Source organism: Cervus canadensis, chromosome 17, assembly GCF_019320065.1.
Source record: "Cervus canadensis isolate Bull #8, Minnesota chromosome 17, ASM1932006v1, whole genome shotgun sequence".
NCBI classification, from domain to species: Eukaryota; Metazoa; Chordata; class Mammalia; order Artiodactyla; family Cervidae; genus Cervus; species Cervus canadensis.
In genome coordinates this window covers 11,030,657-11,313,373 of record NC_057402.1, presented here as the reverse complement: position 1 = coordinate 11,313,373, position 282,717 = coordinate 11,030,657, and the positions used below count along the sequence as shown (strand labels likewise).

The following is a 282,717-nucleotide window of genomic DNA, read 5'->3' as shown; positions in this document are numbered from 1 at the left end:
TGACTGGTTTGATCTCCTTGCAGCCTAAGGGATTCTAAGGAGTCTTCTCAAACACCACAGTTCAAAAGCATTGGTTCTTCAGTGCTCAGCTTTCTTTATGGTCCGACTCTCACATCCGTTCATGACTACTGGAAAAACCATAGCTCTGACTAGCCAGACCTTTGTTGGCTAAGTAATGTCTCTGCTTTTTAACATGCTGTCTAGGTTTTCCACAGCTTTTCTTCCAAGCTGTGAAAGAAAATGCTTGAGCAAGCGTCTTTTAATTTTATGGCTACAGCCACCATCTGCAGTGGTTTTGGAGTCCAAGAAAATAAAGTCTCTTACTGTTTCTGTTGTTTCCCCATCTATTTGCTGTGAAGGGATGGGACCCGATACCATTATCTTAGTTTTCTGAATGTTGAGTTTTAAGCCAGCTTTTTCACTCTCCTCTTTTACTTTCACCAAGAGGGTCTTTAGTTCCTCTTCACTTTCTGCCATAAGGGTTGTGTCATCTGTATATCTGAGGTTATTGATATTTCTCTTGGCAATCTTGATTCCAGCTTGTGCTTCATCCAGCCCAACATTTCACATGATGTACTCTGCATAGAAGTTAAATAAACAAGGTGACAGTATACAGCCTTGACATACTCTTTTCCCAATTTGGAACCAGTCTATTGTTCCATGTCTGGTTCTAACTGTTGCTTCTTGACCTGCATGCAGATTTCTCAAGAGGCAGGTAAGGTGGTCTGGTATTCCCATCTCTTTAATAATTTTCCACAGTTTGTTGTGATCTATACAGTCAAAAGCTTTGACATAGTCAATAAAGCAGAAATAGATGTTTTTCTGGAACTCTCTTGCTTTTTCTGTATTCCAATAGATGTTGGTAATTTGATCTCTGGTTCTCTGCCTTTTCTAAATCCAGCTGGAACATCTGAAAGTTCTCAGTTCATATACTGTTGAAGCCTGGCTTGGAGAATTTTGAACATTACTTTACTAGATGAGTGCAATTGTGTGGTAGGTTGAACATTCTTTGGCATTGCCTTTCTTTGGGACTGGAATGAAATCTGACCTTTTCCAGTCCTGTGGCCACAGCTGAGTTTTCCAAATTTGCTGGCATATTGAGTGCAGCACTTTCACAGCATCATCTTTTAGGATTTGAAATAGTTCAACTGGAATTCCATCACCTCCACTAGCTTTGTTTGTAGTGATGCTTCCTAGGGCCCATTTGGCTTCACACTCCAGGATCTAGGTGAGTGATCACACCATCGTGGTTATCTGGATCATCAAGATCTTTTTTGTATAGTTCTTCTGTGTATTCTTGCCACCTTTTCTTTATATTTTCTGCTTCTGTTAGGTCCATACCATTTCTGTCCTTTATTGCACCCATCTTTGCATGAAATGTTCCCTTGGTATCTCTAATTTTCTTGAAGAGATCTCTAGTCTTTCCCATTCTATTGTTTTCCTTTATTTCTTTGCATTGATCACTTAGGAAGGCTTTCTTGTCTCTCCTTGCTATTCTTTGGAACTCTGCATTCAGGTGGGTATATCTTTCCTTTTCTCCTTTGTCTTTAGCTTCTCCTCTTTTCTCGGCTATTTGTAAGTCCTCCTCAGACAACCATTTTGCCTCTTTGCATTGCTTTTTCTTGGGGATGGTCTTGATCCCTGCCTCCTGTACAATGTCAGGAACCTCGGTCCATAGTTCTTCTGGCACTCTGTCCATCAAATCTAATCCCTTGAGTCTATCTGTCTCTTCCATTGTATAGTGGACCACAGCCTTGTCTAACTCAATGCAACTATGAGCCATGCTGTGAGTGCCTCCCAAGACGGATGGGTCATAGTGTAGAGTTCTGACAAAACGTGGTCCACTGGAGAAGGGAATGGCAAATCCCTTCAGCATTTTTGCCTTGAGAACCCCAAGAACAGTATGAAAAGGCAAAAAAAAAAAAAAAAAATGACATTGAAAGATGAACTCCCTAGGTCTGTAGGTGCCCAATATTTTACTGGAGAAGAGTGAAGAAATAACTCCAGAAAGAATGAAGAGACAGAGCCAAAGCAAAAACAATGCCCAGTTGTGGGTGGGGCTGGTGATGGAAGTTAAGTCCGACGCTGTAAAGAATAATATGGCATAGGAACCTGGAATGTTAAGTCTATGAATCAAGGTAAATTGGAAGTAGTCAAACAGGAGATGGCAAGAATGAACATCAACATTTTAGGAATCAGTGAACTAAAATGGACTGGAATGGGTGAATTTAACTCAGATGACCATTATATCTACAACTGTGGGCAAGAATCCCTTAGAAGAAATGGAGTAGCCATCATAGTCAACAAAAAAGTCTGAAATGCAGTACTTGGATGCAGTCTCAAAAATGACAGAATGATCTCTATTCATTTCCAAGGCAAACCATTCAATATCACAGTAATCCAAATCTATGCCCCAACCAGTAATGCTGAAGAAGCTGAAATTGAATGGTTCTATGAAGACCTACAAGACCTTCTAGAGTTAACACCAAAAAAAGATGTCCTTTTCATCATAAGGGACTGGAATGGAAAGTAGGAAGTCAAGAGGTATCTGGAGTAATAGGCAATTTTGGCACTGGAGAACGAAATGAAGCAGGTCAAAGGCTAATAGAGTTTTGCCAAGAAACACCCTCTCCAAACAACATAAGAGATGACTCTACACATGTACATCACCAATTGGTCAATACTGAAAACATCTATTTCTGCTTTATTGACTATGCCAAAGCCTTCGACTGTGTGGATCATAATAAACTGTGGAAAATTCTGAAGGAGATGGGAATACCAGACCACCTGACCTGCCTCTTGAGAAACCTGTATGCAAGTCAGGAAGCAACAGTTAGAACTGAACATGGAACAACAGACTGGCTCCAAATAGGAAAAGGAGTAAGTCAAGGCTGTATGTTGTCACCCTGCTTATTTAACTTATATGCAGAGTACATCATGAGAAACACTGGGCTGGAAGAAGCACAAGCTGGAATCAAGATTGCCAGGAGAAATATCAATAACCTCAGATATGCAGATGACACCACCCTTATGGCAGAAAGTGAAGAGGAACTAAAAAGCCTCTTAATGAAAGTGAAAGAGGAGAGTGAAAAAGTTGGCTTAAAGCTCAACATTCAGAAAACTAAGATCATGGCTTCTGGTCCCATCACCTCATGGGAAATAGATGGGGAGACAGTGGAAACAGTGTCAGACTTTATTTTTTGGACTCCAAAATCACTGCAGATGGTGACTGCAGCCATGAAATTAAAAGACGCTTACTCCTTGGAAGGAAAGTTATGACCAACCTAGATAGCATATTAAAAAGCAGAGACATTACTTTGCCAACAAAGGTCCGTCTATTCAAGGCTATGGTTTTTCCAGTGGCCATGTATGGATGTGAGAATTGGACTGTGAAGAAAGCTGAGCACCGAAAAATTGATGCTTTTGAACTGTGGTGTTGGAGAAGACTCTTGAGAGTCCCTTGGACTGCAAAGAGATCCAACCAGTCCATCCTGAAAGAGATAAGTCCTGGGTGTTCATTGGAAGAACTGATGCTGAAGCTGAAACTCCAATACTTTGGCCACCTCATGTGAAGAGTTGACTCACTGGAAAAGACCCTGATTCTGGGAGGGATTGGGGGCAGGAGGAGAAGAGGACGACAGAGGATGAGATGGCTGGATGGCATCACCGACTCGATGGGCATGAGTTTGAGTAAACTCCGGGAGTTGGTGATGGACAGGGAGGCCTGGTGTGCTGCGATTCATGGGATCGCAAAGAGTTGGACATGACTGAGCGACTGAACTGAACTGAACAGAACTGAAATCAGATTGATTATATTCTTTGCAGCCAAAGATGGAGAACTTCTATACTGTCAGCAAAAACAAGGCTGGGAGCTGACTGTGGCTCAGATCATGACCTCCTTATTGCAAAATTCAGACTTAAATGGAAGAAAGTAGGGAAATTTTACTAGACCATTCAGATATGACCTAAATCAAATCCCTTATGATTGCTGGGCTGAAGGGGGGAGTATTAGAAATAAAACATATAAAGCTTTGAGCGCAGTGACTTCATAGCACAAGTCCGCAAGAAATCATGTCCATTTTATTTAGTTGCAAGCTTGTCTCCCCTCCTAATTTTTCAGTCCTTGGGGGCAGGGGTTCTGTTTTGTTTATCTTTGAGTGCAGGCACCTGGCAGCCACCAACATCTAACAGGAGCTCCATAAATATTTGAGAGCGACTTCACTTTCACTTTTCACTTTCACACATTGGAGAAGGAAATGGCAACCCACTCCAGTGTTCTTGCCTGGAGAATCCCAGGGACGGGGGAGCCTGGTGGGCTGCCGTCTATGGGATCACACAGAGTCGGACACGACTGAAGTGACTTAGCAGCAGCAGCAGTAAATCCAGTGCCACTGGACCTCTGTAGAAGGGTCCCCTTCCCTCTCCAACCTCCTTTCTCACTGTTGCCTAGTACCCCTCCCTCATCCTCCTTGCTCTTTATACACTCAAGCCCAAGCCTGCTTCAAGGTCTTGGCCTGACTGTTCCCTCTGCCTGGAACACCCTTCTCCCATTTCAGCAAGACCCAGTCCTTCAAGTCTTTCAAGTCTTTGCTCACATGTCGTTCTTTGAACCGCACCCATTCTGACCATTCTATTTAAATTGACAGCCTATTTAAACGGACAGCCCACGCACACTGGCTCTCCTCCTACTCCTGCATGGTTTGATTTTTCTCAGTAATACATGTTTTGTAATACACACTTTAAAAGCTTGTTTCCTGTGGTTAGTATGTATCTCCTCTCACCAAACTGTAAGCTCCTTCAGGACAGGGGGTTGCATGGCCCCGAGCAGACACTTCTTGCATCCTGCACCCCATGCCCTCAACCCACTTCTGGTTTCAGCACAGTCGTGATGGACAGCTGCTCTGCACACTGAGGTTCTCCTGTCCCCAACTCCCTACTAAGCTGCTCATCTCTTTTCTGCCTGAGAGTCAAGGAAAGCAGGCAGAAACCCGAAGCGCAGGGAGTAAAGACTCCAGAAGGACTTGAACAATGGAGTCACTGGAGTTCTGGACACATACCCTGGCCTGCCTTTCTTTCTTTCTTTATTCATTCATTTATTTATGGCTGTGCTGGATCTTCATTGCTGCATGCGGGATTTCTCTAGTTGTGGGGAGCCAGGCGACTGTCTAGTTGAGGAGTACGGGCTTCTCATTGTGGTGGCTTGTCTCATTTCAATCATGGGCTCTAGACATGCAGGCTTCAGTCACTGTGGCACTCGGGCTTAATTGCTTCTAAGAAGAGAAGACTCCTCTGAGGCTCATTCTTACAATTCCTTGGGGGACCCCAGTGGACTGAGGCCCTTTTGACTGTGGGGGGTAACAGTCTCGATTAATACAGCCTTAACTGGATCCTCCCTCTTCCTTCCGGGCTCACCTCCCAAACACATCACCCGCCTGAATACTGGTCTCATCTCTGCTTTTGGGAGAACCCAAGAGAGACCACCACACTCCAAGCCTACAGCATACTTGACCTATGAGGGTCTGGTACATGTTTGTTGAAGGAATGAACAGAAAGAGAGACAATTTACAGGATTTTACATTTTGCATCTTGCTTTGTGATGAAATATTTGGGTGACTTTTTTTAAATCACAAAGAGAATTTGCTGAATCTTGTTTCTTCTTGTTTACACTAGGATTTTCACAGAATGAAGCTTCTGCCTGGAAACCTGGCTTTGAACTTTGTAGATTTTTTTCAGGGAATGAGGGTTTTTTTTTTTTCCTATTTACTTTAGTCAGAAATGTCAGAAGCATCCAGGAGCTTGAAGACCTGCCTTGACCAGCCCAGCACTCAGCTATTTGTTATAACTGTTCAAAGAGCATGCCTATCTTGGAGTATGATGAGAAGGATTACTTTGGTGAGTTTGTCCCTGAAATAATTGAGTTAATCCATGCCTATTTAGGCACTCAATCAGCATTTGTAGAACACAGATTGTGTCAGACTTGGGCAATGGGGATCAGAAATGCCTGAGACAGGGTCCCTGACAGCCCTCCAGGAGCCCCTGGCTGGTAGGGAAGGCAGAGAAGGGAGGAGATGATTATGTACATGATGTGAAGGGCTTTCCCTTTGGCTCAGGGCTCAAGAATCCACCTACTGACGCAGGAGACACAGGTTCCATCCCTTGTCTGGGAAGATTCCACGTGTTGCAGGGCAACTAAGCCCATGTTCCACAACTACTGAGTCTGTGCTCTAGAGCCCAGGAGCCATAGCTAGTGAAGCCCGCATGCTCTGGAGCCCGTGCTCCACAAGAGAAGCCTCTGCAATGAGAAGCCCGCACACAGCAACTAGAGAGTAGTCCCCACTCATCACGGCTAGAGAAAGCCTGTGCATAGCAACGAAATCCCAGCACAGCCAAAATTAAAATAAATATGTAAAATAAAATAAATTTAAAAAATATGATGCGAGAAGGGCTGTTATAGAGCTGAGCACAGGATGCAACCTTGCAGGAAGAACCTAGTGCTTTTGGGATCTCGGTGTAATCGTACTTTCTGTTTCAGATTACCCAAACTGTGATCTTCTGCACACATTTGCTATTTACAACTCCTTACCTTTGCCTGTAGTTTCCTCTGTCTGGAATGCTTTCCTCTCCGTCTTCCTGACAAAGTCCTGGTCATATTTCAAGTCCTAACTTACATCATTTCACCCAGGAAACATTCCCTCTCCTATCCCAACACCTCACTTCATCCTGTCTCGTGTTGTGTGAATCCTGCCCTTTATACCCTCTTGCGTGAGTGATTAGTAATTGACAGAGTTGGTGGGGAGGGGCTCATGATTCAGGAGAAAAACATATTGACTCTGATGTCAGAGAGCTAGGTTTGGATCTCCCATACTATTTTTTCCCGGCTATAGTTCCTGGGCATGGCTTGAAGAGAGTGTGAGAAATGAGAAAGTACAAGGAAAGAGGCTGTGGGAAGTAAAGACTTGACCATGGTGAGCCTCATTAACCATGCTAACACATTCAGAATTCATTTGGGGGGCAGTAGGGGAGCACTAAACAGTTTTAAGCAAGAGAATAGCATCATACATTGTGATTTATTAAGATCATGTTGGTATCATGGGGAAGAGGGATTTGGATGAAGGGATAAGCAGATGGAAGGCAGGCAAGCCAAATGCTGGCTGACAGCTTGGACTTAGAGCCACACGGTCCAGGTTTGAATAGCAGCTTTTATCTAGTTGTATGATCTGGACAATCATTTATACTCTCTGAACCTCAGTTTCCTTATCTATAAAATGGGAACAATTATTTACTTTCTTTTCCTGGAAAAATCAGAAGAGAACATAAATGCAAATGGGTTTTGTCAGCTCTAAAATACCATGCAAATACTAGACATGATCTGTAGTCAACAGGGGCTTTAAACATGGTAATTTATTTCTGGTAGAAGGAAGCCTGAGTCTAATATGGTGCTCCACAGAGTAGGGGTCAGGTTTTTTCTAGACCCTACCATACATGTAAGTTTCTCAGCATATAGGTTGCTTTTTACCTTGTGGTTCAAGATGGCTGCTTGAACTCCAGCCATCAGATTCACATTCCAACCAGCAGGGAAAAGGAACAGAAAAAGAAGGATATGTTCCTCCCTTTAAGAACACTTTCTGGAAGTATCCAATGACATTTCTGTTTACATCCTGTGGACATGGGCATAATCACATGACAACACCTAGCTGCAAGAGGAGCTGGGGAAAACATTTTGGAGAAGCTATGTGCCCAGTTTAAAATCAGAAATGTGATTACTAATGAATAAGAGAGATACTAATATTGAGGGACAGTCAGACAACTAGCAATTTCCTAATATGCATTGTTCAGTTTCATATGTTAGATTTCTTAAAAGTGAAATGTATGTTACCCAAAGGCCATTGAACAAGAAAGCAACCCCAGAGACAGTGTTGCAGGAGCAATGCTTGATTGTGTTATATAAGAGGTTCAAGGATATCCCTTTTCCCCCAGTGATGGGGGCCTAAAGCAGAAAGTGACATTTACCTGCTTAGGGGTGGCTTGAGCAGACCCTTGAGTTGATGTAACCTCATGATGATGAGCAAAGACAGAGGACAGCCTCATGGAACTCAGGTCTGAGAGGCAGGGGGCTGAGGGCCCTGGGTTAGCAGCTGTCCAATGAACCGTCAGGAGGGAGGCAAGCTTGAGATTTACAAGAGCGTAAAACAGGCTCTAAACCAGAGACAGCCAGCCTATATGGACAACACGGGGCCACACAACCTGGAACATGCGAGAATGTCTACCTGGAGGCTCAGACACTCTCTCTCAGCCTCTCTGCATCTCCTTGATGGGTGGAGCTGCAAGCTGAGACCAGATACCACCAAACTTCCTCCAGAATCCATGTTCCACATCGAACTGAGTGTAGAGAAAGCTTTAAAAGAGCCCCAGAGTAAATCATTCTTTCCAGGTACTTTTATCTTTAAATTCTTAGCACACGTAGATTCTACCCGACTAATAGAATTAAGATTCTGGTATGCAGAATTTGCTCCTTGGAAGAAAAGCTATGACCAACCTAGACAGCATATTAAAAAGCAGAGACATTAATTTGCCGACAAATAGTCAAAGCTATGGTTTTCCCAGTAGTCATGTATGTATGTGAGAGTTGGACCATAAAGAAAGCTGAACACCAAAGAATTGATGCTTTTAAAATGTGGTGTTGGAGAAGAGTCTTGAGGGTCCCTTGAACTGCAAGGAGATAAAACCAGTCAATCCTAAAAGAAATCAGTCCTGAATATTCATCAGAAGAACTGATGCTGAAGCTGAAGCTCCAATACTTTGACTACCTGATTCGGAGAACTGACTGATTGGAAAAGACCCCGATGCTGGGAAAGATTGAAGGCAGGAGGAGAAGGGGGTGACAGAGGATGAGATGGTTGGATGGTATCACTGACTTGATGGACATGAGTTTGAACAAGCTCCGGGAGTTGGTGATGGACAGGGAAGCCTGGCGTGCTGCAGTCCATGGAGTTGCAATGAACCGGACACGACAGAGCGACTGAACTGAACCCAGAGTTAGGTGAACCAGGCAATAAGAATGAGTAATATTTCTTGGCTGTTTACTAAGTGCCAGGGCTTCCCTGATGGCTCAGATGTTAAAGTGTCTGCCTGCAATATAAGAGATCTGGGTTCAGTCCCTAGGTCGCGAAGATCCTCTGGAGAAGGAAATGGCATCCCACTCCAGTACTCTTACCTGGAAAATTCCATGGACAGAGGAGCCTGGTAGGCTACAGTCCAAGGGGTTACAAAGAGTTGGACATGACTGAGCAACTTCACTTTACTAAGTACCAGCCTCCGTTTCAAAGGTATAACTGTGTTAATTCCTTATATCCTCATGGCAACTTTATACGAAGTTCTTGTACATTTTATAGGTAAGGAAACTGGCAAAGATGGGTGAGCCTGTACCGGTGTAGATGAATGCCTCTTGTGGCATCCATCCTCCATGCCATGTGACTTGGTATTGTCCTCCCACTGACTCTGGGCCTCTGCCACCTACTTTGGACCCACTGGATGTTGGGAAGTGTAATGCAAGCTGAAGCTTGGAGGGTGCTATGTAACTGGGTTTTCTTACTTTTGCTTCTCTTCCATGGCCACATGATGCCCTGGCTAGCCTGCCAGAAGGTGAAGGACAGAATTGGGTTGCTCCCACCTGAGGCCACCCTAGATCAGCCAACAGTCAAGAGATCAGACCTGTGGGTGATCCCAGTCAAGATCAGCAAAGCTTCTCAGCCAATTTGCAATTGATCAGCAGAGCCTACCCAGATCAAGGGGGTCCCACAGATCCAGGAGCTAGGTAGATATTTCTCATTGCACACCACTGAGTTTTAGCATCATTATCATGTCACCGGAGTGCTTGTACAGGAGACTATGTAAATTCCCAGCCAATCATTGACACAGCCAGGAATTGAATCCAGGGAGCTTGCCTGCAGAGCCCACACTCTTAGATGCTCTTCTGGTCTATAGTGGTTGGCAAACTATGGTTTGCTGGTCAAATCTAGTCTACCACCTGGTTTTGTACAGCTCACAAGCTAAGAATGATTATTACAGATGAATATTTTCAATTGATTTGATAATAGGGAACAGTTACTTTGAACCTCAGCTGAACAAATGCTATCCCACAAAAATGAATTCCATTCTTCTCATTGTGGACCTATTATACAGAATTTACACTTAATTATTATATTTCTAATTTCATCAATAATTACTCATGGAAACTTGTTCATATTATGTAGATATCTATACAATATCCTTGATTTTGCCTCTTAGCTTGAAAAGCCCCAAATATCTACTCTCTGGCTCTTTACAGGACAAGTGTGTCCGCTCTTGTTCTATATGATGGTTTGACTGAGATGTTTCGTCTTTGAATTTTGTCCTCAGGCCCAGAAATGAGAAGAATGTGATTTCTAAAAGAGTTTCTAATCGAAACTTAGAAACAGAATGAAATCCCAGTCTCTGGTCTCCTGGCCCAGAGCTCTTCTTCTACTTTCTAGAGGAGCTGATAAATAGTAATGTGAGTCCCCTACATACTAAGGAGTTCATTCTGAGAGCATCTTAAGTCCAGTTTTGTTCATAAGTCCAACAAAGTTAGCTAAGATACCCAACTAACAATTGGCTACATAGTACTGTAATAGGTTTATAATATTTTCACACAAATAATACATAAAAAGCAAATATCAAAAATAAAGAAAATGTTTTTAATCTTATAGTATGGTACCTTGAAAGGATAGTAGTACAGTACAACAGCCGGCATACAGGGGCTGGCACTGAGCGAACAGGCAAGAAGAGGTCCTGACTGAGGAGGGAGAGGAGGTGGGAGATGGTGGAGCTGCAGGGTTGTCAGCAACAGGAGACGGAGGGCGAGCTGCAATTTCGTTCATGCCTGACGTGATGACACAGGTTCTGGCTTCCTTGTTGGAACCAAATACGCATTCGCATCTTTGAAAGTTTGCAATTTGAAGGTTGATATGTAGGGGACTTATTATAGTTGTATTTGTTTGTCGTTGTTTCGTACCTAAGTTGTGTCTCTTTACAACCCCATGGACTGTAGCCCACCAGGCTTTTCTGCCCATGGGATTTCCCAGATAAGAATAGTGGAGTCGGTTGCCATTTCCTTCTCCAGGGGATCTTCTCAACCCAGGGACTGAACCCATGTCTCCTGTGTTGGCAGGTGGGTTCTTCACCACTGAGCCACTTGGAAAGCCCAGTTGGATTTGTTTAAAGGCCTCCAAACCTCCAACTGGATTGTGTTTGGTATCCACAGGCCTCCTCCTCTCATCCTCCCTTCCGTGGGCTCGCACTCACTCACGTGAGCATGCATGATTCACTGTTTTTTTTTCCTCCAGCTCTGCCCCAAACCATCTCACATTAATTTGTGCCATGTGCTTCTGTGATAATTTAAAAATTTGAACATTTAAGAACAATTTTTCACTGGAGACAGTGGAGAAATTCTCTCCTAAAGAGTTTCACAATGTGGCCTCATTAGAAAGGAGAAATGGAATGGGAGAATTAAAAAGAAAACTCATTTCGTCCCTGAGTGTGTTAATGAGCTAAGCCACAGGAGGCCATGTGTAAGTTGGGCTGCAAGCAGCTGTAAATTAAATTTATTACGCGCCAAGGGATTCTAATAAACATTATTTAAAAATAGCAACAGACAGTCATTTGTATTATGTCATGTGACCTGGTTATGGCCACACGTTTGTGCCTCTGCTATTAATCAGAGTTACTTTGAGAGGCAGTTGGTAAATTCTTTTAGAGCTACTGACACCTTCGACTTAATTAAGATTGTTCTGGAAAAAAAGCAGGGTGAGTCAAAAATAGTCATCATGCATAGATAGCATTGCACCCTGGAGGCCCTTGGTGTTCATTAGGCAATGCTTGTTATGCTTTCCAAGAGGGATAAACCTGAAAGAAAATGCCACTTCCCTTAATAAAATCCCATGTCCTGGAAGGTTAGTGTTGCAGGGCATTCATTTTCTTAGGGTGAGGGCGGGGGTAGTGGGGGAGGGAACGGGGACTGCTGAACTCTGCTGGGAGAAAGTCACCCTTTGCATCAAAGGGGGATGGTGCTAATCACTGCTGCCATCCCTACTCCAGCCTCATGGGGGCGCTGCTTGCCCTTTACCCCTCTGGGCCCAGTACGGACAAAAACCATTCTTGCTTTCTCTGGAACCCAGAAGAGAAGGATCTGACCATGCCCAGAATTATCTTTGGAAAATACCAGACGTGCGCTTGTCACTCCCTCCTTTATTTATTTATTTCTTTTTTTTAGCATTATTTGTCTGTGATGAGTCTTAGGGATCTACACTTCCTGCTTGAGGATCTACACTTTCTGCATGTAGAATCTAGCTCCCTGAACAGAGATTAAACCCAGGTCCCCTGCACTGGAGGCATGGAATCTTAGTTTCTGGGCCACCAGGGAAGTCTCCACTCCCTCCTTTAAACTCAGAATTTGTTGCTGCGATCTAGCCCCCACCTCCTTTCCTAGCCCTGTTCTCACCATCTCCACATGTACCACTGCCAAACAAGCAGGTGCATTCATAGGGCTAAGACCTGAAATCTTGTTGACCTATGTTTGAACTACGGTTCTGCCATTATTAGATGAGCCACCATGGGCAAATGACTGAACTCTTACCTCCAGTTTTCTCATCTATAAAATGGCGACACTTGTGTCTAGCACATAAATTATCATGAGGATTACAAGAAATAATCCAGGTGAGGGCTGAGCACTTAGGAAAACTCTCCAGAAGTATAAAAAAAACAGCAAAGAACCTTGGCAGTAGTTCCTTGGCAATGATGTTCCTTTTTATTTCTCCTGGCTCCAACCAACCTCACCCCATGCTTTGCCTCATTAACAACTTTTCATCCTTTGAACCCCTCAGATCACTGTTGTTCAGTTGCTGAAGCATCATTTATATATTGAGAAGACTTCTATATCCCTGTCTGATGTAGAGACCTTCTTCTGGGCTCCGTTCACGCATGGGTCCTTGCCCGCATCAGCTCACTTTAATAGTCAGTGTTTCTGTCTGGGACTGCCATAGACCAAGCTGAGGTCTTCAAGGACTGAGATCATGTCTGGTTTACCTTTGCACCGCAGTGTCTGGTGCAGATCAAGTGCTCAAAAAAGCATCTGCTGAATAAAAGCACCAGCAGAGAATATTACGAATAGAGGAAATGGGGCTCATAATGAATAAGATGTGAAGCTGTCTTAGCTTGGGTTCCCTGCAAAATAGAGTCTTGGGCAAGGAGTTGGGAAAAGGGAGTTTATTCTGAAGGGGAGAGGATGGGGAAGGAGAAGTAGGCAGTGATAAGTGATTTTTGCATAGCTGTGGGCCTCTGGGGCTCAGTTCCGCTGGGGCCCCCCAAGGAACTCTGTAGCACAAGCCTCATAATTGTTCTTAGAAGGGAAGGGAGGAAGGGCTCTGGATCCACTTGACTCTCATCCCTGTTGTTAGAGGATTACTAACCCCTCTGTTTTTCTGGGCTGGGCTGTGTTTGGGGGCCAAGTGAGCATCAGGCAGGGAAGAAAAGTGTATCTGGCATTGTAGGTGACAGTCTGCAGGGTGCCAAAGCTGCCCACCACAGCTACAGCTTGCATCAGAGGTGAGCAGGGGGGTGGGTACAGGGCAGGCACCAGAACATTGGTGACAATTACTCATTTCCAGTTTGGTTTTCACCCCGGGGTCCTTTTGTCTCCTCTTCAGTATTATTTCACATGGTGGACAGTGTTGTGAACACCCACAGTTTAGGGGAGCATGGCTGGACATTTTGACACCTCCAATTCCAGAACCTAGGGAAGGAGGTGGCATCTTCTCTTTGGTTCCCAATTCCATTCCGCCTCATGAACCTACTTCCTCCCTGGGAGTGATGCATATGGCAACAGCCTCCAGGATGGTCCCAATGGTTATTGGCTTCTGGTATTCATGTGCCTGTGTAGACACTGTCTACACAGAATAATGGCTGGCCTGTGTCACCTACAGAATATGGTGAAAGTGAAAATGTGTGACTTCTAAGACTAAGTCGTAAGAGCCAGTGTAGCTTCCATCTTGACCTCTTGGATATCTCACTCCGGAGGAAGCCAGTTGCCATGTCATGCGAGCCCTCCAGCTGCATCAGGAAGAGACCAGTGTGGAGAGAAACCAAGGCTCCCTGCCAACAGCTGGTGCCAACTTGTCAGCCATGTGATTGCCCTGGTCAAGCCTTCAGATGACTGCAGCTCCAGTCAGCATCAGACTTCACCTTCATTAGAGACCCCAAGCAAGAACCGCCCAACTGAGCCCTTCCCAGATTCCTGATCCACAGAAACCATGAGCATAAGGAAGGGCTGTCTGACACCACTATGCTTTGATTCGCAGCTGCAGTAACTGGAACACCAGCCTCTCCATGGGGCACCCTTTAGCTTTGGTCTAAAATGGGATACATTTTCTCTTATAATTTTGGCAAGATAATCATGTCTCTACATGGACTTTTTCAATATTAACAAGAGTCACACCCGTGATATTTACATCCTGCCTTTTACAAAAGCTGAGAGGGTAGAAGGAGGAAAAGAATTGAGGACGCAGTTCAAGATGGCAGCAGTCATCAAGTATTTCATCAGGTATTGGGTAGACTTGATCACTGTGGGTGGTCAAGTGGAGAATTCATGTCCTAACCCAGGTGGGCGTGGCCATGAGGCAGGCTGGGAATTCAGGCATGAGTTAGGGAAGGAGAGGAAGACAAAGTTGCACTGGCCTGCTGGCAGACCCTACAACCCACATCCAGGATCCAGGTCTTAGAATGCTCCTGCACCCGATCTAGGCTAGTGCCAATGCTCAAGGGAATTCAGTTTCATGGGTGAACCTGGGACATCAACAACCTTGGTTCTGGGAGGAAGGTTGGATGAGTTCCCAGGTGTTCTGTCCATGATGGTTATACTGTCTAGTGACCTGAGTGGGGGGTCTCAGGGCCTCCACCAAGTGGACCTGTTTTCTAGGACCAGGTCCTAGTTGTCCAAGGTAGTGTAGGGATCTAGTTATATGAAATGATATTTACCTATGTAATGTGTTCCAAATAGTGCCTGACAGAGTGTAAGCCAATGTAAGCCCTTAAAAAGAGTTAGCAATGATAGGGATGATGATGGTGAAGAGGAAACCTGGCCAATGAAAGAGGGCTGAGGGAATCCCAACCCTATTGGACTCCCAGTGCCAAGGCACATGCCTGAGTCACACGATTCCTAGCTTGGGCAAGAAAAGCAGTCATAGCCCCCATCTGCTGGTGGGTCTGCTTCTGTCAGGATTGACTGAGGATCTGGCAGTGCAGCCGTCTTTTATAAAAAAGAGCATTTGGGCTGTAGGAGCTGGAATTCCCTTGGGTTGCATTGCAGGAGGTGGGGCATGCATCATTAGAGCAAATTGAACAAGGAGCAAAGGAGCCTGGAACTTGCATATGAAGAAGAGTTGCCTCAGGATGATAGAGGCTGTGGGCATGGAGAATGGACAGACAGTCGGGCCTGGGCCAAAATGAAGGTTTTGGTCCTTCATTTGGTACTCCCAGAGGGGGACAGCAAGAGGAGGGAGTTTGCTTAGACGACCAGTGAAGGCCAATTAACATATCCAATCTTGAAACCCTGTTCTTTCAGAAGAGAAGAGTCAGCATTCCATGTTGGAGAATTCCAAGAAAAATTGCAGAGCATTCCCTTCCCTCTGCTAGCCCTGCAGAGACAGAATTTGGACCCTCCGTTCCCAAGGTGCTTTCAGCAGTGGTCTTCAGCATGACCTCTCTGAGCTCTGTCGCAGAGGCTTCTGCTCCCAAAGTGTGCATCTGCCTCTGCTGGTGGGTTAGGAGTAGGGGTGCTTCCAGGAGGTCAAGGCACTTCAGCAGCAGGTGGATGGGTGATGGAGGGGATGTATGGGTTTCGGGGATAAGAGGAATCATATCCCTGGCTTTGTGAGTGACAGTTGTACAGTGGTCATTGATTTCTTAATTTAACAAATGCTTAATGCCTGCTGTGTACCTGGAATTATGGTAAGCAACGGGAACAATAAAAGTAACAGCATTGGGACTGCCCTGGTGGTCCAGTGGTTAAGACTTCTCTTTCTAATGTGGGGGATGCAGGTTCGATCCCTAGTCGGAGAACTAAGATCTCACATGCCTCACATCCAAAAACCCAAAACATAAACATATTGTAACAAATTCAGTAAAGACTTTAAAAAGGGTCCATATTAAAAAAAAATCTTAAAAAGAAGTTTTAGCATTTGTTGAGTGCTTACTATGCACCAGAGACTGTGTCAGGCATTTTATATTTACTAATCCATTTAAACATATGGAGCCAAGTAAGATGTGAGTTGCTCACAGTTTAGATTCCAGGGTAGAAAATGAGCGAGGACAGTGGTGTGTGAAGCTCCATGATGTGAGGCGAAGGGAAAGCCTGCTATGAGGCCAAGAGGACTCTGACCCAGCCTGGTGGAGACACAGGCCAGGAAGGTGACTTCTCAGTTCAACCAAATGGGGACCAGGGGTGACCCATGCGGGGAAAGAGGCAGAGGATGGATCGAGGCCTGAAGAAAGGGGAGAGCAGGCCCACAGGGCAGCTGCAAGTCATTGAATCTCTCCAGGCCTCAGTTGCATCATCTGTGAAATGGGACTAATTGTTGCCCTGCAGGACTGTTGTGAGGAGTGAGAGATAATGTAAACCAGTTTCTCAGTGTGTGCTTTGGCTCCAGCGGGTCCTTTACAAATGAGGTCTGTCATTACAATTGTGTGGACTAGCCCTCACCCTCTCCAGATCTCCCAGGTCACCTCACCCACCTTACTCATCACAGATAGGCACATCCCTTTTAAAAACACCAGTCTCCAGAGCTTTCAGAGCCAAGGGCATCCTGCTGTGACAGGTGGGACTGGGCACAAACACTCGTCCGTGGAGTCAAGGGTTGCTGAGCACCAAGAACAGTCCGCAGGAAAGAGCACTGGGCAAGGAGTCAGCAAGATCGGACTTTCTCTTACCATGTATGTGACCTTGGGCAAGTCGTCATTTCCCTAAGCTTCCAGAGTCCTCCTGCTCTATGAGAATAATGACATTCATCTCTCAGAGTTGGTAAGGATTAAAAGGGATAACACACACACTGCCTGGAACATGGTAATCCCTCAGTCCATTAGCTTTATTCTTTATGAACGTGTTTATAATTATCCACACCATCACCCATGTCTGCCTTGCAAATTCACTGGAAAGAACAGTGGTCCAGGAGTCAGGTATCTGCGTTAGAGGAGGCGGAGTGATTGGGAACCATTTCAGATACGAGAGTGTCACGTGGGAAGAAGAGTCTAATGCATGTGCCAGATATTTATGGTCTCATGGCAGAAGCCGTGCGTAATAATGAGACATTGATGCTACAAAAATGAAAGATCAGTAGCATATTAGAGGCAAAGAGCAACTGCACTGCCTCGAGGCCTAATACAAGCAATGCTTAATGCAGCGTGAGCTTCAATTATCGTTTTCAGGGCTGGAGGCACAGGGGACCCCAGGTTTGCTGGTGTGTGGGGAGTTTCTGAACCACGGCAACTCTCTGCCCTGTTACAGACTGTAGTAAATTGTGCTGCCTGTGAAACTGCTGGCTTCTCAGAGACAGGTTGGGTGGGACAAACGTGCTTTGGGACCTACTTTGAGCCAGGGACACAGAGCGGAGTACAACCTGTCCCTGTGGGTGTGCTCAGCCGCTTCAGTCTTGTCTGACTCTGTGCGGCCTTATGGACACTATTAATCAGCTACTTTTTTGTTGTTTAGTCACTAAGTTGTGTCCAACTCTTTTGCAACCCGATGTACTGTAGCTCGCCAGGCTCCTCTGTCCTTGGAATTTCCCAGGCAAGAATACTGCAGTGAGTTGCTACGTCCTTCTCCAGGGGATCTTCCTGACCCACAGATTGAATCTGTGTGTCCTGCACTGCAGGCAGATTCTTTAACACTGGGAGCTACCAGGGAGGCCCCATTAATCAGCTATATATACTCCAGTACTGAATTTAAAGTTTTCTTAAAAAAAAAATAAAATGAGGGGAAAATAAAGATATTTTCAGGTAAACAAAAGTTGAAAAAAAATTTCACCACCAGACCTGTGTGGCAGGAAACACTAAAGGAAGTTTTTCCAGCTGAATGGAAATGAATCTAGATGGAAATTCAGATCTGAAGGTAGGAATGATAAGTACCGTAATGATAAGAGATGTTGAGAAATATAACATATCAGCTTTTACTGTCTTCTCCTAATTTCTTAGCAAAGAAATCACAGCTTAAAGTAAAAATGTTGTAAAGTAAAAACACTGTAATGTTAAGTTTATCAGTTATGTAGAAGTAAAATATATGACAATAACATCACAAAAGATAAGAAGATAAATATAATTGCAGTCAAGTTCTTAAATTTGAGAAATGTGAAAGTGAAATATGAAGTGGTACAATACTGATTCTAAGTGGACATGGTAAGTTAAGGATGTGTATTAGAATACCCAGAATAATCAATAGAAATAGTAAAAAGAAGTATAGCTAAAAATGCAAAGCTTAGTCGCTCAGTCATGTCCGACTCTTTGCCAGCCCTGGCAGACTCTAGCCTGCCAGGCTCCTCTGCTCATGGGGATTCTCCAGGCAAGAATACTGGAGTGGGTTGCTATGCCCTCCTCCAGGAAAACTGCAATAGAGAATACAGAATGGAAAACTAAAAAAGAAAAAGAAATCAATTAATACAAAAGAAAGCAGCACAAGAGAAATAGAAATGCAAAAGAGCTGAGACAAGTAGGAAAAAAAAAAGCAAAATTTAGGCATAGACCCAACCATAACAATAATTATACTAAATGTAAATGGTAGAAGCTTCCATTAAAGAGCAGAGATTGTCAGACTAGATAAAACAGCAAATATAGGCTGCCTTTAAAGGGTGTTCTTTAACTGTAAAGGTATAGGTTTAAATTAAAAGGACAGAAATAGATGTACCATGTGTATGCTAACCAAAGAAAAGCTGGTATGTGACTGTCTTAATATTAGACCAAGTAGACTTAGGAACAAAGCCAATTATTAGGGAAAAAGAGGAACATTTTATAATGATAAAGAGGTCTACACAACAGAAAGACATAACAATCATAAACGTGGTGGCACGTCATAGCTTCCAAAAGCATAGAACAGAAGTGGACAGCACTTAATGAAGTGGACCTAGCTACAGGCAGAGTTGGTGATGGTAATGCTTATTTATCAGTAACTGGTACTACAACTAGACTTCTATCTGTGGGCTCAGAGCTGCCACTGGGGATGAACAGGAAATGAATAAACCACCATCATGACCTAGCTGTGTGCAGACACTGTGCCAGGGTTAGCCATTTAATTCTCATCATGGTCCTGCTTGATTTCATCTGCTCCCACCTCACAGTTAATGATGCCCCATTTTCCACCTGAGGAAACAGAATAAGATGACTTGCCCCTCTTTGCACAGCCAGAAAATGGTAGAGAAACCAGGCAGAAGCTGAGAAGTGTCCTCTGTCTCATGTTCTTTCCACTCCCACGGTGGTCTGGGGAGCCCCAAGCACATAGCAGTCACTTCTCTTCAAGGCTCTAACAACAACCCCGGTGGTCACAGAGCAGGGGTTTCTTACTGAGATGTTATAGGCAGATGCATAGACACATTAACTAACAACCGCAGTACACAAGGTATTCAAACTGGCCACCATAGCCATTTCCCTTCCATCCTCAGACTGAGCCCCAGTCTCTCCTCCAAAAGGGTCACACTAGAAGCCCTGCTGATAAGACTGATGGTCTGATTTGTCTTCGTTTTTAAAGCAGCTTCTTCCAGTCTGCTCTTTCTGTCTGCATCTCCATTGCTGCCCTGCCCACCAGTGTTCCTTGCACCACTATTTACAACAGCTAGGACACAGGAGCAACCTAGATGTCCATCGACACATGAATGAACAAAAAAAAAGTTGTGGTGCATATATACAACAGAATGTTACTCAGCCATAAAAAGGAGTGCCTTTGAGGCAGTTCTAATGAGGTGGAAGAACCTAAAGCTAGCTCTTATACAAAGTTAAGTAAGTCAGAAAGAGAAAAATAAGTATCATATATTAATGCATATATATGGACTCTAGAAAGATGGTACAGATGAACCTAGGGAGATTCAAGAGGGAGGGGACATATGTATACCTTTGGCTGATTCATGTTGATGTGTGGCAGGAACCAATATTGTAAAGCAATTATCCTCCAACTAAAAATAAATAAATAAAAAAATAAACGAGCGTCTCCTTTTCTTTATCTTTTATCAATCTGTCAGTTCAGTTGCTCAGTTGTGTACCGCTCTTGGTGACCCCATGGACTGCAGCATGCCAGGCCTCCCTGTCCATCAACAACTCCCAGAGTTTACTCAAACTCATATCCATTGAATTGGTATTGCCAGCCAACCATTTCATCCTCTGTCATCCCCTTCTCCTCCTGCCTTCAGTCTTTCCCAGCATCAGGGTCTTTTCCAATGAGTCAGCTCTTCACATCAGGTGGCCAAAGTATTGGAGTTTCAGCTTCAGCATCAGTCCTTCCAATGAATATTTAGGACTGATCTCCGTTAGGATGGACTGGTTGGATCTCCTTGCAGCCCAAAGGATTCTCGAGAGTCTTCTTCAACACCACAGTTCAAAAGAATCAATTCATCAGCGCTCAGCTTTCTTTATAGTCCAACTCTCACATTCATACATGACTAGTGGAAAAACCATAGCCTTGAATAGACGGACCTTTGTTGGCAAAGACGGATTCTTTGTTGGCAAAGTAATGTCTCTGCTTTTTAATATGCTGTCTAGATTGGTCATAGCTTTTCTTCGTCTTTTAATTTCATGGCTGCACTCACCATTTGCAGTGATTTTGGAGCCCCCCAAAAGTCAGCCACTGTTTCCACTGTTTCTATTCCATGAAGTGATGGAGATATATGATGATAGTTTTCTTCTGTTGAGCTTTAAGCCAACTTTTTCACTCTCCTCTTTCACTTTCATCAAGAGGCTTTTTAGTTCACTTTCTGCCATAAGGTGGTGTCATCTGCATATCTGAGGTTATTGATATTTCTCCTGGCAATCTTGATTCCAGCTTGTGCTTCCTCCAGCCCAGCGTTTTCATGATGTACTCTGCATATAAGTTAAATAAGCAGGGTGACAACATACAGCCTTGACGTACTCCTTTTCCTATTTGGAACCAGTCTGTTGTTCCATGTCCAGTTCTAACTGTTGCTTCTTGACCTGCATACAGATTTCTCAAGAGGCAGGTCAGGTGGTCTGGTATTCCCATCTCTTTCAGAATTTCCCACAGTTTGTTTGATATCTTTTATACTCTTCCATGATTTGTCCCAAACTATTTTTTTTTGCTTGTTGATTCATTTGTTTTTGGTTGCACTGGGCCTTTATTGCTGCCCGTGGACTTTCTCTGGTTGTGGTGAGTGGACTTCTCACTGAGATGCCTTCTCTTGTTGTGGTGGCTTCTCTTGCCGAGCAGGGGTTCCAGGCACAAGAGCTTCAGTAGTTGTGGTGCGTAGGCTTAGTTGCCATGCTGCTTGTGGGATCTTCCAGGACCAGAGACTGAACCCATGTACCCTGCACTGGCATGCAGATTCTAAACCACTGGACCACCAGGGAAGCCCTGTCCCAAAATGTTATGTGCCAAGCCCTGAGAAGCCCAGCCTGGGCAATCAGGAAAAGTTTCCTGGTGCAAGTGACATGCCTTATCCTTCCCCATTTTCCTGCCTGCCTAGGTGCATATATTTTTTATTACAATTTCCTTTATCTAAAATGTTTCTAAAAAGAACAATCTATATAGATAACAAAGAACTACTGCTCTTACCATCAGAAAGCAGAGAAATGATAACAATGTATAGAATACAGTCACAGAGAAATTCCTTCTCATCTAGCTATAGACTCCTACTAGCATGCTCACACAAAATGCTTGACATACTGACACACAGCCACTCACACGTTTGTTCACACCAGGCTTCCACACTCACTGGCCCACACTCAGGCACACACACAAACACATACACTCACACATATGTGAAAATATAATCAAGGTTTATTCCAGCTTCAAGAAGACCAGGAGTTGGCTGGCTCGACTAGTATTCAGGAGTTTTTGATGAAGCCTTCACCAGCAGAGAAGTTATGAATTATTTATTGAATTATTCAATAATTAATAAAAGTCATCACAAAAAGCTCAGCCAAGACAGAACTCTGTAAATAATTCCTCGCTATCATCAGCTTGTGTGTATATGTGTGTTTGTGTTTATGTAAGAAAGAGGGCTGACAGTTTAAAAGAAGCCTCCTCTCCTAAATTAGTTTTAAAATATGCTGTGTATGGCCCTGACTCAGTTTCCAGGCTTTATATTTTTTCATGCCTTTGAACTCTCAAGAAAAAGAAATAGCCACAAAGTCCCTCTCTACAAGCTCCCTCCCTGCTTCACTCCTAATGGTCTGTATGGCCATCACTCCACTGAGACTTACCTTGGAGACTTTTTAAATATGCCGCAAAAGGACAATTTACAGTCAGAGAAAAGACAAATAGCGAATAAGCTTGTGAAAAAACTCTCCACTCCAACATGAATCAAAGAAATGGAAAAGCTGTACACACCGCAATGAAATATGCCTCTTTGCTATCCAATTAGGAGGGTATTTCAAAAAAATAATAACGCGACGGTGTTCTGGTGATGGTGCAGTGGAGACCAGTACCCTCTCTCTTAAGTCACTGAAGAGGCAAAAGCCAGAGCAACTATGCTTGGGAATCCACCCGACAATATGCTTCCAACATCTGTCACACGTCTCTAAAATGTCCACGGGCCTTAATCCACAGCCACGTCAAGGACTCAATCATGAAGAAGCAATGTACAAAACAGACATGTCTTGGCATGCAAAGATGTTCACGACAGGGTTATTTATGCGAGGACCACTCTGAGCACGCTGAGCCCTGTGACCTGCACATATGACCTCCTGGGTGTCTCCACCTTGCCCTCAGCCTCTCCACACTCCCCCTAAGTCGACAATGCTACACTTGTCCCCCTTCCAGCTGGCAGCCTTGCCTCAGCCAAGGATCCGGTGGACGGGGGTTCCCTCCTTGTCCTGGCCTCAACACTCCGCCCAAACTCTTTGCCTTCACAGCGTGCCTTGCCTACCTTAGAAGCACAGAGACGCCCAGTGCTGGCCTCTGCCCTCCTGGGGCTCCATCTGTCCTTCCAGCCTCCACACCTTTGCCGAGGCTGTGCTTGCCATGATGAGAGCCCCTCATCCATCCCCTGATTCAAATTTATTCCCTAGAGCTTAAATCCCAGAGCTTCCTGATCTCAACCGCCCCCTCCCTGCACCCCCCGCTTCCCCCTCCTCCTCCACAGCTGGAATCTTGTTTTCCTGCCTCCGTGTACTCATTGCTTTTTACCTGCTTCTCTTTTATGGAAGCATCACATGGTATATTTGAGCTATTTTATGTCAAAGATCCCCAGATAGACACTTTCTGAGGCTGGGAATCCCACCTGATTCGCCTTCGTAGCCTCAGTGCAGCAGCTGGTGAAAACCTTGCCCATAGTAGGTGCTCAACAAATATTAGAATGACTTATGGGAAGGGAATTCCCTGGTGGTCCGGTGGTTAGGACTCCAAGCTCTCCCTGCAGAGGGCCCGGGTTCAATCCCTGGTCAGGGAACTAAGAAAAGAATGACTTACGGGGCACAGAACAGACGTGGGCCTGGCTCTAGGGCAGAGGCTGTTTAAGAGATGGTGTTTCTGATCACCGGGTGAGCTCTTTTTGTTCTACCCCTAATTCCAATTCTCAGTCACTAAGCGCCTTTTGAATACCAGCCGCTGTGGTACGGGATTTCTTCCCATCATTTTGTTTTATCCTCCCAACAATCCTGCAAGCATTCTTCCCTCTTCATTTTATGATGGAAAACCCAGGGAATGATCTGTCCCAAAGTTACCAGTGACTAACTGCAGGAACCTCAGCCCATGGGACCCTCCTTCCTTGTGTCCAGCGTCTGCCCTCTGTGGTGGTCATCTATCCGGCTGGATATCTTGTCTTGGCCTCAAAGCAACCAGCAGGTGCACTCTGCTCAAACTCTTTGCCTTCACAACCTGCCTTGCCTGCCTTAGAAGGACGGAGTGCTGGCCTCTGCTCTCCTGGGGCTCCATCCATCCTTCCAGCCTCCACACCTTTGCGAGGTTTTCTTTGGGAGCCACGCCTCCAGCTGTGTGGGAACTCCCCCTGGAGCCCCAGGAAGAAAGGACCAAGAGGAAGTGGTCATAGCGACCCTCCCCAGGGGTGACCCGAAGCTTGAGGTGGGAGTGGGCTACTGGATATGGTTGAGGCATGGCTAGGTGTTTGGATCGAGCAGAGAAGAGAGGAGGGGCCTGGAACTGGTGTCAGAACTTTGCGGATTCCAGTTCAGGCTCTGTGCCTCACCATGAGAGTGGTTTTGCCTCTCTGAGCCTCAGTTTCCTCGTTTATTAATGCGAGATCTCTTTTGCCATCTCACTGCGCTGCTGGGTGGACTCAATGAGTCTGTAGTGACTGCAGTCCAGTGTGTGCTGGGCACCCTTCTCTGCCCTTTGTTCCATCAGCACCTCTAGGACTCCTGCCAGCCTGGGTCATGACTGTGACTCCTCAGACTTTGCTGATGGGGAACCGGGAGGCCTGGGGTGGTCCTGGGGAAGCCCAGTTGGAATGCACTGGGGGACTGCAAGACCCCGGCTCTTGAGCACTGCCCTGGTACATAGCAGGCACTCAGAGGGTGCAGCGCCTGAGGCGGAGGGCATGAGGGCGGCTCTGAGACCTTCAGTGGCGGTGGGCAGGGCCACTATCCCCCCCCCCAGTGCCTGCTGTGGGATGGGGGGGCTGTGGTGACACCCAGGTGGCTCCTGACTCAGCCACTGCGGGGCGGGGCCTACGTGGGAACTCCCGGGGGGGCCTCTCAGCCCACGAGGTGCCCGCGGGGAACGGGCTGTCACGTGGCTGCGGAGCCAGGCATGGGTGAGGCCTCCGCCAGTGCCCGGCTCGTAGGCCACGGGGGTGGGTGCGCTGTGCGGAGTCTGAAGAACAGCTCTTTCGGCTTCAGCTTCAGGAACCAACAGACCCTCGGGTCAGCCCAGTGACCGGTTTCTGCCACCGCTCCTTGCATACCTCCTGGGACAGGAGTCTCATCACTTGTTCCACTTAGAATCAGCCCTGGCTTTTAGCTCTTTCCTGGATTGAGACAGTGGCTTCGTCATTGTGACAGCTCCCAGATTCATTCTGCCTGAGGTGTCACTGGCCTTTTGTCTTATTATAGTTTGGTTTTTTTTTTCTGCATGGAGGTGAAGTAGTAAGATGAGGACAGATCTGCTTTCAAATCCCAGCTCCCTTCCTCACCGGTGCTCTGACTGGGACAAGAGGTCTTACATCTGAGCCTCTGCTTTGTCACCTATCAAATGGGAATGAGTAGGGTCCCTCCTACAGATGCTGGAAGGATTGACTGAGGAGCTAAAAGCTCCCAGTCCAGAGCTTGGCACATAGTCCAACCATTGTTCAAATTAATTCTGATTTCTCTCCCGGGGAACAATCCCTTAAATAGTCACATACTCACAGTTCTCAAATGCCCCCCAGACCTCCGTCCCAGGTTAAATCCCCTCTTCTTCCTGGTTTCTAGAGCCTCCCCATGGGGTGAGCACACATGCATGTGTGTATGTGTGTGTGTGCGTGCCCGCACAAGTGTAGGCAACTCAGTCAGGACTCCTGGCTCTCCGCCCCCACCCGAGGTTTCCTGGCATTTCCCACCCGCCTTAGCTGAGCCTACTTCTCTCGAATTTGCTTTATTTTGTCATTAGCACGGCCTCTGGCTTTGAAAGCAAATTCCATTATAGAAATGACAGCTGGCAGCCCTCGCGAACTCTTTTTTGCTTTGAAATGGATGATACAGAACTCTGACTAAGGACTCTGTCAGCCTCTGAAAGGCAGTGGGGGGTCAGGGGGAACTCACCCCCACTGTGGGCTTGGGGACAGAAACACCCTGCTGGGGGGTTAATTCCAAGTCCTAATATGGGTTCCTAGTTTCCTGGCCTGCACTGGGCTGTTTTCACTCTGGGTGTCAATTGGAGAATGCCATTTAGGATTTTAATTATGTCCTGATACTAAGTTGAGAATGCCATTTAGGATTTTAATTATGTCCCGATATTGAGTCAAGTCCCTGAAAAGCCTGGTGAGGGGAGCAGTCCATCAGGAAACCGAGTTTGCCTTCCTGCTGACAGTTGCCAACTTCATCACCTTGTCAAGTCGGTTCACCCTCTGGGCCTCCGTTTTCCTACCTGGGAAGGGGAAGACTAACAGGGTCTTCAAATGGTTCAAAGGAGATAAGAATGTGAAGGCTTGTCCTGCTGCAGAAACAGGCTGCTGTGGCCATCACTGCTGCCCTTGGGCGGGTTCTCTGGAGGTGAAGGGTCTTGAGGGCTGATGGCCCAAGTGGCAGGCGCACGGGAGTCAAGCTGGAGATAAAGCTTCCCACAAGGAGAGATTTTCAGATGATTATCTGAGACCTGTGGTCGCTGCCTACAGCAGAGCTTCGGGTGTGGGGACACTGCACATTGCATCCGTCCTCAGGAGCCCCTGTGCAGCCATTACTAATAACAAAGGTTCCCGGGGTTTTAGCAGTCCTAACCCTGCAGGTGGGTCTATTCCCCATCAGATGTCATGCTGGGTTTTCTCTGCACTCACTACTCAGTGGTGCTTCCCTGACCTCTGCCTTTTTATTGGTCCCTTAACAGAGATGGATTTCAGGGGACCAGTAATTATTGATTAAATCACATCTCCAAATTATTCTTCTGTCTTCTCCAAAACACTGATGATGGTTTTCTGAGGGCCCCTGCCAACAGAGAACTTTTCACTTCAGAGACCAGGCTCCATTCCTCTTTGTTTAATTCAGGGGAATGCCCATAGTGGTGCTCAAAAAATGGTGTTGGATACATAGATAGATGAGTAATGGAGGGAAGGAACGAGAGAGGAAGGCAGGATGGAGAGATGGAAGAAAGGAGGGAGAGAGGGAGGGAGGGGATAGGGAGGAGATGATGGATGGATGGATGGATGGATGGATGGATGGATGGATGGATGGATGATAGATGGATGATGGATGGATGGATGGAAGGAGGGATGGGAGGGTAGAAAGACAATGGATGGATGGAGATTCAACTCACAGAAGAGGCCATACTTTCTTTTTCTTTTCCCTGATCTTCAGGAAGAAGCATCACTCGTCATTTCTTTTTCATTCTTTTTGTGCAGTGATTAACTTAAGTGTTTATTGAGCACCTACTATATGCTGGGTAATTGGAACACAGCAATAAAAGAGGCACCGTTTCATTCCTGACTTCAAGGAGCTTCTCTTGTTTCGTGGAGACGAGGTCTGCTAAATTTGAGTGTAGATGAGGATTGGCTTCCCTGGTGGCTCAGCTGGTAAAGAATCCACCTGCAGTGTGGGAGACCTGAGCTCGATCCCTGGGTTGGGAAGATCCCCTGGAGAAGGAAATGGCAATCCACTCCAGTATTCGTGCCTGGAGAATCGCATGGACAGAGCGGCCTGGCAGGCCACAGTCCATGGGGTCGCAAAGAGTCAGACGACTGAGCAGCTTTCACACATAGATGAGGGTACAGAGTCCTCAGTACCCAGGCTGCTCTGTAGAGGCACCCAGTGCAGCTGGAAGGGAGTCAGAGAAGGCTTCCTGGAGGAAGGGGAATCAGTGAACGTAAGGTACTGCATACTGAAGGATGTTCCTTCACAAATTGTTTTGGCTCAACTCTTAACCTCTACATTTGTTGTTGATTGTCTCCATCTATTTTGTGAGTTTTATAAGTCTTTTATTTATTTGTTTAGAATTTTAATTTATTTTTTATTTTTTTTGGCTGAGCCATGTGGCATTCAGGATCTTAGTTTCCCCCCTTCTCGGGGCCAAACCCACGCTCCTTGCAGTGGAAGCATGGAACCCTAACCACTGGACTGCCAGGGAAGTCCCTAAAGACTTTAAAAATAGTGTGATGATACTTTGGTCTCCTCTAGGGAATCAGCTCTGCTTCCTTTGACTCCTTGCCAGGGGACCACACTGGCCTGGGAGTCGAGAAGCCTGCTTTGAGTCCCTGCTCTGCTATTGACTTCTTGTGTAGCTTGAGCAGGAGGTGCTCCCTGCACAGACCTCAGTTTCTTCATCTGTAAAATGCCCCAAGGAGCCCTGAAGTCTTTTCTCTCCAAGAGTCAAGCGCTGCACTGTGGAGTCAATCGTTGAACACAAGGTCTATGGCAGAGTTACTTTTCCTCTCTGTCTCCCTGCAGAGCCTCTGAGTCACTCTGGGCCTTTCCAATTGCATAATCACTGCCGTGCCTTGCATGGCCTCAAGCTTTGGCTCTGTGGAGGCTGGAACAAGCTAGAGTGACAGAGGGCCCATTTCTTCCCTTACCCTTCAGGCTGCACTCAGATATAAAATCCTACAGTGCAGGGCAGGGAAGAACACTGGGCGGGAAGTCCCTACGCCTGGGTTCTCCTGCTAACTCTACTTTTGACCCTCCAGGAAACTCCTACACATTCCTCACGCCCATACCAGACATCACCTTCTCTGAGAAGCCTTCCAGGATCACTTTCCCCCCCCACCTCAGCATCACCAGCAGGGCTTCTGCTCCCTTCTCTGCTTCCTCTCCCCTTGGGCTCACCTCCAGACTGGCACTTTTCACTCCCCATGGATTCTCAGCCTCATGGGGGCCAGGCCACTTATTCTTCAGCTCTGGGTTCCCAAAGTCTGGCAAGAGGCATGGAATCTAACAGAGCTTTAGTAAGGTTGTTGAATAGCTGAAAGAACAAATGACTGAGTGATTGGACGAAGCAAAGGATGACTCCTGTGATCTCTAACTGGGAATCCATCCCACCCTCTCTCTGAGCCCCCCTGTGTGTAAAGGATTAACTGGATGATCTGAGGTCTCTTTTAGTTCTAATGCTCTAATTTTATTTAAATTTGTCAACCTGGGATGTTGCCAGGTCCCAGCTTCCCTCACATACACATGTATTCTCTCCCTCTCTTTCTCTGTAACACACACCCCCCAAAGCTCCCCAGCACCTGGCACCCCTGGCCGCTCAGTTTTGTAGGTGACTCTCTGTGTGACCTTGCTCTTTATTTGGCAGATGGCAGTGTGGTTGTAGGCTCCTGGGGAAGCCATCAGCTCTCTCTGGGGAAGGACTGACTTTTCTCTTGCTTGGCTCTGCGTGTTACATCCCAGGCACTGGGACAGATTCTGGTGTAAGTGAAAGCTGATGGGGATTGTGAAGGGGGGCAGTTACAAACCATTCAGAAACATAAATCAGGAGAGGCTTCCTGGAGGAGGCAGCATTTGCCTTTGGCCTCGAGGCAAGGAGGCCTGGAAGCAGCAGTGAGCAGTGTGCTGGTGGTTTTCAGCCACGGCCAACGTTTTGAGGTGGAGGATAACTTGACGAGAGCTGTAATCTGGGAAGAGAAATCTGGCAGCATGCTCTGGGGTAAACGGGCGGGCAGCGAGTCTGGAGGTGGAAGAAACAGCAGCTAGGGGGCAGGTGTGGGAGGTCCAAGTGAAAAGCCTTGAGTGAGGAGTGAGATCTGTTTCCTCACTGTGTTTATTTAAGCAAAACTTGCCTGGACATGTTGACTTGGTCCCTCCTGCTGGGCTAAGGTGACTTCCCAGGTGGCTCAGTGGCAAAGAATCTGCCTGCCAATGCAGGAGACTCAGGAGACTTGGGTTTGATCCCTGGGTTGGGAAGATCCCCTGGAGAAGGGAATGGCAACCCACTCCAGTATTCTTGCAGGGATAGCCCCATGGACAGAGGAGCCTGGTGGGCTACAGTCCAGAGGGTCACAAAGAGTTGTACTTGACTGAGTGACTGACACGCACACCCGCTGGGCTGAGGTGGACGTTGGCCTCGTAGCCCTCTCTCCGTTCTGCAGAGGCACAGTCTGTTTAAGCAGAAAAGCAGTCAGCGCCACGGGCTCTGGGAACATCGGCTGACTGCCAAGGCCAGTGGCTGCCAGGCTGCAGAGCGTGCCTTCTGGACCAAGGATCCCTTTCCAGCAGGCTGCGTCATGACCCAGGCTGGGGCTTCATCCTCACTCCCATCTCTCTGTCTGCTTGTCATCTACGGGGGAGAAGAATGACTTTATGATCCTGATGCCATGTCGGTCGTGGGAGTGGGGATGTATCTGCAGGAAGCCCAGGCTCAGATGGGATCTGTAACCAGGCAGCCCTTGGCCCGTGGAAACCCAGGATCCAACCACCCACCAGCATGCCCCCGCACTGAGAGAAGAAACCCACACTCCGCTTTGCTCAGCCATAAGCCCCTTGGGGCTTTGGAAAAACTGGAGGAACAGGAGAGGAATCCTGGGGGCAAAGAAGAGCTTAACCTCCCACCCAGGGTCAGTTATTTTTTGCTGCCGTCACTTCCCAGAGACGCTTCCCAGAGGCAGTCTGGTGATGCTCGCATCTGGCAGCCTGGACTTCAAGGTCCTGCCTGCCCCTCTTTCCCCCTTTCAAGATAACTTATTTCACCACACTTTCCGCTCCTTCTCTGTTTAACACAGATACTAATAAAACCCAGCTGAGTCTTGCTTGCTCCTGCTGCCAAGTGGGGCCGGTGCTGGAGCCGGCCTGGTGTTGACACGCAGAATCCTTGTGCTGCCCGCCCGGACGTCGGATGAGGAAGCCAAGGCTTGAAGCTGTGAAGTGAGCCACATGTGGGGCTGGTGCCCATACACAGGAGAGCTGGGGCTTGAACCCAGAGCGTCCGACTCTGGCCATCCTGTCCACGCTGTTTTCTTTCTCCGATGGTCTAGGTGCTAGTGTTGAACTGTTGACCCCTTCTTGTGGAGGAGTCAAAACCCTAATTGTTTAACAAAGCTGAGGAATTCTTTTTGGAGTCATCATTCCTGCTCTAGAACCTTCCATAGCTCCCACTGTCTTGATGATGAAGGGTGAAGTCCTCAGCTGGGCCTTTTGGCTCACCTTTCCCACAAATGTTCCTGGATTCCGGCCCCATCAGCCATGCCCTGCCTGTCACAGAGGGACACGAATGTCCCTCTCTCCATGACGCCTTCAGAACCGTTCCTGACAAGGTGGCCTGCTTCAGTGAATCCTTTGTGCACACCGTTCTCATGTCACTGGGAGTGAACGATTCACTAAGCCTGTATCACAGCCTTCTGCATGATTCTTCTGAGACATTCGGGGTGCAGACAGAGTTGGGCAGAGTGAAGGTAATGAGCCAAAGCTTAGCCATTTTTGCCCCAAACATCTCAGGACTGTGCCCTACAGAGCCATCCTTCTGCCCTGCCTGGCTCTCATCCTACCCCTTTGGCTCATGAGCTGAGTCTCCCACCTGACCTCTGTCTTGCCTGGGGAACTTGTACCGTATGCCAGCCACTGTGCTTTCTTTGTGTGATGCCATTTCATCTTCACAACAACCCTGGGGAAGTAGATAGATATTCCTGGTCCCATTTTACAGATGAGGAAACTGAGGCTAGGACGGGCCACTTGACTTGTGCAAAGTGACTTGACCAAAACCTCATATCTAGAAACATAGAACAGGTATTTGTTCATTCACTCACTCATTCAACCAATATTTATTGAGCACCCATGTGTGCTGATCAAAATGCATTTGATCCCCCTGCTTTCCTGAAACTGATGTTTTAGACCCTGGATCTGGACCTCCAAGAAATCACAGGGTTCTGCCATGAGGCTGGAAGATGCAGAGACCACGTGCCTCCTTGGATCAGACTGGCATCTTCCAGTGATATATGGTGATTCATGTTTTCTTTCTGGGTTTCAGTCCCTCAATCCATCACACTTTCTGGCATTCAGGGCTGCCAGCGGCCTGAGCTGAAATCCAGTGGAGTCATCCTTCCTCCCCTTTAATCTTTAAAATGAGAGTCGAAGGGCTGTTGATCACTTTCATGAAAGGCAAGAGACGATGACAGCCTGATGGGGCTGTAATTTCCCCAGCCCGTATTCTCTCCCGTCCTACTAATTGATGGGACAAAGCTGTTTACCTTCAGGGACTCGACTCTGTCATCTCAGCCATGTGTCCTCTGTCACCTCCTATTTGATTCTTCTTCAGCCTCTCCATTTGGAGCCTGTGGGGTGAGGAGCAGAGTCAAGACACATCTCCAGGTCCACCGAGGAAGCCACCCTGGTGCCAACAGGCAGGCCAAGAGTTTCCACTTGTGTGGGCAGCACCGTAGCTGGAGGTGGAGGGGTCAGAGAGGAGGACACCAGGTTCCCATGGCCAGGTTTTCTGAGGGTTAATGCCTGGCGAGAGGGAGGGGAACTTGGGGAGAATCACTGTGGCCAGAACCTGCCCTCAAGCTTTTCAGCAGGTGGGGAGAGAAACTAAGAAATGATATTTTGGAGATTAAGCCCGTGTTGGTCACATCAATGGCAAATATTTCTCCCATTCTATAGGCTGTCTTTTCATATATATATATATATATATATATATATATATTTTTTTTAATACTATGCATGTCCAGTCATGAAGTTGTGTCCAGCTCTTTGCAACCCCAAGGACTGTAGCCCACCGGGCTCCTCTGTCCATGGGATTCTCCAGGCAAGAATACTGGAGTGGGTCGCCATTTCCTCCTCCAGGGAATCTTCCCCACCCAGGGATCGAACTTGAGCCTCCTCCATCTCCTGCGTTGGCAGGTGGATTCCTTACCACTGAGCCACCTATGCTTAAGGCCCTGATACTGGGAAAGATTGAGGGCAGGAGTAGAAGGGGGCAACAGAGGATGAAATGGTTGGATGGTATCATCGACTCAATGGACATGAGTTTGAACAAACTCCGGGAGATAATGAAGGACAGGGAAAGCTGGCGTGCTGCAGTCCGTGGGGTCGCACAGAGTCAGATATGACTGAGCAACTGAACAGCAACACCAACACCTATACTTAAATTTAAAGAAAAGAAATAATATCAGTAGTCAGTTGATAGTGAGTCATGCCCTATGTTAAACTCCTTGCAGATACTGTCTCATTTAATCCCTGTCATGGCTGAGTGAAATAGACTTTTTGAATCCATTTCACAGACAGGGAAACTGAGATTCACAGAGGCCAAGCACCTCACCGAGGTCATACGGTGGCTGAGCTGGGACTTAGATCCAGAGCTGGGATTCAGTCCATGACTTTCCACTGTACTGCTAAGGAGGTCCAGAAGCCTTAGGCTTAAGGGATTCACACATATTAAGTTCTAAGAGACTTGTGTACAAAACAGAAAGCAGAGGTATTGGTTTACAGCTTTGATAGAACTTCTCCAGGGCCCCAAATACTCCTGGCCATCATGGCTGAATTAGCTGCTGGTTTTCAGCAGGCACAAAAGCAGAGGAAGCAAAGTTATGCATCCTTGGGGAATGTTTCACTGAGGTCATGAAAAAGGTTGATTAACTCTCCTACCGTGTGCACAAGGCTCCTCTAGTGGGTGGGGGCTTCCACCAGCTGCTAGTGGAGCACAGATAAATCTTTCTTTGGCTCTCCCCTAATTTCCCCCTAAATCCCTTCTAGACTGCTGCCCTATCTATTTCTGTAACAAAACAACCCAAACTTAGGGCAAAAAATCCCCACTGTTTTGTTGCATGCACAAATTCTGTGGGTCAGAAATTTGGGCAGGGCACAGAGGGGATGGCTTGCCTCCATGGTGTCTGGGGTCTTGGTTGGGGAGTCCCCAGTGCTAGGGATGGCTCAATGGTGGGGAGCTGGAATCCTCTGGAAGCTTCTTTACCCACACATCTGGTTCCCGGGCCGAGCTGCCTGTTTGGGTCTCTTCCTCTGTGTGGTCTGTGTGTGGTCTCTCTCCCGCAGCTTCAGGTGTCAGGAGATTCTGACTGTTCCTAAATGATGGCTCAGGGCTCCAAGAGCAGAAGCCCCAGCGAGCCAGGCAGGCGCCACATGGCTGTCCAGGGCTCGGCCTCAGAGGTCACACGCCATCACTTCTGCCCTACTCTATTTGTGGCAACAGTTGCACATCCACCAAAATAGGCTCGTCTCTTTAAAGGAAGAATGTTGACGAATTTGCATCCATGTTTCAAAGTGTCTGTAATCATGGCCATGTTTGTATATTCTCTCATCAGAAAAAAAGGACAGCTGAATGAATCTATAGCTGAATATCTTTTCCACCATCCAGCCTCACTTTCCCAAGACAGAAGTTAATAAAAAGAAACATTTTTTAGGTACTTACTCCAGACTAGTGGCTGCACTAACCACTTCATGTGAGGAATGTGCTGTCATGATCCCACGTTACATACGGGAAGCCGAGGTTTCCAGCAGGTCAGGATGCTGCCCCGTCACCAGCAAGGAAGCATCAGAGGAAAGACTCACACCAGAGCTCCTTGTCTTCAGAGTTCATGTTCTTAATGCCCTATGCCCCATGACTCTGCCTGTGAACCCACTGGCTCAATTCTATTGGCAGGACCTGGCTGTTTCCCACCAGTCTTCTGATATCATTGCTCTCCACATTTAACACAAGTGAACGAACTTCCCTGGTGGTTCAGCGGCTAAGACTCCTTGCTCCCAATGCAGGGGACCCAGGTTCGATCCCTGGTCAGGGAACAAGATCCCACATGCCGCAACTGAGTTTGCATGCACAACTAAAATCCTATGTACGGCAGCTAAGACTCATCGCAGCCAAATAAATAAATGATATCACAAGTGGGTTCCTCCTTCTCTCCCAGAAATTTTATCTCCATGGACTCCTCTAGTTCTGGCTACAACTAGCATATATTTGACATCTTATCAAATGGTTTCATTGTAAAAATGCATTATGAAACCACAATAATTAACATCAGGAACAACCCAAATTTATTTTCAGCTAGGAAGTGGATGAACAAGCTGTGAAACATGCATGCAGTGAAATATTACTCAGCAATGAGAAGACACGAACTACTGATAGTTTCAAGAACATGTGCATGATTGCATGTGTGTTCAGTTGCTCAGTTGTGCCTGACTCTTTGCGACCCCATGGACTGTAGCCTGCCAGGCTCCTCTGTCCATGGGTTTTCCCAGGCAAGAATACTGGGGTGGTTTGCTGTTTCCTCCTCCCAGGGATCTTCCCAGCCCAGGGATTGAGTCCGTGTCTCCTGCACTGCAGGCGAATTATTTACCACCCAGCAACCTGGGACATAGATGAAACTCACATACCTTTTGTTAAGTGAGAGAAGCCAGGCTCAAAAGGCAGACTGCAAACTGTAGGATTCCATTTAAAATGACGTTTTGGAAAAGGCCGAACTGCAGAGACAGAAGCTGGAGGGGTAGGGAAGGTGTTCACTACAAAAGGACTTGATAGATAGCATGGAACATTATTCACCTTAAAAAGGAAAGAAATTCTGACATTTGCCACAACATGCATGAATCTTGAGGACATTATGTTAAAATAAACCAGTCACAAAAAGACGAATACTGTGTGGTCTCATTTACATGAGATATCTAATGTAGTCAGATTTGTAGAAACAGGGTGTAGGGCGTGGCAGCCAGCCACTGGAGGAAGTTGGGTGGGGAGTTGTATTTAATGGGTACAGAGTTACAGTTTTGCAAGTTGTAAAAGTTCTGGCGATCCATTGTACAGTGATGTAAATATATTTAACACTACTGAACTGTACACTTAAAAATGGTTAAGATGGCAACTTTTATGTTATATGAGGCTTTTAAAACTATATAAAAAATTAACTTTAAAAAGACAAGACAGTTTTATTTATTTGAGGTGATGAGCTATTCTATATATTGATTATGATGGTGATTCCCCAACTGTGTGTGTTTGTTAAACTCATTAAATGACACTAACAAGGGAAAATTTTACTGTAATACTCAACAAACATCTTACTAAATGTAAATCATGTTTTTTTTTAAATCATGATTCTGGCACAGAAATAGTCCACTCAATCATTCAACATGTATTTCTTGAGTACTGATTTTGTGATAGGCACCATTCTTGCTGGATGCTGGTGGTACCAAGACAATTGCCATGGAGTTTACATTTTTTTTTACATTTATTACAGAATGTAATAAAATAAGACAGACTAGTGGAATAAGAGATAGTCCAGAAATAGACACACATACAAGTATATAAATTTAATAAAGGACAAAGATGGCATTCCAAATTACAGAGGAAAATTGACTGTTAAGTAATTTCTAACTTTATACTATATCCCAAATAAATTTCATACAAAGACTAAAATGTAAAAAAAGTTAATATTAAAAGTATAGAAGCCACAAAGAATAAAGAAAATATAAATATTTATGTAATCTTGGCCTGGAAAAGAACTTTCTAAGCATAAACCAAAGACGAATCCATAAAAGAAAAGATTAATAGGTTTGACCACATATAAATTGAAAAGCCTGACATCAAAACCACTATAAATAAAACTAAATGTCAGACCACAATGAAAAAGTATTATTTGGAGCATGTATTGTAGAGCAAAGATTAATAGCCTTAATGCATAGTGTTATGAATTGATAAGATAAAGGTGAATATTGTAATAAAAATGAGTAAAGAATATGAAATCTGACATTTTAATTATTTTAGCTTCATATTTCAACAAGCCACAAAACAAGTAATGAACATCATGGCCAAAAACATAAGAAATATATTTAGCATCACTAAAAATTAAAGAAGTGCAAAACAGACAGGTTATTATTTTTTCCTGTCAAATTGATAAAGGAGTACGTCAAAGCTATATATTGTCACCTGCTTAATTAGCTTATATGTAGTGTACTTTATGCAAAATGCCAGGCTGGATGACTCACAAGCTGGAATCAAGACTGCTGGGAGAAATATCAGCGACCTCAAATATGCAGATGATACCACTCTAATGGCAGAAAGTAAAGAGGAACTAAAGAGCCTCTTGATGAGGGTGAAAAAGGAGAATGAAAAAGTTGGCTTGAAACTCAACACTCAAAAAATGAAGATCACGGCATTCAGTCCCATCACTTCATGGCAAATAGATGGGGAAAAAGTGGAAACAGGGACAGATTTCATTTTCTTGGACTCCAAAATCACTGCAGATGGTAACTGCAGCCACAAAATTAAGACACTTGCTCCTTGGAAGAAAAGCTATGACAAACTTAGACAGTGTATTAAAAAGCAGAGACAGCACTGCCAACAAAGGTCCATCTAGTCAAAGGTATGTTTTTCCAGTAGTCACGTACAACTGTGAGTGTTGGACCATAAAGAAGGCTCAGTGCCAAAGAATGGATGCTTTCAAACTATGGTGCTGGAGAAGACTCTTGAGAGTTCCTTGGATAGCAAGGAGATCAAACCAATCAATCCTAAAAGAAATAAACCCTGAATACTTATTGGAAGGACTGATGCTGAAGCTGAAACTCCAATACTTTGGCCGCCTAATTTGAAGAGCTGAGTCATTGCAAAATATCCTGATGCTGGGAAAGATTTAGGGCTAGAGGAGAAGGGGGCAACAGAGGATGAGATGGTTGGATGACATCACTAACTCAGTGGACATTATTCTGAGCAAACTCCAGGAGATAATGAAGGACAGGGAAACCCTGGTGTGCTGCAGTTCATGGGGTTGCAAAGAACTGGACACAACTTAGTGACTGAACAACAACAACAATTCATGTTATTGAGCTTTGGAACTAGACATTTCCATGCCCTGCTAATAGTAGTGTAAGTTGGTACAACGTTTTTGGAGACAGTGGAATAATACATATCAAAAGCCTTTAAGACAGTTAATTTCTTGCGTTTCATTTCCATTCCCCTGCCCCCTCATTTCTGCTCTGTGATGCTAGGGCTGGAAGTCTGCAAACTATCTTTTCCAGACATCTTGCTGGCTTCTAACTGGCCAATAGGAGACAATGGTGAAAAGAGGAAGTTGAGAGGGAGAGAGAAATGACTGGTTTTGGCTTCCAGATGAGGTCTGTACGCCACCAGCAGCAGCCCTGCCATTTGTACCCTCTGGAAGTAGCACCACCCAGCAGCCCAAGCATCAGACACATGGTGCTCCATCAGAGATCACTCGTGGGCCCTCCTCTCAGAAGTCTGAGCACCAGTTGTCGGCTTTGCCCCAAGAGTTCCAAGCATTCACCTTGCAGTGTCTCTTGTAGGAGTCCAAGCATGAGCTTAGAGTGCTTCTCCTCCACACTCCTGAGTTCTAGTAACATCAACTCTTCCCTTTGGTTCCCCAAGTCCTAGAGAGGGTAGCTGCTTCTTGCAGTTATTAATCTCTGATTTATCTCAGCATCTTTTTGCTTTTCATCTTCTTAACACCTATATAATTAATTCTCTATGTTAAATCTTCTCCATTTGCAATTCCTATGCTTTCTCTTTTCCTGGACTAACTCTGACTGATACAATCTTCATCCTAGAAATTCCACTTCTAAAAATTTACTTTAAGAAAATAATCATAGATGTGTTAAAAAATTTGAGACATTAGCAATAGCAAAATGAAAAAAAAAGTAAAGCAAATGAGCTTTAAAAGCCCACCAATGTGATTGATTTCTGTCCCCCAAAAGATAAGCTGAAATTCTAACTCTTTAAACTGCAGAATATGAATTAATTTGGAAATAGAGTCAGCACTGATGGAATTAGCTAACTTAAGATGATGTGGGAAAAGTACAGATCCTTCATCCTATATGACTGGTGTCCTTACGAGAAAAGGAGAAGAGACACAGAGACACAGGGAAGAAAGCTATGCCGTGACAAAGGCAGAGATTGGAGTTCTGCTGCCACAAGCCAAGGAATCCCAGGGACTGCCTGCAGTCACCAGAATCTGTCAGGGCGGCATGCATGGAACAGATTCTCCTTTTAAATCTCCAAGAAGGAATCAGTCCTCGATTTCAGACTTCTGGTCTCCAAAATTGTGAGAAAATACAGGTCTTTTGGTCTAAGCCACCGCGTCGCTGGCACTTTGAAATGGCTCCTAGAGGAAACTAATACAATGAGAGTGGTTAAATAAATGATCACATAGGCACACAATGGAAAACAGAAGAATGATGAAAATGTAAAATAGTATTGTGGAAGAATTTGTAACAATGTGAAAGGATGTCCCAATGTGTTTAGAGAATAAAATGTTACATAATTTGAGCCTGTTTGTGTAAATTTACAGTAATAGAACATATGCAAAGTAAACAACCACCATAATATTAGTTATATGTTGGGGGTAATATGGTGAGTGATTTTTACTTTCTTTATTTTGCTTATCTTATTTTCTAAATATTCTGCAATGAGCACGTCTCACTTATGAATTAGAAAAATTAAGACTTAAAAAAAAATTATTTTCAGTTCCAGCATTTCCTCTCCTCCTTCCAAGGACCCTATTGGGGGAAGTCAAAGCTGGTACCCTCAGGCTTAATATTCTTTGGGGAAACAGGTTCACAGTGAGGGGCAGGGCAGGGAAATCTCTTCCTTCCAATCCACCATCAGAAGTGTCAAGAGCGCTTATTCAAGTGAGGATGGGGGAATATTTCTTTCTCTCCCTGAAACTAAGCTCCATCCAGGACATCTAGAGTACAAATGTGGTAAGCCATTTATCGATGATAAATGATCAAAGACGTCATGTGGAGAAACCAAATAAATCTCTCTGCTATTTTTAGCCCCTCTGTTTCCATTGACTGACTCCACAGGACTCATTCCTAGCATTACTGGGAGGCCCTTTTGCTGTTTATTTAGAAATAATTTATTTTTAATTTTTATTGTGAAATTTCTAAGCATTCAAAAGTAGAGAGAACAGTGAGTTGCCATGTGCCCAGCATCCAGTGTTAGCAGCTCTCAGAAGTTTGCACAGTAGCTTTGTTCACACCCTGCTCCCATCTTTTCCTTGGAGTATTTTAAAGCTGATTGCAAACTTCATGTCATTTCACTCATGAATATTTACATTTTTATCTCAGAAAAGAGGAGTGTGTGGCTATTTTCTTACATAACCTCAGTGTTTCATCTAATACCATAAACTATAATTCACCAAAACGACCCAATATTCAGGTCATAGTCACATTTCTCTGAAGCCTTATTTGGGCTCATTGCATTCTCAGACAGGCTTCCCAGGTGGCTCAGTGGTAAAGAATCCACCTGCCAATGCAGGAGACGTGGGTTCGATCCCTGGGTCAGGAAGATACCCGGCAGCAGGAAATGGCAACTCACTCCAGTATTCTTGCCTGGAATATTCCATGGACAGAGGAGCCTGGAGGGCTACAGTCCATGGGGTCGCAAAGAATCAGACATGACTGAGTCCCATGAACATTCTCAGACACAAAGGAGGCAGCAACTGTAGAGATGTTCTAAAACATTCTGCATGAAACCCATCGTCACGTGACACGAGAGGGTGACTTTTCCCAAATCTTGAAGGTTTTTGTCCTGTTTACTGCTCCTCCCTGCACCAGGAGCAGGGAGATAAGCTGGTTGGATACAGGACAGGAAGAAGATGGGAGGCAACGTAATCCAATATAAAGAGCTCTTCAAAAGAAGACTGATCTGGCTCTGCTATGGGACCTTGAGTGGTTCAGTTTCTGCTTCTGCCAAGGGCAAAAAATAATCCAAGCCAGTGATTTGTTTTTTGTCCTCAGATCCATTGCCTGCTGTTCCTTATCTGAGTCCAGAGGGTGGCAGTTTGAGGAGCTCTGCCCTGAGGCCGGCCTGGGGGAGGAACGGCAACAATCGGGTCCTTACTGATTGGCTGGGCTACTGAAGTAACTAACCCGGAACCACCCGCCTCTGGACTTCCTGCTGCAAGATACAAATACGCTCACAGCTTCCCTGACAGAACGGGAGGCTGGGTGATTACTTGCTGCCAAATCCATCCTAATTAGTGTGCGAGATTTTCACTTGTGATTCTGAGCGGGTTCTCAGGACCTAAAGGTCAGGGAGTTTCCCCCCAACACTTTTCCCCCAGACTTCCCCCAGGTCAGTCATCATGTTTAATCATTTATTTAACGTTTAAAATAATTTTATTGGAGTATGGCTGCGATGCAATATTGTGTTTCTAATGTACAGTAAAGGGAATCAGCTATACGTACGCATACACCCCCTCTTTTTTGGATTTCCTTCCCGTTTAGGTCACCACAGAGGACTGAGGAGAGTTCCCTGTGCTAAACAGTAGATTCTCAAGACTTATCTATTTTATACATAGTGTCAATAGCGTATATGTGTCAATCCCGGTCTCCCAATTCATTCCACCATCCCCATTCCCCCTTGGTATCTGTATGTCTGTTCTCTACCCCTGTGTTTCTCTTTCTGCTTGGTAAATAAGATCGTCGATACCAATTTTCTCAGATTCCACATATATGCATCTTTAAGTGGGGGGTGGATCAGTCTCTCGTGAGGGTGCAGTAAAGCTGTCAGGCAGAGCTGCCGTCATCTGAAGGCTTGACATAGGCTGGGGGATCCATTGCCAGGATGGCTCTCTCACATGGCTGTTGAAGAGACCAAGTTCTTTGCTGGCTGTTGGCAGAAGTCCTCTGATTTGCCCATCACATGAGCCTCTCCTTGGCATTGTGTGAGTGACCTCACACCAGAGCAGCTGGCTTCCCCCAGGGGGTGGGAAAGCAAGAAACAGGGGTCACAGGGGTCATCTTGGGGACTGGCTACCACAGGAGGCAAACACTTTGAGACTTTGCATTTCTGACAGTCTAACTGTAATAAACTTAATGATTGTGTGTGTTAGTCGCTCAGTTATGTCCAACTCTTTGAGACCCCATGGACTGCAGCCCTCCACGCTCCATAGGATTTTCCAGGCAAGAACACTGCAGTGGGTTGCCAAGTCCTTCTCCAAATGATAGTCTACCATCTGCATATTTTTACATCGGAAGTAATTTTTCTTCAGAATCTTGAAGGTATTCCTCCATTATTCCTGGCTTTGCTTGTCTCTGTTGAGAAATTCAGCATTTGGATTTGTCATCCTTTTCTCTCTTTTCTCATCTTTTTCTCTTTGTCCCCTGAGTCCTGAAACTTCCCCAGCATGTTGGGGAAAGACATATCAGCCCAGAGCCCATCTCTGTAAATATCTGTTGAGTGATGCCTGGATGGAAGGATGGATGGACAGATGGAAGGATGGATCGACAGATGGATGGATGGATGGACAGATGGATGGATGCACAAGTAACAGTTGGTTCCAGGCTGCATGGTGAATGACTGCTATGGCCAATCTCCAGTCTTGCAGCTGCCAAGAGGAGGAAAGAACTACAGAGTTCAGCTCCTGGCTCCAAGGCTGGGCTCCACTTTTTCTGGCTTTTGACTCTCAATCTGGGGTCTCTGGACCCCCAGATGGTCTGTAGATAGAGTTCAAGGGTATCCATGAACTTGGTGGGAAAAATGATATCACAGGCAACAAACAACAGTAACATTAGTAGTACTTTGAAACTAAGACAAAGCACATATATTTTTGTTATCGTATTATAGTCATCACAGATATCTCAAAACACCATCTCTGCTTATCACTACTTTGATATTATGATTGTTATCAGATACTCTTAGATATAGTTTACTCTTTCCCAGTCTTATCATTAATGCACCGAAAAAGCACATGTAGTACTAGATCACAGAATTGGTTTTTACAATATTCTGAGAAGTTTATTCCACTGTCATTGTTCCTGGGTTCTTCTTCATAATTCTTTGTATTTAATTTTTGTAATTCTGTATTTCTGTAATTTCGTAATTCTGTAATCTATTTCTGTAATTCTGTATTTTACAAACATTACTCAGAGAAGGGGTTGATTGGCTCCATCACATTATACTCAGGGGTCTGTGGACAGAGACAGTTAAGAATGCCTACACTTTGGCAGAAGCCAAGGGGAGTCCCGGGGAGCCCGGAAGCCCAGGAAGAGTTAAGCTCGGGTTAGACTACCCTGGCCAGGTTGGCCACTCTCCCTCACTGCTCCCCTGAGCCCACAGATGTCTCACCTGGGGGTGCGGAAGAAGAGGAGAGTCCACCACGGACAGCTGAGAGCGGGGCCAGCTTCCCACCTCAGCAGCCACTCCCCGGCAGCTCCAGACAGTAAGAATCCTTTAGGTGGACACTTCGAGGGATCTGACGTTCAAAAGAGAAAGTTTCCTCCTAGGCCCAGGAGGCTAATGCCTAGTTATTTCTGTGTCCCTTGGAGCCATGGGCCAGAGCTTAACCCAGGTCTGCAGAAAGAGACACAGAGCCAGAAAATACTCTTGGCCAAGGTGGTCAGAGCTGGAAATAGCACCCGCGCAGTGCACCACCCAGACACCCCTGCAGGACCCAGGCATTCCCTCATTCTCCCTGCTGGTGGGACTTCCAAGTGCTGGTGGTTCACAGCTGAGTCCCTCGCCAGGCACTGCCTTCAGCTGGAAGGAGCTGACTCCCCATCCTGGATCTGTGATAACCGCAAAATCTGCGAAGCCCCCAGCAGTCAGCATTTATTCCATTCACGTGACTGCAGGCCAGCTGAGAGTCACGCAAGACCTCTGATAGCCTCGTTTCATGGGCACATTGTGGCTTTCACCCACAAGCATCAGCCATGGCGAGTCAAGTCGCTGAGCATTATCAAGCTTTGGTGCAGAGAAGTGCCTGGCACCTCTCGTGGGGAAAGTGCGAAGACATGCAGCAAACAGGACATGTGCAGAAAGGTGTGATGACATAGCCCAATAATTTACTGTGTTAGTTTACATTTAGAAATGTACATGAGAAAGAATCAAACCTCTATCATATTGTTACTGAACCCAGGCCCGACTGCTCTCCACTCGATAGTCAATTCTCAAGAGACAAGAGTTGGGAGGAAAGGAAAGGTGATTTTATTTCAGATGCTGGCAACTGAGGGAGAAGGTGGACTTGTGTCTGAGAACCAACTCCCAATCGCTGTTTGGGAGGCAGACGTTTCTAAAGGGGAGTTTCAGTGTTGTATGGACAGAGGGCGGGAGCAGGATGGCACAGTCATCTCAATATCAGTGATGACAGTCATCTCAATATTGGTGATGATGTTCAAAGTTGGCTCCGACAGTGATCTCGATATTGGTGACAATGGTCACAGTTGACTCTGACAGTCATCTCAGTATCAGTGACGAAGGTCATAGTCAGCTCCGACAGTCATCTCGATATCGGTGACGTGGCCGTCCATTCAGCATCATCTTCATTGTTTTGAGTACAGTTAATCTCTAGTTTTAGCATTTGTTCCCGCTTCCTAGGGACCATTCTTGGAAGTGGAGTGGCTTATGTCACAGCTTTTGTGTGGTCATCATGAGGTCATCTTCTCATCACGTAGTCACCTTCTTCCCCCTGGTGAGGGGGCTTCAGTATCTGAAAAACAGCTCACAGGATATGGCTCAGAATATTATCTGTGACTCTTGAGAAGTAACTAGAGGTCCTTGGCTCTGCTTAGTGACTAAACGAGTGTGTTTCGCCTCGTGTAAAGGCTTACAGTGTGAGGCATAACTGAGTTCTAGGGCGAAGGTTGTGCTTACAACATGCCACCACTCCTTTTGGGTGCTCTGTTACAGTGGTTCAGCCTGTAGCCTAATGCAAGACCCTGTGCACACCCACCAGGGCCGTCAGCATCAGAGAACCCTAAAGGATGAGCCTGCAGTCCAGAGCCAGAGAGCTGGACCTTATCACCATGCCCATAAAATGCCCAAGAGACAAGCAGGGCCAGCTCGTGATGGCCAGAAAACAAGGGAGGAGGCCAATCCATAACTCAGGACACGAAGCCAGTGCAGAAAGGATCCAGGGTTCCTGGGGAGCACGGGAGACACTGGCCTCAGAGATGTAAGAGAAGAGAGGCCTAAACATCTCCCCAGGACTGAAAGGGGATCAGGCAGGCAGAGTGGTAAGTGGGAGCCATGGAAGGCATTTGAACAGAAGGAGAGAGCAGCCATGTGACCGCCATGAGCCATCACCCCCTGGAGCAGCAGACTTCTTGGTACATCTTGCCTGGAGCATAAATTTAGACCACTGGGGCTGTCGGGGACAAAGATCCACACAGATCAGCTGTGGCAGGGACTTGTGTCCACAGAAATCCCTGAAGACTGCTCTCCATCAGAACAAGCACAAATTCAAGGGATTAAAAGAGCCGGTGGCCTGTTGGGCTGAGTTGGCATTAACACCCATGAAATAACAGTCTCTGAAGTTGCCCAGTCCATCTCTCATCTCGAAAGCTCTCGCAAACCCATAAAATTAATGGCAAATCGTCTAAAATCGGTTCAGTTAACTCTCGGAGCTTTGTTTCAGCCTTGCCCTCCGTAAGCCAAGCCACAGCTGCAGGGGGCAACTATTAATGCCTTGTCTTAATTCTCCAGAAGCTGGGAATGATCTTTCGTCTGCTGGGGTGTTGATGTCTCTTTCAGGCCTTCTGTGCAGGGGTGGCTGAATTTGTTTTGTTGCAGGTCAAGTGACATTCCCCGGGGAGTTTGGCCTCGGGTTCTGGCAGACGCTGTGCTGCCCGCCGAGGGAGGAGGGGTGTTTGGACCAGCTGCAGGAGGGGCCGAGCCTGCGGGGCTCCACATTTCAGAACAAACAAGAGCCTCTTCTGGCGTTGAGGTTCAGAGGGGCACCGCCCATCACGTCTATCACTCTGGTCCCCTGTCTCTCTCTATTGCTCTCCTGACCCTGGGATTCTGCCCTTCTTTTTCAGCATCAGCCTTCACCTCTGCCTTGCCCCTGCTTCTCCCTTGGCATGAGACCTGAATGACTGTGTGTGTGTTTCTCTGTCTGTGTCTCTCCCCGGGTCCCGGCTCTCTTTATGTCTGTCCCTCTATATCCTTCTGTCTGCCTGCCTGTCCCTTTATCTCTAAGCCTCTGTCTCTCTGTGTCCACGTTTTCCTCTGAATCTGAGTCAGTGTATGTCACGGTGCTGTCTCGGTGGTGATGGTCATTGGGAAGCCCTAGAGCCCCCTCTTGGAGATTCACTGCACCCATGTCAGCAGCCGCAGGGACTGCCCTGCAGGGGAGAAGCCTTTCTGGGTCCTCCTGTGCTTTCCACCTGACTTGCTTGACGACAGATCCACTCCCCATCCCACCCCAGCCCACCCCCAACACCTAGGACCATCCGGCAGAATAACCTTAGACTCTCGGGGGCGGGACCCTACTCCTTGGTATTTCTGTCTTTCCAGTTCTCTGTTTTCCTTCCTGCATCTCTGCGTCTCTGTTTATTTCTTCCTTGAGGACCCACCTCTCTTCCAGCCAACCCCCCAGCTCCACCCGCACCCCATCTCTCTGTCTCTCTCCATTTTTCTTTCTCTATCTCATGTCTCCGACTCCTTGGCCTGAGGCCCAGGGTGGGATGGGGGTTCCTTGGCCTCTCCCAGGAGCCAGGGGGCTGGGAGGGTGACGTGGGAAGCTGTGTGTGGGGGTGAAGGGGAGAGCGGGGGACTCTCCTTGGGAGGATGAAGAGAGCCAGAGGATCAGGATGCCGAAGCTGGAGTGAGCTTCCAAGTCCTGGCAGGGTGAGCTTCCAAGTTCCAGCGGCAAGTGCAAGGGGAGGTACCCAGGGCCAGGCTGCCTGGGGAGGCAGCCAGTCCCTGCCGGCTCCCCAAAACACCGCCAGAGATCAGCTCAGACCACAGGAGCTGAGGATCAGCATGAACAACCTAAAAGGGAGGAAGAGTGGAAATGGGCTTCAGAAAGCTCTTTGCTGTTTCTTGTCCCTGTCCACATTTTTCCTTGCCCTCTCTCCTGTCACTCACCCTGTGACTCCTCTTCTTATCGTCTGTCTGAGGACCAATTCCTTTATCTTGGTCTTTTGCAAGCTGTCTCTGCCCTCGGAGGGTGTTCTGGCAGGAAAATCTGGCATCTGCCTGATGCTGTAGACTCTAGAGGTCATCAAGAACTTGACACATGCTCCTGCAACAAACCAGTGAGAGAACAGCCTGTTCCCATTTTACGGATGAGGAAACCAAGACTCAGAGAGGGTGACTGACTTGCCAAACATCACACAGTAAACGAGTGAAGCTCATGTCAGCCAACCCGACCACCTTTCCCTTCCCTGGGACACCCGTAGCCTCCTCCAGGGAGGGACTTTTCCTTCCAGGAGGGACGTACCACTTCCCTCGCCCACCTCCTTGCCTGGGTCCTTCTTGCTTGGTGACTCCGGACAACTCCCCACATGACTCCAGAGCCCCCTGTGCTGAGTTGGGGCCCAGGCTGTGAGGGTAGGAGTCTGCACCCTAGCCCTGGCAGCTCCTTCGCTGATCTGTCTCCTTTTCCTCCACGTTCAGCTCGATTATGCCTGGAGGAGGTGGGGGAAGGAGTTGGCCCCAGTACAGATCTTTCTGAATCCTGGAACACTGACTGTCAGCGACTTTGGTGGCAGGTGAATTTCCAACCCTGTCTTACATAAGGAAATGCAAAGCTCACATTTCCAACCAACCAACGTATGTATGTGCTCAGTTGTTTCCAACTTTTGCGACTCCACAGACTCTAACCTGCCAGGCTCCTCTGTCCACGGGATTTCCCAGGCAAGAATACTGGAGTGAGTTGCCATTTCCTTCTCCAGGGGATATTCCTGAGTCAGCGATAGAACCTATGTTCTCCTGGGTCTCCTGCATTGCAGGCAGATTCTTTACCACTGGGCCACCAGAGAAGCCCTCATATTTCCAAACTTCTCAGAAAACCATTCCTTAGCTATGACCTACCATCAGGTCATGGGGGCAGGATGAAGGATGAGTGGGTGAAGCAGGCCAGGCCAGGAAGGAAGGTTGCTCAGGTCAGGGCTGAGCTGGGCTTCAGATGGGCAGCCTCAGAAGATGGGTATGGATCTGGTAGCTGATGGTGGTGAGCATCTGGGAAGAGCTGATGAACTGCAAGGCACGGTGGATGTCTCATCTCCTTTAATCCTCACTGCAGCCCTGGAAGCAGGGGGGTGCCATCCTCCATCTTTAGAACAGGGATCTGAGACTGAGCCCCCAGCTTCCTAAGGCCCCAAAGCCTAGCATGTCTGTTTGCCCTGCAGTGAAGCGACTTTCCCGTGGGAGGTAACAAGGGCTTCATTCCTGGGAAGCAGTGACTCGAGCTGTTGTAGGGCAACAAACCTCAGATGAGGGTTGGGCTAAATGCCTTTGGTCTCAAGCACTTGATTCGGACCATCCTTCACCAGTGTGGCCGGAGCTCAGCCCTCTGCTGTGTATATGGGCTGGAGGGAGACCAGGGTTTACCCTGGGCTCCAGTGCAGACCTGGAAGGGACTCACCCGGGAAAGGAAATCATGTGTCTTGAGTGTGACACTGTCACTTTGCTTGTCAGAGTGAAGAATCGTGTGTGTATGTGTATGTTCATTTACTCAGTCATGTCTGATTCTTTGAGGCCCCATGGACTGTAGCCCACCAGACTCCTTCTGTCCATGGAATTTTTCCAGGCCAGAATTTTGGAGCAGGTTGCCATTTCCTACTCCAGGGGGTTTTCCCAACCCAGGGAATGAATCTGCATCCCTTGATTGGCAGGTGGATTCTTTACCACTTTGCTACCTGGGAAGTTTCTGAGCAAAGAGTTGAGGAAAACCTTAGTGCCCATCTAGATCTAGATAGATCTAGAATACATCTAGATCCATAGATGTAGCTAGATATATCTAGAATACATCTAGATACATAGATACACATCTAGAAAGATCTAGATACATAGATAATAGATCAGCAACTACAAAGGCCTAAGGCAGAGACTTCCTTGGTAGTCCAGTGGTTAAGAATCTGCCTTCCAACACAGGGGAGGCATGTTCAATCCCTGGTTGGGGAACTAAGATCCCACATGCCGTTGAGAAAAAAAAAAAAAAAAATGGCTTAGGGAGCTCTCTGAGACTGACAAGGAGCAAAGTCCAAGATATATCATTTTATGTTGATAGCAAGTTGCAGAATAGGATGTAAAATGAGATAAAAAAAATTATCTTAAAAGATACACAATGCCTTATGCTCCCCTACGTAGTTATAAACGTCTGTCAATGCATAAGAGGTCTGGAGACACCCCAAACCGATGATGGAGTTCCTTCTAGGGAAAGGACTGGACTGGAGAAAGGCATAGGATATGACTGGAGTGGAGGCTGACAAGAGGAAATTGGGATTTCTCTGTGATGCTTGAATTGCTTACAAGAAAAATATAATTATGTGCTTCTTTAGTAGTTGAAAGTAAATGCATAAGAAAGCAACAAGAAAATGGAAAATCTTCTTTGTGGATAATAAATACATGGAGTGGCAGCTTGATTTGACTGATTGATTCACTCATTCATCTGCCCACATAGCCAATAGACATTAAAGAGTGTGTGTCCTCTGGGACAGGCCCTGTCTAGGAACAGGAGCTGCAGAAATATAAGATGGAGCTTAGGACCCATGAGAAAGGTAAATGGCAAAAAAAAAAAAAATGACAGTCCAGGGTGATAAAGTCATCCCAGAAGCTGTGACAGCCGAGGGAACTACAAAGTCCAGCTGGCCCACAGGTACCCAGGAATTTTTATCTGGAGTGACATTTAGGTGGGGCTTTGCAGGATGAGTAGGAGCCCAACTAGCAAACAGGGAGAGGGGTCCCAGCAGAGGGGACAGCGTGAGCAAACTTTGCACAGTTGCAGAGCCCGGCACCATTCTCCGGGGGGCTGGGACCTGTTCCCCCTCCAGCTCTCTTCCTCCCAGAGCCAGTGCTTCTGGTGAGAGTGTCCACCGTGTCACCGGCATACAAACACCCCTATCCTAGTCTAACTCTGCCCTTTCAGCCACATCATCTCTCTGATCCTGTTTCTTGTCTGGAAAAGGGCAGAATGTGGGGGAGGAAGGAAAATTCCTACCCTGCCAAGTTTCCAGGATCGTGATGAAGATCAAGTACGATAATGGTTGGAAAAGTGTTTCATAAAACATAAATATTATTCAGATTCCTGTCTTCTTTCAAGAGGCCGAGCCAGTTGCCTGAACAGAAACATTAAATTAAAAAAATAAAAAGAATCTGAATATGCCCTTCTCATATCTCTAGACCTCCATTAACAGCAGAACCCTTTCAGGCCGTCTCTTTCCTGAGAAGTTAGGGACACGGGGAGAAGGGGCAGGGGTGGGATGAGAGGAGGTGGCTTCATCATAGCTGCGGGTCATAAGGACAGTGGCCTTTTCCAGCCAGTCCTGTGGTGGGGCCAGGCAAGGCTCTGGTCCAGCTATGAAGTCACCAAACAGGATTTTCTTTGCTCTTGAACTTGGCTGTTTTCCTTTTTTTAAAAAAAAAAAAACATCTTGCCAAGGAAACCAAATTTTGGAAGGTTCTGCACTCTTCCCATCCTCCAGAGGGGAGTTCTGGCCTTTCTCTGGGGGGTACCCAAGGGGCCCCATGCTGAGAGGGCCATGGCCACCTTGACCCTCCATGGCTTGGGGTATGAATGAAAGTGTTGCTCAGAGCTCCCAGCAGCCTTTAACTTTTTCTGGGATCAGAGCTGTGAGGTGAAGAGAGGCGGCTCAATCAGCAATGAAGGTGGGGATGGGGGCAAGGAGGCTTCGAGGTTCTGCCAAGCTTGTACAGCTTAGCTCATTGTGGATTTCCATCCAGAATCAAAGACCAAGGAGCTGTCCATAAAAGCTGCCAACAGAGCTATTATCCCAGAACGAAATCCACAATGCTTGAGTGTAACTGCCAGTCATGGACAGTGATGGCCTGAGAAACCCAGGTTTACCATTTGTCAAGCAAAAGTCCGAAGGTAGTTCAGGGAAAAGCTATGATAAGCTGGAGCCTTGTCTGTTGAATTCAGCTCAGGGTGCAAAGGATTAGTGTGGATGGTGGGAACTTGGGATGAAGATCCTAGCTCATGGGCTGAGGGGGTGGAGGTGGGGTGCAGACACCTAATAAAGCAGGATGGATGCTGTGGCAGCAGACACAGTCAAGGGTCCCCAAGGTCACATTTAGGTTTAGGAATAGGACTCACATGACTCAGAGAGCTAATTTTTATTCATGGTTATGCTTTGTAACAATGAGGGAATACCAATTAAGGGGTTAAGGGGCACAGGCTCGGGGCCAGGAAAGACCAGGCATGAACTTCCCTTTGTCATCTCCCAGCAGAGTCTTATAGACAGAGCTAATTCATGCAGCAACATGTGACAGCCAGAGATATTCCCCTGAGTTTTGGGGTCCACATCAAAACATGGTCCACGTGGCTGACCTTAGTCTCCAGCCCCTCCAGAGGTCAAACTGGTACCACGTAGCCCAAAGCCCCCACCATAAATCACATTGTTTGTGTAGATAACCTGGCATGGCCCCAAGACACTCACATTGGGAAGACTATTTCCAGGATGAAGAGGTTATATCTCAGGAGCTGATCCAGGGCCAGACTTTTCTCTGGAATGTGCAGGGTGTGGACAACCCAGACCTTCTGCGAGTCAGCCCTTTGCCAGTAGAACTCAAGGAGAACTCATAGCCTGGTTTCTTTGCCCTGCTGGGTAAGACTGGTGGAGATGGGGCAGGAGAGAAGCTGGCCCAGTTGGGTCATGGCTGGCAGGAAAGAGCTGCTTACCGGGAGCCTGACCCAATTAGACTGAGGGAAGATTGAGAGCAGGAAAGCACCTGGGAGGACTAGTGCATCCATTCTAGGAGGGAAGTTCAACTGGGTCAAATGTTGTTATAAAGATGTTGTGTGTGCTGGACTTCCCCTGTGGTCCAGTGGGGAATGTCTCCTGCCAATGCAGGAGACATTAAGAGATGCAGATTTGATCCCTGGGTTGGGAACGTCCCCTGGAGGAGGGCATGGCAACCCACTCCAGTATTCTTGCCTATAGAATCCCATGAACAGAGGAGCCTGGCAGGCTATGGTCCATAGGGTCACACAGAGTCTGACATGATGAAAGTGATTTAGCACACATGCACAAAAGAACTGCGTGTTTAGCGAAGGAACAAGAAGGAAAGTCTTATTGTTGAGTATCTCTTCTTGTTGTTTCTGAGATCATGACTCAGATATTAAAACAAAACTCCACCCATCCATTCACCCACCCACTTTCTGAGATGGGAGATGTCAGTGGGGAAGGCACGGTACCCTCAGAAGAAACCTGGGGCCCTGCTATTAGGAGAAAAACAGAAGGAAAATGTGGTTGATTCTAACAGGTCATGACAACGTGGGAGGTGACTGGATGAGCTGGTCTCCAGAAGACAGAAACAGGACAAGAGGGTGAGATCAAGCGGGAGATTTGGGCTCACAGACAAAGGGATCTGCTCTCAACCAGAACTTCCAAAGCCAGGCAGGGCTGCCTTGACTGGTAGTGAGTTCCCTGTCACTGAAGCATGCAAGCAGGGGCTGCGTGGCCACTTGTTGGGGATGTTGTGGAAGTAATTGTTACTCTGGGAGGAAGAACGAACTAAGATGACTCTCTCCTCCTTCTCTCTCCCCAGGAGACTGCATCTGGGCTGGGGCATTAACCACCCTTTGTATATTTAAAACCGCACAATTTTAAATTTCAACCCAGACCACTCTCTTTAACTCCAGTACCAAGTCAGCTTTTTCCATTGTATGTCCAGTATCTATAATATGTCTAATACAGAGTGGGTGTTGAGTAAGTATTTTTGAACAATTGGATGGACACAACCCTCCAACTCATTCCATTTCTCTTTTCCCTTGGTTTTGTACCATCACCACTTTGAACAAGCAGCCTTCTTCCTGCATATCATGGTCCATGACCTTTACATCAGCTGTGCTAGCTTCATCCTTCTCCACGCCTTATCTCCACCCGACCCCAGGAGCCCCGGGGCACAGACCGGACAGTCTACTTTGCTTGTCCTTGTCCAGTGCTCTGCCTTTGTGCATGGCCTGCCTTGTTATGTTTGTCTCCTTCCGAGACTGTGAGTTTCTGGAAGTAGTGATGGTACCTGATTCATCATTGCATACCCAGTGGCCATCCTAGGCACTGGCATCGAGCAGGGGCTCAGAACCCTAGTGATGCCACAAATGGCAGCATTCCCAGTTCTCACCTTAGCCCAGATGAGCTGGGGCTGGTCACACCTCCCTGTGCCTTCCACCAGTAGAGCATGTATTCAGTTAATGAACTAACTCTTCCAGGGGTAGGAAATCTATTTCACTTTAATGAAATCTAATTAGTGCCTTCACTGTGGTGCCCTGGGCCCTTTCAGACTAAAGATGTTGAACGAGGAGGGACGCTTCTTCCTGTAACCCGAGGTGCCTTCCCTGCCTCCACCACCCGTCCAGGAATAGCACTGCCAGCCACTATTTCTCAGCTTCGTTTATCCAAAAGATGAGCATCTGTTTCCTGTATCTCCCTTTCTCATGATTCTTGGAGTGTTACTCTGCGGAGTAACATGGGGAGGATATTCTTGCACTTATGCATCTACTCACCCGTATTCTCATTCTACCACTTACTCATTTTCCTATCTGCCCGTGTATTCATCCATTCATCCACTATTCTGTCTGAACACTCATTCATTTAGCCACCTGCTCTCCCAAAGACATATCTACCCACTCATCCACCCACCCAGCTATCTATTCAGTCACCCACCCATCATTCCACTCATCCATCTGTACACCCATCATTCCACTCATCCATCTATCCACCCATCCATCCATTCACCCATCTATGCTTTCATCCATCTACCCATCCATCCATCCACCTATCCACCCATCCATCCATCATCCATCCACCGATCCATCCATCCATTCACCCATCCATCCATCCATCCATCCACCCATCCATCCATTCACACATCTATTCTTCCATCCATCTACCCATCCACCCATTCATCCACTCCATCAGTCCATCCACCCATTTCCCCACCCCGCCCCATGCATCCACTCATCCATGCATCCACTCATCCATTCATGCAAAGACAGCCAACAGACGTTTCCTTAAGCATCTACTTTATGTGAAGTCCTTTGCCTGACCCTAGGGAAACAAGATGAACAAGATTCTGTTGCTCCCCTGGATAAGCTTCCAGTCTAGAAAGAAAAAAAGCAGCACACAGCATTGTGCTCTTACGTTAATGGACTCTTCCCTCAGGAAAATCTGGGGTAAAATACCAGCCCAGCTACTTAGTAGCTCAAATTGCTTAACTTCTTTGTGCCTCTGTTTTCTCATTGCAAGTAGTGCCTGTCTCATGAGTAATTATAACGATTAAATGAGATATTCATGTAAAGTACTTAGTGGGAAGCCTGTTACATATTAGGCAATCAACAAGTCATCCATAATATTCTATTGTTTCAGTGGTCATTATTATCTATTCTGCCATACATTAATGATAAGATCTTATGACTTAGGCACTTAATGATGACTTTATACACTCAGTGAGTATATTTACTGAATATCTACTGCATATCCCAGCCTGTGCTAAGCCCTGTGACCTTCAGAAGTTTAGAATCTTATCGTGTAGACAATACAGAGACACTTGAAATCATTCTGTAGTAAGAATAACCATTAACCTTAACAATGCTTTGGCCCCCTGATGTGAAGAGCTGACTCACTGGAAAAGACCTTGATGCTGGGAAGGATTGGAGGCAAATGGAGAAGGGGCTAGCAGAGGATGAGATGGTTAGATAGCATCACTGACTTGACTGACATCAGTTCAGTTCAGTTCAGTTCAGTCGTCCCCGACTCTCTGCGACCCCATGGACTGCAGCACGCCAGGCCTCCCTGTCCATCACCAGCTCCCAGAGTTTACTCAAACTCATGTCCACTGAGTCGGCGATGCCATCCAACCATCTCATCCTCTGTCGTCCCCTTTTCCTCCTGCCTTCAATCTTTCCCAGCAGCAGGGTCTTTTCCAATGAGTCAGTTCTTCACATCAGGTGGCCAAAGTATTGGAGTTTCAGCATCGGTCCTTCCAGCTTGTGAGTGGCAGCCGGGTGTCTTAGGATGCAGCCCCTGCTTCTGTCCAGTGAGTGACGAGGTCGCCCCCGAAGGAGGGCTCTCTCGGGAAGGTGGGGGCAGGACTGAGGGTCACCGTAACAACTGAGAGATGGAAATCCGCCTGTCAGCGTGCCCGTCACCCTGACTGTCACTGAGCAGCTCAGAGATCTGCCAGCTGCTTCTGGTGGCCTGTTTATTGCACTTTTGGTTTTTCCATTTTTTGTTGTTGTTTGCTTTTAAGAAATATTTTATTTTTCTTATTCTTTTTTTCCCCTTAATTTATTTTTTAGCTGCACCACGTCTGCATGTGGGATTTCAGTTTCCCGAGCAGGGATTGAACCTGGGTCCCTTGCATTGGAAGCGAGGAATTCAACCCACTGGACCCCCAAGGAAGTCCCTGTTTACTGCCCTTTTGAAGAAGACCATGTGACCTTGGAAGCCGAGGGCGGCGTTAGGCAGGTATCAGGCCCAGCAGGAGCACCCACATCGTGGCATTCTGAGATTTGAATCGGCCTGGGTTTGGTCAGGGAGCCACAGTTAGTGTCGATGACACGGGGATCAAGGCTGCAGTGGGGAAGGTGTGTGTGTTAATCACTCAGTCGTGTCTGGCTCTTTGCAACCCCAGGGACTGTAGCCCGCCAGGCTCCTCTGTCCATGGGATTCTCCAGGCAAGTATACTGGGGTGGGTTGCCATGCCCTTCTCCGAGGTGCAGTGGGGGAGGCGAGGCCTGCAAGGTGTGGGAGGGGCTGGGAGGTGGGGCAACGCCACCAAGCCTGAGCCCTGGGGCCAAGAAGGGTGGAGCGACTGGGGAACCCCAGACAGAGGGCCTCTGGGGAGCACCCACATCTACGGGTGTGAAGGGGGTCCATCCACAGCAGGCCCTCGGGGTATGGGAGGAGCCCTTGTGCGAGAAAGACTTCTGCCCCAACCTTGAGACCTTTCGAGAATAACGAACCTTCCGATCTCACAGGAGTTTCTCATATTGACGAGGAGGGGTATTAGTTCCTCAGAGATACACCGTCTCACGGCCCTGGAGGCCAGAAGTCTGGGATCGAGGAGACAGGAGGCCCGGCTCTTCTGACGCCGTGAGGGAGAATCTGCTCCAGGCCCCTCCCCTGGCTCCAGGGGTTTGCTGGCAATCTTGGAGGCGCCTCGGCTGTAGAAGCATTGCTGAGATCAACCCTCCACCTTCGTCTTCACGTGGTGTTCTCTCTCTGTGTGTGTCTCTGTCCAAATGTCCCCTTTCCAGGAGGACATGGGTCACATTGGCTTGGGGTTCCCCTACTCCTGTATGAAAAGTGAAGGTGTCAGTCGCTCAGTCCGAGTCTTTGTGACCCCAAGGACTGCAGACTGCCAGGCGCCTCTTGCTTAAATTCTCCAGGCAAGAATACAGGAGTGGGTTGCCATGCCCTCCTCCAGGGGATCTTCCCGACCCAGGGATCGAACCCATGTCTCTTAAGTCTCCTGCATTGAGGGAAGATCAATTCCTGCTCCTGGAGGGCTTCACTGATGCAGAAGCACCACTCCTTCCAGCAGCGGGTGTGATTCCAGCTGACCCCTCCCACTGCTGGTCTGTGAGCTCTGGCCTTGGTGGTGGTGTCCTGTCACCTGGGAGGCCCTTGAGAGTGGGACTTTGCCTTCCTCATCGTGGTCCCCAGTACCTGGCCTGGCAAAGTGCGGGCTCAGAAATGTTGAAAACCACAGGGCAGGTTGGCTGGCCACACTCAGCCTGCTGCGGTGTCAGAGGGTCCCCTAAACCCCACAAATTTCCCTGAATCTCCATCCCTTCTGTTTGGACATCGCGAATAGATGAGTTTATAACTGCTATCTTATCTCATGTCTGGATACCAGGGGGGCGCAGGGAGGAGGTGGTTCTCTCTGCTGTGATGAGAAGAGCCCCTGGTGTGAGGGCAGGTGACAGGGCTCTAAGAGAAGAAGCCAGGTATCCAGGGCCCTGCAGGCAGGGGTCAGACCTGGGGACAGGCAGTGGGAGCGTGGAAGAAGCCAGGTGACGGGATGGGGGATGCACTGGGCTTTTCCATACATGACTTATTTAGAGCAGAATTTCAGCCTGGGCAGGAGGAAATTGGAGGTGAGAGCCATGGGGATGCACAGAGGTGGATGGAAGAGAGGGTACTGGAATGCAGAACAGGCCAGACTTTCTGGTGGTTTGACTCTGGGGAGGGTAGGGGGAGAGGGAGGAAGCAGGGATGACCCTGGAGGTCTGACCTGAACCCCGGGGAGTAATGAGGTCACATTGACTGGAAAGCAAGGGGCCAGCTGGTTGAGAGTTCTGGAGGGTGGATGGAGGCTTTGATTCTGGACGTGCCAAATTTGAGATGCCTGACATCGCTAGGCTTTTCTCTCCTTAAACTCTTTCACTACCACTTCCTACCCTCTGTCACCCAAGTCCAGGTTTCTGGTGTGACACAAGATGTCCACACAGGATGAGTCCACGCATGTTCCCAGGAAAAATGCGGACTGGAAACTTATTCATCTTGAGAGTTCCTTTTTTTCTTTTTAATGTATTTAATTGGAGGCTAATTACTTTACAGTATTGTAGTGGTTTTTGCCATACATTGACATGAATCAGCCATGGGTGTACATGTGTCCCCCATCCTAAACCTCCCTCCCCTCTCCCTCCCCATCCCTTCCCTCAGGGTCATCCCAGTGCACCAGCCCTGAGCGCCCTGTCTCATGAATCGAACCTGGACTGGTGATCTATTTCACATATGGTAATATACATGTTTCAATGCTATTCTCAACTTGAGAGTTCCTTTAAGGAAAGAAACCGAATAATGAATAAAATAGGTGGTATGATTGTATCTATTTATTTGACTGACAAAGATCACAAAGGGAAGGGGCTCCATGCAGGGGAGGAGCTGAAGCCACCCCTTTCTGTCCTCTTCACTAGATGCCTCTGGCTCATTCTTTAAGACTGGGGCATCCTTGGGGATCCAGTGGTTAAGCATCCACCCACCAAGGCAGGGGACACAGGTTCGATCCCTGGCCTGGGAAGATCCCACACGCCCAGAAGAAGCCAAGTCCATGAGCCACAGCTCCTGAGCTCTAGAGCCTGTGCCTCCACAGCAGGAAGAGCCACTGTGATGAGTCGCCTGTGCACCACCACGAAGAGTAGCCCCTGCTCACCACAACCAGAGAGAGCCAGCATGCAGCAACGAAGACCCACCACAGTCAAAAAGTAAAATAAGATAAATGCTAAGAAAAAGGACTCTGCCTAGACATCCTTGCCCTTGGCTGCCTTCTCCCACCTTCAGGATGAATGAGAACCTCCTCTCTGACCCTCATGGCCAGCTGCCCCTGCCTTTGAGACTGAGCTCCTTGAAGACCGCAGGGCTGCACTGAAGTCATGCCCAAGGCTGAGGAGCACAAGGAGAGGTGCTTAATCCAGATCAGCTGACTCATCCTCACTCCCAAAGGGTCTGCAGCAGCTGGCCGGGCTCCCTTCACTGGCCCAGCCTGAGCCTCAGGGACTCCAGCCAGGAGGGACAGGCAGGCACGGCTATCACTCCCTACCCAATGAGTGAGACCTTCCTCCCCGAGGTCAACCCGGCCCTGGGAGACCCCTGCCCATAGGCTGGCTGTGGAGACCCTCTTACCTTCGGTTAGTTTAGCTTTGGTTTGAGACTTGGCAAAGTCAGAATTCTCATTACAGGAGTACTTACTGATCTGAGGCATCAGCTGGGACTCTGCTCAGAGCTCAGTTCAAGTCTTTCTTCTGCTGTGTGACCTTGGGTTAGTCACTTAACCTCTCTGATTCTCTGTGATCTCAGCTGTAATATCCAGGTAATGTGAAGCATTGCCCTGTAGGGAGGGTCAGTGGAGATAATAATGTGAAGACACTTGATCATGTACAAAGACTTATAAAAATTCTAAAATTAACCCAGGAGTTCATGCTCTAAAGGATTTGGCAAAACAAAGCATTCAATAGGCAAATAGTGAGCAAAGGATTCTAATATTTAAAAATTATATGCAAAAAAAAAAACCCTTTCCTGTGTGAATATATAAAATGAGAGAGACTGAGAGGGCTGCTTACTTTTCAAAGGGCCTCTCACCTGAAGTAATCTTGCTCTGACACCTACAAGAGCTCTGGAGGGGAGGCAGAACAGGAATAATTTATTCCCATTTTGCAGATGAAGAACCTGAGGGTCAGAGCTGCCATGTGACTTGCTCCGGCTTGAAGCCCTGTGGCTTGGATTTGGTGTCACATGGCATCTTGATGAGTAGGGAGGGCAGGAAGGAGGTGAGACGGTGCAAACACTCACCGGGCACGGTCTCAGGGCTTGGCCGAGTGCCAGGACCTGGCTAAGCCACCGGACAAGACCGATTCTTGCCCTCAAGAGGCTCACAGTCAAAAGCAGAGAGACAGAGAAGGCAGGGGTAACTACGGAGCACCCCAGGAATGAGCAGGGACCAGGGAGTCTGGCCTGGGTGTCTTTAGGCCTGCCTGCAGAGCTGGGCCTGGCCTCTGGAGGGTGCTGGGACTGTCTGGGGAAGGAACAGCAACAGGTTACAGGCATAAACAGGAATGAGCTCAGCGATAGCTGGGTGGCCGGCCCTGCTCACTGATAGGGCAGGGGTTGGAAAGGAAGGATGGTGGCCCAAGATTCTTTCTCTGCATATTAGGATTACCCAGGATCTGTTCCCCTTGAAATCCTCCCCATTCCTCAAGGCCAGTCAGTGCCCCCGCCTCCATGCAGCCTCCCTGGATTCCCTCTGCTAACAGGAATCATCCTTCCTTTAATTTCCAGGGCATGATATTTGTGCCTGTCTTTGGCTGGAATTCCACTGGACCATGGCATCATCTCCCTGTCAGTCCCTAAGTCAGCTCTGGAGGGCCATCTCCTGACACAGCTTCTCCTCACCTGCTCCTCCAGTAAAGGGTGCAGGCCAGCATCTATTCAGTTCATGACCCTTGACCAGCTGCCCTTTGTAGATCATCTCACTTAGTCTCCAGAGCAATGTCTCTTGTGCAGCTGTGGTGATGTTGTCACTGGTCATTACCCAGGCTTTAAAACCAGTCTTGGGTAAAACCTCAGATCTAGGGCTCCTTGGGTGGGTGGGCTTGCACTGGTTCTCCTCATCTTTGGGCTGGGACATCACGCCTGGCCCTCATGGTAACTATTACTGTTATAGGAACTGGCCTCAGAGGAGGTGGTAATAAATGTATATTCAATGAATGGATGCACGAAATCTGCAAATGTGCTTTGGCCTTGAGCGAACTTTTCGCAACTGGAGGGAGGCGGGCGTCAGGGGAAACGATGATGCAAATTGGTATCCAGATGGTGCTCAACTGCTGGGCTTGGGAGAGGTGGCCGCAAAGTCATCCTCCTCCTCATTTAAAGTGAGTTATTATTCTCCAGAGAATAGGGAAGCGGGCACTTGGCTCCAGCATTGAAATGGGAATGTGTTGGCCAAGCAGGGCTGGCAGAGCATCTGACTGTGCCCCGAGGTCGTCAGTACCAGGAAGTGGGGGCAGGGTGAGCAGGCTGCCCGGGGGTACACCTAGCCCAGTGCCAGGTCCCTGGGGAAAACCAGGAATCTCTGCTCTGGGTGAGGTGAGGAGGGGACTTGTGGGCAAGCCCCTGCCTGCCCTGTTTCATCAGCAAATGACCAGGATGAACAGAATCCAGTCCGGAGAGTGCCTCCCTCATGGACAATAAAGGATGTAAACCCTAATAGTGAAATTTTGAAAAGGCTTTTGGGTCTGAGGCCTGAGGCAAAGAGGCTAAATATTTTCAGCACGATAATAATAAGGTAGAGTGGAGTTGGGGGCTGGGGTGCACAAACTGTCTTTCTTCTAAATGGAAAAGTATGTTAGTCACTCAGTCATGTCCGATTCTTTGTGACCCCTTGGACTGCAGCCTACCAGGCTCCTCTGTCCATGGGACTCTCCAGGCAAGAATACTGGAGTGGGTTGCCATTCCCTGCTCCAGGGGATATTCCCCACCCAGGAATCGAAACCAGGTCTCCTTCATCACAGGCAGATTCTTTACCATCTGAGCCACCAAGGAAGCCCCAAATAGAAAAGACCAGAGTTTAAAATAAACTCTAGATGTGTCTTGGGAAAGGAGGGTTGTCTGGTGAGGAACCCTCCTCCACTTGAGAGCAGGAGACTGGCCCCTTGAGGGAGAAGCTCCCATTCACCGTTATGGTCTGGGGTCCCCCACCCCTGGGAGCCTGTGTGATGCTCCAGGGGGAGATGTTTGGGGTGTCTTCTGTTCTGGGGAGGGAGGAGAAGAGATTACCTCCCATGGGGGAGGAAGTCTGGTGGTGGGGGGCAACCACGAAGGTCCTGCTCACAGGCCCACCAGGCCAGGATGAGTCACGGGGTCTGCTTGGGCTGGTGACTAGGTTCAGTTCACTGCAACACATTTTGAGCACCTGCTGTGTGTCAGGCTCCGGGTAGGGACAAGACTGTGCTGTGACTGGAACCCAGTGGAGAACCTAATGCAGCGGGGTCGGGGGTATTTAGGGGCACTGGTGGGAGGGGGACAGTCAGGATGGGGGCGGCCTCTTCCTCCCCCACTGGGTCAGTCGCTAATTCCTGAGCTGCAGGAGGGGCCTAGTCCAGACTGCAGCATCCAGACGAGGTCCCAGCAGATGCTGCTGCCAGGGCGGCTGAGAGCTGGCCCTCTTCCCCTGGTCCCTGGTACCCAGCCCAGACTTAGCGGAAGTTGGCTGAGTGAGTCCGTTTGAGAGGACAATCCGCATTACCTGGCCTTCCAGGCTACTACGTGCCTGCATCGGGGAGCATCCTCGGGGCAGAGAAACAGCCCTGATGGGGCAATTGTGTGCCGGGTGGAGAGCATCGGGCAGCCAGGTTCCAGGCCGGTCTGCCCCTTCCTCACTCTGTGACCCCTTGAACTGACTCCTGAGCCTCAGTTTCCCCAGGTCTGGCCTGAGCTGGTGGAACTAACTGGTTCTAGCTCAGGCTTTTAAAAGAAAAAAGTGCTTCTGGGTCAAGGCCTTTTTGCCTCTTCCAGGCCCCTCGGGGATTCATTTGCATTCTTGGAATAAAAATGTGACTGTGCTTCATGCTTAGCCGCACATCTAAATGCTTCTTTGGGGTTTATTTTGGAGAAATAACTCTTCGGACTGCCACCAGCTGGGCCGGCGCCGCCACCTCCCCCGGGCGAGGCAATCAGCCCCCTGCCAAAGATGGAGCCCACGAGGGGCAGAGTCTCCGGACCTGGGGGAGGTGCTGTCCAATGAGAGCCTCACCCCAGGGGCTGTCGCGAGGCTGTTGGGAAATGTCTCGTTTTTATATGTAAATAAATCATTTCCAGAGATTGCTCTGATCACAGCGGGGCTGCTGCTAAAACGTTTGAAGTGGGTCCTCTGCCACCGTAAACTTTGTTAAGCGTTATTATCGAGTTCACTTGTTTTCCTCCGCTGATGTCACAGAAATCTGCTCACTCCCTGCGTTTTCGCCACTTCTGCCTTTGTCCACCCTGGTTGCATCCCTCTAGGGCCGGGGAGCTCATCTCCAAGCCACCCATTCTGTGGTAGGACTCTCTGAGTAATGGGAAAGTGCGCTGGGATGGAAATTCTCTTTCTGTAGCTGTCATGTCTGTCTCCCGAGCCACACCTTGCTCTTGTTTTTTAGGAGCTAAGTTGTGTCCGACTCTTGTGACCCTGTGGACTGTAGCCCACCAGGCTCCTCTAGCCATGAGATTTCCCAGGCAAGAATACTGGAGTGGGTTGCCATTTCCTTCTCCAGGGGATCCTCCCCACCCCAGGGATCAAAGCTGAGACTCATGCATTGGCAGGCAGATTCTTTACCTCTGAGCCACCAGGGAAGCCCCACGCTGCTCTGGCCTCTCAGAACCAACCTGCTCCCTCGGCCACGCTCCATATATGGGACCAAGCTCCCACCTCCGTCCAAAGCCTGTAATATCTGCTATCGCTTGGCCCTGGCCCCTTTTGCACCCTCACCAGTTCTCGCCCCTTACTTTCTCTCATCCAAAGCTGTCTGTCCTTCAAATGCACAAATGCACACCCATCTTAGGCTTTTACACTACTGCTGCCTCTACCAGGATACTTTTTGAAGGTTTCCTTCTCAAGGATCCCAGTTCAAATGTCACTTCTTCTGAGCAACCATCCTAGGTAAAGTGTCCCCTAAGGCCATCACTCTTATGTCATTTCCTCCAGAGCAGGTAACATTGTTTAACCATTGCTGTTGCTGTTCAGTTGCTAAGTCATGTCTGACCCTTTGTGACCCCATGAACTGCAGCCCACCAGGCTTCCCTGTCCTACACTACCTCCCAGAGTTTGCTCAAACTCACGTCCATTGAATTGGTGATTCCATCCAACCATCTCATTCTCTGTCACCCACTTCTCCTCCAACCCTCAGTCTTTCCCAGCATTAGGGTCTTTTCCAATGAATTGGCTCTTCTCATCAGATGGCCAAATTACTGGAGCTTCAGCATCAGTCCTTCCAGTGAATATTCAGGGTTGATTTCCTTGACTGTTTAACTGTAAAACAAAATTTACCTGGTCACACGTTGCTGTCTACCTAACTAGAATGCAAGTTCCCTGCCAGGATGGGTCTTTATCTTGCTCCCACTGTCATCTAGGGCCTACCATACAGTAGATGCTCAATAAATGCTTCTTCTAAGAATGTGGCACCTGTGTCCTCAGAGTCTCCTGGCCACTGGTTCCTCAATGGCCACTTGCAAAAAGTGGATTCAGGGCCCTCACATCCACAGCCCCCTCTCTGGACACGCTTCCCTTTGTCTAAATCACAGATGTCCAAACTCACTTAGCAGCAGCAGCTGTTCTCCAAACGAAATCTTAGCAGCAGGCCCACTATATAAAACAGATAAACAGAAAGGTAGTCTGGCTGAAGTTGGGGAGGAGAGGAGGGTCCCCATACTCCTTGGCCTGCCAGTTCCCAGTGTGGCCCCCCAGGCACCTGCAGAGATATCTAGTTTCTGCCCAGCCATACTTGTGCCCTTTTTGGTAACAGATTCTGATTTTCCTCTGTGGCCCCACCCTCACCCATTCTCAGACAGGGATTCCATGCACCCAACCTTGCCAATTAGCCAGTGCCACACTCTGTCGGCAGTGACTGGCTTGGGAAAGACACGTGACCTGAGTTGGTCCAGGGTCTAGCGCTGGAACTCTTCCTAGGAGCATCAAATAAGAAGTCTGCTCTTTGTTCTGGGGTTGCTTGGCTGGTTGAGCAGAAGGCAGAATCTGTGGGCATCCACAGGAGAGAGCCTTTCTGATTTAGCCAAGTCAGAGGACAGCAGACTCAAGAGATGGAGAAAAAGTAAACAAGGGCTAATGACATCTTTGGACTCCGGGATCTGGCTCTACCTACACAAATGCAATCCTTCACTTTACAGTTACCTGAGCTTATAGATTTCCTACTTTGCTTAAGCCTGTTTGAGCTGGGCTTTCTCTCACTTAATAACGGAAGGAATCCTGACGGCTATATTAGGGTTCATGGAATACAGCTGAAGAACCACCGTTCTAGATCATCCTTCAAATCAGGCAGGATGCATTGGATGTTTTAAAATTTCTGCCAACTTGTTTTCATGGATAATGATAATAACAATAATATCTCTCAGTTCTTCAGTGGTTTTCAGGTTTCATCATGCTTACAGGAGAACACTGTGAAAAAAACCCAACCATTTCTACCTGTAGATGAGGAAATTGGAGCTCAGTGAGGTTAAGAGAATTGCGCAGACACCTGAGGGATTAATCACAGAAATGCCTTTGCAAGGGTTTTTTTTTAGGACTTATAACAAATAAGTGAGAAAAATATTAATACTTCAGTTACAGAAAGAGCTCACATAAATTGGCAAACAAAACAAATAAAAATGTCTTTCAGTAAATAAATGAGCAATAGAGAATTCCCTAAAGAAGTGATTTAGGAAACAATTTAAAAATGAAAAAATATTTCAGACTCACCAATAGTCTAAGAAATTCAAGTGAAAATAAGAAAATACTATTTTTTATTCTCATTTTTTTAATGTGTAAATACAAAAACAAACAAACAAAAATACCCAAACACTGAATGCTATCCTGTACATAGAAAGGCATGCTCTTCCATGGCAATTCATTTGAAAAGAATTTGTCAAAAGCATCTTTAAAGCAGGGTGGGCAAATGTTTTCTGAAATGGGTCAGATAATAAATATTTTCAGTTCACTGAATCATACAGGGTCTGTTGCAACTACTCAACCTGCCATTATAGTGCAAAAGCAGCCATAGATGTGGATAAAGCTGTGTTCCAATAAAACTTTATTTATAAGAACAGGTGATAGGTTGGTGTTGCCCCAGGGGCTGTGGCTTGCCAATCCTTTATTTTAACTATTTATTGTAGAATTATTAAAATGATGGTCATAAAGACATGTAGTTACATGGAAACATACTTTGGATATAAAGTTAACTGAAAAATAGCAGGTTACCCAATTGTTTATAAACATAACCAAGCAAAGAAAAAGCAAAGTCGCTCAGTCGTGTCTGACTCTTTGCAACCCCATGGATGGAATAGCCTGCACCAGGGATTTTCTAGGCAAGAGTACTGGAGTGGGTTGCCATTTCCTTCTCCAGGGAATCTTCCCGACCCAGGGATCGAACCCAGGTCTCCCTCGATGTAGACAGATGCTTTACCGTCTGAGTTACCAGGGAAGCCTAAGGAAACCAATAGCAAATATACCTGAATTTGTTAGCTGTGATTACATAAAAAAATCTAAATTTTAGGAGCTTAAGCCAACCACTATTACTTCTTCCAAGTCTTTATTTGGTAAGGCTGTTCTGTTGATTGGGCCAGTCTTGGCTGATTTCCAGAGGTTTGGCTGGAGGTCTGAACTGGCCTCAAAAGGATGACTCATCTCTGCCACATGCGGGTGCCTCTTCTCCAGCAAATCAGTCCAGGCATGGTCACCTGGGGGCACTGACAGAGGCCAGAGAGCCAACAAGAAGTTCATTTCTTTTTATTACTGAATAATAAGTCATTTTTGGATGCCCTACAGTTTATTTATCCCTTCCACTTTTGAAGGACATCTTGGTTGCTTCCAGTTTCAGTGAATTAGGAATGAAGTTGCTGTAAACATTTATGCGTGGGTTGTGGTGTGAGCATAAATTTTCACCTCCTTTGCGTAAACACCAAGGAGTGAGAATGCTTAATCATATGGTAAGGAGACTTCTAGTTTTGTAAGAAACCACCAAACTGTCTTTCAAAGTGGCTGGACCATTTTGCATTCCCACCTGGAATGAGAATTCCTGTTGCTTCACATCCTTGTCAGCATTTGATGTCAGTGTCACAGACTTTGGCCATTCTAGTAGGTGCGTAGTGGTATCTCATTGTTTTAAGTTGCATTTCCCTAATGACATAAGGTGTTGAAAACACCTTTTCATATGCTTCTTTGCTATCTGTTTCTCTTCTTTGGAGAGATGTCTATTCAGATCTTTTGCTCATTTTTATTTTTTAATTTTATTTATTTATTTTTATTTTTTCCATTCATTTTTATTAGTTGGAGGCTAATTACTTTACAATATTGTAGTGGGTTTGGCCATACATTGACATGAATCAGCCATGGATTTGCATGTGTTCCCCATCCCGATCCCCCCTCCCACCTTGCACTCCACCCCATCCCTCTGGGTCTTCCCAGTGCACCAGCCCTGAGCACTTGTCTCATGCATTGAACCTGGGCTGGTGGTCTGTTTCACCCTTGATAGTATACTTGTTTCAATGCTATTCTCTCAGAACATCCCACCCTCGCCTTCTCCCACAGAGTCTAAAAGTCTGTTCTGTACATCTGTGTCTCTTTTTCTGTTTTGCATATAGGGTTATCGTTACCATCTTTCTAAATTCCATATATATGCCTTAGTATACTGTATTGGTCTTTATCTTTCTGGCTTACTTCACTCTGTATAATGGGCTCCAGTTTCATCCATCTCATTAGAACTGGTTCAAATGAATTCTTTTTAACGGCTGAGTAATATTCCATGGTGTATATGTACCACAGCTTCCTTATCCATTTGTCTGCTGATGGGCATCTAGGTTGCTTCCATGTCCTGGCTATTATAAACAGTGCTGTGATGAACACTGGGGTGCACATGTCTCTTTCAGATCTGGTTTCCTTGGTGTGTATGCCCAGAAGTGGGATTGCTGGGTCATATGGCAGTTCTATTTCCAGTTTTTTAAGGAATCTCCACACTGTTTTCCATAGCAGCTGTACTAGTTTGCATTCCCACCAACAGTGTAAGAGGGTTCCCTTTTCTCCACAGCCTCTCCAGCATTTATTGCTTGTAGACTTTTGGATAGTAGCCATTCTGACTGGCGTGTAATGGTACCTCATTGAGGTTATGATTTGCATTTCTCTGATAATGAGTGATGTTGAGCATCTTTTCATGTGTTTGTTAGCCATCTGTATGTCTTCTTTGGAAAAATGTCTGTTTAGATCTTTGGCCCATTTTTTGATTGGGTCGTTTATTTTTCTGGAATTGAGCTGCAGGAGTTGCTTGTATATTTTTTAGATTAATCCTTTGTTTCTTCATTTGCTATTATTTTCTTCCATTTTGAAGGCTGTCTTTTCACCTTGCTTATAGTTTCCTTTGTTGTGCAAAAGCTTTTAAGTTTCATTAGGTCCCATTTGTTTATTTTTGCTTTTATTTCCAATATTCTGGGAGGTGGGTCATAGAGGATCCTGCTGTGATTGATGTCGGAGAGTGTTCTGCCTATGTTCTCCTCTAGGAGTTTTATAGTTTCTGGTCTTACATTTAGATCTTTAATCCATTTTGAGTTTATTTTTTGTGTATGGTGTTAGAAAGTGTTCTAGTTTCATTCTTTTTCAAGTGGTTGACCAGTTTTCCCAGCACCACTTGTTAAAGAGGTTGTTTTTTTCCATTGTATATTCTTGCCTCCTTTGTAGAAGATAAGGTGTCCATAGGTTCGTGGATTTATCTCTGGGCTTTCTATTTTGTTCCATTGATCTATATTTCTGTCTTTGTGCCAGTATCATACTGTCTTGATGACTGTGGCTTTGTAGTATTTTGCTCATTTTTAAATTGGGTTTTTTTGTTTTCTTATTGTTAAGCTCTGTATGTATTATGTACATTAGTCCTTTATCAGATACATTTTGCAAATATTGTCTACCAGTGTGTAGTTTACTTTTCATTCTCTTAAGAGTGTTTTTAACAGAGCAAAAATTTTCATTTTAATGAAGTCCAAGTTATCAATTTTTCTTTCATGGATTGTGCTTTTGGTGATGTATCTATGAACTCATTGCCAAACCCAAGATCACACATGTTGTCCTCTAGAAGTTCTATGGTCTTATGTTTTACGTTAAGTCTGTGATCCCTTGTGAGTTCATTTTTATGAAAAGCATAAGGTCATTATCTGGATCCTTTTGTGTTTTTTTTTTTTTTTTTGGTATGCGGATGTACATTTATTCTATCATCATGTGTTGGAGAGACCATCCTTTCTCCATTTTATCACCTTTGCTCTTTTGTTGAAGATCATTTGACTATACATGTGTGGGTCTGTTTCCTGGGTTCTTTCTGTTTCTTTGATCTACTTGTTTATTTTTTCATCAACACTACACTGTCTTGATTGCAGTAGGTTTATAAATAAGTCTTGAGGTTGAGTAATGTCAGTCCTCTGACTTTGTTCTTATTAAGTGTTATGTTGGCTGTTCTGGAACTTTTATCTTTCCAAATAAACTTCAGAACCAATTTGGTGATTTCCAAATAATAACTTGCTAGGATTTTTACTGGTATTTCTTTGAATGTATAGATCAAGTTGGGTAAGTGCACTATTGATAAATGTACAGTTGATGCTAACAGGTGAAAGTCATAATGTAGATTCCATTGCTCACACATGCACATGAAAATTTGCGTATTGTAAGCAGTGGTTTGGAAAAAATGCTAGGGGCAATAGTGGAGCACTCCTCTAAGAAGTGCTGCATTGCACTGTTTATAATTGCCAGGACAAGGAAGCAACCGATATGCCCATCAGCAGACGAATGGATAAGGAAGCTGTGGTATATATACACAATGGAATATTACTCAGCCATTAAAAAGAATTCATTTGAACCAGTTCTAATGAGATGGATGAAACTGGAGCCCATTATACAGAGTGAAGTAAGCCAGAAAGATAAAGAACATTACAGCATACTAACACATATATATGGAATTTTAAAAGATGGTAATGATAACCCTATATGCAAAACAGTAAAAGAGACACAGATGTACAAAACAGACTTTTGGACTCTATGGGAGAAGGTGAGGGTGGGATGTTCTGAGAGAACAGCATCGAATCATGTATATTATCAAGGGTGAAACAGATCACCAGCCCAGGTTGGATGCATGAGACAAGTGCTCAGGGCTGGTGCACTGGGAAGACCCAGAGGGATGGGATGGGGAGGGAGGTGGGAGGGGGAATCGGGATGGGGAATACATGTACATCCATGGCTGATTCATGTCAATGTATGGCAAAACCCACTACAATATTGTAAAGTAATTAGCCTCCAACTAATAAAAATAAATGAAAAAAAAAAAAGAAGAAGAAGTGCTGCATCGCCAGTGCCCACAATGGCCCTGAGTCGACACCATGTGGACAAACACGGACGTCATGATTCTGAGACAAAGGTGGGCTCTGGGTATGGAGAAGTTCTGCAAATACCTTGACTGATTTATTTTGCTTATATTTTCTTTTTAATGTATACACAAGGGTGATACATGATTAAAAAGTACTTTCGGTCTAAATAAGTCTAAAACAGTTATTTCAATAAATATGAAATAAAAAATTTTAAAATGACAAGGAAGCGTCATAATTTATGGGTCTCTTGTGTCATCATTGTGACAGAGGTTTATTTTTTCTTAGTGGGACGTAGAAATAATTGTGCATCTTAAACCTGATGTCTCTAGATTCTATGATGTGCAGTAAATGGTGGTATCTGTTAGCCTCCTGGTAGAAATCCCATAGCATATGTAGCGTATGTGGAAGAGATTGTGAGTTTAATAGGGGGGACATTTACAAAGCTGTGGGCAGGGCTAAGGGAAATCAACCAGGGTGGTGCAGGGTCTCTGGCTGGCCACAGCTGGGACCCTAAGAGGCAAGGAGAAGCAGCAGTTACCAAAACCTGGGGAGAGGCTATAGGAAAGAATGGCTTGAGTCACGCTGCCCTCTTTGCAGGAAAGAGCCAGGGGAAGGAACGCCCAGCCTCGCTCTCTGGCATCCCTGATTCTACGCTCATGCCCACTCCTGTGGGGCCTCCCTGGGAAGCAGAGGCGAGGTGTCATTGAAACGCACCCAGCGATTCCCCTGCTGGACACAGGATGGCGGGGAGAGTGGGCGTGGCTCTGGATGGGTATGTGAAAATCATCAGGCGGAGGTTGATGACTTTTGTTTGTTTTTAGCTTTTATTTTATTGTACAAAGTTTAAACGTTTCTGAATTGTTTTATTTTTATTTTACTTTATTTTTTACTTTTTTGCAAAGAATCTTTAATGAGAACGTTGAACTTGCTTTCACAAATTATTTTTATACCAAAGTATAGTTGATTTACAGTGTTGTGTTAATTACTGTTGGGCAGCAAAGTGACTCAGTTATATACATACATATATGTATACATTCCTTTTTTAAAAAATTTGGCTGTGCTGAGTCTTAACTGGGCTTCCCAGTTAGTGCTAGTGGTAACGAACCCACCTGCCAATGCAGAAGACAGAAGAGAGGAGGGATCCCTGGGTTGGGAAGATCCCCTGGAGAAGGAAATGGCAACCCACTCCAGTATTCTTGCCTGGAGCATCCCATGGACAGAGGAGCCTGGTGGGCTACAGTCCATAGGGTTGCAAAGAGTCAGACACAACTGCAGCGGCTTAGCACGCATGCACGAGTCTTAGTTGTGGCATACGTGATTTTTAGTTGCAGCCTGTGGGGTCTAGTTCACTGACCAGGAATTGATACTGGGTCCCCTGCATTGGGAGCGCAGTATCTCAGACACTGGACCACCAGGGACATCCCTTTTCCTTTCAAAAAACGATTTTCTTTTCCATGATGGTGCATCAGTGGGCTGCTCCTAACGCCACTCACCGCTCTCACCCTGGCGCCCTGCGCTGAGACCGCGTGGACAGAGACCAGACGCACAGGCGCCTCGAGCTCCATCGCCGGGAGCAGGCCCGCTGTTCCTCCTCCACCCTCTGCAGGTTCTGCCGCTCCCGCCCTGTGCACGGCGTGGCCAGGTCTGGCCTCTGACCGCCTCTCCGCTCCCCTCCATGGCCCAGCATCTGATTTACAATGTGAGACACTGTGCAGAGAAATGAAACGCCAGCTTCGGGGCTGAAACTTGGGTCCGGGCCGGCGGACGTCAGCTCACAGGCAGGGTGGTGGACAGCTGGAACTCGGATTGCAGGATGTTTATAGTTTATAAAGTGAGTTGTGCGTGTTTCAGTCTTGGCCTGAACACCTGCTGGCCCGGTTGGCTTGCCAGGCAGAGTCTCTTCTGATTTAGAGCTCTTGGTCTGCCAACTTGATCTTGGAAGCTAACTCTCTTGCTTGTCAAACCCACGGCAGACATAGGATCAAAGGATCTGTGACATCACAGCTGTGTTATCATTCCAGGTTCCCTGTCACTGGACAGGCCAGGAAACAGGCCCAGAAACGGAAGGTGCTGGCCCCAGGTCCCAGCACCTGGGGTGGAACAAAGATCCCGAGGGTTAGAGTTTGCTGCCTGTGTTCAAGACCTGGCCATGAGCACTTGGATAAGTCCCTCAGTTCCTGTCCTCAGTTTCCATCTCTGCAAAATGGGGCTGAAAATAATTCCAAGCTCATTGGTCATGAAACTCAAATGAGCTCTGAGACAGGTACGCTGTGAATGATTTTGAGCAATGTGGGTTCATGTCCATGGCCCCTATGAGCTAGCCCAGAAAGGGCCTTGGTGTTTGTTGAGTGACTTAATGAGCGTGGAAAGGGCTCTACAGACTGTGAGTATGTGTGCTACGCGTTATGTTTAGTGGTGCTCTGTAATGAGGCTGGATTTCTGCAAAGCAGTGAATCTCACCAACCCCATCTGTAGGCTAGAGGGTCCCCAAGATGACGGTCCTGTTTGCTTTTCTCAGCAGCAAGTCCAGAGGTTTTACTCGTGGGATGTAAAGGCGATACTGATGGTTTAAACAAGAACCACCCAGCTGTCAGGTGCTGCGGGAACGACTGCTTAGCCTGGACATATAATGCTGGCCTGGCACCCAAGGCAGTCATGAAGCCCTGGTTCACGGCCACAGCCAGGAGAAAGCCACTGATGCTGGAATGAGTTTCTGGGGCTCCTGGGAGCATGTGGGTTGGACTGGGCCCAGCAGAGGGTCTGCTCTGCAGCAGGCAGGCCCATGGAAAAGTCTCGGCTCCCAGGACTGGCAGGGAGGGGCCGGGAGAGGCCACGTGGCCCCCTCAGTGCTGGAGTCTACCCCCTCAGTGTATGGGCCCTGGCAGGGGTCATGACCTCTGCATCAGCCATGTGAGGGCTGCTGCAAGCTCCACAGAGAAAAGTGAGCTCTGGCAATAGGAACACAAGCTGGACGAGGCCTCGAAGACCCACTTGTCCCAGGTATTTTACAGAGAAACAGAGGCCCAGAAAGGGGAAGGCCTTGCCATGTAACATAGCAGGTCAGCCTTGAACTTGGGTCCTCACTTTCCTGACACATGGCCTTTCCCAGTCTCTCCAATCACTTTAGAGAATAGTTTCCAGGCTCCCAGGGGTAGGCATTGCAGCTGCTCTATGTGGAGCATGTCCATGGAACAGCCAGGATGGTCTCAGCAGAGTGGCTACTTTGCATGCCTCCCTCATGCTCTAGTCTAAAGAGATGGCAATGCCTGGAGTTGTGCAGTGTGTAGCCTGTGCAACAGTACATAGCAGCCCTGGCTGGACTTACACAAAATAGACTTCTATGACAGTTCAGAGGGCATGTCCACAAGTGGCCTATTTGCCATGTAGACATCCCCATCATTCTTGCTAGCTGATGTTTTCCTTGAGAAGTAGGAATATACTCTAGTTAGACAACTCAGGAAGGTCTACACTCTCAGAACCTTACCTCATCCACCCTTTTATTTTCTACGTAAATAAGGAAAACAGGCCTGAGAGGCGAGAAGGGATTGGCATATGATCACACAGTGAGTTGGTTGCAATTATTCTTGAGTGACTCCTCTGCAGACCCCTCTGGGGCCCTGGGAGTTTCTGTGAGTCTGCCCTTGGTTTCTCTCCCTTGGAATTCCACCTGTGTTCCCTGCAGTCCTGGCTGTGTACTCACCTCCGCATCCTTGTCCATCTGTTCTGTGCACCTCTGCAGAAGGAATTTTCCCTGAACGCTGACACCCTACCCTTTCTCTGGGTCCTCTTGCCAATCCTTCCTCCTCCCTCTGCTCCAGATCCATCTTCCCAAGGGGCCGTCCTGAAGCCAGGCTCATGTGGGTACAAGCTCTCAGGGCCTCTCACAACCAGATGCCATCAGCTGTTGGGCGCCCTGCCCCCTGCCTCCTTCTCCTTCCCTCTGGCCACTCTGGTTTTTCTGCAGTGCTCAGCCTGTCCGTTGCTGCTGTGGACCCATGTCCCATAGATCCCGCAACCTAAACGTCTCCAGTGTCTGGCCCTGCCTCTCACCTTTGCTGTCACTTCCACTGCTCTGTCCCCCTGCTGTTCCTGCCATCTGGTCTCCCTGTCCCCCAGTCCATGCCCTCAAGGAGGTGAGAAGCCTTCAGAGGTGCTTGTGAATTTCTGTGCAAAATCTGAACAGCTCAGCTTGACTTAGGAGCCCTTCCAGGTCCAGCCCCCGTGAGACTACCCCACCCATTGCCCACCTTCTGCTCCCTTCTCTCCAGCCTTATCCAGATGTTTGTGGCCTCACAGGTCTCGGCAGTCTTCTGTCCCTTTCACACGTGCTCTCACTTCCTGGGCATCCTCTCACCTCCTCGAAGACCCAGCTTGAGAGTCCCCTCCGCCAAATGTCAACCCTAAACCACTCTTCTGGTGAGGGTAACGGTCAAAGCACAAAGGCTCCCCATCTTATCCACTACGCCAAGGCATCTCAGCAGGACACATGCCTGAGGTTTTGGGGCTGAGCTCTCTGCACGGTCATGCTACGTCTACCCCCAGAAAAAGCCTGCCTCACATGAGAGTGATGTTTGTATGGGAATAACTTGAAATCTGCTTTCATTTGTTGAGTGCATCATAGACAAGTGCTGGGCTTCTGGAAGTGCTTGGAAGCCGTTACCTTGCTCAGCCCCTCACAGTGGATCACAGCGCCCCAGCAGGTGTCCTGTCCCACTGCGAGGTCATCACCTCCCAGGCAGGGCTGTAACAGTTTGCATGGTCTGCCTCCCGCCAGATTGAATGCGGGGCGGTGCAAGCTGTCTTGATGACCTTTCTTTTGCCCTGGAGGAAGTCGGCTCTGGTGCAGGGGGAGAGCTCTGGGCCAGGGCTGAGGGTCAGGACACCGCCCTTGTGAGCATTTTGTGTCATGATGTACTCACCTCGGCTTGCTTGCCTGCTAGCTGGGAGGACCCTCACTGATGGATCTGCCTGCTCTAGACCCTCTGCTTCTGACTCTAGCTTCCGGGCTGTGCTTGTCAAGTCTCCCAAAGGATGCGACTCTGGTCTGACATTCGGGAACTTTTGGGCTGCCATCCCCATGGGACTCCACACCCAGTATTGTTATAATAACTCTGTGAGGCAGGAGGCTATTAACACACCTGTTCACAGGTGAGTAAGGAAAAGTAAGGGAGACTCAGAGATAGGAGGCGACATGCTCAGGACACCTGAGCAGGCCTCTCCCTCCAGCCCCTGTGCTTCTGCACCTGCTGAAAATTTAGGACCTGAACTTTCCGTGTTCGGCCGGTTCAATTTACAAGGAGAGGGGAGGATGGAGGCCAACACGGAGCACTCTGAACTCTTTCAGTCCCAGTGGGTGGAAACCGACTGGACCCTGAAGTGCTGGTTGGCAATGCCTGGGGCCACCTGGTGGCGGCCGTGGGAACTGCAGACAGGTACCCAGGAGGCCAGAAGGGGCTTGACCAGCACCAGTCCTTGGAGCCCCCATCTGTGCACCCTCGGGAGGCAGAGGCCCCTCCATTTATCATGGCAGCAAGATGGCTCTATGGAGGCACCAACATCCATCTGAGGTGTTTGCTCCCTTGGATTCCGGTTTAGAAATCTAGAGTCTTTGACTTGGGTCTGGCTGGGTTCCAAGCAAGTCCAGGCCCTTTGGGAACTCCGTTTCCCCACTTGTCAGTGAAAAGGCTGGTTGTGATCTCTGAAGAATTCTCTTGGCTTGAACATTTCCTATGTCATGACTGAGGACAACGGATGGCACTCTGATGGGGCTAGAAGAATTCTTTCTCAAGTCTGAGGTTCAGGATCTGGGAAGAGGACCCAGATCCCAGAGCTGGGAAATGTGCTTTGTCCACTCCAGGGGGGAGGGAAAGACAGGCTGAACCACGCCCAGCTCTCCTCCGGGACTCCTGTGTTCACCAGGCGTTCTCTGTAGATGTTCAAATTAAAATATAATTGAAAAATGAGGCTGTAACTCTGGGATGAGGGGTGGCAGGGCCCAGGGCTGCTGACTTAATCAGGCGGCCTAATGTCATTACGTCTGTGTTAATAAGAGGCGCCGCGGCTGCGGGAGGGGGCCGCTCGCTGGGGCTTGGACACTTTCCAGCTAACGGTGCTTCTCTTCTGCTGCTTTTCACTGCAAACAAATGCCACTTGGGTTCTTTCTCCATTCCAGAGAATTCCCTGGAGTGAGATGAACATATGGGCCAAGATGGACTCTTTCTGTATGTGTGCTCAGTCGCTAAGTCGTGTCTGCTTCTCTCTGAAAGCTTGAGCATGAAAAGCTGCCTGGTTTGTAACCTGGGAAGAAGTGATGGTTTATCCTCAAGGAGACTCTGCCTGAGGAGCCCCAAGCCCAGCCTCCCTAGCCCAACCCTGGAGAAGGCACCCCTTTCCCTCTTCCCCTCCTCTCTCTTTCTGACTCTCTCACGCTCTCTGCCTCCGTCCTTATCCTTAGCACCCCTTCCTCTTCAACTGCTCCTTTGCCAACACATATGACAATGGCCCCATCAAACCCCAGACAAACAAAGGCTGGTGTGACTGCTCTGGGCTCTGTTGTTGTCCAGTTGCTAAGTTGTGTCTGAGTCCTGCGACCCCAAGGACTGTAGCCCACCAGGCTCCTCTGTCCATGGGATCCTCCAGCAAGAATACTGGAGTAAGTTGCCATTTCCTTCTCCAGGGGAATCTTCCTGACCCAGGTATCGAACCTGGGTCACCTGTGTCCCCTGCATTTGCAGGCGTATTCTTTACCACTGAGCCATCAGGGAAGTCTGTCTCCCAAATGCTGGGGTCCTTTGGACCCTGGGGCCTGGGCCTCATTTTAATTTGGGGAAATTCAATAAACAGAGAAAAATTCTCTTAGGAAAACTGATGACATCGCATACCTGCATTACTCTGAGTTAACTACTGTTAGTATGTAACACATCATTTTAGTTAGTATTGGACACAACTGTGGCTTCAGGGAGGGAAGACCAGACTGGGGAGACCAGGTAAGTGCCTGTCTTTATGCAAGAGCTCATTTACACACTGCTGTGGACTGGTCACTAAAGCCAAAGTCAGTAGAAAAAGCACAGACTCACGGTCAGAAGGACTGTGCTGCCCTTTGTGGACAAATGTACATAAACAGAAGGAGTTGGAAAGTATTCTTGTCCACACAAGCAACTGGAGCTGCCTGGACCATCTCCGGAAATAAACACCAAGACTGGAAACGTGGCTACCTACCGAGAGGGGGATGGTTGGATAGCATCACCGATTCAATGGACAGGAACTTGGGCAAACTCCGGGAGATAGTAAGGGGCAGGGAGGCCTGGCGTGCTGCAGTCCCTGGGGTCGCAAATAGTCGGACACAACTTAGTGACTGAACAACAACAATAACAGAGAGAGGGGACCTGGGAGGCTGGGGCAGGGGAAGGGAGTGAGAGTCACTTTTTACTCTCTATTCTTCTACATCTTTAGGGGACAAGGCATGCGTGTAACTGTGCTGTCCATGGGGGATAATGGGGTTCCACAAGCAGGGTGGGCTCAAGTCTGGAGTCTGAGGCTCGCCCTTTGGACCATGCGTATCATGAATGATCTGTCCAGAAGCGGACCGGCAGCCTTCCTTTCTCCTGCATCTTCACTCGTGGTAACATCCTTCCTGCTAGAGCCAAGGGAGACCAGGCTTCTCACCAAATAGGAGATGACCCAAGGAGACCCAAGGTCCTTGATAAAGAAGCGGAAAATCACTGCTGTGTCTGCTCACGTGACGGATATGCCCCACTGGAGCATCAGTCATGTGTCGCCAGCTCGCCAGGAACTCTGCCCGGGAGTCTGGGGAGCGCGAGGAGGTGGGCAGACAGGGACACCTCTGCTTCCACCTCCAGCCCTGTCTCTGGGCAGTACCCCTTCCTCTCTCTAAAGCTGCCGCAGAACAGCTGTCTGCTCATCTCTCTGAAGCAGCTGCAGGTTCCACAATGCCCTGCGTCTTCCTGATCCTGGGTTGCCACGCGCTCCTTGCAGTCTGTGCCCAGGACAGGCTCCAGCGCCTGGATGGGAGCACCCCGAGGCTCAGACTGGCAGGTGAAGGCTGGGTTCCTGACCAACCAGAGGCGGGCCAGGGGGGAAGGCCACGTCTCCCAGTGGGACTCTGTACAGGACGCACAGAGCGTAGTGAAGGAGCAGGGGCCTGGCCTTCCTGCCGGCCTTAGCCCCCTCTCTGGACTCTGGTCTTCAGCCCCTGTGTGCCAGCCCCCTCAGGGTGTTTCAGCCCCACCCGCTGGCCGTCTTCTCCCACTAGGACTGCTGCTGCCGCACCTGGATCCTTGCTCATCCCGCTTGGGTGCTGACACCCTCCTGGAGAGCCCTACTCTGTCCCGGAGACCAGTGAAGTCTCTTCCAGGATAATCTCTTACACCCCCTCTCACACCTTGAACTTGGAATCCACACAGGCGGGGCTGGAAGCCAATGAGAGTGGGAAGCCTGAGTCCTGCAGGCTCTGGGGGCTGAGTCCTTTAACTGCTCCTCCAGCAGGGGGCGCCTTGGGGCACCATCTCCCACTGCCCAGGCCAAGGCAGGCGTCATATGGAGCTGGACCTGTCTGGACCGCAGGGTGACCAGCTGACACTCAAGCTGCCCATCCTCCACCCCCGGTGTTAAGTGCCCGGGTTCCCACTAGCTGCTCTGTAAGTCTAAGCTGCTGTCAGTAAGCCACTGTGGGCCATGATGTGCCAGTTCCAAGCTCTGAGCCAAGCCCATCCCCAGCCCCGGGAGGAAGGGCACTGCCCGGTAACCTGGTCAGGCCCCTCCCACCTCTGAGCCTCCCCACCTGTAAGACGAAAGATCAGGAAGCATCTTCCCTAAGACTCGTGCAGTCATGAAAAGGCCTTCTTGTCTCCATCTTGCCTGATGCTGCAGAAATGAGATTTTACTAAAGAAATATCCCCCTGCCTGTCCATGGGGATCTGGACGTTGGCTGTGTTTCTAATTGTCAAGTTCCCCTCCTGTAGTGACAATCTCCTCCTTCTGCCTAAAATGCTTAGACATACATTGCAGTCTGGGAGGGGCTGGGACAGCTTCACCCGCTCTTTCTTTAGCTTGCTTCTCAAGGGGGCCTGAGGCCCCTGGGTGGACTAAGGGCAGCACACCTGATCTCCTTTGGGCCACCTAGGAAGCAATTAGGGAAGTCCCAGGTGGCGCTAGTGGTTAAGAACCCACCTGCCAATGCAGGAGATGTAAGAGACACGGGTTCAATCCCTGGGTCAGGAAGATCCCCTGAAGGAGGGCATGACAACCCACTCCAGTATTTTTGCCCGGAGAATCTCAGGGACAGAGGAGCCTGGCAGGCTATAGGCCACAGGGTAGCAAAGAGTCAGACACAACTGAAGCAACTTAGCATGCAGGAAGTAATTTCCCCAGCCTGAGGGGAAGAGAAGGGGAGGCAAGTATAGAATAATAGAAACCCAAGAGAAGCCCAAGTGGGTGCTGTGGGAGCTCCAAGGAGTTAGTCAACTGTGAATGGCGAGTAATGGGAGACTTCCTGGAGGCGGTGATACTTGGGCTGTGTCTCGATGGATGAGTAGGAGTTTTCCAGAAAGAAGTCGGGGTGCAACAGGTAGAGAGCATGAAACCTGCAAAGGAGGAAAAATAAAGGGCAGCATGAAGACTCCAAAGCCCTGGAGTGCAGACTTTGGCTCTCTTGCTTCAGAGAGCTACCACTTGGACACTGGGTGGGGGATGGTGGAGGGAAATGAGCCCAGAAGGGGCAAGAGTGCCCCCTTTCTTCTCACGCTCCCACCAGCCTTCAGGCTGCAGTCTAGCTCCCTCCCAGCCTCCACGTCCAAGCCTCAATTTGCTAAAGCATCTGTCAACTCAAATCCCAAAAGGAGGAGCCCTTGACTCCCTCACCTCTGCTGAGCCTACTCGGTGTTCTGCAAATCTTGTCTAATTGCTGGTCACCTGGCTTCAATGGGGTCCCCTTTAAAAACCCACCCTCTACGCGGCCCCAGTTGGCTTTCCTGGTGGAGTCACTTGTTTGTGGCATCCATAAATCCCAGCACCAAACTAACCTCCAAAGCTGTTCACATCTCCCCTCAACCCAGCTCTCCAGGATGTGTGGAAATCATATTACAAGCCCTCCAGCCCAGCCTTCATCCACACCCCAAGCACCCTCTTGGTCTCCCCTCCCAACCACTTCAGCACCCAGGGCCCAGTGTCTCCACCTAGAGACCTCCCCTGGGCCCCGAGTCCCCCCACCCCGTCCCGAATTATTCAAGCTCTCCAGCCCCCAGCTCTTCTCGGTGCCTGGCCTGGCCTTGTCTGCAGAAATACCGATGAAGGCTGTGGCCTAGGCCCTCCTCTTGCTTTTTTCTGCCTCTGACCCACCAGCCCTGGTGCTCCCCTGTGACCCTGCCTGGCATGCCATCTCCTGTTTCCAGGGGAGCTGTGAGTACATTAAATTTTCTTTCAATGGCATTGGCCTCTGTGTGATGACTCAGTCACCTTTATGATAAATTCTAAGACCTAGGCACAACTCAGCAATCTCCTCTAGCTCCCAGGCCTTAGACACTGGTCCATCGTGGTCTCCCACGCTCATGCTTTCCCCAAGAATCCGAATTCACGTTTCTACCTGCTCTCATGACACTCCAGATCCATGTCTAAGTGACATATCAGGTTTATGGTGGCCAGACCTGAACTCTTGATTTCCTCCCACAAACTCACTCCTCCCTCCGCTTTTCTTTTCCCAGAAAACATCCCTCCTGTTCATCTGCTTGCTCAGGTCAGAGATCTAGGGGTTACCTTTGATCGCTCCCTTTTTCTTGAAAGCCCACGCACCCCCACTTCAGGGGCTCTCTCTGGGAGATACCTACTCTCACCTTGACATTCAGATCCCAGCTTAAATGTCCCCTCCCCAGAAAGGCCCTTCCTGACCTGTCTCACGGCCCCTGTTAATTCCCTGCTTGGGAATCAAGGCCTGAAGCTTGGATGTGTTCAGGGTTGTCTTTTGCACATGATGGAATGGACTGGGCCCTCCTAGGTGTCTGCTGTGTCCCAGCATCCTGGGGAAGCCCGGGCACAGAGCAACACCTCGGGGTGCCTCTGCTGGGTATCAGGCAGAATGACCCCGGAGTCCTCAGGGCTGGGGGCTCAGGCACCTGGGGTGTGTACTTGGGAGGGAGAAGCAGAAAAGAAGCTTAGAGAGGATGGGGAGGGGGTCATGGCCAAGCCGGCGAGAGAGGCAGCTGATACTCGGGCTGACTCTGGCCCAGGGCCCGGAGCACTGTCGACTCCAGCCATTCACTTCTTGGTTCCCTGATTCACATGCGTCCAAGTCCACTCTCCTTTTTTAAATAAAAAAAAATTTTTTGGGGGGGCTCTGCCAGATCTTAGTTGCAGCATCTGGGATGGAGTCTTAGCCGCTGGACCACCAGGGAAGTCCCCAAGTCCACGCTCCTTTACAGTCACGTACATCTGAATGAGAGGTGGTCATCTCAGCTTTCAAAGCCATTTGAAATCTGGTTAAAATGGGCATTTAAGGTGGCTTCCCTAGGAAGTGGTTTGGAAAGGGTGCCTGATAGGTATACGAGCCTCCAGCCTCTCATAGTAGTGGGTGGTGGTCCCACTCCTCCTTGACCAGGGAGAGAAAGGCCCTCCCCAAACCCTGCTGAGCCTTTGATCCTGGACCCAGAGCCCAGGACCCTCAGCAGGCCTCCCATCCTGGGGCAGAGGTGGGGGCTCCTGGGTCAATCAGAGCCCCCAGAGAGGGCGCTTGGTCTCTGATAACGCTTCCCCACTTCTCTGGGTGAGATCTCAGATGGTTCCATCCTGCCCTCGAGGATGCCTTTGGGAGAAGTGGAGAATAGCATACTTGGTGATGCACGGCCAGGTGAGGAGAGAACGCAAAATAAAATGAACCACAGGCTTTGGAATGTAAGCGTGCTTTTTGTGTTGTTGAAAGTGGTCCACTGAACCCAACGAGGGTGTGGTTACGGTGTCCCGGGGCTCACTTCTCACTCCACCCCGCCCCAGACCAGAAGGACTCTTTGGAAAAATGGAAGCTAGCTTGTCATCTGTGAGTCTAAAATGATGGAAAAGGGGTGATGGGGCAATGCCAACATTCAAACAGTGCTCTTCACCCCAGAGTCGGGTCCTCCTGGCCGGCAGCCTCAGGGTGCAGGGGGCACGGTGCCCATAGCCACCTGGGATCATTTCCATAGACTTTAATTTTCTAAGAGCTGCAGGATGGTCTCCAGGGAGCCTGGCTTGTCTTTCTTCCTGCTTTTATTCTAATAGGGCTTATACGAGAAACTTAAAATGACTCAGGGGAAAGCTGAGGAAGGAAAGGGGGAGGGCGGCCCTGGGGGGGTCAGCAGCAGGAGCCCCTTAGGGACTGTCATTAGGGACCCAGGAAATGCATCTGCAAGCAGGTCACGGAAGGGAGACCGTGAACTGGAGGCTTACTGGGTAGAGCTTTGTGAAAGACAAAAACACTGGTGCTGCCATATGTTGTTTAACACCAATGTTGGTGTGGGTTTTTGGTTTTTTTTTTTTAGCATTTGCAGCCTGCTTCCACTGTTAGTCGTTGTATCCTCTTTCATTCTAAGAGGAGGCAGAGTAGGCATGAATTGTTATTCCCACTTACAGACGGGGAGAAGTGTCCAAAGTGGGGGTCCTCACCAAAAGGCATGGGTCTCCCCCTGTGGCTTCTTTGAACCAGGGGCTTACTTTCCTTGGCCGACTCTTTTGCTTCTTTGAGAACTCAAATCAGGAGAACCGGCCTCCAGAGGCTGCCCTGGGATCCCACCCTCAGCCCCTAGTAATGCACTGAGGTACATCTTGTCATCAGTGTTGTAACTAAGTCCCCCTCCCCTCCTGGAACGTCCCCTCCGAGAGGCAGGTGACTCTCTTGGGCCCTGCTCCATCTCCCAGGCCTGGCCTTGTCCTCCCATCAGCAAGCGCTGAGCAGATGTCAGTGGGTAGAGGTTTGGGGGTGTGGGTGGAAGCAACGAACAAACATCACTGTGATCCAGAACCCCCTGCTCAACAGAAACAAGAAGGGGCTTCCAAGGATCCCAGATCTATTCGGAAATGGAGACTAGATCTTCCTGAGGTGGGAGGTGGGGGCAGAAAGGAGGTGGGCAGGGGCTCTGGAAGGTGCTGGATGGGGTGGGTCGTGGAGGGCTCCCTTCAGAAGCCTGATGGGGTGGGAGCGCAGGCTGCAGGCCTGGGAGACCATGAACTTTGGAGCAGGACCTAAAGTCTCCCTCCCCTGTAACGCAGGAGACTCTGAACAATTCAGAGGGCGCCCACTTGTGGTCACTTGAGGCCAAAGCCGAGCACCCGCAGAAGAATCCCACATTTCCCTCTCGTAGCCAACCAACAGTGCAGAAAAAAAAGGTTCAAAAGGAGAGTGGGAGCACTGCTTTAGGAGTCAGGAAGCTTGACCTTGCCATGCCACTAGTTCACCAGGGTGCTTTGGACAAGCCATTCCACCTCTCAGCTTTAGTTTCTTCACCTGATTGATAAGAAGGTCAGATAAAACAAAATGAAAGGGGATGGCAGAGGATGGGATGGTTGGATGGCATCACCGACTCGATGGACATGAGTTTGAGCAAGATGCAGGAGTTGGTGATGGACAGGGAAGCCTGTCCAGGCATGCTGCAGTCCATGGGGTCGCAAAGAGTCAGACACAACTGAGCGACTGAATCGAGCTGGACTGATGAAATGAATGGGAAATGCTGACCACAGGCCAGCCATGGGCTAAGCACGTGCCTGTGTTACCTGGTATCCTCCAAGGGCACGGCTGGTAGGCAACAGAGGAAAAACTGAGGCTCAGATTGGTTGAGTGGCTCATCTTTAGTCACCCAGCTGGTAAGTGGAAGAACTGGGCACCCACCCGCCAACTCCCATGGCCTCCAAGGTCCCTATCTCTGTCCTGAGGTTCAAGGCGTCTGCTGGAGAGAAAGAGATTCGCAGGAGCCCTTAGGGTCCTGGCAGGCAGCTAAGACAGGAACTGAAGAACCAGTTGGCCAGGCTTTCAGGCCACAGGGCTAGTGCTAAGTTCCTCCAGTCATGTCCGACTCTTTGTGACCCTATGGACCATAGCCTGCTCCTCTGTCCAAGGGAGTCTCCAGGCAAGAATACTGGAGTGGGTTGCCACTTCCTCCTCCAGGGGATCTTCCCAACCCAGGGATCGAACCCACGTCTCTTATGTCTCCTACGTTGGCAGACAGTTCTTTAGCACTAGCGCCACCTGGGAAGCCCTAAGTAAGCTCATATACAAAACGCACTGTCAGGACTTCCCTGGTGGCACAGTGGTTAAGACTCCACCATCCCTATGCAGAGGGCCTGGGTTCAATGTCTGGTCAGGGAACTAAGATCCACATGCCATACGGTGTGGCCAAAAAAATAAAGCACTATCTACGGGAGTTCCCTGGTGGCCTAGTGGTCAGGATTCCGGGCTTTCACTGTCATGGCTCAGGTTCAGTCCCTGGTCAAGGAACTGAAATCCCACAAGCTGCATGGCATGGCCAAAAAAAAAGAAAAACCCAAGCAAAACAAAATAAAAACCAATTTTGCGCCATCTTTGCAAAAGAAATTATGACCACCACTCAACCAGCCATCAAAAAACTATGTTCTCTGGGCCAACTGCTTACCCAGGAGAAGATCCAGCTGCCCCAGGGCTCAGCTCTTATCCTCTGCCCTGCGGTGGTGGAGGATTTGGGGAGTGAACCTGAGCCCCCGTGTGTCTCCTTATAGATGGATATAGCGCTCTGACCAGGGCTTATTGGTCTCAAGGGAAGCTCCTGACAGGGGGCGTCTGATAGGAACTCATAGGGACCCAGGGAGGCAGGCTGGGTGGGAGTGGAGAGGAAGCTGATGGCAGGGCAGAGACCCTCCTGCACCACTCCAGGTGTCTCAGGGGGAGTTAGAAGTGCCCCAGCATTGAGGTTTTGATTTTTTTTCTGGTCCAGGCTTTGGACATTCCCTCCAATGAGATGACCGTTTCATAGGATTGAGGAAAGAAGAAAGGAAAGAGTGACTCTCTAACATCATTCACCTGTGTCCTGCCGGGCACTGTTCATTAATATCTAAGTTAACCTTCATTTTAACTATTTCAAAATTAACTATTTACCTTGTTGTAATAGATATTAACATTTTAACTGAACTGAATTAAAAGCAAAAATAAACTCTGTAGCTATCTTGTAAGTTTCACCATTATGTTGCAAAGCTTTTCTGTGTTAGGAGAGTATTATTCTGTCACATGTAAACATTTAAAACATCACCATTTCTGCACCTCCCTCCAAGTTAGAATGTGTTAAAATTTTTTTTAATATGATGAGAACTTCATGGCATGGAAGTGGTACAGGGCTTGGCCTGAACCCAGGCTGAGTGTCCCCGGGGACTGCATCCTTTCATAATGGGACTCATCCTCCCTGGCAAAGGAAACTGAGTCAGAGACCCAGAGGTATGGGCCAGACCAGTGTCCCGGAGTGTGGGAAACATTCATTCATTAACTTACTTCTCCAGCACCTGTGTGAGGAGGTACTGTTCTAGGCCCTGGGACAATCCCGCTAGCAGGAGTCCAAGTTCCTGCCTTCCGTGTGACTGACCTCTAGTGGCATGAGGGAGTAAAGCAGGTGAGCGAATATCCACAGGGCTTTGTGGAGGTGAGTGTGATGGGGAAGAATAAAGCAGAGGAGAACAAAGCAGAGAACGCAGCAGGAGGATGCGGGGATAAAGACATGAAGACATAAAGGAAGTGAAGGGGTGGACCCTGCAAAGATCCACGGCAGGGGTGGGCAAAGTTTTCTACAAAGGACCAGATGGTAAATACTTCTGGCTTTGTACGCCCTCTGGTGTCTGTTGCAGCCACTCTTGCCCCAAAGCAGCATAGATAACACGTCAATGGGTCAGGGCAAGTCTGTGTCCCAGTAAAGCTTTATTTATGCAACTAGGTGGCGGGAAGGGAGTTCCTGAAAGAGGGAACAGCAAATGCAAAGACGGAGTGCCTGGTGATTGCGGAAAAGCAAGGAGAACTGTGGTTCCATGAAACAAACATAGGAACATGATACAAGGTGGGTGATACTGGCCAGAAGAGCTCAGGTCTGGCATGGGGGCAGAGGTGAGCGGGCACTGCGTTCACCATGGTAACTCTCTTATTTATTTATCTGTTCGTTTATTTGGCTGTTTGGGGTCTTAGCTGTGGCATGTGGGATCTTTCACTGCAGTGTATGGATCCTCCAGTTGTGGTGTGTGGGCTCTGTGTGGGAATCTTAGTTCCCTGACCAGGGATTGAACCTGTGTCCGTTGCATTGCAAGGAGGATTCTTAACCTCTGGATCACCAAGGAAGTCCTGTGGTAACTCTCCTTACTCCCCTCCTACCTAGTCAGGACCTGTCAAGGACCCTGGGAAGGGAATGTACAGAGCAGGCTTGAAGAGCCCATTTGCTAGTTACATAATTGTTCCTCTCCTGTAGCAAGACTTTGTTCAGAGAATCCTTTAAAGATATATTTTGGGTTGGATTCGGGTGACATGCAGAATTGCAATCAGAGGTCAGGAAGTGAGAGTTAGATGATGAAAAGGAGTCCACTGTGTAGGACCAAAGAGGAGCAGATGCTCCAGGTGGGAAGCACAGGGCTGGAAATCCAAGAGGCCAGACAAGACAAGAGGGGACAATACCCCCCACTTCTCTGAGGGGTGCAGTGGTGTGGACACAGACTGAGGTCAGACCCGGCTCTTCTGCTGCTCAGCACAGTGACAGTAAAGAATTCTAACTCCCCAAACCTCAGTTTCTTAACCTGTCAAATGGGAACGATAACTCCCATCTTAGAAAGTTTCATTCATTCATTCGCTCCTTGAGGATTAATTGAGACGGCAGGTATAAATCTCTCAGCACATTGTGTTCAGGGGGTGTCAGGCCCCCGCCCCACCACATTCCTCTGGGGAAATCCCATTCCCTGGGGGCAAAGGCTCCTCTTTGATGATGAGAGTGTGTTGTTTGTGCAAAGCAGCCAAGAGGGAGAGCTGTGACCAGGAGGGCCAAGCATTGCAGAGACACCTGCTGTTTACACGTTGGGAGATGACTGTTGAGTTTCCAAGATGGCTTGGAAGCCAACCAATCATTTTGCTCCATATTCTAGTTTGTTCACTGAACCATATTCGACAGGCTTTATTATGTGCCTACTGCATGCAAATATGGCTTCCCAGGTGGCGCTAGTGGTAAAGAACCCGCTTGCCAGTGCAGGAGATTTAAGAGAGGTGGGTTCAATCCCTGGATCAGGAAGATCCTCTAGAGGAGAGTATGGCAACCTACTCTAGTATTTTGCCTGGAGAATCCCATGGACAGAGGAGCCTGGTGGGCTATAGTCCATAGGGTCTCAAAGAGTCGGTCATGATGATAGCAACTTAGCACACACGCCTGCCAAGGAGGACCATTTCCTTCCTCGCCTTATCCTGACCTACTCCCTGGGGCGACCTCCCCCCTCCATCACACTGAACTTCTCACTGGCTCTGTTTGCCAGCATGCCTAATACCCCAGTCTCAGTTTGTTGAACTGAATCAATGAACTCTGGCCTGGAAAATGGGAGTACTTGAGTCCTTGGGGAATCACTTCCCTTCTCTGGGGCCCTGTTCCCTTAATGAAAACCCCAGAGATTGGGTTACCAGAATGCCAAACTTTGCATACTGTGATCTCAAACTGGATCCAGGGACACCCAGCTAGGCCAGGCCCATGTAAGACATCACTAGCTGATTGGGGCATTCTAATGCTAAGCCCTGAGGAGCCCTCAGAATCCTTCCAGAGGGCACCTGCCAGCCATCACCAATCAAATGCGAGTTGGCAGTTGAGATTAAACGGACTTTTCATTCCGGGCTGGTGTCCTGGGTGAGGTGAAGAGACACATCAGAAAGGCGCCAAAGGATACAGTCAAGGTGATGGGGCATGCGGAGGGTGGCAGGGATCAGAACGGGATGGTGGTGAGAAGTGGGACACTGGTCCGTTGGGGGCGTCCACAGGGGCACTGAGATACTTCTTCTGTGTCCTTCCTGTCCCACATCAGCCCCTCTACGGGTGAGACATGCCCAAGGTGGGCTTCACCTGGGCAGTTTTGGGCCTGGCACAGAGGGGAAGAAAAGGAGAGAGAAAGGCATCAACTATGAGCCAGGCACCTCGTTAGTCTTTTTCAAAGATGATATTTCTTACTTCCCAGTATCTGCCCTGCCAGGGAACTACTATTAACTTCACTTTAAAGATGGAGAACCTGAGGCTCAGAGCTTATTATCATAAAACCATGATAATCTGCTGGGGCTGAACTCCAGCTTCACCTCTTCTAGCTGTGATATCTTGGGCAAGTCCCCTAGTCAGCCTATGGCTCAGTCTTCTCATCTGTCGGGTGGGGATGATAGCAACAGCCAGCATGTTATGAAGGAGTTGATACAGATGACATTTTGGGGACATTCTCTACAGCATAGAGTAAGAGGTCTATTTGCTAGGCTGTTGGCATAGATGTCTTATTCATTTTGACATCTCCAGTACCTCATAGAATGCCTTGCACATAGTAGGTGCTCATTAAATATTTTGGAATCAAACCACTGAGCTCTGACTTAGAAGAGTCCTGCATAGCTCTCCTTGTCCCCATTTCACAGAGAGAAAAACTGAAACTTGGTGTGATTAAGTGACTTGCCCAAAGTGCCAAAGCTAAGAAGTGGTGGAGCCAGCCTCCACTCCAGGTGTATCCCCCAGAGTGCTTCCCTCAGGGGCTTTACCCTTCACTTTTTCCTTAAAATATTTCCAAGTCTCACCTGCTGCTCAGCCCCTGAATAGAGTATACATAACCATGTGACGTGAGAATGCACGAGTGGACAGTGATTCTGACCAGAACGAATTAGTTAACCAATGAAGTCTGAAAGCTAGATCTATAAATAAAATGAGCTGTTTGATAAGTGTGTTCCAAGCTAACTTTGATTCCAGGCAGTGGAAGGTGAAGAATGAATATGATATAAAGTGGATTAAGAGAGTTCAAGGTGCCCATAAGCTGATTAGGGATTGAACACAGGTTTTATCATTTTGTTTACCATTTGTTTACCATTTGTTTACCATATTTGTTTAGTGGAGGCTGCTGAAAGGTACAGAGCCACTGCAGGGGTCAGCAGGAAAGGGTCCTGTGATCTATTAGTGATGTCTGCCTGGGGAAGGAAGTGACCAATAGGATTGGAAGTGAGCAATAGGTGTCCAATGACCATCTGTAAAGGAAATGATAAAAGGCTGGTTCTTTGGCTGGGATCTGGCCCCAAGCCTAGTGGCAAAGGGTCCTGAACCTTTATCTCATGATGCTTACTCAGTGACTCAGGTGTTTTGTGAATGGCCAGGCTCCAGAACAACTGGAAGCACTGACTTCTAGAGGAACTGAGTACAGGCTAAGAGCAGAGCCCTCCTTGGTGAGAGGACAGGTGTCTGTCCTGTTCTTCCTAACTTCATCTGCAAGTTTGCTTTAGTGTCCAGTTCAGCCACTCAGTCATGTCCGACTCTTTGCGACCCCATGGACTGCAACACGCCAGGCTTCCCTGTCCATCACCAACTCCCGGGGCTTGCTCAAACTCATGTCCACCGAGTCGGTGATGCCATCCAGCCATCTCATCCTCTGTTGTCCACTTCTCCTGCCTGCAATCTTTCCCAGCATCAGGGTCTTTTCCAAAGAGTCAGTTCTTCGCATCAGGTGGCCAAAGTATAGGAGTTTCAGCTTCAGCATCAATCCTTCCAATGAATATTCAGGACTGATTTACTTTAGGATTGACTGGTTTGATCTCCTTGCAGTCCAAGGGGCTCTCAAGAATCTTCTCCAACACCATAGTTCAAAAGCATCAGTTCTTTGACACTCAGCTTTCTTCATGGTCCAACTCTCACATCCATGTATGACTACTGGATAAACCATATTTTCGACTAGATTGACCTTTGTTGGCTGAGTAAATGTCTCTGCTTTTTAATAAGCTGTCTAGGTTTGTCATAACTTTTCTTCTAAGGAGCAAGTGTCTTTTAATTTCATGGCTGCTATCACTATCTGCAGTGATTTTGGAGCCCCCCAAATTAAAGTCCCTCACTGTTTCCATTGTTTCTCCATCTATTTGCTATGAAGTGATGGAACCGGATGCTGTGATCTTAGTTTTCTGAATGTTGAGTTTTAAGCCAACTTATTCACTCTCTTCTTTCACTTTCATCAAGAGGCTCTTTAGTTCTTGTTTGCTTTCTGCCACAACGATGGTGCTTTAGCGTACTAAGTGACTTCTAGTCTTGGAACTAAAATGAGGTTTCAGACCTGGACATGTTTCTAGGCTCTCTGAGAATCTACACATGCCTAATTTATCTTTCCTGGAAGGAGTCTCAGAGAGCACCCAGGCAGTGAAATTCCAGCCTGGCTGCACATTAGAATCCCACCCAATAAAAGATTCTGAATTTGTTGGTTTGGGGAGGGGCCTGGAACCAGATAGAGAAGCACTGATCTAAGACAAGAGTAAAATGAAGAGTAACATGTTGAAAATAACAAGTTATGTATGTACACTGAAATATGTAGGGCAACCACAAAAACAAAAACAAAAAACCTATGTAAAGAGATATATTAAAAAAAAAAACAGAAAACAAATGACCAAATGTCAGATTTAAGCTCTAACATTTCATCAGTTAATGTAATTTAAATGGTATAAAAATTAAAAGAGATTGGCAGAGTTGATTAATAAAATGATCCAATCACGTATTGTCCCACAAGAGACTCACTTCAAATATAACTGTAATAGGCAGGTAGAAGGTAGAAAGATGAATAAAGATATATCTTGCAAGCATCAATTTTTTTAAAAATCAGGAGTGGCTATATTAATACCAAGTAAAGTAGATGTTAGAGCAAAGAGAACTACCAGGGATAAAGAGAAGCATTATGTAATACTTAAAGTGTCAATCAACCAAGAAACAGAAAACATAGCAATCTTAAATGTTTGTGTATCAACAAATAGAGCTGCAAAGTATATGAAGTAAAACCCATACGGCTGAAAGGAAAAGAAGACAAGTCCACAGTTATAGTTGAATACTTAGACAACCCTCTTTCAGCAGCTGATAGAACTACTAAATGGAAAACCGGCAAAGATATAAAAGGACTGCACAGAATCATCAGCCAGCAGGATCTAATTGACAAATAACACTCCAGTCACAAGAACGGAATATACATTCTTTTCAGGTGTTTGTGGAATATTTGCCAGGATAGACCATATCCTGGCTCATTAAACAAACTTCAACAAATTTAAAAGAATTTAAATTATACTGTGTGTGTTCTCTGACCCTAATGAAATAAAATTAGAATCAGTAGCAGGAAGATCTTCTCAAATCTCTAGGTGCTAGAAATTAAACAATATACTTCACAAATATATGGGCGGGAGAGAGAGATTTGTTATGAGGCATTGACTCATGCAATTATAGAGGCTAAGAGATCCTACGATCTCTTAGCTTGCCAAATGCAAGCTAGAGACCCAGCAAAGCTGGTAGTATACTTCCAGTCTGAGTACAAAGGTCTGAGAACCAGGTGAGCTGAAAATGTAAATCCCGGTTCAGTTCAATGGCAGGAAAAGACTGAGGTCCCTGTTCAAGCAGGGAGCCAGGAAGAAAGTAAATCCTCCCTTCCTTTGCTTTTTGTTTCATCCAGGTCCGCAACAGATTGGGTGGTGTCCGCCCACACTGGGAAGGGCAATGCCTTCTTCTCAGCCCAGTATTTCAAATTCTCATCTCTTCCAGAAACACCCTGACAGACACACCCAGAACTCATGACTAACCAGACATCTGGGCACCTCATAATCGAGTCAAGTTGACACATAAAATTAACCATCACAGGGTCAAAGAGGATGTATCACGGGAAATACAAAAATTCACTGAACTGATTGAAAATGAAAATAGAACATGTCAAAATATGTCAGATGCAGCTAAAGCAGGACCGAGAGGAAATTTTATAGCACTAACTTTTTACACTAGAAAAGAAAATGTCTATAATCTAAGTTCAGGAAATTAGAAAAAGAGAAACAAAACAAATCCAGAGAAGAAGGAAGAAAGTTAAATAATAAAGAATAAAAATCAATGAAACTTAAAACAGAAAACAATAGAGAAAATCAACAAAATGCTTGTTGTTTGAAAGATCAATAAGATTGTTTAGCAAGGCTGACGAAAAAGACACAAATCACTAGTATCAAGGATGAAATGGGATTGTACTGCAGATCCAGCAGATATGAAAAGGATAATAAGAGAATAACATGAACAACTCTGTGCACATAAATTCAATAACCTAGAGGAGATGGATCCATGCTTGAAAGACTACAAACTATCAAAGCTCATCCAATAGGAAGTAAATAATCTGAGTAACCCTATAAATATTAAAGAAATTGAATCCATAGTTAAAAATCTCCCTCAAAATAAATCCCCAAGCCCAGATATTCTCATGGGAGAATCTTACCATTTAATGAGTTAGCGTCAATTTTATAGCCTTCTAGGGGAAAAAATGCAAAGGAAACACTTCCCAGTTCATTTTATGAGGCCAGTGTTACCATGAAGCCAAAACTAGGGGAAAAAATTACAAAAAACAAGCCTATGGACTAATACATTCAATAAACATAGAAAAGAGCAAAGAAAAAAAAATCCGCAACAAAATATTAGCATATTATATTCAGCTTATATGAAAAGAATTATACACCCTAAGTGAATAGGATATTTTCCCCGGGAATGCAAGGCTGGTTCAGTATTTGAATATCAATCAGTATCATCCACCATATCAATAGGCTAAATAAGAAAAACAACATGATCATATAAACTGATGGAAAAAATCATTTGACAATATTCAACACTCATTTGTGATTTATTAAAAAAGAACACAACAGTCTGCACATTAGGAACAGAAGAAAACTTTCTCAATTAGATGAAGAGCATCTACAAAAATCCTGTAGCTAACATCAGACTGAATGCATTCCCCCAACACCTAGGACAAGGCACGGATGTCTGCTCTCACCTCATCCAGCATAAAATTCTTTCCTGAACCCTGTTCTTTCTGAAACCGCATATGATGAATGAAAATTCAATGCCCTAGACTCTCTTCCTTGAGAGCTGGTTGTCAGACTTACCAGCTCATTCATATCACTTTCAAGAAAGCACAGGGGAATGCAAGGGAGTCCAGCTAACTTTATTGTGCTGACTCTGTTCTAATTTATGTTAAGAAACAGCACATTTGCTAAGTTTGGAACCTTTGTAAATAACACTCACTTGTGACACACCAGCCCCTCACCAATGTCCGAGTGTGCAAAAATGGAGGCTGAGAACTGCTTGTGTAATCCAGCCATGAAGCTGAGACCCAGAGAGGGTGAGTGACTGGTCCAAGATCACACAGCCAGCTATAGGCAGAGTTCAGAGATCTTGTCTCCAAAGCCAGTGGTGAAACTGCTTCCAATATGGGACTTAGTCACACAGACATTTGTCTCTGTCACTGCAGTCAGGGACATAGGGGCTGTCTGAGCTGGGCTGTGACTTCTCCTGGGTCATCATGAGGTCTCCAGTTGCTCTGAGGGCCCAGCCACACTGATGTTCAGCCTCAGTTGTGAGGCAAGTTTCACCAAGACAGGAAGCCTGCGGCTCAGCAGCCAAATTTCAACCCCACACCTCCCATCACAAAGAAGCAGGAAGCCTGTCTCCTCTGATTACAGTTGACAGCAAGCCTCAGGCTGGTCTTTGATAGAAACACTCCCATTATATAAAGAGGTTACATAAATCATCTTGTGATGTCTGCGTCACACATCCACAGAGGTGCTGACTGGACCACTGTACCCTCACCCTCCACGTAGCCTTTGTGTGTTTCCTGAGCTGGGGTGGTTGAACAGTATAGCTGATGTCAGACTGTAATCTATAGACCCTTGTTTCAACATTCCCTGTCATCAAAACAACTTCCTTGTTCTGATCTACTGTTTGCAAAATAATTAGGGAGCATGCATCTGTGTGTGCAAAAATCAATCTGTGTTCACGGCACACCACTGCCGCTATTTTACATATTGGACTCCCACACAATATTTTTTAATGGGCTTCTCTGCATAAAAGCAGTTTGAAAGCCCACTGCCCCCAGATCACCTCCCCAGGTTCTGTCTGGCTTGGCTGGTATAAGACATGGCCAAATGTCTCCTTTAGTTTTCAGTTTCAGGTTGCACCTGCATCAGCTAATTCTAGAAGAGGGCCAAGTCAGGTGAAATCCAGAGATTCTGTAAGGGTGGCCGCTAGTAGTTTGTTTAAGAAACAGAGGAAAGTTAGGGTGTTGTTCATTTCACTGGTGGATGGGCAGAAAATGGATGCTTAATCATCAAGACAAAGTTGATCTGTTCCATAGTAAGTTGCCTCGGGAACAGAGGAGCAAGCCAAGCGAGCCCACCCTGGCCCCTCTGGTCCCTGGCATGTGGCAGGTGCTGAATGGAGTCCCTCGGGATGAACAGTGTGGATAAATTTGAGGCGGGGTTAACATGACGGGCACGTTGGAGATCCGTGGCAGTGATAGCAGATGGTTGGGATGGGACCTTCAAGCCCAAGTCAGCACAATTGGCTTGCCTTCAACAGAGCTTTCTAGAGCCCCTGCTGCGGTGTAGGGGTCGCAATTGTGAAATGGGGTTCCCTGATTGAAGACACATGGAGCACACAATTGGTCATCAGGTGTAAGCGTGGCAGACACAAGGCTCCATCACGAAGGCCTGCTCTTTGCCAAGGCCATTCTAGGCACTGGAGATACAGAAATGAACCAGCGGACAAGCTCCCTGCGTTCATGGAGCTCACACAGGTGTCGCTGGATGGGTGGGGTGTGTAAGCAATAATACCAGACAGGAGGCAGTTGCTTCTAGTCCACAGGGTAAATTCTTTGAGATGGAGTGTCCAAAGTACTTAATTCAAGAAACATTTAGTGAGAAGCTACTTTCTTGGGCTCCAAAATCACTGTGGACAGTGACTGCCGCCACAAAATTAAGACGCTTGCTCCTTGGAAGGAAAGCTATGACAAACCTAGACAGCATATTAAAAAGCAGAGACATCACTTTGCCGACAGAGGTCCATATAGTCAAAGCTATGGTTTTTCCAGTAGTCATGTACAGATGTGAGAGTTGAGCCATAAAGAAGTCTGAGTGCCAAAGAATTGATGCTTTTGAATTGTGGTGCTGGGGAAGACTCTTGAGAGTCCCTTGGACTGCAAGGAGGTCAAAATAGTCAACTCTAAAGGAAATCAACCCTCTATATTCATTGGAGGAACTGATGCTGAAGCTGAAGCTCCAATACTTTGGCCACTTGATGTGGAGAGCTGACTCACTGGAAAAGATCCTGATGCTGGGAAAGATTGAGGGCGAGAGGAGAAGGGGCTGACAGAGGATAAGATGGTTGGATGGTATCACTGACTTAATGCACATGAGTTTGAGCAAGTAAGGAGGCAGCGAAGGACAGGGAAGCCTGCCGTGCTCCAGTCCATGGGGTCTCAAAGAGTCAGACATGACTTGGTGACTGAACAACAATAATACTCTGTGCCAGCCTTCTGTGTTAAATCAAGGAGGTTAGACTTCATCTTTGAATCTGTAAATGGAGGATGCTGCTGCTAAGTCATGTCAGTCATGACTCTGTGTGACCCCATAGACGGCAGCCCACCAGGCTCCCCCGTCCCTGGGATTCTCCAGGCAAGAACACTGGAGTGGGTTGCCATTTCCTTCTCCAATGCATGAAAGTGAAAACTGAAAGTGAAGTCGCTCAGTCGTGTCCGACTCTTAGCGACCCCATGGACTGCAGCCTACCAGGCTCCTCCATCCATGGGATTTTCCAGGCAAGAATACTGGAGTGGGGTGCCATTGCCTTCTCCGGAAATGGAGGATGAGAGCATATATAATGCTGGCACGTTGGTGAGACTTCCTGGATGCTTGAGCTGGGCCTGAAAGAGTGCTGAGGGGACAGGGTCCCCAAGAAGCAGAAGTCTGAAGCTTGTCTTTGGATGTGTCACCCACTGTAAATAGGGAGAACAATTGCATCCCTGCACAGACCCACGACCACACCAAGAGAATGACTGTGGACATTCTCTCCAGAGCGAGGCATGATTATTATCAGTGATGTCTTCCCACCTGTGTATACGGGCCATCAGAAAATCATGGAGAAGGCTTCCTCGGCAAGGGTCACAGGCAGTCCCAGAGGTGTGGCCTGAAGCCTGGGGTGGGGCTGGGTCCGTGCCGGGCGGTGGTTCAGGTTCTCAGGCCACAGTTCAAGCCACAGTCGCCACCCCTCACCTCGCCTGATCACCCATGGCTGCAGCTCCCGTGTTCCTGAGTCAGAAGTTGAGAGTCACGTCCTGCCGAAGGACAGAAGAGCTGAAGCCAGGACTTGATACAGAAAACCTGGTCTGAGAGGCCATCCAACCCAACAGCTCAGGGGAGCGTCAGGGCCTGGGGGGACCGACATGGGCTTTGTATACAGACAGTCCTGGCTTCAGGTTCAAGTTCTTCCGGTTAGTAGCTGTGGGCGCTTGGGAAACTAGCTGCCCCTCGCGCTCCTCATCTGGGCTGGCCACACCCACACCCTTGGAGCTGTCCCAGGGCCACGGGAGCTGGTCCACGTGCGTGCATCTCTGTGGGTACTAGGTGCTCTACAAGTCTCCACTGTCTTCATCCCACTTTTCTCTCCCTCCTTTCCTTCCTCGCCTCTCTCCTATATTTGGTGGAAGAGCAGCCCCTATTAAGAGCTCTAGAGATTTTTAAAGATGCAGACTCGACTCCCACAGGGCTCAGGGACCTGTTGGGGATGGGAGTCCATCACTGGTGGAGAAGCAAGGGGATGACGTCACAGGCAGGTGGCATCAGGTGGGCTGGAGGGACTGCAGGTGCACTGAGATCTAAGCGGACTGTGCAGAGAGCATCTCCATGCTCTCAGAGGAGGGAAGGCGTACTAGACAGAGAGACTGGTGGGAGCAGACACACAGTGTCTGGAGTCTAGGCGGCACTGGGGCTGGGGTAATTTGAGGTCAGTCTCCCAGCAGAGAATAATGGAGGTGGTGGTTCCTGGGCCGCCGCTAGGTTGTGGAGGGGCTGGAATTCACACGAGGCTGGGTGCCCCTGGCAGTAGGCAATGTGGTGCCATGATGAGCGCTGCTCCAGAGCCTAACCGGGTGACCTCAGGCAGCAGAGTGTTTTCTCCCGTGTGGGCAGGGCACTTTAGAGCAGAAAGGATGTCTCCTGCTTCCGCCAGGCAGGGTGGGCTGGACTGTGCTGCAGAAGCAAATAACCCGTACATCTCGGGGTGGGGGGGTGGTAAAATGACAGTGGTTTAGCCCTGGGGCAGGCAGAGGCTGCTGCAGATAGGGGCCCACAATTGGGATGCTCCAGTCCAAGGTGACGCCTTCATCTCAGCAGCAGGGGAAGAGCGCCCAGAGAACGCTACACCGGGCTCCTCAGTGCCTAAACCATCTCCTCCAAACCCCTCATTCAGCCTGTGGGGACCCTCAGGCCAGAGGGGAGGTGACTTGGAGCCCTGTGCTGCCTGCAGGCGCCTGGCGCTGGCAGTGGCCGCCCATTGGCCAGCAGGAAGGGGTGGGAGCATCACGCGTGGGTGAGCCCTGCTGCGCTGCCCGGGCTCCCAGTCTGGGGGTGGGGAGGGGGCTTTGGAGAGCATCCTTGGCATTTTAGTTTGTGATGTCAAGGTGTGGGCTGGTGTCGACTGGCTAGGGGGCAGGAGGAGCAGGCGGCAGAGGAAAGGGGAGGAGAGGAAGAGGAAGGAGAGGAGGAAAGGAGAGAAGGGGCAGAGGGTGGCGTGTCGGGGGCCCACCCAGCTGGCTGGCACGGAGGCCTCACCCATCCGGATTTCCCAGGCAGTCCCCTCCGCCTGCGGCCGCACCTTCCTTCGGGCCGCCGGTGGGCAGGGCCAGTGGCCGGCCCCGGGTCCCTTGCTTGCTCGGAGCGGCCCTGCTTGCGGCCCCGCCGGCGTTGGCACGGTGACAGTAGCCAAGTGTGCAAACTTGTGCCATTGTCCCCAGGCCAAGGGGAGCCATGGAGACTGGCTAATATGACACAGGAAAATGTTTGCTGATGGCAATTCTATGGGCTTTGTCCACCTCTTTCTCCATCATGACGACTCGATTTAAGTCCCTAACTGTTTGACTACAAATGCTAGGGGACCGTGCAACGCCAACCTTTTGTCCGGCCTCACTGAATGGGCAATTCAGGCTTTGTGCAGCTCAATTGAGGAAGCAAACATAAAGACAAGATTCCTGAGAGCTCCAGCCCTCTTCCCATGGATATCCCAGCACCTCGTTAGAGGGCCCTTCCCTGGCCACCTTTCCAACATCAGCGTGCTGCCCGCCCTCGCAGGCCCGCCAGTGCCCATGCCTTGGGAAGGGGGTGGGGAGAGAGAGAGAGAGAGAGAGAGAGGAGAGGGAGACAGCGCGAGTGAGCCACTCAACACTCAAGGACAGCGGGGAAAGCAGCCCGCCCTGGCTTACCCCGTCCGATTGTCTGTCTGCACTCGAGCATAGCAGCTGCAGGCCCGGAGTCTTGGGGGGAGGTTTGCAAGCCCATCTCTTCTGGGTCCAGCCCCTCCTCAATCTTGGACTTTTTAAATACACACGTATACACACACACACATACGCACACGCACACAACACACCCCGCCCCCTCGAGAAGCCAGGGAACCGAGGTCAAGGGGAGGAGGGGCGTGGAGGCCGAGACGGGAGAGTGGGCTGAAGGGTAGAAATTTACCGGGAAATGATTGCATTTGGGAGCTGTCTTTTTTGTGATGGTCCCCATGGCGACAATTTGTGACGGCAAAGAATGTGGGAACGGGGCCGCCGCCTGCTTGGGATGCTTTGTATCTGGAGAGGCGCTCCTGATTGGCCTGAGGGCCCCCCAGCTCCGGGGACCCGTCGTCCTCCATTCAGCCCACTCGAGGGCGGCACAACTGCCTCCAGCCGGACCACGGAGCTCGCCGGCCGCGCCGGGCCTGGCCCAGGTCTGCGGCGCGGGGGAAACCTCTGCGGGCCGCCTGAGTGGGGGCCCGGGGCCCCGCACCCTCGGTCAGTGTGAGGCCCAGGCGGCTCAGGCCCCACTGGGTGGGGGGCGTGGGGCGGGCCGGGACCTGGGGGAGGGGCGGGGTGGGGGCCGAGGAGGCATGAAATTGCTGCAGATGCTTCTACGGCGGAGCCCCCGCTGCCCGCAGCCTGCGATCAGCCCGCCAGGCAGGCCTCGGCTTGAGTGCCAGACAGGGGTCCTGCCTGTCGTGCGTGAGACCTGTGGGTGGAGCGTGGAGGACCGAGGAGGGGGGTGGGGGGCGGCCACTAGCAGGGCTTGGGGGCGGGGGTGGGAGGAGGAGGGCACCGCCAGGCAACCAGGGGGCTTGGCCTTGCCTTAAAGTGGAGCGGCTGCCTCCGCTCAGAAAATGAGAACCTTGCTGGCAAGTCGTGCCCTGCAGGCAGCGTGGTGTGTGGGGAGACCCGCACCACTGCTGGTGGGGTCCCGCCCCAGCAATGCCGCTCGGTAGGCCCGGGAGGCCTTGGGCAAGTCTCCTGACCTGTCTGAGCCTCACCTGCAGGTGCGGAGCCCTGCTGAGGATGAAATGGGTTTCTTCCCATTGCATCCCAGAGGCTCTGGGAAATGCTTAGCAGCCTGAATGGGTATCCCATGACCCAGGGACCCTGTCTAGGGCTGAGGGGGGCTGAGGGGGGGACCACTGCTGTCTGCAGCCGTGTGGCCTTTGGGGAGGGTGGAATGTGGATGCTCAGAAAGACACCAACGGCTGCTGTGTCCGACCCCCACAGCAGATCGGCTCTGCGCTCTTCCCTGGAGCTGCCAGCTGCCTGGAGAACCCAGCCTCTTCATGGAAAGCCCGGTGCAGTGGCCCCCTGGTGATGGCATCCGACAGTGACGTGAAGATGCTGCTAAACTTCGTGAACCTGGCGTCCAGCGACATCAAGGCGGCCCTGGACAAGTCTGCGCCCTGCCGCCGCTCCGTGGACCACCGCAAGTACCTGCAGAAGCAGCTCAAACGCTTCTCCCAGAAGTATTCCCGGCTCCCGCGGGGCCTCCCTGGCAGAGGGGCTGAGCCTCACCTGAAAAGGGGGCCCGAGGACCGGCCCGGGAGGCTGCTGCCCCTCGAATCTGGCCACGGTTCCAGCCCCGGCGGGGGTGGGGGCTGCAAGGAGAAGGCGTTGGGGAACCCGGACCGGGAGGAAAGCCTCTCTAAGGAGCGGACCCTCCATGGGCCGGATCCAGGAGCTGCCAGGCCTGGCCAGGTGCCCATGAGGAAAAGACAGCTGCCTGCTTCCTTCTGGGAAGAGCCACGGCCCACCCACAGCTACCCTGTGGGGCTGGAGGGGGGCCTGGGACCCCGGGAGGGACCTCCCTACGAGGGTAAGAAACACTGTAAAGGCTTGGAGCCCCTGGGGCCTGAGACCGCCCCGGTGCCTGCCTCCCCCAGGGCACCGGCTGAGAAGGAGCCGCTCAAGATGCCCGGGGTCTCCCTGGTGGGCCGCGTCAGTGCCTGGAGCTGCTGCCCCTTCCAGTACCATGGACAGCCCGTCTACCCAAGCCCTCCTGGCGCCCTGCCCCAGAGCCCGATGCCCAGCCTGGGCCTCTGGCGGAAAAGCGCGGCTTCCCCCGGCGAGCTGGCCCACTTCTGCAAGGACGCGGAGGGCCTGGGGCAGAAAGTGTACAGACCTGTGGTTCTGAAACCCATCCCCACCAAGCCGGCTGTGCCCCCACCCATCTTCAACGTCTTCGGCTACCTCTAGCCGGGCGGGGAGGGCCTCGGCCCCTCCTCTGGCCTGCAGGGTATCGGGGACCCCCAGAAGCGAGCTCTTCTGGTGAGGAGTGGGCTGGGCGAGAACCATCCCTTTGCATCGGGGGCGAGGAGGGCAGGGCAGGATAGGGCAGGGGCTTCTTCTCGGGCAGCTGTCCAGCCAGCCCACACAGCCTCCGGAGGCCAGCCCCTCCGCAAGCAGGCCAGAGCCCGACAGATCACCTGTGTGCCCGTGCAGACCTCAGGTGGCAGGGGCCCTTGCCCTGGCCCTCCGGCCACCCCAGAAGCCAGCGTTATACCACCTGCTCACCTGCCACCCACTGTGTAAGCCAGTCTCAAGTCTTGTTCTTCTTGTTCTTTGTAAATACTAAGAAGGTTAAGAGAATAAAGACATTTCTTTTGCAGTTTTCACAGTCTCGGGTTCATGAAGTTGATTGGTCTTCCGGCCTAGGAAATGCTGGCTATGCCCAGGTGGAAGGCCGCTTACAGAAGCTGTCGGGGGTGGGCGGGGGCGGTGCCCGCAGTGGCCCAGAGGCCTCCGTGATGCCTGGGAATGGGCCTGGGAGCCCGGCAGCTCAACCCGAAGGAGGGTGGAGAGGATTCCTGGAAAAGGGTGCCCTGGTTCCCCATGTCAGCAAATAGAGGCCAGGGGAGGCCTGGAGCCCCAGAGGGTCCAAACTGCTCTGGAGACTGGGAGCTGGTACTGGGGTGTGTGTGTGTGTGTGTGTGTTGGGGTGGGGGGCGCGGTGAACCTGTCCTCCTGGTTCTGCCGTGGGATGTAGGGCTGGGCCCTTCCTCTCCGGGCCTCTCTGCCCCACCTGCGGGATGAGGGGTGAGATGAGAACAGGCCCCTCGGTAGCACCTTCCATCCCATCACAGCCTCAGAGCAGAGGCTGGGCCAAGGCAGTCACGTCCGACCCTGGTCAGAGGGGAAGGTCAGGCCAAACAGGAACGGGGCCTCTTATGGACAAAATAACTGGTTGTCTGAACAAGTTGTTTCTCGCTTATTCTTTGGTTCTGTGTCCACAGGCAAAGTCATCATCATCACCGTCATCACCATCACCTCTAGCTAATTCAGATTCCTAGGTTTCCTGCCGCTGGCTCTCTTCCCGGGCCTGACGCAGCCCTTGGCACACACTAGGCGCCCGTCAGTGGGAAGATGAGGGCCTCTGCCAGTGTCCAGGCAGAGAGAGGCGCACTGCTGGTGGGCAGCGGCCCTCGGTTTGGCCCCCGATAGCATCCAAACCAGCCAGGCCCCTGGAGGCCTCCACCCACGCTGCAGTGGGTGGCATGGCTCTCTGGCTGAGCGCGTGGGGGCTGCCACAGGGGCTTAGCGTCTCATTTCCTCAAAGCACAGTTCTCACGACTGGGACGGGGGCAGGGGGCCCGCCTGGTGGGGGACTCCACGCCCACATCGACAGCATAATGCTGAACAGGTTATTCCCCATTCTGAGCCTCAGTTTCCTCCTCTGTAAAGTAATGCATGCGTGCTGGGTCTCTCAGCCGTGTCCGACTCTGGAGTGGGTTACTCTTTCCTTCTCCAGGGCATCTTCCCAACCCAGGGGTTGAACTCGCATCTCTTAGGTCTCCTGCATTGGCAGGTGGCTTCTTTACCACTAGTGCCACCTGGGAAGATCAAAGATAGCAATCAGATGCACCCAGCGCTTCTGCATCCAACGTGAGCCTCATAACTGGTCACAGACGCTCCCCTTTCAGGTCTAGATATGGCCTCAGAATCCTTCCTAACACAGCACTCAGAATTAGCGATTGCTAAGGGCCTGTGGGTTCCCCCTGAAGTGAGGCATCTCCAGGGATGGGACAGCTTGCTCACTGGGAAAGCGGGTGGGTTTCTGGTGTTTTATGTCTGATGGTCTCAGAGGACGTCAGAGCCGCGAGGCCACGTGGCACAAGCAGGGTTGCTTTGCATGATCGTCTGGTTCTTGGGGTAAGGAGTCCTCAGCCGGGACCCTCACCTCAGGCTGCTCCACTCTTAAATAACAGAGAGGGGCCCTGGAGGAGGCATGCCTCCACTTTCCCAACTTGCACGTCATTACAAAGGTCCCTGCAGGACCCACTGTGATAAGGTTCAGCCCCTCCACACAGTACAGCGGGGTCTTAAAAGCTCTAACCTTGGCCCTGCCCCCTAGTAGCTGTGTGACCTTGGGCAAGTTACTTGACCTCTCTGTGCCAGAATTTCTTCATCCAAAAAATGTGATTGAAAATTAAAAAAAAAAAAAGGAAAATAGACCTGCCACGTGGGTAGCTGTGGGGCTGGTGAGAGCGCCAGGCAGTCTGGTGTGACACAAATGATGAGAAGCCGCACCCACCCAAAGTCAGCTAGTGATCTGACTACGTCTCCAGGTCCCTCCACGCCAACATTTAAATGTTTATAGACTGTGCGGCCCACAGGAATGGGTCCTGGGGCCATCCAATCAGCCGACTCCCTCAGAGAAGCAGCCCCACTCTGGGAGGCATATTTCCTTGGGGTGCTGCTCCAGCGCATGGTGCTCGGGCCCCACAGCCCCTCTGGGGTTCAACCTTTCCCAGGGGGCCACCTGGTGGTGCTTCAGGCACACTCTGGGAGCCTTGTCTGGAAGCAGAAACCTTCACCAAGGTGCCACTCAGCAGAAGCACCCGACACCATAATTCCCCACGTGGAAGCAAGCTGGGAAAAGACACACCTTGGAAATTCTCAGTATTAAAACCAAGATCCAAAAAGACAGCTGCAGCTGCAGAAGTAGCTGCTCCCCTAACCAAAACGTGAATGGTGTTGGTTCAACGAGAAACCCAGGAACTCACCTCCTACACACAGGCTCGGATCTCCAGCGCCGGGTCACACGTGCTCCCGCCCACGACACAGAGCCACTTTCAGGACTTTGTTTAGTGAGGCTGTCTGGACATCTCTGAGGCTGAAATCCTCCCAGGAGCTGGATAAGCATGGGAGTGCAGGCTGTACAGTCCTCTTGACAGCAGAGATGGTCAAAAAAGGGAAACCCTGGCACAGTCTGAGCACCAGCCAATCAGGATCGACCTCAGAAGCAGTGGGGTGTTAACCCCTTAGCTGCTGGGTTATGCGGAGGTTGTTGGGGGGGTGCAGGGGGCAGGGAATCTGCGAAGGCCATGCCTGGGCAAGGCACTGGAGGGGAAGGACCCTGACCAGTGGCTGTGACTGACTGGTATGGACGTATAACAGTATTCTAAGAACCCAGAGTGACTCCAGGACCTCCCGGGCTGGGCCGTGCATCCTGCAAAAAGATGGTGCCAATGCTGAATGCAGGGTTTCCTGGTGGCTCAGCTGGTAAAGAACCCACTAGTCAACGCAGGAGATACAAGAGACTGTGGGTTCGATCTCTGGGTCGGGAAGATCCCCTGACGAAGGAAATGGCAAACCGCTCCAGTATTTTTGCCTGGAGAACTCCATGGACAGAGGAACCTGACAGGCTATATAGTCCACTGGGTCACAAAGAGCTGGACATGACTGAGTGTACACACATGTGCATGCGTGTGTGCGCACGCACACACGCACACACACAATGCTGAATGCAGGGGCTGAGCCCTCCCTCCCACTTCCTGCCACCTCCTCAAGCCTCACCTCCTCCAGGGGAGACCTCCCTCTGACCAGTGTCCCCATCCTGCCCAATGCCCCATGGCCCCTGTCTGTTAGGACCCCCTAAGATATAAGGTGACCTGAGAAGTGCTGGAGTTTAGTTTGCCTGATACCCAGCCCCATCCCAATGCACCCAAGCATCTTTCTGTTCCATCCCATCCTTGACTGCCTGCATGCCCTCTGGCTCCCGGTCGGCAAAGGCATTCTGTAGTCAGGGTTTTCCCGACTGTGTGCCGAGCCCTCCTCGGCCACTTCCCCTGGACCCCAAGGCTGAACATCCCCAGTCTGGGAGGATGCAGGCTTCCTTCAGGATTTCTTCAGGATCTCTGCAGCAAGACAGCGCGAGACTCTAGTGAGCACTGCTGGGCTGGACCCCGGGGATTTGCTGTGTGTACCAGGCAAGTCCCTTCCCCTCTCTGGGCCTGTTTTCCCACCTGAACCAGGGAGGAGGTGGCAAGAAGCAGCTGGGTCCCCCAAACCCGTGGCTGGAAGGTGCTACTTGGCAGACTCGGCCTCTTCAGGAAGACACTGGGACTTACTGGTTCCATAGAAAGCCAAGATCTAAGAGCCAGAAAGGCCACCAAGGGCCACAAGGCTGGGAACCCAAGGCCCCAGAGGTGCAAGCCCACCTGGAGCCAGGCCTGGGACCAGTGCTCTCGCCACCCGCCCAGCTGCTTATCTAGCAAAGGCTAGATAAAGGCTAGATAACCTTTGATCGCCATTAAGCCTCTCCTAGAGGAGGCCTGAGCAGGCTCTTCAGCAAGGTCAGCTGCTCTGGTGCCATCTGAGTGGCTTTAATCACACGGGGGAAGACAGTGCCTATGAGCTACTGCGCGTGCTCACTCAGTCATAACTGGTTCTTTGCGACCCAATGGACTGCAGCCCACCAGGCTCCTCTGTCCATGGGATTCTCCAGGCAAGAACACTGGAGTGGATTGCCATTTCCTTCTCCAGACTGACTGACTTCCATGGAAAAAGAGGGTGGTGTCAGTCAGAGAGACTCAGACCTGGAAAAAGTGCCCTAAGTGCCGGTCCTCAGCGGTCTCACCTGCAGCACCCAAAACGGGCTGGCGGCTCCTGCCCGGCTCCCCCCAAGTCATGGGAGGATGGGAGGATGCGGTGGAGGGCACACAGCTGGCTTCTTGCCTCTCAAGTGTGGGGCCTTCGAGAGGGCTGATGATGGCCTCCCTCTGAAACCTGCTCACAGGAGCCAGTATTTAGACAGCTTTCCCTTCGTTTCTCAGCCTTTGTAGCCAAATGGGTGGGTTAAGGCATGAAGACAGTGCCAGGGCATGTTAAGACAAGGCCAGGTGTCAGGAGACTTGTAGCCTCTGAGACCCTGTTTGTGATGATGCTCTGGTTTCTATGGCAACGGAACCAGGAGAGAGAAACCAACGTTGCCTGCTCCGATCACAGGGCAGCAAGCTGCTCCCTCTCCTCGGGCCGTGGGTCTCTTCTGGTGAATGAAGGACACATGCTCTGGGGCCTTTCAGAAGTCCAAGCCAAAGTGACGCAATCAGGGCTCCGTGTGCCATGTCCCAGCCCCCTGTCCCACCCTCACTCCCACCAGGAGCAGGGCTGAGGACCTCAAGGCCCCGGAGGGGGCTGGTGAAAGAGACTCCACCGGGCAGGGTGTCGTCTGTGCAACATTTATTGTACCTAAGGAAGCCCTCTGGGCCCGAGGGGGCCCTCCCCACCCTGCTCCCCTGGGCCACACACAGCTTTGGAGAGAGAGCTCAGATCAAGTGGAGAGTTTCACAGAACACGGGGGAGGGGCACGGGGCAGCTCTGCAGCGAGGCTGTCCAGCAAAGACAGAATCACCCCGAAAGCTCTCCAGCCATAGCCTAGAGGTGGGGCCAGGGCTTCGCTGCCGGCCCCCTTGCCTTCCCCCGACCACCCCAAGTTCTGCCCTGGCACCCCAAGTTCTGCCCTGGCCCCACCTCCCGGCCCCAGGAATGGAGCTTTCTGCCATTCCCGATGGCAGAGCCGGTCTGGGCTCTCCTCATCCAAGTGAAAGTCAACATGGTTCTTCTGCTCGACACACCTGTCCTCTGCTCTGGGCAAAGCTCTGGTCCAGAGACCGCTGAGAGCCCAATGGCTCCCAGCCACGTCTGTCCCCGGGTCCCCTGGATTTGGGGACACCGCTGTCCTGAGACTCAGTGAAACCGTCTGAGGAGCCGCTCCTCCCCCGCGTGCTCTGGTTACTGGGTGTTCTCGTATTTCAGGTATCTGATCAGCCTGCCTGGAAGCGGCAACGTGTCCAGGAGTTTGATGCGGTACTTCCCGATGGCCTTTCGAACTCGCAGCCGGCAAAGATGAGCCAGGGGTCTTGGAGGTTCTGGACAAAGGACAGAAAGAGAGATGCTGACTGGTCGCCTGCACCTGGCAGAGGGTTTGCATCTCTGGCCCCTGGCTTGTGGGAAGCACCTGACCCATGTGGCCGGCTAAGACAGGAGATGCCCTGACTCCCCCATGCTCATGGTCCCTGCCAACTGAAAAGGTGTCATCCTTCACCCATTTGCACAGCCCAAGGAAGGAGGACGGCAGGTTTGCTGTTGTTGTGTTCAACTCTTTTGTGACCCCACGGATGGTAGCCCACCAGGCTCCTCTGTCCAAGGGATTTCCCAGGCAAGAATAATACTGGAGTGGGATGCCATTTCCTTCTCCAGGGGATTGTCCTGACCCAGGGATTGAGCTCACGTCTCCTGCACTGTCAGATGGATTCTTTACCACGGAGCCACCAGGCAAGCCCAAGGAGGACAGGTACCAAATGGGCACCAAACCCATTTCACAGGTGAGAGCTTAGCAAGAATCACGCCTGGCATTAGAGCTTGTCCTGGGCTCCCTCCTCTATGGGTCAGCCCAGACCCCACCCTTCCACACAGCCTCAGCAAATACGACCTCCTAAGTGACCCCATGCATCCAATTCAGCTCTGGGTTCTAGGAGGTGCAGAGAAGTCAGGATCATGGGCAGGGACTGAGCAGGTCCCAGAATCCTATCGGGCTGCCTCTTTCAGGAGGCCCCCAGGGATACTTCATTCAGTGGAGGTTTCTCAGCTAAGGGGTGGGGGGGTGGAGAGAGGGGGGTAAGAACTGGTCCTGATGCATCTAGTAATGGGGTAATTAATTTCAGCTCTGGGAACAGGGTAGGCATTTGCTGAATTAAAGAAGGCCATCCATTCATTCATTCAACACACACACGCTGACCCCTTCACTACGCTTGGCCCCGTGCATCAGACAGAGATGCAGGGGTACCCACTCAGGAGCTTTGGGGAAAGACTTCCACACCAGATGGTGCATCTGAGAAGGGTCTAGATGGGTGGGTAGGAATTTTCCAGGTGAGGGAGGGCAGTCCAAGCAGGGGAAGCAACAGTGCCAAGCCAAAGAGACCGCCCAGGGGAGATGGGAATGCAGAGGGAACATGGGGGGAGGGTGGAGAGGCCAGGGTGGACTAGCACTGCCTCTCTAGCTGCCCCATCAGGGCATTTCTGCCACTTCCACTGATCTCAGGACAGAGCCTGCCCTGGCAAGCAGAGCCCCTTTCTCAGCAGAGCAAAGGTTGAGCTTGTGGGAAGGCAAAAGGCTGCTGGTGGGCAGAGGACACAGGGCCTCCAAGGCTGGCATCCTGGCTGGCTTTGGAGTCTCTGATATCAACAACACAGCATTAAATGAAAGTCAGTCAGTCAGTTCAGTCACTCAGCTGTGTCCGTCTCTTTGTGACCCCATGGACTACAGTACGCCAGGCCTCCCTGTCCTGGGGCTTGCTCAAACTCATGTTCACTGAGTCAGTGATACCATCCAACTATTTCATCCTCTGTCATCCCCTTCTCCTCCCGCCTTCAATCTTTCCCAGCATCAGGGTCTTTTCCAAAGAGTCAGTTCTTCACATCAGGTGGCCAAAGTGCTGGAGTTTCAGCTTCAGCATCAGTCCTTCCAATGCATATTCAGGACTGATTTCCTTTATGATTGACTGGTTTGATCTTCTTGCAGTCCAAGGGACTCTAGAGAGTCTTCTCCAGCACCACAGTTCAAAAGCATCATTTCTTCGGCACTCAGCTTTCTTTATAGTTCAACTCTCACATCCATATATGACTACTGGAAAAACCATAGTTTTGATTAGATGGACCTTTGTTGTCAAAGTAATGTCTCTGCTTTTTAATATGCTGCCTAGCTTTTAAAAGGTTGGTCATAACTTTTCTCCCAAGGAGCAAGTGTCTTTTAATTTCATGGCTGCAGTCACCATCTGCAGTGATTTTGGAGCCCCCCAGAATAAAGTCTCTTACTGTTTCCATTGTTTCCCCATCTATTTGCCATGAAGTGATGGGACCGGATGCCATGGTCTTAGTTTTCTGAATGCTGAGTTTTAAGCCAACTTTTTCACTCTCCTCTTTCACTTTCAAGAGGCTCTTTAGTTCTTCTTCGTTTTCTGCCATAAGGGTGGTGTCATCTGCCTAACTGGGGTTATTGATACTTCTCCCAGTAATCTTGATTCCAGCCTGTGCTTCTTCCAGTCTGGCATTTTGCATGATATACTCTGCATATAAGTTAAATAAGCAGGGTGACAATATACAACCTTGACATACTCCTTTCCCTATTTGTAACCAGTCTGTTGTGCCATGTCCAGTTCTGAATGTTGCTTCTTGACCTGCATTCAGATTTCTCAGGAGGCAGGTCAGATCGTCTGGTATTCCCATCTCCTGAAGACTTTTCCAGTTTATTGTGATCCACACAGTCAGAGGCTTTGGCATAGTCAATAAAGCAGAAATAGATGTTTTTCTGGAACTCTCTTGCTTTCTCAATGATCCAGCAGATGTTGACAATTTGATCTCTGGTTCCTCTGCCTTTTCTAAATTCAGCTTGAACATCTGGAAGTTCATGGTTCATGTATTGCTGAAGCCTGGCTTGGAGAAATTTTGAGCATTACTTTACTAGCGTGTGAGATGAGTGCAATTGTGCGGTAGTTTGAGCATTCTTTGGCATTGCCTTTCTTTGGGATTGGAATGAAAACTGACCTTTTCCAGTCCTGTGGCCACTGCTGAGCTTTCCAAATTTGCTGGCATATTGAGTGCAGCACTTTCACAGCAACATCTTTCAGGATTTGAAATAGCTCAGCTGGAATTCCATCACCTCCACTAGCTTTGTTCATAGTGATGCTTCCTAAGGCCCACTTGACTTAGCATTCCAGGATGTCTGGCTCTAGGTGAGTGATCACACCATCATGATTATCTGGGTCATGAAGATCTTTTTTGTGTTGTTTGTGTATTCTTGCCACCTCTTTTTAATATCTTCTGCCTCTGTTGGGTCCATACTATTTCGTCCTTTATTGTGCCCATCTTTGCATGAAGTGTTCCCTTGGTATCTCTAATTTTCTTGAAGAGATCTCTGGTCTTTCCCATTCTATTGTTTTCTTCTATTTCTTTGCATTGATCACTGAGGAAGGCTTTCTTATCTCTCCTGGCTATTCTTTGGAACTCTGCATTCAGATGGGTATATCTTTCCTTTTCTCCTTTGCCTTTAGTGTCTCTTCTTTTCTCAGCTATTTGTAAGGCCTCCTCAGACAACCATTTTGCCTTTTTGCATTTCTTTTTCTTGGGGACGGTCTTGATCACTGCCTCCTGTACAATGTCACGAACCTCTGTCCATGGTTCTTCAGGCACTCTATCAGATCTAATCCCCTGAATCTACTTATCACTTCCACTGTATAATCGTAAGGGATTTGATTTAGGTCATACCTGAATGGTCTAGTGGTTTCCCCTACTTTGGAGTCTCTGATACCAACAATAGCATTAAATGAAGAAGCACCTGGGAAAGTGTTTCACAGATGGAGGGTGGGCTTTAAAGTAATCAAAAGAGGTATTGGTTAAGAACTCTTTGTTCTTCCTATTAATAAATGTTCATAGCACAATAAAGGGTTCTGCAATTTTTTCCTCCGGGGACACAGTTTAGTTGTAAGTTACCCTTCCCAGGCAGGGCAGGTCCAGGAGAAAATGAGTTGGGATTCTCAGCAAGAACCGCTTTACTCTCTAGTGGCCTCTTGTGGCCAGTCCCAGTGACAGCAACCATTTATGAATTCAATGAATGTTTCATTGAGAATCTGGAGCTCCCAGCCAGTAAGCAAGTCAATACCATCCTCCTCCCTGTGTAGCCCCCGCTGCCTGGGTCTCTCTCTCCACCCACCCCTCCATCGCCTGCCCAGTAACTTTATCAAGGGCCTCAATTCCAGTGCTCCCAGGCATTTGTGCAAATGGAAAATCCTATCAGAAAGTTTTAGACTTAAAGGGGCCCGGGGATCAAGGAGGAACTCGGCAAGACTGGGCGCTGGGCTGTGGGATACCTGGACAGGTAATGAGGCAGCATTCTCACCTGGGGACAACAGCAGCAGCGGTGAGATAAAAATAACTTTCTGAGAGTCAGCCTTTGTGCTACGTGGTCTGACCAACAGCCAGAGACAGGACTGTGCCCTTCAGACCCAGAGGAAACTCCGGGGCAGTTGGGTCTCCTACTGGGGACAGGCATGTCCTCAGTATCAGCTAAAACACCAACTTCAACTGCTCTGACGCCTCACCTGCCCAGGCAAGCTCCACAATTCCTTAGAGGGATTTCCGGCCTGACTCAGCGAGGCCACCTCATCTACGCTGCACACAGCTGTTGGAACATGGCCAAAGCCCACCTCACTGCGCCGGGCACATCCCACCTGCAAACATCCCAGGCTGGCAGAGCTGGAGGAGCTGGACATTGAGCACATCCAGCTTGCTCTGTTTGGACACGGGCCCTAAGGTCCAGAGGGGAGTCCTGCCCACGATCACCCAGCAAGCCCCTGGTTCCAGAGCTCTGGGGGCCTGCCTCCTAGACCAGTGCTGCTCTGGGGGTGCCCTGGGAGCATGTTGAAATGTACACGTTTAGGCCCCGCCCCAGACCTGCCAGGCTAGACTCTGCATTTTAAACAGGATGCTCAGGTGCTTCATGTGCATTTTACAGTTTGAGGTACCTGAGCCCATCACTCCCTCCTCCACCCATCACACGGCTTCCCAGTGGCCCACAAACCTGGACAGCTTACGCCCCCCGGGGAGCTGGGGTTTTTGTTTAAAACACTCTGGAAAGGTTAAGTGGATCAAACCTCGATTTGAATCCCTGCTCTGCCACTAACTAGTGATGAGACATTTTGCCCAAGTGACAGTCTCTCTGAGGGTCAGTCTCCTCATGTACCAAATGGAGTCACGGAGACACTGGATGTGACACACAGCTCACAGCCTCGCATGAGAAGGTGCTCATCAAATGTCAGGAGCAGTCACAGGCCCCCGAGTCCTGGGCCTGAGTCAGGCAGGGGGATCTGCCAGCAGCAGCAGCAGTGACAGCCCGTACCTGCTTTCTCCTTGATGACAGCCCAGTCCTCGAAGCTGTCAATATGCTCCTTCAGCCGTGAGCAGAGCTGCACGTTGCCCACGTAGTCCAAGAGGACATCGATGATGGGCCCGGCCCAGCGGCTCACTTCCGGGGCCGACAGGAACTCGCAGAACTGAAAAAGAACACACACCAGCGCTGGGACGCCCAGGACCAAGAGCACTGCCTCAGCAAGCTCATCCTACAGGTGGGAACCTACAGCCAGTGAGGGCAGGGGACACGTCTGAGCACAGACACCATGCGTGCCCAGGGTAGAATCAAGCTCTCCAGATCCACACCTCTCTCTCATCAACACAGGCCTCTGCTGCCAAAGATGGGAGGTGGGCAGCTTGGGCCCCTCTAAGCCTCAACCTCCTTGTCTAGAAAATGGGTATATGACACTCACTTGAAGGGGTTTTTATGAGAATTAAGGCAGAATAAACATAAACTTCTTTGCACATAGAAGATGGCCCATAAGTGATGCCATTAGCCATTGTTAATATCTCTAAGAGAAGAGTGTTTCTAACTTCCTTTTTAAAGATTTATTTTTTTTGCCTATGGTGGGTTTTTGTCACTGCATGCAGGATTTCTCTAGTTGCAGCAAGCGGGGGCTACTCTTCATTGCCATCTGCAGGCTTCTCCCTGTGTTGGCTTCTCTCATTGCACAGGGTCTAGGCACGCAGGCTTCCGTAGTTGCGACTCACAGGCTTAGTTGCTCGGTGGTATGTGGGATCTTCTGGGACCAGGGATGGAACCAGTGTCCCTTGCAGTGTAAGGTGGATTCTTAGCCATTGGACCACTAGGGAAGTGCCTCTAACTTCCTGTTCATTGGACTTTGACTTATTAAGTCATCACCATGGGCAGGTCTTGCCTCTGGGGTCACTGACTTTCTGCAGCTCACCTGCTCTTCTAGGAGGCCTGCTCTCACCTCTACCCGGATCTTGGTCCATCACCATCATATTCCAGGTGCAGGTTTGCTGGGGGTGGTGAACCCCTCAGTTTTGCAGAGTTCCCCACCAATCGCCTGCCCAACTGTTCTCTCCCCTAATACAGTGGACCCAAGTGCTCCTGCGAACCGCTAAGCCCTGCTGCCTCTAAAGCATGTTAACCACTGAGTTTCCACTGCCTCCAAAGGGTGCTAAACGCCAGCTCACACGCCCTCCAAAGTGCACTAACCGTTAGTCCACACTGCCTCCAAATCCTGTTCACCACCGTCTCCAGCTGCCTCCCAAGTGCAGTCCACCCTGCCGAGGGTCCGCCCTGCCTCCAGAGCCGGCGAACCACCAGTCCCCCCAGCCTCGGGAGCCCGCTGGCCCTGGCCGCAGTCCCCGCGGCGCGCCCCCTTACCTGGACCGCGCTGGGCGCCTTGTCCGAGGCGGGCGCATCATTGAACCTGTTGGAGGGCGGCGGGGCGGGCGGGTGCGGGCCGTTGCCGTACAGGCAGGAGAAGCAGGGCTCGCCGTTGCAGCCGAGGTCCATGAGGAACTTGAGCAGCGACAAGCACTTCATGGCGAACATGATGGTGGCGGGGAAGGCGGTGGGGTGCGTGGCGATGTAGGCGTCGATGTTGGCGCCGTGGTCCAGCAGCAGCTGCATGGTGCGCAGGCAGCCGTGTCGGATGGCCACGAGCAGGGGGCTGATGACGTCGCGGTTGGGGTCGGCGCCGGCCAGCAGCAGCAGCTCGGTGGCGTACACGTTGTTGTTGACCACCGCAAAGTAGAGCGCCGAGCTGCGCCGGTCCTCGTACAGGCGCGCGCGCTCGGGCGCCAGCGGCGCGTTCACGTCGAAGCGCGCCCCAAGCAGGGCCTCGAGCACCTCGTCGTTGTTGCGCTCGGCCGCCAGGTGCAGCGGGCTGATGCCGCTGCGGCGCACGCGCGTGCGGCTGGTCACCGGCAGCAGCATCTGCACGATCCTGCGGGCGAGGCGGGCACGCGCGGGTCACGGCACCGGATCCGCCGGCAGGGGGCGCCGAGGGGGCCCAGGCTCGGCCGCTCGCAACCACTGCGTGGGAGCGGCAGGGCCCACCAGCAGGGGGCGCCGTGGAGGCCGCCAGTCTCAACAATTACCACTTGAGGGAGAGGGGGTCCACTTTACAGACAGGGAAACTGAGGCTCAGAGAGCTTCCACCACGTTCTCAAAACCTCAGAGCCGGTAACGAGTGGAGCTGGGCTTCAAACCCAGGACCCCTAAAGTTAGTGCGAAGTGAAAGTCGCTAAGTCGTGTCCGGCTCTTTTGCTACCCCATGGACTATAAAGTCCATGGAATTCTCCAGGCCAGAATAACTGGAGTGAGTAGCCTTTCCCTTCTCCAGGGGATCTTCCCAACCCAGGGCTTGAACCCAGGTCTCCCACACTGCAGGCGGATTCTTTACCAGCTGAGCCACAAGCCTCCAAAGTCTGAGCCCTTTAAAAACCTCAGCCAGACCGGACTGAAGTTTCAAGAATCTCTTGCTGACTTCTTTCAGGCTAAGGGGGATTGCCCACTCCCAGCTCAGTTTTCTAGAGGAATTGACTGGAAGGCCCCCAGACCTAGAGTGAGAAAATATGATGAAGTGGTGCTAGACCCTGCCCTGCCTAGGTCTGTGGGGGCTTGGGGGGCGAGGACAGCCCTATCCAAGGGTTCACTATGTGCCCGGACACCGTCCAAAGGCTTAAAGCATTATTTGGTTTAATCTCCACAACAGCCCATCAAGTATGTCTCGTCATTCCCAGTTTTTTTCAGATGAGAAAAATCAATGCTCAGTGATGTTAGGGGTCTTGCCCAGGCCATATGTGGGGAGGCACAAACCAGGACTTGTCCCCTCCTCTGACTCCAGGGCCGAGCTATGCTGTATCTCTGTTTTGCTGCCCCGAGGACTTGGGGGAGCCACCAGGTTCTGGGGGAACAGGAGGGGACACACGTGTCTGTCCCAACCACTCCTGCCCCAGGCCCCAGTCAGCCCTCCGTGACATGAGGTCGCCTCCCCTGTCTGGTGAGTCTCAGTGCCTCTTCCCCTGAAGGCTGATTCTAGCCTCTCCCAGGCAGGCTGCCCTGCCTATGGCCTGGAGAGGGTGATCAGCTGTGGCTGAGGCAGATTCCTGCCCGTCCTGACTGTGGTCTCTCCTGTTGAATCAGGTGCTGTTGTTCTCAGCAGTCAACCTACAGTAATCTATTATAATTATCCTCCCAACAGCCCTAGGAGGTGTGTACTAGTATTAATCTCACTTACAGATGAGGAAACAGAAACCCAGAGAGGGTAAGTGACTTGCCCTGGGACACACAGCCAGTAGTAGGTGATGGAGGCAGGATTTGAACCCAGGTAGTCTAATTACCCCTAGCGCAGCAGTCCCCAACTTTTTTGGCGCCAGGGACTAGCTTCATGGAAGACAGTTTTTCCATGGACTGGGGATGGAGGGGTTGGTTTCAGAATGATTCAAGCGTATTCTATTTATTGTGCATTTTATTTCTATTGTTATTGCATCAGCTCCGTCTCAGATCATCAGGCAGTAGATCCCGGAGGCTGGGGACCCTTGTCCTAGAGTGAGAGGCACACTCTTAGCCACTCCCCTCCTTCTTGTGTAGCTAGTGGTCAGGTGACAGCTGCTATGTCACAGGGCTTTGAATTCCTTATGATGCATTAACTTGCCTGACCCATTTTACCTTCGCTGCAGCCCAGTGGGGCTGCCCAACTGTGTCTGTCGGCCTTCTTTGTAACAGAGGGGGCTCAGAGAGATGAAGCGACTGATCAAAGGCCATAAAGCCATTCTGGGGCTTGACCCCAGGACTCCTGACCTCTTGTGTTTGCTCTCTTCCCCTAAAGCCCTGCCACCTGCCAAGCTCTTGCCACTGACATGATTCCAGACCCTAATTCCCCCAACCCCTGCTGACCGGTGACCTCGGGTGGGCTTCGAGGAGGTGACCACGGCAGGGCAAGCAGGTGCACCAAGCCTGTTTCCAAGCCTCTCTGCCTCTTGGCACTTGGGCTCCCCGGGCTTCTGGCTTCCTGGAAATCTGATGCCAGGGATCTCCTGTTAGGATCTCGGTGGAAAGTATTATTAATGGTTAGTGACGCTGTGTTTGCTTAAAATCTGCCTCTCAAACCTCAAAAGGAAATTCACACACCCAGGGGGGCTAATTGCCTCCTAATTTCTATTTGTGCAGGCTTAGGAGGCCTGACCTCGCTCTGTAGAGGTGCTGGTCAAAGGCGGGGCCAGGGCCTCACCCTGGACCGCAGCCATCGCTGACAAATGCTCTGTAACAGCCGTAACGTGCCCAACCACGGGAAAAACAGCAAGGGGGACTGCCCGGGGCTGCTGGCCAGATGGGCTCATATCTGGCAGTTCACAGCTGGTCTCCAGTGGCCCCCTGTCAAATCAAGGGAAAGTGGCAGAAATGTGGGGACGTGACTGGAGGCAGCCTAGGTCCCAGAAGCATCCTCTTAATAGCAGTGAAATCATCTAATTGTTGTACACTTCTGGAGGACGTGGCCAAGCTGAGAGTCAATGTGTCATGCTGCATGGGGCCTGGAGATCAGCTTCCCATTTTACAGAGGGTGAAACTGAGACCCAAATGTGGGGGTGGGGGGAGGAGAGAGTGAGGTTGGCCTGGAGGTGGATGGCAAAGCCCAGGCAGAATGAAGGCGTTGGTGGCCCCACTGCACATCACTGTTCCTTTCCCAGCCCAGCTGGTGGGAAGAAGGCAGGAGGATGAGGGCTGGGACCTTCCCACTTCTCCCACAGGCAAGTCCTGGGACCATAGGAGCTCAAAATGCAACTTAAGTGGAGAGCAAAGGTGCCCATTGCCCGGTACAAGTTTTGGTGTCTGGGAGGCCCAGTGTCCCATCTGCCTCTTCTTTTCCCAGCACGGAGGCTGCACCCACCAGCTCAGCCTCCTGGGTCACCAGGTCATGGTGGTGTGACCTTTGCCAATATTCAGTGTAAATTTGACCATGGACTTGACTTTCACAAGGGAACCAGCTGCCCACAAATGGCTCTGCTCCCAGTAACACTGGGCAGCGGTGTGTCAACCCAGCTCTGTGTGTGTGTGTGTGTGTGTGTGTGTGTGTGTGTGTGTTGGGGGGATTATCTCTCCTCTGAGGCTGTGTGGAGCCAGAAAAGACTCCACAGAGGAGAATCTGCCTGAAGGCGTCCCCAAGGGCACAGTGGAACTTCTGCCCATGAGGGTCCCTCTGGGGGGAAGTCTGCAGCTTTTTTCCTGGGAGCTAGAGCAGGGAAGCAGTCTTCCCAGAAAGAGTTTTAAGGGGCTTGCAAAGGTAATATTAATTAGAAGTAAAAGGGAAAGTATATTTAAAAATGAGGGGGCCAGAAGTAAGGTCCAAAGGCAAGTCAGTGTTATATGTCAGCCACAAAATTGAGTCTAAGGTACTGGTTCTCTCCTGGGATGCCTCATAAAATCATCTGCAGCCCCAGCCCCGACCCAGATTGCTTACGAGATCTCTGAGGCTGGGGCCCAAGCCTCAGGGGTTTAAGAGTTTGCCGGAGATCCAACATGTAGCCAAAGTTGAGAGCCAGTGGTTGCAGTGCTATTCTAAATTCAGTTTAAAGGAAACTTGGGCCATCTGCTCTTGTCTAATACCAACAGTTTCTTAATAAATCTATCTTTGGTGCTAGCTTCCCTGGTGGCTCAGATGGTAAAGAGTCTGCCTGCAGTGTGGGAGACCTGGGTTTGATTCCTGGGTCGGGAAGATCCCCTAGAGAAGGAAATGGCAAACCACTCCAGTATTCTCGCCTGGAAAATCCCATGGACGAAGGAGCCTGGCGGGCTACAGCCCACGGGGTCCCAAAGAATCAGGACACGACTGAGAGACTTCACTGTCTTTCACTTGGTGCTGAGTTTTAATCTCAAAAGTTGCCTTTGCTAAACTGGAAATGAAAACTGAGAAAAAAGTTTATCTTGGAGGTGCCTAAGACTTTGGGGTCTTGGGGGCTTCTTTCTCAGCCACACCTAAATGTCACGCCCTGCAGTAAATACGCTGAATTCACCATCTGGCGAACATGGACCCCAGCTGCTGGAGCCACTTTCCATGCCCTGGACAGGCAGGGTGTCCTGGCGGGCGGCTGAGTGTGGAAAGCCTAGAGAATGTCACAGCAGATCCCCGGGCAGCCAAGGAAAGACGGCATGGACAAGGCCAGATGCCACATGCCCGGGGGCGAGTGCAGCGCTGGGGCCTTGCCTGGCCGGGGGCCCTGACAGGTGACAGAAGCTGTTGGGAACCTGCTTTTACCCCTTTGTAGGGCAACCCTCAAACTGCGGCCTGGTCCCTCTCACTCTTGGGGTCCAGAGGAACCTGGGATTGGAGAATGGAGGGTGAACAACCAGAGAAATGGCTTTGGGGGTCAGCACGAGTCTAAAGCAGGAGACTTTTGGGGAGAATACATCATTCACATAGGTGGTTCCAGAGAGGCCCAGCCTTGCTCCCTGGCCAGCCTTAGGCACGCCCAGTGCTGCTTCAAACTTTCCACCAGCTGGGGCCAGACTGCTGGCACCTGGGCCCACCTGAAGGCATCGGGTGTGACTGAAGGATGCCAAGTGACAGTCCCAGCTCTGCCACGCTCTGGCACGCCACTTCCCATCTCTGACCTCTGGTCCCTCCTCTGCAAAATCAGGCTTGGATTATATCAGTGATCCCCCTAAAGGTCTGACTGGGCTATATCTGGTTGGCTGGGAGCTCTTCAAAGATAAAGGCATGGGCTCCTTCTCTCCTGGAGATTCTGGTTTTGTGTGTCTGGGAGGTGTCATTTAAAAAATAGCCCAGAGTGACCATACTGTATAGGCAGGTTCAGAGAGCCAGTGGACTTCTCTCTCTTTCCCTCTGGATCTTTCTAGAGTCAGACTAAGATAAACCATGTTTGTTGACTGCCGCTGGATCTTTCTGGAGTTGAAGAGCGAGATGCTCTCTTGCCCGTCACCTCTGCCTGACTTGAGTTGCTTTTGTCCTTCCACTGGCTTCACAGAAAAATGATGGAATTTACCTTTCCTACATGAGAGAGAACATAGACCCAGCGAGCACCTACTGTATGCTGCACTCTGCTGGGCTCTTTATTTCTGCTCTATACACACGTGTATCCATTTCACTAGTCCCCACAACAGCCCCGCCCCCCAGGCAGTGTGACTACTTCCTATTTTACAGAGGAGGGAATTGAGGCTCAGAAAGGTTAAGCAATTTCCCCAAGGCCTCAGTAGGAATTCAAACCCACATCTGTCTGCCTCATAGCCTACTATGCGTCCCAGAGAAGGCAAGGTGTCCTGTGTGCATGGATGGGGCGGGGAGGCATCCTTGTCTGGCCATTTGTGTGAGTACCTGCAAAGCAGGGCCTGGAGCCCTGAGGGTCAGCTCTGTCTCCCGTGTCTCCTCCGTTCCATTCCCCAGAGTGTCATTCTCACCCCTATCTCCCTGAGCGGAGACCACCCACACCCCCCAGCATGCACAATATTCTCCCTGTTGGGGACAGGGCTGCATTTCCTGAAGTGTGTCATCTGGGGTACAGGAGATGGGATTATAGGTGAGAAGGGTTTTTTTTTTTTAATTAATTGTAAATTGGTAATATGAACAATTTAATCATGTGATAAATGTTCCCTTTTGAAAATAAATTCATTTAAAATAAAAATGTCTTTAAGGGACCATACTAAGAAGTGAAGGTATAGATATCTAAAAACAGGAGGAAAGTCTGTGAATGCTCAGTTTAGGGAACACTGGTCGAGTGGAAATTACTGGGCCTACGCATCCTTCACGGTTAGCTGGAGTTCCACCCCCTGGGCAAGGCTCTCCTGACCCTCCAACTAGTGGTGGTGCTGGCGAAGTTTAATAGCTTGCTCTTCAGGGGAGGGAGGGGGCTCTGATTTCTAACAGTCACCAGTTTCCACGAAGTAAATACTCTCACCAAGGCCGATTTCAGACTACCAAGGTGATCAATCAGCTCACAGAAGTTGCACAAGCCAGGTCTAGCACACCTCTGCTTCCAGCCCATTCTAGTCTTGAGGACCACCATGCAGCTCAGCCCTGCATGCTTTTTCATTTTCATGAGCGTGTTTCTGTGTGCATGTGCCTGCGTGCATCTTCTCTCCCACCAGACTGCTCCCCGAGAGCTTTAGCTTCTTTCATCTCTTTCAAAGTACCTAACACATAGTAAGCGCTCAACAAAAACTAGCTAATACCAATGGTACTATTTGTATTATCGTAGATGTTCCCTGCATCCTCGCTTACTGCCTGAGAGATTATTTTCGCATCCCCAACAGAAATATCCCCTGGTCTGGATTCCTATCTGGCTTCCTGTGTGGAATCTGGTAGACATAAGATTCGGAACAAGTGAGCTCCTGTCATTTACAAGCTGAGTGATCTTGGGCAAGTCACTCAACCTCTCTGTGTCTCAGCTTCCTCATTTTGGAAAAAAAAAAAAAGAAGGTAATCATATCTACCTCAGTAGATCTGTTAATGGAATTATGAAAAGTAGAGTTGTTAAAAAAAAAAAGTAGAGTTGTTAAAAGGATTAAATATGTTTACAATGTAAAGTGCTGGTAAGTGCCACATAAGAGTTTGCTATTATTGTTGTTCTTGCCATTGTTGTAAGCATTCACTGTAGCTTGCTAACTGCTTGGTGGTGTTCCACTTTTCCACCTAAATCGTGCGCTGGGCCCTGAACTCGCCGGGACCTCCCTACCCCCCAGTGGGCGGGGCATTCGGAGGAATGGGTGGGGCAAGGGGAGGAGCTGCGGGGCTGGGGGCGGGGCCTGCTGGGGCTGGGGGCGGGGCTGGGGGCGGGGCTGGGGCGGGGCCTGCTGACCTGTAGTTACCCTTCTTGGAGGCGATGTGCAGAGGGAGCATGCCGTCCTTGTTGGTCTTATTGGCGTCCGCTCCCTGTGACAGCAGAAACTCCACCACCTCCTCGTGTCCGTTCTTGCAGGCCTCGTAGAGGGCGGACGCGCTGTCACTGGCCTGTGTGTTGATGTCAGCGCCTGGAGAAGGAGAGGAGGATCGGTGAGTGACCAGGCTGGTCACTGTCCTTGATGTAACGCCCACCTTGGGCTGGGCGCTGCTGCCGCAACCACCCTGACACATTGGATCACCCGGAGGACCCCCAGCTCCTTTCTGCTGCACTGAGGCCCCGGGCCGCCAGCCTGAACTGCCATCGTGACCCTGGGGTTTACAGACCATTTGCTCTATGCTGGGCTCTCGCTTATTTGGTAAACAATTTGCCTGCAATTCAGGAGACCTGGGTGGGGAAGATCCCCTGAAGAGGGGAATGGCAACCCACTCCAGTATTCTTGCCTGGGGAATTCCATGGATAATGGAGCCTGGCAGGCAATGGTCCATAGTGTCACAAAGAGTCAGACACGACTGAGCGGCTAAGACACAACATGGAGCTGTACATGTGCTGTCTCTTTGAGTCCACAACATATCCTAACCCCATGCCATCAGTAACAACTTTATCTCCATGTTACAGACAAGAACACTGAAACACGCATGTGTGTGTGTGTGCTAAGGCGCTTCAGTCATGTCCAACTCTTTCTGACCCTATGGACCGTAGTCTGCCTGGCTCCTCTGTCCATGGGATTCTCCAAGCAAGAATACTGGAGTGCCTTGCCATGCCCTCTTCCAGGGGATCTTCCTGACCCAGTGATTGAACCCGCATCTCTTATGTCTCTTGCATTGAAGTACAGAGAACCTCTGCAACTGGCCCCAGATCCCGCAGGTCATAAAGGAAGAGCCAAAATGTGAACCCAGATGGTCTGATGGCAGAAGCCCTGGCAGATGTTCTGATGGCAGAGACAATGCTCCGAACACTCGTTCCACCTACAATGATCCAGATCCTGCCCTGAGGAAGGCCCTCACAATTCTAAGAGGGCACAGAGCCTCCTCATAAAGAAAACCCCCAACAACTTTATTAATTAGGATTTATTTGCTCTTCTCTGCCTGGTGGCTCAGATGGTAAAGAATCCGCCTGCAATGTGGGAGATCCGGGTTCAGTCCCTGGGTGGGGAAGATCCCCTGGAGGAGGGCATGGAAACCCACCCCAGTATTCTTGCCTGGAGACTCCCATGGACAGAGGAACCTGGTGGGCTACAGTCCATGGGGTCCCAAAGAACTGGAGACGAGTGAAGTGACTGAACACGCATGCAGCATGCCTTCCATTTCAAGGATTAAGAGAGGATTTACTAACAGGCATAGCTTCTTGTCTCCTCTGAAAGAAACACTACACCATGCTGCCAGGAGGAGGCATCAATCTGGTGATGGTCTCCCTTCAGCCCAGTCTCCTACATCTGCTCCATCTCCTGGTGGTGATGGAGAGGGAAGGCAGGGGTTTCTCTGCAGAGAGAAGTGCAGTCTGTTCCTCAGCCCCTACTCTGATAGGAAATGGAACTGAGATAGCAGTGAAATATCAGCAAGGGCTGAAATCAGTAGTATCTGTTAAACCACAGATCCCCTCTGGGCAGTCAGCTTATCACAAGCTCTCTGGTAATTTTAATATTTGATGACTGGTTTCTGGTCTAGTGGAAATATCACAGGTTTTCATGACAGACAGCAGCTGAAGTTTCTGCTTCACGCTTTACAAGCTCCATGGCCTCAAACAGCATTTAGGAACCTCAGTTTTCTCATCTGTTGACTGAGCAAAATAGTACCTAGCAACCAGGGTTACTGTGAGGTTATCTATGTAAGATAATAGAATTAAATATCTGCTATAGACAAAAGCATGTATGTCCCCCCCAGATTCACATGTAACCTAATCCTCAGTGTGATGGTGTTGGGAGATAGAGCCTTTGGGGGTGATTAGGTTATGCGGGTGGAGCCCTCGTCAATGGGATTAGTGCCCTAATAGAAGAGACCAGAGTGCTCCCTTGCCCCTTCCACCATGTGAGGACACAACAAGAAGATGGATGTCTAGGAGGTAGAAACAGGCTCTCATGGGACCCTGAGTCCAACGGCACCTTGATCCTGGACTTCCCAGCCTCCAAAACTGTGAGAAATAAGCCTCTGTTGCCTCTAAGCCATCCAGTCTGTGGTATTCTGTGATAGCCACCTCAGTGGACTAAGACAACCTCCCTACCTGGAGGCTGGCACAGAGAGGGTGCTCAGCAAATACGAGCTCCCCAGGACTAAGGGGCTGGGATGCAAGCACTGCTCCTGCCTCCACCCGAGGGAGAGTTGGCGGGTGGCTCCAACACCCCTGAGCTCTGGAAGACTTGCTCCCTGAAAGCCTGGACTCCCGCCAGCAAAGCCGCCCGCTCACTCAAGAAAAATATTTGGATTTGCAAATGGACTCAGCCCGCAGTGGGAACAGACTCTGACTCAGGGCGTCAGCAGGAGAGCTGGGCAGATGTTCAGTGCTAGCCTGTTCCTCTCACCCGCTGAGCCCTTGGCCCTTTGTCCAGCCTCCTTGCCTGGCTCCCAGGACCCTGCCTGTGCTCTTTGGCCTCTGGCTGGTCAGTCCAGATTTGTCCCCAGCGGCAAGGATGTGCCCTGGGTCTGTTTTCCCAACAGCTTGGGCACGTGCTGAGTAAATGGATGCTTATTCAGGCCAAGTCCGAGGATGGAAATTCTCGAGCCCTGGAGCGGGGTGGTGGAGTGCAAAGAGCATGCAGTTTGGGGTCAGATGATGGCAGTCAGAATCCAGACTTCGATTGTGTCCAATCATTTAATCTCTCTGAGCCTCAGTCTCCTCCACTCCCTACCTCCTAGGCTACAGAGAAAACCCCTGGGCCTATTCTGTGTTCATGCCTAGCACAGTGCCTGTCACACAGCAGGTCCTTGAAAGATTATTCCAGCTCAGCCCCCAGGTCTGGCTTGCTTCTGGTGTCTGTCTCTAGCAGAAAGGTCACTTCCCATGGGAGTGAGAAGAGAAATCAAAAGAGTTCTTGGGGAAAATCAGAATATTATGAACTTTTTAACCAAAAGAACATCTGTCATTGTCTTGGAGTCTTCTGTTACTGGGATGTAATAATTCAGGCAATGTTGTTTTATTTTATCCCATTAAGTGAACAAAGATTTTTAAGAGGCAAAGAGTCCAAAGACCAGGGTCTAAATGCCAGTTCTGCCACTAATTTATTGTGTGACCTTGGACGAATCACTTTCCCATCCTGGCCTTTGGTTTCATCACCTATAAAATGGGTTGTTGTTCTTTAGTCCTGAAGTTGTGTCTGACTCTTTTGCAACCCCATGGACTGTAGCCTGCCAGGTTCCTCTGTCCATGGGATTTTCAAGCAAGAATACTGGAGTGGGTTGTCATTTCCTTCTCCATATAGAGTGAGGAGGTGACCTAAATGTTGTCTGAAGTTCCTTCTGGCCCTGAAGGGTGTTGTGATAGAGAAATTGTTGGGATGTTCGGAGGCTAAGATTCTGGCTAGTCTATAAGTAATTTGCTGCGTGACTATAGATAGATAAGCCACTTCCTCTTTCTGGGCCTCAGATTCCTCATTTTATAAATGAGGATGTTGGACCAGGTGAGAGAAGGCTAACACGGGGCACGTGTACCACGCCCCTCCAAGTGTGTGCCTAATTGCAGGCACCACTGGTGGATCTCAACTTGTTTCCAGCCGAGCCTAGGCACAACCTCAGAATCCTTCTTAAGACAACACTCCCAGAAGATGCTGTCACTCAATCAGAGTATGTCCATAGATGACACCTAAACTTGCTTTCCCTTAGACTTAATCTGAGGTCCTCTTGGGAACTCCACGACCCAGGGACCCTTAGTACTCACGGTGTTTGGCCAGGAATCTCAGTGCCTCCAGCTGCCCACTCTGGGCGGCCACAAACAAGGGGGTGATGCCATAGGCATTCTTGGCTTCCACCTTGGCGCCTCCGCTCACCAGGATCTCCATGACCTCCAGATCATTGCGAGCAACAGACTCGTGCAGAGCCGTCCAGCCTCGGTTACAGCGGTGGTTGGTGTCCGCCTTGTACTGCACCAGAATCCTCACTGCCTCCACGTTCTTGCGCTCACAGGCTGTGCCCAGCAAGAAGCAAGATGGTCAGCGGGGCCCCTGGCAGGCCCTGGTCAGCTGCGCCTTCATTCATTCATTTGTCCATCCAACCATTCATTCATCAGCCAGAAGTAAATTCACGCAACAAATATCTCCTGAGTCAGCAGTAAGTTCCATCCCTTCACTAAACCTAGGATATGCACTAAAGTAATAGTAATCAGCAATAATATCCGGATGTGTGTATAGCACTGTTTATGCACCTGCATTCTATTCTAAGCATTTCATGTGATTAATTTAGTTCTCCCAAATACCCTTAAAGGATGTTGTGTTATCCCTTTTCACAGAGGAGGACAGTGAGGCACAGAGGAATTAAGTGACTTGCCCAGGGTCACACAGTAAGTGACAGAACTGGGATTCAAATCCAGGTAATCGGGTCTGGAGTCTCTGTCCCCTGGAAGGTTCCAGAATGCTCCTAACTCATCTCCCTTTCCAGTGTTACCTGCTTCAGTCCTCCGCGAGGCCAGAAGAGGAGGGCAGTGTCATATATCTGCTCAAAACACTTCCTCAAAGGCTACTCAGTTAAAATTTGTCTTCTGAGTGCAGCTCATGAAGTCTTTCTCAACCGCTCAAACCTCCCTTTTAAGTCTTATCTGGCTCTGGACTCTAAATGTAGCCTCAGTGCTGGCAGAGCTGTTCCAAGGGAGACCGAGAACTTGTCCAAATTAACCACCCCTGGACGCTTCCTCAATTAGGGAGGAGGGGAGTAGGAAGGGGGGCTTCCCAGGTGGCTCAGTGATAAAGAATCTGCCCGCAGATGCAGGAGACACAGGTTTGATCCCTGGGTTGGGAAGATTCCCTGAAGTAGCGAATGGCAGCCCATTCCAGTATTCTTGCCTGGAAAATCCCATGGGCCTGGTGGGTGACAGTCCATGGGGTCGCAAAGAATCAGACACGATTGAGAGACTGAGCATGCATACACAAGAAGGAAGAGGGGCTGCCTGTGTAACGTTTCAAACAGGACCCTCAACAAAGCTCACAGCTTCTCCAAGCCTTGGGCTGTTCACCTGTAAAGCACAGGTGACGAAACCTTCCCGAGAGGATGCTGTGGGAGAGTGGAGTGGGGCAAGGTATGAAGGCTCTAGGGTGGAGCTCATGCAGGATCAGGGCTCAGGCTTCAGCTGTGAGTCACTCAGCATCCTAGGAGCTCTCTCTGGATCAGCTGGGGTTCTGCGTGATGGCTCCGGTGCCCAGGGGGACATGAGTTCTAAGGAAGACACTTCCACCGCAGGTCTGCAGTGGACCCGGTTCCTGCTGCCGATGGGATATTCCAGGAGCTGGAGACCAGCCACACGGGGAATTGGGAATTTCTGTAGTTTTTCAAAGTGTAGAGCTCCTGTCCTTTTTGCAAGACCCGAAGCTGATTGTTTACGTGCGTAGGCATAAACTAGACACCCAAGAGTGGAGGAGTTCAGAGCGTGATGCTGGCATCCAGCCCTCAGAGTTAGATCCCAGGTCTGCCCTTCCTGGCTGTGTGATCCTGGGTGCCTCCTGTCTGCTCTCTGTGCCTTAAGGCCTCATCTGTAAACTGGGGAAGCTAGCAGTGCTTGCTTCATCTGTGGATGGATGTGAGGGTTAGAAAAAAGAACAGAGCCTGGTGTATAGTAAACCCTTGATAATTGCCAGCTGTTATGATTATTCGGATTTTGACTCTGGGCACTGCTAGGGCAGCCAGTGACTGTCCTTGGATGACATGTGGAGTAAATTGGAGGTTTTCATTTTCTCAAAAATCCAGGAGCAACAAATTCCCTCTCATGCCTCTTCACTTTTGCTTATGCTGTTCCCCTTGATCGTCCAGCCGGTGAATCCCTCCTGTTCAGGCTCAGCTCTGGGACCCGCTCCTGTGGGGGTGCCCTCCCCACATCCCAGTCCCTCCCCCAGGCTCCCTCGTGTCAATCTCTTCATTGCCAGTAGCTGACTGAGAATCAGTGTATATCGTCTGTGAATCAGCGTCTACCAGACTGGACGATCACACGGGCATGGACCATATCTTTTCATTTCTGAGTCCTCAGTGTGCCAGGCCCATGGGAGAACTTGGGAAATATTGCCTGAATACATGCACGAATGAATGGTTCAGTTTTGTAAGTTATACACCTGAACGAGGCTGTACCCCGGTGGGAGGGTTGTACACTTTGCAAGCAAATCCTCCTGATAGCCCACTCAGTCTCTGGACCTTTCCTGGGGGACTCCCACGCCCCTGGGCTCACCTTTGTAGAGCGGTGTCTCTCGGGACTTGTTGGAGATGTCGGGCTCGGCGCCAGCCTGGAGCAGGAACTGGAGGCAGTCCACGTGTCCCCTGCAGGTCGCCAGGTAAAGGGCCGTTTCCTCCTGCAGGGTGCGCTGGTCGATGACTGCCGGGTATGCTGTGGAGGACAGATCAGGACATTCGTGAAGGAGGAAGATACCCATCTCTCCCTCCAACACAGAGTTGGTCCTGATTTCCTCCCATTCTGAGGACAGACACGTGTGGCCTCTGCCTGAATTTACCATCCAGACTGCCTTCTTCCTCTTGGTCCTGTATTCAGCCACTTTCAACAGGGCTGTTTCAGCTTCCCAGTCATATTAATCCAGCTCAGATGCCACCTCCTCTGGGAAGTCTTCCCTGATTGAATCCCTTCCTTCTCTGAATGAACCCAGGCTTCCCTCACACTCCCACCAGCCACTGCTGCTCTTTCTGCCCTGGTGTGTGGTGGGCTGCCTGGGGTCCCTTTCTGGATACCTGAGGGCACAGGTAGGTCCTGCCTGCAGGTGTTCCCCACCCACATCTAGCCTGGGGCAAAGTCAAGGCTCCAGAGAGGAGGCCTGAGTTGCCCAGGATCTCACAGCTGTTGGAGACGGCCTTGGCAGGGCCCAGGCACAGCTGCGGTATTTTCCACACCAGATCAGCCCCTGGAACATTCTGGGACAAGCTGGCAGTGGCGCTCTGAGAAGTCAGCCCTCCCTCAATCCTCTTCTAGGAATTAGACTCTCCTGTCCTGGAGGGCTGGAGAGGTGGCAGGATGGGGTGGGAAGGGCGCAGCTGGGGAGGCAGGGCACACGTCACGTCTTCCCTTCCAATGTGCTGACTTTAACTCTGCAAGGCGGGGTGGTACCTTGGCCTTGCCCCCGGTCACCACGGTTGTTGTGGGCCGAAGCTCCAGAGGGAAAGTGCCACCACCCATGGGGCCCAGTCCCACCTGTGGCCGCAGCCCGACCCGCCGCCTCACCTCGGTGCAGGGCCTTCAGGCAGTTCAGCTGGCCATAGTAGGCCGCCTCGTGCAGCGGCAGCCAGCCCTCCTTGTTGGGTTCTGAGAGGTTCTTGCCCGCCTTGATCATAGCCGTCAAGGCCTCTTCATCACCCTCCTTGATGGCCTTTAGCACAGGGTCCACGGGCCTGTCAGAGCAAGGGGCAGGTCATTCCTCAGGGACCGGGGCGGACGGAGGCAGGGCTGGGAGCGGGGTTGGCCGTGGGATCACACAGCCCTGCTTGTCCCCGCTGCTCTGGGACCGGTGCTCAGCCCCTGCAGCCGTGTCCTCTCGATGAGGAGAATAATCCTTCCTAACCCCCACGGGCGAGCCCTGGGAAGGCTGCCCCGACCTCAGGCCTGACCTTGGCCCCTCCAGCTCTCAGCCCCATCACGGCTTCCTTGGCCTGCCCGCCCGTGTCAGCCTCTCCCTGCCTCCGGTCATAAGCCGTCGACTCATCACTGGCCTTTACATGTCTTTGATCATTCGCCCACCATCTCTCTGTCTCCTTCACTGGACTGTGAGCTTCAAGACCATAGGGCCTGTGTCTTTCTTTTATCCCTCATGATTTGATTCCCAGGGCCCAGTTCAGCAGCTGGTCCATAACAGGTGCTTAATAAATATTTGCTGCTTGAAAGAAAGAGCAAGAAAGAATATAGAAGGATGGGAGGGAGGGAGGAGGAAGAATTCAGAATTTAAGAACCGTAACAGGGAATTCTCTAGGGTCCAGTGGTTAGTGCTCTGCCCTTCCACTGCAAGGTACACAGGTTCAGTCCTTGTTCAGGGAACTAAAATCTCACCAAGCAAACTAACAAAAAACCAACCCAACAAAACAAACCCCTAATTCTTTCACTCCTTCATCTCTTCTATTTCCCAAAAAACAGTTTCTTCCTTGTTAGATTTTTGCTTGTTTCTTTGGGAATTTTATTTGCATCTCATTCAAAACAACTTTGCAGTGATTTCCTCTGAGCATTTGGAGGCATGAAAGTGAAAGTGAAAGTCGCTCAGTCGTGTCTGACTGCAACCCCATGGATCACACAGTCCATGGAATTCTCCAGGCCAGAATACTGGCGTGGGTAGCCTTTCCCTTCTCCAGGGGATCTTCCCAACCCAGGGATCAAACCCAGGTCTCCCTCATTGCAGGCAGATTCTTTACCAGCTGAGCCACAAGGGAAGCCCAAAGATACTGGAGTGGGTAGCCTCTCCTTTCTCCAGGGGGCCTTCCCAACCCAGGAATCGAATCGGGGTCTCCTGCATTGCAGGCAGATGCTCTATCAACTGGCTATCGGGAAAGCCCTATTTGGAGGCAAATCAACCTATGAAAATAAATATGGGGGCTCTGGATCAGGCCTTGCCTGTGTTCCATACCCTTGTGAGCCCCCTGAACTTGGAGCGTTTCTACATCTTTACCTCTGAGTTGGGTACCACAGAGGGAAACTCTACTAAAAACATGGCAAGCTCATTCACTGCTGCACCCCTCTGTCCCTGCCGCTTCCAGTGCCTGCGGCTACTGCACCAAGACCATTGTACCAGAGGATTCGGGCATCCAGCGCTGGCCTCCAAAGTGATGGATAACCAGCCCCATGGGAGTTTTTAATGATAATTAAACATCTTCCCTGCACGTAGTGCTCCAGAGTTTACCAAATGCCTTCACCTTAGGGCCTGTTTGCACTGAGACGAAGGCACAGACCCCTCAGAGTGGGACTATTCACAGTGAGCATCTCTCTGGGGTCTTCCCAACCCTTTTCCTTACTCCAGATCCTTCTCCTCACCCCTAGAACTTTTAGCTGCTAAAAGATTTAAATGCCTGGAGGACAAATACATCTGAAGCCTTCACAATTTAAAACTCGTGAACGTCAAAGATTCCAGGGCTAAGGTGAAAGATAACTTCTTAGCTTGACTCATCCAAGCCACTTCATTCATTCATTCATTCGTTCTCTGAGCTGGCTTCCTCCATCCTTGGAGAGTCAGTGAGGATAACGACTGCTGTGGTTCCACCCTTGAGAAACATGCTGCATATATGTTCCCATCTCCTGGATGGAGGAGGTGAGACCAGAGGCCAGCCTTGTCCCAGGACCGTCATCCCTGTCAGGGGCCGGGATAGGCCCGGAGCGTCTGCAGGGCCAGCCCCTTCACCCTCCCAGCTGCTTCCTCCGGCGAGAGCAGCACTTCCTCCCGGCTCTCAGCCTCTCTGGTTTATTAATAGCTTCAGAGCACAGATGCCGGTTAAGTTACAGATCCAGCAAGGACGATGGGTAACTGACCAGATAAGCCCTGGAGTCCCCATCAACGCCATCACTGCCACCTTGATGAGCTCCTCTTACAAGCGGCCAGAGCAGCCCCTGTTGGTGTCAGGAAAGGCCCCAGTGGGGTAGGTGCCCCGTCTCCCCCGGAAAGTCTCCTGTGGGACCCGGCTGAAGTGGAAGGGATGAGGGCAGGCTGTTCTTGTGGCCGTGGTGGTGTGCGGTGTCATGAGAACACTCTCAGGACCCGCTGCCCAGCTTGGGTCTCGTCCAGCTGTGGTGCAAGGACCGTGGAGCGCTCAGGCGCACACACCGCTGGTTTGTCTGTGAGCTCAGCCAGAGTGCCCGCCTCGAGGGTGGGGCGAGCTGCTGGGGTGTCAGGCCATTAAAGACTAAGGAGCCACACAGGACCCTGGAGGCCACTCTGTCCTAACACAGGACGGAGACTCAGAGAGGGACAGCAACTCGTGGACAGTTGCACAGGAAGTGGGAGCAACGCAGAGACCAGAAGCTGGGTCTCGCTCTTCGAGACGATCAAAACCCTACCTGCAGCACCAAGGGAGAGGGGGGATGGCAGGGCTTGCGAAGGGCTGAGAGGAAGTAAAACATTGGCCAATCACCTCCTCCCCACAATGTAAGTGATGAAGGATACAGGGGCTCCAGTGATGGGACCCTTTTTGGCTTTTAGCTGCTTCTAGGGTCGATATGGGGGAGCAGAGACAGAACTAGCACAGAGCTATTTTCAAGGACACACCTAGCCCAGCATCCTAGGACTAGGCAAACAGCCCCTCTTGCAGCTCGGATTGTTTCTCTGTTTTAGCACCTGGCGCTTAATAAATAAAAGCAACAAAGCAAAACCAAACTTGCGGGTATGGGCTTTGTGGATGTGCTCAGACAGACCCACGCTGATGGCAGGGGGGAAGTGAGACAGATGAGCAGCTGATTCATCAGTCTCAGCTCTGAGCCTCTGGGGTCCTGGAGCCATCCCCCCAATCTCCCTCTCGCTGGGTCCCCAGGTTCAGAGCCCTGTGGGGTGAATCCAGTACACAGGGCCCATTTGAGGCGGGGACGCACTGAGGGGTTAATCACAAGCTCAGCTTGGCTGGCAGTTCCTTGAGGATAGAGTCTGTGACCACCAAGCCTGCCTTGGCTGGAGCCTCTGAGTCTCAGGGGGACATACCTGGAAGAGGTGTATGTCTGGGGGGGTCCCTTCCTGGGGCCCGTGGGCCTGCCTTCCACCCCCAACCCGTCTGGAGGAGGGTGAGCTTGGATGGTCTGGGGGCCACGGCGGGGGGCACTTACGCCAGCTGGGACTTGCTGCGGTTGTATTTCTGCATAACCTCCTGGAACAGGCCCTTGGGGGCTGAGGTCGGGGCGCTCTCAGGAGACACTGCGGACCTGGAGGGTGCAGGGCAGGAGTGAAACAGGGAAAAATATTCCGCGTATGAGAAGCGGGTCATGGCCGGAGGCAGGAACGAGGATGGAGGGAGAGCGAGGGGGAGACTGACAGACAGATACAGGGCTCTGAACCAAAGCAGATGGCTGGGTCCTCCCTGTGTCTGGACGCAGCTGCTGTGTCTCCAGATTATTTTTGGCCCTTGGAGGAAGCCCTGGGAGATTTAAATGACCATATAAGACAACAATGAGGTTAACCTCACCCCACACCCCAGGTCCCCCTCCCCAGCCAACCACGGGGCAGATAGGAAGCAAGGTGACATTCTTCACCCAGAGGATGTGAGAAGTAGTCAGTGGCAGGTCCCAGGATGAAAAGCGCTCAGTCTCGGGCAGGCTGGGCTGGGTCCCAACAAGAGATGGACAAGAGATTCACCGGGGTGGGGGACAAGGAGAGTAAAGCTGGGGTGCCAAGCCAGGTCAGTGACCCACCCGCACCTCGCCAGCTCCTCATTAGAGGGTCCTGCCATCCCAGGGTCAGAACAAAGAGTGCAGAGGGTACAGCAGAAGGATGCATGAGGGTCATGAGAGCCGGGGTTTGGAGTCAGACTGACATGGGTTCAAATCCAGCTCTGGCACTTCCTGGCTATGTGACTTTGAACAGGTGCCCCTTCTCTGGGATTTAGCCTGGTGAGGCCTGAGTGTGTGAACAGTATAAAGGGCTTATCAGAGGGCCGGGCACGCGGCTCAACACGTGTCCACCGTTGATCATATCATTATTTCATCTCTCTGGGCTCAGGTTTCCCACCCTCCTCGGCTGTTGTGGGGACAGGAGGGTCAAAAGGAGGGGTGGTGGCCACTGTACAGATCTGAATTGGTCAGACTTGGCATGGGAACGAGGCTTCCTGGCCCCTCTTCCAGCAGGTTGGGGGCCCTGGGGCCATGGACACCCCAGAGGACCCAGTCTTGTCTCCTGCGCCCCTCTTGGGGTGCCCTAAAGGATTGGGAGGATGCTGCTGTAGGTGACCAGGCCCCTGTGGGCCACGGAGGTGCTGGAACTGTGACCACGAGGCCCTGCAGATTTTGTGGGCATTCTCAGCCAGGCGGGGACTCGGGGAAGGGTGAGGAGCAGAGAGACGGGCAGGACGCCAGCGCCTGTCCCATGTGGTTCATCACTGCACCACGGTCATCGCTTCCTACCTTCCTTCTCCCCCACCTGCTCCTGAGCACCGCGAGGCCGAGTGTGATGCCACGAAGGCTAGAGTGGATGCCAATGCCACTGCCTTGTCTAGACGTGGAGGCTGAGGCTCTGAGAAGTGAGAATCTGCCCCAGGGCCACACGCAGCTGCGAAGTCGCCGCCTGCCTGTCCACGGAGCTCTGACATGGGCTGTATTCCCCAGAGGCTTGGTCTCTCCCACCCCTCCATCCCCTCTCTGGCCCTCAGTCCTCTACACTGACAGGCCCTGCAACTGGGAACAAGCCCCCACCCCTCTGTGCCTGTTTCCTGTTTTGCAAAATGAGGAGGCGGGACCAGACCAGGGGTCCCATCGCTGCTGTGGTGGTGGTGCAGCTTTCCCTGCAGTGAACTCACGTGGAAACTCAGGAGGTCATACACATCTAAGGCCATGTCCTGGGGAGGGGGGCTCAGAGCCTGGCCCTGCCAGGGTCCCCTCCCCCAGCCCCAAGAGCTGCTGGTTCAGCGTCATTGCTGCACTTGCTGCGTGTATATGTGATCAGTTGCTCAGTCATGTCTGACTCCTTGCAACCCTGTGGACCGTAGCCCGCCGGGCTCCTCTGTCCATGGGGATTCTCCAGGCAGGAATACTGGTGTGGGTTGCCTTTTCCGCCTCCAGGGAATCTTCTCGACCCAGGGATTGAGCTCGAGTCTCCTGCATTGGCAGGTGTATTTTTTATTCCCGGCCCTGGAAAAGGGATACTTCTGGGCACAGCGGCAGTCCCCAACCCGAGGGTCGTGACAACACCCTGGACTTCTACATCGGCATGGTCCTGGGGACCCAGGCATGCTCATCATGGGTCCATGTGTGGCCTCATCACTTTTTGCTGTTAGACTCTTTTTAGCCAGGTAAAAAGCGTTGATAACAGCCCACTCCCACCCGGAAATGAGGACATTTCACTGATGGCATAAAAGTAACAGCAAGAAAGGGACAGTGAGGTGGTGATGGTGACTTTCCCTCATGAAGTCTCAGGGCAGCACCTCCTTTCCATCCTCCCGGCTCCCTGGATGGAGGCAGAGGGTGGATTGCTCCCACAGGTGGAGGAGGAAGCAGACAGACCAGGTCTGTTTCAACGAGAACTTCCCAGGTCCTGCTGGTCCTACGCCCTGCGCTAGGCCCGAGCGGTGCAGATCATTGATGTGATCCTCAAGATGTTCAGAGGTCTACAGTGTTGGGGGGCCAGGACACCCACCACCACTAGGCTACAGGGTAGGGTCTGGGAGAGAGGCCAGAGGGCTCGCTCTGGGGGCTCTGAAATCAGGCATTAACTGGGCTGGAGGGGCAGACAGGGTGAGTGCTCAGAGCTGGAAAGCACGCTGGGCCCCCGACTGGGTTCCGTGTTCTTTCTGATCAAGCCTGCCAGCCCCACTTCCCCTCAGGTCCGAAGCAGGGAAATTCCCAGCAGAGAAAACCACCAAGGCTGAGTAATCTGAGGTGAGAGGGACCTGGCAGGATGTGGGCGCAGGTCATGACCTGGAAGGGGCCCAGGAAGGGTCCCCTGTCCTCTGTGTGGGCGGGCAGGTCGGGGTTGGGGGTGTGTCACCGTCACCACGTCCCTGTCCTGGAATCCAGCTCATCCTGATCCTGGCTTCAGACACGGGTCAGGCTCGGTGAGAGTGGGGAGCCGAGCAGTGATGACAAGGTCCCCTAACTTCTCAGCTAGTCCTGTTGGAGTTAATAAGATGCCCAGGCCAGTCCCAGGAAGAGTGTTAATTTGATCTGGACCTGGGTGAACGCAGATGGCAAGCAGGCATCTTCATAGCGGAGGGAGCTGACAACAAGACTCTCCGCTGTGCCTACCACCCTACCAAGCAGCGTCCGATACCTGCTCCCTCATCTGGGCCTTACACAAACCCTATGTCCAGTGCAGGTGTCACAAGTACAAGGTCTGGCACCCAGTCAAGCGTTAGTCGCTCCGTCGTGTCTGACTCTTTGCAGCCCCATGGACTGCAGCCCGCCAATCTCCTCTGTCCATGGGATTCTCCAGGCAAGAATATTGGTGTGGGTAGACATTCCCTTCTCCAGAGGATCTTCCTGACCCAGGGATCGAACCTAAGTCTCCTGCATGGGAGGCAGATTCTTTACTGTTTGAGCCCCCAGCGAAGCACACAGTAGATGCTTGATAAATTTCAATGAATATAACAAAACAAGCGAACAGAAACCTTTGAAAGGGTAATACCCTCTATGGCAGTCTTGGTGGTGTGTGGTTGTAGGCCAAGACTTCAGATTCCTGGAGAACCAGCCCTCTGTCCTCATGATTAGAGAGATGAAGAGCTCACGTGGGATCACTACCTCCATGCCCCTGCCATGAGGGTTCTGTTTCCCTCTCATCCACTGGCCAACTCATTCTTTCTGGGCTGGCCAGCGAGTACTCATATGTAGAGGAGAATGTGAATTCTAATGCAGCAACTTCTGCCTTCCCAGCTAAGGCTAAGCTTCACTGAGAGCTTGCTCTATACCTAGTCTTAGGATAGGGGCATGGCACAAAGTATTTCATTTCATCCTCTAGACCACTTTGTGAAGGAGATATAATTGGCTCCGTTTTGCACATGAGGACACAAGCTCAAAGACGTTTGCTTCCTCTAGCCTGTTTGACGAACTCCTATTCATCCTGCAAAGCCCACTTCCTAGACTAAGAATTAAATCAACTCTTTCTGTGTCCCTCTGACACTGAAGCAAGCCTCTTTGCTGCATCCATCCTATTCGATCATTATGTACCTTTGAGCCTTGCCCTCATTAGACTGCAAGCTTAGGGAAAGCAGGGATCAGGCCTGATTCACACATCCAAGTGCCAAGAATGAAGCTGGAACATCATAACTGTACAGTAAAAGTGGCTTTTTTGAATTGTTTGCAGCTGTGCATACATCAGCTCAAGCAAGTTCCTGCCTCATGCTTTCATCTTCTTAGAAATGTAACCTTAAATAAAATGCAGAAGTTTAAAAACTGGAAGACTCAGCCTTCTAGACCCACCATTTGAACTGGTTTATATCAGTAACCCTGGACTCCCTGTTTCATGAGTGCATGAACCCTGTTTCTTTATTGGATAGGAAGTTCGTCTTCCAATCAGGGAGTCCTCAGTAGGCCAAGGTTTGGCAAATGATCTTCATACGTATTCAAGCCAAACCCTTTACCTTGGGTTCAGGGATCAGGGTTTAACCCTTTACCCTGTGGCAGAAGAGAAACAAATTGGAAAATGACTTTAAGAAGGAGTATTATATTTTCTCTGAAATGCTGAGCTGGCTTTCATTTCTAGGATCCCAAAGTGCCAGTTGACCTTTATGTCCACATTTGCCATTTTGGTCACAAGCAGGTAACAATAAATTGTATTTCTAGAGAACTTTATTGGATTCAAAGTACACCGATTTGTATAAAAACATTCCCTGGGCATCTGCAGTGATCCAGGCTCTTTGCCAGGCACTGAGGATACAAAAGTGAATAATATCTGTTCCCTGTCCCCAGGGAGGTCACACAGGGTCATTGGGGACACTCTCAGGAGGCCAGATAATGTCTTCCTACAGGGACACAAAAGCTTGTCCAGGAAACGGAGGCTGTCATGAGATGAGCAGTCAGGGTACGCAGGGAGGAAGTGGGGGGAAGTCGTTCAGGCGGCAGGATGTTGCGGGGGGGCTTCAACACCTACCTCATCTGATTTGCTTTTCGTAAGAAAAGGTGCAAGGTGAACCTAGGCAAGTTTTGTTATTACCATTTTAGGGATAAGGCTGCTGGGGCTCAGAAAAGTCAAGTCACTTGCCTGAGGTCACATAGCCAGTAGTGACAGAGGAAGGATTCAAACCCATTCTACACCCGCTTCGCTTTCCGGTCTAATCAGCCACAGCCTCGCTTGGGTCTGCATTCACCCATTCATCTGCCTACAAAGAGCTCTGTGGTATTGCCACAGGTCAGGCCCCATGTGCTAGACTCAGGGCCTCACAGGAAGAAAGACGAGTGAGGCTCCGGCCTCCAAGGAGCTCACAGGTGAACGGCAGAAATAAAAAGATAGAAGCTGTAAGTCATTGTCGGGGCAGTGAAGTAAACAGCCAGGAAAGTAAGAATGCGACCTGCTTGACCGGGGAGCCTGCTCAAAGATGAAGAGGGGCTGGCCACGGGGCGCCTCTGAGGGCATGTGTGATGCCCGCCTTCTAGACCTGCTGTGGGTGCACTTAATGGACACGGTGATATTCGGGGATAAACGTGTTCAAGGACTCTATCGGACTTAGATGTCAGGCTGTGTGTGAGTGTGAGCGCAAGCCCGTGTGTCTCTTACACAGGGGTGACCCTGAATCTCAGTGGGGAGAGCACTTGGAAGTGGAGGAGGGACAGAAAACAGACAGAGGCCTCTGTAGCATCAGCACAGCTGGCTAAGTGTCTGAAACTCGAGGCGGGTCAGACCTTGGTTTGGGTCCTGGCCCTGCGGGGCGCCTGCGTTGTCACATGTAAACCGGACCCCGAGACATCCACCTTCCTTGGCTTCTCTCAGGGTCAGGTGAATGCCTGTGGGCTGAGCTGGCAGGGCAGGAGGAGGAGAATTTCATTAAAAATCACATGGAAGGGACTTGCTTTCCCAGCAGCTCTGCCTCCTTTCAGAGAGGAGAGGCCAGAACAGAACGTAGGCGGCCGCAGGTCACCTCCAGGGTGAGGAGAGGCAGGCCGAGTCCTCCTGCCCTGCTCGACTCCGCCTGGGTCTTAGGTGAGGACCACATGGCCTCGCCTAAGTCCTTGCCCTGCTGTGTGAGAGGTTTCTTTTCAGGATAAATGTTTACACCCCACGATGGGCTTCTACTTCCTACCCCTAGGAGGAGGAGGAGGTCAGGGCCCAGTGCTATTATTTTCAAGGGTCCTCAGGGCTCCTGGGGGTGGTTCCCACACTGGGGAGAAGGCTGCAGAGGTGGCCCCGGGATGCATGGTTTGTGCTGCAGCTGGGATGAGGGGAGGATGCTCTGCTCTCTATCTGATCCCCCTGAGAAAGAGGAACCTGTGGTCTGACTTAGGATGAACCGGCCAGAACAGGAACCAGGGCTTCTAGAACATGAGCCACCATGATCTTGGCTTTGGACTTCTGCATTTCAGATTGGGTCCCAGGATGGGACTTCCTTATGCACAGCTCAGTAACTTGGAGCCTTCATCTGAGGAGGTTGCCTGCCTGCCCCTTTAGGGAAGGGACGCCTGAGTGGTGGGCATCCCAGGCCTTTGCTCAGCCTGCCTGGCAGAAGTGGTCTAGCCTTCAAAGGGCCAAAGTCACCCTTTCATCAGAGGACAGGGTCAAAGTGTACCATCACCCACCTTCATCCCTATCCACTGGTTCTGGGCATCAGAAAATCTGTTTATTGTTGCTGCTGTTATTACTATTATTGTTTGAGGTTCAGAGAGGTTAAGTGACTTGCTGGAGGTCACACAGGAAGTCAATTGGCTGTTGAAAACAATAAGATTTGAGGCCCATGCCTCAAGGAAACACCCACACAACTGTTATATCACTTCCTACCCCCATGGAGAATGGACACATGTATATGTATGGCTGAGTCCCTTCACTGTTCACCTAAAATTATCACAACTATACTCCAGTTGTTAATTAGCTATACTCCAATACAAAATGTTTCTGGTGTTAAAATAAAAAAATAATAAAAATAAAATTTAACAAAATTCCTGCAAATACACACTTTACTTGGACTCCGTACTGAGCAAAAGCAGTTTTTAAAATGTATATGCTTCTTTTCTAAAAGCATTATAAGATCCAGTGCCATTTTAAGATCCCAATAACCTCCCTGCTTCTCACCTCCTATGAAGTGGGCACTAGGTATCTAGTTCTGTCTCTGGACATGCTACATGTCCAGCATGTAGCCACATATGGCTAGTGAGCCCTTGAGATGTGGCTAGTCTGGATTGAGATGGGCTGTGAATGCAAAATACACACTGGCTTCCAGAGACTTGATATGAAAGGGGATGTAAGTATCTCATTCATAAGCTTCATATTAATGACATTTGGAAATGATAATATTTTAGATACAAATTAATTTCATCTGTTTCTCTTTACTTTTAGAGTGGCTCTTGGGAAATTCAAATTGCATCTGTGAAATTACAGTTGAGGCCCACATCATAGTTCTATTGATGCAACCTGGTGCTGCTGTAGATGGTCCGGCTAATGGGATGATGAGGTCATACCGAGATGGGGGAGCCAGAACAGAAAGCAAGATGGCTTTGCCAGGCAGATATTACTGCTTCTCAGACATGTTTTTCCAGGGAGACAGCACAGATAGGGTTGTAAACTCTGGCCAGATTCAGCACCTCAGTTCCACTGCATCCAATCATAAAGCCAGTGATGCAAGACTAAGCTATGGGCTTTGGAACCAGATAAGTTCCATGTCTGCAACACAGTCTGCCAGCTGTGTGACCCTGGACTATCACTCAACCCTGAGCTTCAGTTTCCTCATCTGTAAAATGGGAATATAGCATAGAGCCTCCTAGACGGTCCTTAAGAGGATAAAATGAGGCAAAGTGCATATAGTACCCAGGGCAGTGCCTGGCACCTTCAGAGCTCAGGAGGCTTAGATAACAACTGTAAGTCATTACAGTGTGAAAATACATCTTAGAGACCAGGCTACTTTGGTCTTGGGTTAACAGTGTTTGGGATCTGCACCCGATTGGATCCCCTTGCTCACCTGGTCCATGGGTAGAAGTGGGCGGGTTCGCGGTTGACACGTGTGGGCACAGTGGTCTCAGTGGCGGCAGGGCCCCGAGTCTTGTCAGCCAGGCTCTGCTCAATGGCCATCTGGACCAGCTCGTCCTCGCTCAGGCTGCTATACAGGTTGTATTCCTCTTGCCCAATGGCGCGCGGTCTGCCCCGAGCACTGATCTCCGTGGCCATCCTCTTACACCCCTTACCTCCGCCTCCAGAAGACACTCAGCAGGAAGGAGCAAGCATCAAACCAGAAAACTCTGTGAGGAGACCAAAGTATTCCTGGTGACTAAGAGTTTGGAAAGTAGCTGTGTTTATGCACAGGAAAGGCTATGCTTTCTTGTAGCAATCACACAATCATGTTTCATCCTTTCATTTTGTCATATGATCTACCCAATCACCCATTCATCTATACATCCATCCATCCATCCACTCATCTATTCATCAATCTGCCAGCCTGACTATCCATCCAACCAACCACCCACCTGTCCAATTATTCATTCTCTCACGGATCTAGCTGTCCAACTACCTGCTCATTTATCCATTTGCCCTCCCATTTGTTCTCCTCTCCATCCATTTGTCCAACCCTCTAATAATCTATCCATCCGACCATACATGCTCCTATCCATCCACTCATCTGTCTATCCAACCATCCAGTCATTCACCCATCTCTCCACTATTTAACCTCTGATGTATTTGTTTGTCCCCCACCCAGTCATTTATCCATTCATCCACCTATATGCATCTATGTATTCAACCAACCATCCACTCATCCACGGTTTATTTTTCCATCCCAGACAGTCTATCTATGCATGTATGCATGCATCATTAATTGAGAGATTGTTTACTGAGCACTCTTCTAAGCACTGGTGATATAACAACGATACCAACAGACAGAATCCCTGCCGTCACGGCACTTACACAACTGTGCTCACATTCCTTCCTTCCAATTATCCACAACACCATATTCCCCACTTCCCTGCCCTATACTACAGTTGAGATTATTAGAGATGAATCATAAGCTCTAGTTAAAAATCAGTTGTTAAAATCACTTGCCGTGTTAATTCCAGGGACTGTCTTCTCAAAAAAAAAAAAACTGCCTAAAGGAGAAATGAACTTTGCTTGAGTCAACTGCTTTAAGGAAATGAGGTCAGATCAGCTAAGCCTGACTTTTGTTTTGACTGGCTGACATGCAGTGTGACTCTAGGTCAGTGGTTCTGAGCCTTGATCGAAGATTAGAGTCATATAAGGTCTTTTAAAAATATATGCAAAATACCAGGGCTGTAATTTGGTTTGCTCAGCAAATATTCACCTTCCTCTTCCCCTGTCCTTCCCCACTGAGATTGGGCTTGGCCTTGTAGCTTGCTCTGGCCAATGAGTGTTGGTGGACGTGGTAAAGCAGCCGGTTGACACGAGCATGTGCAGTGCACTCGCTCCTCTGCCATCGCCAGGACTCCCCCCTGGAGCCATTGCCCTTGAGCTGGGCCCCCAGGTGAACCCACCTGGGGCAGCCTTAGCCCAACCCGCGTAGAGGAGCTGTGTCCAGCGGGCCTGCAGCCTGAAGCTGAGTAGCCCAGCCTGGCCTGGCCTACATCAGCCCATCGACCTGCAGACCCAGAACACCGGACTGAACTCTTTTTGTTTGTTTTCTTGTTTTGGCTGCACCATGTAACTTGTGGGATCTAGGTTCCCCGACCAGGAATTGAACCCCTGCCCTCCGCATTAAGATCATGTAGTCCTAACCACCGGACCACCAGGGAATTCCTGAGAATGAATTCTTACTGGGGGTGCTGTGGTATGTAGGATTCTTGTGGCTCTAGTTGACTGATACTCAAAAGACTATGCCAGGCACTTCACAAAGAAAACAGCTAAATGGCCAACCACCAGAGGTAAGGGCACTTCACTTCCTAAGTGTGTGGGGAGAATGTAAATTAAGACTCCAATGGAATACTGCTATATACCCACCAGAATGGCTCAAGAGAAGAAGACGGGAAATGATGAGGATTAGAGAGCATGTGGAGCAACCAGAATGCTCCCTACTCCTGGCAGGAGTGTCAAAATGGGATGGCATTTGCTGATGGTGAACATATATATTTCCTTTGACCCTCAAATCCCACTCCAGGCTCTATGCCTGAGACTTGTGTACATATGTTCACCAAAAGAAAAGTTCAAGAGTGTCCATAGCAGTGCGGTTCATTATAACCCCCCTGGAAACTCCGCAAATGCCTATTAGCATTCTACATTGTGGTATATTCACATAACAGATAGTAGACATCATTGAAATACCCAAACCACCACTACACACACTAACAGGATGAATCTCATGAACCAAACTGAGCAAAAGAAATCAGATAACAAAGAACACACGCACACCATTCAATTTGTATAAAGTTCAAGAACAGGCAAAACTAATCTATGGTGATGTCAGAAGAGTGGTTACCTTTAGGAGTTAACTGAGAGGGCCCATGAAGGGGGCCAGTCACACGGTATTTTTTTGACTTTTTTTGATGAGGACCATTTTAAAAGTCTTTATTGAGTTTGTTACAATCTTCCTTCTGTTTTATGTTTTGACTTTTTGGCCCTGAGGCATGTGGGATCTTAGTTCCCTGACCAGGGATCGAACCTGCACCCCCTGCATTGGATGGGGAAGTCCTAACCACTGGACTGCCAGGGATGTCCCCTGTATTTCTTGGTCTAAGTGATTTACTGTTGGTTGGTTCCCTTTGAATCCTTGGAGCCATTCAAGTGTGATCTGTATGCTTCTCTGTGAGTACATTATACCACAATAATATATCTACTTTAAAAGTATATAAAATTGGTTCTCTATAAAGGACTGTGTTTGGGCCCCATCTCAGACCCATTACGTCAGAATCTCTGGATTCTGGTGTGTGGCCTGGGTATCACACTTCTTCTAAGAGCTCCACAGGGGACTGGGAACATCACTTGGCAGAATGACCGGTCATAAAGCACAGGTGGGGCAGGGGAGCACCGTCCGGGGTGGAGGAGGGGCAGGGGATGAGGACATGGGCTGAGTCCTCGGTAGATATTCTTCTCATGACTGTCACCAGGGCTTAGCTGGTGGCTCAGTGGTAAAGAATCTGCCTGCCAATGCAGGAGACTGGGTTCAATCCCAGATCCAGGACGATCCCCTGGAGAAGGAAATGGCAACCCACTCCAGTATTCTTGCCTGGGAAAGCCCATGGACAGAGGAACCTGGAAGGCTATAGTCCATGGGGTCCCAAAGATTGAGACATGATTTAACGACTGAACACACATACACACACACACACACACACACACAATTACTGTCACAGCCCTAAGAGTAACAACTGTTGCCCTATAAAGTTCCACCTGATCTCCTACCTCTACCATTATTATTATTTTGCAGCAGCAACAACATCAATTTTGCTTATTGTATAAATAGCTCAAGACTGGGAATCAAGAGACTTGGGTTCATTTCCCAGCTCAGCCATGAGCATCTTCCTCTCTTAGGCCCTTGGTTTTTCTGTCTGTTAAACGGCGGGATGGACTAGATCCTGGCACCATGCAGCCAGGTGGTCCCCCCAGCCGCCTGGGCCAGACCCTGCTTCCCACACCTCCTTCGCTACCCTGTGCCTAAGATCCCTGCCTTGGCTTTTCCAGGCCTGGAGTCCAGCTCTACCCCTGCCTTGGAACAAGGGAGAGACTCAATACCTGTGGTGCTGCCCTGACCGGAAGTGCTGACACCCAGTGCCTGGCCTAATGTTTTGATGCCTCCACCTGAGGGCATCTCTCTGCTCCAGGCCAGTGCCAAGGGGGAAGAGCACTGGACTAAGAGCCAGAGACCTGGGTTATAGTCTCCCAGACACTCAAGTGCTCTGTGACCTCAGCCACATCCCTGTCTCTCTCTGGGCCTCAGTTTTCCCATTGCAAAAGGAGGGTTTTGGCTAGAAGGTTTCCAAGGGTTCTTCCTGTTCTAAAATTTCTGCAACTCATTGAGATGTTTGGTCAGCTCTATGCCAAACTCTCTGTCCTTGGGGGTCCCTATGGCCACGTCAACAGATTCTCCATAGGTATGGAGCTTAGCAGGGGGAATCCGGACCCAGGTAGGAGTGGAAGGATCTCAGATCTGAGAGTCAGGAACTCTAGGTCTAGTTTGAATTCTGCAACTTACTAGCTTTGTGACCTTGGTCAAGTCACTTCCCCTTCTGGGCTTCAGCTCCTTTATCAGTAAAAATGGGAATGAGACAACCCATTTCACTGTGTTGTGGGAGCCATAACTGTGCTGGGTAGGTGCGGGCAGTGGGGAGGAGACCCCTCCAGTCCTTCACCCCAAGATAGCCATTGGCTCTGCAGCCTGGTGTGGGTGGTTCAGAGGCACCTGGACAGCACCCAGCTCCAGCGAGCACCCCTTCCCTGACCAGATTTCTAGGAAGGCGAGGGCAGCCGGGTGATGCTCACCTGGAACCACCTTCTCCTGCAGCCAATGCCAGACTCCCCACCCCCCATCCCCCACCCCCATAGGTCAGACAGCATCCAGAGACTTTGCCTTTTATCATTTATCTCATAGCATTGCCCTGACACCAGCCCTAGAAAGTAAGAACGTTTTTTGTTGAGTTAACTTACTAAATCTTCGGCATCCTCGAGCCTTCCAAAAGGACTTGATGCCCCTATGTACCTGATACCCACATGTGAGTATGATGGATGAAGCAATTATGATTCAAAAAGGGGAAGGGAAAGGCTTGTATGAGGACAGGCAGCTGGAACGTAGGGCTTTGGAGCCCAAGCTTCCTACCTCAAATCCAGTTCTCCTTCTGGGAATTCCAGGGACATGGATCCAGGTAAGCAGCATTCATGGGGTTCCGAGCAGGCAGGGGTAATACTGCCATCCTCCTCCAGCCTGGCACCTGCACAGTGGGCATGGTGTCAGGTTCTCGGCCCGTACAGGTGAAGTTTCCCAGATGTCCATCACCAACTCCCAGAGTTTACTCAAACTCATGTCCATTGAGTTGGTGATGCCATCCAACCATCTCATCCTCTGTCGTCCCCTTCTCCTCCTGCCCCCAATCCCTCCCAGCATCAGGGTCTTTTCAAATGAGCCAGTTCTTCGCATTAGGCAGCCAAAGTATTGCAGCTTCAGCTTCAGCATCAGTCCTTCCAATGAATATTCAGGACTGATTTCCTTTAGGATGGACTGGTTGGATCTCCTTGCAGTCCAAGGGACTCTCAAGAGTCTTCTCCAACACCATAGTCCAAAAGCATCAATTCTTCGGCGCTCAGCTTTCTTTATAGTCCAACTCTCACATCCATACTTGACTACTGGAAAAACCATAGCCTTGACTAGATGGACCTTTGTTGTCAAAGTAATGTCTCTGCTTTTTAATATGCTGTCTAGGTTGGTCATAACTTCTCTTCCCAGGAGCAAGCGTCTTTTAATTTCATGGCTGCAATCACCATCTGCAGTGGTTTTGGAGCCCAGATAAATAAAGTCAGCCACTGTTTCCACTGTTTCCCCGTCTATTTGCCATGAAGTGATGGGACCCGATGCCATGATCTTAGTTTTCTGAATGTTGAGCTTTAAGCCAACGTTTTCACTCTCCTCTTTCAATTTCATCAAGAGGCTCTTTAGCTCTTCTTCGCTTTCTGCCATAAGGGTGGTGTCCCTGCAATGGACTTAATCAGTTCAGTTCAGTTCAGTTCAATCGCTTAGTCGTGTCCGACTCTTTGTGACCCCATGGACTGCAGCACGCCAGGCCTCCCTGTCCATCACCAACTCCCGGAGTTTACTCAAACTCATGCCCATCGAGTCGGTGATGCCATCCAGCCATCTCATCCTCTGTCATCCCCTTCTCCTCCTGCCCCCAATCCCTCCCAGAATCAGGGTCTTTTCCAATGAGTCAACTCTTTGCATGAGGTGGCCAAAGTATTGGAGTTTCAGCTTCAGCATCAGTCTTTCCAATGAACACCCAGGACTGATCTCCTTCAGGATGGACTGGTTGGATCTCCTTGCAATCCAAGGGACTCTCAAGAGTCTTCTACAAAACCAGTTCAAAAGCATCAATTTTTCAGTGCTCAGCTTTCTTCACAGTCCAACTCTCACATCCATACATGACCACTGGAAAAACCATAGCCTTGACCAAATGGACCTTTGTTGGCAAAGTAATGTCTCTGTTTTTTAATATGCTGTCTAGGTTGGTCATAACTTTCCTTCCAAGGAGTAAGCGTCTTTTAATTTCATGGCTGCAATCACCATCTGCAGTGATTTTGGAGCCCCCAAAAATAAAGTCTGACACTGTTTCCACTGTCTCCCCATCTATATGCCATGAAGTGATGGGACCCGATGCCATGATCTTAGTTTTCTGAATGTTGAGCTTTAAGCCAACTTTTTCACTCTCCTCTTTCACTTTCATCAACAGGCTTTTTAGTTCCTCTTCACTTTCTGCCATAAAGGTGGTGTCATCTACATATCTGAGGTTATTGATATTTCTCCCGGCAATCTCCATTGCAGCTTGTGCTTCTTCCAGCCCAGCGTTTCTCATGATGCACTCTGCATATAAGTTAAATAAGCAGGGTGACAATATACAGCCTTGACATAGTCCTTTTCCTATTTGGAACAATGGGCTTAATAAGAGCACCTATTTCATGGCAGAGTGACGGTGGGGTGAGGAGGTGAGATCCTGGATGATGCCCTGCCCCTCTCTTGTCCTCAGTTTCTCCTCATTTTCATGCTGCTCAGCTTGATTTCTGAGGCCTCGGCTTGGGGACTGGGCCACCTTCTGGGCCTGAGTCCAGGAAAGAGGCCGGCCATCTCATAGGACCCTCTGGGAGGCTGACTGAGATAAAAATAGCCCTTTCCCAGGGAAAGTGAGAGTGCAATGGGCCCTGCCAGTCAAGCTAGAGGCCTGCGGAGGGAGCAGTGTTTGAGCGTGGCCCATCCAAGGCCAGCTTGGAATAGGGGAGACCGAGGCTTCCAGGGGCCCCTCTTTTTCTCCTTTGTGGGTCCCCAAACATTGGCTCCAGGGGAACCCCCACCTCTCCCAGGTGGCATCTGTAAAATGGGGGTAACAGTCGCTGTGACGGGGGTTCTTGTGTTAACACAGTAAAGCACTCAGCACAATGCCTGGCCAATCCACAGTCAGTGCTCTTCCAAGCTGGGCCTCAGTTTCTACACCTGTAAAATGGGCATAGAAACATGGGCCCTTGCAACACTGAAGTGAGGATTAAATAATAGCATTTGAAAAGTGGTCCTTCTTCCTCCGGTTCCTTCCCCTTCCCACAAATCCAGGCTCCCTGACAGCCAGGGTCTGCCTGCGAGCTGGCAGGGACCTGGGTTCCCACTGATGGCGTGGGGTCATTGTGGCTGTTTGGGGTGGGAAGAGTGGCTTCTTGATGTCTTAGTAGAAATTGGGGCTGGGGGCATGGCTGGGAGTGTCGGGGACAGGAAAGGGCCTGGCAGTCATCTTCCAGGGCACCAAGCTCCCACTCTGCTGAGGACCTGAGTCAGAGGTAAGAGCCCAGATAAGCCACTTCCAGCTGTCCGCTCATCTGCCTTCCCTTCCCGGCCTCGTCCATTCACTATCTGTCCCAGATGCCTTCCTGTGGCTTCTCCACCAGGAAGCCTCCCAGATCTGATGGCTGAGGAGCCCTGAGCTGCCTCCAAGGGCCCCCGTCCTCTCCTAGTGCTCTGACTACCCACTGTGGGCCTGGCTTCCCAGGGAGTCCAGAGGCGTCCAGAGAACAGGGCTGTGTCACATTCGCGCCATAACCCCAGGACCTAACCCGAGGCCAGGTACGCAGTAGGTACTTAGTAAATGTCAGATGGGCAAGTGAATGAATGATTGGGTCAAACCTTGGAAGCACAGCTATTATGAGAAGACCCTGCTTTTGGTAGATAGCATGACCACAGATGTCTGACTGCCTGGGTTCAAAGCCGGCTCTGCCACCAGCTGACTGCGTCATGGGAAGCATGTTGCTCCCACCCCTTCTGCCTCAATTTGCCCTTCTGTAAAATGGAGACATAGTAGCGTCTGGTCTACAGAGGTACCGGCAGATGAAACCAGGTGACCTGTATGAACATGGGGCAGGCCACTTAGCACGTGGCCAGTGGCCCAGGAAAACCTGCTAACACTAGTCCACGCTCCAGAGATGCTGTGATTCTCTGCTCTGACTCATTCCTGCTGTGACGCTGTCACCCGGAACTCCTTCCCGGTTGGCAGTTTCCGTGCGAGCCGCCTTCCCCTCAGCTGTGATCAGGATGGACGTTAGTCCAGGCAGCCCCGCGGGACCCTGCAGAGCTCTGATGGGCGGGCCCGGGGGTGAGTAACAGGCTCAGAGCTTGGGAAGGAAGGAGATCGCCACGCCCTCCCCAAGCCCAGCCTGGGTGCGGGATGGATTCCGCCCACCACTTCCAAATCCCTCGCTCCCCAGGGCCCCTCCCGCCACCTCCTCCTTTCCTGCGTACACGACCTGCTGTCCTGGGAACTTTGTAAGGACCCACAGCCCGTCCCACTCCTTCTAATCCCAGGTTTGAATTCATGTATGAGGTGACCGCCTACAAACAACAATAGAGGGTGTCTAGTGAACACTTATTTCCTGGAATAGGGTTGGCACATAGTAAGGGCTGGATGAGTGTTTCAGGCAGGGTCGACTTAAGTGTTTTAGGTATGAGTGTGGACTGTCCGGGTCAGCTCTTACGTAAAGCGCTGTGTTTCAGACTCTGCAACGAGCACTGGGAGAACCACAGCCCTAATGCCTCCCCTTGCAGTTAATTTACACTCTCCTGAATGTTGTCCTCTTGAGCCAGTGGTAGATCTATGATGAGGGTGTTGTTGTTCCCATTCTACAGATGAGGAAATTGAGGCAACAGCAGGGCAAAATTGAGAAAGAGACCAGAGGCTGTATCTTCTGACCTCACACCTAGTCCTCATCCCATGTAACCAACAGACTCTAGTTGTTTTGTAAGCTTTGAATAAAGGGCCAGGTTAAACTGAAGGCTATATATATAGAAAGACTATATATATATATATGCACACATACATATACATATATATTCAAAGGGGGCTTTCCTGGCTCAGATGATAGAATATAGCTGCAATGCAGAAGACCTGGGTTCGATTCCTAGGTCGGGAAGATCCCCTGGAGGAGGGAATGGCAACCCAATTCTGTATTCTTGCTTGGAGAATCCCATGGACAGAGGAGCCTGGTGGGTCCATGGGGTCTCAAAGAGTCGGATACAACTGAGCAACTAACACTTTCACTTTCATATATTACTATATTATAAATGTATGTACATATATGTTATATAAGTATATAACTGTCTATCTATTCTAGGGCCTCCCAAACATCCCATGACCTTACCCTGAGATAGTCCTAACCATAGACTGCTTGGTGAGCCTGGGGCCACATGAGGAAGTGAGGAATTGACCTGGGCTGTTTCTTGGCCTCCAGGGTTCTCAACCCCACTCCTTGCAATGCCCAATACGTTTATGAAGCTTAATCTTTCTGATCTGCTGTTGCCCTAGATCCGGAGGGGCCCTGGGAAATCTGAGGAAATACTTCCAGCTGGAGACTCGTGTTTGTAAAACATTAAAGCATCTCTCCCTTTCCTGGGTCCTAAGGCTTTAAAAGCTAAACCATAGAAAAGGCTGGTGCTCACACTACTATATATAAAACAGATGAACAACAAGGACCTTCTGTATAGTATAGGGAACTATATTCATTATCTTGTAACGACCCATAAATGAAAAGAATCTGAAACAGAGTACATATATCGGGTTAACCAAATAGTTCATTTGGATTTTTCTGTAAGATGTTATGGAAAAGCTCTAATGAACTTTCTGGCCAACCCAGTATATGTGTATAACTGAATCACTTCTCTGTATACCTGAAACATTGTAAATCAACTACACTGAACTAAAGAAAAAAAAAAGCCGGTGCTGTGGGTCCCTTCACCATTTCCTGGCCAATTTCACATACTGCACCTTTTGACTTCTCAAGACCCCTGCACTGGGGGAGGATTCTTCCCATTGCCCAGATGGGGAGACCCAGATTATAAGTGGTAGAGAGCCTAAACCTAACCCTAACCCTAACCCTCTGCCCCTTTTTTCATCAGACTCTCTGACACTGAACACTTAGGGCCGTGAGCAGGGGTTAGTCTGGAAGTCTCTGCTAAGGGCTGACTTGGCCCTGGGGTGTGGGGGAGCGGAATCCAGGCCATCTTGCTTGGCCCCCAGAGGGCCCAGGTTAGAGCCCCAGGCTGGGCCTTTGTAAGAGGCAGTGCTGACAAGCCTCTGGCTGCTGGCGTCTGGGGCCTCACAGCTGTTAGGATTTGAGCCTTTGTTCAGACTCTAAAGCTCTAAAGCCCCTCCCTGCTCTTCTGATCTCAGACACTTTGATGCTGGTGACAGACACAGTCCTGGCTTCCCTTGGGAGCTAGGACTCTAGATTTCTGAGGCTGCAAGGGCGTTGTTGGAGGTTACTGAGCTGACCTGTTACTGAATAACCCTGTCAAAGGTTACCTGACCACTGCTGACCCATAGCCCAGGAGGGGAAACTGAGGCCCAGAGACAGGGTGCGACGGGCCCAAGTCACCAAGGGACATCTGCTTCCACACCACCACGCCCCCAGGCCCTCTGCACCCATCATATGCAGAGGAGTTCAAGACTGTGCTAAACGAGCTGAGCACCGCTCGCCAACCTGAATCAGGATGAATCGCTCACCAGGGGTTAGGACCCTGATGACGTTTTAGAAGATTATGTATTGATTGTTGCAAACTGCAGGCAGAAGCTACCCCTAAAACAGGGGAGAGAAATAGGGGGAGGGGGAGACAGGGAAGAAGAAAGAACAAGGGGGAAGAAACCTATTTTCTCTTTTTTGGTGGAAAATACTCCATTTTCCGAGGAGAAGCACACACTCTGCACAGGCCCAAAGGCCCACAGTCTGAGGCGGGGCCATGAACACCAGCTAAGGAAAGCATCAGTGAATGCCAAGTTTCCATTTTATACCTTTGGGTCCCATGCTATTGAGTCCCCAGGCCCCGTGGGTCACCTTCTGCTCAGCCTCCCAAGTGGAGGATGTGTCTCTTACCTCCCAGCCCTGAAGGGGCTGGTCCTGGCACAGCTAGCCCCCTCCCATGCTCCCCTGGCACACCTCCTCACTCTTTCCCACAGCAGCAGTTCGGCACATACAGGTCTGGCACGTACGCAGGACTCGAGACCCCCCCGCCCCGGTTTCTGCCCAGGGATCAGCGAATGCCAGGCTTTGCCTTGTGCCAGAAGCCTGGGCTGGGGATGCGAAGGGGCCGGGTTCCCCAGTGTAGGTCTGAGTCTCTGATCACTGTTGCCCCAGCCCTTGCACGCAGCCCAAATATGGCCTTGCCGGCTAAGTTGCTTCAGTCGCGTCCTACCCTTTGCGACCCTATGGACTGTAGCCCACCAGGCTTCTCTGTCCACGGAATTCTCCAGGCAGTGGGTTGCCACGCCCTCCTCCAGGGGATCTTCCCCACCCAGGGATCGAACCCGCGTCTCATGCCTCCTGCATTGGCGGGCAGGTTCTTTACCACTAGCGCCACCTGGCAAGCCCAAGTATGGCCTTGCCCAGCCCTATTCTGGGCACCCAGAGGACATGGACTCTTTCTCATCTTGACCCCTGGGTGGTAGAATGTTCTGGAAGCTCTAACTCCAGGCTCCAGAAGAGAAAATCTCAGGCGGGGCTGGGGTGCCCTCCCAGAGCCCTCTCTCCCCTCACCCAGCCTAACCACATGCAGGACTGGCTGGAAATCTTTTATTCGAGATCACTTCAAAATCAGCTAGGATCCTTCTCCTTTTTGTCTTTGCTTGCTTGCTTGCTTTTGTTCTCCTGCCTTTACTTAAATCTTTTTCTTTTTCTCCCTCTATTTTTTCTGTCTTTTCTACCCTTCTTTTCTGTCACCCTTTCTTTAAAAAATTCAGGCAGGTTAGGAATCAACTGACTTCTGCTTGGAAAATCCCACGAACAGAGGAGCCTGGTGGGCTAGAGTCCATAGGGTCGCAAAGAGTCAGACCTGGCTGAGCAACTGACCATGAGCAGGAGCTCTGTGTTACCATCACCTCCCCACAACGTTTTCCTCGGCCACAAAGCTCTTAACAACTCATTTATACTCCCAAGCACTAACTGGTTCAAAAGAAGGTGCTGAGGATGAGAAGTAAAGATATCAACAAGTCCTGTGATGGCTGCCCATTCCAGGCGGCCTGACTCTCTTCAGCTCAGCAGTGGAAGGACAGTGGGCGGGTCCAGGGATATTTTTGTGCCTCCTCTGGGAAGACTGTTTTGGATCCAGCCTGCCCACATTGTAGAGCACCTTATGATGGTTCAGTGGTGCCAGGACGGGTCTGTTTACCGCAGTGCTGGTCCCCTGGGGGACCTCAGAGACCACACTTAGGCCTTGGGCACTGGAGGCCCATCAGCTAAGAAGCCAGGATTTGAGTCCCATCTCCAACACCTCCTAGCTCTCTGGCTTTAGATGAGACCCTCAACCTCTCGGGACCTCAGTTTCCACCTTTGGGAAATGGGAGTCACCATCGTCTCTAACTCATGATGCCCAGGAGAAGAGTCAGTGAGAGGAACTACCACAAGCGCTGGGCCAGCACCTGGCTCACGGTGAGTGCTCAATGAAGGCTCACGGGTATCGATGGCTCTTACTCATTGTCAGGTCACCAGGGGTGGATCACACATGGTCCCCACCCCAAGGAGGAGGGAGAAGGTGACGCCCTCCCCTCTCCCAGGCCCTCGTGGGCTGGGTTGTTTGTGCAAGAATGGATGATGCAACCTGGAAGGCTGCCAGGTGGTGGCAGCCGCCAGTCCTGGAGGGGGCTGTGCTGTAAACAGTCCTGCCACCAGCTGTCGGGACCTGTCCAACTGTTGCAGAAGTGACTGGAGCCCGCCCCTGGCTGCCCCACCGCGCTCTGCCCCGGGCCTCCGACCGCAGAGGTCAGGGGCTATGACTGGTGCGCTGGCCGCGCCGGCTCTGCCTGGGCGCCTGTGAACTCCCTCAACTGCTGCCTCGTGCGTAAACTTACCTTTTGTTGAGGCAAGCTCTTCTATCCTGTGCTGGGGGCTCAATTTCTGCCCTGACTCAGGCCTTAATGACTTACCTAAGGGTCGCTGCCTCCCTGCCTCCTCGTTCCTCTGGCTTTGCAAGGAGCTGCCTAAAGTCAGATTCTCTCCACCCCTTCTCTGCTCAAAAATGGTCAGGACATGTTCCATCCTCTTGCCTGGCCTGGTGGGAGATACTGCTCTCCCACCACTACCCCCATTCCCGACTTCCCCTTCCAGCATCACTGCCACTTCTCACCTCCTGACCCTTTGCTATAACCACACGGCTCTCCCTACTCTCTCCCCAGACCCACCCCAGCTTGTCTGCCTTTGCCCGAGCTGATCCTCCAGCTGGAGGTCCCTATCCCACCCACCCTCCACCCATCTGAGACATCCATCCATCTTTTCAAAGGCCAGCACTTCTTTGAATGTGTCCTCATGTTTACACACACACACCCTTTTTCATTCTTTACGTGGTATCTTAGTTTTGTTTGCAGATTCTATTTCCTCTCCTAAACCCCAAGTTATTGCAAATACAGCTCGTGGCATCCAAGGTTGCTATCACCCCCTCCCCCCCACCCACACACAATCCTGCCCATACATAGATGTTCCATAGACGCTCCAAAAATGGCACATGAAATTACGACCCCATGCATGAAAATATTTCTTCCCTCAACCTGAAAGCATTTCTGAAAGTCATTTGTCTGATACAGACATTGCCCAAGGCCTATAGGACCAACAATAGCATCATTGATAACTCCTTTTGCATTGCCATTTTTAGAAGTACACAGCAGAGTGATATTCTGAGCAAGAATCCTCCGGAAGATTGGACAAGTACATGCAAACGGCTGATTCTCTGTGCCCCCAATCCAAAATAAAAGTCACCAGCCTGCTTTAATAACTCAAGAGAATAGAAGAAAGAGGGAGACACACAAACATACTTTGACTCTAAGAGGCTATGAATAGATACCACAGCAGTTAAGTCCCAGCCCGACAAGCAGTCTTTCTGCATAAGAAAGTTGAAAGCATGCATTACCTGTTAGGCTCTGAAACAAGGGTAAAATTCAGGGGTAAGAAAAAGGATTTTTCCTGAGAGTGTCTTAATTCAGAACATGCTCCCTGAGTTTGCCTTCAGCCCTGGCCCTGGGCTTCTGGCTGCTCTGCCAGGCAGTTCTGAAATGCTCTCCTTTGAAGCAGGGAGTTTATTTCGGGCCCATCGCATGACCAATGATGGCAAGCCAAACTATAAGATGTTATGAATCTCAGGTTTCCTGTTTAAAGACTGCACCGAGGAAGCCGCGATCCTGGTTTCCTCCAGGCCGCGTCAATTACGGACTTGACTTCGGAGAGCATCTCGGAGCCTTGGCTCTCCCGTGACGTCATCACTTCTGATCCTTGACACGGAGGCCATATATGGGTATGTTTCTGGAACTCCCCAGGAGGGAGCGAGAGAGGAGAGAGATGCAGAGAGTAAGAGACACAGAGCTGGGAGAGAAAGCTGCAAGCAAGAGCAAGGAAGGAAATGTGGGAGAGAGGAGAAAGGAAGAGAAGAGACAGAAAAGAGGGAAAGTGGGAAGAAAGGATGGAGAGAAGAGAGGAGGAAGGAGGGGAGTCAGGGAGGCTGGGAAGGAAGAGGGGAAGGAGAGAGACGGAGAGCAGGCAGGAAGGCAGGGAGGAAGAAACTCTGAACGAGAGGGAAGTGAGGATACGCAGGTTCAATGTTGGGCCTTTGCGGGTAGCAGGTGGCAGAGCCTGATATTTGGGGGTCCCAGGGCAGGAATCCAGCTGCTGGAGTCTGTGGGGTGGGCAGGGGAACAAACAAATGAATAAGCCTGTGGGCAAGCCCGGGCAGGGGCAGTGGAGCCCTTCCTCCAGGCCCAGGGAAGAAATTCTCTGCTTCTGGACTCGAATGAGTGGCCCCAGATGTTAGCCTCGGGTGGCAAAGACAGCACACATACGGGCACATGCCCTGAGCATGCACGATGCCAGGCACCCACATGCCCACGTCTGCGTTCAGATCTCAGGTTACAGAGTCGGGGACGCTGGAAATGTCACTTGGCCACTCCTCTAAATGGAAAATAATTTCCGTTTCAGAGACCACTTCCCCTTGCAGAATATTGGACTTGTGACCCCAGAGCGTGGCTCACTTTGCATATTCCATCTGGAAATTAATCTCAGTGAGTTCAGGGCGCCCTGTAGTCAGGTCAGTGTTCTAGAGGCTGACCTGGGGCTAAGGACAGGAGGGTGTGATGAGTCCCAGGCTGTCTGTCTCCCAGCTACCAGCATCACCTCCACTTGGGACAGTCCCCCCAGGCCACTGTGGCTGATGACCCCGAAAGGTCAGTTCATACATAGCACCCCCAGGCCATGTGCTATGACAGGGATGCAAGAGAAGAGGGGGCTGTCCGGGGCTCTTTACTGTTTGGGGATATTTCTCGGCAGGAAGAAATTCTAGTAGGTTCCATGGAGTGCATCCTTGGAGTTCTACTGCTTCCTTGGGATCCCTGCCAGATGTAGGGCACAGATGCCACTGCCTTCCATGTCAGAGACCCAGGTCTGGCCTGCCTGGGAGGGCTGGGCTGTGCGCAGGGATAGGGCCCCTTTTTAGGTGGCCCTCTGTCTTGCCTCTCCCTCCTAGTCCAGACAAACCTCATAGAGTCAAGAAAGCTGGAGAAACTTGGTCTCCAAATCCTGTTGCCTGTGCCTGCACTCAACTTTTGAAAATTAAGAGCCTGAATTGTGGGTCAAGCATCACAGGGAACAGAAAATGCATCGAGGGCGGACAGCAATGGGAGGGGGCTGGCCAGACACACTTTGACTCATATGACAACGTCTTCCGGCTGCACTTGCACAACTCTTGCAGCAAGTGCTATCATTACCCCATTTCACAGATGAGAAAACTGAGGCTTGGAGAGACTGCGGAGTTTGTCCAGAATCTATAAGTAGTGGTTTAGCAATTTGAACCACGTCTGCCTGATGCAAAAGCTGATGCTTTTAGCTATAGCTCTATCTCCCCAAAGTGAAAGTGTTAGTCGATTAGTCATGTCCAACTCTTTGTGATCCCATGGACTATAGCCTGCCAGGCTCCTCTGTCCATGGGATTCTCCAGGCAAAAATACTGGAGTGGTAGCCATTCCCTTCTCCCAGGCATATTCTCAACCCAAGGATTGAACCCAGGTCTCCCACATTGTTGTGGGCAGATTCTTTACCGTCTGAGCCACAAGGGAAGCCCCTATCCCCCAGGTAATGAGGAAATCAAATGTTGGAGCAAAACAAGGAGTGCCACAAGGCTTTGACTATAAATTGGTGAATATTTGCTATTCCCCTAGTCCTTCACTCATCCCACGTGGGAGGCTTGATGCTATGGATAAAGGTCCACAGAGTCTGAGACCAGGTTGGCCTGTCTGTTCACATTACAGGTCAGTCAACTCCAAAATGAAGTTGGGCTGACATGTTGATTCCCAAGCTAAACTGCACATTAGAATCCTATTAAACTTAGCCATACCTGCCTCTACCCCAGAGATTCTAATTTAATTTATCCGAGGCAAGGCCTGAACAGCACTGATTTTTTAAAACATTTCATTTAAGTGTAATATGCCCACAGAAAAGCAGACTTATCACTAGAATATATCCCATCAATTCACAGGCACCCCAGCACCACATCAAAGAGAGATGCATCAAAGAGATTGCCCATTTCAATGCAACCCTCTGCCACCTCCTGCCAAGGGTGACCGCTCTTCCTGATGACTAGTGGCTCAGGTTGTTTTGAACTTCCTACGAGTGGAGTTACACCAGTGTCTTCCCCACTGAACAGTGTAGTCTGAGGTCCGTCCATATTGTTTCATGTAGTTCCAGATTGTTCCTTCCCATTGCCGTGTGGTTTTCCATGCTCTGAATATATCTCAGTTGGTCCACTCTGCTGCTGTTGGTCCTTTGGGTGGTACCTAGTTTGGGACTATAATGGATATTGTAGCTGTGAACATTCTAGAACATGTCTGTTGGTGACTATCCATGGCCATTTCTGCTGGGCCAACACCTAGGACAGGAATCAGTAGGTCATAGAATCGGTATATGTTCAGCTACAGGAACACAGCCAGTTTTCCAAAGGTGTTGTACCGACTGTGTGCCTGAGTTCCAGGTACTCCATATCCTCACCAGCACTTGCATTTTCCACCTTTTCTCACATTATCCATTCTGATGGGCAATACTGTTAATTCACTGAGGTTTTCTTTTATGTGTCTCAGATAACAAATTACACAAACCTCTGAAAAGTCTTGGCCCCAGGGCTATTCGGAGCCTTTGTGCAAGGCCCTATAGATGGTCCTTTGGAACAGTCCTCGAGGGAAGGTTTTTATGGGGACAGAAAGGAGTCCATGGGGGCACAGATGCAGAGGCAGAAATCAAACAACTCGTCAACTTGAAGGGCAATGGAAAGAAGGCCTGGCTGCCAAGAGAAAACCCCAGGGCTCACAGATGGCACCAGGAAGTTTCTCTCCTGATCCCACACAGAGCCTCCCCTCCCTCCCTCTCTAGCTCCCTACCCTGCTTCATTTATCTCCACAGCACTTATCACCCTCCCCCGGAGTTATGATGTATTTATTTGTCATTCCTTATTTATTGCCTGCCTGTCCCATCTGGATTATTTCTGTTCACTGCTGCGGATCAGGGCTTACAATGATGCCTGGTGCATAGTAGGTGCTCATTAAATGACTATTGCTATATGTGTTCTCATGCAAGCCACATAGCTCCTGGGTCTAAACTGGGAAAGGCTGTATCACATTTGCCAGGTTCATCCTAGCTCATGGCTGCATAGACACTCACACACATGCACACACACATCAGACCTTTCAGGCTTCCCTCCATGTTTATTTTAATCTGAATTAGATGAGTAAAGCTGGGGGGAGGGAGGCAGTTCATAGAGCCCCAAACCTAGTAAGGACCAGAGAGGGAGCCAGTCCCAGCATGTTCTCCATATGACAGTGATACCTCTTTCAGGAGGGAGAGAAAGAGAGGGGAGAGGGGAAGAGCCAGAGAAGAAGGAGAGGGCGCTCTGAGCTGGGATGTGGGACTCAGTGCCGAGTTTTGGAACGGTTTGGACCCAGTGACAGCACATCACCAGCTAAAATAAGCACCCCTGAGGTCTTGGTGTGCTGGCCCCTAGCCCTGGCTGCCTCTTGATATCAGTTTATTTTGGTTTCAAGGGATGAAGAGGGACAGGAAAGAGTCAGATCCACACCCTGGGCAGAGTGCTGGGGTGGAGAGGACCCAAGGCAGACAGCAGGGGCGGGGAGGGCAGACGAAGGCCCCAGGTCCTGGGAGGGAGGGAGATGCATCTACAGAAAGGAAGGAGGGGGCGAGGAGAAGGCAGAGAGAAGTCCCCGCCCCTCCTCCTTTCCTTATGATGAGCATGGTGCCCTCCGGGCCGTGGCTAACCGACAGTTCCTTTCCTCTGGAGCAATCGGGACCCTCCTCAACCTCCCAGCTCAGGGGGCCAAGGCAAACTCCTGGAGAGAAGACCGTTTGTCTATTTATAGAGAGCAGAGTGGCTCAGACAGTGAAGAATCTGCCTGCAATCCAGGAGACCCAGGTTCGATCCCTGAGTCGGGACGATCCCCTGGAGAAGGGGATGGCAACCCACTCCAGTATTCTTGCCTGGAGAATCCCATGGAGAGAGGAGCCTGACAGTCCATGGGGTCGCAAAGTATTAGACACAACTGAGCAACTAACACTTTCACTTTTCTTTTCAGAGAGCAGAGTAAGGGCACGACCTCACCCCTCAGATGGGAGAGCAGGGCAGGTCAGCCTCACACCCCATCACACCCTAGATATGGAGGTGACACCCCCAAGGATGAAGGGTCATCACCCTGCAGGACCCCTGGGGATGGGAGAAGGGCTGCCCGATCCCACCCTGCTCCCTCTAATAGCCCGTGGTCCTGTCAGGGAGGAACAGTAGAATCTTGTAAGGGTTTCCATCACAATGAGCAGATCCAAGACACAGACTCCATCGTGGGACACTGGGCTCTTTTCAGCCGCCTGGGGCTTCCTGGAGCCATGACCATCCATGGCTGACCCTCATACAAGAGTGGCCAGGACAGGCCAGCAAGACAGCCAGCTTCAAAGCTCCCTGCTGTAAACCCCACTCGCCACTGTACAAATGGCCAACTCTCCTTGGAGGGCTGCACTGAGCTACCCTGCCCAGAGACGCAGAGGAAGAGCATCTACCTCAACTCAGGCTTCAGCCTTTGGATGCACAACCGTCCGCAGCAGAAGCCCTGCAGCCCCAGGCCCATCCATCTGTGAGCTCTTTCTCCGGGGAGCGTCTGGCCCTAGAGGATGTTCTAACAGAGGGTGGTCCTGGGCCTTGCGGGGACGTGCTCGGTCAGCCCCATGCAGACAGTACCTTCCTTGTGGAGATGCCACTGGCGCAACCTCAGTTATCATCATCCTGTCCTGCTTCCGGCACCGGCACTACTGCTGGTTAATACCTGCTTGCTGCGGGACCTGCCCACAGCCCGGCACTTCGCCGAACCTCACTTTCATCTTCTGAGGCTAGGAGAGCACTGACTCTTCTCTCCCATGGCTTTTAGGGGATTAGACGAGATCCCAGGACTCAGACAGCCCACCCTGGGCCCCACACTCAGTTGACCCTCATCCATGGGACTTCTTCTACCCCACCTGCCCCCTGCAGAGGGACTGTATGTGCAGAGCAGGAGGGCATCTCCCACGGGCCAGGAAGGTGACCAGTGAGTGGGCCTTGGACTGATCCATCCTGGAAGCTGCTGGCCCCTGCACCGGCCAAGCCCCTTGGCCCCTTCCAGGGCTTGATTTCATCATGCCTGAATCACCCTTGGGAGCTCGAGTGAGCTTTGGTAGCTGCCGGGAACAGGTTTTCCATGAACATAAACATGTTTTGAGTGGAGCTGGGCGCTCTCTATTGCCCTTTGGCGAGAGGGAAGGCAACCCACCTCCCAGCCAGGGCGAGCCTGCAGCCAGCCGGCCCTCCTGCCCGGGGGTGAGCCAGGCTGTCAGACAATGCTTTTCCCGCTGGGTCCAGCCTCTCCTGGCCGGCCCAGCGCCATCCAGACAGAGCTGAGGCCAGGTCGCTGGGCCGTTCCCTCCATCACTGCAATGGAGCAGGGAGGGCAGGTACCTCTTGTATTCGGCCCCTGGTCAGCCACTCTGGAGGTGGAGCTTGCAGGGAACGAAGTGACCGCTCCAGAAACACAGATGTCACAGGCGGGCGTCTCTGCAGGGCAGCTGGCTGTAGGGCTGCTGACCGCTTCTCCTTTGCCTTATTCCTCAGGGAATGCAAAGTGGCCAGAGATGTGACATTGCAGAGGTGTCAGCAGGGAGGCTCTGAGCTTGCTGGGAGGAGGGGGGGACCTGGGTTCTGGGAGGGAGTTGGGGCTGATGAGGAGGCAGCCAGTGGACTGGGTGTCCCCACATCCTGGGGTTGGGGAGGGATGCAGACACCCCCACTGAGCAGTCCCTCCAGGGGTCCAGGCACCTGCATGGCCATCCCAGAGGGAGGCATATAATCCTGATGGAGGAACCGAGGCCCTCCTGGGATTCACCTGCTCCTGGTGATGGTGACACCTCCACCCACACCACCTCTGTCCCACAGAGAACTGAAAGATCAAAAGAAGAAGAAATGTCTGAAGCAGAAGGTCCTCGGGGTTCACCTGCACCAGCATCCTTTTTCTGAGAAAAGGGAATATGAGGCTGGAGAGGGCGAGGCTTTGCAGAAACCACAGCGTCCAGAAATTCATTCTGCTTCTCTGCAGCTCCCTCCCAAACTTATGGTGTGGTAATAGAGGTTGATAATCACATCAAGCCCTGGACACAAAAACCCAAGTTGCTGGGCAAGGGGGCAGGAACTCCACCACGTCAGAGGGAGATGGCAAAAGGCAGGCTGGACGTCCCCTGGCCACATTTACAATGCCTGCTACCTCCTGGAGGCTCCCAGCAATGCTTCGGGGTGGGGAGGTTGTGGTTTGCAACAGACCACAAGTTCCACTGAGGAACTGGAGGCTTAAGCACAGGCAACTTGGGTGTCAATGTCATTGTGCTTCCTTGTTCCCTCTCCAGGAGGTCAGGCAGGGGCCACTCTCAGCACAGAGTCGCTTTACAAACGCTTTACAAGTGACCTGGGTGACTGCCCCAGGTCTCGCTTGCAGAGCCAAGTGGCTAAGAACCAAGACTCCAGAGTCATCTGCCAGCTCCACAACTTTCTAGCTGTGTGATCTTGGATAACTTACTTAACCTCTCTGAGCCTTGGCGTTCTGATCTATAAGGTGGGAGAAAAAATGACAGTACCTATGCCTCATAGGAAAACTGCAAAGATTAAATTTTATATATGGTAGGCACCCCCACCTTACTGTCAGTTTCACTTTTCATGGTTTCAGTTACCCTCGGTCAACTGCAGTCGGAAAATGTTAAATGGAAAATTCCAGAAATAGACAATTCTTAAGTTTTAAATTTCAAGCTGTTCTGAGTAGCAAGATGAAATCTCACACCATCCTGCTCTGTCTGCCTGGGACCTGAATCATCTCTTTGTCCATCGCATCCCAGCTTCGGTCACTTAGTGTCCATCTCAGTTATCAGATTGACTGTTGAGGTATCACGGTGCTTGTGTTCACTAAGTAACCATTTTACTTAATAATGAGCCCAAAACGCAGGTGCATTGATGCTGGCAATCTGGATCTGCCAAAGAGAAGTTGTGAAGTGCTTCTTTTAAGTAAAAAGGTGAAAACACACAAATTAATAAGGAGAGAAAAAAAATGTATATTGAGGTTGCTAAGATCTAGGGTGAGAATAAATCTGTGAAATTGTGATGAAGGATAAAGGAATTGCTGCTAGTTTTGCTGTCGAACTTCAAATTGCAAAAGTTACAGCCACAGCATGTGACAAGTACTTAGTTAAATTGAAAAGGGCATTAAATTTGTACAATAGTTATTCTGAGAGAGAGGGAGAGAGAGGGACTTCACTCACATATCTTTTTATCACAAGTGGCTCAACTGGTAAAGAATCCGCCTGCAAAGCAGGAGACCGCGGTTTGATTCCTGGGTGGGGAAGGTCCCCTGGAGAAGGGATAGGCTACCCACTCCAATATTCTGGCCTGGAGAATTCTGTGAACTGTATAGTCCGTGGGGTCGCAAAGAGTCAGAAACAACTGAATGACTTTCACTTCACTTCATTGTTATGATTGTTTAATTTTATTATTGCTTATTGTTGCTAATCTCTTACTGTTCCTAATTTATAAATTTTTATTTTATCATAGGAACATATGTGGGCTTCCCAGGCGGCTCCAGTGGTAAACAACCCACCTGCCAAGGCAGGAGACGTGGCACAGATTTGATCCCTGGGTCAGGAAGATCGCCTGGAGGAGGGTGTGGCAACCCACTGCAGTATTCTTGCCTGGAGAATTCCATGGACGGGGGACCAAGGCAGGCTACGGTCCATAGTGTTGCAGAGTCAAACACAACTGAAGCAACTCAGCACGCGTGCATGCACGTATGTTTAGGAAAAAGCAGTATATATAGGATCCAGCACTATCCGTGGTTTCAGGCATCCACTGAGAGCCTTAGAATGTATCCTCCTTGGCTAAGAGGGAACTACATGTATATATTTTGGTCACCTGATGTGAACAGCCAACTTATTGGAAAAGTCCCTGATGCTGTGGAAAGATTGAGGGCAGAAGGAGAAGAGGGCATCAGAGGATGAGATGGCTGGATGGCATCACCAGTGCAATGGGCATGAACTTGGGCCAACTCTGGGAGATGGTGAGGAACGGGGAGGCCTGACGTGCTACAGTCCATGGGGTCGCAAAGAGTCGGATACAACTGGGCAACTGAACAACAACTGTGTATATTCCTTAGAATAAAGACTTATAAATGTTAGGTGTTGTTATTAGCTTAAACTTCCTGAGAGAGACAGAGGGAATGGTGGTTAGTTGAAAACAGTGGTTCTTAACTGGGGACATTTCCTCCTAGGGAACAGTTGACAATTCCTGGAGACATTTCTGGTAGCCACAAGTGAGGAAGCTGGGGGTGCTACTGCATCTGGTGGGGAGAGGTCAGGGATGCTGCCAAACATCCTACAGTGTTCAGGATACCTTTCCCAGCATAGAATTAAGAGCCCAAATGTGCACGGTGCAGTGGTGGAGAAGCCTGGCTGGAGGGACGGCATGTGGAAGGAAGAGGATTGTGTGGGTAGGAAGAGGTCTGCTCGGAGTGACCAGGGCTCTCCCTGCTCCCCAAGGATGGCTTTGGATTTCAGGAATAATTGCCATCAGGAGGGCCAGGTGTTTGGAGTTTAAGTACCTTGAGACTGTTATAGGGAAGGCTCGTTGAACCAGTCTCATAAACAGGCCCTGAAGGTCACCGGCAGAGGCAAATGCAGCCATAATTCAAGCAAAGCAGAAGCAACAGCCTCAGTGATCCCCATGAAGCCTGGGGTTTGCCAGTCAGCAGGAAAGGGGGGACTCAGCCCTGCGAGGGCCAGGTGTCCCTGATGGTAGTGGTGCATTCAGAAACACACACACACACATGCGCGCGCACACACTGATGATGCTTAGATCATCTAGACACTACACATAACTTACCTTCTTCCAGTGAAGAGCTGAATTTAATCCACCAGTTGTGAGGGCCGTTGGCCAATGAACCTTTAGTCTCATCAGTCACACCTGACTCTGCGACCCCGTGGACTGTAGCCCACCAGGCTTCTTTGTCCATGGCATTTCCCAGGCAAGAATACTGGCGTGGGTTGCCATTTCCTTCTCCAGGGAATTGAACCTTCGTCTCCTGCATTGCAGGTGAATTCTGAGCCACTAGGGAAGCCCAAAAGGGCGTGTTGCCTCCCCACTAGGGGGTCAAACCCCGGAATCCCACGTGACAGGAGGGGATATTCACCACTATACTAATGAGCATGGCAGCAAGTCTTACAAAAATACTAAATAACTGTCAATGTCTCTTTTTTCCTAAAAACATATACTAGACCTCCCTCTCTTTCTTGGTGCCCGTGTGTGGGTACACATGTCAGGTGAGAGGCAGCTAGCACTCTGAAAAGAGCTCAGACCTAGCCACCAGGGTCCTGGTCTTGGCCCTTCCGGAAAGTTCTCTGTGACCTCATGCAGACCTTTCCTGTTTCTGGAGCCCTGAGGAAAGAAGAACGGTGCTGCCCCATGAACTGGTAGGAACCCAGGCTCCTCCAGACTCCGAGAGCCTCTGAAACCAGAAGGAGCAGCCATAAGTGGCTGCACCCACAGCTCTTTGCTCTCCGAGAATAAAAATTCTAAGTCAGCTGGAATTCAAAATCGAGCCTATGTAAATATTTTCAAAACCAGAAAAAAAAAAAAAAAGTTGGGACAACACTGATTTTGAACAAGTGTCTGAGTCCAAGTTGACTCAGTTATTACAGGTGCCGGAAGGAAAACTCTCCTTTGTCTCTGTTCTTTCCTTTCGCCGCTTACTTTCCAGTCCCCCTGGTGCCACTCAAGTCAGCCAGCGTCCCCTCCAAACTGCACTGTCATTGCTCCTGGCCGCTGAGAGCGCGTGACCTGGGTGCACACGGCGCCTGCCAGCAGCCAGGGCTGTGCCGGGGGAGGGAGGGTGGAGGACGTCTGCCAACCCCTGGGCTCCTCTTCTTGTTGACGCGGGGCCTGTGGGTGGCCCCAGCTGGCCAGCTGGCCCCTCGGGCTCGTCCCGCTCTCTGAGCCTCCCACCCTCTATTTAGCAGCAACGCTAAATAGCAGGATCAGGTGTCTGCCGTGCCACTCGTCCTGGGAGAGGGGAGTGTGGGGGCCCGAAGATAGTCTCCGGGCTGTAGTGACCAGTGGCTGGCTCCTGACCCTTGCCGTCAGGTGCCTGTCTGGGTGAGGGTGCTGCATCCCCCGGGGGCACGTGGATCCTGGGAGAACCAAAACAGGCTGCCTCTGACACGTGCTGCCTGGGCGCCTTGGTGGGCTCTCCATGGCTGCTGTGGGCAGCCCCCCACGCCTTCTGCAGCCTCATTCTCTCTGTGCCCCATTCCCACTCCACCTGTCTGCATGTGGCTATGTTGGACCCTCCAGGATCGGTGGTGGTCTGTCCCTTCACCCTTTGGGCAGGTTCTGCAGAGTGACTGGTGCGAGGTTAGAGCAGGTGCCCTGTGGGTGGTCTGCTGAGGGTCTATCTCCCCTTCCCCACCCCCTGCAACTGCTGGGAGGCTTAGCCCTCTCAGGGCCCCAGGTTCTCAATTTTAAGTCAAGAACCGTAAGGAACACCTTCCTCATGGGGCTGGGGTAAGGCTTAAATGAGAAGATCTAGGGCAGGGTTGGGCTTCTCTTGTGACTCAGATGGTAAAGAGTCCACCTGCAATTCAGGAGACCCGGTTTCAACCTCTGGGTCCGGAAACTCCCTGGAGAAGGGCTTGGCAACCCACTCCAGTATTCTTGCCTGGAGAATCCCATGGACAGAGGAGCCTGGCAGGCTAGAGCCCATGGAGTCACAAAGAGTAGGCACTGTTTATAATAGCCAGAACATGGAAGCAACCTAGATGTCCATTGGCAGACGAATGGATAAAAAAGCTGTGGCACATATACACAATGAAATATTACTCAGCTATTAAAAAGAATGCATTTGAATCAGCTCTAATGAGGTGGATGAAACTGGAGCCTATTATACAGAATGAAGTAAGTCAGAAAGGAAAACACCAATATAGTATATTAACGCAGATATATGGAATTTAGAAAGATGGTAATGATGACCCTATATGGGAGACAGCAAAAGTGGCACAGAGATAAAGAACAGACTTCTGCACTCTGTGGGAGAAGGCGAGGGTGGGATGATTTGAGAGAACGGCATTGAAACCTGTATATTACCATATGTGGAATAGATAGCCACTCCAGGTTCGATGCCTGAGGCAGGGCGCTCAGGGCCGGTGCTCTGGGATGACCCTGAGGGATGGGATGGGGATGGAGGGGGGAGGGGGGTTCAGGATGGGGGACATGTGTACACCCATGGCTGATTCATGTCAATGTATGGCAAAAACCACTACAATATTGTAATTAGCCTCCAATTAAAATTAATTAATTAATTAAAAAAAACTAAAACTAAAAAAAAAAAAGTAGGACAGGACTGAGCAACTCACACACACACACAGGGCAGGGCTGTGTGAAGCTCAGTGACTGTAACTATTTCTATTTTTATCCTCGAGGCACAAACTAAATGCCATGAGGCCCACTAGGAGCCAGAAGCTGCTAGGATGTAGAACTGCTACATCTGAGCCCTGGGGAGACACAGCCTAGGGGGTCAGGTAGCAGGCGTCAGGAAGGGGAGTAGGGAGAGTGAAGGGGGAGGGGAGGAGTCAGGAAGAGTGGGGGAGGGGAGTAGGGCGGGAAGAAGGAGGGGAAGGGGTTAGCGTGGGGGTCAGGAGACCATCCGACAAAGGAGGATCAGGCCGCCTTGAGTCTCTGCAGGTGAAGAGTGTCTAGGAGCACAGGTGGGTACAGGGTAGCCCAGGCCAAGGGCGAGGTGTGAGCCAAGGCTTGTGGCCTTGAAGCCGGTGGCCAGCTGGGCAACCACAGGAGATGGGCCTGGCCAGGGTGTGGGGGAGGGCAGACGTGAGCTGGAAGAGAAGGCAGGCGCTGGGCCAGCAGAGCTGGGCAAGCCATGCTTGAGGGCTTGGACTGTGGGGGAGACGATGGAGGGATGGTTTGGTTTCCTTTGGGGCTGCCAAGATGGGCCTTTATTCCTCTTCTGTATCAGTCCAAGGTCAGCATTCCAGGGAGTGGGTAGCTTGCTTCTCAGTCAGCGACCCAGGTTCCCACGTTGCACTGACATCCCTTAAAGTCTGGCATTATCTGCAGGTTTGGGGCGGGACTGTCACAGGTTCCAGGATTCTGGAGTCTGGGAAGGCCGAGATCAAGGTGCCGGCAGACCCAGTGTCTGGGAAGGGCCCACTTCCTGGCTTGTAGGTGGTTGGCTGTCTTCTCACACAGCATGGAGCAACTGGGGAAGTTTCTCCCTTTTCTACAGCCTAGAACAAGGAATATGGTGGTGGGGGGCGGGTGTTGGGAAGAGCAAGGGGGGAGAGATGGAGGAAGTGAGGGAGGAAGAGAGACAGACAGACAAAGAGGGTCTTGGCTGGGAAATACTTGGATGAAAGTTTGGTGTGGGTGTGACTCCCACTTCATTCTGGGCCTTCAGAGTTGGGGAGCAACTCCACATAGCAGATAGAGAAGGTCATGGACCCAGGAAGGAGACAGCTGAGGAGGGCATTGTAGAGGACCAGCCCCGCACACGGGGTCAGCGGTGGCTGGGGGACCTCCTGCCTGCATTTCCCAGGAAGGACAGTGAGGCTCCGAATGGTGAATGGTGGGCGCTGTAGACAGTGAGCCTGCTGGGGCAGTGGGGTGGGCGTCCAGTCTGGGTGGAGGTAGGCAGCCTGGAGCCTTGGGGAGCAGGAGAACAGAAGTCCTAAAATTGGTAGAAGTGTTGGGAAAGGCTTTGGACACAAAGGGCCAGAGACCCCGATGAGCTTGGAGCCAGTGGGAGCTATGCTTTGACGCGAGAAGGGCCCTGCGGACATCTGGCTGCATCTGCTTGGCCTGCACGTGGGGCCTCTTCCTGGAGGACGGGGGGCCTGGGTATAGCGTCTGTGACTCTGCCCCATCCTGCCCAGCCTGCTGGGAAAGTCCTCTCTAAGTCTTATCATAGGGCAGAGTCCAGGGTGGTTAAGAAGCCCTGGTCTCCTGTCCACACTGTACTGACGGCTCCTTTGCTCTCAGATCCCTGCTCTGCCCTTCGGTGCCTGGCAGGCTGACCAGGGCATCACCCAAGGCCCCTGCCCAGGGTCTGGGGGCCTCGCCTCCAAGCTGAATGATGGCATGACTGCCCAGGGTCAGGTAACCCCTGGAGAGTTTGGGAAGTGCTGAGACTCCCCCTGGTCCACTGTGAGGGGGTGGCTGACAGCTGGGAGCAGGTGGGGTGGGCAACCCAGAAAGAACGGGCCCTTTTTCCAGCTTGGCTGCAGAGCATTCAAGAGAGGGCCTGGCCTTAACCGGAAATGGCTGTGGACCTGAAAATGGCACAAATTCTGGCTCTGGGAGTGGACCCACACCAGGCAGAGTAAGAGTCGTAACAGTGGCTTTGTGTGTGTGTGTGTGGGGGGGGGGGGATCACCTACTATGTGCTAAGTGTATGTGTGAAAGTCGCTCAGTTGGGCCTGACTCCTTGTGACCCCATGGACTATATAGTCCATGGAATTCTCCAGGCCAGAATACTGGAGTGGGTAGCCTTTCCCTTCTCCAGGGTATCTTCCCAACCCAGGGATTGAACCTAGGTCTCCCGCATTGCAGGTGGATTCTTTGCCAGCTGAGCTACAAGGGAAGCCCAAGTGTATGTGTAAATCAGCTAATTTAATCCCAACTATGGATGAGGTAGGTACTATGTTAACCCCATTTCACAGAGGAATAAACTGAGGCTCAGCGAGGTCAGGTGACGTGTCAAGACAAGACAGCACACGACTGGAGAGGAGCCACTGAGGGATGTCACATCTGCCTTCAGTGCCATGCTGAAATGTGACATCAGTCTGTTCCAACATTCACAGCGTGGTTATGAAAACACAAGACTTCCTATGAGGACCTAGGACTTAACGAGAGATACTATGAGGAGACATAATTGGACTCAGTATAAGGAAGGGAAGATGTTCTGGCGATTAGAGTGACCCAGAGGTGGACAAGGTGACTTTGGGGGGGACTGAGTCCCTGTGATTGGGTATATGCAAGTGAAGAGGCTGGTCGCATTTTCTGAGACCCAGGTAATAACAGACACTGTACTCCAGGTTCTCGCAGCTCCATCACACAGGCACTGCCATCCCCAATTTACAGATGGGGAAACTGAGGTCCAGAGAGATTAAGTGACTCCATGATGGTTATGTATGTGACTGGTGGGGGAGCCATGACTTAAACCCAAAGTTGTGTCTCCAAAGCTGTGCTTGTGCCCATAGGTCTATTGAGCACCTACTGTGTGTCTGGTACTATTCTCCTCTGTGTGTGTGCTCAGTCGCTAAGTCCAACTCTTTGGGACCCCATGGAGTGTAGCCTGCCAGGCTCCTCTGTCCATGGGATTCTCCAGGCAAGAATGCTGGGGTGGGTTGCCATTTCCTTCTCCAGGGCATCTTCCTGACCCAAAGATCGAAACTGAGTCTCCTACATTGGCAAACGGATTCTTTACCGCTGAGTTACCAGAAAGGTACGCTATTCTCTTAGACATTAAGATCCCAGGAGGGACCATTCTTTGCCCTGGTGGACATCAGATTCCGGTGAGGAGAGAGACAACCCAGAGTAACAAGACCAAAATAGAACTGAACAAGAATGTTGTTGTTCACTCGCTAAGTCATGCCTGACTCTTTGTGACCCCATAGATGGCAGCATGCCAGGCTTCTCTGTCCTTCACTATCTCCCAGAGCTTGCTCAAACCACTGAGTCAGTGATGCCACTCAACCATCTCATCCTCTATCGCCCCCTTCTCCTCCTGTCCTCAATCTTTCCCAGAATCAGGGTCCAAAGAGTTGGCTCTTCGCATTAGGTGGCCAAAGTATTGGAACTTCAGCTTCAGTATCAGTCCTTCCAATGAGTATTTAAGGTTGATTTCCTTTAGGATTGACTGGTTTGATTTCCTTGCAGTCCAAGGGACTCTCACGAGTCCTCTCCTGCACCACAATTTGAAAGTATCAATTTTTCGGTGTTCAGCCTTCTTTGTGGTCCAACTCTCACATCTGTACGTGATTACAGGAAAAACCATAGCTTTGACTATATAGACCTTTGTTGGCAAAGTGGTGTCTATGCTTTTTAATATGCTTTCTAGATCTGTCATAGCTTTTCTTCCAAGGAGCAAGTATTTTTTAATTTCATGGCTTTAGTCACCTTCCACAGTGGTTTTGGAGCCCAAGAAAATAAAATCTGCCACTGATTCCATTTTTTCCCCATTTCCCCCATTTTCTCCGTTTTCCATTTTTTCCCAGAACAAGAACGAGGTGAGACCAAAGGTGAGCTGGAGTTAAGAGGGTTTGAGATGGTCAGGGGAGGCCACTCTGAGAGGTGCATCTGAGCTGAGATCAAAAAGGCAAGAGGAAGAAAGTATTTATATTATAAAGAGCTGAGCAAACAGTGCTGTGAGCAGAGGAAACCACAGGTAAAAGGCCCTGGGGTGAACCGGGGGAAGACCAATGTGGGGAGCATGGTCAAGGCAGGGGCCCAGATCACTGGGGACCTGGTCATCCAGGGTATGAACTTCATTTGTAATTATTGGAAGGTTTATAAGTGGTGGTGTGCTGCAGATGACTCACGCCCACTCCTGACAATCATCTGTTAAATCTTCAGGATTTTTGCTTGTTGTTAAGCTATTAGTAGCTTGAAATCAGCCATGGTGGGAGTATTTACACCATGGAAATTGGCAAGCACCACAGGTCATGGCTTTGCACCCTAGGAAGCAGGTGGTTAAGCAGTTATCTGCAATGCACTGGTTTTAGACAGGGAAGTGGGGAGAGGGGATTTGCACTTGAAGGAACCCTCTCTGGCCACAGGGAGGAGAGTGGCCTGCAGGAGACAGAAGTAGGATGCCCAGCAGGGACGGTCACTGCACTGGTCCATGTCGGAGAGATGGGGTTTTGGAGCGGTGTGGGCCAGTGGATGGATCTGAGTGGTTCTGAAGGCAGATCCAGTGGGCCTCGTTAAGATGACCCCACTGAAGCTCAGAGCAAGGAAATGACCTGTCCAATGTCACAAGGCTGGAGTATGAAGGAGCTGTGGTTGAGCCCAGGCCTTTCTGTTCCCTATTCCTCAGTGTTTCCCCAGATTGCCTTGAAGACTCTTCCTGGGGAAGGTCATGTTCTAGGACCAAGGGGAAATAATTAATGGGTGACCCTCAGACCCTAGTGGGCTTTGCAGGTAAAGTAAAGAATGTGCCTGCCAGTAATGTGCCTTCCCAGTAGTAAAGAATGTGCTTGCCAAGCAGGAGACATGGGTTCAATCCCTGGATAGGAAAGATCCCCTGAAAAAAGAAAAGGGCAACCCACTCCAGTATTCTTGCCTGGGAAATCCCACAGAAGGGGGAGCCCCGAGGGCTACAGTCCATGCAGTCGCAAAGAGCCGGACACAATTTAGTGACTAAAGAACTCAGCCCTCGCTTCTTGTGGTCGGAGCAGGCCCTTCCCACACCTCTTCTCAGGAGGGCAGCTCCTCTGAGCTGCTGTGGGGGGTGTGGGGCGTGGAGGGAGCCAAGATGTCATGGCAGAGACATTGAAAGGCCCAGCCCCCCCTGGTGGGCCCTGGGACCCCGGCCAGTGCCCCTGTCCTCCATCCCAGGAGGGCCCGGCAGCCTCAGGAGGGCTGCCCCACCGCTGGTACCCAAGACCTTCCTGGGGGGGGGGGGTGCCGGGTTGGTGGGGCGCAGAGCAAGGATGAGGACTGGAGCCGGGACCTCAGAGGAGCAGCCCCCACGCGGCTTCCTGGGCCCAGGGCTGCTCTGGGTTTGCCGGGGTGGGAGGGAGGGTTAGGGACACACCTGAGGGTCCATCTCGGTGGGGGTGGGGAGTCTAAGCAGTGCAGGGTCTTAGCAAGATTCTGGCAGAACCGCTATGCTTGTCTGCCTCACGCTCGCTACGCCCCCACCCCCAACCCCGCAACACCCCTCCCTCCGCACGTCACCCCTCCTCACCCCCCACCAGCTACACACACTCCCAGCCCCTTCCCTGGAGCCGCCCTTGGCACCAGCCCCAGCAACAGGGCTCAGCTGCTTCAGGCCCGCCCTCTGTGAAAACTCACTTTCAGACAAGCGTCCTGTGCCCGGCGATCACTGCCACTGTGATCTTCTGGAGGGAGCGAGAAGGGAGGAGCGAGAAGGAAAACTCAGGCTGGTAGAACCCCTACCAGGTGTCAGGCAGAGCTGCTTGCTTTTCTCAAAGAGTTAGAGAAAAGTTTGCCCTCATCCTCTGTCCCTAAAATATTAATCAGATCCTAAAAGCTTATTCCTATCCTTCTAGAGTTTCCTCTTTGCGCACACACACACACACACACACACACACACATGCACGCACTATTTTTACCAAAATGAGATGCTGTTACATGTTCTATGTGGATTATTTCATTTAATCCCAGGTTGTTAATATCTCTACTTTGCATTTCTGGAAAATGAGGCTCAGAGAGGTTGTGTGATTTTCCTAAGGTCACACAGCTGGTCGAACCTCCTGGCTCCACAGCCTCACTCTCTGCATTCTGGGCATCATCACCTCTGGTTGCAGAAGGCCACCCTTGTCCCTGTCGAGGGGCATTTGGGGGCTGCAGAGCAGACGGGCCTGGAATTCTGGGCAGAAGCCTGATTTGCCATTCCCTTCTGCTGTGCTGTGAGACTCAAGCCCTGGGGTCAAATTCCAGCCCCACCATCCTTGTTAAAGCTTTTCAAAAGGGGATTCTATTGCCATTTAATTGTGGCTCTGCCCTTGAAGCGGACTCCCAGCTGTTTATAATAGACAGCTTGACCTTGAATTTCTCTCTCCGGGAGCCCAAGAGATAGAGGCTGCCCTGGGAGGTCTGGAACCTGGGCTCTACCCCAGCAGTGGAACCTCGGCACTTCCTGCCTCCCTCACCTTGATCTCCACTTTTCTGAAGTTCCTTCCATCCCCGAGGTAAGCCCCCGACTCCTCCCCAGGTCACTGCAGCTCGCTGGAGAGTGGCAGGGGTGGGGCAGGGGGCGGGGGGAAGGAGGGTTCAGGGCAGCTTAGTGGTCTGGAAGGAAGTGGGAGTTTACAAACAGGTTCTAGACCCCCCTAGACCAGGGTCCAAACCCCGAGCAGGAATGCAGTTGTGCAAGGCCCATGCTCTCAAGATTCCCAATTTGGTTTTACGGCCTGTCGTCGCTGTCCTCTGAGCGACTTCACTTTCACTTTTCACTTTCATGCATTGGAGAAGGAAATGGCAACCCACTCCAGTTTTTTTGCCTGGAGAATCCCAGGGATGGGGGAGCCTGGTGGGCTGCTGTCTATGGGGTCGCACAGAGTCGGACACGACTGAAGCGACTTAGCAGCAGCAGCAGCAGTTGCTGTCTTGAAATTCTTAATTTTCTGAGTAAGGGGCCCAGCTTTTTTCTGTTGCCCCGGGTCCCACAGATTGCACAGCCAGCCCTGCTACCCATTATGAGCCACGTGCCCTTGGCAAGTGACTTCTCATCGATCCTCAGTTTTCTCATCAGGCCAAGAGCTAAGCAGCAGGTGTCATGCCCTGGAAATTGTGACTGTCTTTCTATAGGGCTCTGTGTGGCCCTGCATAGTCATTGCCTGCCTCTTTGCAGCCCTTTGGACGGTAGCCCCCAAGGCTCCTCTGTCCATGGAATTTTCCGGGCAAGAATGCTGGAGCAGGTTGCCATCTCCTTCTCCAGGGGATCTTCCCAACCCAGGGACTGGACCTGTGTCTCCTCTGTCTCCTACACTGCAGGTGAATTCTTTACCCTCTGAGCCATCTAGGAAGCCCCATCTGTATGGCCAGACAGGGAGAAATATGTCTGGAGCCACATGCGGTCTGTCTCCCAGCCTTGTTTGTGGGTGGGATATTTCAGGCCAAAAATAAAATCCTCACTGGGAAGTGAAAGGTCCCACCACCTGCGCAACCCCCCTGCCTATGGCTATATTGGGTCAAGTGGTTTAGGGCCCTGTGCTGCTGGGAGATGAGGTACAGAGAGGGGTGGGCCTGGGAAGAGATGAGGGTCTGGTGAGGCTGTTCCAGCAGCTTCTTTCAGCAGAAGGAGGGTCAGTCATGTGCCCTTAATAATAAATGAAAGCCTGACGCCCAGGGGAAGCTGACGGAGCCTCCCTCAGGGCCGCCTCCCTCACTCTGTATCCGTGGAGGACCCCATGTCCCAGCAAAACTCAACCTCCCAGAAGTTTCTAGAATCCCAACTTCCTGAATTCATAGCTCAGCAATTTCCCAATGGTGGCAACTTACGTAACCTCTCTGGGCCTCAGTTTCCCCATCTGCAAAATAGCAGGTTTGACCTCATGGATGTGAGATGTTAAATGATCCCCCACGTGGCAGCATCTCTCCAGGGACTTTCCGGCTGGCTCAGACGGTAAAGCATCTGCCTACAATGTGGTAGACCGGGGTTCAATCCCTGGGTTGGGAAGATCTCCTGGAGAAGGAAGTGGCAACCCACTCCAGTATTCTTGCCTGGAAAATCCCATGGACAGAGGAGCCTGGTGGACTACAGTCCATGGGGTCGCAAAGAGTCGGACACGACTGAGCGACTTCACTTTCACTTTTCACTTTCAGTGTCTCTCCTTTAGCTGCTTATCGCCTTCAGGATAAAGCCCAAACTCCTTATTCCATCTTCTCTGGGCCTCCGTGCAGTGAGCCCTGCCCAGGGTCCATTTCCCCTTCTAGAGTCAACAGCCTCAGGATTTGCCCTGGGAAACCTTCAGCCCCCAAGGCAGAGCCCATGATGTGACTGTCAGTCAAGCCAAGGGGCGGGCACATGACCCAGGCTCAGCCAATTAGGCACATTCTCTCAGGACTTTGCCTCTTAAGGATGGAAAAGCTTATGGAAAGAGGTTGGAAGGATTCATTTGGGAGGTTATCACCCTGAGTTCCTGCTGTCTGGATCCCCAGGGCTGCCCTGGGACCTAGTCCTCTCTGAACCTGGCTCTTCAGCCTTCCTTCTGATTCTGTGCAACCCTTCACAGCCTCTCACGGATGTCCTCTTTGTCCAGAGTGGCCCCATCAGTTTCTGTTTCAAGTGTCCCAAGGTCCTGGTGGAGATGCTCTGGCTCCTGCTGGCAGCTTCCCCAAACTTATCCCGACTTTGACCTTCACCTTCAGCTTTTAAGGACCCGCCTACTGTTCTCACACTCCATGTCTGCTACTGTGTGCGTCTGAACATTTGTCTTTGCCGGTCCTTCTGCCAGGAATGCCCTTTCAACCTTACTTCTCCTCACTCACTCATCTTTTTAAAACTGAAGTATAGTTGATCTACAATGCTGTGTTAGTTCCAGGTATAAAGAAAAGTGACTCAGTTATCCATATGTATCTATCTATTCTATTTCAGATTCCCTTCCAGGAGAGGTTATTACAAGAACTGAGTCGATGAGTTTGGTGGGGATTGTGACCAGAAGATTTGGAAAATTAAATATGGCTGAAGATTCAACTTCCACTTTTAACCGTTCCAGAAATAGAGAAAGTATTGAAAAAGAAGATGTGTGATCACTCTGTGTAAAAGTTCACATGTATATCTGTGTATATATATTAACCACATACAGCTTTTCCTTGAAGTCGTTTTGTCATATTTTTGTACTAAAACATTCTTCTAAGATTGCATGTTGTATGTGATTTTTTTGGGGGTCAAATTTGATTTACCTGGTTATCAAATATTCCATTAACAATTTGTAAGGGAAATTTATTTTGATAATCTGTAAAGTGAGGATATATGCCTTTTGATTACTTTGGACAAGGAATTCAGGACATTTTACTTAACCTCTAAAAGGCAATAACTTGTTGCTTAACATTCAAATATTTAAATTTGGTGAAAATGCCATTCTGTTTAAAGCATTGTGTAAAGAAAGTTGTTCTGTTATTTTTTGAAAATGAAATTTAAATTTGGGAGGGGTGGGTTGTCTTTTGTTGCTAGTAAACAAGTACTATTTTATCAGTATTGGTGTTCTTCATGTGTAACTATTAACTGGTTATTTGCAAGTTTTTTAATAATTGTTAATGATGTATAAACTGTCAGTGATCCTTAGATTGTTCTTAACTTTCTGGAATTTAAACAGTAGTTAAAAAGAAAACAAGATGTGCTAATGCTGAATGGAGTTGACAAGTATGTGTGTCTGTAGGTCTTAATGCCAAAAGTGTGAGTGGGAATCTGAAATTAGTTTTTGTTTAAAGTCTGTAGTTAACGTTTCTGTTCCCTACTCCCTTCATAAAGCAGATTTTGGCAACAGTGACAGTTGACAAGTGGAACCTAAGTAGAGGCAGTCAGAGCAATATCCCTGCTGCTTCTCCTGTGTTTTTTGTCTCTAGCCTGGGTTTCATATGTGGTAGAAAAATGTGGGTTAACTTAAGAATGATTGTATTTTAAATGATCGGTTGTTGAAATTGGACCCAAGTTAAATTTTGTAAGAGGGATGCCATTTTAGTAATATGGAATAAATTAACATGTAACCTCAATGTGCCACCCAATACATTTTGAGAACATTCTTTCAAAATGCATTGTGTGAAGTTGAACAAAACTAGCATGTCCCTTCTTTAAGAAATATAAAGAGCTTAATTAAGGATCCCTGAATAGAAAAGGTAAGAATTTCACAGTTCTGGAGTTCAGTAAAAGGTAAATAATTTCCAGAATGAGAGAATACTACTAAGAATGATGTAGTGCTTACAAAATGGAAATCGAACTGTCCATTAGTTTGAGTTCTTGAACCTTTTGAATTGGAAACCTAAAAATTGTTTTGGTGTTTAATGACAAACACTGCTTTAAACTATGCTTTAAAAGTCCCACAATGTTAGCATGGCTTACAGTACTCTACAAAATGGTGTGCTATAGGTTAAAAGGGAAAAAAGGAATGTTTACATGTACCAGATCATATAATTTTATTTTTAAAGCTTTTAAAAATTTTATTTTTATAGCATTGTTCAGAGTGAAACAATGATAAGCCTGTCAGATGATTCTTAAACATGCTAAACCATAAGTCAAGTAACTAAAAGAATTGTTAGGTTAAAAGATAATTCTTCTTAGATGCTGAATTTGTGATGTTCAGAGTTTAGTTGAGCTGTTAATCAGTGAGAGAACGTTTTATGTGGGCATTGGCGGTGGGGCTGAGGTTGTGTAGGGTTTAGTAAGATTTAGTAGGAATTGCATCTGATGCTGGATAAAATGCATGGCAAATTTTGTATGCTTATGTCTAAAGATTTCTTAGGCATGGACAACATACTCTTCAAGTAACACTAAAGAAAAGACATGCAAATAACAAAGGTTAACATTCAGCCATTTTGAGATATCAGTAAGGGAACAAGTTGATTATAGCTAATGATTGCCTCACGTATAATTAACCTGGGGAAAACCGCTCTGGCCAATTTTTCTCAGTGTTTTAACCTTGAAATTCCTTAAAGTTTCAAATTTGATAGCCTTAAGACTATTTTCAGAAAAAATTAATAATATTCTTTTGTATGTTATTCATATCTCATTCTCCAGTTTGTGTGTAAAAAAAGCAAAGTACTTATGGTTTTACAAGTTATTCTTTGTCAAAGCTGCTTGCAAAGTAGTGGTGATTTTACTAAAAACTTCTGAGATCTTCATTTTACAGGCAAACCTATCTAAGCAGAGCAAACCAGACTTGGGGGTTTTCCCTGTATTTTGAAGAGCCCTACAAATGATTGAGCCCTACAGAATGATTCGTGATACAAAGCAACCTACAACTGCCTGGAGAAAAATTTGGTGTCACATTATAAAGCTTGCTGTGCGTTTAATGAAGTACTGTTCTGAATTGATAACCTTGGGGTAGTTTGTCTAGCGTCAGAGTTCAGAGCCTCTGCGCTGAGCAGTAAAGGTAAGGAGGGCTCACTGTGCAAGGTCAGTTTTTGTTGTCCCACTGGAAATCCTGCCATGCCTACTTGAAGACAGCACATTCCTCTTTGCTTTGGAGGTTGTTGAGCTTTCATTGTGCTTAAAGCCTGGATACAGTTTTCTGTTTTGTTAAGTTAAATTCAGGAGGTAATATTCTTACCGAGTTTTAAAGGGTAATGAAGTTGGGCATATCCTGTGAATTTTAAGGCCATAGAAAAATCCATGAAGGCTTAGTTTTCTTCTAATTTAGTGTATACAGCATTCAGAGATGCTTATGTATTTGCAACTAAGTCATGCTGTTGGAATTGTTTTGATGCTTTTAATGTAAATAAATTTATGCATTTTAAAACTACTTGTTAAATTGACCAGAATGAGAATTTTGAAATAAAAATTTTAAGGTTTAAAAAAAAAAAAAAAAGAACTGAGTCGAGTTCCCTGTGCTAGATAGTAGGGCCTTGTTGGTTATTATTTTATATATAGTAGTGTATATTTGTTAATCCCAAACTCCTAACTTATCTCTCCTCCTCCTTTTCCCTTTGGTAAACCCTAAGTCTGTTTTCTATGTCTGAGAGCCTGTTTCTGTTTGGTAAATAGTCATTTGTAATTTTTTTTAACTCCACACGTAAGTGATGTGTGCCATTTGTCTTTCTCTGACTTACTCTGCTTATTACAATCACCTCTATGTGCATCCTCATTCATTCTTATCTTCAAGAACCACCTCATACATGCGTGCTAAGTTGCTTTAGTCATGTCTATTTGTGACCTTGCAACCCCATGTAGCTTGCCAGGCTCCTCTCTCCATAGGATTCTCCAGGCAAGAATATTGGAGTGGGTTGCCTTGCCCTTCTCCAGGGGATCCTCCCAACCCAGGGATCCAACCCACATGTCTTATGTCTCCTGCATTGGCAGGTGGGTTCTTTGCCACTACTACCAACTGGGAAGCCCAAGAACCCCCTCAGACATTGTCAAAACTGGGGGGGACTTCCTCCACCCCTCCTCCACACACAACCCCCCACCCCCAGGCCTGGCTCTGACCCTCTAGGCAGCCCCAGAGCTTCTCTCTCTCAGCACCAGCAACCCTTCATCTGAGCCCAAGGCCAGATCCAGGTCCACCTTTGTTTCTTGGTTGGTCTCAACAAAAGCTTTCTGGGCTCCAGAACCATGGAGGGGCAGATAGACCCTTGGGACCTGCTCAGGGACTCCTCTGCCAGCTAAGACTGAATCCACTGCCCACTGATGAAGAGTCATGAGGGGGAATGCTGAAGAATGCAAGCTGGGGAATTGTCCCAGAATAACAACAAGCCCAGCTCCTCTGGGTTGGCTGTTGCCCCATTCTCAACCTTTGATCCAGAGCCTGCCCCAGCCTTAGTCACAGCCCCAGCCCCTGCCCAGCTCCAGCCACAGACCCGACCTCACACCCTGCCCTCAACCCCAACCCTGTCTCTGCACCCACATAGCCCCTCGCTCCACATATGCCTTCACTGCAGCCCCTCCTGACAGTCTCCCCAGTGAGACCCTCCCAGGCTGGCCTCTGCAGAGCCCCAGCTCTGATTGAAGGGCCTCCAGTGGGGAAGGCCTGGCCAGATAACTGGGCAGTGAATGGAACAGGTGTATCAGAGGCAGGCACCATGCCCAGGTCCCCTCCAGTGACAGAGGCCCTGCACCAGGTAACAGGGCTGAGCGTTAGGCAGGGGCAGGGCCAGGACCAGGTTTAGGTCCAGAAGTGTCCTTCTGTTCCCTCACCTCCCCTGCCCCAGGCCAGGCTTCATCCTGAGCCTTGGGGCGCAGCCCCAAGGCGGGGGAGAGAGGGACTGGACCCTCCATGGCTGCTGACTATCCCACCTAGGAAAGTACCCAAGCTATAGCTACTCAGAATCAGGTTAAAAGAGGCAAAAAGGGGAGTCCCAGGACAAGCCAGTAGGATTTGGGAAGCTTGCAAGGTAGGGATATCAAGGAAGATGAGTCTTGAAAGAAGGGCAAAAACAGCCCAAGTCCACCCCACCACCATCCCGAGGTCACCAACACCTCTCCACCCCTTCCCCTGGGGAACTGAACCAGGGACAAAAAGGCCCCCGGGACCTCAGGGAATCAGGCCCTCCACTCCACCCCCAGGTGAATCCTGCAATAGACAATGTCATGAGAACGGAAGCCGGCATTGTGACGTCACAGGTTGACGATGGCTTTGTGCTCCTGGAGCTGTCGAGTGAGTCAGCCGGGCCCCTTCCTCCTCCCTGCGTTCATGGACCCATATCTGACGCTGGGGGCTGGAAAAGTTGACCAAGCAGCCCCTCCCCTTCTCACCCTGCTCCTCCCATGTGCTGGCCTGGCCCAGCAGGTGGCCAGTGAATGGCGCTTAGGGAGATTGTCTTCTTTTAGCTGTAACTAGCAAACCAGACTTAGGTGAGCAGCCCAGGAACTCTTTGCAAGGCTGTGTTGAAACTGCCTGTTAACTAGGCCACTTTCCCAGCTTGATCGTGAGCTTATTCCAAGTGTGTACCTCAGTCTAGCTCTATGGAAGCTTAGAGTATATGTCAGTTAAATGCATAAATGGTTGGCAGGATGGGTGGGTAGAGATAGATGACAAAGGTGCCTCCTCCCTCTGTGGGCTACTCTCTGACCCTGCCCCAGCTCTGCCCCCTTGGACTCTTTTCCTGAATGCTCTTGGAAGCCAGCACCTGTTGGAAGTCCCAGGCATCTTGGCACCCATGGGTCTTGACAGTCCCCATTATGGGGTGACAATGACAATGATGCCACTGCAGAATGGCCCCTTTGGTCCCCCCAGAGCTGGAGGCGCTGCTCGAAGGCCCCAGACTTTGAATTTAATGAAACTTGAGTCCAGATCAGCCCTGCTGTACATCCTCGAGCTGGTCACAGGGGTCCCCTCTGAACCTCGGTTTCCTTTTCTAGGAAGTGAAACTGGAACCTGACTTCTGAGGGCTGTCAGGAGGACCGGAAGAGAAAACTGCCACCTTGACTGTTGTCGTGGCCACCCATCTCCTTCCTGCCTGGCCCACGCGGCCCCCATCGTTCAGAGTCGCCCGGGGTGGTGTGGCGGCGATGCCGGCGGCCAGGGATGCAGGCCAGGAGGCTGGCCCGCGTGATCCCGGCAACAAGGACAGGGACCTGCGGGTGCTGTCCCAGGAACTCTGCCAACTCCAGGCCAAGTACGAGCTGTCCCGAGCCCCGCTGTGCCCCGGCCCCGGCCCCGGGGCCACCTGCGGTGGGCTAAGCGGCTGGGACTGAACAAAAATGCCTGAGGAAGCAACGGAAAAATTCCTCAGGGCCAGGAAATGGCCAGGGAGTGGGGGATGCCTGGGAGTAAGTCAGGAGGGGTAGCTGAATTGTGAGTAGCAAGAGGTGGGGGCACCTAACTCTCCCCCTTTGACTTTAGGCTTTGGCTGGTCCCAGGCCCTGCACAAGCTCAATCTCCCAGCACGAAGGCAGGGCTGTGGGTGGCCATCCCCATGCACCTGTCGGCTCAGCCTTTCCAAAATCAATGTGTGAGGCTGCTGCCCTGGCTCCAAGCAGACGCCCTGGGTCCTTGCCCAGAGAGGTCTTTCCATATCAGGCTGCCCACGAAAAGCCTGAATTGGGTGCAAAAGGATGTTTCTGTGAGTGAGGTTTTGGAGAGAAGGTCCAACCCATCCATCATATTCTCACAGGGTTTCCAACCCCAATAATGTTTAGTACAGAGGCTCACCCCACGTATTTGCAGCAGGGAATACCATTCTTTCTTGCATTTTTCAGGATGGTGTGGATGAGAAAATAGGGTCTGAGATGCAGAGTGGCTTGCCCTGGGGCACTCAGCGGTCACTCAGAGATGTGACCCACGGCCCTGTCCCCCTCTGCCCTCTGCCCTTGACTGCTGATCTTGAATGGGCCCAGAGCAGGAGACTCATCTTGCTTGGTGATGCCCTTGACTGTCAAGCGTGGCTGGGCAGTAGCATGTGGCCGTCTCCCTTCTGGGGGCTGCTGGGGCCCCGACCTCAGATGTGCTGGGCGTCCCAGACCTGGTCCCCACCGTCCTGTGAGGGAGGGTCTGGTTACCCCTGTTACACATGGCCCACCCAGGCACAGAGAGGTGAAGCCCCTGGCTACATCACCAGCTAGTGGGGGCTCAGGTCATCTGCGAGCCTACAGGAGGGGCTCCATAGACCCCACATCAGAAAGTCTCAGCCTTGCTTTCCCCCCGGGTCTCCTTTCTCACAGCCTGACCACCGGCATCTATTTGACCTGTCTATGACTCAGTTTACTCAGCAGTAAAACGGGAGTGGAGAGACGCAAGTCAGTGTCCCCAGGTGATGGGGACAGTGACCGGTCCAGCCCAGATCCACACGGCTCCAGAGACGGGCCCTTGTCAGGGGTCACGGCCTGGGGGTCCCCACACCACGTCGTCCTGTCTGGCTCACTTGCTGGCACTGAAATGTCTCTACAGGCAGAGGAAGCTGAAGAGGGAGGTGGAGAAGCACAAGCTTTTTGAAGACTATCTGATCAGGGTCCTTGAGAAGATCCCCAAGGGTACGTATGGAGCTTTCTCAGAAGGCCTGTCCTCTCCGCGACCACCTCCCAGCCCGGGACCCGGGCACCTGTGACCCCAATGAACCTCAAGCTCACCTGCCGCATGGGAACCCACAGGCCCGTGCCACTGTGGTCGAGCCAGCCTGGCCACCAGCCGTGTGACCTGTGTGGCAAGTTCTCAACGTCTCTGTACAGTGGGAACAGCGAGCGCTCCGTAGCACGGATCATCTTTTATCATCATGTACTGGCTTGGCCAAAAAGTTCCCTTGGGTTTTTCTGTACCATCTTATGGGAAAACCTGAACAAACTTTCTGGCCAACCCAGAGGCACAGCGCCTGGTGTTCAGCTAGCACCCAGGAAATGACAGCTATTATTATTATCTCATTTGTCTTTGGTTTTGCTCGTTGGAGCTAAAATTACACAGACATCTGAAATGGGTTCCTGTGTTTCGTTTGATCGTGGTTTGTGCCAGAATCCACTGTGATCAGTGCCGGAAACTTGGTAGGAAAGGGAAGGGAAGTCATAGTTACATATGTGTATTATTATTACCATATTATTATCTTTACACCATCAATAATAAAACAACTATTATTGTTTATGAAATATTTACTCTGTGCAAAGCTCTTTAGCTAGTCTTTTTAACCTCTCCTTATGAGGTGCCGGGGCTTCCCGGGTGGCTCAGCAGTAAAAAAATCTGCCTGTCAAAGAAAGAGATGCAGGAGACGCAGGTTTGATCCCTGGGTCAGGAAGATCCCCTGGAGAAGGAAATGGCAATCCAGTATTCTTGCCTGGAGAATCCCATGGACAGAGGAGCCCGGCAGGCTACAGTCCACGGGGTTGCAAAGAGTTGGACACAACTGGGTAACTGAGCACACACACTCGTAGGAGCTTCTGGGAACTGTGTTACCCAGGCTCAGAGACCTTTAGGGACTTGGCCAAGGTCACCTAGCCAGGAAGTGGTGGAGCTGGGTCTCAGACTTTGGTCCATCTGATTTCAGAGCCACTGTGCTAAGTGCTCTGTAACTGTGGGAGCCCCAGGGACTCTGCCCTGGAGGTCAGGGAAGGCTTCATGGAGGAGGGGGCCACTCATGGAGCTCAAAGGTATTCAGCAAAGGGGCCCAGCATTGCAGTCAGAGGGAACAGCACAAACGTAGCCTGGAGCCCTGCGTGGTGGGTTTGGGACTGGTGAGTTCCAGTGTGCTGGAGTGCCGGGGCCTGGCAGGGATTGCTGGGAGGTGTGATTGGAAGGTTGAGAAGCACCAGAGAGCCTTGAGCGCTGAGCCAAGGAAGGGCGCAGGGCTCCAGGACGAGCGCAGGTCTTGATGTGGACCCAGCGCCCAGGGTTGCTGCCGGCAGCCTCCTAGGTTGGGGTCTTCCTAATTCAGCCATGCAACCCTGTCCAACCCACCAGAAGGAGCAAACACCAAGGCTGGGGCCTGTTTGCTCAGGGCAGCAATGACCCCTGTCCTCCTCCTGCAGGCTCCCCCAGCCAGCAGTTTCTCCTGGGGGTTCCAGGGGGTGGGGCGGGGCGTGGGGAGTCTCCTGCCTCACTTGACAGCGATCCAGAATCCCCACAAATCCAGAATCCTTGCAGCCTTTCAAATGTTGAGGCTTCTCCTAAAGGGACAGGAGATGGGTGATGGAGCCTTCTCAACTCTGGGGCTCCAGCTGAAGCATCAGCCCCCGCCCCCACACCGTGTGAGCATCACTGCAGGGGGCAGGTAAGGGCTGGGCATTCTGTGCCCACCCATCCTGCCACACACTGTCTCCATAGGCCATAACCAAGGGGAGGAGCCGGAGGAAACCCCGTTGGCCGCCATGGTGGAGCACTATGGGAAGCTCTTCGCAGTCAGCCAGGACATCCAGAAGCATCTCGAGGCCTTCTTTGAGATGAACCAGGCCGTCCACAAGAGTCTGGAGTCTCTAGAGGAGGGCCACAGGGCTCTGATCCCGGTAACAGCTGTCTGAAGCCTGGCCCATCCCCCTGGGCAGAGAACTGGGGTGTAGGCACCCACCACCCTCTGCACCCCAGAAGAAGGCCTGGAGCAGGGGTGGGCTGCTGGGAATCTGGGTGGGGCTGTCACTCCAGAGCCTTGTTCTGAATCCCTTTCCCTCCGCTTCTGCTGGGTGTCTCCCCTGGAAAACTCAGCTTATGCTTAAAAAGTAATCTTCATGGTAGAAAAGTCAGGAGTGCTAGATTCAGACAGACTGAGGTTTAAATTCCCCTTCAGCCTCTGACTAGCTGCATGACCCTGGGCACGACCCTCTCTGAGCCTCAGTTTCTTCAACTGCGAAATGGGGGCAATACAACCTAGCTGGTAGGCTGTTGTGAGACACTGAACAGAAACTGTCTCAGAGTAAATGCCCCCAGAGGTCATATCTCTCATATTTGGTTTATCTTCTAATGAATTCAACTTTCAGCCCAAGGGATGGGCATTCTATGCAGAAGAAACTGCCCTGGCAAAGGCATGGCATGATGAATTTTTGTGCTGCAGCTGGGGCCTGGGGACACAAGAGGCCAGAGGATAGGGACGTGGAGAGGGACAAAACAGGAAAAGAGAAGCTGACGGGTTGGTTGATTCTTGCAAGGACCTGGCTTGGAATTTGCAGCCAGTCTCTGCCCCCTAGTGGTAGCACTGAAAACTTACACCATTTTGTACCTTTTTTTCCTTTGAGGGAGGGACACTGTGAAAAGACTTAACATGCTTTATCTCATTCAAATCTCACCCCAGCAACCCAAGGTAGGTGCTTCTCTTCCTAGAGCTGAGACTAGGGGAGGGCAGTGAGGTGTGCAAGTGCAATACTGGATTCCAACTTTATTGAAAATTTTAATATTTTGCTCATTGTACATTATTTTTCGCACTAACTTTAATTTTTAAAAACATTGCATTAAAATATTGATGATATTAATTCTGAGCTAAGTGTTGCACTTTAGTCCCAGGCAGACTATTTTTCCTCATTTTCAAAGTAAGGAAACTAGTGCTCAGAAAAGTGAGGAGTCATGTATATCCTGTGTCCCCCAACACATCCTCACGGGGGCAGTGTGCCCAGCGCAGCCTGTGCCCCAGAGGCCTTCACAGCTTTGTCCCCGACCCAGTGTCCTCCCAGCAGCACCTGCAGCCAGAAGGGCCCAGACAGGTGGTTTTGCTTATGGAGAGTGAAACTGGGCTCTAGGAGCTGAGCTTCGATTCAAACCCCAGTAGGCCTGAAAAGTGAAAGTGTTTGTCACTCAGTAGCCCTCAGTAACCCTGGTGACTCAGAGGTTAAAGCTTCCGCCTGCAATGGGGGAGACCTGGGTTCCATCACTGGGTCGGGAAGATCCCCTGGAGAAGGAAAGGCAACCTACTCCAGTATTCTTGCCTGGAGAATCCCATGGATGGAGGAACCTGGTGGGCTACAGTCCACAGGTTGCAAAGAGTCAGACGTGACTTCTCTTTCTTTCTTTCTTTCTTTCTTCCTTCCTTCCTTCCTCCCTCCCTCCCTCCCTCCCTCTCTCCCTCTCTCTCTCCTTCTTCCCTCCTTTCCCTCCTTCCCTCCCCTCCCTCCCCCTCCTCCTCCCTCCCTCCCTCTCTCTCTCTCTCTCTCTCTTTCTTTCTTTCCTTTCTTTCTTGTCTGACTCTTTGCAACCGCAAGGACTGTAGCCTGCCAGGCTCCTGTGTCCATAGAATTCTCCAGGCAAGAAATACTGGAGTGGGTTACCATGCCCTCCTCCAGGGGATCTTCCCGACCCAGGGACTAAACCTGGGTGTCCCGCATTGCAGGCAAATTCTTTGCCACCTGCGCCACCAGAGAAGCCCCACACATACCTTTCCTTACATCTCCTGGTGCTTTGAATGGCTCTGACACCCCCCCACCCAGAGCTTTCTGATCCCCGAACTTGCCACTCCCCACCCCCACCCTCGCTCAGACCGCCCTGAGCAGCGAGCTCCTGGACCAGGCCCAGGGCAGACGCCCCCGGGGAGGGTCTGCGGCCCCGAGGTGACCCAGCCACCCTCACCGCAGTGCCTCAGGATCCGGCTGTGCCAGCTGCAGAGGAGGTGTCACCGCAAGCAGGAGCAGTGGCAGCGGCTGGAGCGTGGCGTCACCCACCAGAAAGCCACGGGCAGCGGTGAGGTGAGCTCAGTCCGCCGGGCGGGGTGGGGCTGGGGCGAGAGCCGGGGGCTGCTGTGTCCTCCATAATATCAGCCCCCAATGCGCGCTCTCACGCGCGTGGGCACAAACACACACCCCGCTTACCCACTTCTCCCTTGTGGCCTGGTGGTGTTGTACAGTTGCCAAGTCACATCTGACTCTTTGTGATCCCATGGACTGCAGCACGCCAGGCTTCCCTGTCCTTCCCCATCTCCCGGGGTTTGCCCAAGTTCATGTCCATCCAGTCGCTGATGCCATTCATCCATCTCATCCACTGTCTTCCCCTTCTCCTCCCACCTTCAGTCTTTCGCAGCATCAGGGGCTTTTCTAATGAGTCAGTTCTTCCCATTAGGTGGCTAGACGACTGGAGCTTCAGCTTCAGCTTCAGCATCAGTCCTTTCAATAACTATTCAGGGTTGATTTCCTTTAGGATTGACTGCTTTGATCTGGTGGCTATTAGCTGTCACAGTGCTTCTCTAAGAAGAGGCAGATGCTGAGGCCACAGGCAGTTAAGGCAGCTGGGATGCCCCCATTCAGGCATGTGCACTCTTAAATAATGTGATTCTTACTCATATCTATTTCACCGTGGAGAAGAGTGATGCTCAGAAAGAATCAGTCAGGGCTGAAGTCAGGGGACTTGAAGCTATGGTTTTTCCAGTAGTCATGTATGGATGTGAGAGTTGGACTATAAAGAAAGCTGAGCGCCGAAGAATTGATGCTTTTGAACTGTGGTGTTGGAGGAGACTCTTGAGAGTCCATTGGACTGCAAGGAGATCCAACCAGTCAATCCATAAAGGAAATCAGTCCTGAATATTCATTGGAAGGACGGATGCTGAGGCTGAAACTCCAACACTTTGGCCACCTGATGTGAAGAGCTTACTCATTGGAAAAGACCCTGACGGTGGGAAAGATTGGAGGTGGGAGGAAAAGGGGATGACAGAGGATGAGATGGTTGGATGGCACCACCGACTTGATAGACATGAGTTTGAGCAAGCTCCAGGAGTTGGTGATGGACAAGGAGGCCTGGTGTGCTGCAGTGCATGGGGTCACAAAGAGTCAGACACGACTGAGTGACTGAACTGAACTAAACTGAAGTCAGGGGACAAGATTTCTGGGCTTAATCCTTTGAGCTTTTCTTTCCTGGGCTGGGGAATGTGGACTAGTTACCCTCTGAACTCTCCCCGGGTCCTCCCCATGCCAGAGTCTGTGCCCTCCTAGCCTCAGGGTTTGCTGGGAGGAGGTGGGGAAGCCAGGCTGGGGCAGGGCAGTGCTGGGCACACCCCACGTGAGCAGGGTGCAGTCGGAGAATGTGGGACCTTCTCAGGCCCCGTGGGAGACTAGTTTGGAAGACATGAGCATTGGAGTCCGTGGGCTTCTACTCCCAGCCAAGGAGCCCTGAGGGGGACCTGGATCGGCCGCAGTTTACAGAGCCTGTTCTGGGTCTTTCTCTTTAAGGTGGGAAGCAAGGAAGCCATGGCTGATCACGACTCTGAAGACCTGAAGTGCGGGACTCTGGAGCTGCCCCGAGTAAGGAGCCCTGGGTTCCTCCAGGTGCCCCCCACCAAGCCCCTCCATTGGGTGTGAACCTCAGGTTTCCCCAGCCAGGAGGACCCTCTGGAAAGCCATCCGTCCTGTGTCCCTCTTTGCAGGGGAGGATGTTCTGACTCTGGGGAGTGGAGGGACTCATCTCAGCCCCTTTGGGTGTGGAGCACAGGCCGAGATGAGAAGGTGGCTCCTGGCTCCAGGATGCCTCTCTGGCCTGAGCAAGGTGGGGAGAGGGGGCAGGGGATTCTAAGAGGGGGCCCCAGCCTGCTCCCCTTCCTGCAGAACGAGCTGCTCAACTATGTGCAAGCGGCCATCAATGACATGGTCCAGCAGTGCTGCTCCTCTGCCCAGGCTGTGCCCAGGGGCCTGGGCCTCTTCTCCAAGCTCGACCTGATCCAGGTGAGGACTTGTGCTCCCCAGGCAGGCTCTGACCTGAGCCTGTCCTGGGCCTCGGCTCCTGGTGTGTCCGTGTTGGCCCTTCCCTCCCTGGCTGCATGGTGTCTGCATGTGTGTGGCGGGGTCTTGGGGTCTTTTTTAGCCTCTCAACAAACTTGTAATGAGCACCTATTGGTGCTGGGTCAGAGAGTTATAAAGCAACTCCTGCCCTGCCTGGGCTTAATGTGTAGTCCCACTTTGTTACATCACACACACACACACACAAACACACATGGGGTACGCACCCATGCAGACAGTCATATGGTCTCACCGGACACCCTGCAATACACATGAAACATACATGGATACACCTGCAACACACAAGATGCTCACAGATGTGGCCATATGTTTACACAGGGAGGGACATTTCAGTGACCGAGGGAGTCTCAGTGCAGGGTCCTCATCTGAAACTTCAGGCTCCTTTCAAGTCCACTGAGCTTTGCCTTCTCACTGGGGGTCCCCACCCTCATCAGTCATAATGCTGATGCTGCAACAGTGGAGGTCAGGACATCAGATTGGCTTCCACCAATGACAGCATACCTTGTTTTAGTTTTAATATCTTTAATGAGATATACTTCCAGTGCCCTATCAGAGTGCTCACTTTACTGTTTTCAGTACAGTCAGAACTGCACCATCATTGGTAGTATCTCATTCCTGAATCCTTTTACCACTCCCCCAAAATAATACATTTTGTATCTGCTTTCTTTCACTTTGCATAATGTCTTCAAGTTTCATCCACATGGTAGCATAAATCATTCCCTTTTATGACTGAATAATATTCCATTGTATGGATAGACCACTTTTGTTTATCCAGCAGTCAACTGATGGACATTTGGGTTGTTTTCATTTGGCGGCTATTATAAATAATTACCATCTGAGCCACCAGGGAAGCCCTATAAATAATGCCTCTATTGCCTGTGTTCTTTTAAAAATATTTACTTATTTGGCTGCACTGAGTCTTAGTTGTAGCACAGGGGATTTTTTGATCTTCACTGCAACATGTGTGATCTTGTATAGTTGTGGCACGTGGGACCTAGTTCCCTGACCAGGGATCAAACCTGGGCCCCCTGCCTTCGGAGCACGAGTCTTAGCCACTGAACCACCAAGAAAGTCCCCATGGCCACGTACTTGTGTGGACATAGCTTTTCCAATTATCTTGGGTAAATGCTTAGGAGTCGAATTTCTGATTCATGTGGTAACTCTATTTAACATTTTGAGGAACTGCCAAACTGTTTTCCAAAGTGGCTCTGTAATTTTACAATCCTGTGATCAAAGTATGAGGGGCCCAGTTTCTTCATATCCTTGTTAACACTTGATGGTCTGTCTTTGATAATTTAGCCATCCTAGTGCATATAAAGTGGTATCTCATTGTGATTTTGATTTTCATCTCTCCGATGATGCATAATGTGGAACACACATGTGTTTATTGTCCATTTGCATATCTTCTTTGGAGAAATGTCTACTCAGATCCTTTGCCCATTTTTTAAACTGGATTATTTGTCTTTATTGTTGAGTTGTAAATATTCTTTACATACTCTGAATATAAGTTCCTTATCAAATGTATTATTTGAAAATATTTTGTCTTATTCTACTGGTCATCTATTCACATTGATGATGTCCTTTAAAGCACAAAGATTTCAATTTTGATGAAATCCAATGTATATATTTTTATTTTAGTTACTTGTGCTTTACTTATCATATCTAAGAAACTATTACCTAATCCAAGGTCATGAAGATTTGTATCTAAGTTTTCTTATAAGATATTTATAGTTTTAGGTTTGTGATGTAATTTTAGTTAATTTTTGTATATGGTATCAGATAGGGGTCCAATTTCATTATTTTGCATAAGGATATTCAGTTGTCCTGTTACCATTTGCTGAAAGGACTACTCTTTCCTCATTGAATTGTCTCCTCCTCCTTGTCAAAAATCAACTGGCTACAAATGTGAAGGTTTATTTCTGGACTCTTAATCCTATTCCATTGGTCCTCACGTCTGTCCTTAGCCAATACTGGACCGTCTGGATCACTGCAGCTTTGTAGTAAGTTTTTTATAATTGGGAAGTGAGTCTTCTAGCTTTGTTCTTCCCTTATTTATTTATTTTTTTGAGGTTATTTGACTCTTGTAACAGCATGTCTTGTGTTGTGCGTGTAATTTCAACATCTGGGTGGGTTTCAGACTCAGTGTGACCAAGGCTCAGTGGCACTTAAAGGACCGAACTTTCCACCCTCCCCTATTTCCCCTTCAGCGCTGGCTTTATCCTAAGCCGTAACTTGCTTTCCTCATTCATGGCAGGTTCAGTGGAGTAGTTTGAATTCAGGATTGTTAGTGCCTCTGGGACCTGTTACTGCCTGCTAAGTTGCTTCAGTTGTGTCCGACTCTTTGCACAACTCAATGGGCTGTAGCCCACCAAGATCTTCTGTCCATGGGATTTACCAGGACACTGGTGGGCGGCAGGTGGCGGTCAAGTCCCATGTTGTTGTCCCAAGTCCCAAGTCCCATGCCTATGTTGTCCAGCCGTGATGGTCCACAATGAGTGAGGCTGCATCTTAATTGAGAAGAACTTCTCACAAGAATGTCATGGGCAGTGTCAGGGCCACCCTGCTCCGTGGCACAGCTCACACTGAACGCCACATATTTGGCATCCCCTGGGGGTGTAGCTCCTTCATGTTGGACATGAATGAACATTTGAGAAAGGGCACATTTGCCCTTACACTTGCAGTGTATTAATTTCATCTTCTTCCCAAGAAAAAGGAGGAAATTACCCAGTGATGTCAAGGGGTCCCAAGGATCTCCCTCAACAATCAATCAGTCAAGACTTACAGTCACACTCTTATGCCCAGGAAAGAGTTAGAGGTGGGGGAAATAAAGGTCACCTGGCCCTTAAGAAATGAGTGCCCCTCAGAGAGAGAGAGGCTGTGGGCAGTCAGGGTGGGCTTCTTGGAGGAAGTGGTGAGAAGAGGCAGGCAACCCCATTCAGGAAGCCACACGAGGACCTGGACTCTGAGCCATCCACCTCTGCCACTGCTGAGCTGTGTTGTTTCAGAAAAGTCACCTGACCTCTCTGAACCCCAGTTTGCTCCTTGCCAATTGGCATTGATACCACATCCTTGTTGGGGCCCTTGTGAGAGGACGTGCAGGTCAACCTTTGATGGTGGTTTGGTGTCTGGGAAGCGGCGTCCAGGGCCCAGTGCCCAGTCAGGCACCATAGATTTCTTTTTCCTTCCAGGAATTCATGTTGGACAAAATGGAGACGGTGAGATTCATCTCACTGCTCACAGAACCCATCGTGTGCTGGACAGCAAACAATCCCAAGGACCGGGGCCGCAGAAGCTACCGCAGACCCTTCAGGAAACATTCAGTGAGTGAAGACTCAACCCCCAGGAACCTCTTCGCCAGCACCCAGACCTCAGAGTGCTTCAGCCTATGCTGAGGCAGCCCAGGGCCTCCAGGCTGCCAGCATCATGACCAAATCCCTACCTGCTTTGGCCTCTTTTCTTCACCCACCAGAGCTCCCGGCTCAGCGGGGGTGGGGGGTTGGGGGAGCCAGCAGGCCCTGGCGGGGCAGCGAGAGAGCAGGATTGGATCCTGAGGCCAGAAGGGGCTGAGGGGGTGCTGTTCCCCACATTTGGGGACTGATAGGGATCAAGGTGTGGCTTCCCTGGTAGCTCAGCTGGTAAAGAATCTGCCTGCAATGCAGGTCGGGAAGATCCCCTGGAGAAGGGACAGGCTACCCACTCCAGTATTCTTGGGCTTCCCTGGTGGGGAAGATGGTCAAGAATCTGTCTGCAATGTGGGAGACCTGGGTTCGATCCCTGGGTTGGGGAAGATCTCTCAGACGAGGGCATAGCAACCCACTCTGGTATTCTTGCCTGGAGAAGCCCCATGGACGGAGGAACCTGGAGGGGCTATAGTCCAAGGGATCGGACATGACTTAGTGACTAAGTACAGCACAGCGATCAAGATGAGGCCTGCCCGGGACCATGGACAAGCAAGGGGGTCGGGGGAGGAAGGTCCCGAGTTGGAGGCAGCAGCCAGGTGGGAGGTATCGGGCTGGAGACCTGTACCGGAAGTGAGGAATGCATTTCTCACTGTTGTGAGTGGATCCGTCTGAGACCAAGGAGCTTTGGATAAATGCTTGATTATTGGGAACATAGGAGTCACAGGAGCTGCCCAGAGCCATAGGATGTGTGGGAGCTGACCTGACCCGAAGCAGGGTAGGGGGCACTCAGTTTGTAGGGAGACATCTCATCACTGGCTCCCAAAAGCTGGATACCAAGCCAGTGCCTACTGCCCACCGAAGGGTCCCAGAGCTTCCTGGCATGAGTGCTACTCTCAGGGAGACCGGGGCAAGGCAAAGCCCTTCTTGGGGCTGGTTTTCCCACCTGTGAGATTGAATTCAAGGTTGTCTGAGGGAGTCCCCGCTCCAGTCTGATGTTCTCAGGTCAAGGTTGGAAAGACCTGGTATGTGTGGATGCACTGGCTTGGTGTCATTGAGCCACAGGAATAAAATCATCCTAGTGACCACTGCAGCCCCTGGGGATCTGCTGATGTTGACTGACTTAGGTAAATGTTGAAAGTTCAGAGCAACTGATTTGTGGCAAACGGTGGCCTGTCAGCAAGTTACCTTTCATGGGGGAGCTTCAGAAGAGATGATGCAATTCTTTCAATAAGCAACACGGGACTGATGTTCTCCAGGTACTGTTGGGAGAGATGATGGGAGGTTCGGCGGGAGGAAGGGTGGGGTGGGGCCCTGAGTAGGACCTGGCTACTGAATTAATTAGGGAAGCTGAATAAAAGAAAGGAGGTGATGTCAGGCCAGGTCTTAAGAGCAGTTTACACCAAAAGGGTGAGGGTGCTGCAGAGAAAGCATCATTTTGAGTTTCTGACTCTTGGAACTTTGGAGCCAAGAGAACATTCCAGGTAGAGTTTGAGTCAGATTTCAGAAGAGAGAGGTGAGGGGAGGGCTGGAGGAAGTGAAGGAAACACACAGGGGCTTCCCGTTTGGCTGCAGCACGAAGAATCTGACTGGCAATCTAAGACGGTGGGTGGGCTGGGGAGCCACAAGGGGCCCCAAAGTCCGGGCTGTGAGGTTTGGACTCTGGTCTGGAGGATGTACATGGGAGTGTTTTGTCCATTCTGGCTGCCATAATAAAATATGCTAGAGCTTTCGTGGTGGTCCAGGGGTTAAGAATCCACCTTCCAATGCAAGGGACACCAGTTCAATCTCTGCTCCCAGAAGATCCTACATGTTGCAGGGCAACTGAGCCTGTGAGCTATACCTACTGAGACTGCGCTCTAGAACCCGTGAGTCACAGCTGCTGAAGCCTGTGCACCTGGAGTCCAGGCTCCCAACAAGAGAAACCACTGCAGTGAGAAGCCCACACACTGCAACTAGAGAGCAGCCCTCTCTCACCGCAACTAGAGAAAGCCTGTGAAATAAGGCTGCAACTAGAGAACGCAGCAACGAAGACCCCGCACAGTCATAAATAAGTAAATCTTTTTGAAAATATCATGTGCTGGGTGGCTTAAACAGCAGACGTTTTTCTCATGATTCTAGAGGCTGGAAGTCGACGATGAAGGCACTGGCAGGTTTGGTCTGGTGAGAGCCCACTTCCTGGTTCAGGTGGTGGAAGGAGGGATGGAGCCCCTCGAGGTCCCTTTATAAAGGCACTAATCCCATCCATGAGGGCTCCACCCTCAACTAGTCACCTCCCTGAGGCCCCACCTCCTAACACCATTGTACAGGGGTGAGGATTTCAACACAGGAATGCGGGGGGACAGGAACACTCCGTCCATCACAGGGACTATGATCCCCTCCCCTCTGCTTTCTTTCTCTCCCCACAACACCTGCTTTCCAAAGAGATCTGAAGCATCTCAGTAATCTCCCTGTGCTGTGGGAGATCCCATGGAATGGGATCCCATGTCATGTGGGCACATGTTAGGCCAGGGATTCTTAAATCTGCACAGGAAGCCTTTTTAGGATCAAGTGTGGATCCACGCCCAGAGCTTCTGACCAAGCAGGCCTGGAGTGGCCAGGCCTTGGAGTCTGCACTCTATGACAAGCTCCCCGGTGATGTTGATGCTGCTGGTCCGAGGACCACATTTTGGAAACTGCTGCTTTGGAGGAATGACAAATCCCAAATGCTTCACCTGAGCTCTGCTCCTTGTGGAACACCAAGCCCCTCGCCTGGAGTCCAGTTCCCATCCGTACAGTGGGGCAAGCATGATGGGGTCCTGGCACTCTGGGAGGGCCATCCCCACCCCATATGACCTCCCCGGAGGTGTTGGACATAACACCCTGTTAGAGGCCCAGGGCACAGTCCTCTGGTTTGCCCACTGGGGCCCTGTGAAGAGCTGTTGGCCTTCTGTACCCTGCCATCGGCTTGCTGTGCACACGTTATGCATGTGTTCATAAGTCAAGTTCAGATTTTTGACTGGGAAGGAGGGCCATCAGAACAGAGGCCTGGTGTGACAGTGACTTGGTCACTAAGTTTGCAGCAGGCATCCGAGTCTTCTAGAAGCTCCCAGCCTCCCCTGGGTGGAGCTTGGTCATGAAATTGACAACTGGGCCTTGCATTTAAGCCTCCCAGGCTGCTGGCATGTACTAGAGTGTGGGAGTTTATCCTTGCTGGGCTTTTTTGTCAAAAAAAAAAAAGCCTCTCTTTTGAGAAAGCTCTCTCAGCCGTGGCCCTGAACCTTCAAAGCACTTTCTTCCTGGATTCCAAATTAGCTGGAGAAAGGCCTTCAGGAGCATTTGGAGGAAAAAAGCAGTGGTTTCAGGTACCTTATGAAATGTCATTTCATCTGACTTCACATCCAGACCCTGAGACCCCAAGACACCAGGAGCCCGAGGGCTTGGACATTTTCCAAGACTGAGAGTTCTTTGTAACTGACATCAAACTCCAGCTTTAATTTTCTTTAAGTGTGAGAGCATTCTTTCTACAGACTATTCAGGAAGAGGTGGACTATTAGCTAATGGCTGGAGCTGAGAAAATTGGCTATTTGGCAGAAAGATCAAGTTATGTCTTTTTTCCCACCAGATATTATAGTATATTCCAATTCCTTTGAGATGTGGTTTTCCAATGTCAATACTCATTAAAACCACCTATGATACTTGCTAAACAGGGCTTATTCTCAGAAATTATGGATTCTGGCATGATGCCCCCAAAACCTGTTTTTATAACAATCATCCCAGATGGTTCCAGTGCAGACTGGTCTCCAATCACAGGGTGCGGAACACTGAGTACATCGTCAAAAAGAAGAAACTCTGCTCCACATCTACCAGAAGAATTCCGGAAGCATCAAAGCAATCAGAAGTGATACCTGAAAATAGTTGAACCACATAAAAATGAAAGCTGCATCTACCTCAGAACACAGCAAAATGCCTAAGAAAAAAAAAATGGGGCGGGGGGGGGCAGGGGTAGTCGTCAAGGAAATGCTGAGAAATTTGAAAAAGGATCAATGTTTTTGATATTTAAAGAACACAAGTAAAAAGAATGACATCAATTGTTCCCCAAATAGACAAAAAATACATCACAAAATAAAAATGGCCTACAAACATGAGAGATATTTCACTTCACTAAAAATAAAATTGCACATTTTAACTTCTTTTTTCAAAGGGTCTTTGTGGATGTGGTTAAGTAAAGATTTATTTATTTTTGGCTGCACCGAGTCTTCATTGCTGCTCCAGGCTCTCTCTAGTGGCAGCAGGGGCTACTGTCTAGTTTCGGTGTGAGGGCTTGTTACCGCGGTGGTTTCTTTCCTGAAGGAGCACAGACTCTCGGGCACGCAGTCTCAGGAGCTGTGGCACACGGGCTTAGTTGCTTTGTGTGATGTGGAATCTTCCCAGGCCAGGGATCTAACCTGTGTCCCCTACTTTGGCAGGTGGGTTCTTAACCACTGGACCACCAGGGACGTCCACACCTTATAACTTCTGCCCATCAAAAAAATATCAGCTAGTATACTAATGCATGTAAGGTAGACTCTCCAACACTGCAATGCTGTTTGTATAAACTCTCTGGAAAACGATCTGAAAAGGGGGTCTTAAGAAGCTTACAAAATGTTTATGGCCTTTGGCTCAGCAATTCTAAGTCAAAAAATTTAAGTGAATTCCATGCTGTCTCTAATCCAAGAATCACCAGCATATGGGGAACCAGTCCACCTGCTGGGCAGGAGTTGGGTCCCTGAGGACCGCTGAACTGTCAAAAAGGAGTTAGAAACTCTGTTCTGCCATGTTAAAAATGGTGAACCCTGGATGGGAAGATTCTAATTTTCCCTTTTTTTCTTTATACTTTTGTATAGTTTCCAAAATTTCTGCAATAAGCATGGTTAATTTTTATAATTGGGGGGGACTTTATTCAAAAATTGATTAAATTAATTGGAAACCAACTCTTCTTGACATTCACTGATCCTAACCTTTGGCGTCTCTAAGAACAAAGTAGATTGTCAGGTACTTCAACCACAGGACTCTCATCAAGACAGGGTTCTTGGCCCCTGCATACTGCTTTCTCCAAGTTCAGCAATTCTGCTTTCTGGAATGTGGCTCCATTCTCTGAATGGTCTCTATCTAACCTTAAAAATCTGGTGTCCCAATCTGAGTGCCATTCTTCAGGTAGGGAAGTTGACCAGATGGGGTAACAGGACAATTGTGGAGGAGGCTTCTTTGCCATGGCCCCAGCTGAAAAGGCTCTGGGCATTTCTGCCTTCACTCCCAGCTCATCACCCTAGGGACTCCAGGCTCTGCCCAGCCCTATCTTGGCCCAGGAATGGCCAGGCTACTTCAAGGCTTGTACTCAAGACTATAAGTGCTGGCCAGACTATGGGGACATCTAAAATGTCTTCAGAACCTACTGTATAGCACAGGGAACTCTACTCAGAGCTTGGTGGTGACCTAAACGGGAAGGAAATCCAAAAAAGAGAGGCTATATGTATACATACAGCTGATTCACTTTGCTGTACAGTAGAAACCAACATAGCATTGTAAAGCAACTATACTCCAATAAAACTTAAAAAAAAATCTCAAATGTCTTCAGACCCAAACCCATCTGGTACCAGCACGTCCCTGTTTCTTACTAGGCATCTTCAGAGGATGCTGCCCATTTCCATGCCCTTTGGTGCCAAAGCTCGCTTGTCCTGGCTGCCAGCTGCCAGGATGCCCAGCCCCGGGTCCCCAAGCTGCTGTCCAGCCCTGTGCAACGGGAGATGTGAGGCCCAGAGTGGCATCTCCCTCACCCCTAAATTCCTGTGCCTATTTGGGACCTGGTACAGAGCAGGTGTTCCATGTTGGACAAGCAGGGATGTGTGAGTAAATCTAGAGAGCTAGGCTTCCTGCTGGCTCTCCACATGGTGAGAACTTCCTGGTGTGGTACCAAGGTGCTGCTTGCAGACCACGGGATCCTCCCCACAACCCATGAGCTAGAAAGCGGCAGTTTCCCAACTCTATTCTACAGAAGGGGCAGCCACCGCTCAGTGAAGTTATGTGGCTTGTCCAAGGTCATGCAGCTGCTCAGCGGTTGAGCTGGGATATTAACTCAAGTCCACTGGGCTCCAGATGGAACAATATAACTGGAAACATTGCCAGCAAAAAGAACAAGTACAAGCAGTAACATGCATTGGTCGCTGCTGTGTGCCATCCACTTTGCTAAGCTCATCATTGCTCATGCAGCCTTCATGCCCACCCTGTGAAAATGACTATCCTATTTTGCATATGAGGAAATGGAGGCTCAGAGAGGTTGAAGGCTTACCTGAGGTCACACAGCCCGGGGGGCAGGCCCCACATCTGTCTCTTTCCAGAGTTGGTGGGACGGATGGGTGTTATGTTATGAAGGTGTGAATCATGAGCTAGAGGGCAGGAGCCAATGGCTCAAGTTCAGATCTGGGTGAAATGAAGTTGCGGGGTGGAATCAAGGGGGTGTGCTACTATAGATCCTTACTACTCAAAGTGTGGTCCGGGGACCTGCGTCCCTGGAATCACCTGGGAGCTTGTGAGACGGCAGAGAATCTGCATTTTAACAAGATCCTCTCAGGATCCACCTGCATGGCCAAGCGCTGGTCTAATTTGCTCTGAGGCAAGGTTGCATTCCCCTCGAGTGAAATTAGACTTTTCTTGGTTCCGCTGGGATCTGGGAGGGGCCTCTGGGAACTGGGAGGAGCCTTGTCTCTAGCCAACCAATCAACCACCCAGGCTCCCACTGAGCGAGCCCGGTCCTGTGCTTCGAGGGAGGTTCCTTCTGCCCTGACTCCCTTTCCCTGCCCCTCCCCTCCATCCACTTCCAGCCTCACCTCCTCCATGAAGCCTCCCCAGCTGCCCCTGCCACACAGCCCGCCTCTGGGTTGCCATCCCCTTGTAGAAGGCTCTCAAGCGCACCTACCTCCTTAAAGGTATCATTTAATTGTTTGAATTTATATCCTCCCCACCGGAAGGAGACATTCTCAGAAAGAAAAGCCATGTCTTAACCACATATTCTAGCACCCAGTGTGAAGCCTAGCACAGAATAGGTGTCAGGAAGTAAGTTTTGAATGAATGCATTCTTATACCCGCTGAGTGAATGAATGAACAAACGAAAGAAAGTCTTAAGCAAAGGAGTGAATCTCTAAGAGAAAAGAAGTTTAAGGCCTGTGTAGGAGCCCAGAGTGAGGGATATTTAGAGGGCAGAGGGATCTTGGCTACCACTTGGCCATCAGGGTCATCCATGTCCCATACATGGGGGCTGATGGATACCTGGGCCCATGCCACCATCCAGGATGAGCTGTCTCCACACCAGTCGCCCAGGGTGAGACTTGCTAAAGCAGGCAAGGATTCATGAGTCCTCGAAGGGAATTCTCAGGGGAACTCTCCCTCTCTCCTCTCTCCCATATTGTAGATCGTAAGCATGCTGTAGCCCATCATCGTGGGCTGTTCCAAGGGATGAGGGAGGAGGGGGCCTCAGGACAGCCAGTACCCACACTCAAGACAGTGACAGTGTGTGCTTCTTTGGAGCCAGCAGAGACTCACTCTGGAGTGAGTGAAGCCACACAGGCCCACAGAGCCCTTTCAGCCCTCACTGGCCTTTAACATATGGAGTTGGGATGGATGAAATGGAAAGGGAATAAAAAAACATGATGGCCCTTGTGTGTGTGTTTGTGTATGTATTTGTCTGTTAATAGTTTATTCACAACGACTGGATAGATTATCACCAGCTCTATGGGATGGGAAGTTCTTTTAAAAGATTTGTTTTTAAAACCCTTTTATTTTGAGGCATTATAGACATTTCTTACAACATTTAGTTGTAAGAAATAATACAGAAATATTTGCATACCATTCATTCAGCTTCCCCCAATGGTAACTGTCTTACATAACTGGAGAAGACTCTTGAGAGTCCCTTGGACTACAAGGAGATCCAACCAGTCCATCCTAAAGGAGATCAGTCCTGGGTGTTCATTGGAAGGACTGATGTTGAAGCTGAAACTCCAATACTTTGGCCACCTGATGCAAAGAGCTGACTCATTTGAAAAGACCCTGATGCTGGGAAAGATTGAGAGCAGGAGCAGAGGGGAAGACAGAGGAGAAGATGGTTGGATGGCATCACCGACTCGATGGACATGGGTTTGGGTGGACTCCAGGAGTTGGTGATGGACAGGGAGGCCTGGAGTGCTGCGGTTCACGGGGTCACAAAGAGTCGGACACAACTGAGCGACTGAACTGAACTTACATAACTGGAGCACAATGTAACAACCAGGAAACAGTCACTGAGACAGCCCATTGACCTTGTTCAAATTTTACCCAGTTTTGCAGGCCTTCATTGTATTATATGTGCATGTAATTAGTTGCATGCAGTTTATCACACCTGTAGATTCTTGTGGCCATCACCACAGTCAGGATACAGAACAACCCCATCAAAAGAATTCTTCCAGCTACCCTTTTATAGCCATAATCATAAGCTCTTCCCCACCCCACTCAGTCCCACAACACCTAGCAACCACTGCCGTGTTTTTTATCTTTAATTTTGCCATTTCAAGAGTGTTATACAGGTGAAAATTTACAACATATAACCTGTTTGATATTGACTTTTTTTCACTCATAATTTTTGTTTTCATACAATTCCCTTGAGAGTCAAATGAGTTGTTTTGTGCATCAATAGTTTGTTCCTTTGTACTGCTGAGTAATATTCCATGATATGGATGTACTGCAATTTGTTGAACCATTCACCTGTTGTGGGCTTCCCTTGGGGCTCAACTGGTAAAGAATCTGCCTGCAATGCAGGAGACCTAGGTTCGATCCCTGGGTTGGGAAGATCCCTTGGTGAAGGGAAAGACTACCCTCTCTAGTATTCTGGCCTGGAGAATTCCATGGACTGTGTAGTCCAGTTCAGTTCAGTCCAGTCGCTCAGTGGTGTCCAACTCTTTGTGACCCCATGGACCACAGCACGCCAGGCCTCCCCGTCCATCACCAACTCCTGGAGTTTACTCAGACTCATGTCCATTGAGTCAGTGATGCCATCCAACCATCTCATCCTCTGTCATCCCCTTCTCCTTCTGCCTTCAATCTTTCCTAGCATCAGGGTCTTTTCAAATGAATCAGTACTTTGCATCAGGTGGCCAAAGTATTGGAGTTTCAGCTTCAGCATCAGTCCTTCCTGAATATTCAGGACTGATTTCCTTTAGGATGAACTGGTTAGATCTCCTTGCAGTCCAAGGGACTCTCAAGAGTCTCCTCCAACACCACAGTTCAAAAGCATCAATTCTTTGGCACTCAGCTTTCTTTATAGTCCAGTTCTCACCTCCATACATGACTACTGGAAAAACCATAGCTTTGACTAGATGAACCTTTGTTGGCAAAGTAATGTCTCTGCTTTTTAACATGTATAGTCCATGGGGTCACAAAGAGTCAGACACGACTGAGCGACTTTCACTTTCACTTTAACATTGGTATGAACAAAAGCTTTTCATTTCTCTGATGTAATGTTCAAGAGTACAGTTGCTATATAATTTTGCAACTAAAATTGTAAACACAATTTTAGTTTTTTTTTTCAATTTTAGTTTTGTAAGAGATCATAGTACTCTTTTCCAGGGTGGCTGTGCCATTTTACATTCCCAGCAGCAGTAAGTCAGTGGCCCCATTTCTCTATATCCTCATATTTGGTGGAGTCATTCTTTTTAATGTTGTTCTAATTAATAGACACATCATGGTATCTCACTGTGATTTTAATTTGCATATCCCACTGGTTAATGCTGTGGAATATCTATTTGTATACTTATTTTCCAACTTACACCCTCTTCAGTAAAATGTCTATTTATGTCTTCTTGTTCATTTATGGGAAGTTCTGATTAAAAATAAGATCTCATGATATCTATTGGGAACTTTCTTTCATACCAAATAGTGTAGCACATCATTTTAAAAGATTTCAAAAAGTTGATCTAAAAAAAGAGTTAATCTAAGACCTTTATACAGTTTCAATTTTACTATCAATGCTTGCATAAGATATGGTGGGGAGAGTAGGTATACCTACAGTTATTTATTTCTACAATGATTCACTTCCTTTTTCTGTTTCCTGTGATCTCATATAAGAACTTATTCTAGGCAAAATGCTGTCACTTAGGAAATGAACAAATTTTAATCCTCCTTTAGCAAGCAGCAAAAAGGTGAGAATTGGGAGAGCTGGAAAGCCAGTCTGAGAGGAACAACTGCCTGAAGTCGGGGAGTGACAGGTCTTTCGAGGGCAACTGAAACTGATACGTGGGCTCAGAGAGGTACAGTAACTCACTCAAGGCCACACAGCAATCAGGTGGCAGAGCCAAGGTCTGGCTGCCATTAAAGGTAGAGCATCTTTCATGCTCAAAGTCAGGAACTTCCCCCGCTTCCCGCCCAAATATCTCCAGTGGCGGAGAAGAGTTTACTCAGCCTTTCAGGGGTCTGGTATTTGGACCTGAGGGAAACCAAATATCTTCACACTTTTGCATTTTCATCTGAAATTTTTGTGTGAGTAAATTTGCTTTCTACTTCATAATGCTTTGTTTTATACCCCCACCCCCCCAAAAAAAATCATGTTTTCTTTCCTGTCAAAATCTTTGAGGAAAGTGGATGATCCAGGAAGCTGCTCCGTGCTTATCCGCTCTTCAACCTCTGCCTGGCAGAACTCAGGGACCCCTGGGACCTGGACCGGGGAAGCCGGTACTCTCCCCACACAACCTCCATCGTCTGTAAACACAGGCTCGAGTTTCAAGAAGCTTTTACCAGCTCCTCCGAGGCCAGGCTCTTCTGAGCTTTGCTCTCCAAGGACCTAGAGAGTTTCCAGGATCACAGAGGCCTGAACGTCTCCGTTTTTCATGTCCTGGGGATTCACTCAGGCACTGAGCTCTGCTCAGTCTAATGCAGGCTGCACCGTCACGGCATCACCCTGGACCCTCTCTCTCCTGCCGCCCCATGTCTAGTCCCCGCGGGTCCTGTCCGTGTCACCTTCTGTCCCTGCATATGGTCCACTCTTCCCTGGCCCTCTTGTCTCTGACCTTCAAGTCTTCTGTTCCATCCCTGCCCTCTTGAACCCCATTCACCTCATAGCAGCCAGACCAGTCTCTCTACAGAGCATGTCTGATTGGGCCCACCCTCCCTCCTGTCCCTTCCATGGCTCCCTATTGCCCTTAAGACAAACCCCTTCCTGAGGCCTCAAGGCCTACATGATCTGGTCCTGACCTCCTTCTCCAAGCGGACCTGCACCACTCCCCTCACTTCAGCCGGACAGGCCCCCTCCCAGATGGTCGCCCATGCTGTTCCCTCTGCTGCTAAGGCTTCGTCTTTGCTTGTGCCTACTCATTCATTCAGTGCCGTTTTCTGGAGCACCTACTATGTGCCAGGCCCTGTGCCACATACTGGGTGTACTATGTGACCCGGTCCCCACCCTCTCGGAGCTTCCTCGAGGCAGAGATAGGTGAGCAGTCATGAACTGTGATAAATACTAGGATAGGAAACCACGAAGTGCTGAGAAAGAGACTAACAAGGAGATGGGGAAGAGAAGGATAAATGAACCCTCTTCCAACTCACCCTTCAGATCTCAGTCAAAATTCACCTCATATGAGAAACCTTCCCTCTCCCAGACCAGGCCAGGGCCACAGTTACTGTTCCCACAGCACCCTGTTCTCTTCCTTCCCTGCACTTGCATCAGTTCAGTCACTCAGTCGTGTCCGACTCTCTGCGACCCCATGGACTGCAGCACGCCAGGCCTCCCTGTCCAACACCAACTCCTGGAGCTTCCTCAAACTCATGTCCATTGAGTCAGTGATGCCATCCAACCATCTCATCCTCTGTCGTCCCCTTCTCCTCCTGCCCCCAATCCCTCCCAGCATCAGGGTCTTTTCAAATGAGCCAGTTCTTCACATCAGGCAGCCAAAGTATTGCAGCTTCAGCTTCAGCTTCAGCATCAGTCCTTCCAATGAATATTCAGGACTGATTTCCTTTAGGATGGACTGGTTGGATCTCCTTGCAATCCAAGGGACTCTCAAGAGTCTTCTCCAACACCATAGTTCAAAAGCATCAATTCTTCGGCGCTCAGCTTTCTTTATAGTCCAACTCTCACATCCATACATGACTACTAGAAAAACCATAGCTTTGACTAGATGGACCTTTGTTGGCAAAGTAATATCTCTGCTTTTTAATATGCTGTCTAGATTGGTCATAGCTTTTCTTTTTGGATGTTTACTTCCACATTATTCCTGTGGGTTGGGGATCTGGGCATGGCTTAGCTGGGTCCTCTGGCTCAGCATCTCTCCACAAGGCTTCAATAATGTGTCAACCAGGGCTGTGGTTTCATCTGAAGGCTCAACCGGAGGAGAATCAGTTTCCAAGCTCACTCACGTGGCTGTTGGCAGATGAAGTTCCTCATAGCCTGTTGACCTGAGGCCTTCAATTTTTCACTGGTTGTTTGCTGAAGGTCTCTCTCAGTTCCTTGCCCCAGGGGCCTCCCCATAGGGCAGTTTATAACATGGCAAGTGAGAGAGAAGAGAGAGTGAGCCAGACAGAAGCTATGGTCTTTGGGTAACCTAGTCTCAGAAATGACACTCCATTGCTCTTGAACCCTGTCACAAGCAAGTCACTAGGTCCAGCCCATGCTCCCAGGGAGGAAATTACACAAGGGCATGAACACAGGAGGTGGGGTTGTCGGGGGCCCTTAGAGGCTGCCCATCACAGAAGTCCTGTACCTGCCCCAGATCTCATAGCCAGGGCATGTTCCAGCCTCCTTCAGGAGCCAGGCTCTCTGCCCCAGGGATGTGAGGATGCGGCAGGACAGGCAGCTCCTGCCACCTCCCCACCCCACAGTGGCCTTGGCTTTCTGCCAGTCACACCCACTCCTTTCTCCTTCTGTGGAAACTGGGCATGTTCCCTGCTCAGCTCATAAGGCTGTCTGAGATAAGAGCCTTTGCCATCCAAACTGAAGAAACATTAGCTTTCAAAACCCAGGCCTGGGAGGAACCCACAAATGAGCAGTTGGTTGGAAAACTGGCCTATCTACTAGCCTCCTAAGACTGCGGGTGATGTTTAAACTGAAAAGTGAGCTGTTATGTTGTATAACTGAGCCTTGTAAAGTTATTTCTCTAACAGATTTCCTTGCCTTTCATTTGAAAAGCCCGAGCAGCCTAGCGGGTACAAGAAACACCACATTCTTTTTGTTTGTTTTTTTTTTCCCTCCTAAAATTAACTGAGTGTCCCATCTCCAGGGCCGGTGGAAAATGAAATCTGTCTTCTGAGGGGCTCCCTCCCGCCCTCCCCCAACCGTGTAGACATTGTGTAGTTAGGGCAACAGATTCAGGGCTGAGAGCCGGAAATCACCCCCCATCATCACCAGCGAGGGAGCTGGGTGAGGCCAGCGACTGTGCAATGTGCAGGGTCAGTGCCCGGCACACAGTAGATGCACAAGAAATCGTTGTTGAAAGTTGAGTGAGTGGTCTTTAGTTCGGGGGTCACACTCTTTGCCCAAACATACAAGGTGTCTTGAAGAGAGGGACAAAAGGAGCCTCGGACAGCCAGGCCAGGGTCTGGCGTCCCCTAGGCACATAGGACTTTCCTCCCAGGGAGGGGTGCTTGGCTTCCCCTTGTTCTGGGACATTCCACCACTTTCCCAATTCCAGAAAGTACTCTCTATTCAACCAGGCACTACTCCCCATACCCTAATTCCCTCAAGTCCCATTGTTCTTTCTGGAAAGAGCTTTTCTTAACAAGAAAGGCCTCTTTCTCAGCCTCACCCCTCAGAGTGGGATCGAGGGAAGCCCACTGACCCCAGGGCTGGCCCACAGCTCTGTTCCCCAAGGGTGGGGGAGGGGAGGGGGGATCCGATTCTTTCTGATCTTCCCCAGCGGCGAAACAGCATGCATGTTTGTATCTCAGATTTTCCAGCTCAAAGTTGCAGGCTCTAATGCGAGGGGTGGGGGGCAGGGAGCAGCCAGGAGGATGGAGCTGACTTCCGGCAAGGAAACCTGGACGTCCTGGTCTTCCTGCAGAGCACCCTGCCTGCAGCTCACAGAGCAGAGAAGGGCAAGTGCATGAAACAGTACAACGACAACACGCACCAGAAAGTGGGTCTGCACTAAAACAGCTCCTGCCGACAGGGGTACGGCTGCCTGAGAACTCTCCACCAGAGTCTCTGGAAAGCGACTTGGCAGAGGGCAGACGACCCCTCTTTCTGGCAAAGACACAAACCTCCTTGGGGCTCCTTCCTACTACATGCAGATCCCTACCTGTCCCCTTTAGGCAAAGATGAACAAGACTCAGGCCCCAGTAAGCACCAGGTAAAGCCACGTATATGGGGCACTTACTGGATACCAAGTGCAGTGTCAAGTACTTTTCATGATCATCTCATTTAGTCCTCCTGACTGCCCTTTGAGATGGGTATGGACACCCTCACTTTACAGATGAGGAAACAGAGAGGCATGCTTTCCACAAGGAGTGATGCTGTGGCAGTCATACACAAATATACTTGATGCCATTGCTCACACTTGTAATTACCATGTCCTACCGTTCCCTCCAATTCACAATTGGAAAGGATAAGGACATAGCAGGACAGAGACGCTGTGGTGGAAATTCAGAGGAATTCCTGACCAGCCTGGAAATCTGGGAAGACTTCACGGAGGAGGAGCCTGAATTTGAAGGACGGGGGTAGGGATGGGGGACTGTGACAGATGGAGTCTGTGAAAAGGACATTCCAGGAGGAGCAGAGGCTTAAAGGTGGGGAAAACGGGGAGGGTTCTGGATACTTGAAGCCTGCCTCTTAAGCTCATGTATTGAGGAAGTGGGGAAGTGAGGGAGAGAGGAGATAAGGCAGAAGTGGAGCAGGTTCATTCCAGAAAGAACACAGGGCAGCCCCTAGAAGGACCGTTTACATTTTCAACTCAAGCCCAGACTGAAAACTGGCTAGGGACTTCCCTGGTGGTCCAGTAGTTGAGACTCTACTCTCAATGCAGGGAGCTCAGATTTACTCCCTGGTTGAAAATTTGGCATGCCTCAACTAAAGATCCTGCAATGAAGATCAAAGAATAAGTACGTAGATATTAAAAAACAAAACAAAAAACGAAAGAAAATGGCTCAACTATTTGGAAGCTTTTTTTTTTTCCTGCTTCTAACCAGATTTTATTGTTGTTGTTCAGTCGCTAAGTCACATCCGACTCTTTGCGACTCCATGGACTGCAGCACAACAGACCTCCCTGTCCATCACCAACTCCTGGAGTTTACTCAAACTCATGTCCATTGAGTTGGTGATGCCATCCAACCATCTCCGTCTGTCATCCTCTTCTCCTCCTGCCTTCAATCTTTCCCAGCATCAGGGTCTTATCTAATAAGTCAGCTCTTTGCATCAGGTGGCCAAAGTATTGGAGCTTCAATATCAGCATCAGTCCTTCCAATGAATATTCAGGGTTGATTTCCTTTAGGATCAACTGGTTTGATCTCCTTGCTGTCCAAAGGACTCTTAAGAGAGAAGTCTGATTACTTACAGACTAAAGAGATTATGTTTCCTCTGCTCATTCAAGACCCAGTTGAGGAAACTTTCCATTACACATAGTACTGAGATTCTGGGTAAGATTGTATTTTTGTTTAAAAGCTTCACTATTACAAATATTTTTTCATCTATTTTTAATGGCCTAAGTTGTTCACCTCCTTCACTGAGTGAGAAGTCAGTGGCCTAGAGAGGCCCTGGAAGTCACCTGAGGCTACACAGCCGTGAGCGGCAGGGTCTAGAGCCAGCCTGGGCCCAGGGCTGCCTGTGCTCCTTCCATAGGCCAGTGCCAGCTTGGTTGGGAGCTGCTGTGGTCTGGGGGAAGAAGGAGATGGGCCAAGGGCTCAGGGCTTACTATGATCCAGCATGAGGGCTCCTAGAAACCCGCCTTCTGGAAGCCCCAAATGACTCTGATGTGGGCTTGACAAGGGTTAAGCCTGAGGCCAGGCCCCAGGCAATGCCCTCACAGACCCTTCCCTGCTCCTCTCAGCAGTCTCCTGCCACACCCCCAGGAGCCACACCTGGCTCAATCATTCCTCCACCAAGTGAAGCCGCCCTAACACAGTCTCCACTGAGCACTGGATATGGAGTCAGAATCTGGGTTTCATCCCAGCTGAGCATCTTCCTAGATGATCAGCCCTGCACTGAGCCTGTCACCTCTCTGGCTTCCTCAGCTGTTAAAAAAAAAAAAAAAGCAGAGCAGAAACTCTCTACGTGCAAGAAAAGGCATGGGGAGTACACAGGCCCTGCAAGCACGCACATTGCTCCTCAGAAAAAAATTCAAACCCAGCTCTGGAGTCAGGCTGCCCGGGATTGAATCCTTCCATGTGTTGGGTAAATTTGGGCAAGTAGCTTAATTTCTCTATGCCTCAGTTTCCTCATCTGTAAAACAGGGATAATAGAACCTACCACCATAGACTAGTTGTGAGAAAATTAAGATAACATAGGTTGAGAGTTTAGGATGGTGCTTGATACATAGTAGTGAAATGAGGTCGCTCAGTCATGTCCGACTTTTTGCGACCCCATGTACTGTCCATGGGATTCTCCAGGCAAGAATACTGGAGTGGGTTGCCATTTCCTTCCCCAGGAGATCTTCCCGACCCAGGGATTGAACCTGGGTCTCCCGCATTGTAAGCAGACGCTTTACTGAGTGCTCAATAAAAACTAGCTTTTGTAGTTATTTCTCCTTGAGTCTTGGTTGATCCCAAACTCCCCACCGAGTAAGTGATACACACTTGGAAGATATAGATGTTATCTACTTGAGAGCCTAGCCTGGTACCAAGGGCAGATGTGTAAGAGTGGGGTGGGGGAATTAATACACAATCCAGGAAGTATTAGTAGTTATAAAAGTGGCACATACAATTCATTGGAGCCCCTTCCCCGCCCCTCCCAAAGCACTGTCTTCCAGCAGTCAGGGACTAGTGAATGAATCTCTGAATGATACATATTCGTCTGTTTGATGTTCAGCAATAATGAGCTTGTATACAGGGTGAGTCAACCAAGCCTGGTTCATGGTCTGTGCCTCATATATAGCCATACAATTCCAGAGGCACAGAATCAACGATCGTAGAAATTCAGTCATTCAACAAACATTAATTGGGTGGCCTGGCAACCTACTGATTCATGAGTTGGAAGTGGGTAAAATATTATTTAGAAGCTACACGTGCAGGCAGTAACTTAATATTATTGAAAACACGTTCCCTAAGCACCTGTCCTCTGATCTTGAGCAAACTATACTTATATGACCTTATTATGAATTAACGAGGGCCAACAAAGAATCTGACTGCCAATGCAGGAGACCTGGGTTCGATCTCTGGGTCAGGAAGATCCCCTGGAGAAGGGAATGGCAACCCACTCCAGTATTCTTGCCTGGAGAATCCCATGGACAGAGGAACCTGGCGGGCTACAGTCCATAGGGTCGCAGAGTCGGACACGACTGAAGTGACTTAGCCACTTCAATAGCACAGCCAATCTTTTAGAAGACTTCAATTTGCAGTTTTGGTCAAAAGTCCTTCAGCCTTCACAAACGAAGACTTGTCTTTCTGGGTTGGGCTAACTCCTTTGCTAGTTAAGAGGTTTCTGTGTCTTTAAAAGGAGGCGGTACCCTGTCAAATGGACCCTAAAGCATAGGCTGAAGGCGCGTGAAGTCCCACCCACTTTCTGTGACGTCCTGTGGCCCAGCTTCTGATTGCTCGCTTCAGACGTCAATCGCGAGGCGTGTGTCTTGCTGGGACACAGTGGAGGTCTAACCTCTGGTTTGCGGAGCGGTCGGGTGTATTCGCCGCTCGTCCCCACGCCCTCGAGGCCCCCGCCGCCCGACCCAACGGCGGAGCCAGCCAGTGGCTCCCGCGGCGCCCTCCCGCACCGGATCGCTCCTCGCTGGGGCGGGACCTGGCCCGACGGCTCCGGTCACTATGGTCAGTGGTCTAGGAGGGAAGCGGGGAAGGAGGGGTGGGAAGGGGGCGCCGTAGGCGGGGTCGCCACCCGGGCGCATGTGCACTCGCGGGGGTCGGGCGCGAGGCTCAGCCCCCAGTGTCAAATCCGCTGCGTTCGGGCCCCCAGGAATACCGGGGAGTCCCGGTCCTCTCTTGGAAGGCTCCCGTGGACGGCCAGCGATGGGGACCCAACCCAGCCCCCAGGATCCCCGCCCCCGGCGCGTTCGTCCCTGGTGTCCCATGTGCCGCTCCGACGGCGGGGACAGGGAGGCTCCAGGGCTAAGGGTCGCCTCCTTTTCGTTAAGTAGCCCCGCTAGTTCGCAGCTCATGGCCGCACCCACCCTAGGGCTCAGCCGTTTGAGACCTCCGCACTCCCAAGCCCCACGAGTGGATCTGGGGTTGCCACGGGTGGCCCGACATCCTCTCCATCCTGTCAACAGAAGGTCTTTGCAGTTAGGACCCACGTGGAGAGACTGTCTCAAGTTGTGAGGCACGTGAATTAGGGGTCAGAAAGGGCCCCGGAGACCTTCTGAGCCAGGCCAAACTCAGGGCTTGGGCAGCTGGGGACCCTGAGGCCCAGACAGGGAAGGACTGGGACTGATTATGGTGGACTTGGATTCCCAGTCCAGTGCTCTTTGTATTACTGTGTGTGTGTGTTAGTTGCTCAGTCGTGTCCGACTGTTTGCAACCCCATGGACTGCAGCACGCCAAGCTTCTCTGTTCATGGAATTCTCTGGGCAAGAATACTGGAGTGGGTTGCCATTCCCTTCTCCAGGGAATCTTCCCTACCCAGGGATCGAATCTGGGTCTCCAGCATTGCAGGCAGATTGTTTACCATCTGAACCACCAGGAATTATTCCTTTGTATTATTACAACAGTCCATCTTGGGGGTGAGGGGAGACAGGGGCACAGGCAATCTGCCGAGGACTAGGTGTGATGAATGCCTGAAACTGATCAACTCTGACCCCCCCTGCTCCAGGGAGCCTGGAGAGGACAAGGACTGGGGGCTTGGCTGTGGTCACAGCCCCGAGGTGTGATGTCACCTCCACCCCCTGGAAACCCAAGAGGCGTTGGTGGTCGCTTCCCCTCCCCATCACTATTTGCACATCTGTATAATGGGCCACTGTGAGGATCACGTGAAGTGATGCGCATGGAGTGCTTGGTTCAGATAATTGGCCATGGCTTTCCCTCTGACAACAGAATTCTGGAAATGGGTGTGCACAGGGGCCTGTTCTTAGTGCTCAGCCTCCTCCCTCCTAGGTCTGAGTAAGGAAATGGGTCACTGACCGCTGCGGGCCGCCACTGGCTTGGGGCACAGGTCAAAGCCTGGTCATGGTCTGACACGTTCCGAGTGTGGCGTGGGTGGCCCGGTCATCTGAGCCAGCCTGTCCTGGACAAACCAGTTGGGTGTGGCTGAGGGCTTCTGGAGCACCTGGAAACACCCACTTCCTGTTTCCAGGCAGGGCCTGAGGGTTTACCTGGCTCTGCTGCTCCTTGGAAGGGCACCGAGGTCTTTCTGCATCGCCCACAAGGGAGTGGCCAGAGCTGGGGTAATAATGGGTTTAGCCACCCTGGAGCCGAGGCTGGCTTGCCTTCCAGTCACCACTGGGTAGCTGAGAGCATGGCGGGGCGGTGGGGCTGGGGCCTGATCTTCTGGCCTTCATGGTGCACAGTGAAGCCTCTGACTCCATCCTCCTGTCTGCCCTGGACTCAGGAGAACAGAAGTTAGAGGGCAGGTAGAGTCAGCACCAGCCCCCGCCCTGTGACGGGCGGCGTAGGTGCCTTGGAGAGGAATGAAGTGGTTAACTCACCAAACAAGACGTCTGTCTGGGAATCATGGGGAGGGGATGGGGGCAGAGGCAGTGCAGGGTGTGTTCTTGTCTGTTCATTAAGCATTTAATGAGCACCTACTATTTGCCAGGCACCGTGGTGGCCCACTGGTGATGTTTTTGAGTCTGTGTGGTGTGGATGATGGTGAGTGTGTGTGTGGTGGGCAGAGGAGAATGCCTTTGGAACATATAGTGTTTTCTTTCTGTATCCATTTCAAAGTCACTGAGCTAGGGACAGGTCCCAGGTAGAAGACATAGAAGCCCTTGGGAAGGCAGTGGTCTGGGTGAGGACAAGGCTTGGGGGCTGCCACTGATGGAGGTTGTAGGTAGTGAGGGGTCTCATGCTCACTCAAGGGGCATTTAACATTCAGGGGAGAGTGAGGGTCAGATGTGACTAGCAAACCCACAGGGCCCTTCTGTGCTTTCTTCTTTGGTTTTTCAAACAAGCCCCCAGTAGGATCCCTAGTCCAGCCCCATGCTTGGCTGGGCATTGATGAGAAAGACAAGGGCCTGCCCTCTTTCAGGAACTCAGTGCTTGAGACAAGACAGAACTGGACACAAGCAATTCCTGAACTACCAGTCATGACCTAAGAAGCCTAAGGGCTTGGAGAGCACAGCGGGAACCCATGCACTCTGAGGGAGCAGTGAGTGTCAAGGAAGGCTTCATAAAGGGGTCTTTTGAATGGGGTATTGAAGGATGTGTAGGAGTTTTCAGGAAGCATTTGGGGAATTGTGTATTCCTGTCAGGGTGGGACAGGCCTGGAAATATGTGCTTACAGGCCTGGAAACATGGTTAAGAGTGGGATATTCTGGGAATGGTGAGCGGTCTGTATGGAGGGAGGAGAGATGAATGTACTGTAAAGGGCTTCACATGCTTCACATGCTGCACCATGGGGTTTGGGTTTTATTCTGAAAATGTGGTGGGCGGGACCATAATGTATTTTTGACAAATAAGAGATGGTTGATTTGGATGGTCTCTGTGGCAGTGGAGTGGACAGAGGGCCGGAAGTGGTCAGACTGGAGTCAGAGACTAGCTTATCCATCTTTTCACTCATCCACTCATTCTGCATTTTGGGAGCATAACTATGTGGCAGGAACTGGGGAATCTGGTCATGATAGGCAAGCAAAGTCCATACTCTCATGGAGTTGACATTCTTTTGGAGGGAGATAGAAAGCAAGTCAACAGGTGAACATATATGTTAGAGAACCCGCTGAAGACAGAAAGCAAGTTACGGCAGTAGGGGTTGTGGGGAGGGGCAACTTTAGACAAGATGGTCAAGGAAGGTGATTACACATGGAAAGAGGCAGAGAATCTGTCCATGCACAGGAACAGCATGTGCAAAGGCCCTGAGGTAGAAATGGGTGCCTCTTGTTGGAGGAACATAAGGAGGGTCTCTGGGGCTGGAGTTCAGGAGAGTGAGGGGAGCAAGGCCAGATGACAGTTGTCATCCAAAGGTTGAGTGTTTTCCCAAGTGAAGGAAGCCACTGGAGGGAACTGGGGAAGGGCACGCCCTCATCTGGTTCGCTTGGTGGGAGCCTGTGCTGGATGCTGTGGATGACGGTGGGGATGGGAGCGGGAGTGGGAGCCAGGAGGTCTGTGGGGCAGACGCTGGTGCCACCTCCCTGGGGGAAGATGGTGGCAGCTCTGGCCAGACACAGGAGCAGACCTGAAGCAGGAAGAGGAGGGGAAGAGTCCTTCCATGTCTTTGGTGTGAGTTTTATCCAGATAGAGGGGCTTTTGAGGATCTGGTGACACCTGGAGGGGATGCAGGGGTGTAGAGAGAAGACAGTTAGGGGTGCAGTAATTCAGGGATCATGGTCAGACTTCCTGGTGGCTGGTGGTGTTTGAGGCTGGATCTCTAGGGAGAGGTCAGGGCGGGAGATGAAGATCTGGACCGTTAGGAGGATGCTAAGAGTCCAGGTGTCAGATGAGAGAGGACCAGCGTCTGAATCCAGGCTGTCTGCAAGGCCAGCCGATAACTGTGACCTGAGGCAGTAGGGACTCGGGTGTAGGGTCTTCCTTATTCCCTTCACTGAACAGCAGAGATGGGGCATGTGAGTGGTAGGCTGAGTAACAGCGCCCCGAAGACTATCAGTAATAGCATCCTCATCCCAGAACCCATGACTAGGGTACCTCACATGGCAGCAAGGGCTTTGCAGGTATGGTAAATTAAGGGTCCTGAGATGGGGAGAGCACCCTGGGTTACCCAGGTAGGTCCAATGATGTGATCACAAGGATCCTTATAAGAGGCAAGAAGCTCAGAGTGAGGAGACGTGACAGTGGGCGGAAGGGATCATAAGCCAAGAAATGCAGGCAGCTTCTAGAAACTGACAAAGGTAAGGAAGTGGGTTCTCCCCTGAGCCTCCAGAAATGTAAGATAATAAATCCTGTGGTTTTAAATCGCTATGTTTATGCTAATTGGTTACAGCAGCAGTAGGAAGCCACTTCGCAGCACTAGGACTAGCACGCCCCTAAATCTTTGGCCTCCAAATGTTTTTGATCACTCATCAGTAAAAGTGTTTGATTATTCCATATGTTGGAACATCATACATTATACCCTAAAGTAGACATTTAAAGTGGCATTCCCTGGAATATAACTCAGCCATAAAAAAGAATGAAATTGGGTCATTTGCAGTGATGTGAATAGACCTAGGGTCTGTCATACAGAGTGAAGTAAGTCAGAAAGAGGAAAACAAACATTGTATATTAACGCATATATATGAATCTAGAAAAATGGTACTGATGAACTATTTGCAGGGCAGGGATAGAAACACAGACATAGAAAATGAACATGTGGACGTGGGGTGGTGGGGGCATGGGAGGGTGGATCAAATTGGGAGAATAGAATCGACATATATACACTTCCATATGTAGAACCGATAGCTAATGGGAAGCTGCTCTTTGGCACAGGGAGCTCTGCTCGGTGCTCTGTGATGACTGGAGGGGGTGGAGGATGGGGTGGGGTGTAGGAGGGAGGGGATCTATGTATACATATGGCTGATTCACTTTGTTGTGCAGCAGAAACTAACACAACATTATAAAGCAACTATACTCCAATAAAAATCAGATAAAAAGGCATTTCCTTCCAGCCCCTGCAAACGGCCGGCTGTGGAGACCCCAGCGCTAGGCAGGCAAGGCCAGATCTGAAGCCACGGGGAGCCTCTAGAAATGAGGGGGACCTTCTGAGAGGGGCGGCAGACTGCATTCTGGGTCCCGCCCGGCTGGTGGGGTGGCTGCAGGCTCTGGCCCCTGCCGCGGAGGAGGTGGTAGCTTGAGGTCAGACCACGCACTGAGGTGTGGCTTCTGGGAGGCTGGGCCTGGTTAACAAGGCTGACTCACGGCCCGGGCTCAGCCCCGCCAGCAGAGCAGCCTCAGACGGAGGTCAGGCAGGCCAAGGGCTGGCCTTGCCCACCAGGCCTCAGCGTGGACCCAGGAGAGGCTCCCCAGCACCTCAGAGCCTGGGCCGCCCACAGAGGCACCGCGGGGTACATCATGGGGGGCGGTGTAGGCAGAGGCGTGAGCCTGAGGCCTGGCTGTTGGGGAGCCATCAGGAAGTGACGACAGAGCACCCCTGAGGGCCAGGTGGGCTCTCCTCGTGGAGGGGGAGAGGGCCAGAAAGGCACCCGGTCTGTGGAATACCTTTAATATGCTGGGAGACCAGTTTCTTCCTGGATCGCTTCACTCTGTGAGTTGGGGCCAACAGCTTGACGTCTCTGGGCTTCGGTTTCCATGTGTAAAATAGAGCTACCGTGAGGCTTAAGTGAGATTATCCCCAGCACCTGGCATACGGTGACCTCCCAGCAAAGGAAACGCATCAACCAGCGGGTACTTCGTGCCTGCTGGGGAGCAGCAGCTGTTCCAGGAGGATGGTGACAAAAGTCACAAAGGACCCCGTCCCAGTGGAGCTTCGTATCACCTCTCCTGAGTGCTCACCGGGGCTGGCTTCCAACCCCGAGCTGTACCTGTCCCAGGAGGGGCCCATGGAGAACTCACCGGAGGGGCAGGGGTTGGGCGTGGGTCACACGTCGGGTTGTGGGTCAGAACCTTAAGGTCTGCGGGACCGAGCTGCCAGAGCCCAGTCCTTTCAGCCTGGCCCCTCCCTGCCCCGCAGCTCCTTGTCACCCCATTATCTCCTGGGGGGTCCCTGGGGGTGCTCGCACAGTGCTGGGCGCATGGGGTTCCCATGGGCGGGGAGGGGGCAGGCAGCAGCTGTGGGGCGTGAGTTCTGACATCACCCTGGCAATGGGCCCTCCCTCTGGCCCTGGTGGGTCACATCTTTACTGGAAGCCTTTGGGACTTCAAATGCCGCCCTCATGGGGCAGGATCCACGGATGGGGGTAGAGGTGGAGGGCTGTTTTTCAACCTGTTTTTTTGCTGGGCTCAGGCTGGTTGAGGAACTCTTAGGGCTATGTGGACAGGTTCTAGATGTGTAGAGGCTTTGGTGAGAAAACCAAGGGAAGTGGGGGGAACTTGCCTTCCCTCCATTTGGAGGTGGGCGGTGTCCGGACACGGGGTGGGGATCAAGGGCAGAGTCAGCAGGACCCCAGTAGGTGGTGACGTGCTGGTTCTATAGTCTCCAAAGGTAGGAGGTGAGAGGACCCCCACAATGACTCAGATCTGGTCTGAACACCAAGCCCCCGTTCTAGTGCATCTGGTTAGTTCCCGGGGTCTCTGGGGAGCAGCCAGTGATTAGAGAAACATCCTTCTCCACTTTGAAATATATTCTTCCACTCGGCAGCTCAAAACTGTTTCAGGGTAGAGGTGCTGTCTGCCTGACCTAATTCATTAGCACCTGTTTGCACACCAGCAGTTAAAGGCTAAAATCCTTTTAAGTGACCTGATGAGGTCTGACACAACATTGTCAGGTGAGGTCTGTCCCTGTCCCATAACACCCTGGAAATTTTTGGCCATGATTTAAAAAACCACCAATTACAGTCAGCCAAGGTCAAACCCAGAGTATTGTACCTGGTTTATGGGCCAGTGAGCTGAGGCTGTTTTTCCAGCCATGTGACCAGGGCCACGCTTATGGGAAGTGGGGCGGGGGCCATCTGGGCTGACTTGAGTCACTCTGGACGTGCCAGGCGGAGACTCCGAAAGTGCCAAAGTAGGAACTCCCTCACCCCTCCCAGTGGCCCTGTAAACACACCTGGGGCCACGAGGGGGCACTGGAGCCAACTCAAGGCTCCACGGCTGGGCAGGGCAACCTACCTGAGCGCCATTTGTCCAAAAGGGTGGATCTTAAATAGTATTGAGTAAAGAGAAAAGGCCACGATACCTATAGAATAATTTGTCTGCACATTTAAAATGCATGCATACATAAAACAACTTGGTATTTTTTAAAAGACATACATTCCACTTAGGTGAGGTCCCTAGGATAGACACATTAATAGAGAAAAAGCAGAATGGTGGTTGCCAGGGTTGGGCGGTGGGTTGGGGGAGGAGAGGGGAGTTACGGTTTATGTGCATGTGCTCAGTCTTGTCTGACTCTTTGTGACCCCGTGGACTATAGCCCTCCAGGATCCTCTATCCTTGGAATTTTCTAGGCAAGAATACTGGAGTCCCATTTCCTCCTTTAAGGGATTTTCCCCTACCCAGGGACCGAACCCAAGTCTCTTGTGTCTACTGCACTGGCAGGCGAATTTTTTTTACCACTAGCATCATCTGGGTAGAGTTTCACTTTGAGAAGATGTAATACCATTGAATTGCACATTCAAAAATGGTTATAGTGGCATATTTTGTGATATGTATGTTTTACCACAATTTTAAAAAGACATACATATTGAAAGACATATCATAGGGAATACCTATAAAGGCTGGGGGATGGCAGGATGGGAACAGGCATGAGGGATAAAGGGGGAAAGTTGACAAAATACCTGGTGCTGACGGTGGGTCTTTTGAACCCCAAGTGTGAGCCCCTCCCCACCCCCAAACTGCTGTTTAATGTTTTCCTTTTAAATTGACTGTTTTAAATAGCCTAAGTAAATTTGTTATTTAACTTTGCAAAAATGATACGACTGTGGCAAGTGGAAAACCTAGGTAGGCTTCCCTGGTGTGAGGCCTGTCCCCCCTTCCACACCCACTTTTCACTTTCTCGTTTTGACTGGCGGCTTCCTACCACCTGAAATACTGGGTTGGCCAAAAAGTTCATTCAGGTGTTTCCATACGATGTTATAAAAGCCCGAACGAAGTTTTTGGCCAACCCAGTACCTGTCGCTCCATATTTAGGATTCATTCTTTATACTGCTTTCCACTCTGCCAGTGACATCGTCTCAGAAATTGCTCATCAAATAGAACTGGGTTTGTGCCTCTTCCCTCACCATTTGTTGGGTTTTATTTGGGGGCAGTCCAAGTGCCAGCGCTGTTCGATCCAGCTGTGCTTCTTTGTCATCATCCATCGTTTAAAAACACCCAAGCCATCATTTTAAGTCAGCTGTGTGTAAAAACAAGCCTTTTTTTTTTTTTTTTTACTGAGGTAGGTAGGTAAATAATGGGACTTATTTTTTGGCAGTGCCAAAGAATGTCCAAGCTACTATACAGGCTGTGCTCATTTCACACGCTAGTAAGGTTATGCTCAAAATCCTTCAAGCTAGGAGGCTTCAGCGGTACGTGAACCGAGAGCTTCCAGATGTACAAGCTGGAAAAAAGCAGAGGAACCAGAGATCAAATTTTCAACATTCACTGGACCATGGAGAAAGCAAGGGAATTCCAGAAAAAACATCCACTTCTGTTTCATGAGTATACATATATTCCCTTTTTTAAAAAAAATTTCCTTCCCTTTTAGGCCACCACAGAGCATTGAGTATAGTTGCCTGAGCCATACGGTAGGTTCTCATCAAGGCTACTTATTTTAACTACAAACTACAAGTGGCTTTCACATTATATTTTAGCATTATTTTCCTGACGAAGTCAGAGCCTTCCCGGGGCGGGGGCGGGGTTGGAGACGGGTGCAGCTCCCACTGACCTGAACCCTCGTCTGAGCAGGAAAAACTTGAGGCGAAGACAAGCCTGTGGGAGATTAGCTGTTAGAACAGGCGTGTCCTGCCCTTCCCCTGGCCCTGGGTCTTCCTTCTGCCATTAGGTGACTTCTCCACCCTCTAGAAGCCCTGGTTTCTCTCTGTAGGGGGAAATTGACCTCCACTCAGAGCTGGGCTGCGATATGAACTGTCACCAGTAGGTGGTGCTAGATGGTCTAACATCTGTGTTTCCGGCTCCAACACCACTGAGCCACCGAACACCACAGTGCTTGGTGCAGACTGGTTGGGTGTTGGATGAATAGAAGAAGGAATGAATGAGTGAGACAGGAAGGTTAGGAGAAGACAAAGGGGTCATGGAGCCTCCTTATAGTATGGAGGCTCAGTAGACTTGAGCTACTATATTCTTTTTTCTCCCAGTGTTACTAACATCCAGCACTGCGTAAGTTTAAGGTATACAGCACAGAGATTTGATTTACGTACATCATGAAATGATTGCAAGCTTAGTGATCATCCCTCATCTTTGTAAAGACACAAACTTTAAAAACTAGAAGAGATTTACCCTCTGATGAGAATGCTTAGGACTTACTCTCTGGTGTTAGTCGCTCAGTCCATGTCTGACTCTTTGCGACCCCATGGACTGTAGGCTCCTCTGTCCATGGAATTCTCCCGGCAGGAGTACTGGAGTGGGGTGCCATTATACTCTCCTAACAACGTTCATATACAACTGTTAATTACATTTATCATGTTGTACATTACATCCCTAGTACTTATTTATCTTACAACTGGAAATTTGTAACTGGAACTTTTTGACCACCTTCCTCTGGTTCTCTGTGACCCCACCCCTGCCTCGGGTAACCACAAACCTGATCTCTGTTTCTCTGAGTTTGTTTTTGAAGTATGATTGACCTACAGCTCTATGTTAGTTCCTGTTACCCCACATAGTGATTCACTAGTTCTCTATACTTCAAGATGATCACCGTGGTAAGTTTAGTTATTGTCACCAAAGATACTACATAATTACTGCGTATGCTCCCCTCACTGTATACTTCACACCGTGACTCTTCTCTTCTGCCTTGTACCTCTTAATCTCGCTCACCTGTTCCTCTCCTCCCCCCAATGCCCTCCCCTCTGGCAGCCACCTGTTCGTTCTCTGTATCTGTGACCGTTTCTGTTTTGTTATGTTTGTTCATTTCTTTAGATTCCACGTTGCAAGTGATATCATGTAATATTTGTCTTTTAGTATTTTAACTTCCTCAGTATGATAATCTCTAGGTCCATCCATGTTGGTACAAAGGGCAATATTTCATTCTTTTTTATGACTGAATAATTTTCCAGTGCATATTATATACCACATCTTTATCCATTCATCTATTGATGGGCATTTAGGTAGCTTCCATATCTTGGCTATTGTAAATAGTGCTTCAGTGAATGTAGTGATTGAATGAGTGCTTTTGTTTTCTTTGGATATATATACCCAGAAGTGGAATAACATGGTAGTTCTGTTTTAATTTGTGGAATCTCCACACTGTTTTCCTTAATGACTATACCAATTTCTATTTCCATCAGCAGTGCACCAGGGTTCCCTTTTCCCCACATCCTGACCAACCTTGTTAGAAAGTGAAAGTCGCTCAGTTGTGTCCAACTCTTTGTGACCCCATGGACTATATAGTCCATGGAATTCTCCAGGCCAGAATACTGGAGTGGGTAGCCATTCCCTTCTTTAGGGGATCTTCTCAACCCAGGGATCAAACCAGGTCTCCTGCATTGCAGGCAGATTCTTTACCAGCTGAGCCACATGGGAAGCCCCACCAACCTTGTCATTTGTTGTCTTTTTGATAACAGCCATTCTCCCAGAGGTGAGGTGATATCTCATGGTGGTTTTGATTCCCTGATGGCTAACGGTGTTGAAAATCTTCTCATGCACCTGTTGGCCATCCATATGTCTTCTTTGGGAAAATGTCTGTGCAGCTCCTCTGCCCATTTTTTAATTGGGTTGTTTGTGTCTTTGATGTTGAGTTGTATGAATTCTTTATATATTTTGGATATTAACTCCTTATTCAGATATATCATTTGCAAATATCTTGTTCCCTTCAGTAAGTGGCCTTTTCCTTTTGTTGAAAGTTTCTTTGCTGTGCAAAAGCTTTTTTTTCTAAACAGGAATATTCAGAGTAACTTTATTTTTAATAGCCCCGAAGTAGAAACAACCCCAAAATCCATCAACTGACAAATGGAACAAAATATGGTATACTCATACAGTAGAATATTATCTGACAACAAGAAGGAAAAAAGTACTGACATGTGCTACAACATGGATGCATCTTAAATACATTATGTTAAGTGAAAGAAATCAGTCATAAAAGACCAATCATATGATTCCATTTGTATGACATGTTCAGAAGAGGCAAATTTACACAGACAGGAAATAGATTCCTGGATGAAAAGCTTTCTGTTTTGATGTAGTTCCATTTGTTTGTTTCTGTTTGTGTTTTCCTTGCCTGAGGAGACAGATCCAAAAAAAACACTACTAAGGCCAACGTCAAACAGCATACTGCCTATGTTTTCCTCTAGAAGTTTAATGGTTTCGGTTGTTACATCTAAGTCTTTAAACCATTTTGCATTTATTTTTGTGCACTGATGTATTACAGTCTGTAAATGAGTCAGTTCAGAAATTACAAGATGAAGGACTTCCCTGGTGGTCCGGGGGCTAAGACTCTGCGCTGCCAATTCCAGGGTTCCAGGTTTGATCCTGGGTCAGGGAACTAGATCCCACATGCCACAACTAAGAGTTTGCATGTTGCAACTAAGACCCAGCACAGCCAACTAAATAAATATTTCCAAAATATTTAAAACAAAAGAAGTTACAAGATGATACCCCTTTCACGATGGGACTGACCCTGACTCCTGCCAGGGACCCTGGCATCTGGGCTGCTAGTCACATACTCCAGGTGCTTCTATCCAGGGAAGGTAACATTCACTGTGTGCTGCAACCAGCAGGTCGTCAGCTTTCTATTGGAGAAAGTCCTGCAGCTGCTTTTGAAATTGTCACAGCTGTGCTCCTTTTTCTGTCTTTCAGAGTGAAACATCTTTCAACCTAATATCAGAAAAATGTGACATTCTATCAATTCTTCGGGATCATCCTGAAAACAGGATCTACCAGAGGAAAATCCAGGTAAGGCAGAGAGTCAGGAGGAGGGGAGCCTAGATGAAATGGGCTGGAGTTGGGAGCAGAGACAAAGGTAACACTTTGAAGGTAAAAAGGTTTTGCATTTGGACCAGGTTCCTGGACAAATTAAAGGGCTCCCAGGATATTGCAATGTTGGACCTATTTACCTTAGTGAGAAATCCTTTAGTTGCAAAAAAAAAGCCAGCAGTTTTGGACCTCATTACAACATTGCAAGATCAGGACTTTTAATTACCCACATTTCAAAGCTGAGGGAACCGAGTTACAGAAATTAAGTGGTCGGTCCATGATTTTACCGCGCATACATGGAGTAGCTGGCATTCGGGCCGGGCAGCCTGAGCTCATAAAAGTAGTATTTGTAATCACTCTGTCAGCACCTCTCTGGTGAGAAGGCCCACCCTGGCCAGACTCTGACAGAGGGGAGATGGCTGAAGGATGCAGGAACGATCACAGGACTAGGAGGAACCTGGGTGTCCCCCTGCTGCCCTCTGGCCGCCTGCACTTGGCAGGACTGTCTCCTCTGGCTGCCGGGAACCCTTCCTGGGGCAGGAGTGAGAGCTGGGCCGCACATCTCATCCATTGGAGATGAGCTGGCTTTCCAGGGAGCACACCCCTCCCTACGGCCTGCCTCTGGGGGGCCGTCAGCTCCACCCTGGTGGGAGCAGGGACTCCCTGACCCCTTGGAAACCACACTGGGCCGTCAGAATCCTGACCGTAGGCAGGCCCAGGAGGCAGCCAGGGCGGAAGCTGACAGCTCGGAGCAGAACTGGAGGGGGTGCCGTGGGGACGCCACACCTCTTAAGAAACGCTTGGAAGGCTGGCCAGACTGCCTGGCGATGTCCGAGGAAGTCTTTCCTACTGCCTCTGCAGCCTCCTGGCCCATCTCACAGCCGCGTGCGCCCTCGCTGCCCCCACCAGGCGTACCGCTTCTCTCGGTGCCCTTCCTCCAGGAAGCCTTCCTGGACTGCTGAAGTCTGGTGTAGATGCCACTGCTCCATGGCACCCCGGTGCGTCCCCTGTCCTCCTGTGACAGTCGTCCGAATGTCCATCAGCCCCCTGGCCTGTAGGCTCCTCAGAGCGGGGCACAGCTCCCTGTCCAGTGCCTCACGCAGGTCGCACTCGGCATATACTTATTTTTGTGGGATGAGGGTTGGGACACTGTGGAGGGCCTCCAGTCAGATGAGGGAGCATCCTGCCTGGGGCAGGCGGGACCCCGCCTCTGACAGGACTTGATGGGGCTGCTGTTGGTACAGATGCCCACATTTCCTCTGTCCCCCACAGGAGCTCAGCAAAAGGTTCACCGCCATCCGCAAGACCAAGGGGGACGGGAACTGCTTCTACCGGGCCTTGGGCTACTCCTACCTGGAGTCTCTGCTGGGCAAGAGCAGGGAGATCCTCAAGTGAGTGCCGCGTGAGGGCTGCTAGGCGGGCTGTGTTTTCTGCTGTGTCCATCGGCCCTGAACCTCCGCGAGGGTTTGGCCTCAGCGCTGCCTGCTCAACCCAGGGAGTGAGTGGAGGCGTTGACATCGAGGGGATGCCCAGCGGCCCTTGTGGTGGAAGAGAGGGCAGCCAAGGGGCCAGCTGGGGGTGGGCCAAATGACCTAGCGGGCACTTTCAACTCTCTGATCTGAGTGTGCCTGGGTGAGGTGAGTTTTGCCTTGGGTGCGTTCTTGAAGCTTCATTCCAAGGAGAAAACAAAGACGCATTGCCCGTTGTTCTGGATCGCTTCAGCTGACCTCTGAAGTGAGTGTGTGTAACCAGGCATCTACCCAGTCAGCCTGGATCTGGAGTTGATGCCGTCCCAGGTCCCTCTATCATGTGGCTGGGACACGATCCTCCCTTCAACCCCCAGGGTTTGGCTTAATTTGGGGCTTCTCAGATGTCATCTTTGTGCAGACCCCCTGGGATCTTCTTCAGATGCAGATTCCAGTTCTGTAGGGCCAGGCCGGGCCTCTGCATTTCTCTCAAGCTCCCGGAGAAGCTGCTGCCGCTGCTGGGTAGCAAGGAGTAGTAGCAAGATGCTGAGACCCGCTTCCTTAACCTTGGAGGGCTGGCAGCCCTTAGAGGATCAATGGAGATCTCGGGCTTCCTCGTCACGCCCTCCCGCACACACACCAGGGAAGAGTGCGGAGTGGCCGCGGGTCACGAGCACAGGGTTGAACTCCTCTGCTGAGCCGGGTTTCTACCCTACCCTCCCTCTGGGGCACCCTTGCTCCCTGCAGCCATCACCCAAGTGGGTGCCACATGCCGACTGTGTCGTGGGCCCCGGGGACGCAGCAGCAAACGGGGGAGACAAAGCGCTCTGCCCGTCGAGCTTGCATCCTAACTGGGAAAGAGGGACAGTGGATACAGACAGTACTTGATGTGTCAGGTGGCAGGAAGCATTGCAGGAAAAATATCAGGCAGGAAAGGCTGCCAGGTTGTGCAGGGCTAGGGGCTGCAGTTTTAAGTAGGGGTTGGAGACATAGCGGGGACAGGTGGGGCAGGGCCTCATGGGCCCTTGAGTGGACCTCGAATGTTGGCCTGAATGAGACAGAGCCACAGAGGGTTTGGCCGTGCAAAGGGCCTGCCGAGCAGGCTGCTGTGTGCAGGAAAAATGAGGCACACACACAAATGATGGCGTCTGAGAGCAGCAGGGTGTGTGATCTCGGAGCGCCCACAGGAGAGGTGGTAGAGGTGGCCTGAGCGGGCGGAGGTGGCACCACAGGACCCACTCGTGGCTGGAGTGGGGCGCGTGAGTGGAGAGTCGAGGCTGAGTGCTGGGCGTTTGACCCGAGTTACCAGGACTGAGAAGCCCTTGCCACCCAGGGATGCCAGGGGAGATCGGGAGCTCCACGTTGCCAAGTCCAAAATGCCTGGGAGCCATCCAGGTAGGGTCCAGTGGGAAGTACCACTGGGCTTCACACCAGTGGGCTGGTGTCACCCCATTTTACAGATGAGTAAACTGAGTCTCGGATAGGTTACATGACTTGCACAAGGCAAGTGTGCAGTCAAGAGGGGTCCCACGCTCCAAGTCCTTACACTATCCTCCTTCCCCTCCCTCACCTCGTCGGGGCGGGAGTCCTGCCCCAAGTGTTTGTCCCTCACTAGACTGGGCCCATGTGTCTCTGTGACAACCAGGGCTGGCACTATGAGGCCCGCAGGCACTGGTGAGGAATGAGCGTGGGGATGTGATGGGCACATGGCCGGGGATGGGTGTGTGGGCAGGAAAGCCGGGAGCCAAGCTGTGCATGTCGGCCTCACGGGAACAGTGGCCAGAGAGGTCTTCACAGCCTGCCATGGAGACCTGTCCCCATCACCCACCCTGCACAGAAGGGGAGCCTTATAAAGCCGAAGAGCGACTCAGCAGCAGGGCTGAAGGCCCCCGCACCGCGCTCCTTCCCACACCTGCCTGGCCGAAACGGGCTCAGAGATGCCGGCCCAGCCAGGGGCAGGCTGCCTTGCAGCAAAAGTAAAAGTGCCTCACCTTCCAGATTATGAGATGATTCCACTTCAGACCAGTCTCTCCTCCCCGCGCCCTCCCACCGGGCGCCTACGCCTCCCAGGCCTTTCTCCTTGTGCCTTGAGTCCCTCGTGAAGACCCCCGCAGCGTCCTCACTGGAGCCTGGTCTCCCTCCCAGGGGCAGGGCTGCAGTTAGGCCCGAGCCAGCTGGTCCCCCAGCCTCTGCATTTGGCCCTTCTTGTGTGGCAGGCGTCCCTCCTGTGGACCAGTCCCTCGGACTGTGAACTCCGCATCCTGGGGCAGCTCCTCGCCGTCCCCAGGGGTCAGGACAGGCCCCGACGGGGCTGTGCCAGTAGGTGGCCTGCAGTGGGGACAGTGACAAGAGGGAGGGCTCCCCAGACCAGATCTGGCAGGGAGGTCAGTGCTGGCAAAGGTTTAATGGCCGTTTGGCTGGGAGGCCTGATCTGTGGTGTGAGTTGATGTCTGTGGTCTAAATCCTCTTGTCATGATTTGTTTTATTTTTTTCAAGCTACCATCATGGGTTCACTGAACAGGGAGTTGGGAAGAGATATGCACCATACACTATAGTCCAGATCATATTTCCACCGTCCACACACAACAGACAATGATAACCTCATAAGCATAGATGATACTCTTGTTTTTTAAAAAAAACAATGTTTTTTACACTCAGCCCATCTCTGAGAAGAGCACGCCTGGCCGAGGGGACAGTGGATGTTAAGGGGTGAAGATGCGAATGGGGAGTGGCTGTAGGGCATGAGGGAGGCTGTGGACTGGACTGGAGATGCGGCTGGTGAGCTCGGCAGGGGCCCTTCCGGGACCCCGGTGCTGAGAAGCTGTGACCTGAGGGAGAAGGCTGCGGCAGGTCACTCTTATGGTCCCTGTGGAGTGGGGACTAGGAGGGAGGGAAGGCTGGGCGCAGCCAGGCCAGAGATGGTATTGATGCCCCAGGAACCATGGGACAGTCAAGAGACCTTTGAAAGATAGAATCAATATATTTTGGAATGGGTGGTACCTCAATTTCCTCATCTGCGAAATGGGTGTATGACCCACCTCCAGTGACTCTCAGGTGTGTGGGGGTGGAGGGGGGAGTGAGGTGACAGCTGACGGTCACAGCGGCGACCCCCTGCCTCTCCCTGAAAGCACCGGCCTTCCCCTTCAGGTTCAAAGAGCGTGTACTGCAGACCCCCAACGACCTCCTGGCGGCTGGCTTCGAGGAGCACAAGTTCCGAAACTTCTTCAACGCAGTGAGTTAACCCTGGGCATGACGGCTGAAGGGCCCGGCCTTCCTCGCTGGCAGAGCAGACCAAGGACTGAGGGTTGCTTGCTGCTTGTGGGGACATCGAGGGGACAGGGAACCCAGGGCCCTGTCCTTCCTCTGGGAGGAGGCACCTCCTTTGGAACAGGAGCTGTCAGGCTGGAAACTTCCCCCAGCGTTCTTCCCCACCTCACCCCCCTGACCCCACTAGTGAGGGCGGTGTGGGGATGGAGGACTCTCACTTCTGAATCTGTATGTAAGGATCGCAGTCACGGCAGTGAGGAGGGAAGCTCTGGGCCAAGGGACTCACTACAGAGTGTCTCTAACCCTGTCACTTAGCTCTGGCGGGATCTCTGATGGTTTGATTCTGGGACCTCAACTTGAGGATTTCAAGGAGGGAGGCTCATGGAGGGAGGGGCGGGGCCTGCCCGGCCCCCCGCTGAGGGCCCGGGGTGCAGTTTTACAGCGTGGTAGAGCTGGTGGAGAAGGACGGCTCCGTGTCCAGCCTGCTGAAGGTGTTCAACGACCAGAGCTTCTCGGACCGAATCGTGCAGTTCCTGCGCCTGCTGACCTCTGCCTTCATCAGGAACCGCGCAGACTTCTTCCGACATTTCATCGACGAGGAGATGGACATCAAAGACTTCTGCACTCATGTAGGTCCTCGGGGCCCTGGCTTGGGATGTGGCCTCCAGCCCTGGGCTCTGCTCTCAGCCCTCTCTCCTTAGGAGACCTGAACACTGACATTCCCTAACCAGGGTGCTGGGGTGTCACGTCTACATTGCAATTCAGAGCATTGGATTAGATTAGCCAACTGAACAGATCCTCCTTGAGCTGCCTGAGCTGTGTGGCTTTGGGCAAGTCGCTTTCCCTCTCTGAGCCTCAGATTGTCTCATCAAAGGGCCTTTGGACTGGACTACTGTTTACAAAATAAACAGAGGAGCAACCCCAGAGTCATCGTTGCTCCAGGACATGTTTTATGATGTGTGGTGTTTACCTGAAAGGACTGCCAACATTTAAACGTGGGGCAGTCTTTATATGGATGTCTGGATTTCTCTGGAAAAATCAAAAGATCCAGTTCCCCAGACCTTATTTTGCCTGGCAACCATCAGCAAGAGCTAAGTGGCAGCTGCCTGAGTTACTGGGACTCACTAGCCAGCTTGTCACCATCTCTGCCTGTCTCCACTGATTTGCTCACTTGCTCGCCCACCCCTCTGTAAGCACCTAAGCTTGAAATCCCGTTATGATAAGAGTCCCCTTCTGCTCTGAGGTTCCTTATGCATTAGAAAGCCCAAGCTGAAAAACTCCTGCTTTCCCCTCCAGATTCTTTAAAGTAGTGTGTTCCTCTGACATACGAGGAGACCAGAATCAAAAAGATTTAGATTTAAGCCTTTTAATTCTGGTGATTTCTATCTGTTCCTTCCTCACTGAGCCTGCGTTTCCTTCTCTAGAAAATGTGTATGTTGACATCTGCCTCAAGGCTTGTTGTTTTGAGGTTTTGAGCTCTGCAACTGGGCAAAAAGCCAGGGTGGGACCTCTCACCCATCCTGTGCTGGGCCTGCATCCTCAACTGGGTTGTTTTCTCCGTGTGGCTTTTGCAGGAGGTGGAGCCCATGGCCATGGAGTGTGACCACATCCAGATCACGGCCCTGTCCCAGGCCCTGAACATCGCCCTGCAGGTGGAGTACGTGGACGAGATGGACACAGCCCTGAACCACCACGTCTTCCCCGAGGCTGCCACCCCCTCCGTGTACCTGCTCTATAAAACATCCCACTACAACATCCTCTATGCAGCCGATAAACACTGATTAATTTTAGGCCATGCAGTGGAGCCTGTCACCTAACGGGACTGCATTCTGAATGGAACGTTATGGCTCTTCAATTTTTTAAGCGATTTAGACTATAGTTAGAGAACGTTGCTGCCTTTGGGGCAGAGGCACTGGGAATAAGGCCTACTCACTATGGACTGTTGGTAACTTGGTGATAATATTTTTAATATTTATTTTCATGGAGGATCCAATGTTTTATAACTCTGGGCAAGGACGCCAGAGCCCCTGGCTCTACCCCCAGTTCCGAGACATTGCATAGGTCACTACCCCTCTCTGGGTCCAATTCTTCATCTGGAGGAGGTTCCTGCCAGTGTTGACATTCCATTGTTGGGTAAAAAAATACCCTTTGGTTTATTTTTACTGGGGGCAGTGCCTCTCTGCAGGGGAGGAAAAGCTCAAGATCTTATGAGTTCTATAAAAAAATCAAGTCCAGTCAGCTGCTGGACTGGACTTGGAAAGGTGAACTGAGGCCAACTTGAAGATCTCCAGTGTACTTCCAAACACTCACGATGGAACGTTTTCTCACCCCAAACTTGAGGAACAAGACTTTAATGCCAAAGTCTAGAAAGGGGCCTGTAGCCGTCAGCATGAAGCCCAGTTGTCGGGCCCCTTACCTCCCTCAGGGCCAGGACTGCCTGCTTTCTGGGGGGCAGTGCTGCGGGGTTCTGCCGCCAGCCCCACCCGGACAGACACTAAGAAAGACGAGGGTCCGGGACGACCAAGAAGCTGTCTCGTCATCCCTAACACACCCTGGAAGTAGGATCTAGCGATGCAGCCAGGTGGAGATACTGACCAGTACGTGCAACCAGACTCCAGCTGAGCAGAGCAGACGAGTGTTTTGAGGCTGTCTTTGGCTTCTTTCTCCCTTCCCTCTTATGGGCTGGTAGAGGTTAGATGGGAAAGACCACCACTGTGGAAGCTGCCGGGTAGCCATGAGCCCTGGCTCCTGCCAGCCTCCTCATTCATCAGTCTGGACGTGGCCCTTAATAACCTGCTCACCTTGCTGCCTCAGGATCTCAAGGAGCCCTGGCTGGGCTGCGGCACTGCCAGCAAGCTGTCCTCCCCTCTGGAAGAAAGGGAGAATGCAGGGGTGTGGAACTGCCTTCCTTAATTGAAGGCCTTCAAAGTTTCCAATCTGCAGGGATTTATTAAAATCTACTGGTGCTTCCGTGTCAGACTGCAGTGTCCGCTGACAGCCAGACTGCTCCCAGTTCCTTATACAAAGGGCACACTTGTGTCCATTTTCTGCCTTTGTGAAGACTGATGTCAGGGTGCTTTTAATCCCAGGCAGGGGGCCAGGTTCCCATACTGCCCTGGGCTGGAATGTGGACCCACGGGCTCAAGCTAAGTGACTGTCCCTTCTTCACAGGCATGTAAACCTGACCCTGATCTCTGAATTGGTTCAGTGGTCCCCCCTCCCTGCCCCTCCCACCTTGGCCTGGGGAGGAGCACGCTGTGCCAAGTACAGTCAGAGTGGGATAACGCGTTACATGGTTTGTGAATATCATGATCCCTGTTTCCAAACTGAAGGACACCGAGCTGAATCTCGGCTGCTCTGAGCCATTGTGAGAGGCGTCCTGGGCCTCGGGCTGGGCTGTCAGGCACAGTACAATCAGCAGTGGCTGCTCCCTAACTGCATCTGTAGTTTGTGCAGCATTCACAAAAGCAAAGCTTTCTCTTCGGCAGAAGGCTGGAGAAATTCCCTCCGGGGTCTGTCTGTGCTGCCTTTCCAGGCCTAATAGCCCTGCCAGTGCTCATGTCGGGGGCACCCTCTTCCCAGGAGAGATGCTGTCAGTTTAGAATCAGAACACCCGAGAGAGGCAGGCTGTTTTCATGACCTTGCCCTCTGCTCTCCCATTTTTTCACAAAACCACTGGCCAAACCCAAAGCACCACTCCCTTCCCTTCACATCCACCCTCAGATCTTGCTTCTGAAGGGAAAGCACTGTGGAGGAAAGGAGTGGCAGAATTCAGAGGAACTCTAAGTAACACAGAGTTAATAAATCCAGTCATCCACAGACATTACCCTGCTCATCTATAGCAGCCAGTCACATCAGCAATCCCACTTCCTGGGTGATGCACCCACCCCGCGATGCCTTCTCTTTGCAGACCAAAAGCTGGAAGGAAAGTTGCTCTAAGAGTCTGTCTTTACAACTTCGTATGTGTTACTTTCCTTCCGAAGGGAACTTTATAAATCAGTGTGACTATTTAGCAACAGAACTGTCCTCGCTTTTGGTTCCTACTTTAAGCAAAGTGGCTCTGGAGCCAGATTGCCTGGGTTCAAAATCTTGACTTTGTCACTAACTAGTTATATGACCTTAGCCAAGTCACTTCACTCCCCGAGTTCCGTTCCCACACTAGTGAAATGGAGACAATTACTAACACATCTTCCCGGGTGGCTCAGATGGTAAAGTGTCTGCCTACAATGTGGGAGACCCGGGTTCAATCCCTTGGTCGGGAAGATCTCCTGGAGAAGGAAATGGCAACCCACTCCACTGTTCTTGACTGGGAAATCCCATGGACGGAGGAGCCTGGTGGCCTACAGTCCATAGGGTCGCAAAGAGTTGGACACGACTGAACGACTTCACTTTTACCAACACATAATTATTGATTCAAGTGCAACAAGATTATGTGTGAAAATAATCACGCGACCTGATATGTAGAGAGTATCCTACAAGTGGGATGCTTCCCCCATAGACCCTTCCCAATGGGATGTGGCAGAACACCCCAAGACGGGGAACAGCCACCTCGGTGGTGGCTCTGTGCTTTCCCAGGCAGAGGGAAGAAGCCGAAGGACCAAACGCACTGCCATGCTGAGCAGGGGCAGGGGCACAAGCTGTGGTTCCGTGAGTGGGTCCCCAGGGACCCCTGGTTCTGTGGGAGGTAGGCCAGGCCCTACAGCTTCCTCAGGCAATTGGTTAAAAACGTTTTCCTAGTATTAAAATGGTTTCCATAACAACTTTTGGTCCTGGCCTGCACCAAAGATCAACACTGCCGTCCCATGGGGCTTGTCTGTGTGAGTGGATCAGCAGGGGCAGGAGTGTCTTCGTTGAGGGAGAGGTCCAGCCACTCAGGAAATTCTGCCCTTGGGCTGGGCTGGAAGTGCCAAAGGAACCACAGGCCTCGCCATAGCTTCACCTCCTTGGGTCAGAGAGCAGAACTGCCTTGACTGCCTTGGCGGCCGGCCCTATCTTTTAAAACCCAGCTCTTTAACATGTCACCCACCACAAAAGAATCTGCTGTTAGGGGGCAAGGACAGGATGTCAGAGGACACCAGTGGGCCTGCCTGGCCTGTGACGAGTGTCCTCAGGCCTCTCAAGGCTCCGGTGCGGCTGAGGGACCTTGGGTCTGCTTGTACGTCCACCACTGTCATCTGGAAAGTGGGAGGGCCCCTGCCGTCCCCTGACGGCTGTCACTCAGAAGCCGACTTCACAGATGAGAGCTGTGTTCTTCGGCATTCTCCTCCACGTCACTGGTGATGCTGGGGAGACATCCTTTAAAGCAGGGGATTCCTGGTGGCTCAATGGTGAAGAATCTGCCTGCAATGCAGGAGACATGGGTCCCATCCCCGGTCCAGGAAAATCAGTGCCCCACATGCTGCGGGGCAACTAAGCCCAGGCCCCACAACCAGCCTGTGCTCTAGGGCCTGGGAACCACAGCTACTAAAGCCCCTCAGCCTAGAGCCGGGCTCCTCAACAAGAGAAGAAACCAGGACGAGAAGCCTGTGCACGGCAACTGGAGGCGCCCCTGCTCGTGCAAACTAGAGAAGGCCCGCGCACAGCAGCAAACCCAGCACAGCCAAACACAGACAGAACACTTAAAGCATAAAAAAAAAATTAACCACCAAAGCAGTTTTCTAAACTTGCCTTTGACCTACAAGGAAATGCCCAGGGTTCTAATCCTAGCTCTGAGCAAGTCTTAACCACTCAGCATGAGCTTTCTCAACGACAACAAAGGGTACTAAGACTTATGTCTCAGGGCCTTGACGGAAACTAAATGATAATTAAAGCAGATAAAAAGTACTGAAGCAACAGCCAGTAATACCTGAATCTGAGTTCAGGCCAGCACCCTGTTGCAGTTACCTACAGGGGCTGTGGGGATAGAGCTGCCAACCACAAGGCCAAGGGAAGACGCTTCAAAGCCCAGACTTAGCTGTGCAGAAATGGCGTGCTTCCCCCACCTCTGGCTACTCGCCCAGACTGACTGGCGAAAGCTGTGGTGGTGCTGGGAGGTCACGTGTTCCCTCAGCTCTCATTTACACCAGGCCCGGATCTAAGCTCAAGGGCTGCAAGGGGTAGTAAAGCAGCTTCCGCTCTCAGGGAGCTCAGCAAGATACCAGATGCCAGTGCTGTGGGATCCACAGAAGGAACACCTCAGCTCTGGGCTCAGGGGCCAGCACTGCTCAGGGCTGGGAAAAGGCAAACAGGACAAGGGAACGCTGGGACAAAGGCTCGGGCCAAGGAATGGGGGCGTGAGAGTGTGGGCAGCAACCATTCTGTCCCACAGAGGAGGGAAGCCGAGAGACCAGGCTGGAGAGGATGGCCACAGCCAGAGCCTGCACGCCTCACTGTCAGACTCCGCATACTGCTCCTGGCTTCCCCACGAGGGGCTCTGTGAGGTTAAGGAAGCTGTGTTTTCTAGGAATCCGAGAGCAGCAGTCTCTTCTGTGCCCACCTACCAGGGAGGCTCAGACAAGACAACAGCTGTGAGGCAGAAAGAGCGAAGGAGGTGCTAGGATTCTGCTATGGAGAAAAGTGGGAACACACGTTGGGGACCCAGGCAGAAATGACTTCATCGTGATTGGCGAAACTCGCCACCTCTGCTCCATCCACACTGTGAGCAGGCTGCAGCCCAAGGACCGGACGGCGACACCCACATCCCGGCAGAAACGCAAGGTGACGCGATGGTTCTAACCATTGTTTTTAATTGAGAAAATCAAGTTACACATACAAGAAGCCTGTAAGCACTGAAATGCAGAAAAATATAAGCTGGCACACAGAATTCTTACTCTGAAACAACACAAATCTGCATGAGGCCTGCCCTGCTGTGAGGGGTGGTGTGGAAGAGAGGGAGATTTTTGGAACCACAGTGGGGTGAGATCCAAGGCGGGAAGGTTTCCATACAACCGGAGAACACAGACACGGCGCGGTCGCCAGCTGACTGACCTGGGGGCGGTTAGCCGGCACTTGTGCTCGGCTGTGGCTGCTCCTGCGGCTGCTCCTTGGGCTGCTGCTTTTTCTTCTTCTTCTTCTTCTGTTTGGAAAGGCAGCTCAGCGCGGACTCGCCCTTTCGTGGGGCAGACATGAGCACCGGCAGCTTGCCCGACTGAGTCGGATACTTGGTTTTCAGGTCATCTTTAAACAGCGGCTGTGACAGTAAATGGCGCAGCTCCTTCTTCAGGATCTTTATCTGCTTTTGTCTCCGACGCTCTTCCTGCTCGTCAACTTTTCCTCCTTGAAACGCAATTCAAAATATATCGCATTTACTATGACTTGTAGGAGCATTTTGTTTCCCTTGATGGATAATACCTGTGATGAAAAAATGTTTTGGAACTCTTGGGGAGTCAGGGCTCCTAGGTTCTCCACAGAGGCCAGTGTTGGCTAACTTCTGACACAGTTTAGGGGAACCACTCAGGGCCACCCTGTCTTTTAAACATCAAAGGCCCTAGCAATTATCTTTATTTTACAGTTGAGGAAACTCAGGTCACTTGCCGAAGGTCACAGAGCTAGCTTTCAAACTGAGATTAGTACTCCAGTCTCCTGATCTGAACATCACTTTTCTTCCTACGACCTGCTCACCTGCTGCCAGCAATTTGGTGACTGGACAGTTACACACGCCTCAGGCAACAGTGAAACCCACCTACATAGCCCAGCTCCCGGCATGTCCCCAACAGGACTGTGACTGAACCTGCAGAGGTGGCCACGGCCAAAGAGTCTCATGCCAGCTGGTCCTCAGGAAGTGAATCCAGGGTCTTGGCACCACAGCCCAAGCCAAAGCCTGAACTCCCAGGAGGAGCTGACTGTTATCAAGCCTCATGATTTGGCTCCTGGCTTCCATGCTGAGCAGCAAGCAGTGAGTCTGCCTCTGAATTTGTTGGCTTTGGCACCGAGGTGCCAACACCTCAGCTGAGTCACCCATCTGTGGGGTCGAAAGAGTACTGGACCTCATTCTGGTGTCAGTTCTAGATGTGGTTCTATCACCTCTTAGAGTCTGATGCTTTCCCAGAGCAAGGATCACACAGACTCAGCCCTGAATCCTTAGTCTCCGGCCCAGGCTCAGAGCTCAGCCTGGTGCTGGAGCCGCTTCCCTGCACAACCAGTTCCCAAACGAACCAACAATTCCTGCTTGGTTTACATCATGAGACTGGAGAAGATCAAATGAGATGATGACAGAAGTGCTTTGTCACCCTGGAAGACAGGTGACAATAAGTAACTTGAAACGTAGTGAGTACTTTCAGTTTACCAGGCACTGTCATAAGCACTTCAGACTCATTAACTCAAGCCATCTTCACAACCCCATGAGGCAGGTACTTTATGCCCTGGTTTTATAAATGAGGACAGCATAGGTACAACAGAGTTGAGTAATCTGACCTGGTCACATAGCTAGTTAAGCGAATAGGCAGCAAACACCTGCAGTCTGGTCTCAGAGCCTGCCCTGACCTTTACCATCTCTCCACACGAGGGATGGAACTACAGCCTCCAGACAGATGACTTGTCAAAGGCTGAGGGCTTTAGGCTCATCTGAGATTTGGGCTTCTCACAAAGGAGGAGGCAGCATCCTGCTGGTTTTGAGGGGACCCATGGTGGTGGGGGAGGCTCTAACAGACAGAAGTTGAAGGGAAAATCAAAAGCTAAAAGCTGAATGAACCCTTTCTCAAGTCCATCTGGTGCCTTACCCTTATACATTTCTTCTTCCAGCTCAATCTCAAGGGCAGCCGCTGCCTGCTCGATCCAAGAGTTGTGCAGACAAGCCTGGAAGTTCCGATACTCCGCTTTTTCAATCTGTCGAGCTAAACGGATTCGCTCCTAGGGACAAGGCAGAGAAAGTATTCATCCGACAGAGGGTTCAGGCCTCTGGGGAAAAAAGGCTCATTTAAACTGTGTTTTTAAAAAAGCTCTTTAGTGCTCAGAGAGAGGCACCTCAGCTCCCATCAAAAAGCATTTGCTTTGGTTCCTGGTTAAAGTAATCACTACTGGTGAGCGTGTACACACGAACCTCAAAGGCAGGCCTTCCAAGCCAACTTAAACAGCCCCTCTTCCTGGCAGCCCACCTTGGTCAGACGTGTTCCCCAGACACCATGGCTGACCTTCACAGCCGAGCTGAGACCTGAAAACACCCCAACAGCCGAGTTAGGGCCCAGCTCTCAGTCCACAGGGATAACACAGAACTGTCACAGGACGGCCTTCCCCCTCTGTCGTCCTCCTCCCAAAACACTTCGATTCTCCTTCTTATGCATACTGGGTTCAGACCGCAGTGACAGGAAACACCAAAAAAAAAATGTGAAAGATCTTGTGAGGTGGGGAAGGAGCCACGGGAAGCCTAGTGGCTCCTAAGCCTCTCTGCAGTCTCTACCTGTCTGTCTCATCTCCCACGTTTTCCCACACAGCGGACGTTCTGGAGCCATTCCTTGCCTTTTGCTCTCCCAATTCCTGGAATCCCATGCCTTCCTCACCTCCTCACACCTCTGCCTGCAGCAGGCTTGGAGGAAACTACATCCCCTGCCCGTGCCACTATACGCCCACCGCCCATCCGCATCTGCACCGCAACCTGCCCCACGAGCCAGTGGGCTCCTACGGAAAAGAGGCCACCCCGCTTTGGCGCCTGACGCGCTACAGCCCAGAGTAAGCAGCACTCACTCAAGTCAACGCTTATTGAGTTAAGTAAAACCCCAAAGGTAGGAATTACAGGCATCTGCTTCAGGGATGTGACAGACTTTTAGTTTCTGCCTCAGCAAGACACACTGACCCCACTTCCCTACAACCATCCATCCGTCCAACACAGCCGTGCTCACTGCTCTGGCCAGTGGTGGTGGTGGGGCTGATGGTGGAAGTTGCAGGGCCACAGTAAAGGAAGGGTTCATGAAGGAAACTCCTCACTCTTTGGCCATTTGCCCTTTCCTCCCTTCTTCAAGGAACGGCGCCCTCCTTTTCTTTTTTACACAAAACTATGAATTAGTTTCCAAGAGCGGTACTGCAAGAATCCCATGGCAAAGTGAGGGAACAGCACAAGCCCTCCCCTCGTCAGCACTGGGCCTCTAGCTTTCCTTTTTACCTTGACTGCATCCATGTACTTTGTCTGCACAGGGAACAGTGGGATGTCTTCATCTTTCTTGAGGGTCTTGTAAATCTTCTTAAAGTTGATCACATCCTCAGGCCCAACCAACATCAGGCTGAGGCCTTCATTGGTGGCACGGGCAGTCCGACCGCTTCGGTGGACATAAATCTCTGAGGTGCGAGGGACCTAACAAAGAAGGAACTGGGAGGTCAACACGTTGACTGTCCCCAAATACCGCTCATCCCCTCAAGGCCAACAACCCAAAGCGGGACCCTCCTCCCTCCCAGCCAGGCAGCTAGAAACCTTGCCAGCCCTGTGGAGAGATTAAGCCCTTCTCCCTAAGGCCCACATCCAAACTGTCCCCAGGTTTAGCCCGTTCACTGTGCAGGCTCTGCCCCCTGCCCTGGTTCAGGTTCTCATGACCACTCCAATAAAAAGTAGGAAAAGTGGGTATGTCATCCACAGCTAACGTGGCATGGAGCTGACGATCCCTCTTTCCCCCACGCCGTGGCACACACCACTAATCAAGAACAGTCTTCTCCACTGAGCCCAGGTAATGCTCAGTGTCTTTCCCAAAGCATTGCTCTAAGCAGACCTAGTAGATGGTGGAGTAGAAGGATGTGTACTCATCTTCTCCTGCGAGAACTCCAAAACTGCAACTAACCACTAAAAAACCACCAACAGGAGAATGCTGGATCCCAATGAAAAAAGATACCCCACATCCAAGGGCAAAGGAGAAGCCCCAAAAAAATGGTAGGAGGGGCAAAACTATGTTTAGAATCAAATCCCATGCCCGCCAAAGATGCTGAGAGGGCTCAAACAAAACCGTGTGCACACCAGGACCCAGACCCACAGAGACTGAGCCAGACCTGCCTTTGAGGATTTGAGTGTCTCCTGCAGAGGCACGGGTCAGCAGTGGTCTGCCACGGGCACAGGGGCTCTGGCTGCAGCAGACCTGGGAGGTGCGGCGTGTGGCCTAAGTCCTCTTGGAGGAGGTCACCATTAGCCCTACCATAGAGCCACCGAGCAGATGACCCACAGACTGGAGAACAATTACACCAAAGAAGTTCTCGCACTGTTGCAAAAGTTTTAGGGCCCACAACAGATTTCCCAACCTGGGGATCTGGCAAAAGGACTGAAAACCCCGAGGGAATTTGACTTTGAAGGTCAGTGGGATTTGATTACAGAACTTCCACAGGACTGGGGAAACACACTCTCAGAGGGCACAAACAAAACCTTGTGTGCACCAGGACCCAGAAGAAAGGAGAAGCGACCCCACAAGAGACTGAGCCAGACTTGCCTGTGAGTGTCCAGGAGCCTCGGGTGGAGGCGTGGGTCAGCAGTGGCCTGCCGTGGGGTCAGGGGCACTGACTGCAACAGTCCTGGGAGCCACAGCATGCTGGCATAAGTCCTTTTGAAGGAGGTCTCCATTACCCCTACCATATTTGGCCTCAGGCCAAACCACGTGGAGAGAACACAGCCCCACCCATCAACAGAAAATTGGATTAAAGATTTCCTGAGCATGGCCCTACCCTTCAGAGCAAGACCCAGATTACCCATAGCCAGTCCCTCCCATCAGGAAGCTCCCACAAGCCTTTTATCCTTATCCATCAGAGGGAAGAGAATGAAAACCACAATCACAGAAAAACTAACCAAACTGATCACATGGATCAAAGCCTTGTGTAACTCAATGAAACTATGAGCTATGCCCTGTAGGGCCACCTAAGACAGATGGGTCATGGTGGAGAGTTCTGACAAAACATGATCCACTGGAGAATGGAATGGCAAACCACTTAAGTATTCTTGCCTTAAGAATCCCATTAACAGTATGAAAAGGCAATAAGATATGACACTGAAAGATGAACCCCCCAGGTTGGTTAAGTGCCTAATATGCTAATGGGGAAGAGTGGAGAAATAGCTCCAGAAACAAGGAAGATGCTGAGATGAAGCGAAAACACCACCCAGGTGTGGATGTGACTGGTGATGGAAGTAAAGTCCGATGCTGTAAAGAACAACATTACATAGGAATGTGGAATGTTAGGCCCACGCATCAAGGCAAATGGAAGTGGTCAAACAGAAGATGGCAAGAGTGAACGTCGACATTTTAGGAATCAGTGAACTAAAATGGACCAGAACTAGCAAATTTAATTTAGTGCTCTAAGCACCGTGACCCATGGTTCATGATGGTGCCAGAAGTGATGCATCCTTCACTTCCTCTTTCAGCACACACACCCTCTTCTCACTGCCCAGCAACAGCCCACTACCACACATTCTCCTCTTTCCTTCCCTACCTCTACATGTCTGAATCTTCTCCATCCCTGAATGCCAAGCATCTTTTAGTGAGCACTTTCCAACCTAACCTCCCACACCAGAAGTTATCTCTTTGTCCAACTTTATTTTGCCACTTTCCAGTATCTTCTGCCTTATATTATGGCTGCAGGCATCTCACCTCCTCTAGTGGATTTGATATTTCTTAGGGGCTAGGAACTGTATTTTGTTCATCTGGATATTTCCCACAGACTGATCCAGACTCTTTCCAAAAAGAGGAAGAATAAAGATTTGCTCAACTGAACTGGCACCCTCAAAGACTGTTAAAAGCATGAAAGATTTAAAGGGAAAAAAAAGAAAGCAAGAAGGATTTAAAAGAAGAAATGATTACACCAGTTACTGAGTACTTACACTGTGCTAGGTGATCCATCAGCATTAGTTCATTTAATCAGAATAACCCCATGGAGTAGGTAGCAGCATCCCCACTCCCAGTTTACAATGACATTGAAACCAAAGAAACTCAGTAACATGCCAAAAGCTAACCCACTAAGAAGCAGCCAATCAGCATTCAGATGCTGAAAGTGAGGTTCTAGAGCCCATGATCCTAACCACCATTCTCTGCTAATTTTTCCTGGGTTCACTCACTAACATTAACATCCACATCAACAGCAGCTAACATTTAGGAATTGCCACCTGGCTTTCTAAACTCCTCACACATAATAACCTATTTCACCTTGCAGGACTTAACCACCACACTCCTTTCTCTATAGCAGGGTAATCATTTTACATGCTAAACTTTACTATGCCCATTTCACGGAAGAAACTTAGACTCTAACCTGCCAGTATTACGTAGCCTGCCCAAATCAAAAAGAGAGGGGCTATTTGACATCAAACAATGTAAGGACGTTTTGGAGAATAAATCTCACCATAGTTAAGTGGAAGCAGCTAGTTGGTCACTAGACGCCAGTGGTATTCTCTGTTGCATGAAGCCTTGGGACCAACAATTCTCCTCCTTGCTCTGTCCCTCAACCTTTGCTTTAAAAATTCTCTGCTCAATGCTGGAAGGTGCCCACAAGTTCCCTGATGTCCCTACCTGGTAATGGATGACATGCTGGACTTTTGGAATATCCAGGCCCCGAGCCGCCACATCTGTCGCCAGGAGCACACAACTGTGATAGAGAGAGAAAGCTTATTAATAACTAACAGCTATCATTAATCAACTCCTTACCACAATCGAGTACTCTAAACACTACAACCCTTACTAACATTCTACAAGATGACACTATTATGTACATATCTCCTTTTGAGAGATGAAGAAACTGAGGCTCAGAGATACTAACCTCCCAAGACACATACATGGCTATGTGACTGTGGAGCCAGGATTCAAACCTGGGTTTCACTGGCCACAATCAATAAAGCCACACTCTGCAATAACACAGACCAATTTAAGTGAATTAAATAGGGTCATACTCTAGGTCAGTGACCTCATCTCCTATCACCCTCCCACTTAATTCCCTCTGTCAAACAGGTAGACATCCTTGCTTTTGCTCAAACATGCCAGATCTGCTCTTGCCTCCAAGTCTTTGCTTTGTGCACTTCAGGCCAGAAAGGTTTTCCTCAGATAGTCACATTTCCTTCCTTTCTTCCACGCTCTGCTGCCATCTCACCTTATGAGAAAAGCCTCCCAGACCACACACCCACAGTCTGCACAACTCCCTATATAACTCTACTTCTTAGCACCTAGCACCACTTGACAAACTATATACTTACTTTTCCCTCCACATGGACGTAAACTCCCTAAGAGCAGGGACTTTGCATTACTCACTATTCTATTACCAGGCCCTAGAACAGCAGCAGGTTCAAAACAAGCACTCAATAATATGTACTGGATGATGTTTCTTAATGTATGCGGAGTTTGAGAAGAGTCAAAAGCACCTGAGGTATGTCGTAAAAATAAATGTACTAGATGAGAGCGAACCTGCCTCATGCTGTGCAGAATTAAAAGAAAAAAGGGTGGGGCGACTACCTTCTACTAATAAGGCTCCCGTGAGAGAAGGTAGCTTCCCGCCCTCCTGGCAACCTGGACCCAATGGCCAGTCTGTGGACAGGCCTGACTTACTCCTCCAGATGGGCAAACTGCTCCAGGTTTCTGAGCCTCTGCTTCTGGTGCATGCAGGCATGCAGGGTCAGCGGCATGATGTCCAGGACTTTGAGGAGCCCGGAGAGGCGCTTGATGCAGGAGATGCTGTTGGCAAACACTAAGGTGCGGCCCGGATGCTGCATCAGGAAGTAGTACAGGTACAAGTCTTTCTCATCAGTCTCACAGTGGATCTTGGTCTCTGTCAGCGTCTCTACCGTGGCCTCCTTTCTTGTGAGGTCAATGACCTTGGGCTTGCCCCTCATGCCAATCTTCTGCATGAGGAGGTCAAGTTTGGCAGTTTTGTCGATTTTCTTAGCATGCTTCTTGTGAAGGATGCGGGCAGGAGCTTGATGTACCAGGGTCAGTGTGGCGGAAAAAACAAGGGTCTGCCTCTTTGGGCTGTACTGGGAATCACTGAGCACCTCCAGCAGCTGTGAGAGCTCAGCAAAGTGGCCTTTCTCAACCATCCGGTCAGCCTCATCGATCACCAGGCACCTACGGATCCAGACAGACCTGTGATCACTCGGTTAGGAGCACGGAAGGAGTCACCACAGCATACGCTACCAGGGCCCCCCACCCCCCAAGACAAACACCACTTTCACCACCTCCACCAGGGCCCTCAACTCCCCTCCCTCACACGTGCCTGGTTTCCTCAAGGCCAAGTCTGGCTAGTACTGCACAACGGCACCTTGTGACAGGGAGGAGGCGCTGTGCCAGGCCACCTCAGGCCCACTGCAGAACGGGGGTGGCGGACAGGGAGGGAACTCTCACCTGAGCTGCCGGAGGTTGCTCAAATGAGGGTGCTTTTCTTTAACTAGCTCCCACAGCCGGCCTGGAGTGGCGATGACAATCTCAGGCTGGCGGTTCAGCATCCTCTGCTGTTTCTGCGTGGACATTCCACCAACCAGAATAGCGGTTTTAATGCCTATGGTTCACACAACACGAGGGACAGTGTTAGTCTGATCGCTTATTTCTTCCACCGTGGACACAGGTGCCCCCAGATTAGCAAAGGCTGCCAGTCAGTGGCACAGCTCCCTTCTCCAGGGGAGTGCTAAGAGGTGGCCAGGCCTGCTGATGCCGTTACTGCAGGGCTTACCCGGTCTGCTATGATCTAGGCCCAGCCTACTTCCCCAACCTCAGTTTTTTCTACTCTTTCCCCTCACCCACAACCGTATGGCTGGATTTGAACCCAGGCATGGTGACGTCCGAGGTTCTGGAGAAACAGACCAGTGGCACACTGCAGCGCTGGGAAAGATGGAACCAGCAGCTGTGACACTTCTCCCGGGGAATTCCTGCCCGTTTCCCTCAATCCGGATCCATCTGAATCTCCTCTAATGCTAGTGTTCTCTTCTCCTCTCTACAGGAGGACTTCTCAAGGTATCCAGTGTGGGAGGAACAAAAAGGGTCATGCAGGCAAAGTGCTTAGTCAAGTGCCTCATATACACAGTAACAGCTCGGTAAAGAACCGTTCCTTTTACTCTAAAATGGAAGCCCCCACTATGCAGCCTTTCCCAAGGAATTCCCTGGGAAAATTAAGTGCTAATGCCCTAAGGCAGAAGTCAGCACACTTTCTGAACAGTCAACAGCTGTAGCCCTGCATGTGGGCTAAACGGTCTCTGTCCCACCCACCACCTCTATTCCACTCTTCCTGGTGGTGCAAACGTGGCCACAGACAATGTGTAAATACGTAGGTGAGGCAGCACTTTATGTACCAGAAAAAAAATAAACAAACCACCCCCCAAACAGCGGTTTGCCAAACCCTGTCCCACGTATCCACTGTATTCAGTGAGGTAACTAATTGCTTATGCAGCCAGAACAGCGTTAGCTATGTGCTATCCTTGGGAGAATTAAGAATGTGTCACTCAAACAGTTTTCTGTCGGGCTTAATTCTCTGGCAAATCAAATTCCCTCTAGAGGGCAAGAGGCATGGCTCATTCACCTCTGCCACCCCCGCAACTGGGATCCTTTCATGAAACATTTATTCAATGGAATTAAACCTCACTTGTAAACCTGGCCACAGCATCGACGTGTTGTTTGACCTGAACGGCGAGCTCTCGAGTGGGAGTCAGAACCAGTCCAAGCAGAGGACGCTTCGGCGGTGCAGTGCTGCCACCCAATTCTGTTTTTAACTTTCCAGTCTGCTCTTCATCGTGCTTTTCCACCTGGTTTTCTTCCTGTTCGGGGATGGGCTTCTCCCTGATCAGGGAAGAAGGTCCTTCACCAGCGTCAACATCATCGTCACAGGAGAGCAGCCCCTGTTCTGAGGGGGCAGCTCCAGTCTTGGTTCCTGCCTGGCTGGGTGGTGTTCCAGCCTTTGCTCCAACCTCACTGGAAAGTGCTTCACCCTCAATTCCAATCTCATCAGGCAAAGCTCCAGCCCTGCCTGGTGATCGATTCTCAGCTCCAGGCTCATTACCGGTCTCCCCAGGTGGCACTCCTGTGCTACTTAGAGCTGGGGCAGGCTTCTTCTTCACCTGCCACTGCAGCACTGTGTGAATCATTGGAATGGCAAAGGCAAGAGTTTTCCCACTCCCTGAAAAGCAGAACAAAAAACAAACAAAAACAGTGTGAATCAACAGGTACATACTCTTGCCTGAGGTTCTATTCTTTACTCGGAATAAGGGACCTGAAATAGCCAAGTGCCACCCTGACCAATGCAAAGCTCCTTCCACCCCACACAGGTATCCCAACCACACTGCAACCAGAGGACAGCCGTGCAATTAGGAACCTGAGGGCGAGTCTGACAGACAGCACTCAGAGCTGAGGTCAACAGTAACTAAAGACAAGTGTCCAAACAATGAAACCTGAAGAGACAGGCGAGTTGTGGGTACGTGTGTTTTGTTGCTGTTGTGGAGGAACGTAAAATTGAAGGGTAAAAAATGGAAATCTGTGTAATACGTTCCCCAAATGTTTCTTTGGTGAGGAAGGAGGTAGTGAAAGAAAGTTTTCTTAGTTTTCAAGGAAACTTTAAAGCTTTCGTCTCTGCTTGAACATTTTCAAACTAGCCTCTGAGCATATATGGAGCCCATCTATGTGGTCAAAAAACAAAATGAGACAAAATACCTCAGGCTGAGAATTTAAAGTGGTTCCAAAACTATAATGCCCCAAGCAGAAGCAAATAAGTGATCTCTATATGAAGGTTTTATCCCAGGCATCAAAAAACTCACAGATTTTTCAGAGTAAAACGAGCTGAGTTCTTGCTTATAGTACCTTGTTCCTTAGAGCTGCTCATTTTCTGAGATGATTTCTATCATATATTTCAGGCAGAAAAATGCCAATTCTACCACACACTCCTTCAGAAAACTGAAGAGAGTACTTCAAGTCACTCTGAGCCCAGTATCACTCTTGATTTCAAAACCAAAGACATTACAAAAAAACTACAAATATCCCATTAATAGAAATTTAAAATTATCAACAAAATTTTAGCAAATCAAATCCAACAAGGTATAAACGGAATAATACACTGCAACTAAATTCAGTTTATCATCAACAAATTGAAAATGAAAAAAGTATGCATCCCATATATGCAGAAAAGGCATTTAAAAAAAATACCACCACCATTCCTGATAAGAATCTTTCTGCAAACTAGTAACAGACAAGAATTTTCTCAACCTGATAGAAGCTAAATATAATAAACCTACTAACATCATATTTAATGATGAAACACTGAACATTTTCCCCCAAATCAGGGACAAAGCAATGGAGTTTTAGCCAGTGTGATAAGAAAAAAGTAAACAAAAGGCATCCAGACCAGATGACATAATCACCTTTGTAGAAAATCCTATGTAATCTTCAGGAAGCCAGTTAATCGTACCAAGTTGCAGGATACAAGATCAACATAAACAAACGCATACTTCTATTTATTAGCAACAGAAATAGGAAATTTTAAATTACTATCTACGAAAGCATCAAAACTATGAAACAGTTAAGGATAAAGCTAGTAGAAGTATATACACTGAAAACTACAAACACCAGTAAGAAAAAGCAAAGACCTAAAAAAATGGAGAGTTATACCGCATTCATGGACTGGAAGACTCTAGCCTGTCTAGATGTCACATTCTCAGTTGGCTCTATAACCAATGCAATCCTAATCAGAATACTAGCTGGCTTTTTTGAAGAAACTGAAAAGCTGACTTTAAAACTCATACTGAAATGCAAAGGGCCTCAGTTCAGTTCAGTCGCTCAGTCGTGTCTGACTCTTTGCGACTCCACGGACTGCAGCACGACAGGCTTCCCTGTCCACCACCAACTCCGGGAGCCTACTCAAACTCATGTCCATTGAGTCAGTGATGCCATCCAACCATCTCATCCTCTGTCATCCCCTTCTCTTCCTGCCTTCAGTCTTTCCCAGCATCAGGGTCTTTTCCACTGAGTCAGTTCTTCACATCAGGTGGCCAAAGTATTGAAGCTTCAGCTTCAGCATTAGTCTTTCCAATGAATATTCAGGACTGATTTCCTTGAGGATTCACTGGTTTGATCTCCTTGCAGTCCAAGGGACTCTCAAGAGTCTTCTGCAACACCACAGCTCAAAAGCATCAATTCTTTGGCGCTCAGCTTTCTTTATAGTTCAACTCTCACATCCATACATGACTACTGGAAAAACCATAGCTTTGACTAGACGGACCTTTGTTGGCAAAGTAATGTCTCTGCTTTTTAATATGCTGTCCAGGTTGGTCATAGTTTCCTTCTAAGGAGCAAGCACCGCTTAATTTCATGGCTGCAGTCATCAGAATAGCCAAAACAACGTTTAAAAAGAACAGAGTTGGAGGACTTACACTACCTGACTGTAAGACTTACACTAAAGCTACACTAGCCAACACCGTGAGGTGCTGGGAAAACAGTAAAGATGGACAAATGGGCCAATGGAAAAGAGAAGACTCCAAAAACAAACCCACACCTATATCGTCACTGATTTTCAAAAAAGATGTGAAGGCAATTTAGTGGGGAAAGAGTAGTTTTTCAACAAAGAATGCTGGAGTAATTAGATATCCATATGCAAAACAAAACCAAATCTTTGATCCATATTTCTCACCACAAAAGTTAACCCAGGAAGGATCAGACCGAAACACAGAACCTAAAACTAAACTAATAACACCACCACAAGAAAATGTAGGAGAAAATCTTTGTGATCTTGTGTTAGGCAAAGGATTCTCGGGAAAGCAGATCTGTAAAAGATCATTTAAACTTCACCAAAATAATAACTCCTGCTCTTCAGAAGGGAACTAGAAGATAAAGCACAAACTGGGGGAGAAAAATGTACATCATCTATCTGATAAAGGAGGTGTATCTAGAATATATAATGAATTCAGTAATAAAACCACAACCCAATTAAAACAGGGCAAAAGAACTAAACAGGTGTCACCAAAGATGATGACATGGATGACAATTAAGCACTCGACAAGATGCTGCTTAACTAGTCACTTCGGAAATACCAACTAAAGCCACAAGGAAACATTAGAAATTTTTAAATCTAAACTAAATTAAAGACTGACCACTCTAAGGACTGGCAAGGTCACAGACCAATTCAAACTCATAAGTTGGTGATTATGTAAAATGGTACAATCACTTTGGAAAACTCCTAAAAAGTTACATTTACCCTGAGACCTAGCCATTCCACATCTAGGTATTCAGCCAACGAAACAAAGCATACAGTTACACAAAGACTGATGCGCCAATACTTATGGTAGTTTTACTTGTAAATGCCAAAAACTAGAAAGACCAGAACCACCCATCAACACAGATAAACAAACTGCACTATATCCATTCAGAGGAATGCCACTTATCAATAGAAAGAAATGAACCACTGGTATTTGCAATAACATGGTTGAATTGCAAAGTATGCCAAGTTAAAGCACAGAGATTCTCCCTCCCCAAAATACGTATTTGTAGGATCCATTTTAAAATTCTGGAAAATGCAAACTAATCTATAGTGACAAAAAGACTATTAGAAGTTATCTGGCGATGTGACAAGGAGGCGACCAGGGAAGGCGGGATTATTAAGGGGCCTAAGTCTGTCTCTGAGACTTCGACCTGTGGATCCACAGCACTTGAGAGAAACAGCCTGAGGATCTGCGGTATAAACCCAAACGCCAGTCTCTAGCCACAGTGGCTCACACCCGGCCTCTGCCTCCCAGGCCTCTCTGCACACACCCAAGTCCTGCAGCAGAGCTGAACAGCACATAGATCTGGTCCAGAATCCGAGCTACCGCTTTCAGTAGGGCAGTTTTAGGGACACTGTCTATCCTCAGTGAGGCTGTTTTCTCTTCAGTAACGTGGGAATAATAATGGCATCTATCTCAGAGTGGCTGTGAGAACTTTCATCAGTATAACGCATGTAACACACTGTGTGATGTATTTTAAAGAAATGTTTTAACGCTATTACCTCCATTCCCCCTTCCTGGGGCTTCCTCCCTCTTCCATCTTTCTGACTTTTACACAGGACCTCACCTCAAGTTTCCTGACCACTCTTCCAGAAATCTAAGGCGCAAAGTGTCTAGATGGTCTAGTTCTGAAACAGAGCAGGACCCAACAGTCCTTCCCCACCATATCCTCTGCCTGCTTTTTGTCTGTGGAAAAACTTTAGCCAAACAATAAGTTTAATGAGAGAAGTGAGAAAATGCAGAAAAAAAGGAAAGCAGTCCAACAAGACTAAATAATAACAGTTTAGTCAATAAACATAGTTAAGGACCTTTAGTTCCTTCTCAAGGGCTACAGATAATGTTCTGAGCCACATGCTGTGAGCTGTGTATCTTGTAGATACAGAAACTCCCACTCCATGAAAGAAGTTAACTGCATGATGACCAGACTGTAGCCATGACATTGTTATTTAGTCACTAAGTGACCTACTTTTGTGACCCCTTGAACTGCAGCCCCCCAGGCTCCTCAGTCCATGGGATTTCCCAGGCAAAAATATTGGAAGTAGATGGCCATTTCTTTTCCAGGGGATCTTCCCAAACTAGGAATCAAACCTGCATCTCCTCCATTGGCAGATGGATTCTTTACACACTGAGCCACCAGGAAGTCCATAAGCTGCCACATTTCTGAGAACTGGCCTCAAGAAAACGGAAACAGACAGACCTGGGAGCTGAAATTCAGTCATTCAGTCAGTTCAGTTCAGTTCAGTTCAGTTGCTCAGTTGTGTCCGACTCCTTGAGACCCCATGAATCGCAGCACGCCAGGCCTCCCTGTCCATCACCAACTCCCAGAGTTTACTCAAACTCCTGTGGAAATAACTGTACTTAGTCAAAATGAAGCTGGTCAGACTACCAACGACCAAGTTCAAGATGTCTGTCAGAGCTGACTGTGCTGTGTCTGCATGAAGTCCCCTCCCTCTGTCTATAAAAGTTCTTGCCCACTGGTTGTCATGGGGTGGCAGGGGGAGAGCCAGCCTTTGGACAGGAGTCTTCCCCCGCTTCCCATTGCTGGTATCCAAAATAAAGCAAACTTTCCTTTCCACGAACCTGGCCTCTTCACTGGCTTTTGAGGAGCGAGCAGCCACCCCACTTTGGTTACAGTTCTATGCCATAAAATATAGTAGCCACTAGACACATACAATTGCACTCATCTCACACGCTAGTAAAGTAATGCTCAAAATTCTCCAAGCCAGGCTTCAGCAATACGTGAACCGTGAACTTCCAGATGTTCAAGCTGGTTTTAGAAAAGGCAGAGGAACCAGAGATCAAATTGCCCACATCCGCTGGATCATCGAAAAAGCAAGAGAGTTCCAGAAAAACATCTATTTCCGTTTTATTGACTATGCCAAAGCCTTTGACTGCGTGGATCACAATAAACTGTGGAAAATTCTGAAAGAGATGGGCATATCAGACCACCTGACCTGCCTCTTGAGAAACCTATATGCAGGTCAGGAAGCAAGAGTTAGAACTGGACATGGAACAACAGACTGGTTCCAAATAGGAAAAGGAGTACGTCAAGGCTGTATATTGTCACCCTGCTTATTTAACTTATATGCAGAGTGCATCATGAGAAATGCTGGGTTGGAAGAAGCACAAGCTGGAATCAAGATTGCCGGGAGAAATATCAATAACCTCAGATATGCAGACGACACCACCCTTATGGCAGAAGTGAAGAGGAACTAAAAAGCCTCTTGATGAAAGTGAAAGAGGAAGGTGAAAAAGTTGGCTTAAAGCTCAACATTCAGAAAACTAAGATCATGGCATCTGATCCCATCACTTCATGGGAAATAGATGGGGAGACAGTGGAAACAGTGTCTGACTTTATTTTTTGGGGCTCCAAAATCACTGCAGATGGTGACTGCAGCCATGAAATTAAAAGACGCTTACTCCTTGGAAGGAAAGTTATGACCAACCTAGATAACATATTAAAAAGCAGAAACATTACTTTGCCAACAAAGTCTGAGTAGTCAAGGCTATGGTTTTTCCAGAGGTCATGTATGGATGTGAGAGTTGGACTGTGAAGAAAGCTGAGTGCCGAAAAATCGATGCTTTTTAACTGTGGTGTTGGAGAAGACTCTTGAGAGTCCCTTGGACTGCAAGGAGATCCAACCAGTCCATCCTAAAGGTGATCAGTCCTGGGTGTTCATTGGAAGGACTGATGCTGAAGCTGAAACTCCAATACTTTGGCCACCTGATGCGAAGAGTTGACTCATAGGAAAAGACCCTGATGCTGGGAGGGATTGGGGGCAGGAGGAGAAGGAGACGACAGAGGATGAGATGGCTGGCTGGCATCACCGATTCAATGGACATGAGTTTGAGTAAACTCCGGGAGTTGGTGATGGACAGGGAGGCCTGGCGTGCTGCAGTTCATGGGGTTGCAAAGAGTTGGACATGACTGAGCGACTGAACTGAGCCACATACAGCTATCAAGCACTTAAAATGAGACTGCTCTAAACTGAGATGGGTGGCAAGTTCAAACTCCACATCAGATTTTGAAAATAGTATAAAAATTAGAATGTAAAATATCTAATTAATAACTTTACATTAATTAATACTGAAATGTTATGTAATGGTTAAATATATTGTTAAATTTAATCTTCACTTTTTTAAAAAACTTTTTTTAATATGGCTCCCAGGGAATTTTAAATTACACATGTGGCTTGCATAACATATGTATTTCTAATGGTTACTGTTGGTCAAGTTGGACTAACAGTTTCAGGTCTGTTTGCTCCTTACCCCCATCAGCAGTTTAGTCTCCCAGCGTGTCAACCTATCATTGCTTCACAAAGCCGTAGATTGCCCAGGGTATGAGGGATCTTTAAACAGTGCCTAGTTCCAACAGTCACCTCCTGCCCAAATTTGCCTACAAATCTACCCAATGGTTATCACACACTCAAAACCTTCCAATGCCAATAAACCCACCAACTCCCAATGCAGTCCTTTTTATCTGTAGACAACTCTTGAGAATTAGACACTTCTTTATGCTAATGAAGATCTACCTCTCCAGAGGGCTGATCTTGGTCCCACGTTACCCCTGAGTCATGCAGAAAAGGTTCAAGAATTGAAAAAAACTACCATTTACAGATCACTTGGGCTTCCCTGGTGGCTCAGCTGGTAAAGAACCCGCCTACAATGAGGGAGACCTGGGTTCGATCCCTGGGTTGGAAAGATCCCATGGAGAAGGGAAAGGCTACTCACTCCAGTATTACGGCCTGGAGAATTCCATGGACTGTATATAGTCCATGGGGTCGCAAAGAGTAGGACACGACTGAGTGACTTTCACAGATTACTTACAGTGTACTGTGTAAATTTTAGTTTACTATTGTTTTTTGTTAGCAGTTTACTATTACGTAAATGTATAAATTTAGTAAGCATTTACACAACGCACATAGCAAAAAGGGCTTCCCTTGTGGCTCAGTGGTAAAGAATTCACCTGCAATATAGGAGATCCAGGTTCAATCCCTGGGTTGGGAAGATTCCCTGGAAAAGGGAAGGGCTACGTGCTCTAGTATTCTTGTCTGAAGAATCCCATGGACAGAGGAGCCTGGAGGGCTACAGTCCATGAGGTTGCAAAGAGTCGGACAGAACTGAACGACTAAGTACAGCACACAGCAAAAGATGTAGGTACTGAATTTACCTATCTCCATTTGATAATACAGTCTACAGGGCTGAGAGAAATAAAGTGACCTGCACAGGGCACCAATCAGGAAGTGACCTATTTCAAAACAAAGAGCTAGCTGACTTCTTAAAGTCTTCATGCAACAGTGCTTTTGTGGTCATGCTCCCAACATTCCCCAGGCTCCCAACCATCCAGCCTATTAGTGGCCACAAGCTCAGTCCCGCAGCAATCTCGCCCTGGCCAGATAAGAATGCCCTCACCTGTCTCAGCAGCCCCAAGGATGTCCAGTTTGTCACGAATGGCGGGTGCCAAGGTCAGCGCTTGGATTGGTGTGGGGGCAGAGAAGCCTAGAAAGCTGAGGGCTCGGAGAACCGGCTTGGGTACAAACAGATCCTTCCAAGCCGATACATCTGCTTTGTGATCATGTGTTTCAGGCATCCACGTCTTCGCTTTTTTGGGCACCTTTGGAGAAGTACCCTGGGAAAGCGCTGACTTTTTTTTCCCTTTCTTTTTCTTCTTTTTTGGTACAGTCTGGACCGGGCTTTTTGATGCCATCTCCCCTACCTCTGGATCAGGACAAACTGTGCCCTCTCCCTGGGGCACTGGCTCAGTATCTTTGACCTCAAACGCTTTCTGGGCACTAGTTTCTTCAGCTTCCACATCTTTACTCTTCTTCAACTTCATCTTTTTCTTTGAGGAGCTAGGCTCTCCTTCCTCCTCTCCTTCTGAAACAGCCTGTGCCTTTCTCTTCTTCGGCTCTTCCTTCAAGAAGAGGCTGGAGGAACTCTTGGCAGGGGAGACCAACCGATAATCTGTCAGTTCCTCAAAGCACACCAAGTCATCCATCTGTCCGTCCGCAAACATATTTGGGTCTATCTTCACCTCCTTCCATTGTCCCACAACTTTGATCCCCTTCTTCTGAAATCTGCCAGAGTTTGTTGGCTTCGGGCTTGATTTTTTCTCTTTCAACTTCATGGCTGCTGAAAAGGAAAGAAATGTTCCATTAGATTGGCAACTGAGAAGCAAAGGATTCTGAGGCAACAAATATTTCCTAAGCAGCTATCAGGTCTTACAAAAAAGTAAGGACACAAAGATGGCTCTAACGCCGATGCTGCCAGCTGGAGAAGATCACAGAAGGGAAGAAATGTACCCAAGAGCATGCAGCTAGGCCTACAACAGAGAGGACACAGGAGGTGTGGCAAAGACAGACGAGCTAAATATAGTTTGGATTTCAGACCCAATACCTACTGCCTGGGTGCCCTTGGCAGGTCCTGCTCAATCCTCTCTGAACCTCAGAGTTCTCATATTTTAAAAAGGTGGGAGGGATTTACCTGCTAAATCACAAAATGTTCTATGCAACAAGTAAACACCTAAAGCGTGGAGGGTGAAGCCTACCACACTCAAGCCATTCTGAAGCCAGAATAAGAATCCAGGAGGGGGTCGCTGGAGGATGCGTGAGAGGGTCGGCTCTACTGAAACCACAAAGCTTTCTTCCCTCTCAAATCTTACCCCAAGAGCTCAAATGCCTGCGTCATCACTCTGGCTGTTGCCAAGTGACTTAAAACCCAACCAGCTTTAATCATTACATTTTAAGTAATTTAAAAATCATTGATGCACAACTCGTTTGACTGGAACGTGATCCACGTTCTCCCTTTTTCAGAAAGGCAGAGAAAAATCATAGCTTCCGTGGAAAACAAAGCGAGACCCCTAGGTTCAAATCTTGACGCGCCACTGGTCAGCTTTGGGTCTGGGGTGGCCGTTATTAATCACCACGAGCCTCAGTTCCTCGTCTGGAAAATGGGGATGATGAGGGGCTGCGGCTCCTTGGACTGGCACGCAAAGACGAAAAGGTGACGCACGTTCAGAACCACTTAGCATCGCGCCCGGTGGACAAAGCACGCCAGCGCGCAGCGAAGGTCCACCCCCGCCCCGCATCCGCGACGCCGCGGTCACAGACACCCTCACCAACTGGGAGGAGGCGTGAGGGGCAGGCACTAGCGGGGCGAGAACGCGGAGTGTGACTCGTGGAGTAAGCGGCGGGGTCCCTCCTTCTGGAGCCTAGCCCGGCGCCGGCGCCTCGTCTCAGGCTCGAACAGGCGCACCAAGCGGAGAAGCCGAACCAGCCGAGCCCTGACGTCGGCTCGGCTGGTTCCGAGGCCCTAGAAGAGGCCCCCAGGGCAGGGTCGGCCAGGGCACTTGACAAGGCCGGCGGCCACCCGTCTCTGGTCGCGAGAACCCGAGGGCCTGGAGGAGCCCGCCCCCAGGCCCGCTCCGGCCCCGGCACTCACCGTGAGGCTACCCTGCCGCGGCCCCTCAGACGCCCACCAAACGCCTCCAAACACGCAGCACCGGCGTGCCGCGGCAGCGTCCGCCGCAGTTCCGGGGCGGGGCTTGCACGCAGGCCCGCGTGCGCGCAGCGAAGGAAGTCCCGCCCCCATTCTAGACAACGCACTTGATTCGCTGCGGCGCGGCAGACTGTAGGCGCCTGTAGGTCCTCCTCCTCCAGGGTTTAGGGAGGAAGCGCAACAGGTGACGTCTGCCCTGCTTCTTCCTGGAGACTTCTGTGCTAGCTCTTGGACGGGAATGTAAGTTTTCTTGTCTTCTTGCTTTAGTTTCAGCGCACTGTGTTACGTATCGGCTGTGCGCCTGGAACCTCTCAAACGTTTTAGCCTTTAACTGACCACTCAATTCTTGCCTGGAGAATTCCATGGACAGGAGCCTGGCGAGCTGCAGTCCGTAGGGTCGCAGAGTCGGATAGGACTGAGCGACTAACATTTTACAACTCAACCAGTCTGTATTGGAGGTTCTGTTGTCCCCAGGTTTTCATGCCTCCGCCTATTGCTCACTGATGGTTGGGGAAGGTGGACCTGCTTCCAGTCATCAAGCTAAACTGGGTCTTTTGTTTTATGCAGAGAAATCAGCTCCACAGTAGGTAATCACTTTTTCTATGTGGGGATCCCCGGACCATTTGGGAAACTTTTCCCATAGACTGTCTGTATGTCTGGTCGCCTTGGGAAGTCCTAAAGATTCAACGAAGGATTTCACCAAGCTCAGGTCAAGTGAGCCTCCCCCCCACCACAGCGGCACCATGGAACACAGCTTAACTCATTTCTCGCGGGCGCTTGCCAATGTATCCCCTAGAGTCTGTGTCCAAGTGGTGCCTAAGGGGGATGTGATGACAAGAGACTGGAGCTGTCCCTGACGGCAGAGTGAGGAGGAAGGCTGCCTGTCCCTCCGCAGTAGGACAGTTTCCTGTCTCCTCTGGGCCAGCTACACACCTCGGGAGGGTTGCAGGGCTGTCGTGACAGAACCTTGACAAACCTTGGCCGGTTGGTGGGAAAAGGGACCTCACCAGAAAGAGGCTACAAGTAGGGTCCCAGAAGTGGGACTTGGGGGCTGTCTTATGGGGTCCGAAAGATACATAGAGATTCTCAGTGGAGGCCTCCAAAAAACTAACAAAAGCATCTGTATTAGTCAGGGTTCCCCCTGGTGGCTCAGATGGTAAAGAATCTGCCTGCTATGCTGGAGACCTGGATTTGATCCCTGGGTTGGGAAGATGCCCTAGAGAAGGAAATGGCAACCCGCTCCAGTGTTCTTGCCTGGGAAATCCCACTGACAGAGGAGCCTGGTGAGCTACAGTCCATGGGGTTGCAAAGAGTCAGACATGACCAAGCGACTAACACTTTCATTTTTCACTTTCTCCAGAGAAACAGAATCAACAGGATACCATATATAGAGAGGGGTTTGTTTGTTTGTTTGTTTTTTAAAGTCAATCAAATTTTATTCCCTCCTATATTATTTTATATGTTTAAAGTTTTATATAATAAGATGTTTTGATTTTACAATGGCTGAAGGTCGTGTGGACAGTTTTAGAAAGGAAAGTAGCATAGTAAATATTTATTTCTCAGCATAAAACAAACCGGTAATAATTATTTTTCTTCATGATGGAAACAGACAATATTGTCCTTTTCAATAAAAGGTTTAATTTTTAAAGAAATTGTTTAGAAAAGCAGGAATAAGTAATTTGGTTTTTTTTTTTTTCATTTTTAAAAATTTATTTATTTTAATTGGAGGCTAATTACATTACAATATTGTAGTGGTTTTTGCCAAACATTGACATGAATCAGCCATGGGTATACACGTGTTCCCCATCCTGAATCCCCCACCCCCCTCCCTCCCCATCCCATCCCTCAAGGTCATCCCAGTGCACTAGCCCTGAGCACCCTGTCTCATGCATCGAACCTGGACTGATGATCTATTTCACATATAGTAATATATATGTTTCAATGCTATTAGAGAGAGGTTTGTTTTAAGGAATTAAGTCAGAGTGATTGTGGAAACAGTGAATCCAAGATCTGCTGAGGTAGTCCGGCAGGCTGAAGACTCAGGGAAAGCATCCTAAAGCAGTTAGCTTGAAGAAGCCCTGCTTGCTCAGGGAAAGTCAGTTTTCGTTCTGTTAAGGCCTTCAACTGCTTGGATGGGGCCCACCCACACAGTGGAAGGGAATCTACTTTGCTCAAAGTCCACAGATTTAAATGTTAATCTCATCTGGGACTTCCTTGGTGGTCCAGTAGTTAAGAATCTCTTCCAATGCAAGGGATGTGGGTTCAATCCCTGTTTGGGGAACTAACATCCCACATGCCATGGAGCAACAACCAAGCCTGTGCACTGCGATGAAGACCCAGCACACCTGCCGGGGTCCAGCCCCAGCAGGATCCAGGGGAACCCTCAGGATGAACGGCATCAGCGAGAGAGAGACACGTAGGACCAGTCTTGATAGGGCCAAGTCTGCTAGGGGAAGAGAGAGAGAGAAAAAGAAAGAGACCAGACCAGGAATATGCAGCAGAGTCTGGCCGTTGCTTTATTTTTCACCATAGCCTTTATACCCTAAGTCGGTACATTTCTAAGGGGCAGATAAGCACACAGACTTAGTTTAACATTATATCAGCTTGTCCTTCACGAAACAAGGTGTGCTCTGTATATTTTTTGTTTATGAGAGTCTTCTCCCATAGATTTTTTGTACATTATCTTCTGGCCTTGAGCTTAGCAGAAAACAGAAAAGTGGCAGTCTCATGGTACAGCAAGTTGTAACATAATAGAAATACAATCCTGTTAACATAAAAGTCAGTCTTTTTGCAGAAATTCTCAGCTAAATTTATCTAAAAAGTTTAACACACAAAGACTCTGTGGCTCTGGTGAGGCAGCCCCTGTTTAGCGCTCTTGGTTAAAATTAACAATTATTGTTTTTACACTAGGGCTAAACTCTTATTTTACTATATCTTTAACTATATTAACAATAGTTTCTACTGCACAACCTCAGCACATTAACATCAATCAAACGTTGATCTAATAACCACTTTTAAAACAATATTTTTTGTATTTTCTAATAGGGCTTCCTCACCCCCCAAAGGGCTCTGTGCGTATTAGGGCCTTTTTAATGGTTAATCTCTAGGTATAATATCTTTTGGCTTTCAGGCCTGTTGACAATTTATGGTTTGCCCCTGGTGCAACTTTAAGCAACTTCAGTAGCTGACCCTGTCTTTTTTGTGGTTAATCTATTTTCTTTCTATTAGGTGTCATCTCCAAGGGAACTAGATAGGATTACATTTTTACAGAACAGAAATGCAAAGGATTGCAAAAACAGCAGATATGGCACAAAACAGGCTCTTAGTCCAAAAGTTAATTACCTGCAAGAAGTCACCAGCTAATCTCTATCTAAACTATTTTCTATTAGGCGTATATGTGGCTATAATATTTGTGGAGCTTTTCTCACCCCGCGAAGGGCCTATGCTTAATAGTTTCTTTTGTTAGCGTACTGTGCTTAGGATGTTTAGAACAATCATGAGCATTTTGTGCAATGAGAGCACACATTTATCAAACAAGCCAGAATGCCAGCAAAAGGGTTTGAATTGAAGCATTTCCTTCATCCCTGGCCCCTTCATAGGGTACCAGCGTCCAGGAGATTTATAATTAGCTTTTAAGTTGGTCTTTATTCAGTGAAAGAGGAGCAGGAGAGCTCTCGGCAGGCAACACAAAAATCTGCAGCAGGGCAAATAAGAACAACACTAGAAAAGGGGGGAGGATATAGGGTGGGGTAGAGGCCGAGGCCAACCTGGAGGGTCCCTTATCCTAGACGGCCTTGCCTGTCAGGTATTTTCCTCGTGACCTTGTCATGGATGGGGTCCCAGACGGCCTTGCCTGCCCGGTATTTTCTTCATGACCTCGTCACGGGCGGGACCTCCCATAACGGCTCCCAACACACACCCCAAAATTTTAACAGTAATAATAATAAAAATATTTCTCAGATGTTTGGTGGTGGTGTTCAGTCACTAAGTTGTAACACTTTGTGACCCACTGGACTGCAGCACGCCAGGTTTCCTTGTCCTTCACTATCTCCCAGAGTTTGCTCAAACTCATGTCCATTGAGTCAGTGATGACATCCAACCAGCTCATCCTCTGTTGTCTTCTTCTCCTCCTGCCCTCTATCTTTCCCAACTTCAAGGTCTTTTCCAATGAGCTCAGGTGGCCAAAGTATTGGAGCTTCAGCATCAATCCTTCCAATGAATATTCAAGATTGATTTCCTTTAAGAGCGACTGTTTTGATCTCCTTGCTGTCCAAGGGACTCTCTAGAGTCTTCTCCAGCGCCACAGTTTGAAGGCATCAGTTCTTCAGCGCTCAGCCTTCTTTATGGTCCAACTCTCACATCCATCCATGACTACTAGAAAAACCATCACTTTGATTATTCAGACCTTTATCAGCAAAGCGATGTCTCTGCATTTTAATATGCTGTCTAGATATTAAATGTTAATCTCATCTAAAAAAAACCTTCACAAAACTGTATAGAATAATGTGTGACAAAATATCTGGACATGGTGGCCCAGCCAAACTGACGCATAAAATTAACCATCAAAAAAAATATCTTCAGAGAAAAAAGGGCAGCTTTTGTTTGGATGTCTTCCATGACAGAGACAGGTCTATTCGACAGTCAAGGGACATCTGCATACTGTACCACCTAAGGTAAAATAGCTTTTTGCACCTTTATCTTTCATGGCTCCATTCAGTTGACCCTGATGTTGCCAAAAGCAGTCATTTGGGGAAGCAGTAGAGGAGAGAGGTGAGGAGCAGATTCTATCTCCCTTCCCCTTCTGAAACCTCTCCATATGGGAGCCTGAATCAGATCTAAGCTGGGGAAATGGGAGAAGTTATGAATGACACATGAGATGGAAATTCTGACATCAGACTAAGTGTTTTTATTTATGCATAATTTTTTCATAATAAAACTTTCCTGATTATTATGGATACAATGTTGAAATGGGATTCTTTCTGAGTTGGTTTCAAACTGAGAAGAAAACAATAGTTGCCAAATTTCCTCACTCTGCAAAGTAGGTTGCCTGGAGAATCTTAGACCTGGCAAGGAAGTTGTCTCAAAATCAGCTTTGTGACCCTTAGCTCAATACGTAGTTCAAAGTATGAAAACATTGAGATTGAATTGGCTTGAAATTTGAAATCATTTCCTTGCAGAATGTTGTTTCAAACCTGTAACCACAGTTGAATAAAGTATAATTCAGGCTAAGAATTTATCTCAACATCTGCTTCTTCAGGATTCCCAGAGCTTTTGCTGTGCTGAATAGCACTTGCAACTGTGTATTAGAGAAAGAGATTTATTTTTCTTGTCTTCCTCCTAGACTGCAAACTCCTCAGGAAATCCCGTCAGATTTATCTTGGCATCCCCCCAAAATGCCTAATCAGTGCCTGACTGACTTTGTGAGTCATAGATATTTGTTGAATGAATGAATGAGTAGGCAGTTGACCCTAGCTGAGAACAGGCTCTTCACCTCCACTTTTGTAGCTGAACCTGGTACCGAAAGTTACAAAGAGTACTGGCCTGGTCAGGTGCCATTTGTTGATAGTTCATAGCAGATTTACTTTTAGTAGCTGAAAACCGGCAACAACCAAGACAGGTGAATGACTAAACAAATGGCGGTGTACAGTAATCTTTTAGCAATATATACATGTACTAAATCACATTGCACAGTATAACTTACACAGTGGTGTATATCAATTATGTCTCAATAAAACTGGGGGAAAAAACCCTATGGATCTATATCATGGAATACTACTCAACAATAGAAGGGAATGAACTATTGATATACACAACTTCAGTGGATCTAAACTGCATTATGTTGAATTAAAAAAAGCCCATCACAAAACATCATTTAACATTCTTAAAATGACACAATCATAGAGATATAAAACAGATTAGTGGTTTCAAGGGATAAGGAAAGTTGGGCCAGAGAGTGTTAGAGGTTCAGTGTGAGGGTCACTAAAGGGAGATCTTTGTGGTGATGAAATAGTTCTGTATCATGACTCAATAGTGGTTACACATGTAGTAAAATGACATAGCATTATAAACACACTTTCTACCAATGTCAGTTCCCTAGCTTTTAGCTTATACTATCATTACATAATATATAAGCAATGCAGTTAACTGGGTGAAGGATCCCCAGAACGTCTCTGCATGAATTTGGCAACTTCCTTTAAATCCATCATTATTTGAATGTTTAACAAGTAAAGAAACTACATCACCCATATATTCTTATCACAAAGTATTTAACCTGCATCTGATTACTAAAATAATTAATTTGATATTCTTTCTTAAAGAGAAATAATTTTGGCATTTTCTTTTAGCAGAATGTGATTTGAAATAATATGGAATATTATGATGATGTGAAATAAAAAGGAAAAACAGTATATATATATACATATTGGTCTTTGACCCTAATCCCTAACACAGAACCCCTAAAACCTTGTACTTTCCTAGTGATAGGTACATCTTACACAGAATTCCTATATTCCTTGGAATTTCCTGAGTGAGTGACAAAAACATCCTTTGTTCTAATGGGGGTGATTCTAGCTGGGCTCCTGGATGGGGGCTGGTCACCAGAAAGACCAAGCCATTATCAGCCCCATCCTCCAATCCTGCATGGCTAGGAGAGGGATAAAGATGAAGCTAATATTCCATCACACCTACACAATGGATCCTGCATAAACATTCCTAAAATATGGAGTTCTGAGAACTTGCCAATTGGTAAACAATAACACATCGGCACTCTGGGAGGGTGATGCCCCCCAGACTCCACAACTCCTGTGGACCAAGGACCACAACTCCTGTGCTCAAGGGACCGCAGCTCTTGTGCTCCAACCTCATCGTAGGTATCTTTCCACCTGACTGTTGACTTGCATCTTTTAATACTCTTTGCAGTGTATCAGTAATAGTAAGGAAAGTGCTTTCCTAAGTTCTGTGAGTCTTTTGGCAAATTATAGAACCCAAGGAAGAGGTCATGTAACTGTATGTATGTCCGTGTGCCCAACAAACAGTGGGGCCAAACAATATCAAAACGTCAGTTTGGTGCAGAGGACTGTTTTTTGCAGGGCCAGGAAGGAGACAGGTGGCTCATGGCTTAAAAATCCAGAAATCTGGAAGCTTTCAGTAAAGCCCTTTCCTAGGAAAAATGAGGGAGGGGCGTGGTTAGTTATTGTAACCTTCCTGATGTCAGATCCCTTGTTCTAGAGGTCAGGTCCCAGTCAGGGCACTATGCTCCTGTAAATCTCCACCAAACAAAGATTAGTCTCTGTCCTGCCAAGGAAGCAGGAAGGGCAAGGTTCCCAGGTGCAATTTTTGCCCTCCAAGGCTCAGGCCCTGCCTAAGAGGAGAGGGTCCATGAGGGGGTAGGTTACCCTGCCCAGGTCAAGCACCCAATCGGGGTCCTCCCACAGTGCCCAGACCTGGCTGAGGAGGCAGATCTCAGCTGGCGGTGCCCTCAGGGCCTGGTCCCCAAGCCCTGTCCAGGTATCATCATGAAGGAGCCAGGCATCCAGAACCCAGTCAGTTCTCAAGCTCCTCTGGCGTCCCAGATGGGACCGGGTCCCAGACCGTGACCCAGACTGACCACCACAGCCATTAGGTCAAAGAGACAGGGATGGATGGTGTTTTTAATGTGACCTGTGTCGGATGATACCAGTCTTTTCTGTTTTATAGGCTGTCTGTCTAGCTATCTTCTAGTGACAGAAATTTCAGAAAAACCAATCGGCCTGCTTCTTCAGGTGGGGGATGTTCCTTGTGTCCTGCGTTCTTCCAGGAAAGTAGAGTCAATACCAAGTGACGCCAAGGAGAGGCTCCTGCACCCTCTCTGCTCTTGGCCCCATGGACAGCATCCGCGGTGGCTCACCGAAACTGGAGCAGCTTTTGCTGAAATGTTTGGCTTTGTTGTCCCAAAGCTTAAGCAGAGGTGGGGGTGGGGGAAAGACAGGGCCCTGGCCCTGGTCCCTCCTGTCCTCACCTTGCAGGAGGGACAAGGCCTCCATTCCCAGGACACTCAAGCCTGTCCCAAGCAGAGCCTCTTCCAACACTGATTCTGCGCTTTCCCCCATTTTCTGCCCGTTGTACCCTGACCCAGCTTCACACTGACATTCTCACTTTCCTCTTCTTCTTTGTTCAACCATTCAAAACATTTATTGAGCTCTAGACTCAGGAGAAGACAGACAAATTTGTGCTATTCGTAAGATTTATTCTATCAGGGATAAGGGACAGAAGGGCTTCCCTGGTGCCTCAGGTGGTAAAGAATCTGCCTGTAATGCAGGAGACCTGGGTTCAATCCCTGGGTCGGGAAGATCTGTTGGAGGAGGGCACGGCAACCCACTCCAGTAATCTTACCTGGAGCACCCCAAGGACTGAGGAGCCTGGCAGGCTACAGTCTTGGGATCACAAAGAGTCGGCACGACAGAGCGACTAATACTTCAAGGGACAAAAAGAAGTAAATGTAGTAATACCACAATTCTGTGAATGCCACTGTGTCAGCAAACTAAGGCACATCAATGGGAATTCACTCCCTTAGTTGCAACTAAGGATTTCCTCCCCAGGTACTGGTCAGAGATGGTGCTCTTGACCATCAACCCGCATCAGTAATTACAGATAGGAGATTACAGCTCTGTGCCACTTGTCAGCCAAGGGAAAATGTTTTGTACCGTAAACCTGCACATCATGGAGGGCAGGGAAAAGAAAGTTCACAAGAAATGCAGGTGGTTTTATAAAACGGAGGACTAGGGATTCCTCACATATCCAAGAAGGGGAATCTGAGAGGGAAAGCCATGCTCCTGCAAAAGGCCCACCCCTCATCCTCCCATTAGCATGCAAAGGTGAGGTCTCCCTGGCACCAAGCCTGGAATGAGGGTGACTCACCTCCTCCTTGGACTCGTGGGGTCAGACGTCACCCAGGGAGGGACTATTTAGCCGGCTGGAGTTCTCAACAGCCTCACTATGTGCAGGGCTTCACACACTACTCTTCGATCCCCAACAACTATTAAGCAGGGTAAGCAGGGGCCTGCGAGGTGGGGAGGGGAGGCAGCAAAGGGCCTCCACTCTCAGCCTCCCTCTCCACTTCCATCAGGACTGCTGTCCCTGTGACCAGGGCTGAGTGTGGGGAGGGGGCTTGAGCCCACCATTACCATGAGACATTGGGAACCTCTGGTCTTGTCTTGACCTGGGTTACAATGAAGCCCTGAGACAGACCAGGTGGGCAGTGAGCAGGGGACAGAGATGGGGTATTAGAGGTGGCCAGGACTCTGGAGATCAGAGAGCCAAGCAAAGTCATTATTAACTTCAAAACTGTGGTCTGAGCAGATTAAGGGGGTGGGCTGGAAGTGACTCAGGCTTCAATGGGACAGAGGGCAGGGCTGGAACAGCAGAGAGATGTCCCCCTGAAACCTAGGTGCAGCCTAAATCAGGCAGTGAAAGTGAAAGTCGCTCAGTCATGTCCGAGTCTCTAAGACCCCAGTCTCTAAGTCCACGAAACTCTCCAGACCAGAATACTGGAATGGTTAGCCTTTCCCTTCTCCAGGGGATCTTCCCAACCCAGGAATTGAACCCACGTCTCCCACATTGTAGGCAGATTCTTTACCCGCTGAGCCACAAGGGAAGCTCAAGAATACTGGAGTGGCTAGCCTTTCTCTCCTCCAGGGGATCTTCCTAACCCAGGAATGGAACCCAGGTCTCCCGTATTGCAGGCAGATTCTTTACCAACTCAGCTATCAGGGAAGCCCTAAATCAAGCAGAGCAGTTTTAACTTCACACTCTGTTTCTCAGAAAGACAGCGGTGACCTTGGCTCCACAACTAGTGTTCCCAGACCGCCTCCAGGATGTCAGCTAAAGCCATAGAAAGCGGGGAAGGCGGTGCCTTGGATGCCCCCCGGCCAGAATTGCTGTCGGAAGGTGAGTGCCCTTGGGAAAGCTCCTGAGGGTGGGGTGGCCCAGAGCTTGGGGTTCCTGGATGTGGGCAGAGGGGGTCTGGGTTCTGTCCTGGTGCTGCAACCCCTGGTGAGCACCCCTGGTGAGCACCCCTGGTACTCTGGGCCCCATCAAGTCTCTTCCCCCCTGGTCCTCAGCCTCCTGCTCTGTGCAGTCAGGAACCCCAGCTCTCCACTGGTGCTGGGCCTCCCTCTCTCTGTCTTCTCCTGGTTCACCTCCAAGAACCCTTGATACCGCAGCTTCCTCTGAGGTCCCCTCCCTGCATCAGAGATCCTGGGAGCTTCAGGAAAGGGTAGAGGGTGCTGTGTGGGGTCTGGTCCCACAGCTGCCTGCCCCGCTGTGTGCTCCCCCATTATTTCTTTCTTCCAGAGGAAGAAGAACCTTCCCAGTCAAGCAATCAGGCCTCTGATGGCTCTTCTCCTGGGAAGACACCACAGGGGCCACATGAGGGGCCTCATCAGGGACCAGATGGCTCTGGCTCTGACCCCAGAGATCCACCCGAGTCGCAAGGCAGCAATTTCTACCATTATGCAGGTAACAGGTCTCCGAGCACCAGTCTACGTACGGATCCTCACCCCACACCCACTGCACAGCTCAACCTGCTAAATTGTCATTGTCAGGACAGTCTTCCTGATGGAATGTCTCTGACACACAGTCAGAAAAAGTCACAGCGTACAGAGGAGATGAAATAAATGATGCTCTAGAATCAGAGGGACCACACTTAGGGTTTAGCTCTGCCTCTGACTCGCTGAGTGACCCAGGGCCAGTCACTTGCCCTCTCTGGGCCTTCATAGGTTTGTTTTTAAGCACAGGGGTGGGATGAGGTCACTCTTACGGGCCTCTCAGAACCAGGTCACCTCCAGTTAGGTGGGGCAGAGGCGCTGCTCAGGTTAGATGCCTGACAGCTGGCAGGCACAGTCTCAGGCCCGGCTCACTGCCCATGCCTGTCCTGTGGCCCCACAGCACCCAAGGCAGGTACGTTTCATTTCTCCATTTGCGCTCCTCCCCGGATGCCCCAGGGCCTGGTCACTAATGTCCTCCCAGAACACACCCTCCGAGAGCAGTGTCACCTCTAATGTGGGGCCAGCCTTGGGCCAGGGCACCAAAGGTGCATGTTTGTTTTTTCTTAAATCAGGTGATCATACACTATAGAATTTAATATGCCAAGATGACAGTTTGTCAGTGTAGGTTGAATAGTGTTAAGTACATTTGCATTCTTGTGTACTTGATCTCTAGAATTCTTTTCATTTCCCGAAACTGAAACTCTGTACACATTAAACATGAACTATCTGTCTCCTCCTGCTCCCAGCTCTGGGAAACCACAGTTCTTTCTATTTCTAAAATTTGAGTAAGGTAATCTAATTTCCATGTCAGCGGAATCATACAGTATTTTTATTATTCTGACTGGCTTGTTTTACTTGGCGTAAGTTTCCCTAGGTTCACCCATATGTCATAGTTTCCTCTTTAATGCAGAATGAGCTTCCCTTGTGTGTCTCTACCACGTGGTGATGACCCATTTATCCATCGATGGACACTTAGATTGCTTCTACTTCTTGACAACTTTGAAAAATGCTGCTATGAACATGCAATGCAAATATCTCTTCCAGACCCTGTTGTCAATTTCTTTAAATCAATATCCAGAAATTGGATTGCTGCTGGATCATATGATTTTCTATTTTAATGTTTTCAGAACTGCCATAGTGTTTTCCATAGCTCTTGCACCATTTTCTGTTCCTACCAACAGTGCACAAGAGTGCCACCTCCTCCACATTCTAACCATGGCTTGTTATTTTATGTTTTTTTGTTTTTTAAATAGTAGCTATCCTGATGGATGTGAAGTGGTATCTCGTGGTTTTGATTTACATTTCCCTAATGATGAATGAATTTGAGCATCTTTCCAAATACTTGTTAGCCGTTTGAATCTCATTAGGAAATTGCCTATTTGAATTCTTTTCCCAATCTTAAACCGAGTTCTTTGAGTTTTCGGTCATAGGAATTCCTTCTACCATACCTTGAATATTAGTCCCTTACTAGATACATGATTTGCCAAGTTTTTCTCCCATGCTGTAAGTTGCCTTTCCACTGTGTGGATTGTGTGTTGTTGTAGACCATTATGGCTGCTGTAACAAAATGCCACAACCTAGGTGTCTTAAAAAGAACAGGAATTTATTTCTCACATTTATGTAGCCTAGGAAGTCACAGATCAAGACACCGGTAGACTCTGTGTTGTGAGAGCTCACTTCCTAGACAGCCATCCCTGTAAGCTTCTATGGTGGGAGGAACAAAGGAACTGGCATGGGGATGGGGTGGAGGGGCCTCTTTCATAACGAAAATCATCTCAATCAAGAGGGCTCTGCCTTCAAGACCAAATCACCTCCTAGAAGCAACCCTCCTAACACCATCACATTGGGTATTAGGTTTCAGAATGTGAATTTATGGGAACACAGGCATTCAGATCATAACATGACTTTGCATGCAAAGATACACTTCATTTATACTTCTTTTTCTGAAATTCTCCTTCAGAGCTTCCTTGATCCCAAACCAGTAGCTCTCATGTTGGGAGATGGCAGTGAAGGAGGATTTACGATTGACTTTAAAACCCTCAAGAAGCAGAAATGATAGAGAATAATACTGCCTTGTGGAAAATTCTGTGGCAGCAGCAGCACAGTAGACTCACATTGAGTCTTTAGGTGGAGGTGGCTCAGGAGCATTGGGAACGTGTGGCAGAGTCCTGGAAGATGTGCCTGGATTTGCCAGGCAAAAGACTGAATGCTGAGGGCGGGGCATGGCTTCTATTCTTTCCGCAGGATAGAAGCAGAAGCCAGATCAATGAGAGCCTCCTCATCCTCACTGGAGAAGTGAACTTTCACCTGTGGGCACAGGGGGCAAGAAGGGACCCCAAACCTTCACCCTTCTCTGTACCCAGCGGCCAGCCGATGTGTCTCATTCTGTGTGTTTCCCCCGTCTCTGATCCTGGACAAGGAGAGGTGATGCCCACTAGGGCGGCAGTGGTGGAGTCAGAGAGATCGGGGCGAGGCAGCCACAAGCCAGGAGTTGTCAGCAAGCACTAGACAGTGATGTTCCAAAAGGCAAGGAAAGATCCTCCCCTAGAGCCTTCAGGGAGAGCCTGGCTCTTCTACACCTCTCACCTCCAGAACTGTGAGAACATGAGAGAATTAACAGAGCTTGTGGTCATTAGTTACTGCAGCCTCAGGAAACTAAGGTGGGCAAATCTCATTTTATTGGAGTTTGCAGATGCTCTTTTTTTTTTTTTAAACAAGTTGAAGGCTTGTAGCAACTAAGAGTTGGCAGAGTTGGTTCATATTTTTAGCAATAAAGTATTTTTAACTTAAGATATACACATTTTTTAATACATAAAGTCATTGTGCACTTAGTAGACTCCAGCATATTATAAACATAACTTTTATATGCAATGGGGAACCAAAAAATCATCTGATAATTGCTTTATTGCAGTAACCTGGAACCGAATCCCTCGTATCTCCAAGTTGTGTCTGGACAGAGATCAAAAATCTCATTGTGGTTGAGGAACTCTTGAAGGCTGTATTGGAGTCAGAATCTGTGAAAGGAGGAGCTGGGAGTATCTAGAGGGGTGCTGAAGTTGATCACAGGGAGAAGGCAGTGTTTGTTAGTGTCAAGGTCTAGGGCCCCACTATCCAATAGAGCTTTCTGCAGTGATGACCATGTTCTTTGTGTGATCCAAAACAGTAGCCACTAGCCATGTGTGACTAATGAGCCCTGGGTCATGTGACCGAGAAACAGAGTTGTAATGCTTATTTCATTGTAATTCACTGTGGCTCAGTTGGTAAGGAATCTGCCTGCAATGCGGGAAACCTGGGTTCGATCCCTGGGTTGGAAGAGCCCCTGGAGAGGGAAAGGCTACTCACTCCTGTATTTTGGCCTGGAGAATTCCATGAAATGTATAGTCCATGGGATCACAAAGAGTCAGACAGGACTGAGCGACTTTCACTTTCAAGATTTAAGTCACACACATAGCTAGTGGTTCCCATAGTGGGCAGCATAGGTATAGGGTATGACCTTGGGTGTGTGTGGCCTAGAGTCTAAGATCCTTAGAAGTAGGGAGGTGAGAATTGAAAGACCAGGTTGTTAGAAATTTCATCTGTGCAGAAATGGAAGCCCTCAAGACAAATCAGGGCTCCTGATGGAGAGAGAGGCGTTGGTGAGCCAGGAGCTACAGCCTTCCAGAAATGGCTGGGGGCCGGAGGCTGATTTTGTACCTTTTCCTCCTTGCCTGGTATCAAGGCTTCTCTTCCTGGGGAGCTGGCTGAGCTCACTCCCACAGCTCCTGAAATCTCCAGAACACCTGGTCCCTACTGCCCAAACATCCTAGTCCCTGCTGCTGTCAGGTATCCCTGCCAGACCCAAGAGCTCTGAGCAATTCAGTATGGTACAGGCATGCCGGAATCCAGTGTGGCCAGGGGCTCCAGTGAGAAGGCAGCACACACATTTCCTGATGGGGGAATCGGGGATGCTCTGTGCAAAAAGTCACAAGTAGGCTGAGCCCTGGAGGACGGGGTGCTTCCACTCAAGCTATAATCTCGGAAGGGTGTCTGAAAGATGAACAAACCAAAACAGTCAAATTTATTTGATTGCAAATAAAATCAGCATGCTTTTCTGATTTCTTCTTTTTTTTCTTGTTGAGAAAATGATACTGAAGGTATTGAAGTTAAGGAACAGTATGAAACCGTTTCAAGGCAGGTTCCTCTCCCCCTCTGGAGTGCCACAGAGCTCTGGGCTCTTGTCCATCCTCCTCTGATTCCCTGACTCTCAGACTACTACGTAAAAGCAGAAAGCCACACAGGGGCTGCTGTCTCCTGTGATCCCAACTCCAGGGAACCCTTCCCACTGGGACAGTAGCAGAGATGCAGGGGAAGGCCAGTGCTGGGCACTCACAGGGGTTCTTTCTTTCTCCAGGCAAGACTGCCGCAGCCGTGATCGGAGGAGGTGAGTCTCTTTGTAAAGCAACTCAAGCCGCATCTGCCACTGTCCCTGAGCTCCTGGGAGAGTCTGGCCTTGACTAAGTCCAAGATTGCCTTGAGCCTCAAGACCTGGGTGGGTAGGGGTGGGGTGGAAGGTGTCAGAGGTGGAATTCTTGCGGTAACAAGAACCTTGCCAAGAAGGAACCAAAGCAAAGCCATTCACAGCACCCACTTCCAATCTCAGCTTCTCCCGAGTGCAAACGGTGGGTTCCCAGGTGAGTTGCTAGACTTGTCTGAATCCGTGATTTCTCCCCAGAAAGCTGGGGCACGGTTTCTTGCAAAGGCCTGTAGGAAATGTGTGAGCTGAGCTGTGTGGATTTCTCAGAACTGCTCTGTAATCTTTGGAGCTCATCCAGTGAGCCCAGTGAGGGTCATCCACTGGTGAGGGTCATCCACTGGTGAGGGTCATTCACGGTGGCCGGAATCAAAGAAAATCAAACATTTCTGTCACACCAGCCAGTCTGAAGTGCTCAGTGCCATATGTGTCCACCATGTGGATGGTGTAGACATAGAAGGTTTCTGGTGGCAGAAGGTTCTATGCCTGCACCATCTGAGATATAGGAACCCTGGGGGATGCTCACCAGCGGCCCCGGGCCAGAGGTCAGAAGCTCCACCCAGCACCTTTTCAGAAGAGCAGTTCTGTCCTCATACTGTGGGCCTATGCCTGTGTGAAAGACACCAGTTTCCCCATCAAAAGGGGGTGTTTGAAGCCCCCTGCTTGTTTCAACTTTATTTCATAAAGGGCGAACTAAAGCCCAGGGAGGACTGCTGAGGTTCCCAGGAACACAGCTAAAATGAGGTACAAACAGGCCTGGGATTCAGGTTTCTGGAAGGGTCCCCCACCCACTTGTGTCCACATGTACAGCCTTCCCTTGTCTTGGATGCCGAGGTTTTCAGGAGAGCAGAGTGGACCCCTCACCTCATGTCACAGGAAGGTGTCAGGGAGATGTAGGGAGTCGGTCCCATGGGGCCAACCCCAAAGCTCCTCTCTCTCTGCAGCCCTGGCCGTGGGGTCTGTGCCCGTGGTGCTGGGCGCCATGGGCTTCACCGGGGCTGGAATCGCCGCCTCCTCCATCGCGGCCAAGATGATGTCAGCGGCCGCCGTGGCCAGTGGGGGCGGGGTTGCCGCTGGAAGCCTGGTGGCCACTCTCCAGTCCGTGGGTAAGTGTCCGGGCGGGAGGAGGCGGGCCCCTCTGCTTCTTCCAGCTTCATGGTCATCAGTGTACCTGGACCTTTGTGTCCCCCTCACTGTCCCCACATCTGGTTGTGGTTATGGGTGATGGGAGGAGGGGTGTGCATCCCAGGAGGCCTGCATTCCTCACCAACACTATATAACCTATGTAGGTCCCCTCCCCTCTCTGGGCCCAGCCGAGTGCAGTGGAGGGAGGGGCAGCCTGTCATTTCTCAGAGGGTCTGTCCTGTCACTGATGGACTGACCATCAGAGTTCATGTCTCCTCTTTGGGCGGCCATGTGCAGCCGCCCCTCCCCCTGCAGACATCCTGGGGTTTCAGGAAGTAGAGCAGGCCACAAAGGTGGGATGTCTGTTTCTCCGGCCTCCAGATGGTCCTGGGACTTCTGACCCCCATGGCCTTGCTGGGGGCTGCTGGGCCTCCCTGTCCCCTTGTGCTCTAACATCCTCCTCTCCCCCAGGGGCAGCTGGACTTTCCGCATCATCCAACATCCTCCTGGGCTCTGCTGGGTCAGTATTTGGCATGTGGATGTGGGGTTCAAAAAAGAAGGCCGCTCATCCACCAGGATCCAGTACTGAATAAGAGAGCGGTTCCCATGCTGGAGATGAACTTCCAGGGCCTCAGGATGTCAGTCCCCCAAATGACAAGCCCTCTGCCTCCCAAAATTCTTCCAAGAATCATAAGAAATAAAAACAACAAAAAGAAATAAAAACAAGATGCTGTGACCTTTCATGAGTGTCCCTACTGGGTTCTTATTTATCAGACAGGGTGCAGGGCATCTGTAGGGCCACTGGTGATAGGATATGGGCCAAGAACTCTGTAAGAATGGGCACCGATATCCATGACAGGAAGCAAGGTCTGTTTCCACTCTATTGTGACCAAAAGTGAAAGTGTCATTCGATCAGTCGTGTCTGACTATTTGTGGTCCCATGGACTGTAGCTGGGAAGACTCCTCTGTCTATGCAATTGTCCAGGCAAGAATACTGGAGTAGGTTGCCATTCCTTTCTTCAGCGGATCTTCCCAACCCAGAGATGGAAACTGGGTCTCCCACACTGCAGGCAGATTCTTTATTATCTGAGCCACTAAGTGGGGCAATCTTGTGGGTTTGAGCCCTTAACCCGTGGGGTTAACTCTAGTTAATGTCAGAATCACGTTAAATTGCAGGACACCCAGCTGCTATCCATAGACAACTGGAGTTTCTTGTAAGGAAATCCACACATCTGACATCCAAAGTGGTCTGAGTGGCCATGGTACTGAGAAAGTCTTGTTTTCTCACTCAGATGGTAAAAGGAATTTATGTCTGTGACTTCGTAAGTTACCTAGAATTTTGCCCAGACTTCCAAAGTTGCTCCAAGTACCATACATTAAAAACACAGGAGAGGGACTTCCCTGGTGGTCCAGTGTGCAAGAATCCACCTTCCAATGCAGGAGACATCGGTCAGGGAATTGGTCGATTCCTGGTCAGGGAACTAAGATCTCACATGCCTGGGGCAACTGAGCCCCCAAGCCTCAACTACTGAGCTCATGTGCCCTAGAACCCATGGTCTGAGACAAGGAAACCACCACAGTGGGAAGCCTGAGCACCAGAGAAAGCCTGCACAGCAATGAAACTCACCACAGCCAAAAATAAATAGACTAAATAATGAAAAAAATATGTACATGCAGCTAAATGTAATTAAAATAGCATGCTTGACTTTATGTGACTCTTACCACAAAAACAAACAAAAGAAAAGCATGTGTACATGTTAAAACACCAAACGTTGTCTTGCCTTACTATTGCATGGTCAAATTCCTCCTTAACAATACCTGAGAAACAATTCCCCATATTGAAAAATGTAAATCTATAACCAAGGACAGATCTAGGTTTTAGGGGCTTGAGATTTAAGTAGTTGGGGAGAGAAAACTCTAAAAAATATAATAAGAGAATTACAATCTAAAATGCCAATAGCACTAAAATGTCATTCAGAAACAAGGGAAAGTGGTAGAGTAAAGACAGTTTGGGAAAAGTCTGCAGTCTTAACCAGTTGCTCTTAGAATACCATACTTTTGCAAATAGCAATGATAGCAATGCTAGCACACTGCAGAATTGCTCTCAGGAATTCTCCTGAACAGAACCAGTGCAAGTGAGAGTCTCTGAGCTCAGGCTTCTTTCAGTTCAGTTCAGTTCAGTTCAGTCGCTCAGTCGTGTCCAACTCTTTGCGACCCCATGGACTGCAGCACGCCAGGCCTCCCTATCCATCACCAATTCCTGGAGTTTACTCAAACTCATGTCCATTGAGTCGGTGATGCCACCCAATCATCTCATCCTCTATCATCTCCTTCTCCTCCTGCCTTCAATCCTTCCCAGCATCAGGGTCTTTTCCAATGAGTCAGTACTTCCCATCAGGGGGCCAAAGTATTGGAGTTTCAGCTTCAGCATCAGTCCTTCCAATGAATATTCAGGACTGATTGCCTTTAGGATGAACTGACTGGATCTCCTTGCAGTCCAAGAGACTCTCAAGAGTCTTGTCCAACACCATAGTTCAAAAGCATCAATTCTTCGGCGCTCAGCTAGCTTTTTTGTCCAGCTCTCACAGCCTTCTTTCACTTAATGGTAAACTGGTCTTTGACACTATCATCAGTGGCCACATAAATGTCTGTTATGCAGGGGCATAAAATTATGTGTCCTTGATTTCCTCTTGTTTTAAAGGTTTGCTGTCCTCAATAACACCGTGATAATCAATCATGTACAGATGTTTTTGTGCACACATCTGATTCTTTTCTTACAATGAATTCCCAGAAATAGTATTTCTGAATCATGTGGAGTGAAAGCTGTTATTACACATTTCTGTATTGCCAGTTGTGACCCGTGTATCAGAGCACATCCCACCCACCAAAGTGTGAGCATTCACCTTTCCTTGCCCCGTGCAAACACTGGATGTTTTTATTTACTTTCTCTGGAGCAGCTGTGGAGGTTGTCCTCACTCAGTTCTGCTTCATCCCCTGCTGTGAACCCCCAGGGACAGAGAGTAATGATAATACTCCCCAGATTCTCTGGTGACACCGGTTCCGCAAAGGCACTGGATCTTGCGTCAGGCAGGGAGACAGGACTGCTGCTTTGCTGCCAAGCACAGTAGTGAGGACTAGGTCTTCTGCAGCAGCAGTGGAGTCAGAATCCAGCTCTCACCTGACTGAGATGCGTTGTTTTATCTGCAGACGTGACATACATAGCAGTTTGGTCCCAGAGTGGCTTCCTGGTATCTCTGGTTCCTGATCAAAGCAGCAGTCCCAGAATCCTTGGTGGCCCAGTCCTTCAATGTTCCCCTAGAGGATGGGAAGTTCATTCCAGCCTCAGCCTTGAATCTTCTCCAATCCTGGGGTGCTTTTATAGGCATGGAACTCCTTGTGTAAAAACCCATTCTGCTTCAGTTAGCTGGAGTGTCTTCTGATAGCTGCAGCCAAATCCTAACTGACCAATACATAGAATACACACATACACACAGAGCTACTTTTTTTAAAAATTATTTTTACTATCGGAATGATTGAACGTCTTCTCAAATATTCATTGGTAGTAAACAATTCTCTCTTTGAGGATCACCTCTTCTAGTCTGACTTTTCTTTCGCCACATGTCAGCATGCTGAATCTTCTTTCCCGGACAAGGAATGGAACCCGTGCCCCCTACAGTGGAAGGACAGAGTCCTAATCACTGGATCACCAGGAATTCCCAAGACTGATTTCCTTCTTTAAACAGTATTTATTTATTTGGCAGCGTTGGGTCTTAGCTGTGGTACTCAGGTCTTTGCTGTGTTGTGTGGCTATTTCCTGGAAGCACAGAGACTCTCCAGTTGAGGCCCGAGAGCTCAGTAGGTGTGGCACTTGGGCTTAGTTGCTCCTTGACATGTGGGATTTTAATTCCCTGACCAGGGGTCAAACCTGTGTTCTTTCCACTGGAAGGCAGATTCTTAACCACTGGACCATCAGGGAAGTACCCTGAAGGCTTTTAACATATGATTCCGTATCAACTCTCTTTACTTTGGGAATTCTAATAATGCAAAGGTTTTGTTTTTCTTTCCCCTCAGTAGGTGACTTCTCTCTTACCCTTGTTCATGAGTTTGTAATGCCACATGTACTCTGAAGGCACCAGTTTGTTCTGTTCCATAAGGTGTCTTTCTAGGTACCATCTCAATTCAGTTCAGTTTAGTTGCTCAGTCGTGTCCGACTCTTTGCGACCCCATGAAACACAGCACGCCAGGCCTCCCAGCCCATCACCAACTCCCGGAGTTTACCCAAACTCATATCCATTGAGTCACTGATGCCGTCTAACCATCTCATCCTCTGTCGTCCCCTTCTCCTCTTGTCTTCAACCTTTCCCAACATCAGGGTCTTTTCAAACGAGTCAGCTCTTCGCATCAGGTCACCAAAATATTGGAGTTTCAGCTTCAACATCAGTCCTTCCAATGAATACCCAGGGATGATTCCCTTAAGGATGGACAGGTTGGATTTCCTTGCTGTCCAAGGGACTCTCAAGAGTCTCCTCCAACAACACAGTTCAAAAGCATCAATTTTTCCATGCTCAGCTTTCTTTGTATACAACTCACATCCATACATGACTACTGGAAAAACCACAGCCTTGACTAGACCGACCTTTGTTGGCAAAGTAATGTCTCTGCTTTTTAATATGCTGTCTAGGTTAGTCATAACTTTCCTTCCAAGAAGTAAGTGTCTTTTAATTTCATCTAGCTACCATCTAGTGACCGGAAATTCAGAGAAATGAATCGGCCTGCTTCTGTAGGTGGGGGTGTCCCTCATGCCCTGAAATCTCCAGGAAAGTGAAGCCAATAGCACGTGACCCCAAGGTGGGGCTCCTGCAAACCCTCCGCTCTCAGCCCCATGGACAGCATCTCTCAATGTCTCAGGGAAACCGCAGGAAGATTTGCTGAAATGTTTGGAGTTGTTGTCCTAAAGCTTAAGCAGGGGTGGGGGTGGGGGACAACAGTGCCCTGCCTCTGGTCCCTCATGTCCTCCTCTGGAAGGAGGGACAAGGCCCCCATTCCCAGGACAGTCACCTGTCCTAAGCAGTGACCTCTTCCACCCCTGATTCTGCCCCTCCTTTCATTTCCTGCCCCTTGTTCTCCCACCCCACCCCAGCTTCACACTGATGTTGTCACTTTCCCCTTTCTTGTCCATATTCATTCTTTCATTCAAAACACATTGACTGAGCTCCAGACCCAGGAGGAGACTGCCAGATCTACACTTTTCATGAGACTTATTCCACTAGGGGTAAGGGGCAGAAAGAAGTAAATGTAGTAACAGCACCTAGTCTGTAAGTGCATGTGTGCCGCCAAACTGAGGCACAGCAAGGGCAAATCACTCCCCGAAGGTCACAGTAAGGATTCCAACCCGGGCACTGGTCAGACATCGTGCTCTTAACTGCCAACCTACACTGCCTCCTCGGTTATTACAGATACGAGTTCAGGGCTCTGTGCCACATGTCAGTCAAGGGAAGATGTTTTCTACTGTGAACTTGCCAATCATGGGGAGCAGGGAAAACAAAGTTCACAAGAATTGCAGGTACATTTTTATTTGAAGTTATATTTATTTAGTTATTTTGGCTGTGCTGGGTCTTTGTTCCTGGGCACGGGCTTTCTCTAGTTGCAGAGGACAGGGCTACTCTGCAGAGCAGCAAGAGCAGTGGGCAGGACTCCCGTGGCAGTGCCTTCTCTTTAGCAGAGCACGGATGTAGGCACGAGGCCTCAGCAGTCGTGGTGCTCGGGCTTAGTAGATCCACGGCACGTGGGATCTTCCAGGAGCAGGGATCGAACTTGTGTCTGCTGTCCTGCAAGTTGCACTCCTCAATACTGGACCAGCAGGGAAGCCCGGTGAGTTTTATAAAATGGAGGACTGTGGATTTCAAACACATGCAAGAAGAGGATTCTGAGAGGGAAAGTCATGCTCCTGCCCAAGACCAGCCCATGGCCCTCATCCTCCCATTAGCAAAGTAGGGGAGAAACCACAGCTGGAAAGAGACTGACTCACTTCCTCCTTGGACTCTTGGGGTTAGATATCATCCATGGTGGGATTATTCAGCCTCCTGGAGGCCCCAGACTCACTCCATGCAGAACTTGCCACGCTGTTGTTCGTTCCCAGACCCTTACCAACCAGGATAAACGGGGACCTGGGCAGTGGGGAGGGGAGGGAGCACAGGCCTCCACCCACAGCATCCAGGGCTGTGGTCACTGTGACCAGAGGTGAGTGTGGGGAGGGGGCTCGAGCCCACCTTCACCATGAGGCTCTGGGAGCCTCGGGGTTTGTCCTGAACCAGGGTGCTCTGAAACCCTAAGATTTCAACTGGGCGGGCAGTGAGCATCAGACAGAGATGGGGTGTTAAGAAGTAGACAGGATTCTGAAGGCCAGGGAGCAAAGCAAAGTCATTATTAACTTCAAAACTGTTTTCTGAGCAGATTGGGGGGTGGGTGGGCTGGAAGTAGCCCACAGACTGTCACAGCACAGAGAGCAGGGCAGGGCAGTAGGGAGGTGCCCGTCCCCTAGTCCTTCACAAATCAGGAGAGCACTTCTGGTTTTCTAACTCTGTCTGTGAGGAAGATTGTGCTGTCCTTGGCTGTGCATCCTGTTCCCACACTGCCGCCAGGATGACAGCTAAAACCATAGAGAGCAGAGAGAGGAGCCACCTCTGACCTCACACGGGTAGGATGAGGTCACTCTTAAGGGTCTCCCAGATCCAGGTATTCTCCAGTTAGGTAGGACAGAGAGGCTGCTCTGGCTCCTGGTCAGCTGGCTGGCACAGGCTCAGGCTCGGCTCCTTGCCACGCCTGCCCCGTTGACCCACAGCACCCAAGGCAGGTAAGTTTCATTTCTCCATTTGGGCTCCTCCCTTGATTCCCCAGGACCTGGTCACTAATGTCCTCCAAAGACACACCCTCTGAGAGCAGAGTCAGCTCTAAGACGTGTGCAGCCCAGGGCCAAGACACCAAAGGCACATGCTTTAAAAATAAATCATGGCAGAATACACAGAGCCTGAAATACTGGCATGACCTTTTGTCGGTGTGCATTGAACAGTGTTTACTATATTCACATTTTGTGTACCCCAACTCCAGAACTCCTTTCACCAAACCCCAACCTTAAATTCTAGAGGCATTACACATTAACTACCCATTTCCTCCTCACCCCAGCTCCTGGCAGCCACAGTCCTTTCTGTCTCTATGAATCTGACCAATTTAAACTAATTTCCAAGTAAATGGAATCATGATATATTTTTTCTTTCTGACTGATTTATTTCAATTAGCGTAAGTTTCCCAAGGTTACAGAAATAAAAACAAAAGTAAACAAGTGGGAGCTGATTACACTTAAAAGCTTTTGCACAGCAAAGGAAACTAGACGGAAGGTGAAAAGACAACCCCCAGAATGGGAGAAAATAATAGGAAATGAAACAACTGACAAAGCATTAATTTCCAAAATATACAAGCAGCTCATACAACTCAATACCAGAAAAACAAGCAACCCAACCAAAAAGTGGGAAAAAGACCCAAACAAATATTTCTCCAAAGAAGACACGCCGATGGCTAGCAAACACATGAAAAGATGCTCAACATCACTCATTATTAGAGAAATGCAACTCAAAACTCCAATGAGATATCACCTCACACCAGTCAGAATGGCCATCATCAGAGTCTACAAACAGTAAATGCTGGAGAGGGTGTGGAGAAAAGGGAACCCTCTTGCACTGTTGGTGGGAATGTAAATTGATACAGCCACTATGGAAGATGGTATGGAGATTCCTTCAAAAACTAGGAATAAAAGCACCATATGACCCAGCAATCCCACTCCTAGGATATACCCTGAGGAAACCAAAACTGAAAAAGACACATGTATCCCATTGTTCTTTGCAGCACTACTTACAATAGCTAGAAGATGAAAACAACCTAGATGCCCATCGACAGATAAATGGATAAAGAAACAGTGGTACATATACACAATGGAATATTACTCAGCCATAAAAGGAACGCATTTCTGTCAGTTCTAATGAGCTGGATGGACCTTGGACCTATTACACAGAGTGAAGTAAGTCAGAAAGAGAAAGGTAAATATTGTATTCTAACGCATATATATGGAATCTAGAAAAATGGTACTGAAGAATTTACTTCAGTGGCAGCAGTGGAGAAAGAGACATAGAGAATAGACTTATGGACATGGGGAGAGGGTGGAGAGGGTGAGAGGTATGGAAAGAGTAACATGGAAATTCATATTACCAAATGTGAAATAGACAGCCAACAGGAAGTTGCTGTACGGCTCAGGAAACTCAAACGGGGGCTCTGCATCAACCTAGAGGGGTGAGATGGGGATGGAGATAGGAGGGAGTTTCAAAAGGGAGGGGATATATGTATACCTATGGCTGATTCTTATTGAGGTTTGACAGAAAACAACAAAATTCTGTAAAGCAATTATCCTTCAAGTAAAATAAATCTACAAAGTTGCAGAAAAGAGAATAGCATTTATCTAGCTGGATGTTTATACCTGGGAAATCCCATGGACAGAGGAGCCTGCCGGGCTACAGTCCATGGAGTCGCAAAGAGCTGGACACAAATGAGCAACCAAACAACAGCATTGGAACCTTGTGACCAGACCTACCTGGATAGCTGCAAGAAGGAAGGCACCAAGAAGATTCCAGTAACCAGCTACACCATTCTTTCATTGTAAGAGAAGAGTGAATTCCAGCCCTGCGAAGAGAGCTCTTGGGAACACTGGTCTACCATCTTCTCAGTCTCCTGAGAAGATGGTATTTGAATAAAGTCTGTATTCATTGCCCAAACCATTTTTCTCTCAATTTCTTGCCCTGTCTTGTGGTAAGCAATATGAGGTTGGATTCTGTAACAGGTGTAGAGTTCCTGGTGATGGGGGATGGGGGTGGAAGGCATGCACACAGATAATGTCATGAAGGGTCATTTACCATACCACCTCGATTACCATGACGACCATATTTTCTATGCCCTTCAATGTATCTGTAGAGCTCCTGGATGTCACCTTGCTTATTTAACTTATATGCTGAGTACCCCATATGAAATGCCAGCCTAGATGAAACACAAGCTGGAATCAAGATTTTTGGGAAAATACCAAACACCTCAGATATGCAGATGACACCACGCTTATAGTAGAAATTGAGGAGGAACTAAAGAGCCTCTTGATGAAAGTGAAAGAGGAGAGTGAAAAAACTGGCTTAAGCCTCAACATTCAAAAATCTAAGATCATGGCATCTGGCCCATCTCTTCTTGGCAAATAGGTGGGGGAACAATGGGAACAGTAACAGGCTTTATTTTCTTAGACTCCAAAATCATTTCAGATGGTGACTGCAGCCATGAAATTCAAAGACGCTCCTTAGAAGAAAAACTATGAACAACCTAGACAGCATATTAAAAAGCAGAGACATTACTTTGCTGACAATGGTCCAGCTAGTCAGACTAAGGTTTTTCCAGTAGTCATGTATGGATGTGAGTGTTGGACTATAAAGGAAGCTGAGCACCGAAGAATTGATGCTTTGGAGCTGGGTGTTGGAGAGGACTTTTGAGAGTCCCTTGGACAGCAAGGAGACCAAACCAGTCAATCCTGAAGGAAATCAGTCCTGAATATTCATTGGAAGGACTGATGCTGAAGCCGAAGGTCCAAAACTTTGGCCACTTGATGAGAAGAACTGACTCTCATCAATTCTTAATCTCCCACCTGGTGCTGTGCGCTGGGACTCAGCACAGACTAAGCCTAGTCTGTTCCAGGGTGACCCTCAAGTCTCAAGGCCGGGTAGGCGTGAGATGGGCAGGGGAAGGGGCAAGCATTAGGAGGGAGCAAATAAAAGCCATTCTAAGACCTCGCTTTGGAAGCAGCTGGACCTGCACTGGGTCCTGTTTTGCATAGCCAAAATAATTAAAAAAAAAATTAAGGGTAAAAGAACTAATTCATTATTCTTTCTTAAAGGGAAATAATTTGGTCATTGCCTTTTAGCAGATAATGTGAAATAAGCAAAATATATATACATATAATAATATATAATATTTGCATAAGGCATATATATACATATGTAAAAGTCTTCAGGTGCTTCCCTGGTAGCTCAGCTGGTAAAGAATCTGCCTGCAATGCAGGAGACACTGGTTCATTCCTGTGTCAGGCAGATCCCCTGGAAATAGGGTACCCACTCCAGTACTCTTACCTGGAGAGTTTCATGGACAGAGGAGCCTGGCAGGGTACAGTCTTGGGGTCACAAAGAGTCGGACATGACGGAATGACTAATACTTCCACACGTCAAGGGACAAAAAGAAGTGCATGTAGTAATACCACCTATCCTGTGAATGCCAATGTGTCACCAAAGTAAGGCACACCAAGGGGAATTCACTCACTTAGTCACAACTACAGACTCCTCCCCAGGCACTGGTCAGAGATGGTGCTCTTGACCATCAACCCACACTGCCTCCTCAGTTATTACAGATATGAGATTAGGGCTCTGTGCCATTTGTCAGCCAAGGAAAAATGGTTTGTCCTGTAAACTCGCAAATCGTGGAGGGCGGGGAAAAGAAAGTTCACAAGAATTGCAGGTGAGTTTTATAAAGATTCCAAGAAGGGGAATCTGAGAGGGAAAGCAGTGCTCCTTCAGAAGCCCCGCCCCGCGTCCTCCCATTAGCATGCAAAGGTGAGGTCTCCCTGGCACCAAGTCTGGGATGAGGGTGACTCACCTCCTCCTTGGACTCTTGGGGTTAGACGTCACCCAGGGAGGGACTATTTAGCTGGGTGGAGTTCTCAACAGCCTCACTACATGCAGCCTTTCACACACTACTCTTCGATCCCCAACAACTATTAAGCAGGGTAAGTGGGGGCCTGGGAGATGGGGAGGGGAGGAGCAAAGGGCCTCCACTCTCAGCCTCCCTCTCCACTTCCATCAGGACTGCTGTCCCTGTGACCAGAGCGGAATGTGGGGAGGGGGCTTGAGTCAACCTTTACCATGAGATGTTGGGAACCTCTGGTCTTGTCATGGGCTGGGTTACTATGAAGCCCTGAGACTTCAACCAGGTGGACAGTGAGCAGGGGACAGAGATGGGGTATTAGAGGTGGCCAGGACTCTGGAGATCAGGGAGCCAAGCAAAGTCATTATTAACTTTAAAACTGTGGTCTGAGCAGATTCAGGGGGTGGGCTGGAAGTGACTCAGGCTTCAATGGGACAGAGGGCAGGGCTGGAACGTCAGATAGGTGTCCCCCTGAAAGTCATTCAGTTATGTCCGACTCTTTGTGACTCTTCCCATGGACTATACAGTCCATGGAATTCTCCAGGCCAGCATACTGGAGTGTCTAGCCTTTCTCTCCTCCAGGGGATCTTCCTAACCCAGGAATGGAACCCAGGTCTCCTGCATTGCGGGAGGATTCTTTACCAGCTGAGTTATCAGGGAAGCCCTGAATCAGGCAGAGCAGTTTTAACTCCACACTCTGTTTCTCAGAAAGACAGCGGTGTCCTTGGCTCCACAACTAGTGTTCCCACCCTGCCTCCAGGATGTCAGCTAAAGCCATAGAGAGCGGGGAAGGCGGTGCTTTGGGCCACCTCCTGCGAGAATTACTGTCGGAAGGTGAGTGCCCTTGGGAAAGCTCCCGAGGATGGGGTGGCCCAGAGCTTGGGGTTCCTGGATGTGGGCAGAGGGGGTCTGGGTTCTGTCCTGGTACTGCAACCCCTAGTGAGCACCCCTGGTGCTCTGGGCCCCATCAAGTCTCTTCCCCCCTGGTCCTCAGCCTCCTGCTCTGTGCAGTCAGGAACCCCAGCTCTCCACTGGTGCTGGGCCTCCCTCTCTCTGTCTTCTCCCTGGTTCACCTCCAAGCACCCTTGACACCTCTCGGCTCAGCTTCCTCTGAGGTCCCCTCCCTGCATCAGAGATCCTGGGAGCTTCAGGAAAGGGTGGAGGGTGCTGTGTGGGGTCTGGTCCCACAGCTGCCTGCCCCGCTGTGTGCTCCCCCATTATTTCTTTCTTCCAGAGGAAGAAGAACCTTCCCAGTCAAGCAATCAGGCCTCTGATGGCTCTTCTCTTTGGAAGCCACCACAGAGGCCACATCAGGGTGCAGATGGCTCTGGCTCCTACCCCAGAGATCCACCCCAGTCGGAAGACAGCAATTTCTACCATTATGCAGGTAATGGGTCTCTGAGCACCAGTCTACATACAGATCCTCATCCCACAACCATTTCTCAGCTCAACCTGCTAAATTGTCAGTGTCAGAACAGTCTTCCTGATGGAATCTCTCCAACACACTGTCAGAAAAAAGCTACAGTGTATACAGGAGAAGAAATAAATGATGCTCTAGAATCAGAGGAACCATACTTCAGGATTTAATTCTGCCTCTGACTTGCTGAGTGACCCAGCCTAGTCACTTGCCCTCTCTGGGCCTTCATAGGTTTGTTTTTAAGCATAGGGGTAGGATGAGCTCACTCTTACGGGTCTCTCAGAACCAGGTCACCTCCAATTAGGTGGGGCAGAGGTGCTGCACAGGTTAGATGCCCGACAGCCACCTGGCACAGGCTCGGGCATGACGCTTTCCTGGTTAAATTTCACTGCCCATGCCTGCCCTGTTACCCCACCGCAACCAAGGCAGGTAAGTTTCATTTCCCCATTTGCGCTCCTCCCTTGGTGCCCCAGGGCCTGGTCACTAATGTCCTCCCAGAACACACCCTCCGAAAGCAGTCTCACCTCTAATGTGGGGCCAGCCTAGGGCCACAGCAGCAAAAGTCATAGAGATTTTTAAAAGTCATTTCAGAATACACATAGCATGAAATTTACCAAAACAACTGGGCTTCCCTGGTGGCTCATATGTCAAATAATCTGTCTGCAGTGCGGGAGACCTGGGTTTGATCCATGGGTTGGGAAGATCCCCTGAAGAAGGAAGTGGCTGCCCACTCCATTATTTCTGCCTGGAGAATTCCATGGGCAGAGGAGCCTGTCGGGCTACGATTCATGCAGTCAGAAAGAGTGAACTGGACTGAGTGACTAACAAACACAACTGTTTGTTAGCATACACTGAATTGTTGTTTTTTGTTGTTCAGTCACTAAGTCGTGTCTGACTCTGCAATCCCATGGACTGCAGCATGCCAGGCTTCACTGTCCTTCACTATCTCCCGGAGTTTGCTCAAACTCATGTCCATTGGGTTGGTAATGCCAGTCAACCATCTCATCCTCTGTCACCCCCTTCTCCTCCTGCCCTCAATCTTTCACAGCATCAGGGTCTTTTCCAGTGAGTCGGCTCTTGAACAGTGTTAACCATATTCATATTACTGTGCCTCCAATCTTCAGAACTCTTTTCATCTCCTCATACTGAAACTCAATTAAACATTAACTACTGTTTTCCTCCTGCCACTTCCTGGCAACCACAGTTCCGTCTGTCTCTTTGCTCAACTAATCTAATCTAATTTCCATGTGAGTGGAATCATACAGCATCTGTTATTTTCTGACATGTTTATTTTAGTTAGCATAAGGTTCCAAGGTTCCTCATATGTCAGAAGTTCCTATTTAAAGTTGAATGATATCTTCTCGGGTATCTATACCACGTGGTAATGATCCATTCATCTGCTGATCGACACTTAGTTTGCTTCCTCTTGGCAACTGTGATTACTGCTGCTATGAACGTGGGGTGCAAATATCTCTTCAAGATGCTGTTTTCAATTTCTTTGGATCTACATCCAGAAATGGGATTGCTGGTTTATATGGTTTTCTATTTTTAATTTTTTCAGGAACCGTCACACTGTTTTCCATGTTTGCTGCACCATTTTACATTCCTGCCAACAGTGCACAAATGTTCCAGTTTCTCCACGCCCTAACCAACACTTGTTGTTTTCCGTTTTTGTTTTTTTTATATAGTGGCTTTCCTGATGGGTGTGGACTGATATCTCGTTGCAGTTTTGAATTTCCTAATGGTTACTGACATTAAGTATATTTTTCTATTCTTGTTGGCCATTTGTCCGTCTTTAGGGAAATGTCCGTTCTGATTCTTTGCCCACATTTTTCTTTATTTTTTTGTCGCTGCGTCTTCACTGCTGCCTGTGGGCTTCCTCCAGTTGTGCTCCACATTTGCCCGTTTTTAAATCAAATTATTTTAAATCAAGTTTTCTGTTGTTGGAGGAATTGTTTATACTATATCCTGAATATGAACCTCTAAACAGATACATGTTTTGCCAATATTTTCTACCATTCTGTAGGTTCCCTTTTCACTCTGTTGATTGTGCCATCTTGGTGAATTACGGCTGCTGTAACAAAATGCTGTAAATTGGATGGCTTAAAAAAAGAACAGAAACTTATTTTCCACAGTTCTGGAGTCTGGGGAATCATGATCTAGGCACCAGTGGACTCCGCGTGTGATGAGAGCTCACGACTTAGAACAACCATCTTTTTGCATTAACCTCCCATGTTGGGAGGAAAAGAGGAACTCTCTTGGATTTCTTTTATAAGGAAATTGATCTCAACCAGGAGGGCTCTGCCTGCAAGTCTTAATCAGCTCCCA

General features: G+C 49.5%; 7 protein-coding genes and 2 long non-coding RNA genes across 27 annotated transcripts in view; 6 read left to right on the top strand and 3 right to left on the bottom strand.

Annotated features, from left to right (window-relative positions):
• Nucleotides 1-87,161: 87,161 nt before the first annotated feature.
• Nucleotides 87,162-100,481, top strand: FAM181A (family with sequence similarity 181 member A). 6 transcript variants are annotated; one of them, XM_043434396.1, is made up of 2 exons: nucleotides 87,162-87,205; nucleotides 99,097-100,481. In XM_043434396.1, the coding sequence occupies exon 2, from the start codon at nucleotides 99,184-99,186 to the stop codon at nucleotides 100,063-100,065; it is 882 nt and encodes a 293-aa protein (XP_043290331.1). In that variant the 5' UTR covers nucleotides 87,162-87,205; nucleotides 99,097-99,183; the 3' UTR covers nucleotides 100,066-100,481. The 6 variants fall into 6 exon arrangements, with proteins under 6 accessions (XP_043290331.1, XP_043290325.1, XP_043290326.1 ...); XM_043434390.1 differs by lacking the exon at nucleotides 87,162-87,205 and adding an exon at nucleotides 98,076-98,288 and having other exon boundaries at nucleotides 99,094-100,481; XM_043434391.1 differs by lacking the exon at nucleotides 87,162-87,205 and adding an exon at nucleotides 98,238-98,352 and having other exon boundaries at nucleotides 99,094-100,481.
• LOC122419649 lies at nucleotides 87,213-97,920 on the bottom strand. The gene is made up of 3 exons (XR_006262946.1): nucleotides 97,783-97,920; nucleotides 95,417-95,640; nucleotides 87,213-87,387 (listed from the first exon to the last, which is right to left on the bottom strand). It is a non-coding gene; the product is annotated as an uncharacterized LOC122419649 (long non-coding RNA).
• Nucleotides 100,482-105,313: 4,832 nt separating the features above from the next.
• Nucleotides 105,314-153,161, bottom strand: ASB2 (ankyrin repeat and SOCS box containing 2). Of its 2 annotated transcripts, XM_043489773.1 has the most exons (11): nucleotides 152,886-153,161; nucleotides 143,574-143,685; nucleotides 138,783-139,059; nucleotides 130,804-130,899; nucleotides 127,240-127,406; nucleotides 126,241-126,396; nucleotides 123,754-123,999; nucleotides 119,842-120,013; nucleotides 112,409-112,973; nucleotides 111,044-111,197; nucleotides 105,314-106,019 (listed from the first exon to the last, which is right to left on the bottom strand). In XM_043489773.1, exons 3-11 carry the CDS (start codon nucleotides 138,986-138,988, stop codon nucleotides 105,883-105,885), a joined length of 1,899 nt encoding a protein of 632 aa, XP_043345708.1. In that variant the 5' UTR covers nucleotides 138,989-139,059; nucleotides 143,574-143,685; nucleotides 152,886-153,161; the 3' UTR covers nucleotides 105,314-105,882. The 2 variants fall into 2 exon arrangements, with proteins under 2 accessions (XP_043345708.1, XP_043345707.1); XM_043489772.1 differs by lacking the exon at nucleotides 143,574-143,685.
• Nucleotides 153,162-165,048: 11,887 nt separating this feature from the next.
• On the top strand, nucleotides 165,049-176,832 carry LOC122455021. Of its 5 annotated transcripts, none has more exons than XR_006273570.1 (4): nucleotides 165,049-165,328; nucleotides 166,851-166,956; nucleotides 168,854-169,023; nucleotides 173,923-176,832. It is a non-coding gene; the product is annotated as an uncharacterized LOC122455021 (long non-coding RNA). The 5 variants fall into 5 exon arrangements; XR_006273571.1 differs by having other exon boundaries at nucleotides 165,053-165,328; nucleotides 173,935-176,832; XR_006273568.1 differs by lacking the exon at nucleotides 168,854-169,023 and adding an exon at nucleotides 167,187-167,267 and having other exon boundaries at nucleotides 165,093-165,328; nucleotides 173,935-176,832.
• Nucleotides 176,833-178,544: 1,712 nt separating this feature from the next.
• Nucleotides 178,545-190,493, top strand: CCDC197 (coiled-coil domain containing 197). The gene is made up of 8 exons (XM_043489578.1): nucleotides 178,545-178,636; nucleotides 179,341-179,597; nucleotides 180,869-180,951; nucleotides 182,726-182,904; nucleotides 184,954-185,064; nucleotides 186,538-186,609; nucleotides 186,910-187,026; nucleotides 190,290-190,493. The coding sequence occupies exons 2-8, from the start codon at nucleotides 179,491-179,493 to the stop codon at nucleotides 190,491-190,493; spliced, it is 873 nt and encodes a 290-aa protein (XP_043345513.1). The 5' UTR covers nucleotides 178,545-178,636; nucleotides 179,341-179,490.
• Nucleotides 190,494-208,235: 17,742 nt separating this feature from the next.
• OTUB2 (OTU deubiquitinase, ubiquitin aldehyde binding 2) lies at nucleotides 208,236-229,197 on the top strand. Of its 2 annotated transcripts, none has more exons than XM_043489484.1 (6): nucleotides 208,236-208,436; nucleotides 220,332-220,427; nucleotides 221,721-221,839; nucleotides 225,062-225,146; nucleotides 225,616-225,810; nucleotides 226,756-229,197. In XM_043489484.1, the coding sequence occupies exons 1-6, from the start codon at nucleotides 208,434-208,436 to the stop codon at nucleotides 226,960-226,962; spliced, it is 705 nt and encodes a 234-aa protein (XP_043345419.1). In that variant the 5' UTR covers nucleotides 208,236-208,433; the 3' UTR covers nucleotides 226,963-229,197. The 2 variants fall into 2 exon arrangements, with proteins under 2 accessions (XP_043345419.1, XP_043345418.1); XM_043489483.1 differs by lacking the exon at nucleotides 208,236-208,436 and adding an exon at nucleotides 213,916-213,969.
• A 2,687-nt stretch (nucleotides 229,198-231,884) lies between these two features.
• DDX24 (DEAD-box helicase 24) lies at nucleotides 231,885-252,106 on the bottom strand. Of its 3 annotated transcripts, none has more exons than XM_043489480.1 (9): nucleotides 251,985-252,103; nucleotides 249,957-250,676; nucleotides 241,667-242,197; nucleotides 240,436-240,589; nucleotides 239,644-240,159; nucleotides 238,618-238,693; nucleotides 235,254-235,442; nucleotides 233,878-234,007; nucleotides 231,885-232,435 (listed from the first exon to the last, which is right to left on the bottom strand). In XM_043489480.1, the coding sequence occupies exons 2-9, from the start codon at nucleotides 250,669-250,671 to the stop codon at nucleotides 232,158-232,160; spliced, it is 2,589 nt and encodes an 862-aa protein (XP_043345415.1). In that variant the 5' UTR covers nucleotides 250,672-250,676; nucleotides 251,985-252,103; the 3' UTR covers nucleotides 231,885-232,157. The 3 variants fall into 3 exon arrangements, with proteins under 3 accessions (XP_043345415.1, XP_043345416.1, XP_043345417.1); XM_043489481.1 differs by having other exon boundaries at nucleotides 249,957-250,673; XM_043489482.1 differs by lacking the exons at nucleotides 231,885-232,435; nucleotides 233,878-234,007 and adding an exon at nucleotides 234,062-234,308 and having other exon boundaries at nucleotides 251,985-252,106.
• Nucleotides 252,107-252,147: 41 nt separating this feature from the next.
• Nucleotides 252,148-268,940, top strand: LOC122454846 (interferon alpha-inducible protein 27-like protein 2). Of its 6 annotated transcripts, none has more exons than XM_043489488.1 (6): nucleotides 252,148-252,281; nucleotides 261,844-261,965; nucleotides 262,371-262,535; nucleotides 266,955-266,984; nucleotides 268,019-268,180; nucleotides 268,671-268,940. In XM_043489488.1, the coding sequence occupies exons 2-6, from the start codon at nucleotides 261,893-261,895 to the stop codon at nucleotides 268,790-268,792; spliced, it is 552 nt and encodes a 183-aa protein (XP_043345423.1). In that variant the 5' UTR covers nucleotides 252,148-252,281; nucleotides 261,844-261,892; the 3' UTR covers nucleotides 268,793-268,940. The 6 variants fall into 6 exon arrangements, with proteins under 6 accessions (XP_043345423.1, XP_043345420.1, XP_043345425.1 ...); XM_043489485.1 differs by having other exon boundaries at nucleotides 252,153-252,281; nucleotides 261,840-261,965; XM_043489490.1 differs by lacking the exon at nucleotides 252,148-252,281 and adding an exon at nucleotides 259,754-259,801 and having other exon boundaries at nucleotides 261,840-261,965.
• A 10,082-nt stretch (nucleotides 268,941-279,022) lies between these two features.
• The window catches only part of LOC122454843 (interferon alpha-inducible protein 27-like protein 2), a 10,767-nt gene continuing 7,072 nt past the window's right edge, over nucleotides 279,023-282,717 (top strand). Inside the window, exons 1-3 of the mRNA XM_043489479.1 lie at nucleotides 279,023-279,054; nucleotides 279,681-279,806; nucleotides 280,207-280,359. Of these exons, the coding sequence (XP_043345414.1) occupies nucleotides 279,734-279,806; nucleotides 280,207-280,359 (226 nt within the window). The 5' untranslated portion in view covers nucleotides 279,023-279,054; nucleotides 279,681-279,733. The remainder of the gene's footprint in view (nucleotides 279,055-279,680; nucleotides 279,807-280,206; nucleotides 280,360-282,717) is intronic.

What these genes read in the sequence shown, in the direction of transcription:
- DDX24 (XM_043489480.1), bottom strand. Translation starts at nt 250,671, where the DNA reads ATGAAGTTGAAAGAGAAAAAATCAAGCCCGAAGCCAACAAACTCTGGC. An exon ending in CAGTTTGCCCATCTGGAGGA is followed by an intron (nt 238,694 to 239,643) that starts GTAAGTCAGGCC and finishes TCTCTATCACAG; the next exon opens with TTGTGTGCTCCTGGCGACAG. An exon ending in AGCATGTCATCCATTACCAG is followed by an intron (nt 235,443 to 238,617) that starts GTAGGGACATCA and finishes CTTCTTTGTTAG; the next exon opens with GTCCCTCGCACCTCAGAGAT.
- OTUB2 (XM_043489483.1), top strand. Translation starts at nt 213,931, where the DNA reads ATGCTGGGAGACCAGTTTCTTCCTGGATCGCTTCACTCT. An exon ending in TCTACCAGAGGAAAATCCAG is followed by an intron (nt 220,428 to 221,720) that starts GTAAGGCAGAGA and finishes TGTCCCCCACAG; the next exon opens with GAGCTCAGCAAAAGGTTCAC. An exon ending in AAGAGCAGGGAGATCCTCAA is followed by an intron (nt 221,840 to 225,061) that starts GTGAGTGCCGCG and finishes CTTCCCCTTCAG; the next exon opens with GTTCAAAGAGCGTGTACTGC.
- LOC122454846 (XM_043489488.1), top strand. Translation starts at nt 261,893, where the DNA reads ATGTCAGCTAAAGCCATAGAAAGCGGGGAAGGCGGTGCCTTGGATGCC. An exon ending in CAATTTCTACCATTATGCAG is followed by an intron (nt 262,536 to 266,954) that starts GTAACAGGTCTC and finishes TTCTTTCTCCAG; the next exon opens with GCAAGACTGCCGCAGCCGTG. An exon ending in GGCCACTCTCCAGTCCGTGG is followed by an intron (nt 268,181 to 268,670) that starts GTAAGTGTCCGG and finishes CCTCTCCCCCAG; the next exon opens with GGGCAGCTGGACTTTCCGCA.
- ASB2 (XM_043489773.1), bottom strand. Translation starts at nt 138,988, where the DNA reads ATGGCCACGGAGATCAGTGCTCGGGGCAGACCGCGCGCCATTGGGCAA. An exon ending in GAGATTCCTGGCCAAACACC is followed by an intron (nt 120,014 to 123,753) that starts GTGAGTACTAAG and finishes CTCCTTCTCCAG; the next exon opens with GCGCTGACATCAACACACAG. An exon ending in TGTCATCAAGGAGAAAGCAG is followed by an intron (nt 106,020 to 111,043) that starts GTACGGGCTGTC and finishes TCCTTTGTCCAG; the next exon opens with AACCTCCAAGACCCCTGGCT.
- CCDC197 (XM_043489578.1), top strand. Translation starts at nt 179,491, where the DNA reads ATGCCGGCGGCCAGGGATGCAGGCCAGGAGGCTGGCCCGCGTGATCCC. An exon ending in AAGCCACGGGCAGCGGTGAG is followed by an intron (nt 185,065 to 186,537) that starts GTGAGCTCAGTC and finishes TTTCTCTTTAAG; the next exon opens with GTGGGAAGCAAGGAAGCCAT. An exon ending in CCAAGCTCGACCTGATCCAG is followed by an intron (nt 187,027 to 190,289) that starts GTGAGGACTTGT and finishes TTTTCCTTCCAG; the next exon opens with GAATTCATGTTGGACAAAAT.
- FAM181A (XM_043434390.1), top strand. Translation starts at nt 98,076, where the DNA reads ATGGTCCCCATGGCGACAATTTGTGACGGCAAAGAATGTGGGAACGGG. An exon ending in CCGCGCCGGGCCTGGCCCAG is followed by an intron (nt 98,289 to 99,093) that starts GTCTGCGGCGCG and finishes CGACCCCCACAG; the next exon opens with CAGATCGGCTCTGCGCTCTT.